A 288,358-nucleotide genomic window follows, 5' to 3' on the forward strand; every position below is an offset into this window, starting at 1 on the left:
TTATTAAACATCAATCTTAATCAATATTAAAAATACTTACGTCCATTGCTACTAGTCTATTAAAATTACAATGGGTTTGTCCTACCTTAGTGATGTTGTTTCTCTCCTCTGGAATAAAAGTTGTTTTAATGTTAAGTTCCTTGGCCAAAGGGAGATGTTTGTGAATTCATCCTTCTTTGCAAAGTCCACTCCAATTTTAAAGCTTTCATTATTTCCCCTTAGACTCCAATTTTTCAACCACAAATCCAGTGGCTGGGGAAACTTATACTAAAAAATATTTTGCCTATCTCTTAAGAAGTTTCATGCTTCACTTTCCCTAGATGAAACCATACCATTTGTACACCCTGGTTAGTCTCACCTGTGCTGATCAGCACCTTATTACTGTTAGTACTTTGCTTGAAACCCTTTATTGGGTCTACAATCGATTTTAATCACTTCTTCAGGCCTTTCAGAGACTCTGTCAGTAAGGCTTATTTTCTTTAACTACTGGAGCAAATTGTTTCTTTTTGGGAGTAGAAACAATTTCACATTCACTATTTACAGTTCCTAAAGTAGGAAAGTCAACTTTAGAATTAGTCTTCAGTTTGTCCACCATTGCCTCGTCAATTTTCTTCAGTATCTTCATTCTCATAAAATATAAAATGTTTAATAAGTCCAAAATAACCGAATTGTATGAGATTTAGTTGTGTACACAAAAATATATAGTGTTATGGTGTTCAGATAGAAAAATTGTGATAATTTTTATGTTTATAGAGAAAAGTGCAGTGGCAAATCTTTACCCATTTCCAGTTACTAAGTAACACAATGACATAATCATAATCAAATTTACTCTCATGCAAATCAATGTATTTTTCTACCTTTTTATGAAGTTGGCTGATGTAAAAACCTTGTATAAGTCAGTTTTTTACTTCAAAATAAATGAATAAAACAACGTATAATAACTTCTACTTCAGACTTGACTAAGTGAAACATGTCAAATTCTATTACAATATCACGAATATCACTTGATCTACAAAATCTACCTTCTCTTCGTAGAAGGTTCCTGCCGACAAATGTAGCCACGACTCCACGGCAGTTTTCACTTCATCGTCGGTTTCAAAGCGTTGGCCACATACCTTGCCCTTCATATGTAGGAACAAGTGGTAGTCAGACAGAGCCAAGAACTGCTCCCAATGAAATTGTCGAACCAATGTTTGAGTGTCACCAGCGGTATGGGGCCGAGCATTGTCATGGAGCAACACAATTCCGTTATTGAGCATTCCTCTCTGTTTGTTTTTAGTTACCTGCCTTAGTTGTCTTAAGGTTTCACAACACTTTGCCGCATTAATGATTTCACCTCTTGGGAGAAAATCAATCAGCAAAACACCTTTCCGATCCCAAAAGACGGTACACATAATTTTTTGTGCTGACATTGTCATCTTGAATTTTTGTTTCTTCGGCCACTCCATTGACTGCTGTTTGGACTCCAATGTGATATGACTGACCCAAGTTTCATCACCTGTCACAATTTTGTTTAAAAAATCCTCACCATCATCACTGTACCGTGTGAGAAAAGTCAAAACACTTCTGTGTCTCTCCGTTTTGTGCACGTCAGTAAGCATTTTTGGAACCCATCGGGAACACAGCTTGCGATAACCTAAGCGGTCTGTAACAATTTCATACAAAAGAGTGTGTGAAATTTGTTGGAAATCGTCAGATAGGGTTGTCTTTCTCACCATTCCTTCACTCATCATGTCTTCCCCGTAAACATCTCGAAGTTGACGAAAAATTTCAGCCGGTTTCACATCCTTGCGTTCAAAAATCTTATTACAGAACGAATCTCACAATCAGCGGGATCACTAATTGTCTTTAACACTTTCAATGTTCAGAGAAAACTGAAAACACAACATAGAACAACTAAAATGGTGTGAGTCGATAGTCAGTGAACAAGGACGACTAGTGCGCATGCGTGGAACACCAATTGCAGCGCTACGGTGGTAGTAGAATGAAGCGGTGCGTACTTTCTGAACACACCTCGTAAAAAGTTTAAAGGCAATTTCAAAAGTATTTTGTTTCTTTAACACTATAAGCCTTTCAAATTATACAAATAAATGTATAACAATTAAATATGAACAAAGTGAAACAAAAATTATAGTTCCAGCTATTTGTATTCATGGATTTATGAACGTTTTAACAAATGTCTGCAGATTAGTGAATATTACTGTAGCGTTTTTTAATCCTATTGCGAGTCATCGTCTATGTTCTGATAATCAGTTGCCAACGCTTGGCGGTTACCTTCCTTCAAGTTACATATGTATACGATGATAAAAGAGTTAAACATAAAAAATGTTCATTTTATTACATTTTTTGTTTGTATACTTGGAAAACAAAAAAATTTACTTTACATATTTCTTATTATTGTAAATTTGATTATTTGATATTTATATTAAAAATTTTTGATAAATCTGATAACATTTTAATAAGTTTTTGAGTTAATAAAAAATTGTTATGCCTACAGCACAAGTGGATTTTTTCATCACATAGACATAAATAACTAATATAAATAATGTTTTGAATTTAAAAAAGTAAATTTATACCTACGTATCATTAACCAATTAATTCTTGAGTCTTTAAACCAGTAACTGCTGTAGAGTTATCTGATTGATGTTATTGCAAGTTGTTTTTTTAATTATATAATTTTATTATGAAATACTGTTCTAAAGGTGAATCTCCTCTTACAGTTCAAACAAAAAATATTACTTACCATTTCCTGTATAATACACTTCTTATCTTATATATTATATTTTACATATGCCCATTGAGAAAAATATCTCCATTGATAATTTTATACAATAACTTTTTACACCGTTGTAGTATTTCACTCGGGTTATTTTTGTAACTTACTATCACTGGAATTAGTTAAAATGATATATTTAACACTTGTGTAAAATCCTTATATAGTACTCATACCATAAAGGTTATTGCAACTAGGATTCACATTGTTTGTATAATATTCCCCTCATTATATGAAAGAAAACACTACATAACTTTGAAGATAAAGTATCTATTGAATAGCCTAAAATACTATGACTAATTTGTCATTATCACATAAAATTTACTCTAATATTGTAAAGTTAGATTTTTAATTTTGGAATGTGTACAAAAACTGTAATTTGATAGCATAAACGATATGATGTATGATGATTTTATACTAGCACTGTTGATAACAATTCAATGCTATGATACAATTTAAACATTTTTCTTCACCATTTGCAGATTCACATTATATTCACATATTAAAAAGAAGTGTTATATGACTCTATTAATGACTGTGAGCAATATATCCTTGTGTCTCTTGACTATTTCGTCAGCGGGCCTGATATCCTGGACTCTGTGGATGTTCCGCCGCAATGTGATCTGCCCCTTTGGTGATTCGGCTAGGCTGGTAAGAGCCTTGATGGAGTTCATCTGCAGCCCAGGGGCACGGAACATTTGGGCGCAGTCGAGCAAGTGAGACAGTGTAGCCAAAGTGAGACAATGTAGCTTGGCCTCTGTCGTACATAGAGCGAACATCAAGGCTCCAGCTGCCTGTGTCTTGACATCTACGTTCTGGTCGGACAATGAAACTACATTAGCATTCTTTCACATAAGGGAAACACAATTTCATTAAACTAAGGTCAATATTTACTCGTAAGTATATCAGTGGTTTATAAAATTGTAGACTTGGTTTGGACGCAATTAGTTAGAAATTACTTTTGTAAATATATTCATTTGTATTGCTTCTGCATTATCATATAGTTCTCAAAACATAAATGACAACCGTCTGGAATCTTTACAAGATATTAAAAAAACTGTAGGAACAATAGTTCTTCTAAATAACCCAAAAATAATTCCAAAACTATTTTCTATTTTTCCTTACAATGACTAATACCTTACATATAACCATTCCTTTTCAAGGCTGTGAATGGCTGTCATTCTGAAATCGTAAAAGATATAGAAAATACGTTATTACCTAAATTGTTTGAAAATGTAAATTTTTAGTTGATGTTATGGAATAGTTTAGATAAATATTTTGCATAAATATGAATGACTATCATTTTAAAACTTTTTTTAGATTGATACTGGCTATTAAACTTACCTCAAGTACGTTTTATTCTAGAACTGGTGGTCAAATTCCTCTTAGTGGTAGTGTTTTTTGCACCTTAGACTTTGTTGTATATTTATTTAATATCATATATATGATATAAAATAATTATATTTTGCACCATTTTATTCAGGAATGTTCAAGGAACATTTTCCTTATAAATAATAAATATACCAGGTGCTTCAAAAAAATGTGTACACACTTTAAACTATCGTAGTTTTCCCGCTCTACAAAGCTAATGTTATATTTCTTCGCCGGGTGGCAGGATAATCGTCCATTTATGTTATATTGTTAGTTGGAATTTGTAATATCAACATGGCGGACGTACGTTTGAGTTTTGAAGAACGTAAGCCGGTTATTAAGTGGTACTGGAAGTTTGAGAATGTAAATGAAGTTCAAAGACAATGGAGAAGGGATTATGATACAGAACCACCTTCAAGATTAACAATTACACGTATACGAGACAAATTCGAAGTTCATGGAACAGTGTGTGATGTGCATAAAGGTCATTCAGGTCGACCTCGAACAGCTACAAGTGATGAGTCTTCAACGGCAGTCTTGGAACTGTTTCAACGCTCTCCTAACAAATCTTCAAGGCAAGGGGCACGTGAAAGTGATGTAAGTGCTAGCAGCGTGCTACGCATTCTGAAGAGAGGCATGTATCATGCTTACATTCCAAGGTTGGTGCAACAGCTAAGTGACGACGATCCAAATCGAAGGTTGCAATTTTGTGAATGGGTTCAGGAGATGGTGATACGTGAACCGGAATTTATGGGTAGCATCATTTGGTCGGATGAAGCCCAATTCAAACTTAATGGAACTGTCAATAGGCACAATTGTGTTTACTGGGCTGAAGACAATCCTCACATTACAATTGAAAAAGCTGTAAATTTGCCTGGTGTAAATGTGTGGTGCGGTTTGTCTTCAAGTGGACTCATTGGACCTTTTCGATTTGAAGGTACTGTAACTGGTATTAATTACCTAACAATGCTTGCTGATTCCATATTTCCTGCCATTCGTGCATTATACGGTGTAACTGGTATTAATTACCTAACAATGCTTGCTGATTCCCTATTTCCTGCCATTCGTGCATTATACGGTAATGATAATTTTTATTTTCAACAAGATGGTGCCCCGCCGCACTATCACAGGGACGTACGAGCTTACATGGATCAAAATTTGCCGGGCCAGTGAATAGGACGCAGGGGGCCAATCGAGTTTCCAGCACGCTCTCCAGACCTTACACCACTGGATTTCTTCTTATGGGGCACGGTAAAAAATGAGGTGTACAAACGTAAACCACGTAACCTAGACATTCTTTGGAATGAGATTCAAGCTGTGTGTAGAGAAATCTCATTGGACGTTTTGATACGATGTACAGAATCAGTGGTGACTCGTACTCGGAATTGTGTTGATGCTGCAGGTCACCAATTTGAACAGTATTAACATTTGTTATTTACGTTTCATTTACATTGGACTTTAAGCTTTCTAATTTCCTGAAATTTTACTTTGTAGAACGGTAAATAAATTTTCTATGGAAGTTCAAAGTGTGTATACAATTTTTTGAAGCACCCAGTATATGTAGCCTATTTTAAATGTAGTTACTGCATGCTTCAAAACTTTGATTTGTATAGAAGTTATGATTAGTTACAAAAGATAGGGTAATTAATGTGAGCAAAATAAAAAAAAATAAAAGGGTTAAACTTTTACATATTATGGTGACATATAAGGAAAATACAAGTACAAATTGTCAAAATTGCAACTTTCCCAAAAAGTAAAACTTGTTAAATGTTCATTCTGGATTATTCAGTCTTGTAACTAATTCTGTTCAAGTAATTTGACTTTTAGCTTATAATAATACAAAATAAGTGTGACTAAATATATAAAAGTTCTCAAATATCACTAAAACGATTTTGAAACTTACGATCCATTGTCGACACATGTTATAACAACATTACAAACATACATTACTCTTCGTAAATAAGAAACAACAACATCTGATTGGTAGAATAAAAACAATGGTGTGGACTAGCTCATTCGTCACAGCCTACGCAGTATGCGAGAACGTGAAGAATACTTCCGAGATTACAATATGTAATGGAGCATAGAAATTATCAGGAAGTAAAGTAAACAATTCTCTTTCCATTAGTATCAATACTGATACATTTTGAGCATAATACAAACTAGTAAAAAAAACATAGGCAGTGTTAAAAGACTCGATATTGGATAACTAAAATAAAACTAATATTGGATAGTTTATTGGAGAATATAACTAAAATGTCCGATGTCAGGATTTTGCCATGTGCAGGGTTAAGTTTTATTGAAATAAGTTTAGTTTTAATGAGTTAAAATTTATGTATATGTATATTACTTATACAGTACTTTTAAACACTTTGTACATAACTCTTTTCCATAACACAATAACTGGGATTCCTTTTCAAAACTTAAAACGGGTGTAATTTAAAACCATAATGGATAAAAGTTTTGTTTTAAATAACTCATAATTTTTAAGACACATGTTAATTTATTTCTAATTGTAATGTAGTTAAAAACAATTTTTCACAGATGCAACTAGTTTGAAACCTTTTGTTGGTTGATACTGACTAACGAATTTACCCAAGACAAGTGTAGGTATATCTCTGTACCAAGTTTAGTTTGAATCAGACAGAACTTATGGTAGTTGTTGTGTTCACAAGCCTGTATTATATTGCATAAGCTCATATTTGGATCACAGAATTTTGTGATCTAGAGGATTTGATTTAAACAAAATCTACCAAAAAACCATGGATTAACCACAAAAATACTTGCATACTGAACAAATGTTTTGGATTTGGTAATAATTCTTATGTTGGAAATAGGGCTCATACTATAGATAAGTATAGGTATGCACCTGGTCCTTGAGCAGCTTGGTGAGTCTGGCCAGGATGTCCGACCTATGTTGTTGTAACTTTTGTTTGCCGTCCGGATGTCTGGCCATCTGACCAATCACAGCCACTGCCTTCGCTCGAATTATTGCTACTGGGTTTTCCATCATCATGGCCAGCTTCATCCCGCCATTATTTAGTGCAACTCTCTTAGCCTCCATATCCTGATCCAACATCAACTCCAATGTCTCCAGCAGGATTCTCTGTCAATTGTGAATCAATAAAAATTCCTTCAGCTGTAACAACTATGAAAGAACTGATACCACTGTTTAAATGGTATAATGGGAGGGCTTTCAACTTTAAGAACTTTGAATCTATATAAACAAAATATTCAATAAACAATACAAAAAGTGTTATGAACACTTTCTTTCTTTATGTGAACAGTAGCTTTGATTGTATTAATAACACAGGAGATAAATAATTTATATGGAGAAATTGTAATGAGGTCTAAGGAATTAGTTTTGTTAGTTCTGAGAGCCAGTGCTGGGGCATGCCACGACCACCAGGATTATTTTATTCTTTTCAAACAGTCTGACGAGAGAGTCCTCAAGGTCCCCTGAATAAGCCGCTGCAATCATACAGTAATAAGTAGTTTAAGTTTATTATTATTTGTTTTATTTTGAGTACTGTCAACAAACATTATTCTCAGCTGATAGGTATCAGCTGTTGTGACATGTTTCTTGTTCCTGCCTTGTGTAAGCTTACCTTAAAAGTGGTCAAGCTCGTGTATGTGTTGACAGATCTCATTGTAAAAAGTACTGTTGGAATTATAATAAAATTTATAAATTAGTTGGTATGATATCTATACACTTTTTAACTATGCCAATTTTTTGTCATTTGATTTTAAATACAAATTTTCAACAGACGCCATTTTGTTAATATTAAAGATCAAATAACATAATCATTATTTTGAGATTCCCTCTTATTTGCCAAAACCTATGTGCAGAGTTTGGTATCTGTAGCTTTACTAGTTCTAGACATAATGTTTTATAAAAAATACAAAATGACGCACAACCTATTTTATATGTCTTTTGTTTGAAATCAATACTATCAACCACAGAAATTTATGACACCCTTTTATGACCATGCTGTTATATATATTTAATAAAAGTAGGAATAACACATCATGTGTAAAATAACACTATATTTTATTTTAAACTACTTTTCAGATATATTTATATTTCATCTTGATACGTTAATATTATTATATGAATGTATGATAATATTGAAAAGCAATAATAGAATATCATAATACTTGTCATAGAACGGTTCCGTGATGCAGAATTTGGGATCATTCTGCCCATTATGAAACCATTTCTTAATAAGTTAATAGATTAACTCTGGATTTGACCACACATGAACTTATTAAGTAACACCTCTTAATAACAAATTTAATCATTATAACTTACTACGATGCGATCATCTTTTTCAATATTCAGCCGATTAATAGTGGTAATTATGAATTGCTTTTTGATCATTTCGTCAACACCTAAAATTAGTAATTAGTATTAGTATTACAGTATGTATCATTTATAATTTTAGACATTTTTGTCCTCTTTTGTAGGATTCATTAACTTTAAGCTTTCAGATTATAGATCAGCAGTAAAATACAATACACATTTTTCAGATCTCAAACTGATGACTTCGGTTTATTGATTGATCATGTATTGGTCAATGTGTTCTTGAACATTGCTAGAAAAAATTATAAACCCATTATTTATCTATATTATTTTGAAGTCATAATAATAGACTCACCGAAGTACCAAGATGCCAGTGCTAGAGATGTTTTAGCAGCACTGATTCGTACATTCACATCTGTGTCAGATAACAGGTCAGATAAGTTACTCATGATAGTCTTGTGGGTGACGATTGCCATTTTCCCGTGTGGCTGCATCGCCAGCACTTCTAATAACATCAGCACACGCTGCCTCACATACGCATCCTCACATACCATCAGCCTCACTAACCTGGACTCGGAAAATACAGGATCCGTTAACATACTATTCATGTAGTATAATCTTCCCCTTAAAAATTGCTAAGTTTAATCATAATATATTTAGCATTTGATCAATTTTCTCTCTTTGAAATTATTCATAAAGGTTGGTTTGACATGAAATTCATGCTAAATATTTTATATTTACAAAAATAATCTTTTCATATGCATACATCTGTGTATGGATATTAAAGTGCAATACATAGCCTGTACATTGTAAAATCAATCAAATCGGCCTAATTCGTACAAAATTGTGGAGAAACAATAATCAAAATCAAAATGTCTTTATTACGTGAACATTAAGTACAGTAATTTGTCAAAATAGTGCAACATGTTCTGACATTAGGGTTTTGTAATCATAATAATTGTAAATAGTGTTATATTACTGTGTCTTTTCATACATTAGTTCTGTATTGTGTTTGTAAACTACACCAGTAAAATAAGAGAAATTTATTTGAATGATAAATTTATTTATTTATATTGCTGATAAATTTATTTCAATGATGTGGGTCTTTCTATGGCAGTTTTATGGTGTTGCTGTTTACTTGTGTTATGGTGTACTGTAACTTGTATAAATATTCACTTCTTGTAAAATGTCATATAGAGGCCTTTTATTATGTTTGAATACATATTTAGGAGTATTAAAAGAGTAGAAAGCAGCTAGTCTAAGTAATTTATCAGCATTTCTGCGTAAATATATTTAGATTAAACCCATAAAAATGGGTAGATTTTCAAAAATTTTGATTTTATTTACAAAGTTAAAACAGCATTTTTGTTATTTTTACAATATATTACAACTTATTCTCAATGGTTTGCAAGATAACCTGCATGTTTCAAATAAATAAACTTGCAATCATTTATAAAACATTGTTTAAAGGGCTTTTTAAAATTGTTCTTTTTTAACAGTTTGTTTATGTGTTAAAAACTGAAACATTATGTTTTGTCAACATTACTGGTATATGTCCTTTTTCAGATGTCAAAAAACCTAAAACATGCTTGTAAATCAATAAATTATCAAGGTGGTGGTGGACATGCTAGAGTCATTCTTGACAACACATGATGTTCATATGAGTTATAAATTTAATTTGGTGTCATACAAGTGTCCTGTTCATGACACCAAATTGTATGAATAACTTATACAATAACTATTGTTTGACAGCAATCAATTGTGTTATTGATTTTAGTGTGTTCATACCAAATTTTTGTTTATTCATTAATTTACATGTATACTTATCTCATATCTTGGATTAGTTTTGACACTTGAAGATAGGTAGATGGTGGAAAGTGTCAGGATCTACATACTCCTTCCTACACATATGCTAAGTCAGTGCGTCCTCAAAGGACATTCACAGCCACCTTCTTTTCCTTCAAGAGATATTTTTATGAGCACACTGCCTGTTCTAATTATTGTCTTTTTATTACATCTGATCAGGCTGAGCTGAACTGACTGGTTTCTTTCCTGTCCTCTAATATTTATCTATTTTCATATCTTTCTACTCTTATGTATTGCATCAGCCGATTCACTGGACGATTAACTTCTATAATTTCCTGAGTTGGTTTTATTTCCTTACTATACTACCCAAGATAAAATAGCATATGCTAAAGTGGGCTGAATATAAAGCTTTATCTGATTGATTACAATAAAGAACTTCATGTTCCAAATGGAGTACACAGAGAGACTTCTACAGGATAGTATTGACTTCCAAAATGTTCAGACTGCAGGAAGCCCTTAAAAGAGACAATATAAATCAATCCTACTAGTCCCTTGAGGAAATCTGATAGTTCCTTTACAGAAGGTTACATACACATTATCAGCCTCCTCTTAGCAACCCATTTTTCAATTCAATTCAATAATATCTTTATTCACACACATTCATCAAGAATGGTTACAGAGTCAACACATGCAGTAAAAATTGATGTCATCAAGAAGTAGGTAAACTAGTTTAAAACTATTATAAATGCAAAGAGAAAATATCTTTAAAATTTGATATCAACTAACATTTCTGTAAAATAAAATATATATGAGGAGAAAATATATGAATGCATATACATACACATACATGTCTTAAATAATAGCATTAACAGAATTAAAAAACTCATTCAAACTATAAATTGTAGAGTTTATCAACAGGCTGTGCAGTCTTTTCTTCAGAGTTTTAGAGTCACATGTTTTGAAGTTTTCTGGAAGCATGTTAAAGAGTCTTGCACCGCTATAGGAAGGCTTCTTGGTGTAAAGGGTTGTTCTATGCGCTGGAAGGGATATATCATTTGCCCGTCTTGTTGTGTAGCTGTTGACGTCACCAACCCTTGGTAATCTTTCTCTTGAGGCGTGGGTGATTACCTCGATGATGTATATGGACACTACTGTGAGTATCTCAAAAGATTTAAAAGCCTCTCTACAAGATTCTTGTGGCTGTAGTCCTGCCATGATCCGCATAACCCGCTTCTGTAATACCAGGACACGATGAAGGTTGCCGGCAGATGAACTTCCCCACAGAGTTATTCCATATCGAACATGTGATTCGAACAGAGCGTGATATGCGGCTTTCAAAGCGATAGAGGTACCAATGGATTTAATCCTCTTCATTGCAAAGATTGCAGAGAGTTCCTTTACAGAAGGTTACATACACATTATCAGCCTCCTCTTAGCAACCCACTTTCCAGGTTCCAACTCTTTTGTGGGCACTGAGATTTCTCCCTTAGAAGATCTAATGCTTTGATTCTCTAGTTGGAACAACTGCATAGCTGCTAAGTTGTTCACTCCAGGTAATGTGCGTTGAGCAGTGAACTCTTCAAACCATTAAAAAGTTCCCCCATGGGGGGATGGGGTCTTTCTAGTCTTTCTGGCATGAGATGTGCTAGTGATTTTTTTCCCCAGTCAATACACACCTCTTTGTGTGTGCGTACTATGGATTGTACAGGTCTGTATACCTGTTTTGTAGTGGTACAAAACAGTTAGATTTGTGCTTCTTTAATTGGTCCTGAACTTAAGGTACATACTTTGACTTTTTTGTACTGCAGCTATGTTGTCATGTTGTTTGGTGAATTTATCATCGTGTTTTATTGATTGGCTTATAATTTTTGTGCCATAACAAAGTCAATGATTATTCAGTAAATTTTACTAAAATTTTGTGTAATTTAATTTTATAGCTATGAGTCTAAACCATAAAAAAGCTGATATAAGTTGGTTAGTAGATTGAAAATAACTGCCTGAGCAACGTGTGTTGTAGTAAGAATCTGTCTTAAACTAGACAAAAATAGTCACTTAAGATTAACATCAAAACTTTGAAAGCCCTTGGAGCAGAGCCCTATCGTTGAATGTATTTTAAAACCACAAGAGGCACATCTAGAGTGTAACAGCTTACAATTGATATCAAATATGTATATAAAATCTCTAAATAACAGTTATAATGTGTAAATAAACAACCTTTATAATTGTTCCTAATTATATATACAAAGCATCCTATAAAAAACAACAGATGCATTTCCCTGATAGTGATAACTATCTTAAAGTGAAGAACAAACACATCTACAATATTTACAGTAAATTTGCCTGGCCATAACAACCGCAGCGTGCTCTGAATGGATGGCCTTTGTTTAAGAAAAAAGTATTGTTTTAAGAATTCTTACCACATGACCTCCATTTAGAGGCCAAATGTATTCAATATTAAAGCAACATTGGAATGGTATTTCTTCTAGTATTCACCACTTACCTCAAGGATTCTAAGGGGGCTTTAGAGTTTTATGGTTTCTTATTGGATGGCTCCATTGTGAGGCCAAGTAGATTTCATCTTGAAGCAAGACAACAAACAGAGTGCAGAGAACATTTTTTTTCCTAATTTTCATCACTTACCCTAAGAAGTCTAAGAATTATTTAGAAATTTATTATGTCATATCGGAAGACTACCATTTGGAGGACAAGTGCATTCCATGTGGAAGGAAATAACAGAGTGAAGAGATGCAGGTTTCTTCTAACGAGCATCACTTATCTCAAGGATTCTAAAGATGGTTCAGAGTTTGATTTCTTACTTGATGAACATCCATTTGGATGGAAAGTGTAATCCATTCGGAAGCAAGGAAGTAAAATATAATGAAGAGATGGAGTTTTCTTCTAACCATTGTCACTTACCTCAACAAGAATTCTAAAAAAATTAAAAATTTATTTAATTTAGAACCACCGTTTGGAGGCCACGTATATATTCCATCCTGAAGCAATCAGTTAACATTAGATAGCAAAGATGCCATTTCTCCAAATATTCATCAATTACCTCAAGGAACCTAAGGATGATTTAGAACGTTTCGAGATCTTACCAGATGATCTCAGTTAAGAGACCTAGTGTAATACATTCTGAAACAAGAAAACAAAATAAAAAGCAGAGATGCGAGTTTCTTCCAATGTTCCATGTATCTCAAAGATTATATGGGTGATTTAGAATTACATAATTTCTTACCAGATGACCTTTGGAGCCTAAGTGTATTCCATTCTGAACCAAGGTACTAAAATAGAAATGAAGACTTCTGCCAAAGTTCGTCTTTTATGCCGATGATTATAATGCTAACTTACAGATTTATGATTTTTTACTGAATGATCTCGTATGGAGGCCAAGAGTAATCAATCTATATTGGCCATTTCCCAAGTTTGATATTTTTCTACATTTGCTACATATATGCTATTTTACGTGAATTTTGGATGAAAATAAAATTGTCAACATTACAGTATTTTTTTAAATTGTGCAAGGTAACTGCAAATCTGAAAAAATTATAATAATGGTTTGTTTCAAAAATTATCATAATCCTACAATTAATTGTAGTCTGCTTATAGAAAACAAACACAGTGCAATGAGTAGATTTGCCATGTGTGGTGTGTTCACTCATCCTGTTATGAGCAGAAAGTGCGTACTCCTTGTACAGAATAGAATAGATAACATATAAACTTCGCAAGTTTTACTGTACAACTTCAAGCTAAAACACGTACCTAGGTATAACTTGCAGTCTTATAGCTTCCACGGCTTTTTCTGGGTCATGGACCATGTCAAGTAAAGAGTTGATGGCGTTTTTCGATATCAAAGGGTCAGAGCTCAGTAGTTCTGTTTTCTAAAATCAGTTTAACAAAGAATGGACTTTTTCATCATTGTATATTTTTAAACAGTAAAATGTGAAATTATAAAAATATAAGACTCATATTTGGTACTTATACTGGTTAGCAGTTTACCATTTTATTATTTTTATTGCTTTCAATAAGTCAGAGTATTTTAACAAAGTAGATAAATTGAATATTTTATTTGATATAGATTTTTTTAAATAAATTCATTCTTCCCACTAATATTATAAATGCATCCGACTAATAATATAAATGGGAAAGTTTGAATGTTTGGATATTTGGATGTTTGGATGTTTAGATGTTTGGAGGTTTGTCCTCGAATCATGCTGAAACTGCTATACGGATTGTGCTGAAATTTGGAACAGGTGTAGCTTTTAGTCTGAATTAACACTTAGAGTGCTTTTTACCACCCATAACACATTCATTACACCAAATAAAGTCGAATTCAAATTGAAAAATTAGTTTGTTTACATTCAAATGTTATGATATTGGAGTGTTTTACATTGGACCCGGCAGATTGCGGTACGACACGTAATATAAATTGAACTGATACTTAACAGCTGTTAACACTTTTAGCTGATGTTCATCAAAGAGGCAGAAACATGTGTTTACATTTAAATTTTAGTAAATATTAAATGATTGTAAAGTGCTTAATCAGCAGTGTAATGCAGATTGCAAATACGAAGTTATTTTATTTTAAATTTAGATTGCGCCAATGATCAATAATCCATCTAATACAATAGAAATGCTATTTATACGCTGTTATAACAACTACCTTATTGTATAAAGCTGTGAAGTTTTGCACATAACGTAATCTAATCTGGTTAGTTCCTTTAACATTGTGTATGGCCTTTTTACTGTAGTTATTGAAAAGCAAATAGAGATAACATTGCCCTAATACTTGAAGCATATACCCCTAATACATATTTAGTGATCGGTAAAAATATCAAAATCACTTAATCATCAAAATTTAACCTAATTTAGATTCCGAAACCAAAATACGAGTATGAGACCATTGTTTTGGTTAGTGCAACAGCATAAATCAATTGTGGAATTGTAAATAGATTAAACCGGGGGTGAATTTAAATGACCAGAACAGACCCATATTGACCGCAGCAACATTTTAGTTGTACGATAGACTTTCGTCATTGGGATAAAAAGGCTAACTCTTATTGTTACTGAAGCCATCGAAGAACTTCAATAAATTATCATGGAAGGATCCCAAACCTCTGTTCTTTAAACTTAAATCTCAATTGGATCAGGAGATTGGAATAGCTTTGAGTGACTATCGACTATCTCTAGACTGTTTATTATGTCATAGAAAAAGAATACATAGATATATTGTCCAGTTTTTCAACAGAAAATTTTGTGCGAAGCTGCGGGTAACTGCTAGTTTTTAAATAAACTTATTCTTTAATTTATTTTTTTACCAGAAATTCCATGGATTAACTGAGAGCTTACTGTTTCACCAGGCACTTTAATGAAGGTGAAAGGTGAAATGCCCAAATATGTGTAATAATGAATTATCCATAAAATGAAGATGAGTGTAAGCAACTCCTATATTCTTAGTTCAGGCCAACTGATATATAAAACAGGCCGAAAAGTGGATGTGACGAGATTGTTTTTGACATGTAGATTTGAGAGCTAATACGAGGCATATTCAGAAAGTAAGTACCGTTTCATTCTACTGCTGCCGTAGCGCTGCAATCGGTGTTTCCGCGCATGCGCACTAGTCGTCCTTGTTCACTGGCTATCGACTCATGCCATTTTAGTTGTTGTATACTGTGTTTTCAGTTTTCTCTGAACGTTTAAAATGTTTAAGGCAATTTTAGTGATATCGCCGATTGTGAGATTCGTTCAGTAATAAGATATTTGAACGCAAGGAATGGAACCGACTGAAATTTATTGTCAACTCCGAAATGTTTACAGGGAAGACGTGATGAGTGAAAGAATGTTTAGAAAGTGAGTTAGAATGTTCAATGGTGGTTGAACAAATGTGTATGATGAGAATCGGAACGGTTGGCCTTGTCACCGATGATCTCGTAAGGGCAGTTGACGAAAAAATCCAAGAGAACAGCCCTTGCGTTAAAACGGTACCTACTTTCTGAACATGCCTCGTATTAGCTCTCAAATCCAAATGTCAAAAACAATCTCGTCACATCCACTGTTCGGCCTTTTTTATAGATCAGTTGGCATGAACTAAGAATATATGAGATGCTTACAATCATCTTCATTTGATGGATAATTCATTATTACACATATTTAGGCATTTCACCTTTCACTATGACATTGCTATCTGACAATTTCCAAAAAATTTCACGCACTCTTTTGTATGAAACTGTTACAGACCGCTTAGGTTATCGTAAGCTGTGTTCCCGATGAGTTCCAAAAATGCTCACTGACATGCACATAACCAGGAGACTTGGAACTGCTTTAACTTTTCCCACACTGTACAGTGATGATGGTGAGGAGTTTTTAAACAAAATTGTTACATTGATGAAACTTGGATCCGTTATGTCACGCTGGAATCCAAACAGCAGTTAATGGAGTGGCGACACACGCAATCCCCGAAGGAACAAAAATTCAAGTTGACAATGTCTGCACAAAAATTCATGTGCACTGTCTTTTGGGACTGGAAAGGTGTTTTGCTGATTGATTTTCTCCTAAGAGGTGACACCATTAATACGGAAAGGTATTGTGAAACCTTGTAGAACCTTGTAGAAAACTAGGCGGGTAATTCAAAACAAACGGAGAGGAATGCTTGGTAACGGAATTGTGTTGCTCCATGACAATGCTTGGCCCCATACCGCTGGTGACACCTAAACATTTATTAGGCAATTTCGTTGGGAGCAGTTCGATCACCCGCCCTACAGCCCGGACTTGGCACCGTCTGACTACCACTTGTTCCCTGCACATGAAGCGCGAGCTACGCAGCCAGCGCTTTGAAATCAACGATGAAGTGAAAACTGCCATGGAGTCGTGACGATTCGTTGGCGGGAACATTCCACAATGAAGGTGTAGACAAATTGATCACCTGTTACGACAAGTGTTTGAACATCGGTGGAAACTATGTCAAAAAATAGTTTAAGGTTTGGACTTTCATGTAGAAATAAAATTGAGTTGAAAAAATGGGGTTACTTGTTTATTGTAACTGTACTTACTTTCTGAACACGCCTCGTAGTCATAATCAGTGTAAAGTTAGAATTTTTCAAAAATTCAGACTTTAAATGATTGGTATTTAACTTATTATGTGATCACATTCAGCTGTGCTAACTAGATTATGTTAAAAGATAAAAGCGCCCTAAACTTTTGGATGTTATATGAAGTATATTATAGATAACAGTTCAATGAAACTGTATTCTTCTTCACATTCCATCATTGTTAGCAATGTTCTCTTCTCTTATTACTGTTCGTTATGTCATAGTTTTGTTCCTTTTATGAATTTCACACCCAAAACTGATTCCTAATTCATTGCAAAGTTATTTATAAAAGTCCTTTTGATTTAATCCAGTGACGATTATTCTTACCAATTTTGGTATAGCCCATCGGCCAAAGGCTACACTTGCTGTAGTAACATTGACATCGGAACAACAAATGTGAGCCTCTGAATTAACTAGTGGTAATAGTGGTTTGACGGCAGTCTCGTTCCGCATATTTTGGCCCAAGGCTAGACATAATAACAGCAATATCAATCCATAATCAACTATTGTGATTAAATTATCTACATATAAATTATACGTAGTATGTACTTCATAGTTACAAAATATAACGTATTGGCTGCATTTGTAAAATTCTTATTTTATTTTAACGTCTTATAATTTTATTTTATTAATATTCACACTATTATTCAAGAAATTCTATCCTACCACTATGTTTAGGTTATTTATTATTAAATATTACTTCTATAAACTAAATGTGGAGCAACTTATACAAAGAGTATTTATGCTAGACTTACCAAAACATAAGTTCTGTTCAAAGTAAACCTCTCCAGCGTCAATGCACTTTACAAATTGGATTTCCACTCGTTGAAAGCACCCAGCCACTACATTTTTGGAATGAAGTCAAAATATTTATGAATCTCAATGTCAATTTCAGCTTCCGAAGAAATGTGCAACGAAAGTTCCAATTTTTCTTCAGAATGAATAACCAAAAGCCGCACATAGTGAGATCGGTTGATGTTCCATTGTTTTGATGCCATTTTTTGCTCAAAACTCCAAGGTTTTTGTAGCAGTGTGAGAAGAGGCATAAGTGATTTGAAGTTTTATTACCAGTAATACTTTTGAAAATAATCCAATGACCACCATTATTAAATAGTTGGAATGTCTACTAGCTGATTCCCACAAGCTCTTTGCTCATCTGTCAAATCGTGAAGTACCAATCTAGAAACAACTTCCTTTTACTTCAAGAAAGTTATGCAAGATAAATTCAATCATTAAATAACTGCAGTGTCTTGTCTTCTTGGATCATAATACACAACCGATCAACATTTTCTTGAGTGACAGCTTTTAAAATTCTTTTTAAGAATAACTCCATGACCAGCTGAAAATGGCATCAAAATGAAAACCACCCTCTATTCACCTGACCTGACCTCGCTAAATGCGACATCTGGTTATTCTATCTGAAGAAACATTTGTGTGGTCGTTGATTTTCTTCAGAAGCCAGAATTGATGATGAGATTCGTAGAAATTTTGACTCCGTTCCAAAGATTGGGTGGCTGGGTGCATTCAAACAGTGGAAAATCCCATTTGTAAAGTGCATTGACGCTGGAGGGGTTTACTTTGAACACAACAAACGTTTTGGTATTTCTCTGGAAAAACACTCTTCATATATCTCAAAACTGTCATCGTGACTCTCGTATTTAATGGCTACTTATACATAACCCTGCTATATAAGTAATTTTTGGTACGTTAACATAACAACGCAATCTCTTGCCACCAAAACAACTTCAGGCTGTTAGTTGTTTGTCGGTTGTTGAGCACGTGGCCTCCATATTAAGGGAATAGTGATCATCGTTGGTGGCTAAATATAGAGGGCTTAGCTCCCCAGAAATCTTCCATAAACTACTTATGCTAAATAAACAGTTTGGGTACAACACAGTAAAAATAAGTTAGAATCTGTTTGGTAGACACCTCCTTGTTTTACACAATTACAGTACAATGGTGAAAGATAATTATGACTTGAACACTACAAGTGTGTAAGGTATTAAGATGGCTTAGTTACCCTATGAAGATTCCTTTAAGATTTGGGATGACAGAATTGAGTTAAATGCCATGTGCAGTGGCAAATTTACAGGTAGTCCACTTGGTCTGGGTCTACAAGCAGCTGCATCAAAATAGCCTACAATCTGGAAAATTAACTTCTGACTATATTCTACGCAACAAAAATGCTGTATGACATAAACTTTGACGACAGTATTACAGAATTTTCATCAAAGAAAGCAAAAAAAAGTAATGTGTAATAACTTATTTCCTTGCTGTGCTACACAATAACGATTTTCTTATTCTTTTGTTATCTAAACGATAACGTATTTTCTACGAAAGTGCATAGCCCTTTTTTCTCAGCATATTCACCCCACCAGATCGTCCAAGCTGTGGCGCCACTAGAGGGATCAATGATCTCGCCATCACTATTTTTGTACATACCCCATCACCACTCACCCAAACAACTTTTAAACAAGAAAATAAGTACCTCGAGCTATAATCCTCTCCAGTGCGTTTGAGTGAAGTGTGTAGGCAGGCTTTTCCACCCTCAGAAACTGATGTCTCCCTTCATTCATTTTCAGTTTTCTTTGAGAAGGGAACCAGCCAAAAGAGTTAACTTTTTGTCGTCAGTCTTCTGAACTGAACATAGATAATCTGGAAATACTAGACATAAAAGCTATGAAAATAAAATAAATATTTACGATAACCTCTTTATGACAAATAATTTCTCATGAAATAGTGAAAAGGTATTTAATAATAACATCATTAAAACCCATACCATTTATTTTTTTCAGATGTGAGTAGCAAAACAGTCAAGGAGTTGTACCCTTGTGTTAAAGTTATTTGTTTATCAATATCATCACCAAAGTTCATTAGATTTCAGCTCAAATTTATTTTTCTAAGCAATCATCCCTACTCTTTTGTGATGTCTTTATGGCTTGTTGTGTTAGTTTCTACCATTGGAAGTATGCACAACACTTGTAAACCTGATATAATAAAGTATGCTTTTCTTCTCTGTTCACGTTATTATCCTATAACCTTAAATTATGAAAAAGCAAAGATTGTAAATTTCAAAAACTAAACAAAACAAACAAACGGTGTAGTTAAATGTTGACATTAATAGGAATCTAATTGAAACACTTGACCAAATAACAATTTTATGACTGTAGGTATCTACATTATAGTAGTTTGTTAAAGGATGACCATATCGATTCTGTAGTAAATAATATAAACTCTGGCTTATTTTCGATAGAAAGCTGTCACGTTTGGGTAGTGTGGAAGCTCTACTAATAGATACTAATAAAACTAATATTTCATTATCACATCTAATCACATATATCTTATGGGATTTGTGTATATGGAGCAACAACAATAAATTGAAAATCTGTAGGAAATTTTAAAAGTCCAAAAAAAAGCAGTTAGAATAATTTTGAAACTTAATTTTCTAGTCTGTTAAAGAACGTTTTTGTATAATTTTTGCTTATGGACTATTAAAATTTAATATTTTTTAATAATTAATAATGTTTGTAAAACGTAACCGACCAAAAATTCAACAAAATCTACTCATTCATGTAACACTACACATAGAAATGAATATAGTTTTTCTAATCACCAACTGGATTATTTTAAGTAAACAATAATTGCAGGAAATACATTTTTAAAGAATATACCTGATGAAATCAAGAGGGAGAGAAATCATGAAATATTCAAGAACAATTTTAAAGAATACTTGACAGGATTAGCCATGTATTAGTTGTAGAAATAACCAAAACACAATTATATTTTTATTCAAAACAATATATATTTCTAGAATATTAGTTATAATCTTAAGTACCTTATAATCTTAAGTAAGTTATAATCTTAGGTACTAGGTTATTTTAGTTATATATTTTATTGTACATTGACACAATTCAATTGTACAACATGTTCTTAAAATGAATAGAGAATTATTGACTATTTCTTTATCCTCTACAGTGCTGGCCAAATTATTAGACTAAAGCACATTTTTGTGTTTTTTATTCTCAATTTTTACTAAATAAATTTTTAATTTCATGTAGGTATATGTTAAAGTATATACCCTCATTCGTGTGTTACTTCAGGATAGTATTAGCAGAAAATTTGGTAATTTTATGTTGGCGGGTGACAACACTGCCTCTTTTGTTTATCATCTGACTTTACAAATCTACCAGCTCCATAACCACAATCAGGTTACAGTTAATTTTTCATGTGGTTAACATGTTTTAGGTTCAGTAGATCTTTCTATTAGTGTGTTCTGTTATTATTAAAGTAAGTTTAAGGTCATTTGTGAGTGTATGAAACCATTTTTTTACTTCCTTATTGGCTATTTATAAAATTATTAAGAAATAGGTAAAAAGAGGACCTTTCATCAAGGAAATGTGCTGTGGCCAAGGATCTTTTGGAAGAACAACATTACACACAAACTGAAATAGCACACTGACTAATATTTCACAGAAGTCAGTTAGTAGCATCAAGAAAACACTTGATATCAATGGTATTTATAAATCCAGCCGTATCGGAAAATGTGGCCGGAAGAAAGCGTTAAGTCCAAGGATGGCCAGAAAGTTGAAAAACATGACACTAGTCAATAGAAAAATGACCAGCAAGGTTCTTAGTGACCAGTTAAGAGATTATGGCACAAATGTTTCGCCCAGGACCATCAGAAGAACATTGAATGGACAAGGTCTTCGAGCATGCAGGCCTACAAAAAGAAAAAATTACACCGGCAATGGCTAAGAAGAGATTGGAATGGGCCAAAGGCATTCAGTTCACTGATGATGATTGGAACAAGGTACAGTACCCTCAGGATTCAGGAGAGAACTGAATCCCTTTGACCCATTCCAATCTCTTCTTAGCCATTGCTGGTGTTATTTTTTGATTTTTTTTTTTGTAGGCCTGCATGCGCGAAGACCTTGTTCATTCAAGGTTCTTCTGATGGTCCTGGGCGAAGCATTTGTGCCATAATCTCTTAACTGGTCACTAAGAACCTTGCTGGTCATTTTTCTATTGACTAGTGTCATGTTTTTCAACTTTCTGGCCATCCTTGGACTTAACGCTTTCTTCCGGCCACATTTTCCGATACAGCTGGATTTATAAATACCACTGATATCAAGTGTTTTCTTAATCCTACTAACTGACTTCTGTGAAATATTTAGTCAGTGTGCTATTTCAGTTTGTGTGTAATGTTGTTCTTCCAAAAGAACCTTGGCCACAGCACATTTCCTTGGTGAAAGGTCCGCCTTTTTACCCATATCCTGATAGTTTTATAAAGAGCCAATAAGAAAGTAAAAAAGTAGTTTTCATACACTCACAAATGACCTTAAACTTACTTTAATAATAACAGAACACACTAATAGAAAGATCTACTGAACCTAAAACATGTTAACCATATGAAAAATTAACTGTAACCTGATTTTGGTTATGGAGCTGGTAGATTTGTAAAGGCAGATGATAAACAAAACAGGCAGTTTGCCACCCACCAACATAAAATTACCAAATTTTCTGCTCATACTATTCTAAAGTAACACACGAATGAGGGTATATACTTTAACATATACCAACATGAAATTAAAAATTTATTTAGTAAAAATTGAGGAAAAAAAACAAAAAAATATGCTTTAGTCTAATAATTTGGCCAGCACTGTACTTAGGAATAATATTAATTTATATCTGATTAGTATTGTAATCATTCACAACTACAATACAAGCTCATTAAACTCGGAAGTTTTTTCGGCCATAAAAAGTTGCACTTTGTAACTGGTGGATTATTTCGTAAGACCTTTGCAATGGGCAGGTGGTCACATGTTATCATAAATGTAGTTACACATAGTTAGTTTTACTCTTGGATGACATATATTTAGTGTCTATTAGACTCTTGTTTTCTCCTCAACCGCTGTAAATATGTTTTGCTTAAATGTCAGGAAAGCCTATTTCTAATACTTTACTTGCGTTTATTAGTAGTTTGTTCATTATGTGTTTTCATACGTTTCAAAAATATTCCTTATTTATTATTAAATGGTTTGAGTATATAATTGGCGCCATCTTTAGTACTAGGTGAAAAATATAGTGCACTATCTAATTATACACTGAATGTAACAAATAAAATAAATGAGAAAGTTAATATTGTGTCTACTATGGGTGGATATTATACTTTAAACAAAACAATTTACATACATGTATTGTTTTGTTTTATTTGAACAATATTTTTTGAATTAATATCCGTAATGCATCATTCAATTTTTGTTCATCTTTGGTGCTAACTACAATATAATTTAGGTAATTTTGCTGTAATACACTACTAACACTGTATACTAATTTTTTAAGTCTATTTAGAAATATTTTAAAGTAGAAACTACAAATGTATTATGTGGTTAAATTAAATGCGACATATAAATACCAGTATATAAGGATTCTACCTCAATTTTAAAGAGTAAATAGACATTTTAATTAGTCTTGAAATAAAATTAAAACTCACTTAATTTAGTAATATTTGTGTAATGTAAACATGTATACATCCATCTATCTAAACGTTCACATTTATTGTATACTCGTAATTATGATATTTGGAGGTTTGTAGCCAACATGGCTCAAGCCCCATATTGTCAATAGTGTTGGGCTCAATGGCTACAACGTAGAAATGATTGCACTCCTAAAGCGGGAGGGGAATTAACAATTTACGTAAACTCCCATCATATGGCTTCTGTAATTTTCTCCTCTGACTACTCCAGACTAGGACATTATTAGAATTCACATTTTTAGATATTACTTTAAGGGAGCAAATGTTCATGTCACTGTTTGTTATAGAGCAGGGCTCTGTTTCATAAAGAATGTAAACTACCCCTCATCAATTTTATGGCATCGTCGTGTTACTATAATGGGGGATTTCAATTGCAACTTACTCGGACACGATAACTACGACAAAACCAACCTGACAAACCTGTTTTGATCTTGGAACCTCACTATACTCCCGCTGACTGCCACTGACCGAATGTCATGTCAGTGGCGGATGCTGATCATGTCGTGCACCATGGGCAACATCAAGATATGTGCCTTTATACGCATGACCTTACCTTTTTGTGTGTACAGGCTATCCAGTCCTAAATCAAGTTCAAAAGTAATTTACACATGTTCACCACGGGTAAGAGTGTCAGGAACCCATACGTAGGTCAGTCATGATGGGAACACGCTGGGACCGATTGAGAAACAAGTCGCATACGGCTAACTGATTCATACCGCACTCATCCATATTCTTCAATACATATGTAATCAAGAAACTAAAGACAATTTAACATAAAACATATATAATAATAGTGAAGTAACGGCCGACCGGGAATACGAGTTTCACGTTATTAACTTATTGCTATCATCCTCCTGAACAAAACAATATAAGGTTTCAATGGATGGAAATGACAAATAACGAATGTAAGAATAGGAATAATAAAAGTGGAACTACTTTTCTCTCGCGTTGTAATATTTCATTGTTCGACAGGCGTCATAAAAATGGTCTGATCGTAAGTCAACCTCCTTTTGGTTGCTGCTGACGTCAGCCGTTACGCCATCTTTGGCTACGTAAAATAACAATAATATTGAAATCAGGGAAACTTGACTCTAATAAAAGACGTTTCTGTTAATTTAGATTTTCTAAGAATAAAAGTTCGTAACTGCCTGACACAAGTGCCTCCGGCCATCAGCACGGGCTGTGGCATCTCCTTCAGTAGCCCTAGCTGGTGGCGACATAACGAACAACATCCCTCGAGGTTTACCTATCAGCAAAAAATAAAATTCAAAATGGTCTGATCATGAATGCCTCCATCCATTATTGAAACCATTAAGAAACGCAACCTGAAAACACACAAATATTGCAAGAAAAGTAGTTCCACTTTGAATGTTCTAAAATTCTTTATTTGTCATTTTAATATAAAAAAATTTTTTGTTTTGCTCAGAAGTACGATGGCAATAGGTTAAAAACACAAATCTCGTTCCCGGTGATGATAAAAATAAATGTGATAATAATGCATACAAATAAATTAAACTTAAAACAAACCAATGAATAATGTAGAAAAGTAAACAAAAGTTTAATAAATAAACAAAACTATCTTAACCGTAACTCCCTATGTACTTACTATGTAGTTACATTCCACATGGCAACTTCCAATCACATAAAAATAGCAATCGATCACAAAGCGGCAAATATAAAATACATGTGCTTATACATATACACACATGCGCACGCACACACATGGGTATATCATATGACAATAATTGTTTTCTTAACATTCAAGTCTAATTCTCCCTGAGGGCCAAACAAAAAAACATTCTAACAGATAATATTAAGTAAATGACTTGTCCTCCTCCGTAGACTAATGGTTATAGTCTCGGCTCTCTAAGCGAGAGCTCACGGGTTCAAATCCCGTGGAGGTTCAATCATGTCCTTTGACAATAAAAAAAACCAGTGCACTTCGAAGCTGGAATAGCTGACGCTGAGGCGATTTAAAAAAGAAAATGGCAACCCTTTATTAATCGTGTGTACGTTAAAACATTACACTACGAATTAGTAATGATAAAATAAAATAATAAATATGAAACACAAGAAACATATTAAGATCCTAATTCAGAAATATTTTACTACTGTGGAGAGAGAACTTCCTTCATATAAATACAAATCTTATAAACATAATGAATACTAAGTACTTACATACAAGCTAATATGATGGAATTAAAGGTATGCGTTTTTTAAAAAAAGATAGTAATTAAATTTACGACTCTACTAGATGTTTTAATTGCTGCTGAAATAAACATGAAACTCTGTTAATGTTATATCCGAAGTTTATTTCGTTCTACATACGTACATACCTACCAACACAAGGTTAGTTATGTACAAATAAGCTGTTTATGAAAATAGAAGATATTTGGATATACAATTGTGTAATATAAGATGAAAATTAAAGCAAGTAACTAAACATGATTTTCCGGATATTTGCCATCGTTCAGTGAAACAAGAAATCAGTAACACTACATTCTAAATCTTGTTTTACTGAACGATGGCAAATGTCCGGAAAAATCCTGTTTCCTTCACAATCCTTTCATCGTCAAAAATAACCTTCAAACAAAGAAGTAACTAAATAAATAATAATCATAAATAATAAAACTGAATAAATAAATGTAATGATTTCAGACAGATAATATGAGCTGAAACTGAACGTAACTCGTAACTGACCTGTAACAGTATTATCAGGTGAATGAATCTTAAAAAATAATTTAACATCTTAAATAATTTAATTATTAACAAACTTTATTGTAAATAAAACAATGAAGTTAATTGGGCCTTGCTGAATTATATACCCTGAAAAATATGGTGCTTATACCATATGATAATCATTTATATAAAATTTAATGTAAATCTGACTAAAATAAAACAAGAGAATTGAAAATATAAAATAATAGATTTTAAAATATAAAATATGACAATCTAGCATATGCAAAAGTACAATGCCTTCTTATCTGATCGATCTCATGTAGAAGCCGTCTTTCGGTAATGAGACCACTCCACGGTTTCCACCAACGTCAACGTATAGCACTAGGCTGCCCAGGATTCAAGTGTTCTTCAGGCCGGACTTCTCTGTTGTTTTCAAGAAGAGGTTTTGGTCATCGGGCCGTTCGGTACTCACGAGTGGTAATGCTAGATCCTTTTAGTTTTTTCTTGGCATTTAACGCCAACCGTCGGTTCTGATAGCTGACGAATCTCGCTATGATAGGTCGGTAGTGTCGCTTCCGATCAGTGGCTGGCTTCAGCTGCTTCCCCACTCTTGAGTCCTGCAGAAAGTGGTGTCAGAGAGTGTCAAATCCAGCTATTCACGGCAAATACTTCTCACCAGATCGTTGGTGTCTTTTCCTTTTTCATCCACATCAAAGACCCGTAGGTTATTCCTCCTCTGATACTGCTCAGGTTAATATTGGTTTAAGAAATTAGACGCACGAGATAATGAATTTAAGACTTCATAATGAGACCCATGCCAAAAAAGTTTAAACCGCCCTGTCAAAAATAAAAGTAAAAATGGTGATTTGATAACAACTTTTATCATCATGATTCAAAAATACTAAAATTATATAATCAAATTAGTTTACTTTTAACTATCTTTTATACAAATTTGGTCTTAATCAGATCACAGATTTCCGAGTTAAGAATGTTCAAAGTTGCAGTTTGGTTGAAAAGAGCCATAGATTATTACTTTTTCCGTTGTAAACGAAATAAAAAGTAGAAATTACTGTTTCTGAATTATTTGCTTTATAATATGTCCAAACACAGAAATAATCAAGTTAAATTTTAACGCAACTTACTTAGAACGACATATATTGATATACGTAAACCTATGTATGTTAAGGTGCGCGGACCTCATTCACACAGGCTTATAATGGCATGACTCGTGAGTAATATAACATAAAGTATTTTAATTGTTTTAAAATATTTTATTATGAATATGAAAATAAAATAAAAATGTAGCGGTATTCATATTTTGCCTAAAACACCTTCTATAACTGCCCCCATATTTTGGAAGACTACAGATAGTTCATACGTTTTTAGCAAACAATGAATTAGAGTACCTGTGTTATCACACATCGAATTTGCTCACATTAAAATGGCACACATTAAATTGAAACTCAATACAATCTACATTGTGTTCTATCTACCTTTTCCGCAATACACATATACTGTTCCTGCTCTGCTTCCCGCAGAGCTCCATGACACTTGGGGGCACTATGAAGCGTTCATCGCTCCACTCGGAGACAGCTGGAGGAAGTTAATTTAAAATAAGTTGTACTGAAACTGATGTGTTCAATTACAATAATTATTAAACGCTAATATTTTTACGTACAATAGAAAGGAAATACAAAATACCTTTGTTATAAGCACTCTGTTACTGCACCTCTAAACGCAAATACAAATAATAAAGTACAATGATTCCTACTGCAAAATTTATTTTGCTTGTACAAGTAAAAATAAAATGACATTAAATAATAAATTTAAATTATGCTTAAGATTACACATTTTAAATAAAATTTTAAATTAATAATACACAAAAAACTTAAAATGCTTTTTCTTACTACATATAGACAATTAGTAACTCATATTCGTGCCAGCTTTCATTGTCTATTCACTCAACATACACGCAGTTATTCCAAATGCCACCACAAGAACCACTAGCCATTACCCCCGCTGAGCACACACCAGAAAGGCTCTAACTTCAACATCAAAACGATCACGTTTATCAATATGTATGATATCTGGGAGAGAGTTACACAAATTACATGTGGATACCCTGAAAGATTTACTTGCTATAAATTGGAATTGATAATAAAAATGCGTTCTACAAGTTCTGCGTGCACAATATCAGACATGAAAACAAAGTTTTTAAGACTAAAAGCTTAAAAAGCTACAATGAATTATTCCATGCAATAGATTAAGTAGATGAAGATCTCAAAGTTCTTTGGAGTCTAACACAGATAATTGCTCAACATAAAGAGATATGATTATCAAGTCGTAAATTGAAGATGAACCGAATACAATAATTCTACGGCAAACTGAATTTTACTAGAAAGGTCAACAGTAATGTAGTCTACTAGATTACTAACTCACAGTAATTAATTGAGGTGAGGCAAACTAGACTCTTCACCAGCGTTACTCTGACATCCAGCGGCAAGTATTTAGCTAACCGCTTGAGCCAGTGTATCGGGCAAAAATCCTGTAACACGTTATTAACACCAAATCTGCCGGTCCCAAGTTTTTGTGGATAGTATTCCCAAAGGCACTTTTGTACTAAAGAAAATTTCTATACATTATTATGCGTTTATTTTATTTCTATAAGAGTCTCTAACTTAATTCCATTTACCTTAGTTGGTGTGAGATGTATTTACGAATTTTACTAATAGCACATTTACTATTTTGTAAACATAACTGCATAATAATATTTTTGAGTTTTGTTGTCATACCAACCGTAATAAAAATATTATCATATGGTTTTGAATGTTTTATTTTGATGTAATGCTTTGTTTTTAATCACAAAGCTTGCAATTTAAAAGTACACAAGACTAAAATCAAGTAAGACTTCGGGCAACGTGGTAGGTTTCGCGCTTACCCCATAGCGTACAAATGATATTCCACAGATTGACTTCTAATGGACAGATGTTCACAATTTTCAATTTCAATGTAAAGATAGTAAAGATGGAGTTAAAAACCAATTTTCAACTCTTCGAAATATGCTTTTGTTATCAAGTGATGAGAGGATACTGCGCTAAACATGCGTCCAGTTTTGTTAAATCTGTTCGTGGCTAATTTTAAATATATGAAAACTTTTAAAGGTAAAATCCTAGAGATCTTATGTGTAAAGTATCGTAGCTCGAATATAAATTGTACTCATGTTGGGTATCTACAATAATAAAATCAAAAGCAAGGGTACATGACGTGCTTTCGAAGCCCTATGTTAATACCTTGAAGATTTCTTTGACCTGACAATTCACTGAACTTATAAACGTACACATTTCAATAAATATATACTGTATGCAGAAAATAAATGCTCAGAGGCTTCTTTATACAATAGAAGAAAAATACTTCATATAAATCCTTTAATATTTCGACAATATAGTCGAAATATTAAAGGATTTATATTATGAAGTCTTTTTCTTCTATATTGTGTGTGTTTGTGTGTGTGTGGGTTTGTGTGTGTGTGTGTTTGTGTGTGTGTGTGTGTGTGTGTGTGTGTTTGTGTGTGTTTGTGTGTGTGTGTGTGTTTGTGTGTGTGTGTGTGTGTGTGTGTGTATGTGTGTGTGTGTGTGTGTGTGTGGTGTGTGTGTGTGTGTGTGTGTGTGTGTGTGTGTGTGTGTGTGTGTGTGTGTGTGTGTGTGTGTGTGTGTGTGTGTGTGTGTGTGTGTGTGTGTGTGTGATTTTTACGCTTATAGAGACCAATAATTTTCTGGAAAAAAATAAAGGCTACAGCGTCTGTATAAAGTAAGTGAATAATTAAATATGAATAAATATAAAAATATAAATTCGTCATAAAATGAGACAATAGCGTGATAAAACAGAATACTACTAGTTTGTGGTTTTATTATTTCATTACTCTAGAGTATATACGATGAGTCTTTTGGTTTACTTAAGACTATTAGAATAATACTGGTCGAAATCGTAAATGAAATATTTTAATAATTGTTCAAATTATTGAAAAATTTATTTATAGCATATTAGAAAATAAAATTTAAGTACAACCAGTGTATACAACATTATAGAGAAAAGTTAACATATTATACCATGATGTACTCTGGTTGGCCTAGTAAAATATAAACAATCAATCTATCATTGATATTCAAGACTCAAAAAAGTTCAGCAGATTGCCGTCACAGTATCACAGGTGCCAGGTGCTAAACTTGCCAATTGCCAGTCAAAAATGGTGGTGTGGGACTATAATCTTGTGTTCAACAGTTAAAATCGTTATCTCAGTTAATTTGGTAAGTGCTAAAATCATATTTATAAGTTATTGACGTTTTTATATCATGGATTGTGTTACACTATACGATTTTTATAAGTTTCAAGTGTAATATTGTGGGGAATACTATTTTCATTTCTAGGCACTGTATCTGTAGATAAACAAAAATTGACATATTTAGGACATGAGCACTTCTGAAAAGCAATGAAGAGCAGATTAATTCAAATCAAAATACAATTATTCTGATTTCTCCAGTTCTCAGGTTTTACTAAAAACTAAGCTTTGCAGCCTCCTTTACATTTATTTGTACTAGGGGACTGTGTTATAACATTATGAAGCTAGGTTGTAAGTATTAGTAAATCTCTTATTACAAGGGAATTCTTTAATCTACATCTACATACATTCTTTGGAGGTTAGATGGTATGTGATAGGGAATTGGTTTCACCAGACAAACTTGAAGTGTTGAATAGGCTACCTTATCTTGATCATCAGCAATTATAAACTATCAATATTTAGTTTATTTCATTTGCATTTGGTGATGTACATGAAATGGCTGCAGTATAATAAGCGGCCACCTACACAATCAGATTATGATTATCAAATGATTTGAATCATCAATATTCATGACCATCCAAAAGACTGAAAGTAAAATGTCGGAACAAATAACATAATAGATATTTCGGGTAGGGTACGATAAGCGGACCCGGTTTTTTTATATCGAAGAATGTAATCATCGATATCTACTATTCGCATCTCAAATCCTAGACTATCAATCGATATAAAAGTATCTATAGTCCTCAATAACAATCATATGTTTTAAATTAAAATATAAATTTAATATTTACAGTGATCAAACAAATTATTATAACCAAAATTAGGAAAACTGAAGACGACCATATTTGCTCCTCTCACAGTTACAGTTGTTTCTTTCCCACAAATTTCACAAAATGGGGTTTTTGGTACGAGTCCAACATGTTGAAACCACGAAAAACACGTCTTATCATCCTTCAAAGCAATGTCATGTAGTTTTCTAAAATTTACTGCCATTTTTAATAATCAAATGTTACACTTGTATTATCAAACGTGTATTATTTGAAAGTGATTCCAGCTGTTGATATAGATTATTTTAAGTTAATTGTTCAAAATAATTAATTACTATCGATTTATTATATTGATGGATATGATTAATTAATATAGTTTGCCAATTTCGATATACAAAACCGGGTCCGCTTATCGTACCCTATCCGATATTTCAAAGAAAAATATGGTTTTACTAGTTTTCAATCTTAGAAATTAATGTATAAATATTAATATAATTTACAAATTATAATATAATATATAACTACAACAAAACATAATATTTACTTATAGTACTTATGTATTTTCAAGGATAAACGTGACTGCTTGTGAAACAAAGAAGACACATAGGTCACTGTTCTTACCTCCATTAATCAATAACAAAACACATGATTTTAATTTTTAATTTATTTCCACACACGTTACTTTAACCCATTGCGGATCACTGACGAGCTGGGCTCGTCACGCAGCGGCCGGGCCTAACGGCACGATGACGAGCTCAGGTCGCAAAAGCGGTCTGCTTTTAAGTTTCCCTCCAAATAGTTCTATTAATATCTGATAGATCGGGCGATCGTCTTCACTTGTCAACTAAGAGTGTTTAACAACGGTCTACATTTAGAGTATTCAAAAGTTTTATAAATATCCTAAAGATCGCAGTTGTATGTCGAAGTTGAAAAATCATTCATATGAGTTTACTCTCTGCATTTTAGCGCTTCTGATTGGGTGTTTTCCTCAGTTGTTATTATAATACTTTTGAGGTTAGTGAAACAGAACTAAACGACACAGACGTACATGTTGGCGGGTTTAGTCTAGACGATGGCCTGGATGTTGTAATCGCTTTGCCCGAGCCGCTTTATTTAGACTATGATTCAGACATCATCCCTGCCACCCCGGAACCTTGCTCGCGTGTTATCGTTCCTACATTACGGATACCCCAGCAGGCCCATGTTCCATCTGAACGAATACCTTCACAGCTGAATTTTCTAGTGTACAATAGCGAGCGATACGATGTGGCGCACCATTGCTGTTCGTGCGGCCGCTGTCCATAAATTAATTCGTGCCCGCTGGTGCCCGCACGCCAAAACAATACAATACGCAATGGGTAAACTAATTTTGAGTGATAATGTCGAACTGAATTGTTTTGGGCTTTTAAAGTCGTACTAGGTCTATAGTGAAGCTATACTTTTATATGTAAAATAAATGTTTGTGTTTCAGATTACATAAAATAACTAAACTTTATTTAAATGACGTTTTTGAGCAGTGTAGTACTTACGATTACTTTAGCTAATCTGAAATGGTACTTCTGCAGGTACTGATGTCGCCAAAAGTACATTCCTTAACCCTCCAAGTGGTAATTAAATCACTAATGTGCTGGGCTGTTTTGAAGCAAAATACATGGTTTCTTAAAAGCCACTTTTTAGATACAAATATACATTCAAAGACCATGTGTTATATATCATTCTTTTCAGAAAAACATGCTTTAGGAAATAAAGATAATTCAAAACACTTACCACTTTTCTCTAAAACAAAAGTCTTAACACATTGACTGCGGCGTAGTTTCACCCCGCTCTAGCAAGTGGCTACACCACACTGAAACAGTAAACAAGCGGTTAATGAGTAGTAAATAATTTCTTTTCTTTTTGTTTTTATTAGATGGTGAGGTTGTAAATGAGTTTTAAAACATGGTTATAAATATTTCAAAATATACAAATGTTTCAAATTTCATTGTGAACAATAAAATTGTCACTTCAAAGCCTTTTGGACAAAAACTACACACACAAAATATAAAAAATAAAAAAATGTTCCGCACACCAAAATTTGCACAATGGACACATTCAAAGTAAACACTTCTCAAACAATATTGGTTCGGATATACGTATAAGCTCACAAAAGCTAAACGTCTGTTATAATAATTATGAATAGTAAAAAAATCTTATCATGGTCCTTTTGTCTATATACATATTTACATTTGACTAAAGAAACTTATTCAGAGTCAGATTCTGATTGCTGCGCTAGCCTCTTTCTTCTGCTTCCCCCTACAGGCCTTCTGAAGTGTTCTAAGGCACTGTAGCAACCAGGATGAACACCACAATCACATCTAGGGCACTAGTACCGACTACGTGTTTGTTTTAAGAAGTAGAACATACAACACACGCACAAAGTTTCACACCAGTCAGTTGCACCAGGTTGTGAGCACCATCTCCAGCTGATTGGCGAATATGGCAAAAGCTGACAAAATCAGCTTACTGTTCTTTTTCATTCTACTCAAAGGCTTACAAAATAGAGCCAGTGTGTAGAGAAATCTCTCCTACGTTGTACTATGAACATTACGGAATAATTAAATAAACCGTTTTACGGTAATTTAACAAAAACGAACATATCGCACAGTGTGATAGTAGCGTTTGGAGGGTTAATAAAAAAGTAATAGTTTATTTGATTTGAACTAAAATAGTACACGATGTTTCATTATATTCATAATATCAAATTTAGAATGTTCAAAACAAGTTTTCTCAAGATCGTTTTTAGATACGTTGTGTTTGTTCTTTCTTTTCTTGCAGCGAAACATTATTTGATTTCCACCTTTTTATCTCGTTAATATAAATCAGAACGATTTGGATTTAAAGGAGCAAGGTCATTATTTTGTAACCATTTAGAACATTGCTCAGTGTTTATAAAAACATTTTGAGCCAATATCTGCATATTCAGCGCCATTGTTCTTGTCGTTGTCACTAGTCTTCTCCTACATAAACAAAATAACAACAGGTGGTAATGACGTCACTAGTCTCAATAAAGAAAGCTGGCAATGATTATTTATGAATATCCACAGGTCAAATATGTCGTATTCGATAGTATCAATATTTAAAATCAATAATCATAATCCAATTGTGTTGGTGGCCGCTTATTATACTGTAGCCCATGAAACAGTAAACAGTAGGTTTCTGTACAGTAAATATAGAACTTAGGGACACCCAATAACTATCTACAACCACCTTTAACCATGATATTGGCAAACATAGGTTTTTGGTTCTGTAACGGCAAATGTCGAAAATCACCATGTACACATTATGTATTCAGCAGTCTTTTATATCTATTTAATCAGGGTTCCAATATTTACACATCATTCAAAACCCTATTTAAGGAATGATTGATTGTTTTAACTCTTCCCACGCCATAGACGGATATATTAGAATGGTACTTTGACCAAAACACCAAATACAGTTATATTCGATATTATAGATTATGTCTCTTGGAGAGTTTTTTAGTTCACAAAAGGTTTTCAAAATTCCCGGTGCATGCTCCGTGCTTATCGCGGCTGCCAAGGAAGTATTTATAAATGACCTTCACTCTGCGGCAGGGTGAAGGGAGTGTTCTTTGTCTTAACTCAGACCACCTGCCTGTCAGTTTTATGAGCGTCTCCTACAGAGCCATAACCAGACATATCTGTGGCATGTATTACTGCGTTCAGGTAGAGTACGATAAGCGGACCCGGTTTTTATATTGATTAGTATAATTATTGATACTAAATCATAATCGAATACGAGTATGTCAATTAAATCAGCATACTATATTCATAATAACTATATTTAAAATAAAAATAATTAATGTAATACACATAGCATCAATTTCATATATAATAAAGGAGCTATAACGATCAAACAAACAATTAAAACCTAAAATGTGAAAACTCATAAAACATTCATATAAGAAAATATGAAATATGCATAACTATTTATGATTTTTCCTGGGTAGCAATGGTTAACTGCTTGCAAGAAGTTGTTATACAACATCTTACTTGCTTGGTGAGTGCACTACCACTACACCACAGAGCCCTTACTTTTTATGATTGAATTATTTTGTATTTGGCCGTTTCTGTCACAATGTGTTTTAACCAAACTAACATATAATCGAAAGATGAAATACCTGTCAAACAACTTTGTTTTACATTCATTACTGTTTATGGTACTTTGGTATTATTCGTAGGTCAGTATTTTTTTAACAGTTTTTGCTACCGAAGGCCTACAAAAACTACATTATCGTCCCAGATTTTCCAACTTCCAACATCAGATCAAGTTGGACGATCTGTCACGTGATCTTAGGTCTAGAAATTGCCAATCAGAAATGTTTCTGGACATCCATGTAGGCTTCGGTGGTGCCTTCTCGCACCAAGATACATAAATTTAAGTTCAGATCACATGAGTGCTCATAAATGCCGACTTTTAACTTTTTATATTCATAATACGTATGTATTTATGCCTATATAATAAATAGTAGATGGGGAGAGAGTGACCTACTTCTCGCCTACATCGTTTCCTTTTGTGAGGCAGAAAACAAGGAAACATTGTCATAATATATATATATATATATATATATATATATATATATGTATATAATATATATGTGTATATATATGTATATATATAATTTTTCAATAAACATTGAATCACAAAAAGAAATTGCTCCGCTGGCACTCGAACCCAGATCTCTCACTTGCCAGGTGAATGTACTACCATTACACCACAGAGCCCTCACTTTTTACGATTCAATTATATTGTATTTGGCCATATCTATTACATATGCGTTTAAATAACTAAACTAACATGATCGGAAGACCAAATACCTGTCAAACGACTTTTTTTTGGATATAAATATATATATTAGCTAGGACTTTGATGAAGATAGTGTAGAAAGATCAAAGATTATTTTCTTTAAGTGATGAAAGCTACTCAAGCATCCTTATAAATTACTAGTCAAATATTTAGTTTTTAAGAAAAGTAGTTTTTATATATCATGGTTAAATAGATTTACTCTAATAATTTATTATTTAAATATTTTTACTGATTATAAAATGTGAACTTGATTATTATTGTAAGGAATTTATGAAAAAACAAGTTTGTACAATAAAGATGAAAAATTTATCATAAGCGAAGTATTATAAAAAGCTACAAATATTTTATATGACACAATATACATAGATTAAAGCATTTTGGATTTTACTCGCTGCCACTCTCATCAGAATGGTGCCTCTCACTATTGTGGACATGATGGGCAATCATAATAATTTTTATGCAAAGTTTTTAATGTTTTGTAAAGGTGATGGTAATTCTAAGCAATATATGGGTCAACCTCGATTTTTCTCATATTACAATATAATGTTCCAATAGTCAATTAGAAAAGGAAATGACTAGAATTTCTTGCCGGAAAGCAGTTATAGGGAGCAGGTAACCGCCAGACGGTCATAGAGTTACCTATTAGTGATCAGGGGCACTGACGTGATCTGGGCTTCAAATTTGGAACTACTCGAGTTAATTTTTTTTTCTAAAAGAGCAAGCAGCGCGAAGCGCTGCGCAGCAGGCAGGCATCGTGCGTGATCCTTTTATTTATTAAAAATTTCTGATAAATTGTTATTACATATTACAATATAATGTAGGTAATGTATGTAAAACAATTTTAAACACATAATTACATGCTGGAAAGCAAAGTAAACCAATATAATCCGCCCAATACAAAATCTCCGTAAAAATCTGGTAAAGGAATCTGTCATTCCTTTGGCCTGAATCAATTCAGTATAGACGAAGATCATGCACGATGCTTGCCCGCTGCGCAGCGCTTCGCGCTGCTTGCTCTTTTAGAAAAAAAATTAACTCGAGTTGTTCTAAATTTGAAGCCCAGATCACGTCAGTGCCCCTGATCACTAATAGGTAATTCTCGCGGTTGCCTGCTCCCTATAACTGCTTTCCAGCAAGAAATTCTAGTCATTCCTTTTCTAATTGACTATTGGAACATTATATTGTAATATGAGTTGCCTGCTCCCTATAACTGCTTTCCGGCAAGAAATTCTAGTCATTTCATATTCTAATTGACTATTGGAACATTATATTGTAATATGAGAAAAATCGAGGTTGACCCATATATTGCTTAGAATTACCAAGGTGATATATATGTTTACGTTTATCTCTATGTAACAACTTAAAAAGTAAAAAGAACCTTTTAGAAACCTCTTGTTCAAAAGGCCTGTGGTGGATCATTTGCCAATGGGAAAGGATTTTAAAATAGCCTGGTATGGGCATTTTGTGACTTCAGGTTTAAAACTATCAAATATATTTATACATGATCTAAAATGTTATTTTTCATGAAATGTATTGGAAACTAATTAAAAGATCTAAATTGGATTTACTAATATTAATAATAAATTCTGAGATTGCATTACATAAATTTAACATTATTTATTTACAACTCATTAAATTAACAAAGAAACATTGAAAAATACATAAAGCACTGCAAAATACTTATTAGAAACAATTAATATTCTTTTATCACACTAAACACGTTCTAGAAAACCGATATTCAACCTAACTGGTGCTGAAAGCAAGCGAGGTCACAAAATGATCAGACTTTCACCAGCTTCTAAACATCAATATCTAAACTTAGAGGATTACCACTTAGTTCAAATAAAAATAAAACCCTTTAGCTTTCACAATATGTAAGTAAAAATTATAACAACTATTTTAAACCTGTTTGATTTGTTAGCATTAGTAATACCAGTTGTTTTTATCAACTGATAGCATAAACATTGATAAATTTTAGCCTTATTTATAAAATTTGTTGGTTGAAAGCTACCAATTGTACATAAAAGCGCCCAATTCACTACTTCTTCTACAAATATAGATATTGACAGTAGATATCGCAATTGTTCACCTGTGAAACAATGAGAATACCTCTTCAAGTATATAACACTATACTTTGTAGTCTAGGTGTCTCTCATGTCAAAAGAATGCAGACTTCCTTTTGAGGTTCTTCATCTCCGACTTTTTTATCCATTCAGACGAACATGACTCTGGTTTCCAGGGGTCAAGTCTTTCAGTGCAGATTTCAGACGCTGCACTTAGAGGAAGGTGAACTGGAGCTAAACTCAACATTCACATTGACAATACAACTACAAGGATCTGTAACAAATAATAATCTAAGAAGAATTTTCCAAACTTCATCAATTTCATTGTGGTTGCTAGCCATGCTGTGGCAAAGTGGGTGAATACAAAAGTTGATAATTTTCTTTTGGCTAAATAAAATATTGGTCAGTAATATTATATGCATGAAAATAAAACTTAGAATATCATCTTTCCAATGGCATACAGTTTATTTTGGTTTGATACTGTATTCAACATTCAATCGGAAACAGAATGAAGTACTATAACATTTGGTGGTTGCGACTGTAAGAATTATATTAGACCAACAAATTTTGTCGCTTTCACTTATAAATAAGATTGTTGGGATAGCTAAAGCAAATTATTATTGTTGAAATTTTAATAACCACATGGGTTCAGACCACAAGAGTCAGAACAAAATTAGTTGCAATCGAATCATAATTTATTTCCCAAAAATATTTACATGCGAGCACATTTACTATCAAATCTATATTATCTTGTTACTATAATAGTTAAATGTGTACTTAAAAAACATTAAAGATGAAAATATTACACTTGTCAAATTAAAGTGGCCTAGGAAATGAGCCTACATGGGCAGAAAGCCTGTGCGCAGGCTCGAGTTGCTTCCCTGGAGGTTGTGGACGAATTGAATCGGGTGATTAATTATCATATAACATCAACACCACACACACACACACACACACACACACACACGTGCGCGCAAAGAACCGTATTTACATAATACGGTATTGAAATTTATTAGCGTACATACTACCAATATTTTAAAGGAAAGATTTAAAGAGATGAAAAACAATTAATGAATGGTGTATTTTAAAGATCAAAAGGTCAACACGCAGAACAACCTAACCTATTACTAGCAGATTTCTTGCCGAAATGTTTTGAAATAAAAAATAAATGTATAAAATAGGAAAAAACCATAGAGGCATCGGTGCTGTTGAAGTGGCATTAAGAGGGGGGAGGCAGGGTCAAAAGTCAGGTCCGTCTGTAGTCAGTCGTGATAATTGCCTCGGCCTCCTCTGCGCTGATAAGATACAGCCATTCATTCGAGCGTTTCTTGCATGTATATATTGACGGTGAGTTGAATATTTGGTTGTCAGGAAAGTATTTACAGATATTTCTATACAGAATATGGGATATATAAAGAGAATTTGTAGATGAGAAGGATTTACTGATTTGCATTTATGAGACACCAATATTCCGTGAGTATCGTGTGTTATGAGAATGCGAAGTTGTAGAGAAAATTGTATAAAAATGTTTATAAATATGAACAAGGAGTGTTTTAATGAATATTTTTCGAATTGATAGAATGGCAGTTTCCTGATAAAGTGTCAGTAGGATATCTGCTAGATTTTTTGAAACCGGCTTTTAAGATTGCCTTCTGAACCACTTGCAGAGGTTGCAAAAGAGTTTTATACGCTCCACCCCAGGCTATTATTCCAAACGAGAACAACGATTGGGCATAGGCGAAATAAGCAAGTTTAATTTCTTTTTCATTTAAAATTTCACTTAATTGTTTAAACGCAAATATATATTTCTTTGCTCTCTTTTTTACATATTCAACACGTGCAGACCATTTTAAGCGCTTGTCAAAGAATACACCCAAATATTTATAAGACGATACATTTTCAATAGCTTCACAAGAACAAAGTTCATTGTTGTAACTGCCACAATTATGGACCACGAGGTCGCCGAGGGCATAGTCTGTGGTCTCCCGGAGAGAGATGGGCATAAACTTAGTCTTTGATGTATAGTTTAGTTGTATAGTTTAGTTTGTGTCTTTGTCTTGTTTAATTGTTGTGGTAGTTTGAAAAAACTGTCATATGTTGATTATTTGCTAAAAAATACACACTTATCGGATTTGTTTAGTCTTTTCATAACACTGTGTGCATGGAAACAATAATCATTTTAAAATACAGAACAAGGTAATATTTGTTATTTAAAGAAATATAATTACTTGTCTCTTGTGCATTTTCCACTTTGACAAAGATTTTTGTCCAGTAAATATTCTGCACTCATAAATAATATTTTTTCAATAAACTATAAACTTTTTATTCATTCTTATCTAAAAAATCATTCTTTTTCAAGTTAGCTATATGAAAGATTATTAGAATAAGGTGTACTTCATTTTAGAACTAATGAGTTATAATTGCACTATAATAGGATTCTCCCAGTAAGATTTATCTTTTCTTATATCAAATTAAAGATTAAAGACCAAAAGAATTTATTTTGAGACAGCTTTGTAACTGTACGTTGGCTTTTTTCACAAATTTTAGCCGCGTGCTTGTAGTTGGATGCTAGTTCTCCTTAGACATATTTCTGATAACGTCCTAGTTGGGCGTTGTTGTCAACAAAGGATTAAAGGTATCGATTGAAGATTATTGTATATTATTGTGCTGTTCCATCTGCTCAAATAAGGCAAAGAAAAGAAACAATGTGTAGAAGAGGTCTTTCAGTTTAGCTTTATGACCTAATTCATAGTAACGTTTTCTTACTGCTGTGTTGTAAGTTCTGTATTGAGTGATCAATTTGTTAAGGTTTATCAGAAATGTATAGAGACTGATTTAGTCAGCACAATCTAAAATGTTTATCGATGGTGGTGATTTTTTTTATGCGTTACAACATGTGTACATGTGAAAAAAACTACTTTTACATCTTGTTTTATATAAGGATAAGAGAACAAAAATACTAGAAGTAATAACAATGAAACATGTCTACATTGCAGTGTAACATCGTCATCAAGAAGTAAAAGATAATAACTCTTCGTGATTTTTGCCTTAATATTCTGTTCATAGCAATTGTGAATAAATGTACTACTAAAAATATTGTTCCTACACAATTTTATTGTTCCTGTTTTATTCTGTTGTCTTAATATTGCACAAGAAGCATTTCTATGACAACTGTGTATCATACAAGTAGTTCTGGCATTTTATGCTAGATGTCAGCACTTTCTTGGTCCTCTGTCAAGAGTGTTTGTACCTTGGTGAGTTCGCTATAGACGCATAGTGGTGCTGACAGCTACCACATGTTGTTGCATGTCATCCGTCCTGGAAGTATTTTATAGTTTTATATCTAGATTTTATTGTATCATGAAAATATCCATGCACAAACAGATGATTAGCTTTGTTAGCATGATGGTCATGGTGATAGACATGGACTCAGATAGTATAAATTACATAGTGGACGATGATATGTTACAAAAATTTTAAAAAGATACTAAAAACAACTATTTAAAAAAAAATATATATCTAAACTCTACAAACCTGTCTCTGTATAAAAACGGCAAAACACTTTAGCAAAATAACATATTTTAAATTACAAGTATAAAACTGTAAGCGGTTAATTTGGACTCTAAGAACACACGCGCACATGCATGCATGACAAATTAGTCATTAAAAATATAGACCTGAAACAAAGTAAATTATATTAGACTATCAAATATAAATTCATCTTTTAGTTTATTAGTAATAATATAAAAAAGTCACTAATCTCAATAAAATATAGTTAAAATTTTCAATTCTAAAACAGTAATATAGAAATTTTATACCTAGGCTACGTATTCTTCAGTTTTTAAGTGTAAAATATTAAGAAAGAGGTGATAAAGGAGAAGTTTAAAGTAAGACAATGTTTAATATTTAACACTATTGATTAATTAAAATAATTGTTATTTGTTAATCACAAATTACAATATAAAATAACTGGAAGCTATTATATAAAAATCAAATAGTGTCTCTCTGTGTGCGTGTTTTACTCAATCATGTAAAAACTGCTGGACAGATTATGTGGAAAATGACAAGAGTCCCATTATTTATTACATCATGAGTGTGTTAACTGGAAAGCTGGGAACATAACACTGTTCATTATTCCTCCTCGCTGCCCAAAAATAGTTCAATTGTTGCTGAATTTGTTTATCATGAAATATTAGAGAGAAATTCGAGTTATTTCACTGTACTTATAAAAACTGTTTCCTCTCCAACTTGAGGGCCCTAAAACACTACTCATATCACTTAGCTCTCATAGTTTCTCTTTACTGCGGTTATTGCAAGATATACGAATCAGCAATGTCGAGCGTGGTTGCTACTTGGATTAGTGAATGCTGAGCGATCCTGTCTTTGCAAGCAGCCTGCCTGCCCGGCCATTGGTGGTGGTTCTGAAATCACTGTGCCTTTAAGCCATTAGACCCCAGGTTAAGTGTTAGAGAGGGCTTATTGGAACTAACTGAGCCTGGTAAAACAAGACATTCTTGACTTTGAATTTAGCTGAGAAGTGTTTAGAATGTTTTTTAAAATTAATATGCTCACGATGTATCTGTTTTACCTTAGGAAATTGCATGCAAAGCTACGAGTAACTTCTAGTAATAATATAGTAAAAAAGATAAATTGTGGTTAAAGATAAATAGCTTTACTAAATTGATTATGATGATTTAATATAAAATATGTAAGTTTGAAGTAATCCTACAGGATGTACAGAAAAAGTATGTCTAAAAATAGTCCAAGGGAGCTTTATTTCACTTAACACAGGCATAATTGTTCTTGGTATAACTTGCTATAGGCTCTACTATTAATGGAATATTTTAAACAAAATTTAATTAAGGAAAAATGGTTGTGGAAGATTGCACTTGTACTATCCATCGCTATTAAAGCAAAATAATTATAGATCACTTTTGTAGGTTAATTTAATTATGAAATGAGTATGTGGTTGGTGATAATTATTATAAGTCATCTCATTTATGGTTTAACACTCTTATCACTGGACCCAGACTCATTACCAGACTTTCATTCACCAGATTCCGGATATTTTATAATGCTTTCCTAAATGAAACTATTTTGTCCATAAGTACTCTGATTTCTTAAATTATATAGGGTATTTATTATAATGATTGCAAATAATACTAACATTGCTATTATACATGCACAAACATAAATAAACACAACCACACACTATAGGTATGTGTTATTAGTTACCAGATTCTAATTTGGTAATGAGAGTTTGATTTATATATTTGGTAATTCCATAGTAGTTCTTTTTATGTATATCAATCATATAAATAGTAATATATTTAATTATGCCTACAATGATTTCTTTCAATGGACTTCTGTTTACAAGCTCATAGGATCCTTCTTCTTCTTCCATGGGATGGCCTACTGTCATGCACTTAAGCCTTAAGGTACTTTTGTGCACCCCGGAAGCACACCATGAAAACAACCTATCAGGTCATCCTGGGAAAATTCACCACCCTTGTCCAAACTACTAAAGATGGTATACCGCTCCCTTGCTATTGTAGGACAATTAAAGAGCAAGTGTTCAGCAGTTTCATCCTGCTCATCACAAATTCTACAGAACGGATCCTCCTGAAGGATGTCGACTCTGTGAAGATGCTTCCTCATGTGACCATGTCCCGTGATCAGACCTATAACCTGAGAAGACATTGGTACTTAGTGAGAGAAGGTCAGACGCCACTCTGAAGGAAGGCGTCTGTAGTACCATTTGCTCATTCTCATGCCCCGATGCAACCTCCACCTTTTCTCATGTTCAGCACGAACCCATTTCGAGACAGCCCCAAAGGATTCACACCTTGGAATACTGCAGAACGGTTGAGGGCCTGTCATAATCGACGCTGAGCCCCGGTTGGCCAGGGCATCAGCTCTTTCATTCCCAGGGATCCCCTTATGACCAGGAACCCAACAAACAGTCACATTGTTGATTCTGGCTAGGGAAGAAACGACTTGATAGCAATCCCAGACAAGTTTTGATTTGAACACACAAGAGTCCAGCGCCATCAGTGCTGCCTGACTACCCGTGAAAATATTGATCGTCTTACTCCTATAACGCAGACAAAGATTCTCACGAGCACATTCCATAATGACTGCGACTTCCGCCTGAAAAACTGTAGGATAAGGACCCATAGGGGCATCCAGCTCTCTGCATGGTCTCACCCCCACAATTCCAGCGCTTCTGCCGCTTTTTGTTTTACAGCCGTCTATAAACCATTCAAGACTAATTCCTTTAGCAATTGTTAACCTGTACTGCAACTTGTCTTATGATGCCATAAAGATTGCTATGAATAAGTTATTCTACTCTCTATCTCTCAACCATTGAACAGTGGCATTGGAGGAGCATGGCAACTTGTCTGACACAACTTTGAACAAAGTAAATGTGGTCACATGAAGTAAATATCTCTTTGTGAACACGATATATTCTCAGGGATACTTACAGGATACAATTAAAATTACTGCCGAGATCCACTTGAAACAGAGGTAGGCTTCGATAAATATTTTGTTACCCAAATTATTATCTGGTAGAAATCACACTACCTCACAATTGTTTGAGAGTGATATAATTATTATTTATGTATCTGACGGTCGGTTAGTGTATCAAGTTAAGTAAAATATGATTTATGAAAAATCTTTTAATATTTTTAACTGCTTTCAATACTCTCCTATTTCAGTCTCCACCAAAACTAGCACGGCTGATGATAAATGTATTTCTTAGGAGAATTTTCTCTACTGATTGCAAGAAAAACTTGGCTGTGTGCTTATACAATTCAAATTGGCTCTTAGCTTCTAGACTATTCTCTTCTAGTTATAACATTGAATTGATGAATTGTATTGACAATCTTTTATAATTACTACTGGATTGATTATCTGTCTATCTGGTCACAAAATTGGCCAACTGCCTAATGTCTGCAGAACACATTGCTTATGTGTACCAGGGCAAATATTTTGGTGGTGTGCTTGTTATCTTCTAGTTCTGATCCTGGTTTTACCCATTTTTACCTTCTCTCTGTCCTAGACGGTTGGGTGCTACCTATAAAGATTGATACCAGTGGACTGAACAATGTTCTGCTTGTAGGGTTCTAGTTTAGGTTGGATTTGTATCAGTAGTGGTTGTCATTCCAGTGAAACATAGTAAAGAGGAACATAATGATTTAATGCATCCCTGGGCTCACTGTACAGTCTTGTTCACATGGACTTGCCAAGTGGTATTGGTTAGACTGGGGTTTGATAATGCCTCAGCCTATGTCAGAGACAGTGGATGTTGTGGGTGACTGAAGTTTGATTGAGTATTTGTTTGCTGCATATGCACACTATTTCTTAGGACTTTGGGAGGATGGTGTTTATACCTGATGCATAGATCTGTGAAAGCCATGTCACCAAAGTTTTCTTCATGGTCAATCTGGGCTTTAAGACAAAGTGTGTTTAATCTGTTGAGATCTACAAGCTATGTCATGCTTGACAAATAAAATAGGAATAAAAAGGAAACCAGCCTTTTCTCATATTATTATTTTATTCTTTACTTGTGTGAACAAAATTTATTTTTAAATTACATGGTGATATGATTCACCTACTAATGAATGTACGCTTAGGAATATATTTCTTTTATGTTATAAGTTTTTTCAAATTGTAGTTAATATTTGTGAAATATTTGAAACTGTATATTATATCTTTAACATCTGATATAGATTTTTAATCACTATTTATGTACAAAAGTTATTAATTTTACAAGTAGACGATATTTTATAGTGTTTGGGTTATGAATTATTATAGGCTGTTGTTAAAATTAGTTATAAAAATAGTTCTTAATGTTGTTGTGTTGGTTACAGTGGAGATTCCGACAATATCTTTTTACTTTGTAGTGCGTAATGAACGGGGCTGCAGTGGATTGTCGCCAAGATCGAGCTCTCCGCTCGCAGCACAGGGACAACAGTGGTCTCCGTACTCCCGGGTATCATCAGCATACTGACCGTCCTCACCAACAAAACTCGCAACTTCAACACAGTAAGGCAATGAATTATCATTCGTTATCAGATCACTATTTAAGAGATGATTTAACAGAATATGTTGGACACGATGATGAGCACAGTGGTGATACAAGACTTGAACTGTCAAATGAAAATGTGTGGGACCCAAGACCAAGGGGCTGTAAAATATGGAGCAGAGTACCACTTGAATTGCCAGTACCCCAGTTTGAAATCGATGAGCATTATGTTGGTGAACTCCCAAACAGAATGGGAAAAGTGTCAGAAAGTTCAAAAAATTTAGACCTTGACACACGGATAGATTTATTGATTAAAAGTAAAGCTTTAGCAGTAATGCATCCCATTTTTTCTGAATTGGAAGAGTCTGAAAAATCAAGTGATGATTCAGACTATGAGCTGTTTTTAAATAAACCTAAGAGAACAACCTCACTTAAAAAAAAATGCACGTCATCATCTGAAGACCTAGTCCAATGGTCTGAAAATGCAGATGACCCTGAAACTCCTCTGTCCAGGACTCCCTCACCATTTCTTTCTAGAGCCACTTACTTGTTTTGGTTCAACAAGGCGATCGAACTCAAACAACAGGCCAAGGAACAAGAGCAAGCTCTATTGGAAAAAGCTGCTAAAAAGTTGATTCAAGACAACTTTTCAACAGGTAAAATAAACAGAAATAAAAATTGTTTTCCGGAGAAAAAGTTACTATCAAAAAATTTAGTAGACGAGATCTGTAAAGAATTGAAAGAAGCAGTAAGGCAAGAGTTTATTACACAAGTGTTAGAAAAAACTGTTTTTAATACTTTGGATGACTGGTGGGACGAACAGAAACATTCTAGACAGGAGGTTAAGGATATTAAAAGTCCAAAACCACACAGCTCAGAAAATACTGGCAAATTTGTAAATAAATCTAAACAACATTCAAGTGAGGCTTGTAACAATACGTTGGCTCTCAAATCAAAATTTGACAGTGAGAGTTTTATTCCTCTAAAGTCACAACCTGCTGAGATAGAATTACATTATGAAAATACCAATTTTAAATCTTATTATTCGAAAAATGAAGTGAAAATGAAAAATAAAGAAATTTGTTATGCAGGAGACCCAGTTGATCAAAATGAACCTAACATTGGTATAATGGAGTGCAACAGTAACATAAAGGAAGATAATGTAGGCCTATTGTGTGAGATTCCAAGTTCCAGAGAATCGAACTTTAAGAAAACTGAGTTGGTTGATGATGGTGGAAATCTCCAAATTTGTGATAGTCCAATGGTCGAGGGTGATCTAAGTGTAAAGTGTGATAACAGCAAAGAAATTGTAATTAGCATTTTAAATACCATATTGGACAATGTAGAACAGTATATAGCTGAAAGGTGTGATGTGTTGAATAGAAAACACGATGAAGAATCTTCTTATACGACTGAACCCACAGTAGTTACCAGTGCAGAAACTAAAGGTTGAAATTTACATTTCCAAACTGTTGCAACAGATATTCTTTGTACACTTTTTACTGGTAAAATAGCAGACTGCAACATTATAGGATGCTATGTCGACAAATTTTATTTTATCAGAACATGTTGTCATGGTAGAACAGTGCTATGTACAGAAATAGATGTAAAATCGTTGATGTTTGCTCAGTTATTTTAGCTTTAAGCATAGTTGGAAAGTTATAGCAACTAATTTCTGAAGGAATTAGTTGCTTTGTTTTTAAAATGTTTGTTTTTGTAAAACTACTAACAACAGTTAATAAACTGGCAATATTGTTTTATGAAGAAATTTAAGAACTTTGGTATCAGAAAATATAATATTTTAAAACAATCTAATATTAAAAAAAGATATCTCAAAAAAATAAATTCTGCTTATTATAAAAACTAACTAGTATTCATTTTTTATGCCTTTTGAAAAAATATATATATATGTAAACATATCTGGTTTAAACTTCAAAATATATATGACACATTCTTTTTTGCTTCTGTATGTTTTTTGAACGAATAAAAATGTATAGATATACAAACATTTCTGTGAGTTTAAGGAATACAGTGCACCTAGAGAGTGCAAATGAATTATGATTACACAAAAGTTTATTTCAAGATGTCATTTTGATCTGTTATATTTTGCTATTCGTTTTTAAATTTATTATTTCTGCTTATCATTCAGTTGTTGTTTACTGAAGAATTTGCTTCCAAAACAGGCACCTGTTACTTAAAAGTATGTGTTAGTTTTAGTACTTTGTTATCTATATATTATATTTTTACAGTATTATTGTTTAAATTCTGTAAGAAAGTTACACCAATATAATGTAAGACTTGGAAATTATGTTTAAACCATTTGTACATTTTTATAGAAATAGTACTGAAGTGGTACTAATAATAAAAAGTACTGGTACACATTGTACATAGTATGGACACACTCTACTTGTTCACTAAATTTAGCAGCTCATGTTAACATATTTGTCTTGTTATAAGTCCATATACATTATGATTAATAATGTACAATTAACTATAATTTCAGTCATAAAAACTCTTATTTTTTATTTTCTTGTTAATATTTTCAACAAACACATTTGTATTTCTTTTCAAAGTAAATTTTCAGTCTTAAAATGAGATGTGTGTTTAGAATCTTTCAATAATCAGTGCCTTTTTTTCATCTCTCATAGTTTTAAAAACTCTAAAACTTCAAGCGATTTGGCTAAGATACAACCAACAACAACAAGATACAACTGTCATTGCTGCAGCAATCCAACAGACTTAGCAGGGTTGGAGTGGGGAGACCAAATTGTGTTTCCCCTCCACCATCTACTCAAGTTTCATCTTCCCAGTTCATTCAGTTCACTATTTGCTCTAGTTGAAACTGGTTTATGATTTGACTGTTGGAAAAATGCTGAGCCATCAGAAATAGCAACATAACAATGAAAAATATTTGTCAGAAAATCCTTAACTAAAACCATTTTATTGATGTGACAAAATTGTATGATAAATATTGTTTATTGTGTTTTGGGTAGTTTAGGTGGCTTAAAAATTGCCTGAAGTCATGCCCTTAAAAAAATTGATGATGACCCATGCCCTAGCATATAATCTTCAGAGAATACGGATGTTTACATTGCAAACATTTTAAAAGATCCTTGAAAAGATTATATTTGATTACCAAAACAGTGATTGAATTTTTAACCTTTAAGTGCTTAGATGATCACGCCCAAGGTTAGACTTGTCGTTTAGTGCACTCGGATATGTGATGTGCTGTCCTCCCTAATCAGATAGCTGTGCTACATGTTCCCCCACGCAGTCGGAATCCTCTGGTTATCATTCTACACTGAGAGATCAGATATATTTTTCTGGTTAGCTCCAAATCAGCTTCACTTGCCTCAATTTCAAATGATCATATGTTGTTGTATAGTACGATTTAAATATTTACGCTGATGTAAACAACAGACGATAATGTAAATTATTATGTGTGTTTTATTAAAATAATTTTCATTGAACTATAATATTGCTTTTTTACGTAATTGTAAGCATGATTATAGGTGGTAAATTAGTAATAAACCGTTGTTTCATTATGCAATTCAATTTTATATGTAAATTATATGTAAAATGCAAAGTAATTATCAGTATAATACTAGTTTTAGTAAAAAATATTCATTTTGTATTGTACTTAATTTTAATAAATAAAAACTACATTGTGTACCTTAGAGTGAATAAACAATTTTGTATAATAGTGTGTAAAAAACAAGTATGGCAATAAAATTTACAAATGTAATCAACTAATTCAGTTGAATGAAACAAATAACTTTGTTCAGGGTCATTTTCATTTAAACAATCAAAATATTCATTACTGTAAACAAATTCTAGTGTTTCAATGATGAGATATTCAGTATTAAAATAACATTCGTTAATTAATAAACATAACTGGTATGCCACTAGCTGTAGAAGCATGTGGTACTACAAAAGGCTTCAGAACGAAAATCAAGAAATCAGAAATAATGTCAACTACTGATTTACGTAGTTACCACATGGTTATTTCCTGATAGAAAGCAGCACTTGTCAAGTCTAGAGAGCAAGGAATTTATTCAGTATTTGAAATAATAGCAACGAAGTACAGTGGATTAAGAGTGTGGCCATTTGAGCTGTAACACCACAATAGGGGCGGACGTCACTCGTGGCCCGACCTGTGAATACTTGCTTCGAAACATAGTGTCCGACGTGGACAGGTGGTGCCATCTAGCCTGCTGGGCGTTTTCTGTAATTTCAATCTGAGTGCTAAGGGTTAAACATAATTCTGACTACACTGTGTGTTTGTTTGGAAAATTACTTAATTTGTTGACAAGTATCTTTCATAGATCCTTCACCAGGATAACGCGTCACAATTCACAATGTTTAGTTCCTCACTATACTTAATGTTTTTGACCATAAAAAATATAGTTTATGTCTTGTATATGGTGTATGGACACCCTATCAATCTAACGTAAGTTTCTATGATTTTTGGTCTCTTTACAATGCTATGAAGGAAAAAATCTGAGCAATGATAAATAAAGCAATGAAAATCTGTACATACAATTACTTCCCGCAATGCATTGCTCATTGTATAATTCACACAAAGTGATGTAGGGGTCATAAAGGAGCTTTTACTTTGCCTGTCCTAATGGGCCACTGGCTTGTGCAAGGAACTTATCAAACAGAATGAGGAGAGATAGTACTAAACTCAACAGTATGGAACTGATAAAAAAATGCAACACACCGAATTTGAACCCACGCTATCCCTTTACTCAGATCCAAAGTCTGATGTCTTAGACCATGAGCCAGGGTATCCAGCGTGTGGAAATTGTAGTTAAATTTACCATGTACAGGCATTTTGAGCAAAATGCATAAAAAATTAAAAAATGAAGTCTAACACAGATTTTATGTAATAAAGTTCAAGGATATTTTGGACAGCATCATCTCTGTGAAAAAGAGGGTAGAGGTTTGTCCGCCTATGCCTGTCAGCCTATTTTGTGGTGGTATATGGTAGTCAGTGGATGCCATAATTTGTTATTAGGTTTGAAAGAAATGTCATACTCATGTGTGTTTTTCCCTACTATAAATAGCTCTTCTATTTTAATTAATAGAGTATAATACATCTGTGCTATTTTTTGTGCTGATAAAAAACATATTACTGAAAATTAATTTACTTGTTCAAATCCATCATTTATTCTAAATAAATTTAAATATACACAATTAATGTCATTGTAACAATATTTTAAAATGTAATTTTTAAAAATCAACAATACGTAGAACATCATTAAAAAAAGAATACATTTTAATGTAGCAGATATATTTTTAAGGCAGTAACTGAACATTAACATTGGGAAACACCCAGAGGAACTATAATTTTTGGTTTGATCCTAGAATTTTAACAATATATTCTTGAAAAATGTAGGGAATTGTATAGGAATTTCATGGTTAAAGTTGGCCGGACACACCGTAAGCCCACCTCTTCTCCCAAAGTTTGATGACTGGAAGTCAAGAATGAATATGTAGAAACTATACTTCTTTAATTATTTTGTGTCCTCCTGTTGTGTTCAATACTGTTAATAACAGTTAATAGTAGTTATTAACAATTCTGTGGAGCAACATATCATGATTATGTTCAAACCTTATTTCAAACCTTCATACCATCAACACAATATTGCTATTGGTTGTACCTGTATCTCCTTAAAACCAGATTCTTGTGTTAATAGGAGTTGTAGTAATTCTGTGGAGCAACATATGATGAATGCATTCGGACCTTCTTACAATTATCATCACAATATTGCTAGTGGTTGTACTATATCTCCTTAGTGCCAGATCCTTGTGTTAGTAATAGTTAATAGCAGTTGGTAACAATTATGTGGAGTAGCATATGGTGTTTACTTTCAGACCTTCTTACCACCAACACAATTAATTACAATCATTACCATTTTTAATGGAGGGGATAGAACTTTCTCTATTTGACATTATGGGTTTTAGTATACAGCACCATTGTCTGTTGATTTAAAGTCCAATAATAAATATACAAATCTTTATAACATTTTAATTCGGTTTATAGCGTTACATCATAAAGGTTTTATTATATATTAGGATTGTCTTTTGGTTTTTGCAAATTATAAATAAAATTAGTCTTAATTTGATTACATGTATGTGTATATCTAATCGGAGATGAACCAGCAAGGTACTAGTAGATTTTCTTTATTTTAATTCTTTTTAAAAATGGAGTTAAATTTCTTAGAGTTTATATGTACTGGAAAAAATACCAAGGAAATGAAACATGAGAAATATAGATGTTAGTTATGAAGGTTAAAACTCATTTCTATCTCAAGATTTTTTGGTTGTACTAATATATAAGGTAGTTATTTTTATTGCATATGTATTTTTCCTCTTTCTTTAAATGAAGTTCACATTAACATTTTAAATCTAAATTTAGTGGATACCTAGAGTAAAAAATTACCCTCTCAATGGAAGATACTTGTACACTAACTAAATTTAATTGTGAATTTCCTTACAGTGTGAAGCTACTAACAATTGAAGCTTTAAGTTGTAAGTTGTATCAATCGAGGATGCTTGAAATTGTAATTTCTAAGTTCAATGAGATCAGTGAGGTTCCTAGCATTTGCTTGTTTATTAATCCATGAAGGGAGGCTCATCATTCCCAAAAACAGCACACATAGGTCATGATCAACAACAATAAATTTATTACAATTAATAATTGATAGGGGATTGTAATTTGGTATTCTTTCATTTCATCAGTTTCAAAAGTAATTGTATGTTACATAAGTGGTAACAATTTGTAAAACTTCAAGATAATACAATAATTCCAGAATTAAATTTACATAAACATACTATGGTTAGTTTAAACACGGTTTGTCACTATAAAAGTTTAATGTGATATCTGTCAAATTTCCATCAAATTACTTCACCATTTTAAAGATGTATAATAACCAAATAACATGGTGCAAAGCGCGAAAAAGTATTTATTTTTTTAGATTACTAAAATTAACAGATAATAGGTTTATCGAGTTGTATAATATCATAAATAAAAGTACTAAATAATAAATCTTAAATAGTATAGTAAAATATACATATATTAACTGTAAACAAAATTATGTATAAATTAATATTACAAAAGGTGCAAATTGGTGACTAGTACAAATTCATATGAAGCAATTTTTTACATCCATTGATGTTTCCATAATTAAATATAAGAGCTTGCAATGTATCTTTCCATTAGTGTACAGATTTGTTTTGTTGAAATTGTTATATTATATATTATAGAGTTTACAAAATTAATTCTCTATAGACATTTATGTATAGTGCCACTTCTTGGCTTCTTACCGTTTCATTTTTTTTCATAAATTTATTTGTTATATTCAAGTTAGTGTTTTATCTTGCAGAACTGTACACATGTTTGTATAAAGGTGCTGTTACTTAAAATTTGTCAGTTATCATTTCTCAACCTTCTAAACACCTAAAAATGTATTTTTGATCACTTGCAATGGATCGCAGTGATTCCCATGGTTTTGGTCATTTTTATAAGTTTTTTATTACCTTAACTTGAATTATCTATATTTTGACAAGTTTACTATACAAGGAAAACACAATTAAAACAGAACATTAATCAGGATTATCCAATCATTAATATGATCAGAATGATGGTTTAGAGTTTATGTTAAACTGTGAATATTTTGCTTAAGCGGTCACTGAACTGTTAGTTAATGACACTTTGTAAGGAATAATTAATTAATTGCGTACATTAACATTTTTCAACAGGCACTAGTGTTATGTACTTACTGTCTGTATCCTATTTCTCAGGAATTAGCTGTTGAATAATAGACAGCCTGAGTCGGACCACATATATAATACATATATAATAGGAACATCTGTGGTTGCAATACCCTCTCCTATACCTTGTGCGTGGCTGTGAAAAATTCCTAAATTTTTCAGTTATTTTGTTTAAAAATAAAAGGGTAGGTCAATCCCCTTTTTAACCCTATTTCCTATTCCTAACACAGTTAACTATTGATTTCTGCATGGCCAATAATCTATCAGGTGAAAATATATGTATTTGGGTTTATATGTGGTTTATACCTTTCATATGAGAGATTCATTTATTACTATCTATTTTGTAGTATTTGCTCCAATAATTAGGTGTACAGGAATTTCAAGTTTTCATGAGTTTATATCTTCAAGTTGGGCGAGATACGGTTTTTCCTTAGCTTTCTTCTGACGTGTTACCAGATTTGGCCAATTTTAAAAATCATTTATACAATAATTAATAAACTTACTAATTTTTTTATACAATAGTTTCTAAGTTGTCTAATTATAATTTGAAGTCAGTCTTGTATTTTACCTAATAAGATTTTAGAATATTATTATGGGGATCAATCTTTACTTTTTGTAATATTAATTTTTAATTTGGATTTTCACACAAATATACTTGTTAATCCATTGTTTTAATATTTTTCAAAGTGTTTTTTATAAGTTTTTTGATCTTACATTAGTCAACACAGGAATAAATATTGTAAAATTGATGATTTGCCTTAGAGGCATTTTGTTGTGTGTAAACAACAAAACAATCAACATTATTTAAGATACTATTGAAAGCCAAGTAATCAAAGTGGTAATGGTAGCAGTGGCAGAGGCATAGGGCTGGACAGATCCCCCCCCCCCACACACACACACATACACACACATACACATACACACAGTACAGGGTTACTTTTATTAAACAGTGATCAGTTCCGCTGGCATCAAATATCTCAGATTTCATTTCAAACAAGTCACATCGTGCTGTCTGCAAAAAAGTGATCAATGTATGTCTGAGACTGTTTTGATATTGTTGGTTTATCAATAAAGCAACATAAACTGTTGTTTGACTTAACAAATTTATAATTATGTATGGCTTTTTGAATTTTCCAGTAATTTGATTTTAAATCCCATAGCATTAAAATATTTTTATAGCTCCTTAAGTGATCATTAATGTTAAAATAGTTATCCAGTTCATTTATAAATACCTCTCTATTTTAACAATGAGTTCTATATATTGCAAAGACATTGAAAATTTCATTAATAATTTTAGTTCAATTTTTAAAACATTAGCTGAGATAATTGTTATAAAACTGTAATTAATAATTTTAATTGTGTTCTGTATATACATTGCCTCACTACCAGCGCTATATCCATTATGATATTTATCCTTTGTAGTGTAATTCTCAATATCATACTTAAATTAGCCTCATTGTTATTAATCCAAATTTCTGACAACACAATAATCTCATGTAAATTACTTAATATTTGTAGCTCTACCAAAAATAAATTACATTGTATTCTCATACTTACAAAAATGTTTTGATAAACAAACTATTTTTTTAATTTTTATTAAACTTTGAGTAACATCTTTCAGTCATCTCAAACTATATTCTATTTTACTATAAAATAAAACAAAAAATTCCACTTTGCAATGAAATACTGACAAAACCAATATATATATATATATATATATATATATATATATATATATATATATATATATATATATATATATTTATAAATAATATAAATATTACATCCTGCATAATCAAAAACAAACCAAAAGTAAAATGGTATTTTTACAAAAATTAAATAACATTAATAAAACAAATCAAGTCCTTAATCTTTAACTAATTTAATTAAGTCATCTTGGCAGGTCATATTGATGACCGAATCACCATTTTCCCTGTAGAAAGATGTTTCTGTTTCACACTTATAGGAATAATTGAAAGTTTTTGGTTTTCCTCACTTCCCTGGCTGCCACAAACAGTCTCCTACTTGTAGTTGACAAAGACTCAGAAGTAACACTGTTCCATATCTTCTAGTTTATTTTCTAAACTTGAAATTTTGTTGTTTCAGTGCATGATTTTCTGCTCTTCAAGTGTTCAATAGCGTTTAAATATTTTTAATTTTAGCATTTTATTCATTCAGAATTTAAATATTTCCATATTTTTTTTTAATTTAAAGGCTTATAAGCTTTGTTTACTTTCTTTCTGTTTGTCCATAATGTCACTTATAACTTTCATTAAATCTTCCGAAGTTACATTACCTTGCGTGACACCTGCTTTAAGTCTCATGCTTTTTCTCCTTGTTGATGAACATATATAATGAGGATGCAGTTATTATTTTGTATCTTTACATACATTTTTCATGAGGTATTGAGTTTGGAGTTCGTCAATGTTCTTACGGCCTTTTCTTGCACTTTAGAACACAAATTTAGATTTTGAGTTTGAGGAGCAACCCGATGATCCAATAGCATACAACAAAATACCCTTAATAAGTAAGTTTTAATAAATTGTAACTGCATTTAAAGAATAGTGTGATGAACTGTCCATTTCCAAAGGTTCTTATATCAATGGCTAATTCATATGGTTTGTTACCAGAAAATTTCGATTTTTGTCAGAAATCTATAGGCTTAGTTGTTGTAGTCATGTAATACAAATTCAAACATTTTATAAAACAAAACCTCGCTACCTTCGCCAGTAATTATAATTTTTTCATCCTCTTGGTATCATTGAGAATTCACTACCTTTGCTTGCAACTCTAATATTGCCATCCTCTTGGTACCAATAAGAATAAGTATTAATATTGTACTGGACGTCAGTTTGTTTCAATCTCATTTAATACAATATTTAAGCAGTCGTTTTGACTAAAGATAAAAATGGTTTAGTTACAGATGGCAGAATAGTGGGCCTGAATGAGTATATATATATATAGTTTTGTCGTTATTGTTCACTACAATTACAGTCTTATTAAGTGTAGTGTAAAGCAGTGTAAGAGATGTTGGAGTGCAGGGGGAGGGGGAAGATAGCAGCTGAGCTGGTCCTCTCAATTGGTAGCCAAGGACAGTCCCAATTAAAAGGCTTATTGCACAAATGTAAAGCTTGTAGCAGGCACGCCATGGCCACTTGTTGCTTTCCTGTCTTACCCATCGTCCCTTTGCACTCTGGTGTATAAAGCAATAAGTAATGATCTCTTAGATATATTATTAACCCTTTAAAGTTTATCTATCCAATTATCGACTTTCTGAGTATTCTATGTAAGTCGGAATTTGCATATTATCTAAGTGTAAATAAGAAACAACTTTTTGGTGTAATTGGTCGGTAGATTTCAATCTTCCCACGCCTTGATGAGGGTGAAGGACAATCGCAAACAGTTGAAATACACTAATCCATCTTCAATCCTTAGAAAATGTTAAACCATATGTTAAAATTGTTCAATATTCAAAACCGTTTAAAAATAAATAATCTTATTCGTTATAGGTTACATGCTGTGTTAGATTTTAAATAGGTGCTGACGTACTATGTTTATTTTATTTTATGAGCTACGTACGCACCTCTAAGAATTAGTATATTTGACTGTAGTACTATTATAAATACAGGCAAAGGGACCTTGGAAAGACAGAGTTTACCTTGCACAGCCAAAAGATGGATCCATATAGTCAGTACTGTGTTTACACAGACTGTGTATTACCCAAATTGAATACTTAAGTGGTGATTTAGAGTAATTTTCCCAATTCCATGGGAAAAATACCTCCTATTGCTTGTGTATTAAACTAAACTATCTAATCTGAATATCTACCTAGATCACTTCAAGAGTCTGCAAGAAAAATGTTTGCTAGAAATAGATTTACATACTTATTATAATAATTTCCAGGATGATGGAGTTTCAAAATTTTTGAACATTTGTGTATTAACATGTCAAACATTAAAGAGTTGTTTTAGCATCAGTTTTGTACAAATATTAACTTTCTAAACTAATGCATCTCTAATTTGACATTTTCAGTTTTCATCACATATGAAATCTATCTTTGTGCCGGCTAAGATGGAAAGGATATATATTTATTTCAAATTTGCTGGTAACATTGAGTATTTTCATTCAAATTTTGAATGTTTTCATGTGTCAAGTAGAAAATTTGTTTTCAATGCAAAAAATTAATAGAAAACAAGGTTTATAGAAAGATGTTTTGTCTCTTTTCAGTAATCTATCACAAGAAGTGAGGATTACTGAACGTTTAAAAAGTTTGAGGGAGAAAACAAAACAATCCCAAGTTTATTGTTTCTTAATGCTATCTTTTGGAAATTAGCAGGTGGACTTTTTGGTTTTCTTTTATGAACATATCAGTAATACACCAAATGTTTGAAAAACATTCTTAGGTAACAAACAATAGGAAAGAACATACCAAGGTAACTTCAAAAAACTTTTATAGAAGCATTGCTATTTTTCCATAATTATAAGGATTTCTGGTACAGTTTAAGAAACTCTGCCCAAGTTAAATTGTATCTTAAAAAAAACTCCTAATGCTGCTTAAGCAATTTTTGTGTGTTTAATTCATGTGCTTGATCATAATAATTTGTTCTAACAGAACTGTAATATTTTGTTCTAAAATTAATAACTGATGAATTCTTTTAACAGCTCATTAAAAATTATCATTTTTTATTAACCACCCCTTATTTCATTTTTTTTTTTCGTAGTAATTTCAACATTTTATTTGGTAAACTGAATAAACTTATCCCATATGAAAGGTGAGGATGAATTGATAGGAAATGCATAATTCTTGGTATGTAAGTATATCTGTACTCATTAATATTTTCATATTTATTGTAAACACTATTTGAAAAGTAGTTGAAGGAAAAAGTCTACAGTTGACAGTTTTTAAATAAAGTATTTATTTTAAAATCCCATACATGTTTATTTGGTACTAAACATTATTCTCCAAGTGATTTAGCCTGTTATCAAAAATTGCATTACATGTGTGTAACAGTTTTATTGAAATTGAGTTTTATAATGTTGAAGAAAATTTACATGCTGTCATAAAGTTTTCAATTTTGTATAGGTAATGGCACTTGTATCTGGGTACTCAATTCTATTATAACTAGGAGAGTGAGTGTCCAATGTTCAGCTGATAGAGGGCAGACCATGTGTCATCTGTTTGTTGTGGTCAGAGGGGAGGAGGGGGAGATGAATTAGTAGAAGAATCTTGAGCTGGCCAGTTGAATGTAAATTGTTTTGTGAGTGGTGGCTGTGGTACTGCTCTGGTACTTGTTGGTGTGTTTCATATCGAGTGTCCTCAAGACCTGGCTACAATGTTTGCCTGCAGGAGTGCGGTTACATAACAAGGTGTCAGTGTGCACTTCATTTTTCTTTTGCAACTGGAAGCAGCTCAACCGTAATACTTATTACTACTCTAGTTGTGTGCTCTAAAACTAGTTAACTATTCACTAGTACAGTGTGAACTTGATTAATGTATCCTGATTCAGATTAAATTTTAAGACGTACAGTCACATTGCTTACTCATCATAATATAATATCTTGGAAAAGTTTAATCATTACTAAAATAAAAGCAAACATTATTATATGAGGTATATCCAAGGTTTGATGATACTAAACACTGTTTCTTGTAATGTGAATTTTGTGTTTTACTTCAAACATTCGATATGAAGAAATTAATTTCACACATGCAGACATAAAATTTGATTTGATCTTGTTATGTTTGATCCAGTTGTTCTAATATTTAGGCATACACTTTTTTTAGAATATTGTTATCTCAGATAAAAAAGTTAAAATCCGGAAGAAGCATTAAATCTTTTATTCTTAATTTAAGTTTTCAAATGTAGAGGCTTGAGTTTGAAAGAATAAATAGTACATAGATTAAGCATTTTGAGGTACTTTATCAATTATTAATTGTATCAGTTTGAATTAGTAGCAGAAAAGTCTTGTGTAAATAAAAGCGGTTAGTTTTTTAGGCTCATAAATTAATTTTTTATGTTGACAATTAATTGAGAATATTAGAATTTAGGGTAACCTCAAAGACATTGGAGACATTTGTGTTAAGAGCAATACTATCCAATTGTATGTATATGAAACTGAAAATGTTTACAGGATGTCCCACGAGTAACCTAACAAACTTTTCATGTCGTTTCCTGTCATCAAAATAATAAATAAAGTGCATATAAACATATTTCCGGAAACACTTTGTTAATGAGCTACGGCTAGCGAAAGATTATATAAGATTTTCTAGGAAACGACAGAAATAAAGTGTAAATGATGTTTTTATGGCTTAAAGATAGTTGTTAAATTTATTGGATTTCATGTAAAATGAACGGAAAAAACGTAATAAAATATGTCCCAGACTTGTAAGACCACCCATTTCTGAGATATCAGACAATGTGTAAAATTCGGTATAAAGAAACATGCTTTGTTTAGATTTGAAGTACATTAACTTCATTAAATGAGTAATAAACACGCAAACTTTATAACCAAATAGATAATGTATTCTGAAGAGAATGATGTAAAATAGTCTAATAATAAACAAACACAAAGTTTAAAAATTAATGTTTAATTAAATCAGCACATACGAAAAATAAGACAGGACATCCCATATATCTATTCATTAAATGAACATTCTTTGTAAAAACATAACATTTTAATTGCTGATCTTTGCTAATCTTTTATTCCAATTTCCATACCTTATAAATGGGGTTCAAAATAATTTCGTTGATAATTTATGTACAATCTAGTGCGTTTTAACGAAACCACATGTAGCTTTTCTGATAGCAACTCGATTGTTCTTAAGTAGTTCACAAGCGTTTAAAATTAGGTTTATTAATTCATCTTTGGAATTAACTGGTTCTGCGTATACAAGTTCTTTTAAATCACCCCAATGGTAATGATCCAAGGGATTTAAATCAGGGGACCTAGGAGGCCAATTAATTGATCCACTTTGACCAATCCATCCACCTGGAAAATTTATCTGCAAGTGCTCTTTAACATTTTGTAAATAATGTGCCGGTGCGCCATCATATTGGAATATCATTTGATGTCTTCTTTCAAGTGGTACATCTTCAAGTAGAACTGGCAGTTGATTCTCTAGAAAGTTTTTATACACAAGTAAGGCGGTTTTCAAAAACAAATGGGCCATATAACTGGTCTCCAATTATACACACCAAACATATATAAAACATCGAATTTGAAAGTTCAACTCTACAATTGTTTTTGGATTTTTAACTCAGTCTCCCAATAATACTTAAAATCCAATTAATTTTATCAAAAGATACTGGTCTTCAGCCAAGATGATAAATTAGAGAAGTGGCAACTATTATGTTATGCTATTATAATAAACTAAGTTTTGAATAATAAGTTATAGTTTGTTCAAATAGCTGATTGAGATTTTTAATTTCATATAGATCTGCTTATAGCAATCAATCGCTCTCTCTTATGATGGAATTTCCATAAAAGTTTGGTTTTTCTCCAATCATGGTTCTCAGAACACAAAATTACCATTTATATTGAAATTAAATTAGGCTATTGGCGTCCATACAAACTTAATAAATGTTTAAAAGTCATTTTACAGATACTTGGTCTTCTGATAATGTGTTATCCTGGTTATTTAACACATATATGTGACAGAAACAGCCAAATACAAAATAATTGGTAATGAACTTGGCAAGTGAGACCTGGGTTCAAGTCCCGGCGGTGCAAGTACTTTTTGTAGTTCAATCTTTATTGAAAGTAAATTAAGCTGTTGCCTTGTATACAAATTTTATATATGGGCTTATGTAATATAAAGCAACCTTGTGAACATGACAACTACCGTAATGTTTAATAGATCCATACTTTAAACTTGGTACAAAGACAGTATTTGTGCATAACTTGGATGATTTTGTTAACCAGTCTTAAACAATAAAATGGTTAAAAATGGCGGCCATTGGCATTTGTCCTTTATCTCATTTTGTCTCTGGTATTTTATAGCATTAACCAAAATTGACAAGATTTATAAAATTGTTAAGTTTTAAGCTATTTTTGTTTTTAGATATATTTGAATACCTAGTTCTTTAAGGTATCAAGATGTTGGCTGTTTAAAAGTCTTTACATTTTATATATAATAAAATTAATTCAATGTGATTACGTTTACAAACTTTATTACAATAAATGAAATAAAATCCATTTTATAAAAAATTGTACATGCTTAAACTCTTAACAATTTTTGTCTTGTAAGGTTTCTAAATCTTTAAACTTGAGAGTCATTGTACCATCAGAGTTGTTAAATACATTCGCCGTGGGAACATACATTAAAGAGAACTCATAAAAACGGACAAATAAAAATTCATAAAAACTTATTCATTAGTGTTTTGAAGATCAGAATATAGCCCCATTTTGAATATAAAGTGACCTTTTTGTTGATACCGGATGTTTTGGTTCGTTAACCGCCAGCGTGTAACCCGCATAGTTTGACATTTTCCGTCACGTACCACTGCCTTGTCACAGTCGCAGTTTTGTTCTTTCTTATTAAAAACCGCCTATTTCAATGTTCAACCTTTATTTTACACATTTATTACAAATACTACACGTTAAAAATTTTTATTTACATATTTAAAATTCCCCGCAACCATCCATGTTTGGAAACACTGCCCAACACACATACCAGGTTGGTCAGGGCAGGTCTCACAGTGCTACAGTGTATTTACCCTTTTCCCATCTTTCCAGCATATGCGACATATTTTTCTTTTTAGCCGGTTTCTGTTGTCTTGACCGTTTCTGTGTCTTAATCAGTGTTTTTCATAATCTTATGCGCAGTTTGATGTAGTCTCTTTTGTGTTGGAGATTCTACTAGTTATACTTGCGCCGGCACTAATGATCTAATGACTCCTAATATAAAATCATATGTCTTCTTCGGTCTGTACATATTGTGTAAGCCATGTGCATTCAACAACATTTGTGTAATATGGATGACAATTTGTTTGTACCATCGGAACGACTTCACAGGAGTAGTAACTGAGCATTTGATCAGCTCTATCAACTCCACTCATAAACGCATTATATGTTATAATGGAGAGAGGCTTTAGTTTTTACCTTGTGTTCACAAAATCTACCATCTTGTTTTCGTGCTCTGTAGAGATGTATGTCATGACCCTTTGCCAATCATAACATTATTCCCATATCTGGTGATTGTTTTACCAGTTTTTAGCACTGCTGATTTGAAGTGAATTGGGACAAGTTTACGGTCTTGCCGCCAAGTTCCTGTGAAATAGGTTTTGTGTTAGAAGAGCCTGGAGGATAAACTACAGCTATTATAAAAATTGTCCATATTGACAGAGTGCCCGTTCTCTAATTTTTCCTTCGAGAAATACATGCCTATTTTTCTGTGTGTTCCTTCCCACAAACAATTTCATCATCAAAACCAGCATAGACCAAGAATTTCAAAATTAATCCTTGATGCTCAGTCAATGTATAAAGTTTGATGCCATATTTATGGCGTTTACTTTTAATATACTGGTGAAAAAACAACGTACCACGCAACAGGACCACCACTTCATCAAGAGATAATTCTTTTTAAGGGTAATAAACCTAATTCATTTTATTGTTAAAATAATTTACTACCTGTTCCACTTTTTTTATTTAGTTCTCCTTTTGTCCCTCGTTTGGCACTTTGCTACAGTGAAGGCAATAGAAAATGTTCAAACACCTATCTCTAGACATACTTTTTCTGAAGTACTGTAGACCAAATAGTGTATCAATTTTCCAATAATCTTGGATTCTTTTAGGTGAATTGTGCCCATATGCATTATTAAAGCAATGAAAACTTTGAGTTCTGCCACTGTCAAGTTTTTCCACGAATTTATTCTTGACTTGGGTGCAGAGTAGGTTTGAAATAAACCTAAAGAGTATATTCATTTGTATACTTACAAATTTCTTCAAGGAAAACAATGTCAACCAAAAGGTTAAACCAATCAATTTGTTTCCTCTGACCTGGTATGGGCACTAATAATGTGTCAATTCTCGTGAATTCGATTGACCTCATGCCTGTCGTTGTGATAGACCATTGAGGAGCAGTGTAACGAATGTCTGGATCTTCATCAGGTGCTGATTCACTGATTTCTCCATACTCATCATCAGTATCGTCTGATTCATCATCCACATAACCTGTTGAATATAACCACATAACCAGATGGTCCAGGTAAGGCAGGATCCATTGTGTCATATTCAACTGGTCAATAAACACAAATTCACTAAAATAAGGTACGATCACTTCCACAAAGCACACACGAAAAAAATGGCGAACAACTATAGTAGCAGTCTAGTGGAGTTATTCAAAAGTAAGGCCTACTACACCTGTTCCGTGATTTCCTCTCCATTCTGCCACCGTATAGAGTGCCACTTGTCAGACCTACTCTGATTATTGTGTTAACACCAATAATAAAAGCACTTTATACCTCTATTACGTATGTTTCCAAAACATAATCCTTAAAAAATCGTGTACATTTTGCAAGTTACAATTCAAATTCATTAAATCAATCCATGACCACAGTAATTTCTTAAGCGTTACCAGTAAAACAAAATTATCATAGTTATATTCACTGGTAGCTAGAAATGCTATAGAAAACTTTTTATTTTATTTCATCTGCTATTTTATGCCAATTTTGGAAAAGAAGTTAAATTCAGTTGTGATAAAATTGTTGCTGTGCTTGATGTTTTTATAACGGACACAAGTATAGAAAGCACCATGTTTTAAGCTGGAAAGAAGATCTTGCATGAAGATGTCATTTGTTCCGAGGTAAGTAAAGTAAAGTATAAGTAGCTCTTATGTTTAAAAAATGTGTTACAATTATCTTTACTTTTTCCATTTAATTTACCTCATAATAATATACAATTGATGAAAATAAAATAATAACATCATTAATTTTAGTTATTTATTGATATATTTCAGTTTTTATATTACATAATTTTATTTGGTTCGTAAATGGGGTTTTGCACTCAGTGTCAATTAAAAAAATATTTTAATACCTCACCATTGTGAAGTATTAATATGACCGTTTCTTATAAAAACAATAATGCAAATATGCAATCAGTATTAGTTTCTAGTATTGGTTTTTAAACAACCAATAAACTAAAACAATCCATATAATTTATTGGTTGTAAGATTTTGTCATCTCACCATTTTGAGTATAACTTATTCCTTCGTTTCAGAGGATTTAGAACCAAAGTTGCACTATTGTTTGCTAATAGATTATGCTATGGAATAATCATGGTAACCACGAAGCAATACCTGTAGTAAAATATATTTTCCAAATAACATTGCATGTCTTCTTCATAAACATTCTCATAAGCCCAAAACCTCATGTTGTAACAGTTCATTTCTCATTGCTCCGGGAGTTTGCTTCGTTGTATCATAAAACATGATTATCATCTCATATAATTTCTCCCAAACTTGTTAAAGTAGTTGTTGAGTATAAGCTTATTCATAGCAGTAGAAAGTAACTATACATACAAATACATATTAAAAAAAAATTTTTAAAGGTAACAGTAAAATAAAACAGAAACCGTATGACTTTGACATTTTGTACCACCCTACCCTGTATACAAGAAATAAATAATTGAAACTTTTTTTTTCAAAATCATCAGTGAACAAAGATACCTTTAAAATCAGGTATGGCTCGACTTATCTTAGAACTTAAAATCAGGTACGGCTCGACTCAATCTTAAAACTTAAAAATATGACCATTACTCTCCCTAAAAGTGCCGTTTTAGAATATTTTTGGATGTTATTTGTATATTTCATTGAGCCGGTTACTTATTATACTCACTTTTGGTCAGACCCGGAAGTAAACACCTTGTGGTATATAACTGTGCTAGTTTAAAATTGTGAAACCTCTATAGATCATGTGGGAAAATCCGTTTAACTTAGTATATATATTTTCAGTCCAAACATAAATAAATCTGTGGAGACACGTATTCTGTAAAATTTGTATTTTTATTATAAAGACTTAAATAATAGGTTTTATAATTAAACCCATTATACCATTCACCCCTTGTATTCAATTTAGGACAAAACTAGAAGTGCTATTCTGCCATATAGATATTTATGGTAAATTGAACATTCCAATGAGCTATAAAATATTCATATTTACAATACAATACACCTCAATACAATATGGACTACTTATACAGGGTCTCCGAAAATGAATGCCGTTATTTTAAACGTTACTTAAAAACTATTCATGAAAACTTAACGATTTAAACGTTAGATTGAATCAACTAAGCTTTGTTTTCCATGTAGCATGGCAGGAAAGTTAACCTTGGCATGCGCAGAACAGCTGCACAGTGGCAGTCCGCTATTGTGACTGACATGCCTGGTGCCAGTCGCAAGTACGATGTTTACAGCTCAACAAAATGCACAGTGTGTTCTTTGGTATGCAGAATTGAACGATTGTTAGTTTGTCAGTTTCGGGTTACATATTGAGGTCAATATTCTCTAGCTAGATAATAGAGCTATTTTGTCGGTTTAACCACTTTAACAGTGAACTGACCGCCAAAAACAAGTGATGACAAAATCATAGAGATCCAACAATTTTGCATCAGAAGCCCCAAAAACCGATTGTCCAATAAAGTTGTAAGTTAAACATACCCAAATCGAGAGTACTAGATCTTCTTCATATAACATTGAGATTCATGCCTGCAAAAATACCAATTGAATGTCCTTTTCAACAAACTTCCTGTATTATGAAACTGGTTAACCAAAACAGACTTGGACTTGGCTGGTGTTAAAACACACAAGTCCTCGATTTTAAAATTTCGTTGATGTAGTGAAAGGGATGTTGAAGAATCCATCCTTTACACATTTTATGTTTATTGTGTCTTCATGTCTGTAGGTAAAGTGTTGAACCATTTTGCTCCTATGCAGGATAGCTTCTCTTCATACAGCGTTGATTGGTATCCTGTTAGTGTGAAATCTGCTTCTTGGTGGGTTTTGTATATGTATAAGGTTGCAACCTCTGGTTGTCTTTCCTATGAGCATACATTATTGCTTATGGATGTACAATGATACCACAGTGTATTCTACATGTATATAAAATCTCATAAAACCTTTAAAAATTACTGCCGTATCGGATTTTTTATTTCCTATATCTGAGTATTTATGAATAAAAACTAGCAGTTACCTGTGGCTTCACACGCAATTTCCTACTGAAAAACTGGGACATAGTGGGCATATTTCTTTTGAATGCCATCCATGCTGTCCTGAGATAAATGATAGTCACTGAAAGATATTCCAACCTTATAATCCATTTAAGGTTTCAATTTAAAGAGCATCTTTAGGGGACTCTAAAGTCGGTTACCTATGAAATTATTCGAATTTCTCTCCAATGTTCTATGATTTTTTAATAGCTTCAACAATTGAACTATATCTGGCCAGTGTAAAGGAATCATAAAGTCAAAGTCCTTAGCTTTCAGTTAACGCACTTATGATGTAATAAATGGTGGGGCTCAGTGTAATATGGAAATGGAAGTAGGAATATTTTAGGTACATATTATTAAAGTGTTCTCATGGATCAGAACTTCTTATGTTTAGTGAAATTACATAAATGGTTTTTATTTTAGGCTTTGCACTTGTATGAGCAGTCCTAGATCAAATGGATTATATTTCCGATACCATAGTTGAGTTAGATACATTGCCCAGATCAAGAAAATATATACAGAAACAATTATGAGAAACTTACGTCTGCGAAACAGTTGAGGTTTTATAACAGTCCTTATATTTTTAGGGAAAGAAAGATTTAAATTTTGTCTTTGATATCTGCATTAAAGTTGTGACCAAGCACTGTATATTATTATTGTTTGGAAAAGTTAGAGTTTAGAGTATATTTTTACTAAAATTTCCAATTTTATTATCTGGATAAACTCAGTGCCCAACAGTGATTACAGAAGAAGTTCAAATAAAATATATTGTTGTTTTTAACTTGCTCTATGATTATAACCTACAATAAAGAAATTTAAAATGGTACTTAAATTAAGTGAACATTTGATAATTTTTATAAAGATTACATTTTGTGAGGCTCTTAATAACATGCGTTTGCTGCAGTGAATTTCTCATGGGAGTTTTCACAACTTTACAGGCCAGTTGGGCAGAGCTCTGTGAACTTATTATAATATAGTACCTATATTATTAAATATTATGATATCTATATATATATATATATATGTCTGACTACAAAGTCAGTGACTGGTACATTCATTAATTGACAACTACAAGTGCTTACCATTCATTGACAAATAAAGAGTATTTACCATCTCCAATCATTAAAAGAAATCCAAGCATTGGTTCTTTAAAAAAATATTTTTTTAGTGTAGTGAATGAAAATATTAATTTTGATATGGTGTGTGTACCTGAAATTGACACCCAAGAAATTTACATTGGGTTTTGTTAAGGAACACAAAACAAATATAATAACTTCCTCAGTTTGATATTTTTTCATTTCTGTCTGTCTGGGAAACGTGGTAAAGTAATAGCTAATGGTAAAACTGAATGACAAATAAACCATTGTTGTTTTATAAAAGTATACAATAACTTCCTAACAATCTGTATTAAATTAAACATATGATTATACTTGTAGAGAAATTATTTAAACTATATTATTACCGCTTAAACTATGCATAGTAAGATGTTTTACACCAAATTGTAAACAGTATTGATTTTTCTTATAAATAATTATTAAAAGTCCAAATCAAAACTATATTTTGAATGTGTTTGTGGTTTATTTATTTTAAATTTTCTCTCGGCGTTTATTTAAATCTCAACAATGTTTTTTTGTAAATTGGTTGCCAGTGTAAGACAATGACAATGGTTTTGTTTAGTGTCAGCTGTGTATTGCCACTGAGTGTATCAAATGTCTACATAACTGTCTGAAGGCCAGTTTGATAATCTGTACAATTGAGTTGACTAGACAGTTTTGGGAAATTATTCAATACTGTATCTTTCTTTATGGCAGGGTTCTGTCCGATCCCTTTTGATTGAACTCTACTTTTGTTTTGTATAATTTTATACTAATTGACTCCTTGCTTTAATATTGTTAGAAAAATTAAAAAACTATCATGTTGTTTGGTAAATAGCATTATATTTTTATTTCCATGAACTATACAAATATTGTATTACAGTTATCAATAAAACAACATTTTTAACTTACATAGATTTTTATTATTGTTGAAAAAATTTAAAGGAAATAGTAGAGTTATAAAGATACAAATATGTATAATATGTATTACAAACAGACATGTAGACTGCATGTTTATACATGTAATTTTGGTTGGAGATATAAGTTTTATTTACAAATTGTTAATAATATAAATTGTTACATACAACTAAATTTTATTCTTATAATTCATGTATAAGTATTGATCTAATAAACAAATTTACCAGCTTAACTTTGTTTTCGGAGTAACTTATATATGATTTTTCTTATGTTGCCTTTGACTTTCTTTTTTATTTTCAAGTCAATAAAAAGTATGCACAGTTGTGACTGCTGAAAATTTAAGTACAATTTCTTTTATGTTGTTTCAAATTTATATGTTATTTTCTACTTAAGGTTTTCCATATGTCAGTATTGAATACTCTGACCACTAGGTCGCATGAGCACGGTCGTTTCCTGTTTTTAATTGTTTTTGCTATAACACAGCCTACTGGCCCATTCCTCTATACTTTGAGTACCGGGAAATAGTTATATTTATCCCACCTGCTCACCATCTCTCTCCTCAACTCTAGATTTTGCAATTTCTATAGTATCAGGGCACTCACTATCTCATATTTAGCAAGCGTTTTTTTTTAGAAATTCATAACAAATATTTTTAAACTTGATCATTTTTTATTGTAGTCTTTATAAAATTCTGAAGATTATAAACCAATAAATATACATACATATCTTGTTATACAGGGGTGCTGAAAAATCTTGAAATGGTCTAATATCTTCTTTAATTGTAAATGTACAAACAAAACTTTGTGCAGTGATATAGGCATAAAATTGAACCTTTTGATATAATCAGTAGCTCTTCACTACTTCAGGTGGATAGCAGTAAGGAGTCTGTAGAAAATCTTAAATGTAAGCATAGGTCAATGTGCATAGCACTTTTAAGGTCTTAATTAGTAGAACATTGTGCCGCAAAAAGTAATCCTAAACAAAATGGCGGCACTCAAAAGTTTCAATACTTATCTTGTGTGTAAATTCAAGAATGGCTTAATTTTCCTGTAACTATATTAGATGAAGCTAGAAACCTCCGACATGATTACTGTACATAAACACCTACTTTAACATGTATTCAGTGTCCTGCTATTCTTCTATGGGAACAGTCCACGAGAATTCAATGGATAATTTTTAATGTAAGCACAAATATGCACATCGTTATAAAGGGCTTGCCAAGCAAAGAAGTTATGCTACAAACCGCACTTATAGCTGTAATATTTGTAAACAAAAGTCTTAATTCCCACTATGATACAATATATTATGCAGAAAGTTGTACTGCCACTATCTGAAACACTTTACGAGATGTAAAAAACATTAATTTCTGGTATTGGTTATAAAGATTTGTGTAAATAAACATTTAAAGAACTTCATATTATGACTACCTTGTTTAGTTGCATATAAATTGTTGGTTTATATGGCTACGTCAAACAACTTGACATATCAAAACATCCACCAATATAATACGAGGGCCGCAAACAATATTGTAACAAAAAAATTACTTCCAAAAAATATTCATTAGCAACATTATCTCTTGGACAAAAATTATAGAATGCACTGCCAAATGGATCAAGATCACTGCCATTTGGTATTTTCAAAAGACAAATTGGCTTTTTCCTCTTGGAACACCCATTTTATGAAGTGGATGAGTTTTTTGGGATTATTATTTTAGCAGTGTTTTAAATAGATTTCCAATTAATTAATTAATTTATTTATTTATTTAATGTATTACTTCTTTAAAAGGTTTGGATGAACTGGAGGTTTGCTTTGCTCTTAACATTAAAGTGCACAATAATATGTTTTCAATGTTACAATGTAAGACAAATTGCCATGTAATTTTTACCAGTAATAAATGAGAATCAAAACAGTTTTGTTTAATACTTTAAAACCAAAACCACAATTTTTCTTAGGGCTTATTCTCCTACTCTTGTCACCACAGACACATCTGTTATTTAGTTTCACTGTAGCAGTTGACCTTGAAGAAACTCAAAAGTCGACTGGTCTGAGAGAATAAGGGATTTGGTCTACATTTTTTTCTTATATGGACACATATGCAGAGATTTTCTATTGGTTACTACTGTGGTGGATGGGATTAAAATGGACATATGAGTTCCAATGTTTGGTAACAGAGTTTGTGAACTTCTCTGAGGTGATAATTTAGACGAGTGTGACTGAAATAGTATGATTGTGTAATTTGATTAATAGATTGCTTTAGCATTTTACAAGTAATGTGCTCAGGGTTACAAAAGAAAGTAAAACAAAAAAAAAAATAAAAGGTATAAGTAGACCTAAAGTAATAGAGGTTTTGCTTGTTAAACTTACGAATTATGAGTACTATCTAAGCCATAATGATTCCTGAAGGAGATAACAAACTGTCCATTTAACCCAAATACCTTCATATAAGCTTGTTAACTTAATGCTTTACACATAATTTTTAAACTAATACAATATGGATTTAATTTGATCTCTAGAAGGTAATACTGTATTTATGGCTTTTACTTCTCTCATGACGCGATTCTGTTTGTAAATAAATTCCAGATTCAATCTTTTTGATCAAGCTGTTGAAAATATTAATCCTGAAAAGATATCTGTGTAAATTGTTATATATCATGATTCATAATTTTGTAATCAGTGTCAGTCATAGGTTTTTGAGGAAAAATGTGTCTTGGTGAAATGTTTAGCAAAACCCTAAACTCTTGTACTGAATATGAGGAGACAAATCCTTCATTGATTGCTTCTCATATAAATGTTAAAATAATACAATATTAATTATGTAAAGTATTATAACTGTATTACATTAATAATATAGATTGCATTATGAGAACCGTTTTTAAAATAATTATAAAAATATATCAAACTTATAACTTTTTTGGAAGCAATAATTGTGATTCTCTATGACTTAAACAAAAAAAAGCGTTTTAAGTAAAAAAAAAAAAAAATTGGATATGAAGTGTATTTATTTGATTTTATATTATTATAAAAGCAATTATATTTTTGGAACTTTTGTAAATAATTATACAAGGGCTTTCTAGAAAGTATCTGATATCTTAAAATTACTCTTCTGAAGGTTTCATATCAAGGATATTGCTGAAAAAATAGTTTACCAATTACAACCAAACTGTAGTCTATTACAAAAGTAGTCTCCATTGGACACAATGCACTTGTTAAATGAATTTGAATTGAATTGAATCATAATTTATTTCCAATTTAGGTACATGAAATAGTGTACAAACGAAAACTTAAACTCCTTAAAACATAAACAAAGAGTAACAATGTAAAAATTAAGCAGTAATTATAAGTTATTTAATAATATACAATTAAGGAATCTATTTATATAACTAGTTGTACATTCGTTAGTAGTAACAGTTAATTTATTTTAAGAAGTTGAACTCATTAATAAAAAATATTAGTGACCTAGGAAATAAGCCTACATGGGCCTGTAGAAAGCCTGTGCGTAGGCTCGAGTTGCTGCCATGAAACCGTGGACGGATTGTAGTTTGCTGTCTTTATTCAATATAAATCATTTGAACTATGTGGTGCGCTCGTCGCGCGCGCGCCCACACACACACACACACACACACACACACACACACACACACACACACACACACACACACTTCATGGAATATTGTACTAATGTCAATCTTAGCGGATAATTAAAAGTATTAAAATTTAGGATGGTGTATTCCCAGAATCAAGAAGAACGACAGAGTATTCACTTATATACAGTTGTTGGTTGAGAGGATTAAAGTGAAGCAGTAAAGTTAAATATATAAATTATACTACGAGCTACCATGAATCCATGATCCTTCTACTACAAGAAATAAGTTGCAGTCTGTCTGGGGGATCGCCATTAACCTCTGTTGTTACATTCAATTTTACATCTACAACTTTGATGGTTTCTGGAGAAGGGATTTGAATTTCGGGAACAGACAGAAGTTTAAATGGTGTCATATCAGGACTGTACACATCCTTGACATGTCTCAAAAAATTGAGATAGTACTCCTTGGTTATATTGTAGCCCACTGGAACATATTTATAGTGCGTTACATCTTTGTGGTAGAAAAAACTGTCATCATGGTCTTGATACTGCTCTAAACATGCCGAGCTTTTGTTGGGCGCTGGGTTCCGAGTTTGATCCAGGCTGATGATTGAGTTTTTATTTCGAGATCGTAGTTGCAAACCCATGACTCATTGCAGAGATTACTTGTTTATTTTAATTTGCGGTTGGTAATAATGACTATTAACATGTCTTAAAAACTCAGATCCTTTTTTTTTCTTTAGCGTGCATTTTGGGATGAGTTTCACAACCACTCATTTAAAACCCAAATTTTTGTACTTAATTTTGACAACTAAGAGGCGTGTTCAGAAAGTAAGTATGGTTTCATTCTACTGCTGATGTAGCGTTGAAATTGGTGTTCCGCGCATGCGCACTAGTCGTCCTTATCTACTGGCTATCGAGTCACGCCATTTTAGTTGTTATACGTTGTGTTTTCAGTTTTCTCTGAACATTTAAAATGTTTAAGACAATTAGGAATCCCGCTGATTGTGAGATTCGTTCTGTAATAAGATTTTTGAACGTAAGGAATTTGAAACCGGCTGAAATTTATTGTCAACTTCAAGATGTTTATGGGGAAGACGTGATGAGTGAAGGAATGGTGAGAAAGTGGTCTAGAATGCTCAATGGCGGTCAAACACATGTGCATGATATATTTCATCACTGATGATCTGGTAAAAATGACAGTTGATGAAAAAATCCAAGAGAACAGACGTTTTAGTATGAAAACGCTATCTAACGATTTCCAACAAATTTCACGCACTCTTTAGTACGAAATTGCTATGGACCGCTTAGGTTATCACAAGCTGTGTTCCTGATGGGTTCCAAAAATGCTTACTGACGTGCACAAAACCAAGAGACTCAGAAGTGCTTTGACTTTTCTCACATGGTACAGTGATTATAGTAAGGATTTTTTAAACAAAATTGTGTCAGGTGATGAAACTTGAGTCTGTCATATCACACTGGAATCCAAACAGCAGTCAATAGAGTGGCGACACATGCAATCTCCGAAGAACCAAAAATTCAAGATGACAATATCTGCACAAAAAATCATATGCACTGTCTTTTGGGATAGGAAAGGTGTTTTGCTGATTGATTTTCTCCCAAGAGGTGAAACCATTAATGCAGCAAGATATTGTGAAACCTTAAGAAAACTAAGGAGGGCAATTCAAAACAAACAGAAAGGAATGCTCAGTAACGGAATTGTGTTGCTCCATGACAATGCTCGGGCCCATACCGCTTGTGACACTCAGACATTGGTTTGACAATGTTGTTGGGAGCAGTTCGATCACCCACCCTATAGCCCGGATGTGGCACCGTCTGTCTACCACTTGTTCCTGCACATGAAGCGCTAGCTAGGTGACCAACAATGAAATCAACGATGAAATGAAATCGTTGGCAGGAACCTTCTATGAAGAGGGTATAGACAAATTGATCACCTGATACGATAAGTTTTTGAACATCGATGGAAACTTTGTTGAAAAATAGTTTAAGGTTTGGGCTTTCATGTAGCAATAAAATTGTGTTGAAAAAATGTGTTTTTTTTAACGGTACTTACTTTCTGAACACACCTCGTATTATATTTGGTATTTCAAAATCTTCCTTCAGCTCAAGTATCATTAAGCTATTATCAGATTTGATCACTAATTGCACATGTTTGATGTTTGGGGACGATTTACATTGATGAAGGCTAATGAGAATGCCCATCACTTTCAACTGAATCGTGCCCATTTGAAAAAAGTTGAATCATAAATTCAAGTTGGGAATATGCTTCCCCCTGAAAGGCTTTCTGAATATTTAAGTCATCTCTGCACATGTTTTTCCATGTTTGAAACACAATTTGGTGTAGATTAAATAAACTTTATGTTCCGTCTTTTCTTTCCGTCTTCCTTCGTAAGAGAAAAACTCCTACAAAGCCTTAATAAACATACATACTGGCTGACAGCTGACATGTTAAAGGTATGAATAAGAGGTATGCTCAGATGAAGCAGGAGGGTTCAGAAATAATACAAGCTGAATCTGATAACAGTGGCTGCAATAGATAAGGATTAATCATCGATTATTGAATACTTTTCAGACAGCCCTTATATTGTGTTTTTAATCTAATATGTAAAAGTGTATGAAAAAATTCTATTAAATTTTTTTGTTCCAGGGTACCTCAATATGACTGAAAAATCAAATGCTTCCGACACTTTCGACATAAAAACGGTTTTAAAACTTTTCAAACCTGTTGTTGAGGACAGCTTGCTTCTGGACACTCCAGTGGTCAATGTGGTTGTTTGTAAGATCAAAGACAAGAAACAAACGTCTAGACTAGTACAGGAATGTAATGGAAAACTTCAAATTCCAACTTTGCAACATCTGAAACGTGTCCATAGAGAGGATATATTACTGTACTTGCCTTCAGAGAAGAACGAGAAATGCCTGTCAGAGTTGGACACATCAGGATTGGATTTAACCACATTAAGAGTGATAAAAGTAGCGTCTACAACTCCAAAAACGAGAAAACAGTTCACCAGTGTTAATAGTTTATGGCCCTGTGCATATCATGAAGACAAATACCTGGAGAAACTTCTGTCAAATACACTCTTTAGCAGCAGGGAACTCGAGGAGCACTGTGAGTGGATGACTGAAGCAATCAGAGCGGCGAGGAGGAGTAAAATACAAGTAGGTGCTGTTGTTGTTGACCCATCTACAAAATCTTTGATAGCCATTGCAAGTGATGACAGGACTGCACACCCAATGAAGCACTCCATCATGGTCGTTGTCGACTTGGTAGCGAGGACACAGGGTGGTGGTCTTTGGACAGTGCGAGATGGCGATTTTGTTTTCAAAGACAATGTAAAGAAATCGTCTGTGACCCATTCCAAAAGAGACCAGGAGGGCATTGAAAAACCCGTTGGTCCATACTTATGCACTGGTTATGACTTATATGTCACCAGAGAACCCTGTATTATGTGCGCAATGGCTTTAGTACACAGTAGGGTCCGCCGAGTCTTCTATGGCACCGAGAGTCAGACTGGGGCTCTTGGGACATTGGTGAAACTGCACACTCTCAAAGATCTTAACCATCGTTATGAAGTGTTTAAGAATTTACTTGTTCAAGAGTGCGGACTCTTGCAAACTTAATTTATTTTGATTTAGCACTTCTGTGTGTAAAGTATCATTTTATATGTTTTACTTATAAATAAAATTTTGTGGATTTTTATAATGTAGATTCATTTATCCAATTAATTTCTGCTTTCTAGCTTGATATTTATGTGTTCATAACCTTTATATCAATGTAGTGAAAATGTACATAGCAAGAAAAACAACACTATTAATATTTCATAACACTGTATCCAAGGTATGGGTGCATTACCTCGAATCTTAAATCATTATATTGAAGAGTAGTAAACATATTGACTAGCATTATAATATATTGACTATTGTTTGTCAAACTGTATATCAATTGAAGAACAATTCAAGGGGAAAAAAAAACACACACACACACACACACAAACAGACATGTTTTGAATTTAAGGTATCCTTAAATTGATATTCTCACAAAACTAATAACCCTATATTTGCAAATTCACAATATCAGAGAATTATCATTGAAATATAAAAAAAAAATATCACTAACAGTAGCAGTAGAGGTAGTAACAGTAACAGATGGAGTGTGAATTCTGTCAAGAAAAGAGTAGAGAAATGCAAGAATTATTTTGTAAAAAACTGGGATCAAACAAAACTTTGTGTGAGCAAGGACACATGATTAAGATTGTTGTTTGTAGAATTATGTTTAAGATTAAGGAGGAATTAGAACAAAAGAAGACAGTGTTGATAGAAAACATTATGTTTAATACCAATGAGAAAAATAAAGGAAAAGTTAGTTTAATTAATCAAACTATTCTCAGCATTTAGGAGTGAAGAGGGCTGGTATTTTATGGTGAAGATAACTAACATATCCAAATAAACAAAAGCAGAAAGAAAATTGTAAAAAGTACAGTAACCGGAAAATGGTTACGCATATTATCAGCAAAACATATCCAAGAGTTGGAGAAAAAGAGGCTTCATATTATTAAAAAAGTAGACAAATGACCAGATTTAATGAATTACTATTACAGCATTGAATTTGTTCACTTAGGACAAGAAATTGAGAATTTTTGTCATTGGACTTAGTTCTAAAAAAATCGTTGTGGTTTCTTCTAGATTAACAGGACAGGTATGAGTAAGGTTGGTGGTAGGGGCTGCCCCCTGTTAAGATCCCATGTGGAAAAGGGTAATAGGTTACATCTTAGTCATGTAAGCTTGGAAGAAGGAAATGCCAGCTCTGTTCCAGCCTCACCAGTTAAAGTGGCAAGGGAACAGCACTCCCTCATGTCCAGACTAGCAACAGCCTTTTTAACACTAAGGGAACTCTATCCTACTTTGTAGTTCTTTACTTGGTTGACTTTTGTTGATATATGTTTAGCACATTGCTGAAACCATTGGAATCATTAACCTTCCTTTTCACATTAAACCAAATAGTTTGAATATGATTAAATTCTAAGTTACTCATAATAAATAATCATTTATCTTTTCTTTGGTGGTCTCATAAGGCGTGAGTTTTTTTGTTTTAACTTCTGGGAATGGTTTGTTAAGCTGGTTCACTAATTACTAATGTCTTGAGTATAATTATAGCCCATGATGCCGACAACAAATTGTACTTATTTGGGTCAATGAAGAGCAAATAGAGCACCAATTGGCAAGCGACAGCCTGTGAGCTAACAGCTGAATATTTGCTTGAACAGTCGCATATTTTCTTAATGCTGAATTGCCTGCAAACTGGTAAAAACTTACAAGGTGCATTATTTTTATCGTTCTGAAATAATAAATTGTGTTGTAATGTTATGCCTTTATTTTTTAATTTAATTTGGCAAATAATTTGTACAGTGTCATATTAATTCTTAAATAGGTTAGAATAATGTGTTGAAACGATACAGAGTACAAATATTTACCATCTAAACATGGTTATGAACATTAGGATTGTAGTCACCAATTTACATTTTAATTGTAAACTAACTTCTTAAGGTTTCTTAGAAAATATTTATTGGAAATAAAAGACTAATGATTATTTTCAGAAATGTATCTTGTGGGGTTGTTAAGAAATCTTGAAAGGTTTGGTAATTTTTAATGGTTCAACTTATAACAGCATAATTCCCATTAACATACATTAAAAATTATATATTATCCCCTGTCTGTAACTTACTGTGCTTTGATAGGAAAGAACCAGTTTTTTTAGTGCTCTCTCTCAATGAGGTGAGACAAAATTTTAAATGTCATTAGGGATTTGAGTTGAAGTTGAGAGGAATAAATATGCAATTTTGGACAACCCTGAAACAAATCTTTGCCAAGTTAAATTCTTAGAATATTATATACTGAATGGGCAACATAATTTTATCTAAAAGATAACAAAAATTTTGATTAGAGAAATATAAAATAATTTATCACAAAAAAATGGGTTATGATGGTAAACCATTTTTTGAACTACACATTCACTACCTGTGATACCTCATTGTAGTATTTATCATAAATTAATTTTAGATAGATTTCATAGATATCTGCTATTGGAATCATCCTCATTATATAACTTTCAGGAGATTTGTTGCTATTTTTTATCATGGTCCCCAGAACCCAAAACCACCATAATAAAATATATATGCACTAGCAGTTACCCGGGGCTTTAAACACACTTTCGTAGGTTTTGCATCTGTATGAGGACTTCTGGTTCTAGTGAATTATATTTCCGATGCTAATGTTGAGTTTGCCTCCTTCTGACGATCAAGAAAATATGTTAAAAAGTGTATATTTATGATCATTGTAATTTACTTCGATGTTAGTATTTTTTGTTCCATTGCTAATTTTTGCCTCTTTCCTGATCAAGAAATTATATACATACACAGCTCTGAGAAGCCTACTTTTGACAAAAGACAATAATTAATTTAGGTTTGATTAGAGTCTTTAAATGTAAAGTAAAGGTTAGGCTACATTGTCTCTTCTATTTGCTCTGCTAGCAGTTAACCCCACTCCTTTGCACACAATGTACAAGTAGTAGGCGTTGCACATGTATAACCACTGCTGGTTCGAGTGAGTTATATTTCCGACGCCAATGTCAAGTTTGACTTGTTGCCACAATCAAGAAAATACATAAAAAAGTTTATATTTATGGTCATTCTAATTTACTTTGCTTGGTAGTTACATTGTCTTTTAGATCTAATACTTAATATTTTATAGAGATGTTCAGCTAATAGTACATTAACAATGACATTACGAGATGTTTCTTTATAAACTGAAAAATATTGTTAATATTTTAGAACATTTAGAGCTTGAATTAGTACATTAGTTCAAAAACACATTCCAGTAAACTTTCATATAGCATAGTTCTTGCGGACTGCTTGAAAGGGAGTCTTCAGTGTCAAATTCTGACCATCCTGTTTTGGGGCATTTTATAAGATAGATGAGTACTTACCTATTTGCTGACATCTACAACAATGAAAAAAATAGTTGGTTTTCTTACTCACTATAAATGTAAATAAATTGAAAATAAACTATGTTTACATAGAACAGTTAATTACATTTGACAGGCTCATTCAATTATATTACACAACTTTAGACATCAAGATGGGATTTTTTGCTACTTTAAAGACTAGTGGGGCATAGCTCACAGGGATTTTCAAAATAAGAATAGGACTATATTCGTTCCAAAACCGTAAGAATGCCCATGTAAAATTTCAGTACAATCGGTTGAGTAGTTTACGCGTGAAAACAAAATAACAAACAAAGGCACTTTGGCATTTATAATATTATTAGGATACAATTGAACTGTTATAAGTGAGTATGTTTACAGACATAGGTTTTGATTAGGTGGAACTAAATCAAGTCCAAGTTTTTAAAAAGAAATTTATGTCTTTGCTTATAATAATTTTGTCTTGGTTTCAAGATTATGAATTTTTAAAAGTTTGAAAGTGTTACAATTATATTAACATGCCAACATAGATTTATTGTCCCATCAGTGTTGTGCAAATTAAACATCCAAACTAATCATCTTCAGTTTACCATTTAGACAGCTATACATGAAATCTACCTTTCTTCCGACTGAGCGGGAAGGGATATTTTTAGTTAACTCTTTATAAACATCATGGGTAGGAAAACACAATTGTTATTATTGCTGTTTAGGATTTCTTATACTCTTTTCATATTGTGTCTCTTTTAATTTGAACTGGTCTCAAAGGTCATTTATATTCCTAAACATAATTTATTGATTTTAAAGTAATAATCACTCTTGTCTTCATTCATCGGATAGGTTTTGGAAAGTGGATAAAATTCAATTGCAATAAACTGTGTTATGAAATACACATTTGTAAAGTTACTCGTATAGTATTACAGCAGCTAACTGTAGCGGTGAGCTTGTTAATGGGGTAATGTCTGACAGACAGCTTCCGTTGTTAGATAATGAAGTTGTAGTAGTGTTGGGAGCCTCAATGTTTGCCGTAGTGTGGCATTGCAGTTGAACAGTTGTCGTGGTCTCTCCCTTGTGTTTCTGAATCTTATTACTAAATTGTTTGTTTCTCGGGTAATTCATACTTTTATTTATTTATTACATACAACTAGAAATTCTAGTTCTCTAGTGAGACTAAGATGGGCTAGTTTAATATGAATAATAAGTGCCAACATTTCTTTTCAAACTGTTTTAGTATGTAAACATTAAATCTTATCATTCACCTCAAATAATATGAAACACTTGGTTTGAGAGAAGAGTTCTGAAACCCCACTTTATGATTTACATTTTTATATGAAATAAGTATTCAGAATATAATTAAATTACTAGAGCCATATTTTTAAGTCTGCTCTTTAGAACAGTCCAGTGTATTATTTTTTGGGGATTTATCTTGTGTTTAAACACTATAAAAACTTTAAAATGTTAAATTTTATTGTATAAATGCTGAATTTTAATGGAATTAGACAATCTTTATTAGTCTGTATCGTCGTTTCAACTGTATTTGCTCAAAAATTAAAATTAATCTATTATAACTTTTGTATGAGATTTTTGAGGTGTACAGTTTATGACATTTTGTTACACATCTAATGGGTCATAAATAACTTTTAATTAATAAAAATTGTGGCTAGTCTGTTTTTAAAATGTGTATTTATACAAAAATTAAATTTGCAGTGAAAATTTGAAAAATGTAATTTTTTATAATCATTTTTACACATAAATATATATTAGTGCACACGGTCATGACAAGATTTAATCAGTGATACCTAAAATTTTAAGATCAAATAATTGTTATTTCATCCACTTTTACTCCTTGATTTTCTGTATAGGTGAAATTTTTGTATAGTCTTAAAAATTTGTTTCCAAGAATAGTTATTTCCTGATTTATATTTACTTTTATTTTTTTGCTCATTAAGTAAAATGTAGTTGTGAAAGTGGTAGAGAACCTAAACTGTAAATGTTAAGATTAGTTTTGGATAATTTTGTTCTCGAAATTTCATCGCAAAGATAGTAATGTCATATTTTGAATGTTGGTGACCAGTTGATGGGCAAACACTTATAGGCATTTAACTCTTCACAATGGCTGTCGTAAATTAACTTCTATACTGGAGTTCAAACATTGTTTTTCCACATGGTTCCCTTGTTAACATATTCAGATAGAGTATCATACGGTAGTTTAAGTTGCTATTGAGACTTTTGATGCTATAAATGAAAAATACAAGTTTACATTTACATATAATAAACACATATTATTTTGATTGTAGAAAAATAAAACCTGATAGTAAATAATCTTAAAGAAATGTATTAAAAATATCCTTAGAAACCGATTATGATGTTTGTTCAAATGTATCTACGTACTTTTGTAAGTCTTCTGCATGCGTAAGAGCTATAGAATTTCTATCCAAATTTATTTATACAATTTATATTATTTTTCTTTTAAGCAATTTTTTGTTGATAAAGATGTAAATTTACAAATTTTCCTTTATAATTATGAAGGTTATTTGTTATGGGTTGTGTTTTCTTAGGACAATCTTGAATAGAATTGGAATTCCAAATCAATCAACGATAGCATAGCGTTGACTATAAAGATTTCTGAACTTAGTGAGACCATCATTGTTGTTTCACTTGAACCGATACAGAGTTTAAATTAATAAGAGGGTGGAAGGAGTGCTTGACCTGTCAATAAAGCTTATGGGCTCTCTTCAATTTCGGTTTGTTGATCTATGAGACCAAGTCCTTAAGGATGCGAGTGGGAAAAATATTGACATTTTATGCTTAAAGTCTCTTAATTCAGAACCTTTTTCTTTGCCATAGTCTTAAGTTAGATCTCTAAGAGCCTATAGAAAAAACAAAAAGGACACAGTAGCTTATGGCGTAACTGTGATGATGCTAACTAATAGAAACTTTTTGCTTAGTAATCTCAGACATCTCCATATTCTTTGGAAAATGAGATAATATGATATGGGATATTGATATTTATTCCACATATAAATATACAATGATAAATTGAAAACGGTTCATAACTTTCACTGCCATGTATTTACAAGTCCTTGTTCACATTAAGATTCTTGTCATGTTCAATCATACCTCCTTTTGGTTAAAACTAAATGTTGTATTAGTATTTCTATGAAAATTGGCCAATAGATTAGCAAATATACTCCAAAACTATTGTCACAGTTTTGAGTGTATTCAGTAGATCTATTACAATTTATATTCCTTGGCAAGATTAGTAACATTGTAATTGTCACTTTGGCCAATTAAAAATGTAACATAGTACCAAAAACTTTTTTTTATTAACCGCTCTTTAAACGCTGATCAAGACCTACCTTTGTTAGTTCTTATTCAAATGTCATAATTTATATTCAAATTTTGTTCCTTTCAAACCTAGCTTTATTTAAAAATCTCTGTATTAGATTTTTTTTCTCTAAGTTTCCTGTTTTAAATATTTTGTTCATTAGTGAAACAATAATCCTGATAAACAGTCTACTAAAAGCCTCTTACTTAATTTGGTATATCAGCTCAATTCAACTGATTATTTATGTCACAGTCATATGAGGGTCAATTCCATCAAGCAATGTGCAAGGTCACTGGTAGATTAACTGCGGAGTTCAGTGACTGGGATGTAATTAATAGAACTGGTGTTTTCTCTGTTGGAAAAGCATGGAAAAATAATGGTGTTCCTATAAACTTCAGTGAAATTAAGTTTAATAATAAATATAAATCCTTATAGAAGGAGTTTAAGTGTAGACTAAGATTAACCAAGCTCATGATGGAACGAAAATATTCTTTCTTCCTCTGTTTCTTACTGACATTTTCCTTAACCCGATAGAAGAGAGTATTGAAGGATTCAACAGCCATTCATAGAGGGCTTTTTAAAGTTTAAGGAGGCCTTATTTTACAAAGAAAATAGTTCAAGGCGATAGCTTCACCATCTAAGGACCTGTCTCTTATTGAGTAGTTGCGTTTTACACTTCTCTTAGCGATAACCACTGTACTTTGATACATACTTAGCGATTCCAGATACTTTGAATTTACGTAAAAGTAAACTGGACTGTAGTTTATCGATCTCCTTGCCAGTCTTGAGAATGACAAATAGTTGTACAAATACTGAAAATACAGTAAACTCAAAATGGATAAGAGGAAGGTATAAGCTGTTTATCTTGTATTCAAAATCATTTGTCCCATTTTCTGGGTACTGTCTATGTGTGTTAAAGTACTAAACAAAGAAATAAAAAAATTAAAATGAACCCCCACACTCAATATATTAATAGACTCTTAAGGGTCTTGTGTACAAAATGTTTATTTACTTTTGTCAATCTTGGGTATGTCAGTCTACACAATTCATAGTCTTGTTTTGTTAGATTTGCTGTAGTACAACTGTAACAGATAAACTTCATTGAAACAGAAATAAAAAATTTTGACTCTATTGATAATTGACAAGTTTATGACTTCAGGTAAGAAAGGCAGAACAAGAATAGTATAAATTGCATTTTTAACAAAGACAAGTTTTGTAAACAAAATAGCTAATACGATATGTCCTAAAATTCTTGTAACAGATAAGAATGAAGTATATAACAATTAGTAGCAATAATATAAAAATATGGGTAATAGAAACATATTTCTAGTAACTATAGGTGGGATATAACAGGTAGGAACTTAAATGGAAAAATGATTAAATAGAGCACTATGCAGTAAACATAATAATAACTGTAACTGGTTATCATTCCATGTTTTCCTAATGCATCTTTTAAAGCTGATGAGCAAGCATGAGAAGTCTACATCTGGATGAGTGAAGATAGTCTGTTTTAGTATTTTTAAAGAATGAATGTCTGATTGATCAGTTAGGATCTATGTGAATGTTGAGTTTACCTAAATATGACCAGACTTATTGACCAGCATGTGTTGGAGCATCAGGTTTCAGATGTAGGACTTAAAGAATGAATGTCTGATTGATCAGTTAGGATCTATGTGAATGTTGAGTTTACCTAAATATGACCAGACTTATTGACCAGCATGTGTTGGAGCATCAGGTTTCAGATGTAGGACTTAAAGGAAGCTTCACCGTGCTTAGAGATTGTGTCTAAAACATTGTAGATTACATTGGGTGTCTGTGATGTTGAAATGATGTAGAGTTCATTTTGAGCTTCTTTGTTGACGACCTTTTTTGGATGTCTTCAGACGAACGTGTTCCATATTCCATGAGTTAAGTCTATGGCAGCATAAGATTTTAGATGCTGCACCTAAATAAACTAAATATTCACATTGATTTAACCCTTCGCTCCATAGCTACACTACTTAAATTAGGATCTATTCAATGTTAGACCTTAATAGTATTCATCACCATGTTTTGTCTATTGGCAGGTTAAATAACCAAACTTGCTGAAGCTAAAGTCTTGTGAGCATAGCAATTAATTTTGGTCAGTAAGAAAATGTCTTATATTGTTTTCATTAATGTCTTGTATTGGTGTTGTGTTTGTTTTTATGTATTGGTGTTGTGTTTGTTTTTATGTATTGGTGTTGTGTTTGTTTTTATTGTTGTTAGCTTTGAAATGATAACTTTCGAAAATGAACACAAAAAAAACAACAAACAAAACATTGGTGAATAAAATTAGCTAAGGCTGAGACAAACACTTTGTAAACAACAGGTGTATCACTTGCTTTAGGAACTATGTTTTGCATGTAAAGATGTATTTGGCATTAGTTCTTTATTTAAGTTGATATATTTTTTGAAGTTGTATAGGAGAAAATTTCAAGTGTGCAACAAGCTGGCTTTGGCTTGTAATGGCTGTTCATGGCACAATATATGATATTGTTTTGTAGACTGAGGGTAACAGTATAATAAACATAATTTTTTCCATAAAGTGGGAATTTCATAAGTGGATACTTCATGGAATTTGAAGTTTTGTTCAGTAATTGATTGAAACTTGTTTTGAAGAAAGATATCAAAATGGCACTGTATTTATGGTGTATTATGTCGCCTTGCAGAGTAGTAATGGTGTGGATGTAACGATTGGGTTGTTGAGGTAGATAAGAGGAATGGTGTGGGTACAGAAGCTGTGTAGAAGGAGTGGCCGTTCCATTATACCACAATTGTCACATCCTGTCGCTGCCTGCAGTTGGTCTCATTAGATCATGGGGCCTTGGCGAACTCTGTTGCAGTTTGTTGGAACTGTGATTCGTGAAACGTTCCAGGCATCGGGGGTCAAAGGTTAATCTACTTGGAGTCGTCACAGTTGATGTCGGTGTGACATCAGACCACTAGAAAATTATACAGAGTGCTTGTTTGTGTGGTCCATTTTAAATCATTATACACAGCAAGAAACACAGGAAATTGTAATTAAGAAAATACACATGATCTTTACTAAAAATTAGTTTTGTTCTTGATTATAGTGATTCATAATTTTTTTTATTCATAACTATAATTTTCAAAGATATATATGACACATTTTTCGCCCAGTTTTATAAAAACTATATATATATATATACACTTCTATGTGTATCTTTATATATATATATATATATATATATATATATATATATATATATATTTCTTGTGTTAGTGTGTATGTGCCTGAACTCCTCCTAAACGACTGGACCGATTTTGATGAAATTTTGTGTGTGTGTTGAAGGGGATTCGAGAATGGTTTAGATTCATGATTTGGTCCGATTTAAATAGTTTATTTAATTAATTTTTTATTTATAAATTGTTGTTGATGTTAGTGTTTTATATTGGATCCGGCAGATTGTGCTACGACACGTAATACAAAGTGAACTGATACTTGACAGCTGTTAATACTTTCAGCTGAAGTTCACCAAAAACGCAGAAATATTTGTTTACATTTAAAATTTAGAAAATTATTATTTTAAAATGCTTGATCAGTAATGTAATGCAGATTGCATAGAAGTTATAGCCTAATTTCAAATTTAGATTACACCAATGATCAATAAACTATCTAATGCAATGAAAATACTATTAAACGCAATTATGAAAACAACCTCATTATACAAATCCATGAATGTTTGCACATAAGGTAATCGAATTTGGTTAGATCGAAGGTAAATGAAAAGAGCCGAAAGAAGACGCTTTATGATCGAAATTGGTTTTCGATGATACATTTTCTTGAAGGCACATTCCTCAATAATACTGGAAATATCTTAGACAGAAAATTAATTTTAACAGACCGAATTTGATTCTTTATAACCTAATTAGTTTATCAAAATTCTTCCATATAAATTAATTGTTCTGAATAATACCTAGCAAAAACCACGAAAGATAGAGGCAGGAAATATGGTACATACCTTTATAATGCGCCCAAGAGGCTCACGAAGGAACGACTATCAAGTATCTCAGAAGAATGTGACGTATTCTTTAGAATGTGATAGAAAAAGAATACGTGAATATACTGTACAGTTTTTCAACATGAAATTGCGTGCGAAGCCACGGGCAACTGCTAGTGTAAATATATTTTTATTAGCAATTTTACTTTTTCTAGTTCATCCTTGTACACAATTCGGCTTGCATTTATGACAATTTGCCTTTTATTATTTCTGTATTGTTTTAGTTTTAGGTAGTATTTAAAAATGTACATAAAATTTTAGTGAACAGGGATTCCATTGTAATTGGTGTTACGCCGGAGACACTTCAAACTGGATAAATATATAGTTAAAAATATCACCACAATATATCAAACTCATATTAAAAACACTGATTAATATTTAAATTATTTTTGGAAAAAATATTTAAGAAATCCAGTGATAATTATTCATTAATACACAAAAATGTGGTGTAACAGTCGTTACTAAAATCTGACATAGAAACACACCTCATATGACATATTCTTCAAATTCTGCGGAATTTTAAACTTTAAAATTAAATACAAAACAATCTATTACCTATCCAGTTTATATGTGTATTGGATGAGTATTTAAGAAATATTGCTAGTCAACCAATTCTTACAATTTTTCCATTAACCACCCATAATGGGTGTTACATAGTCAATGTGATTACGAATTTTACTTCAAGACATAAAATAACAACAGCGAGTTATTTTAAGCTTTCTTTATTATACAAAGTAGTAAATATTAGTGTTTTCTTACAATAACTTGACTTTTAGCATAGGAAACAAATTTTAGCACTTCTAAATATATCGTACTAGATTATTTAAAATGCAAGTATTTGATATTGTAAGGAATAGCCTTGTAAAATTAAAATAAGGACTGCCAAACAGGTCTAGAAATAACAGTTTATACGTATTTCTCGAAAACATCAACCCTGAGGGGAATTCATAAAGGATCGTGAGAAGTCCATGAACAAAAGAGCCTTATAAAGGCTCTGAGGAATAATCTATCTACTGCTTTGCCCAAGGACTGATTGCATTTATAGTTTCTAATTGAAGAAGTTTGAGAAGTTCTTAATGGTTGTAGAGCTTACATCTTCTTTTCTTGACATTTCTTCACTCAATTGCTGATCTTTTCTCGTGATTTTTCTCATAAGTTTGGACTGACAGACTCTAATTTTCTTTCTATTCCTTCTCTTCTTTTTTATCTCTTTCTCTTTATTTTTCTAGGTGAAGCTTCTGTCTCTCAGGATCTAATTTCATTTTCTCATGACAGCGCCCATCCGTGTATTTTTTCACTGAAGCCATATCTATAAAAAAAAAAATTTCTATGAAGACAGAATTAATATAAAACTAAAACAATAATTTAATAGACCTTTGTAAAAAATAATTAAAAATAATAACAGCCTAACAACAGGTCTAGTAAGCTCGAATGTAAACTGAGGTGAAAGAGAATTTTGATTGACATAACTTTTTGCTCATGAAAAATATTCTTTAATAATACGCATTAGTAAAAACCAGGTGTAAGTATCAAATTTATGGACCCAAAAATAGGCTTACAAAATTCAGTTCACCCCAAAATGGATGTAAACAAATAAACTTAATTAGTGTGGATTGTATTGACTTGTAACACCCATTTTACACTAATTAATGTAACAACCGTTATACGATTTTTAACTTAAATGTACAAATTTAAATGAAACATTCTAAGTGTACATAAAGTACATGCACGTAACCCCACTTATACAGAAATAAAAGTTAATATGAATGTACATTCTAGAAGCTCTTTTCTTATTGGAATTATTTAGAAATTTAAAAACAAAGACTCCAATAATATACTTTTGATTTCTGTGAGGCCTTTCGTATTCGAGGAACACATCATCAGATCCTGTCCTGTGATAGAATATTATCTTCTTGTATTTTTAATGACATCTGTTTTTATTTAGTACAAAATTGTTTATATTGTTATTGTAACCACTATTCAGTTATATGGGTTTTTAATTTATATATAATATAATTGTAATTTATTTTTTTAATATTAACTTATCTGCTAAAAGTGTAATGGGTGTTATAAGATGTAATATATTTTTTATGCCTAAGAGACATGATAAATTGAATTAAGCTGTTCCTTAGTAGATAAATTAAGCACTCTACAACAAATTTTTAGTAATGAGGTTCAACATTTTTATCATGATCACATCACAAGAAAATAGAGAACCACAGTGTGCATGCACATGATTAGTATATTCATTTTGTTTTGAAATATAAAATTGGAAGAAAAATCAGGAGGAGTTACTGATATGAAAAATGAAATATGGTCTAAGTGTACCTGAAAAGCTTTTCAAATTAAATATCTTTTCTGCTAGTTATGTTTTAATTTTTGGAATTGTATCAAAAGATTAATAATCTACTACATCTCTAATCATATATTGGTCTGTTTCATTAAGTACCTTATGTTTGTTTACATATTATAAAATGGTTTTGTTACATCACAAAATATTGCTTCAGTCAAGGGAACAAAAAAACTATTTATCTTATTGGTTTTTTTTATTCTTACTGTTTTTGCAGTGGGTGGCTACACTTGCATATCTAATTGTGATAATATTCACTTATTAAGTGGGTATCCTCATTTGCAGTATTTACGCTTGGTGGATTAAATAGCTGACATGTGAATTTAAAATACTTTTCAAAAGATATTAATTAGAACCTTGAACTTAATAATTAATCGGTCACTATTCAACATGGAATAATTGCTGTATAGTTTTAACAGATAGTAGATCTAATATTTAAGACAAACTCAAATATTGATACAAACAATAAATATAACTAACTGTGCAATTGACAATCTTTCACATTTGGTTCGGTTTAAAGTATGATAAACAGGAATTTCCAAGTCTTAAAAACTTAATGCAAAACAGACTATTGTTATATAAGTTGAGGGAAAGTGTGGACACTAGCAAGATAGAAATGACAGGCAAAGTTTGGCTCTACTAGATTTGAATTATTTTACAATTGTATTATTTTATCATTAAATACTCATTATAGTTTATTAGAATTATTCATTGAAAACTCTTCCATCATTCACTTCCAGCTATCGGATTCTTCAACTTGATATTTATAGCAGATTTGCAGACATGTTTACAAATAATTGTTAAATCTCTTTAACTTGATAGTGAAGTGTTTTCTTTCATATTCACAGTCTCTGATTTGTAACTGTATGTATGGTAGGGTCTGGTATAGACTTATATGAAGACAACCCCAAATAATACTTTTGTACTTTCAGTTGAGTCAGAGATTTTGAGCGTACACGTAACTGCAATACAACATTTGAGGATTCTAGTCAGGATGTTAAAATTAATTTTTTTCTAGGTAGAGGTTTCCAGACTTGTTTTTTATGTTCAAACAGAGGATCACTGAAGGGGAAACCTTTTTGCAGTTAGCAGGACTTGTGAAAGTGCTGAGCCATCTGACATTCTTTGTGCATTGACATCAAAAGCTGAACGTTATTTTGATGAAGTTAAGGATTGTTGAATTTTTATTTTATAAAGGTGACATTTTTGGTGTAGGGGTCGATGAAAACTTATTGTTTCATTTGTCGCGATTTTATCATCTGTCCGAGTTATGTCAATCTAGTCCTGGATGTTGTTTAAGCTTACTCCTCTTTGTCCAGAAAATAACATTTTCAGAAAAAAACACAGTGCATGTTCAAAATATCATGGAGAATACGGTAAACATTCCTGTTTGAAAGTTCAAGTTTAAAGACAGTATCATCAAGATTTATTAAAATTTCAGTATACACAATTTTCTTAAGTGGACTTGAGGTCATCTGTGGTGAAAGTGGAGGGATACCCACTCAAAGATTATCTTCAACGTTTGTACAATTTACAAATTAAACTTATGCTCCTCTGTTTTCCTTCGCATCTTCTCTGTATGCTTTTATCAGTATATGATGGTTCTCATATATCTCAATCAAAACACAATTTTATTTTTGACGAACTAATTTAAATATAACACTAGAAATGTGACAAATAAGCAACCTTTGTCAAAATGAACTTGCAGTTTTTGATGGGAATAATGGAGTAGTGGAAACTTAATCACTTAGCTTGAAATTTTTCAAGTAGTGGTTATAACTGCAGGGAGAGAAATATTTTCTTCATTGAACTTTCGCTTTAATATAAGTAACTATTTCTAGAACTATTAGTCTCTACTTTATAATTATTGTTTATCTGACGACACAATAATTTTATTGGTTGAAATATTTTAATTCCTAACATTTAACCCCTAATGGTTTTATTTTTGTACCTAAAATAATGCTGTTTTGCACATTTTGTTCTGTTTTCTAGTGTTTCTATATATACTTTTGTTGCTAAAAAGTTATATTTAGTGTTATTTTTTTATATTTTAACCACTAAGTCATTTTCACTATCAGTGTCCGTGTCATCATCACACAAATGATGCCAATCGGCTACTTGTGCTTTGGGTATTTTCATGGTACAATAAACTCGAGAAATCAAACCATAAAATACTTCAGTATGGGTGACATGCAACAACTCATCAAGGTGCAAACACTCATGACAGAGGACCAAGAAAGTGCTGACATTTAGTAGAAAACGTCAGAATTACTTGCATGAAATGTGGTTGTCAGAGAAATGCTTCTTGCGCAATATTACAACCGACTACAGAATAGAACAGGAACAATATAACAATGCATAATATTACGTCAGTGGTACACTTTTTCACAATCGATATGAACTAATATTAGATAAAAAACAGTGAAGGGGTTAAGAGATGTAGTTCTACATTAATGAAATTCTGTTTGCTAATCCTGATTACTAACCTCAGTAAGATTCTAGGTTTGGATTGTTGCCCGAGTATTTGCAGGAATCAAGTAATTCCAGATAGCAAGAATTTAAGTCACCTTCCAATGAAATATAATTGTTTTTATATTAACAAGACCTAATCCTATTCATATTATAAATGTGAAAGTTTGTGAAGATGTTTCATACTCAATCATACAAAACCTAGTTGATAGATTTAGACAAAATGTGGTATGTATATTGCTTAGATTTAAAAATAAAGTATAGACGTATACCCATAATACATGTGACATATTAACACATGAAGCTACATCTAGGATAACGTATCCTAACACACCGTTGTATGGTAACTTATTGTGTAGACTTTTATAATTTAAACAGTGATATTAAAACTAATTTAATGAAAAAATGGAATGTATCATGTGGCAAGATATCTTGAGAAAGATTTCACATGTGGACTTGAAATTTTGCTCAAAGGAACTTCATTTCAATAGAGACAAAAATGAACTTTTGGTGCATGTTCAATCATGAGATATGGCTGAGCTTCGTTGAAATCTATCATTCACTGGACTGATACAGTTATTCTTTTGTTTACCAGGGGATGTAAATATTTCTTTTCTGTATAATCATCTGTCGTTTTATCTGTCAATAATAAAATTACCTAAAATATAGACTTGAAACATTTTAATGAATCTCAGTGAAGCCTGTTATGTGATACATGGTGAAGTTTACTCTTACTTTGTTTATCCATATAAGAAAAAGACCATTTGCAAGTATGTAAACATAGTGTTCCTTTTTTTGTAACTCTTAATTTGAATAGTAAATATCAATTTTCTCACCTGTTCATTCTATTTGGCTCAATCCTGTTGCCTTGTATTTTACTCCAGCAAATTGTAGGAAATCAATGTTTCTATAACGTGGTTCATCAATCATGCCTAAATAGGACTTTTTTACCCTAAGCAGAGTAAAGGATTCATAAATTGTAGAATTTATTTCTCAGTTTTAACAAATGTTAACTATGAAACATTAACAGGAACAACTGATTGTTTATTTATATGCTTGTCCAATTAAAAATCTTTAACTTGCACTTACTGTCATGTCTACATTTCAAGACATTTGTTTATATCTTCTTTTAAGAGTAACCCTTAAAGTGTGCTTGTTATTGGCCACCCATCTAAGTGTGTTTGTTATGGGACAGTATTAATTAGTGGCCATCCATTTAAATGTATTTTGATAGGGCAGTGCAGTATTAGTCAGCGGCCACACACGTAATTGTCCTTGTTATGGACTGTATCGATCAGTGACCACACACCCATGTGTCTTTATCCTGGCACAGCATCAATCAGTGGCCCACACATATGTGTTATGGGACAGCACAATATTAATCAGTAGCCACACATCTAAGTATGTTTGCTCTAGGACAGGATCTATTAATAGCCATCTACTTAAGAAAAGCTCATTTGTCATCTAGTAAGATTAGAGTGAATCTTGTTTGATGTACAAACTGCCAGAGATTTACCTAAGTAAAAGCTCACTCGTCATCTATTCAAGGTTACAGTAAAGCATAGTAAGATGTACAGCGAATCTGGTTTGATGTACGAACTGCCAGAGAGTCGAACTTATCTGCCACGAGTTTCCACTGTTGGGCGGTATCTGTTTCGGAAAGGTTCAAGTATGTAATTAAACCAGAACACTCGTAGATAAGGTCTGGAGTGGTGGCTCTGCACATCTGATTGTGAGCCTGATTACATTATATTATTACAGGGATTGTGTTTATCAAGCTGTTTATTCAGTTATTAGTGATGGTGTCAACCTAGATAACTCAACCACATCATATTATATATCATTATTAAATGTCTATCGGTGACTTATCTCGCTTTGTTTCGTCCTTGTTTTGTTTCACAGCCTGTGTGGTTTCCGTGGCAGTAGGTAAGTCAATTACTTCCTGTCATTTACTAAGGGTCCTGTACTGTTTCTATTAGCCTTATTCTCGCTAAGGGCTGGATTGAAAATGTCAGTGGTCCACTTGATTCAAACAGTTTTATTTCTACAACAACTTATTTAGAAAAATTGTATCTACTCAGTAAATTATTGTTCTCATCTAATAATTTTGTAACCCATCCCTTACTTAACCTTCCAAAAGGAAATATAAAAATATTTTCTGAGAGTCGCCATTAAAATATATATATATATATATATATATATATATATATATATTTTTTTATTTTAAGTGAATTCTAATTAAAAAATAACTATTCTCAAAAAACTATCTTTTTCATTTTCTGAAAGTATAAAATCTTAATGTTTTAAAATGAGTATAGCCAATTGCATTACTATATCTATGTATGTTGTGTTGAATATTTATTATGTATGCTTATAATAAATGTCAGTAAAGCCTTTGATGACTACACATATCTGATGTTTAAGTAAATCTCTTTTATGATAATTCTTATAACTAGTGTAATTTTCTAGCTTTGCTTCTACAGTTTTTAAACGTTGACATTGATTTAAATTAAAATTCTTTTAACTTTTAAAGCTATATCATTGAAGTTCTTACATTTTTATTAGACTACAATAAAACTTTTCAGTATTTTTGTTTCTCTACAACAAATACAAGTTTATATTTTTATAATCAGTTAAAGAATCATACAGTTATACTTTTTTTGTAAAGCTACAGATTATGAATGACAACACTTTTAAAATCCCAAAAAGGTAGTATTTTTCACTTGCTTTATAATGATATAATACAAATAGTAACAACAATTGAAATTGGTATGTTATACCGTGTTTTTTGTTTTAAAATACTATAAAAATATGATGTGACTCCAGTAGTGCTAAACAACTTTTTATGTTAAGTTAAATATCAAGAAGGGTTTATAGTTAAAAAAACCACAAGTATAAAATCTGTATTTTCAGGAAGGACTCTCCTTTATGATCTATTTTGTGATTACGTTTGATATGTGAGTTTCTAGGAGAAGTAATTACATTAAATTTAATATAGGCTAAATCTAATGCTAAGGCTAAATGGAGAAAAAAAAATGTTTTTTAAACTTGGAGAGCTAATCTGGTTTAGTCTGTGCCTGGAGATTTTCTGCATCTCAAATAAGTTTCTTGTGAAACTGCTCAGTTTTGCTCTGAAAATTTCACAACAGCCTACAATGTGCTCCGTTAAGTGTTATCTTGGTTTACTGCCATAGTGCTTTACAGGCATAGTCGTTACTGTAGTTTATGAGGATAAGACAACCCTGTGTCTGTTCTGTGAGATGTAGTATATGAAGGATATAGCCAGACAAAATAGAAGAAATTACACTGAAATTCATAGAAATAACTTAATTTTAAAACATTTATGGAAGTTATGCTAAGAGGAAGGAGGAAGGAAGATTAGGAGAAAGTTTTTATAAACACCACTGAACTATATATACAAAGTGTAATTTATTGCTCAGCAACCAGCCAACAGCTCTTGAGGGAGCCATGAATTTTTACAAAGAGCAGAGCTGGTGGTTACAGAATTTGAAGTTTACGTAAATAATGTAGTGCATTGAGTGAAATTGAAAGTATTTTTACTAATTAAATAATATATTAATTACGTATTACAACAGTGTTATAAAAACAATAATGAAATACTGTTGACATTTATTGAAGGCCATTAAAAGTCAGTTGAAGCTTTAGTTACTAAGCAGATTAAAAATAACGCACATGCGTGTGTGTGTGTGTGTGTGTATATATATATGTGTGTGTGTGTGTATTATATCGTAAATGATAACTACAGGGATCACTAAAACGCTAAATAATTAAAACATTTTATAGATTATTTAACATTAACAATTTCCAACTATGGACACAAAATCAATAACATAAATAATAGAAGAATTCAGTAATCAGCAATACATTTAATAACAACAATTGAAATAAGTACCCAAAAAAAATACACAGGTTTATATGTTTTAGTTGTATAAATAAATTAGCTTATCCTAGAAATAAAATTCATCAAATTTATAGTATTAAACTAATTATTTTTTTGGTTAATAAATGTTTTGTTATAAAATTAAATTATAGAATGGCTATTGTATTATACTTGTATTGTAGTTATGGCTCACTCTTGATATGGGAGGATTATTTTTTATTACATTTTTTTAGTTGCTTTTGGTTATAACTTCTTCAAAAATAATTATTATTTACTTTAATTTTTTCATTTATTTTATAAAATAATAATAAGAATTACAGCGAAGTTTTCCCTCTTTGTTGCTTCATATACGTATGATCATTCGTATGAAGTATTAGAGTACATTAGAAGGATGTAAATTATTCTTAGTGTCTCCACAACTAAATACCGTTACAGGAATACAATAGGAATTTTTTCAAACACTTCTCATTTTTCTGTGAAAAGAAAGATCATTAAAACTATGTTTTCAGTTCAGTTCATCTCATATTTAAATTGTATTAAGTACACAAGTACATCGTAGTCATCAGTTTTAACACTATTGCATACAGAATATATTCTTCTTATAATAAGTCAACATATTATAGCTAATATAGTCTTAATGTTAACACACAATAAAGTGTAAACTCTTTCAGTCATTCTAACAAGTGATGCACTGTGCCTAGTTGGATTGGGATGACTTTTCCCAACTGTCAAAATCTCACAAAAATGCCTCTTCACATCTAGCAACACTCTAAATATAAAGAGACGTGACTAACATCACCAGTCAAAGCATGGGTTGTTTCCCTCGCTGAATCATCTGAAGGTATCTTAAAAAATTGCGCCCTGACTGTGTATTTGGCCGCCTAAAAGTCATGTTGAAAGTAGAGAGACCACAGCCCGCATAGATTACTTCAACGAGTCTCAGCTTCAATAGTTGTTCAAGGAGCTTCACTGCCATGTCAAGCATACTAAAACTTCTGTAAGTAGACGTGGTTTCGGAATCTCCCTTGCCTTTACTTATGAGAGGGTTAGACTTTAGATCTTCCATTGAGGATCAAAGGTGCCTTATCACAAAAAAGTGGATGTATATATTCAGCAGTAACTCTGGACAGGTCCTGAGCTACCACCTTGATCACTTGTGCCAGGACACCATCTGGGCTGGCCTTACGGCACCACATCCACATGTCCAACAACTGGAAACAGCAATGCATTAATGAAGAAGGAAATCTGCACAGGCTTGATCGGAATGTCCTTGCATTTCCTGATTGGGTAGGTTGAAAACAGGACATCCACTATGTTATCCACAAGAAAGGAACTCACAATCGAGCTTCATGACTGGGAATGGAGTTTGCGTATTGTAACTCAGTAATGCTGGCCCAAGGGTCATTGTTCGTGTTCTCTGTTAACTCGTTCCACTTTGATTGCTCACTTCAAACCCTGTTTCGTTGTAAGGAACTTCTCTTGGCGGCCTCCGGAACTATTCCCCCATTCGCCAACTGTGAGTAATCCTCCGTCTTTTGAGCACTTTCTGCAGGTCAGAGCGATGTCTTCGTTCCCCACCATGCTTTTTCGGTATCCAGGTGTCACAGCTCCTCATAAATATCTCCATCAGTGTTGCTGGCCTGCCTCGTCGCTTACAGGACAGCATCCTTTCCCTTGACAATAATCTTCATTAGGGTGTCTTCGTTGAGCCTGGTGACATTCCAACCTTGACGTCGTAGGTGTTGTCCAGTTGGAATGTGAGTGTGTTACCCAATTCATGACAAACAGACTGCTCTATAGTCATCTCTGGAATGGTGTATCTTTAGTGTCCTCAACCTGTCTTCCACATAAAACTGCCTTTTCATTACTGTCGCTGGCGAAAAATTTCCACCAAGGGGTCGAAGTTAATCCTCCAGATTGTCCAGTTTGTCCTGAAAATTGACCATTCTTTCGTTGGGTGTGAAATATCAGCTGATGTGAGTGACCTCATCACTACTCACCCAAATGAAGCCTTGACAGTGAATGGCTCTTAACAAACACGTTAGTGTTCTGCGTCCGGATTTGCAGTGGTGCTAAGGATATCAGAAACCTAGCACTCCGCTTCCCTGACACAATACTGCATGCTTATTATAACAATATTGATATCGTGTTCGTAACCGTTCTAGGAGAGGAGATCGCAACTGTACTTCAGTAGAGATTTCCTTGGAGGACTTTTATACTCATGTTTTTACTGGCTTTGTCTAAAGTCTGTCGAAAGACAGAACAGGTCCTCATACCAGGAAGGTGTCCCAGTTTTTAGGGGGATACGTCCAGCCCCATGCAGAGACAACACTGGGCTCTCACCGTAGAATCTCTCTACCTGTTAAGGGCGTTGGAGCTCCTGCAGGAATAGCTAGCGCTTCAAAAGTTTCCTTTTTCGTCATGAGAGTGGGGATGACATCATTGCTTTGCTTTTATCCAAGAATAGTACAAGTTTAAAGAGCAGTGTTTCGGGTCTGTGCAATTTAGGGATTGAAACCATTTTCATAAGTACCAATAATATAAATATAACCTGTATTTGTATACAGCATTTAACAATATTTTATGTAAAAGCTACAGCGATATTAATAACACGAACTATTATAGGCCATTGTAGGAGAGTCCTTTTAGTCAGTCTCCAACTTTTTTTATTGAAAGCCCTTATGATGTTATATGATATATATATATATATATATATATATATATTCCTTTGATAATTTTGATACAGATACAGGCATATTTGAGGCACTTATCATTTATGTTCATTTATTTGGATTTGTTAAGGATTAGTTACGTGATATGGAATACTAAGGATTTTGTTACTGTAGTCATTGCTGTATCGAGGGAATATTGTACACTGTCTAAGAGCTCCCATGATATACTATACTTATTAGGAATTAACTGAAAAATGTAACTTGTAATTCACTTTTAAATGACCAACTCATGGAATGATTCAAAAAGACAATTACTTCTGATTGTTTATAATTTACAAGTTACTTTGCACCAACTTGTTGAACACTAAATATATTATTCAACCCATACTTAAATGTAAGATTTTCATAATTTTATATCAAGTACATAATGAAAAGTTTATAAAGGGTCATACAATTTTTATTTGTATTTCAAAAGTAATGATGAAAGTTTGGTGTACATTTATTTAAATGTCTAATTAAATACTATAATGTTATCAAACTTTTCATAACATGTATTGTTAAATAAATTTCTGTGTAAAATAGTATTCATAATTAATTAAACAGACTCTAGTATAATACAATAAAATTGCTAGTGCATAATTTTACCTATTCTTTGAGATGTTGTGACGTGTCAGATTTGTGAGTGATGGGAACTTGGCCAAAATGGATGCACATTTGTTCTTGTTTTAAATTTCTTTGTGTTTGTACTGTGCACAATATTCCCTGTGGCTAGTCAAGCATAGTGCAAATGAATGAGCAAGTGAGGGTTGACTCAAAATTTAATTTTGTGTTATTAGTTTTAGAAAAGCTCAAATATTATCCTATTTCATACTACTGTGCTAAGAACACATTATAGTGAGTGTTTTTAAATTCATTGATACTTTCATATTTGTTTGTAAAAATTAAAATGTGAACTATTCTTTAAAAATAGATACTGATGTAATTATATGAAACCTCATCCTTTTTTACTTTTATTGTTTGTGTGACGAGTTTTACACCAGGTTAATGTCTAAAGATCAAGAAATTAAAAACTTCTGCCCATATACACATCAATATCTGAAATGCTATTTTAGAATATACTTCTCCCTTTTAAACTAGACATAATTTCAATAATATTGCACATTTTGAATAAATTTTAGACTTTCTAAGTTTTGGCAGTATTTTATATATGTTATATACAAAACTAATAAAACTTTGTATAGATTAAAAGAAATTAAAAATAAAACAGCAAGACTCACCTGAAGAGATTGTATGAATAACACAGTAAGCACTAGTGTTTTTCTTTTTAATGGGTTATTTCAAGAGAGAAGAATGGGGATAGAAGAAATCATAAGGTAGACTGTCTACTTTTCTAACTGTTGTACCACGTGAGGCTGCATAACTAATGGCATCAGTCCTTGTGTTAAGACATCTCTCTTTCCTTCTCTGCTCTAAAGAAGCCATTAGAAATGGTTGTGTCGGTAATATTATATATGAAATATATACAAATATGAGCTTGTTACAAGTAACAAATTATTATACGGGTTCTTGATGGCTTCTTTCAAACAATAAATCTTTCAATATTGTAATTTTTTTTTTACTCATTGCCAAAAACATTGTATTGCAGTAACTTTTTAGTATTGATTTCGAATTATAAAAAACTAATGTAAGAATTTAAATGTTTTAGGTGTGCTGAATGATCCTAGGTTTGAAGCCCTCAAAAGCGTCTCCTCACGCTGTGTCTTTAGTGGAACGCCACTTTTGGATTCCAAAAAGAGAGAAGAAGAGGCTCCAACCACAAGGCAACTTCTGGTTGATCACCATCGCCGAGCTCAGCAAACGTTAATCATTAATAGTGTAGTGAAAGTGCCTCAAATGTGATACGAATGATGGAGTAATATTTGTACAAGGGGACATGCACGAAGGTTTGAACGTTTCTAAGAGTATTGGTTACCGGTTAATGACAGTAGTAAATCTTTCTCACCAGTATTACGACATGGCGTTCCTACAGATTCCTCATTCTGCATTACCGGAGAAGAACAGTAAAGATCCCCCATCGGTCAGATTTATATCTTTCCATTAGGTTAGCGCTAGTTTAGTTCTTCCTTTCTTCTTTTTAGTTTCTTTAACTCATCGTCATTGTTTGTTGTGAACTCGTGTTGACATAATATTTGCTGTTCCCTCCCTCGGACTGTCTTTGGAGGCTTTGATGGAATACCTACTGATGACCGACGAGATGATGGATCCCACCTCGTTCCTTGATGAAGAGTCGTCTGGTGTCTGCGAGAGCTTGTCTTGGGGCCAATGGCAGACCACAGGGGACCAGACGACAGGAAAGAAACGTAAGCAGATGGACGAGGCGGAGAGCCATCACCTTCCGGCAGGACTAGCCAAGTCAGTGAATATCGCTCAGGACAAGACCAGTCAGCCCACTAAACTACAACGGCATGAACAATGTAAGTAATTTTTTATCTGTTTTGTTTTAAAAGCCTATTGTTTTTCATACAATCAACTCAATCAGCATTTTTGTGTGAAAACTGTAATGGATTAGATACTCTTTTTGCTGGGCCAAATTTAAGCAGAGCTTAAAATAACTACCAATAAAACTGACTAAAATTTAAAAGCTTAAAATACTAAGATGAAACCTTCACTACACCAAATACAAGAATCACTCTGAAAGTTTTGAGATACTGGAAGACAATGCATATTGCAATAATCTTATCATTCTTATCTGATGTTCTGAGTGCCAGTCGGTACCTGACAACAACTTGGGTTCATCAGTGTACTTGTATCGTCTGACTTGTAAGTAATGGAGTTATTGAGAGGAGATTTTCAGGCTATGATTTTAAAATCAGTTTGTCTCAATGGGAGTGTTTTGAATGTCTCAAAATTGCCTTTGGTTCTGAATCACTATCCATGCTACTGTTTTATGTGTTATTCGGAATTTCTCAAGACATTGAATGTTCGGAAAGGCTTCATTCTGTTGTCAAGAAATCATTGATTAAGATCGAAGAGGACAGACATTGAATTTATTTAATGATTAAATCTTCCCTAGGAATTAAATCTTCAGCTGTACCAATAGTCTTGCATGACTTTTTAAAAGTCAGTAAAATTTTTTTGATGGATACTTCAGGATTTTACAGACGAGCAAAAAGCTTAGCGTGTGAGAATTAGCCATCAGACCCTCCAACTGCTTAATAATGATAGTCATTGAATTTCCAAAATTGCCACTGGTGGTGAGATGTACATACCACTTTATGATGTTCAAACTTGAGGAGAGAGTCGTGCATGGGTATTTAAAGATAGCCATCCTCCGCAATGGTCAAGAAACAACAATTGGTGAAGAAAGTAATGTACACTGTTTTCTTCATGAGACTAGTAAAAGCTATTAAGTTGGAAGGATAAAGAACTGTCTTTCAGTGTAAATTTATACACTGAGAAATGCTTGCAAGAAATTCATCAGAACATAAACATCAAGGATTTAATTTTGTACCACGACTGCTGCAAAAACACAAGTTTTCTGCCAAAAATGGCATTAGAATGATGGAACTCCTCCCCTTCCTTACATACCCAATCTCGCTATGCGCGACCTCTGGTTATTCTCTGAAGAAACATCTGCGTGTTCGTTGCTTTTCTTCGGAAACCAAAATTGATGTTGATATTTGTTAATATTTCGACTCAATTCAAAAAATTTAGTGGCTAAGTGATTTCAATATGTACAAAATATTACTTCAAAAGTGCATCAACACTGGAGTAGCATTTGGTAAGTCTTGCACATAAGCTGCTTATATCTCAAAACTTTCAGAGTGACTCTTGTATATTATTTTTTCACGTTTCAAGGTTATAAAAAATGTTGATCTTCCTCTAAAAAGGGGGAATATTTATTTTTGTAATGTAAATTTTTCAATTTATATTATAAAAAAAGACAATATTAATTACCATGATTTTATATTTACGTACAATATTTTTTTGCAACAATGTGGAATTTCAATTCCCTTATTTAGTAAGATCTTTCAGTATCTTACTATAAAACTGAATTTATTAAATATTTGTCAGTAACCATGTTTGCTGGGGAGAACATGCAAATGTAATTTTAAATCTCTCAAACATCTCAGCTTGAAAACAATTGGTACATTTACCACATTTTAATTCATTTCCACAAGGTGATGCTATTCTCTTGTGCTAGAAAAAAGCACAAAATCAACCCCCCTCAACATTAAGTGAGTAAGGTTATAGTTCAGATAATCACATAATGGTAGAAACAAATTGTATTACAGCCACTAACAGTACAGATTAACACTCACTACTACAGTTTGTACAAGTTCTTGGTGTGTAACAAAATTCCTGATGTCTCCACACTAGACTCTGCACCACTCAGTATTCAAAGTGTACTATAACACAAATCAAGAAAAGATTCTTTCAAAACAAATTGTACTAAATTTGTTTAATACATATTTCTACAAATTTGAGCAATCTACCTCTTTTTCAAATTGTTGTTGCTGTTTGTTTCGTTTGTTGACTGTTCCTCAATTTTTTTGTCAATAGATTTGAACTTGTCCTTCAGTATTACACAAGTTATAAATATGAGTTTGTTTTAAAAATGTGATAAGAATGATCAAAGTTGTCAGATTATATTCTGCCTAAAAGGAAAGGCTATTTTATTCATGTAAAATAAATAAATTGTTAGATTTAATGTTACACCTTTCTATCTGCATTTTAATGGAACTCCCAAAATATTATATATTTTTTAGTTTATGTTTTTTAAATTGCCTAAGTTTAGTATTTGATCTCAAAATCAAGTAACTCTGTATAATGTAGAATCTTGGAGCATTGGAAAAACGGTTTATTGTAGTTATATATATATATATAAAATTATATTGGAAAATGTATTCCTTTATATTAGTGATACTACAATAACTCTGTATAGGTGATTGAAATACCTGCATATCACCTGAGTTCAGTAAATAAAAATATAATGTTACTACTATAAACGCTGATTTGTTAGAAGTGGTAAGATTTCACTGATAACCTTGCTTGTACCATGCCTGCATGTACACAGCTGTAAACATAGCCAGTGGGCACAATGCGAGCTGTTGGTCATATTTGTGGGGTCAAAAGTCAATTTTCTAAAGATAATGTGTGACTGCCGTCATGAGGAGGCCCATGCCATCTTTATCATTCACAGGTCTGTTGACAAATAACCATATCATGTTTCCCACTATTTGTTGACCACAGATTCTTGACTGTTGTATACCATTTTTTGTTCACAATTATATTTGTTCTGAGAATAATTTTTTTAATCGTGAAAACACACACTATAATTTTCTTATTTAATTGTTTGTAGGTTATGGTCAGTCAATGATCTCTGTATACTCTCATTAGTTGTCAAGATATTATATTTTTAACAGATACGAATTTGTTTGTGTTGTTAGAATTTATTATGATGATTTATAATGATTACTTCAGAACATAACAATATTTAATTTTGTATCACTATTCATGAGAACAAACAGAAATACACAAATTATTTTGTGATGTTCTCAGTTATTTTAACTTTTTTTGGTAGCTCTGTAATTTGGTTGTTACAAACTTTCTTAATCTTGACTGTATGAGAAAAAGACCTCTTGTCTATTTGAGGTGTAGCAGAAATTTTACGTGGTAATAGTAGTTTTGTATGGCGATTGTAAACAGAGCTACCATGCTAAATCTTTTCTCAAGATATGTTACCATTTCAATCTTCTGGTAATGAACTCATTTTGATTAATTAATATGGGTATTTTGTTATTGTCACATATAATGTTTGAATTACTTTATTATTGTAATATTACTATATGTGTAATTTGCTGCTAGATGTAAAGCAGCAACCTATTTTAGCATTGGATGAAATATCATCCATAGACTGTTACATAATCAGAGGTTTCATCAAAAGGATCTATGTGTTAAATAGGAGATGTCAGTTGTTTATTTAACACTTAGAGAATTAATGGCGTATGTATAAACAAGAGAACTGCTGTATATTATTGTGGAATAATTGTTAAAGAGTAACTTTAAAAGAGGGATTAACTTGATTCCAGTAAAAAGTATGATGCTTTAATTCATGTCTTGGATTTTGTTGTTATGCTCAATGGAACTAAAAACTGAACAACAGCTGTCATTTTTAAACAAGATGATTAGTTTTAATGTAGTAGTTTTTAATACTTAGTAGACATTTTATAATAGTTCCTAAATTTTAAATGTTTGTTTGCCTTTGTATTCACTTCCAAAAATTGTACTTATACTATTGAAAGTATTTTAAAACTACCTATGTAAATGTTTGCACAAGATCAACACCTTGGATACATGTAGTAATCATTAGAGTTTTTTAAAGTAATTCCTTAGTTTTATGAGAACAAAATATAAACAATTGAAAAAAATTAATAAATATATTCAGTGATCACGGTATGTCTTAACGAAAATCAAATCAAATCAAATCAAAACAATCTTTATTCATCAGATATATACACTAAGTATACAATTGAATAGTGTCCAAAGACACACAGTCTGTACATCTTAAAACTACTAATACAAGTACATCTAAATCTATGAGGAGGTGGAAAAGTACTCCTCCAAAGAATACAATGCCTTGTTTATCAAAAAACATTTAACTGTGTTTTTGAATATTCTCAGATTAGTTAAATTTTTTATACTAGTGGGTAGATGTTTAAAAAATTTCAACCCCATGTATGATGGTTTTTTTCTCATAATACTTTAAATTGTGATGAGTTGTTACAATGTATTTTTTATTTCTGGTGTTGTATGGATGAGGTTCAAGATTTAATTTATTACTTATTTGATTATTTTTTGCAATTAGAATCGTGTCAAAAATATATTGGCCATATATTGTTAGAATTTGTAATTATTTAAATTCCTCCTTTACTGTTTCATTGTAATCTAGTCTCAATATAATTCTAATTGCCCTTTTTTGTAGTTTAAGAATTTTATCCATATTTGTTTTTGTCGTTGCACCAAAGAGACATATTCCAAAAGATAAATGAGAATGGAAATTTGCAAAATATATATTTCTTAGTGTTTTTTGGTTACAAAAAACAACATCCTATAAAGAGAAAATATCCCCGAGCTTATTTTGATAATATTTTATCCACATGTTTGTCCCAGCTTAAATGTTGATCTATTGTTAGGCCGAGAAATGTTGTGCTTTTTTTACTCTCAATTTCTTCTGAGTTGTACGTAATTAATGGTTCGGATATCTGTTTGTTGTTGTGTGTTTTAAATCTTACAAAGTTAGTTTTTTGAGCATTTAACATTAAGTTGTGTTGCTTAAAGAAAGTTCCAATATTTTCTAATTCAATGAAACTTATTATCTCAACCTGTTCAACAGTATTGGCTGCTACTTTAAGATTTGAGTCATCTGCATAAAGACACAGATTATTTTGGGGTGCACGTGTGAGTGCGCTCCCTACATCATTTATATAGCATAGGAACAGAAGAGGGCTCAAAATCAATCCCTGTGGGACACCATATCTAATCATTTCAGTTTCTGAAGAAACCTTTAAGACTCTATTTTCTTGCATTCTATGGGTAATTTCTACAAATTGGCATCTATTGTAAATGTACGATTGAAACCACTTAATTGCATTTTTTTTGTATTCCTAATGATTGTAATTTAGTTATCAGGTGAGAATGGCTTACACTATTGAATGCCTTAGATAGGTCCATAAAAATTCCTGCTGTATATTCACCTTTGTCTACTGATTCGATTATAGACTCAACAAAAGATACAGCAGCGGTTATTACTGATTTTTGTGGTCTAAAACCGTGCTGAATATTAGTTAGTAATTTAGAATCCTCTAGGTATGTTATTAATTGTTTGTTAACTATTTTCTCATAAATTTTTGAAATTATCGGAAGAAGGGAAATTGGGCGATAGTTTGACACAGTTTCTGGACAGTTTTTCTTATGGATTGGTATGATTTTTTATCTTTTAAGCTGATTTGGGAAAATCCCTGAAACAAATGATGAATTTATTAAGTGGCTTAAAATTTGGATTTAATACTGTTTGGTATTTTTGATCACTTTTATAGGGATTTCATCATATCCGGCAGAGTTTTTGTTCTTTATTGAGTTTATGGTTTTTTCCACCTCCTCTGCATCAACAAATTTAAAGTTAAAACCTTTTCTAATACATTGTGCTTGTTCCTTTTCGCTAACTTCCGTATTTTGACAATCAAATTCACCGATCTCCTGAACTACATGTCTGAACTACAAAAAAGCATGCTCACCACATAAAACATAGGTGAATATTTCCCCAAGAACTGGTCAAAGTTGATATTTGGATAAACAATTTCTCTTGTAACATTTCTCTAATCCAGTGACAACAGTTATCTTCCTAAATGAGAATTTCATCACCTATTGTAGATTAGAGATGAAGTGCCCCATGTATTACGCACATAGGTGACAAGTACACGTAATGATGTGTTCTGATAATTATTTTACCCCGATTTACTATTCCTTGTTGTGTAACACTGGCATGCCGTCTTGGCAGGTAAGTTGGATATTAGCCATTTAACTACTTTTCCATCCTGTTCTATAGAACTGGTTCTATTATTTTACAAAAATTTTACAAAAAGAAATAATTATTAAAATGTAAAAGGAACAAAATAATCAATTATCAGAGATACAAATTAAATTGGTAAATTATAAATTTGCGTAATAACAACCAATAACATTAAATAGTTTTACGGTCAGCTGATTTATCTGAATGGCCTCTTCTATGGAAAATTAATAATCTAAGGCCTGTAAAACAAAATAAGTAATATGTTTAAAAGAGATTATGTCTGTGAGGTAGCATTATTCTTGGTTGTACATTTTTTCAACAATGATCCAAATTATTACAAAATTTATTTATTTCAAAAGTATCATACATATAATTGAATTGCATTAAATTTTTCATGTTTGAGACAGATACATTTTGATTGCTAAACTATTATTAATAGGAGGATTAAAAACAAAACTTGTATTCTTTAGGTAACATAGAATAAGGACATAAAAAGGATAGAGTTCAATCCTCAAAACGTTGTGTTATGCATTTTGTAACGCATAATGATGGTAAATATCAAAAAGTCCTATTATTCAAACCTTCCATTGTCAATAACAAACTTTAATAACTTGGTGTATATGTGTTTTTAATTGTATTTTCAAATAGAACAGTTTATTAGCAACTTGCTTCTTGATTTTCTTCATCCTGTCAGATGATCTAGTTGTCGAAGGTGCAAACTTTCCTTACAAAAGAAATATGTACGTTACTTTTCAGAGTATTCTGGTAAGACAGGCATTCAAATCTTCATGGATTGATGCAACTGTTTCCATTGAGTCCTTCTTCCAATTAAAGATACCTTGCCAATTCTTAAAACTAGCTTTACTATAGTGTGGTCTAATATCATCTCCGAAACTTAAGGACTTGCCAATTCTGTAATAGTGCTTAACATGATCCTGGAAGTTCAACACCAGATGTATTCTTGTAAAGCTTTATTACTTTAACATCCTTGTTTTCACTCCTGTTACAATATATAACAAATCCTCTAGTTATTACTTCATTAGTAGTACTGTTCGATTTCATCTCACTTTTTGATCATAAGGTTTTATAAACTATATAAATTTAACTTTAGTTGTTGATAGCCCAATGGAAAGTTCTTCAATACAAGCTTGGGCTTTAAATAACGACCAATGAGAGTGTCCATCTTAGTATTCCATATCTCATACACTTTGTAACAAAGGATGTGCTAAAGGAAGTTTTGCCCTTGTGGATGTAAGCTACAACCTTCTTGATGGCCTTGATTGTTTGTATAGACAGGGGGATTGACAAACTGCTATGGGGTGAGGGAGCACATAGATATCATATTTCGATAATGACTGCTGTCCACTTATCTATGACTACTCTGACCTTTGCTCTACTTGTAAGAGCAATATAGGCATGAATATTTGTTTCTAGTTTAATTGGGTTAAAATTACCACCTCAGTACAATTTTCAATGCATATATCTCAATCCCTATACTTGTTTATTGCTTACATGTTATCGATTTAAGTCTATCAATCATTCCATTCTCATCAATTTAAAAGAGCAAAACTCATCCACAATTTCAAGGATTATCAATACAAAAATTACAATAATTTCTAATCAGTTTCTTATAGAAATAAAATCTTACAGAAAATAGTTAAAGATTGTTTTATATTTGACTCAGAATAAAGTACTCAATAAAAATCAATTTTTTTCAGGACAGAAATATATCAGATGCTCTACTTTGTTTTAATAGGAACATTCTAATTTCTATTTTTATTTTAATAGAGGAGGTTTAACAAATTGATATGTCATTTACCATACAGTAATAATTGTTAACTGGTGTTACCATGACCAGATATAAAAATAGAAATAAAATAACATAACCACGAAACATTGTGATAGATTGCAGATTTATAGAGAATGTAGATGTGTTATCTTAACATCAAACACCGCCAGGTGGGTGAAATGTTTTAACGAATGAGCGATAAACGCTCATCTCTCTCTACCCCACACCTTAGAATAACATTAACTGGCCGTGTACTCATATTAAATATTTCGACTTTATTGGGGTAATGAAAAGTGACGCTGTGTAGGTAAATTAGAGATTAATTCAGGGTAATTTGTCTAAATTAATTATTGACAGAAAAATATTTCTGTTTGTGGATGATGAAAAAAAAAAAATGGTTTGAACAAAATATATTAGATAAAATATTTCCATAATCAAATTTATAGCTATTGTGGTAGATAAACATAAAAATTGTCCAATATATTTTTACATTTTACTAGGCCTTTTGACATCCAGTATGAATCCAGCTATAAAAATATTTTCCCATTATACATTATACATTAGACTTCCAATTTTGATTACAGCTTTAGTGTACACACAGGTCTTTGGCCCATATGTTTATTTTTTTAATATAGTTAAATAAGTGTGCTACTTAGAAGTTCTATAGTTTACTCAATAACAGCTTGTACCTAATCTGTCTAGTACAATAGTGTTGTTAGTACTTATTTAATAATAGTTGGATGTTAAGGTATTGTGTGTATATTTTTGGGAAAAATAAATAGTTTTTCATTTTATTCTCTATCTAATTTCCTCAGAGAAATTAAGATATTATCAAGCAATATTACATGTCATGTTTTATAGCAATGCATATTTTACTTTTAACATTAACTTTTTTTATCTGTTCAGCACTCTTAAGTTATATTTGTTCTTTTTATGGACTTTTCAAGGCTTATCATGTTGTAATGTGAGAAAACTACAAATAAGTGAGAGATTTCTAATTGTAAAGACATGTTTGAGTGCCGGTGCTGTATAAGAATGTTTAAGTCTAAATGGTTTTTGAGATATGTCATGAGCAGTAATATGACAATGGATAGTTGGACATGGCCTTTTTGTGATCTGAGTTTGGTAATGCTCATTAAATTAGCAAATAAATTTTGTCTAATATCTTATATCTCACATCCCATATTTAATTATGATTGATACAATTGTACTTCAGCCATGTAGCTAATAAATAATTCAATCTTAGTAACATGAGTATATGAGCGTGTCACTTATTTTCAAAGAGCCTATTTTACTTGGACTCTTCTTTTCATAGTCATGGGTTTAATACACTACAGAGGCTAAGGCTTTGATAGATTTAGATACCTGGTGAAAACTGCAAAATTCATGTTAGTAGAGGAAATTAGTTTATCTTTCAGAAACCCATAATTATTAGCATGATGTATAAACAGTTTATACACTAAACACATTGTTGTAGCAATTTTATTATGGAATAAAAAGTTTGTTCCTATGGATAGACAGGTGTGACTAAACTGTTTGAAGTGAGATAGGGCTGCTGGGTGAATGTTGGGAATTTAGCCTTAAAAATCATCCATTTAATTATAAACACACCTCCGTAATATCATCTATGACTATGATTGCCATTAATCATAACTGTCAAGATTCAAGATTTTTTTATTTATCTTTAAACGTATATAAATGCAATTGGCATTATCAGTAAATTCATAATATTAGTGTAACTAGCCAATACCAAATTCCGCAATTTCATAGCCAGTAAGAAAATAAATAAATTCATAACATAACAACAACAAATCAAATATCTTAGAAGTAAAAAACATAGAATGAAATAAATAACATATAGTAACTCAATAAATTTGGAATGGCCTCAAAATTGACTCAGGACAAATGATCATCAAAAGGCTTTGTTCAATGAGAGATAATAAACAAATTTTAACAGGAACAACAAATATAAAAACAGTGGACTAAGATCTTATTTCACTAATGTCACAGGACAAATACTCGTCAATTGAATAAAAAGCTTTGTCCTTCAACCAAATACCAATAGAGCTGTTAAACTTAACAATACTAACTGTCCATAATTTATCAGACAAATTGTTGAAAAGTTTGATTTCCGTACATAAGTGATTTTTCTTAGTTTTTCTAGTCTTAACATTTAACATATCTATCTTGCTTTCCTTCCTTGTATTATAATTGTGTATATTTTGTCTAAGCTGATATTTTTCTAAATTTTCTGTACATTTTAATAAACATGAATATATATGCATACATACACACTTGGCAGAGTCATAAGTTGAAGTTCTTCGAAAGGGGCTTGCAAGAAGTTCTGTCAGGTAAACCTTTAAATAACGCTTTTTTGCCACACAAAAGCTTTTTGAGCAGCATTACTATTTCCCCATAACAAAATTCTATACATTAAAAGGGGATGAAAGAATATAGGCTGTCATGGGGGGGGGCTATAATAGGCTGTCATGAGCATATCCATGCTAATACAGAATCTTAATTTTTGAAGTGAGTAGATAATTCTTGCCAATTTTTTACACATCATTTGCATACATTCATTCCAGCTTAGTTTACTATCTAAATATATTGCTGAAAGTTTTATAGGGTTTAAATTTAAATCATCATAATTATTTATATCCAGAGAGAAACATATGTTCTCTGTTTTATCATTGTTTACAACAAGAGAATAAGATCCAAACCATTAATTTGCATCATCTAGCAGTCTGCTCCGATTTATCAATAAGTGATCAATTTTGTTACTGCTACTCACTAGGGTGGTGTCATCAGAATATAGTAGAGAATTACATGGTATATTGTGCATAAAGTCATTCACATCCACTACAAACAGAATGGGTCACACACCACACCACCACACTGAACCTTGTGGTACCCCTGTTGTATTGTTTTTAAGATCCGATTTGTTTCTACTTTGTACAACCATTTGTTTTCATTTGTAGGCGCTATCAATTTTATTAAAACAATTATTATAATATGGCTCATACCATTTTTTAAAGTTAGAGTGATAAGAGTTTGTGTCCACTCCCCAATATTTGGACATTAGAGCTGGGTAGTCAATACTTGTAGCTTAGCTTTTCTCAGTAGTGTTTTCTAATTGTTCTTCCAAGCCTATGCCATGCAAGCTTGTGTTTATCTTGACCTTAAAGAATTTGCACACTGAGTAACGGTACATCAGGTAGTCAATGCGGCACTTCCAGTTTGAAAATATTGTGCAATCCCCTATATCTCATTCTATGCAGCTTTTTATTATTGATTAGTGGTGTAAAAGTGCAAAAACTATTTGATTATATGTTTACTCTACCAACTTACTGGATGTTTATATATCCCTGAATGTCAGTAGTCAACCAGTTATTTTACCAAGTGTTTGAGTTTAGTATTTTGTTCTTCAGTAGTTTTTAAAATATAGACAATTTATTGAGTATTAATAATTTTCAGTAAAGTTACAATAGGCTTTGTCAAATATCAAAACTTAAATTAGTAGCATATTCTAAATTTAAAAATCCTTATAATCAATCTTACAGCTAAAAATGCATTAATATTATAGAAAGGTCTATTTTTTAGCCAAAAATACAATTTATTACTAAAAATCTGACATGGTAAATTTTAAACAGCAAAAGGTAACAAATTAAACATTTTAATGCCCAAGGTTGTATGGTAATTCATGGTTTTTTTAATCTATGGTAATTCGTGGTTTTACTTATTTTGTTTTATCTACATTTAACTTATCTTTATTCCTTGTATTATAGTGATGGATATCATTTCTTTTCAAAACCATTTGTGTCGTTGTCTTACATCTACTAATACCTCGTAAATATACAGATTTATAACAGATGAAACACCAATATTTACAAACAAAGGTTTACAATATCTATATATGATCAAACACCGGTGCCTCCACTAAAATTCTCACAGCCTTCTTTTTGGTTACTAGCAATTTATACCTGTACTATTTATTAACCCAAATTATTAAAGCATATCTAATAATAATTTCAAAAAATGCAAAAGTGGGCCATTTTTATATACATTTGTGACAAATTTTTCAAAATAAGTAAATAGCCCTAGATAATTTCTTACATACATAGTCAATGTGTTGTTTTCAAGATAGCCTATAGTCCACTATTATTTCCAGTAAGTTAACAAAAGGTTTAGATTCAAACGTAAGCCTATTAATATCCAACTGAAAATATAGCACACAGTATTCTCTTCTTTCTAAACCTGCTATATAAGTATAAAAAATCAGGTTAAGAACAAAACTTTCATTTCACGTCTGGTTTGACAAAAATTGTTATTCAGGTGTTGACTGATTTAAAAATTGAATGAAATATCAGTGTATTTTAAATTAACAGATAACCTAGAATATTTTTTGTTTTCTGTATTTTTACATATTTGTAAGTAAAATTAATTATACAGTTTTTCAACTTTCTCATTTCATATTATAATTTTAACTGTAAAAGGATACTAAAATATGTGCATTACTTCCTCAGAAAGTATACCTGTGACACTTATTATATGTTGATGGAAAAAGATAATTGTTCAGTCTTGTCATTTAAATAGTAAAAAAGTTATGTTATTTTCATACAAAACTAGCAGTTACACCCCTGCAGCTTTGCACACAAAATCGTAGGCTTTCCACATGTATGAATACTTCTGGTTCAAGTGAATTATATTTCCAATACCAATTTTGAGTGTGCCTTTTGCTATGATAAAGAAAATATGTCAAAAAGTGTATATTTATGACTATTCTCATTTACTCCGGTCTTAGTATTTTTCATGTCACTTCATTTTTCCTTGTTTTCCCAATCAAGAAAATATACACATATACAGTTCTGAAAAGCCTACTTCTGACAAAAAGCACCTAACATGGATCTTATAACAGTCTTTAATTTTATAATAAGGTAGATAGTAACTTTATCTGTGATATCTGCATTACAGTACTGAATAAACACTGCATACTTAATATTTGCTAAAATGTACATTTGTAAAAGTATATTTGTATTAATACTTTTAATTTTTTTTATCTGGATATTTCCTGACTCTTTGCTTAACAGCGGTTGCAGAAAAGGTTGAAATAAGAAGTGTTGTTACTATCAAGCTTACTTTATGCTTTTAAGACTTTAAATGTAATCCATTTGAAAATAGTGGTTAAATTAATTGAAAATAAAAATACATACTCATATATGAAAATAGTAAGCTATTAATAGGTAACTGCTAGTTTCATTATACAAACTTTTATTGTGACACAAAGCTCTCAAAAACAGTTAAGTACAGGGTCAGTAATACCTTGAAAGTGACATTCTGTGAATGCTGTTCATAAAAAACTGAAAGTGTTAATTTATTTATAATAAAAAGTTTGTAGTTTGAAGTCCAAATTACTAGTGTAACTTAGCTATCTTTTTTATGCTCTTATATCTTATCCTTTTATTTCCCGTGTTTTTTTTTCATGAAAAAACATTGAATATAAAATATTAATACTATCATTATACATGTTTCCAAGAACAGTGTGTTTATTATTCTCTGTTGTATATAAATGTAAAAAGATGGAAACTGACAAATGCAAAGATAAAAAAGTGTGAATGACCAGTCTTTAAAATATTAATTCAAAACTATATTGATACCATTTTATATTTATTCACTTCAAGTAAAATGTCTAGTCTGTCCAATAGATGAGGCAAAGAAGTACCCTAAAACTGTATATTTTATTTACTGTGCTAAATAAAATTCCATCATAATCACAGTAACAACCTTGCATGTCATGCCCATATTTAATAGTGTAATAATTTAATACATAATTTTTAAAAATCTAGCTCACAGTTGAACAATGAACAGTTCTACAAATACAAGTATATACAGTTCTGAGTGCCAGGTATGTCTGTATCACACAAACCACAACATTTACAGTACACATTAACAGAAAATTACAATTTGTGGCAGATAACAGATAGCCTTTAGCTATATCAATTTATCTAAGTTAATTTTAATAGCAATGTTCAAGAATATTCCTTCTCAGATAATTTAAACTTATTTAACAATATCTATATTTCAAAAAACATTATTTATACATACAACAGCATCTTCTTTGGAGATTCGTTAGTCATGAATAAAAATCTACTTTCCTGCACCTTGTTACCAAGATCTTTGGTTATGTAATAGTCTTTGAGAAGATATGTAATCCAATACTAAAACCTGTTGATGCTTTAAACATGCTAGTTGCACATGATCTAGCAGCAAATGACCAAAGCAATAATATATAAATATATTAGAGAAATATGTTAGACATATCAACATATGTGAATTGAGTAAACTCAGGCAGTTACAAAATACGCCTAATATTTCAGTTTAATTTATTAAAATGTAATCAATACCAGGAGTTTTAATTAAAAGATTTAGAATGGTAGGGTTGTATATAAATTGCTGCACAGAACTGCTATTGTAGCACAAAATTTCTGCTGTACAGTCTTTGTATGGTTGTGAGGTCTATTCTTTCGTAAAGTCAAATCCGATACATACCATAATGATTATGTTGAGTAATTGAATTACGTAGGCACAAACTATTTTGCTAATTTTTAGTAATTTTTAAAGGTAAAAAGTCATATGGTATGTATGAAACCATCATAATATATTGAAATATTGTATGACATATGTAACACTCAATGAACTGTTCAGGTGGAGAGAGCAGGCTAGGCAATGGCTGGCAACAGGTGGACGAGATTAGTGACCCACTGGTGGTGGACTTGGACTCTACATGTGGACTCTCTGGCTTGGCAGTCGACAGCTCCTACCTAAGGTATTAATTGTCTTTCATCTGATATTAACTCTAGGTACGCTGATGAGAAGTGGCATTCATTTCTGTCCCCAACAAAACCTATCACTTGGGCAGTTCATGGCTGAAAATAACACTTTAACAGAACCTTTCATGTACAGCTTTTAATTCCTGACACTGATCTTAAAATTTTTAATTTCATTACAGTGGCGAGACTTATAATTAAAAAATTATGATATCCTATACCTGGGGTTATTTGTATATGAAAAATTTGTCTCTGCTTCAAAAAATATGCGAGATATCGTTACGGGTAATTTTAGGGATTGCAAAGGTTAGATTAAAATGGATAAAAATAATGTTTAGCAAAAAATCCTAGTAGTAATTCAAATATAAGCAAGTTTGATATTTTGATTTTTGTTAAAAAATTACCTTTATTAAAAAAAATAATATAGTAATTAGAAGTTCCTTTTTCGTGTGGTGCTGATGTAATACGATTCTTGTGGGCTATGCTATGCTACACATTGCCCTGAAAAAAGACACTATTGTGGGCATATGTTATAAAAACTATAGAAAAGAAAAAAGGTACTTTTTATATTCAGGATGTAACTTTGATAGGATTTATACAGATTGATAAAAGCATTCAGTTAGGTAAAGCAATCAAAAGGTATTTTCTAGATATGGTAAGATATTACATTCAATTACAACACATGAAATTGATGATTTTTATGTGTTTCGTAATCATTTGATGTTTGACTCTGTGATTTAACCTCAATCCATACAAACAACATACAGCAGGTAGGTAATATTTTAAGCTTTTATTTTCATGTACTATAAAACATGACTCAGCGTTAGCTCACAATCGTAAAACTTAAATTATACTAATTTGTGATTACTGAGATTGCTTCCACTCTATTGTGTGTTGTTCTATGAATTTATTGTATTATACATTTATTTGTTGTTTGTAAATTCCATCCAGTCTGCTTATTACAGCTTGTTGTGGTTATAGTCATGATTTGATTTCTATTGAATTGATTACATAATTTTATACTTTTGGTAATTTTATTAATACAAATATTTCAGGTTTCAACCAGTTTATATAATTTCTAATTAAAAAAACGTTTAAAACCATTACAGTTTTTACTAGTACACACAAAAATAATAATTTAATCTATATCACATACATTTATATTTTTTTTTAATTAAAGAAGTTAGTTTTTGAGTAATTGACAATTCTTAGATTTGAAACATGCTTAGTAGACTAGTTAGTTTTAAATTAGATTTTTAAAACAATCTTAAGTGTATATTATTTATTACTCATCACAGAAATCTAGTAAATGTATTGCATAAAATAAAACAAAAATTTATTTTAAAACACAACCAATAATTTCATGCATGTGCTGTATATATGTATGTATGCACAGCACATGCATGAAATTTTATATATATATATATGTATGTATGTATGTATGTATGTATGCACAGCACATGCATGAAATTATATATATATATATATATATATATATATATATATATATATATATATATATTGAACCTTTCCAAAGAATTTCAAAACTTACCTTCTACTTCTTTAGCTTAAAATAAATTCTTTAATCTGGTTAGTTTTATGGGAAACAATGTATTATCACAGAGGTTCTCAAAGTGTGGGGCGCGACCCCCAAGGGGGGGCAAAATGAAGATTCAAGGGGGGCCAATGCTTGCTTGAAATATTAATTTAATTTACTTACAAAATAATAAATCACACTTTTATTTATTAAATCACAACAAGTGTACGTATAATTTTTAGTCATCGTCGTAATAGTGCCAAATATTTATTTTTCTTTGTTTATCGGCAGGAAAATACTGTGAGTGTACACTGACACGTTTTCAATGACTCGTGAAGTACGACCGTGACTGATTGTCCCCAGACTTTCCCGAAACCCATGGAGTGCAGTTCCACGTTTTGAACACATCTCCAAGTTTTGTGATTATTTTCTTAGATACTTTGGTTTTGCGTAAGCTTTTTTAGTACAAGTGTATATATTTACATCGAAATGAAAAGATTTCTTGTAACTGTACCTAGTGGTGGAAGAGGCAGCCGTGAAGGCAGGTATGAGTAGTGGCGTCAGTGACAGTCAAGGTAAAAAGGAGGACCCTTAGCGACACAGCAAATGTAAGTCCAAGTGGACAAGCATAGCCAAAGTGTGCTAGTATGACGACAGTTTTTTATCACTAGGTTTTACAAAAACAATCATAAATGACCAAGAATGGCCTCAGTGTGTAATCTGTCTAGCCGTCCTGGCCTCTGGCAGCATGAAATCTAATAAACTAAAAAGACATCTTGGCACTAAACATTGGAAATATCGCAAACAAACCTAGAGAGTTTTTTGAACAAAAACTTAACAGTGTTAAATTTACAAAAAAATGCTTTTTCCAACATTACAAGTGTACTTTCAAAGGCTTTGTTGGCATGTTATCAGATTTCTCACAGAATCGCTCTGATGAAAAAACCGCACACTATTGAAGAAGACCTGATATTACCAGCAACAATCGATATGCTTTCAACTATGTTTGGAGAATCCATGGGTCAACAGTTGTTGGCCATACCAATGTCAAATGATACGGTATCAAGACGTATAGCTGATATTGCAGAAGATCTTCACGCGCAATTGATGGAAAAGGTGAAAAATTCTCATTTCGCCATGCAAGTTGATGAAGCTACCTATCTTCATAGAGTTGCTTATTTAATATGTTATGTAATATTCGTTGATGGTGATGCGATGCAGGAAGAGTTGCTTCTTTGTGAGACGTTTTCACCCGATAGCACTGGTGAAGCCATTTTCCGAATGACTGATACATTTTTGTAAGATAATGACATAACTTGAATCAAATGTACAGAAATTTGCACAGCTCGGGCTATGTCAGGAAAGTACATTGGACTTTGAGTGTTGATCAAAAAGGTAGCTCCAGAAGCTAGATGGACACACTGCATAATTCATAGAGAGGCTTTAGCAGCAAAAGGTATGACCCTGGAACTTTATGAACTCTTACACGTGGTCGTTTAAACAGTCAATATCATTAAAGGACAGCCTTTAAAGTATCGAGTTTTTAAGTTTCTCTGTGAAGATATGGGCTCAGAACACACAGCTTTACTGTTTCATACTGAAGCTCGCTGGTTATCGAGAGAAAAGGCTTTGACCAGAATACTGTATTAGAGCTTAGATTAAGTCCTTGTTTCCCTAACGTTTTGTTTCTATCTCAGGTTTTTGCTGGGATTTGCGTATATGGCAGACATATTCGAGAAAATAAATGTACCTTCTGCAATAGACTGAAAAGGTGAACAGCTTTGTAAAGAAGCTAAGTTTGTACTAGGGCGATCAGGAAAACAGTATTAAGTTATTTCCTAATCTTAAAATTATGATTATAGAAATAGATCTGAAAACTATTCCAATGAATCTAAAGAAATTCTTTTTAAAAACATAAATCCTCAAATCTCATATAAAAAATATTTTGATGGGGACTTGGATGGTTTTGTATGGATTCAAAACCTGTTCAAACCATCCGTCGATGAGTGCTCCCTCAACATGATAGAAAAAGAAAATCTCATAGACCTCCAGGGTGACACTGGCCTTAAAAGTAAGTTTAAAAAAATCTTCTGTCACATCCTTCTTAATTAAAGTGCAAAAGGAACACCCAATTTCGAGTGAAAAGGCAATGAAAATACTCTCTCCATTCACCACCACTTATTCTTGTGAAACTGGGTTTTCTGCTCTAGCTGCCATGGAAAGTAAATATCGCTCAAGACTGGATTTGAACAGGGAACTCAGAGTAGCGTTATCAGAACAGACACCGCGTTTCGAAAAAAAATATGCACAAAGAGAAAACAAGCACATCCTTCACATTGAAGCTCTTTTTATTATTATTACTATGAGTTATAAATAATAATTATGTACTGTAGTAGCTGAAATAAATAAATAATAAATTGTAACTGTTTGTATAGAATTTTGTTGTGTTTTGATTACGATGAAACCTATTGCCCCATTAGGCTCTAATGTGGTATGCATAACGTGTGCAAAACTATGCAAGTAAATGTTGACTGTAAAATTTCAAAAGCTATTCACTTATTTAGGGGGGCCCGGCTACCAGCTGGAATATGTAGGGGGGCTCGAAGTAAAAAGTTTGAGAACCGCTGTATTAGCACATTCTCCCTGGAGGAGAAAGATGTTGAGATTAGCCCAACATACATATGACTTCATTGGAAATATAAAATGGCCTTGGTGGGACAGTGTGCCAAGTAGCATGGCTGTATTTATCTAAGACCATTCAAAATGAATGTTTTATGAATGTTGTGGACATCTACTCATGAATTTGTTACAGATAGCAGTGAAATATTGTTTACTTTGGCACTCTTCTGTACAGGCAGATACCTTGTGTGCAGATACATTGTTGCTGTCAATGATTGAGTCTTTAAAAATGGAAAAATGTTGAATATTTGTTTATTTCAATAATTTGAATAAAATAGTATCAGAATATAACACAAAGTTTTTCCCCTTCATATCAAATCATTTATTGCCAAACAACTTTTCAGTACAGGCATCCGTCGTGTTTTTCCTTAAAGATAGTTACAGTTATTGTATTAAAACTATTTCACACTAAATATTAATCAGTACTGAAAAGAATGAATTTTGGTTATGAGAACCGTTAGATAATATTTTAGAGGCTCGATTAAGAAGGACCACTTCACACTAGGCAGTGAAGACGCCGAACACACTGATTTTAACAAGAGTTCACCAGGTTACACATAATGAGTTTATGAACAGTGCATATTCAAATAAAGTGCAGAAAATAAACAGTTACCTTTGTTTTCATGAGAGGTACCTAACCGTAGTCTGCTGTTTTTGAGGGCCAGGTTGTGATCAGTAAGTGTGGAAATAGGCTGCTGTCTTGTCGGCAGGCGTGAAGACGGAAGATGTCCTCCACGGATTCACTCACGCACAATACGACCGCAAACGAATAGTTCATAACACTGTGGCCAGTCCTGTAGAGCACGGTAGACGCGGGTGTCCGGGAGCAGAGACGTTCTGGTAGAGATTGCCAATCCAGAGCACTGACTTTAATGTTAATGTAAACGTACAACAAATAGAAATAAACTAATATTTTAAGTGAGAGAGTAACACATGGGGGAGAGAGTAAGTATGGTCAGCAGTGGCTAGAGAGTACATAAGTGCCCCAGGCGGGACCGAGAGTATAATGAGCAAGCGTGCCTACGCTTGCAAGGTAGGCAATTGATAAGTCAACCGTTGTGATTGGTTGGTGAGTTTACAGTAAACAGCTGATTCGGGAAACAATGGTTCATTGGTCTGTCACTGTACGTGAATATTTTAATCCAGTAAGGAATGGTATTGTAGGCACTAGGCCGCAGAAAGAGATATAGAATTAATGTAGTATATACAGTTTAGTAAATAAAGGCAAATATAGAGTATAAGTTGCACAAAAAATATATACATAATTATTATTCAATAAAAGTAGCCTTTTCATATTAGGCAATAAAAAACAAGTTATTTAATGCAATAAATACTTAACATACCGGCCGCCTTGAATCACCTTGGGATTCAAGGAGAGAAAGAGCAACATAGGCTCAAATTACAAAGGTTATAGGCGGTGGTAGAGAGACAGTTGATTAATTGTAGAGGTGAGGTAAGAGAAACACCTTCACTGCTGGACGAGTGAGAGTTCCACTTGAGGTCTTGAGATGTACCACTCGAACTGTACCATCTTGTCCTGGAGTGACATCAGTGACCCGTGCAAGGGGCCATGAGAGAGCGGGAGTATCCTGATGCACCAGGATGAGGTCTCCAGGTTGGAGGTTGCGGGAAGGAGTGCTCCACTTGAGGCGCTGCTGAAGAGTCTGGAGATATTCTCGCTGCCAACGCTTCCAGATACGTTGGTGCAGCGCTTGAACCAGCTGCCAGTGAGAAAGGCGGTTCGTGGGTATGTCCAGCAAGTTCTCTTCAGGCACGGAAACCAGAGGAGAGCCGATCAAGATGTGTCCAGGCGTCAGTGGGGGAAGATCGCTGGGATCACTGGAGAGAGCGGTGAGCGGGCGGGAGTTGAGCATCGCTTCAACCTGACTTGTGAGCGTCATGAATTGAGACAAAGTTAGTATGTGAAGTCCCATGACACGTTTTAAATGGTGTTTAGCACTCTTGATGGCACTTTCCCAAATTCCACCTTGATGGGGAGCAGCAGGAGGGTTGAAGTGGAATCGAATTGAACGGTCAGCAGCAAAGTCTTGGACTTTGCGCTGGTCAGCCGTGAGGATTTTGTGTAGGGCATTTTTAGCACCTACGAAGTTTGTGCCACAGTCACTATAAAGGTCTGTGCACAGGCCACGATGAGAAACGAAGCGAGTGAGAGCACCAAGGAAAGCTTCAGTGGACGGGTCCGTCACCACCTCAATGTGAACGGCCTTCGTAACCATACAAACAAAAATACAAATATAGGCCTTAATAATGCGGACAGAGCGTAAATTATGGACCTTGAGCGAAAAGGGGCCACCATAGTCCATGCCGGTGGAGAGAAAAGCTCGGGCTGGAGTAATGCGAGCTTTGGGGAGGTCGCCCATGAGAGGGGCGTTATTTTTAGGCCGATTCTTAAAACATGTGAGACATCTAAAAATGCGAGATCTCAACACGCTGCGTGCAGAGAGGATCCAGACTTGCTGGGAGAGCAGAGAGAGAGTAAGCTGCGCGCCACCGTGGAGATGTTTGACATGGACATGGTCAATGAGGAGGTCCACGACAGGGTGCTTCTTGGGCAGGATGCACGGGTGAGACATGTTCGGCGGGAGGTCAGCGTGGCGCAGTCTGCCGCCGACGCGGAGAAGTCCATCCGGACCCTGGAATGGGGCGAGGCGTTGAAGTCTGGTAGAACACGTCTTTCGGTCTCGCAGTAGAGCCAGATCTTCAGTGAAAGCTTCCTCTTGCACGGTCTTAAAAATTCGGAGCTGGGCGGAGTCCCGTTCTGTCTTGGAGAGAGGTCCGAAGTGGCGGTTTGGTGAACGACAGTTGTGGATAAAACGCAAGACGTAGGCCATCACGTGCAACAATTTCCTCCAGGAAGAGTACTGGATGAGGAGGTCCCACATAGGCGGTGCTGTGGCCAAGGCAATGACAGGAGTGGAATGCTTCAGCTCCCCTAGCTCCTCCAGAAAGACCGAGTCCAGGCTGGAATCAGTATCTGGCCAGGCCGAGGAGGAGAGACGTAACCAGTCGGGTCCATGCCACCAAAGGGGATAATCCACCAATTGAGAGGGAAGGATCCCACGGGAGGCGCAGTCAGCAGGATTGGAAGCACTGGGTATGTAGCGCCAGCACTCCACAGCCACAAGCTCTTGAGTTTGCGCCACCCGATTAGCCACATAGGTTTTGAGGCGATAAGAAGGTGTTTTGATCCACGCGAGGGTCACAGTAGAGTCGCACCAGCAAACAATAGAACCAAACTTGCGGGTGGGAGCTAATTGAGTAACACAATATTTCACAAGTTGGGCCAGGAGATGAGCTGCGCATAGCTCCAGTCGGGGCAGCGTCACTCTTTTGAGAGGAGCGACGCGAGTTTTAGCCATAACTTGGCTTACGTGCACCGTGTCATTGGAGGTAGAGCGGATGTAGACTACAGCAGCATAGCCTAGTTCTGAGGCGTCAGAGAAACCGTGCAAGTCCCAGTGAGTAGCAGCAGAGTAGGGGATAGCACGAAGAATTGTAATAGTGGCAACGTGCTTAAGTTCAAATAAAAAGGCGTGCCATTTTTTGTATATTTCTGGAGGGAGCGGATCATCCCAATCTATGCCAGAAATCCATACGAGTTGCATGATATTTTTTGCGAGCATTATACAAGGCGCCAAAAAACCACAGGGGTCATAGACTTGAGAAATGAGACAAAACTTTACGCTTAGTGGGGTTTTCACAAGAAAAATTAAAATTAAACGTAAAAGTGTCAGTCAGAGGGGTCCATTTAAGGCCCAAAATAGAGAAATGAGGCTCCTGAGCGGATTGCAGAAAAACTGGGATTTCCCGATGATCTTCAGGAAGGTGTTGCAGAAGTCTCGGAGAGTTCGAGACCCACTTCCGGAGCTCAAAGCCACCGAGCCGAAGGAGTTTGATGAGTTGATCTTGAAGTTCAGCGGCGAGTTCTTCAGTCTCAGCTCCGCAGATCAGGTCGTCGACGTAGCTCTGGTGCTTGAGAATCTCAGCAGCATGGGGGTAGCGGTGACCTTCGTCTTCTGCCAATTGATGTAGCGTTTTGATGGCCAAGTAGGGTGAACAGTTCAGGCCGTAGGTAACTGTCGTGAGCTTGAACGTGGACATCAAGTCGGTAGGGTGATCACGCCATAATATCAGTTGGAAATGTTGATCGTCAGGATGCACCTTGATTTGGCGGTACATCTGTCTGATGTCACAAGAGAACACTACGTTCTGAAGGCGGAAGCGCAGAAGAATGTCACAAATATTATTTTGCAGTTTAGGTCCGGTCAACAGAGTGTCGTTGAGAGAGAGTCCGGAACTGGTTTTGGCACTGGCGTCAAAAACGACGCGTAGTTTGGTGGTGCTACTTTGTGCCTTAAAAACACCGTGGTGTGGCAGATAGTAGTGGGGAGTGCTTAAGTCAGGAGTAGGGCAGCCCTGCATATGGCCTAGAGAGAGATATTCATGTATAAAATCAGAATATAAATTATAATACTCCACATTAGTGGGAGCGTGGAGCTTGCGCTCGAGTGAATAGAGTCTACTTTCAGCATGAACTTTGGAACTTCCCAGATGAGTACTGGTGTTCGTGAAAGGGAGGCGGACCGTATATCGACCCTCACGGTCCCTGGAGTGCGTGGTAGAAAAATATTCATCGCACTGAGTTTCCTCTGCAGACCTTTTACTGGGAGCAGGCAGTTCCGCTTGTGTCCAGAAACGCTGCAGAGAGGCGTGGAGGTCCACCTCAGCAGTCGAGAGAAGAGAGACAGCCATAGTAGAGACAGACTGCGTCAGTGGTGTGCAGGGAGCCGTCCCCATCAGCACGAAACCAAAACAGGTGGCCAGGGCGTGAGGTAAATTGAGACCAAGAGAGTAGGTCTCGTGAGTAAGAATATGTGGAAATAGCGCTCCACCAATAAGCACGTCAATGCCACCAGGGAGGTGGAAGGTTGGATCAGCCAGTATAATATTTTTAACCTTATTAATGACCTCCTGAGATATTTGTACTCGTGGGAGGTCTACAGTGATTTGTGGCAATATGTGGAACGAGTGCGGGGCGGCAACTGGGTGGCCAGCAAGAGTTTCCACGCCCAGAGTTAAAAATCCGCGTGTGTGAGCAGAGGTTTGAGAAAGGCCGGCGACATTAATAGTGGCTGGACGGCGCTGTGTACCCAACAGTTGGGAGGCTTTCTCACTAATAAAATTTAGCATGCTTCCTGAATCAATTAATGCACGAAAGACATAAGCTTGTCCGTTAGAGGCGGTGAGCTTGACAAGAGAAGTACCCAGAAGAACTGTGGTACTAGGGGCGAGGTCTCGATGCAGTGTGCCATGAGCGTGTAGTGTGGTGTGTTCGGCCGGGCTAGGAGGTGAGAGCGCTGTGGTCGCAGGCGAGGGGCGGACAGCAGGTGTAGGTGTTGCACTGCTCTGTGCAGGCCGGCCGCCGTCACGGCCGTTCTCCACAACGGGACGAACGCGGTCCAATGTACTAACACTGGACCGTGTTGGCCGATCAGTGAAGTGTAGCAAGGTATGATGACGACCACGACATGTTCGACACATGAATTTAGACTGACATTCACTTAATCTGTGCGTCCCCAAAACAAGAAGAACAGTGGTTGTGCTGTTTAATAATCCCGTGCCGTTCTTGAGGTGTCTTTTGGCCGAAGCTGGGACAGCCATAAATTTTATGACCGCTCTGATGGCAATAAAAACATGATGGGCCTTGTTTATAGGCCGAGGAGGGTGGAGAGGAAGCCGCTAACAAGCTCACGTTTTTAAGAGACGATTTGGGTTTATCAAATTTGGGTTTTGACCCAAAATAAGAACTTGAAGCGTTCTTGGGGTCCACAATATTGTCATGTAGACTACTGTCCTCAATGTGGCTGCATTCCAGGTTGAGAAACTCAATTATTTGTTCAACCGAGGGCAAAGTATGAAGCTCTTCCTTTTTTCGAAACTGTTCTAGGCGGGTGACCATCCGATTATCAATCTTGCGTAATAACAAGGCTGAGAGAAGTGGGTTGTTACTGGTGATGTCATTGTTTAATGCTTTAAGTCATTGCGTATGTTTGTGAAAAAGATTAAGGAAAGCACGGATATTCTTCACAGATGTGCTGGAGATGACAGGAAGGTCTAGTATTTGATTTAAATGTAGTGTGAGTAGACGCCTAGTATTATGGTAGCGATCTTTCAGCAGCTGATAAGCGATTGCATAATTTTGCTCAGTTATATTTAGTGACTTTATCAGAGAGAGTGGTTCGCCTGAAAGCACGCTCAAGAGATATTGAAATTTCATTACATCGCTTAAGTGCGCATTGTTGTGTATGGCTTGTTCATAAACGTTAATGAACGTATAGAAGTCCAAAGCAGCTCCATCGAAAGTTTTTAATTCCAATTTCGGTAGCCGGACGTTGACTTGAGGGGAGGCAGGCGGAATAGTTTCGCTTTTATTAGCTTTAGCTTGTCTCTTGGTCTCAATCATAAGCACGTTAGCAGAAATGTAATCAACTAACTCGTCCACGCTCGCTAATGCGGAATAGTTAGGTGTATAGTCGGCATCTACTTTTAATTCCAACTCGTGGCACAAGTCTAATATTTCTGAAAATTCCTGTCTAAGTCTCTGAATAGATTTAGCTCTGACAAGCAACTGCTGAAGTATATTTGGATCGGAAGTCTTCTTAGTTAAATCATAGATACTTTGTATCTGAGAAAAGAGGTGTTCTCGCTTTGCATTGGCCACTTTAAGAGACATCGCCATGTTGAAAGTGTTTGTAAAAATTAATCAATTTGAGTAAAACTTCAAAGGTGAAAAGTAAACAAAATATTGTCCTCTTGAATTGAGACAGTGATAAAAATAGAAACTAAATTATTTTCCTCTGAAGTATTTTCCCCAAGAAATAAGAAGTATCTAAACAATATAATACAATGAAAAACAATTTAAAAAATATTTATGATACAATATAAATAAACCTTTTAACACTTTTTGTAAACTTTTATTTTTGTTACTATGTACATTTCGAAATCATTGATTTCATCTTCAGGTACCAATTGTTTAGTTTTTTGAGGTAAAAACTCAATAATAATGCAATAAGTAGAGTAGGCTCGTATAGGCCTATAATATAGTTTTGTTTTGAGAAAATAAAATAAACTGTTATTATGGCAAAACGTAAACAAGACAAGTTGTTATTAAATAATAAACAACAATTAAGGTTATTGTTGAACTAAATTCAGCTATAATGTAGCAGAGGCTCTGGAAACATTATGCGCACGTACTACATGTAAACTGTCAGTGGTAAAGTATGGTAGTGTTGTGACAGTAACCATAAACCATGCATACATATGCTTGAGCAATGTTCAAATAGAAATTATAATAAACAATTGTGAGCAGTAAGTAGCTTTTTTTTCTTTTTAAGCTGAGACTAGAATATAGTGTTGACAAAATAAACATTTAATTTTGCAATAAGGGTGCAAGTCCTGCTCAAGGTAAAGTGTCAATAACCAAGATTGTTTATATTTAAGTTCGCGTAACCTGCTTAGAATAATGAATATTACAAGTAGGGCTGATAACCAACAAGTATTGAGAAGCGGTAACCATTAAACACAGTAATCAGTTCACCTGTGCTGTGACAGTCTGAAAGCTTGTTTGTCAACAAAACAATGCAGTCGACAGAGCACCACAGCTGATATGATCAGACGTCACAGCTGATATGATCACAGCTGATATGACTGGAGAGGGAACTGGAAAATCGATATGCACGGACTTTGCAATCGTGAAAGAACCTGAAACCACACTTTGAAATATGCACTGTATATAGCTTATAAGAGTTGAGATTGCACTGATATTCACCAATGGACTAAAGTTCTTATTATCCGGCTCGCTAAGGACCATGAAAAGAATGAATTTTGGTTATGAGAACCGTTAGATAATATTTTAGAGGCTCGATTAAGAAGGACCACTTCACACTAGGCAGTGAAGACGCCGAACACACTGATTTTAACAAGAGTTCACCAGGTTACACATAATGAGTTTATGAACAGTGCATATTCAAATAAAGTGCAGAAAATAAACAGTTACCTTTGTTTTCATGAGAGGTACCTAACCGTAGTCTGCTGTTTTTGAGGGCCAGGTTGTGATCAGTAAGTGTGGAAATAGGCTGCTGTCTTGTCGGCAGGCGTGAAGACGGAAGATGTCCTCCACGGATTCACTCACGCACAATACGACCGCAAACGAATAGTTCATAACACTGTGGCCAGTCCTGTAGAGCACGGTAGACGCGGGTGTCCGGGAGCAGAGACGTTCTGGTAGAGATTGCCAATCCAGAGCACTGACTTTAATGTTAATGTAAATGTACAACAAATAGAAATAAACTAATATTTTAAGTGAGAGAGTAACACATGGGGGAGAGAGTAAGTATGGTCAGCAGTGGCTAGAGAGTACATAAGTGCCCCAGGCGGGACCGAGAGTATAATGAGCAAGCGTGCCTACGCTTGCAAGGTAGGCAATTGATAAGTCAACCGTTGTGATTGGTTGGTGAGTTTACAGTAAACAGCTGATTCGGGAAACAATGGTTCATTGGTCTGTCACTGTACGTGAATATTTTAATCCAGTAAGGAATGGTATTGTAGGCACTAGGCCGCAGAAAGAGATATAGAATTAATGTAGTATATACAGTTTAGTAAATAAAGGCAAATATAGAGTATAAGTTGCACAAAAAATATATACATAATTATTATTCAATAAAAGTAGCCTTTTCATATTAGGCAATAAAAAACAAGTTATTTAATGCAATAAATACTTAACAAGTACTAATACTAAAGTTTTGACATATGAATCATTTTCTGTAATGTGGGAAAAATATATATATATATATATATATATATATATATATATATATATATATATATATATATATGTAGCATAACATTGTTAAAAGCAAAAAATGACAAAAAGGGAACAATTAACCAATCAACAAATTAACAACCTATTAACAAACAACAATCAACAAATAACAAGTAAAACCTTAGTGTAAAAGCCTCCTAAATACTGTTTATTTACAACCAGATAGCTCTGGAAAATACAGATTCTGATATAATTTTGGTCCTATAGTCTCATTTGTTTTTTAAACAAAATAAAAATAAACTCTTATTCTATGAGATATTGTTTATAATGATAAGTTTATCATGATTGTAACCATTTAGTAGACTCTAAACGAATAAAATTAATTCTAAATCACAAGAAAAAATGTTTGTATTTTTTGCTTTGATATCAAATATATATATATATATATATATATATATAATATGTATATGAAAATTTTAATCATGATTTATTTGTTTACCCTTCCAAGTGATGGGCCATTAAAAACTCGTATAAAGATGTGAAACCTATTTTAAAATAATCAGGATTATGCATCATATTTTACATAATTTTACTCTGACTGAAATATTTATCATTTATAAATAAAAACTCATTTTATTTATGAATTTAGTGAGGAAAAAATTATAAAAAGGAAAGACTATTCCATGGAAATCTATTTTATAGTATACAAAAGATATGTCATTTGATGCCAAATTTTATATAGTCTTTAAAAAATATAAGTTTATGGTATTTTCGTGAATGTTGCTATAGTAATGGAGCATGCTGTGATAAATGTCCATGAAAATAATATTTGGTATATTTGTTGTAATTGTCATTTCAGTAGTTCACAATAGTTTCAGTTACTCAAAATTGTTTTCAAGATTACAATAATCTTGAGGTTATGAAATTAGGCCTAGAGCAGAAATGGAATTTATTCACTTAAATTTTGGAAGAAAGATATTTTTTCATCTAAAATATTTTTTCCTTGAAATGAAACACAATTTTATTAATTTAATGAAACACAACTTTAACGCTTACAAAACAACTGTAATCTTATAAATTACAAACTAGGAATATATTAAATCTTACTATACCACAAATTGTAAGATCACATTAAATTATGTCCAAAATGGCAGAGCATATTAGTGAGTTTTGTTACAATGTATGTAGTGATGAGGGAGATATTGATGACTTATACTGAAATGTAAAGTTCCATTTTCCCTGTACTATATTAAGTGTGAGGTGGGAGGGGAGTTGGATTGAAAAAAGCGGAACACATTGCTGAAAATCCTAACAATGTGAAGTAGTTTACAAGCTTCCAAACAAGTAGTTGTAAGTTATCTTGTGAAAAGTTTGTATCTCAGTACAATATTTATAGTCCACTATGTTTAGTGATCTGGTTTTGCTCTATATTGGAAATTAATGTTTGTCATTGTTTATATCCTCTAAGTACATTCTGTCTTTTTTCTCCCTAATATTAATGTTGCACCTAAGTTTTTAACAATACGAGTTGAAAATAAGATGCACCATTTTATGAGGGTGACCTCTTGGATTTGGAGACACAATAATACAAAAACGTAATATGTCTTAGAAACTATATTATCATATTTAAACATTTAATTATCGTTTTGTCAGTGGACTTTTGAAAATTAGTAATGTGGAATTATAAGTAGCCTTGACCAAAAGTACTATCAAGAATTTATTTAGTAATCTTTGTGATTCATGCAGACTCTTCCAATGTCTAACTTAAACACGAGAATATATCTGCAGAGTTTGTTCCCCACCTGCCGAGACTATTTAGTTAAACTCTTACTGGTTAATAAAAATGTAAGATCTTATCCATACCATCTATATTTAACTGTTTTAAATTTTCCTCTCTCTAGGGAGATTAGGATGTTAAACAACTGTAAGCACTTTGTTTCTGTTACAAAGTTATAGATAATTCATTTAAACATTTTAATTGAAATAACTTTCAAGTTGGATTCTTGAATCTATTAGAAATGGGACGTGGTATAAGTCAATATTTGAATGAATTTTAAAAACAAGCAATTGAGTATGGTCTGATTCTCTCTTTGATGTACAGATTTAATATCACAATAAAAGAATTAGAAATATCTGCATTTAGATCTAATTAGGAGAGAGAACAAGATACAAAATCTCAGGTGTTTCCTATTGCTAGAGTTTGTACTGTGTGGAAGGAGGCAGTAACCAGAGAACACAAGATAATTATGCACAGTTCTCTGTGTATAAACTTTTCAGCTGGTTCTAACCTTCAATAACTGATTAGTTTCTTTCACACAGAAGCATCTCAATAGAAACTGGTGTGAATTAATCACCACATTTAGAATTGCATTCAGTTTGTATCGCTAATAATAGTCACTTTGTGTGGTTCCCACATTCAAAATAATTTATATCATTTTAACCATTAAAACTAGATTTTTGTATATAATTTTCATCTAAATATTAAACAAATTATTTTTCTATTTTGAGTACTTTGGTTTTATATTCACATGAACAACTAAAATCAGTAATGTTCCAGAAGACCATTGCTTCCCAAAGTGTAAATCTATCCCTATAATTGGGATTGATTATTTATATGATTTAAAGTAATGAATGTGATATCAAATTCGGCTCTAAATTATTAGCTTATTGTATTTGGTGGCAACCATCGTATACATGGTGGACTGCTGTTGCAGTGACGCACTGCTCTCCTTGCCGTCCCTCACCGTGTTCAAACAGGAGCTGCCTTCCCCCTCCACCCACCAAGACAGAGGGTAAGCAATCACAAGCTTGCATCAGCTGTACTCACATAGCTCTCTTGGAGCTGTTTTATGGAAATTGTCAAGTGACAACTGATGGTGTCTAGCCAGTTAATGCGTAATCGGTGGTTGGAACTGACTAGATAATGCACTCGAAGGACTATGGAGATTTCACACGAAATTCAATGTTTTGAAGACATTATGTACAAAGTTTAACACTCAAAGTGGAATGTAAAAATACTTTAGTCTATATCTTCATTAATTATTTTAATAATTTGAAAAGTCCATAAATGGTTTTACAGTACTGTACATGTTTGTGTTGTGGTGTTTAGCACGTTGTATCTCTAGTAATTGTGAATATAAGTAAAAAAATTAGGAAAGTTTCAGTCACTGGACATATTTCCAACTTTTTGACGCTGTCCAAATTTTTTGTCATATGACTAATTTTCCACATGTCATTAGTCTGATTTAAAATGCAAAATTCATAAGTTCCTCAATTGATTTCATACACATATACTAATCATTAGTATTCCCATTTCAGCAATAACGTTTAAATACTAGTAACTAGTAGTAGAGGATGGGGAAAGTAAACTTCACTGGGTCAATATATTTTTTCAGCAGCTAAGAGTTAGAAATGCTGAAATATTGGTGTTCTGCTTGGAGTGTTGAACAGCATATTAGAAATATAGCAACACATTAAGCACATCAGCACTGTAAATTAGCTTGTCAGAGGAAACTTATTATGTAAGTTGTAAAACACCCCAAAGAAGAAAAGAACTTCTGTCTTGATTTTTGAAAGTACAGTAAAGCATTTCCTATTTTTCTCAGAGATGGTTAAGAGAAAATCTATTTAACAAATACCTTCCACTCTAATTTTTCTTAAAAATGGCAATAAATCTCAGCTCTTGCCATTGATGTTTATGTGCAGCTCCCCATTTTCATGACTGCCTTCTACCACAGTTGTTGCATTTGCTGTCTAGATGCCTTGAGTAGAGTCAGTTGGTTTCTTTCAATTTTGACACAGTGATTTGGTAAGATTGTTATCTTATCATTATTGTGTGGCTTTCTATAAGGTAATAATAATTTTTTAAAGGATAATGACAAAAAATGCATGTAAAAAATATTCCTTTAATAATGTGGAATCAGTTATCCAATAATCGATTGACTAGAATCATGCAGATTAGAACATTAGTAGCTACAGAAAGTTTAAAATTTTTAATAGTGAAAAAGGGTAAAATTGTACAATTTTGTTTGTGTAGTTTAACAAAGCAGTTCTCTTAAGCTATTAAAAGAATTTAAAGTTAACGTATTACTTATAATGTTAAGCTTTGAAAATAGTCAAATATCTGTGTTAACTTTTGTAAAAACTATATTTCTTATACAAGCAAAGAATCATTCTAAATAACTTTCTTTAGTCACCTGCTACAAAAAATATAAATGAATTAAGCTACATAAATTAATTTGTGATTTTGTGAATTGTTATTCAGAGAAAATAAGTAAAAATTTTAAATTATAATTAGTTTGTAAAGGAAACTTACAATTGAATTCAAAGATGTTTTTACTTTAGTAAAACTCCAGTAAAATATATTATTTAAAATTGTCAAGAATAATTTATCATTTAGTTTTTTATTACTTGAAATATACCAATCTTACTTTAGTATCTAGTATTGAAAACTATATAAATAAAAGAGTGCCACTGGTTTTAAGTATACAGTTACAGGCCTATATCACACTACTCCCTTAATGAAAACGTTTTAAAATTATTGGTAAGATCTAGTTTTTCTCTATCAACCTATTGATAATTTTGTAATTTATGGTTTATTGCATGAATCATGAATGCCAACAATACTAGAGAAAAAATAACAGTTCTTCAGAATTCACATAGCTTATGAATTTCCACTAGACCCAATGTTGAAATATTCAAAAATAGTATCTTTATATAGTATTAAAGAAAACTAAACTATTGTTGCTTATTCCCATAATTGCTGATTAATGTTTTATTTTTACAGACTAAAAACTGCAAATGTATGTTTATAATTATTTGTTGGATGTTAGTTTTTTAAGTTAAAGAAGTACTTTAAAGTTAACCTTCCAAAACTCTGACTGTTGTCTATTATCTAGTAACATAGAAAAAGATTTTGAAGATTGTTGTTATTCCTGGAAATAATTTGTTCTATTATTTAACACGTTCGCTACCGAGGTGCATAGTAGCTATATCTGATGACACTTGTATTATCATACTGTGAGCCGCTCGAGGTGCATAGTAGCTATATCTGATGACACTTGTATTATCATACTGTGAGCCGCTCGGTAGCCAAAGTGTTAAAGAAAGTTATAAAATAAACATCACATTTGTCTAACTCAGCCCCCGCCACCATTAACCCATATTTGTCATTAGTATAAATCAGACAAATATTTTAATCAATAACAAAAAGTAGCCAGCCCGAATTCTGTACAAAGGGGTCCCATTTCTGCAGATTTCTTTTCAATACTCTGTTGGTTCACAACATAAGATAGACAATGAAGTTCTGTCCCAAAGCTGCAATCTTAAAATTTTCATTTAGTCTTGTTGGTGCACAAGAACTTAAAGAATTACAAGAAAGATAAAATGTATGGATTGATTAAAAGTTACAATTACTAAATCAAAATCAGTAGTAATGAACTTCCAGCTTCCCGAGCTTTATATATATAGTTGTTTGATATTCTAACAAGTAAAATATTATTTAAAATGTAGTTCACAAACAGAGTTATTCTTAAATAATGTATCAGAAGCATATTTACTAGTCAAAATCCATAAAGAACATTCTTTATAAGGATTAATTTATGTAATGATATTTTAAAACTATTTTCAAAATGTATCTTTATAATTTATATATTTTATTTTCTAACAATGAAATAGTGAGTTTATTTTTAAGGGGTGGAGTTGTTTTCATGGATTAGACAATAGTTTAAAAATACAGATCACAATAATTGTAGTTTTATTTTATATATTCAAGGTAAATTATAGTAAATTAAAGTACATTAGTAACATTCTCATGTAATAACTCACAGAGTATTTTTTGTAAATGTTACCATTGTCTTTTTTATGATAGTTGGGTGTATTCTGATAGTTGAAGTTATTGATGATGTAACAGCTGTCAAATGTTGTTACAGAGGGTCCAGCTCTTCTCCTGAGAGTGGCAACAGTCCCCTGGGCCATGACGGCAGCAGCAGCCCCCTCCACCACCCCCACCCACACCATCTCCTCAGATCAGGTCAGTGTCTCTTACTCCTTTGGCCAAAAACTGTGTGGGACATTGGCTTGGTGAACTTGTCTAATCAGTTTATTCTATTTCAGTGCCTTTAGTTCAAATTCGAAATAAGGCCTACATCAGTGCTATCGGTTAGAATTTGTCATTTACTGATTCATCTATAATTTCCTGTTCAGCTATGTACATTCCTGTATAATAGTATTTTCATATACGTTTATGTTAATTCACATAATTTTAGTTATAAACCCAAAATTTTAATATATCTCTTATCCGTATCCCATTCCCTGAAAACCATTCTTTAATGTAATGTTGTACATAGTTTGTAATTTGAATTAAAATCTCAACATATTATTCCACAAGTAGTGTTCCTGCAAAATAAGGCACTCTTATTAGGAACATGCCCTATAAAGACTATCTTTACAATTGATCTTCGGAGTGTCTCATCTGTTGTTTTGATTTCTACATCAGCTTTACATCTACTCATCTACTATCAGCTTCAGGAAACAATTTTACGATAACAAAATGTTAGAATCAATAATTTTTAAATTAGTCAATATCCATAATTTGGCAAAAAGACATGTTTGGGCTGACTAATCAATATAATGAACTGCAAACTACATAAAGTAACCAGAAATATTATTACAGCTGCCAGCTCCAGTTCCAGTGATGGAGATGAAAAACATGAAAACTCTTCCCATTTGAAATCTTACAGAAGTGGTAACAAGTTGTTGGTTGCCTCTGTGCCAGCCACATCTACAGGCTCTCCTCCCCTGGATATCACTGAGGACTGTAGGTAAGCCTATGTTAAACAACATGAACAAGTTCCAAATGCCTTAAATGCAAGATGTAAACCCACTGTAAAAATGTATGTGAGTTTTTAATTCTGAAATTTAGTAGTAAAATAATAAAAGTCTGTTACTATGATTTTTCATGCCAAAAATGTCTGTATGTTCTTCAGGATATAAGTAATAAACCAAGTTTCCTATTCCTATATTGGACTATATCACATAGTCCAAAAATTCATCCAATTGCCCAACAACTCAATTTTATTAATTTATTACGAAGGATATTCCAAGAATAACTGCCGTTTGGTAATTAATAAAACACCCAATTAAATAAATGTATTTTATTCATGATTTAAAATTACATATTTCCACTATTTTTCTACATAATTGCAATTAAAATTTAAGCACTTGTCATGTCTTTTGACTAACTTTAGAAATGCCTTCTTCAAAAATCCCAATTTGCTGCACCTTTAGCCAGCTAGTGACGTGTATTTGAGTTCATCATTACATTAAGATCCAAGCCACTTTTTCATATGCAATTTGCGTAAACTTATACGAAAGCTCAGAGATTGTGAACCGTTGACGTTCTCTAACTGTCTGTTTGAATCATGGATTGTAAAGCATAGAGGAGTGTTTTGTCATTGTAACAAATAGCAACATTTGAGGTGTATATATTTGCCGTACTCAGCTGTTGAAAGGTTGAGCGAAAGAAAAATAGTACTGTGGAAATGTCCCTCTTGTATGCACACATTACCAAAAGGAGAATTATACAGTAATGTGGTAGAATTAAATGATCCTTAACTGGAACATTCCCTAAAGTTGACGACAGATATAGGAATAGCTCTACTCAATGACAGTGAGGATTTAAAAAAAGGAATTGTACAAAATAGGAAATCACTTCATGAATCTGAACTGGAAGAAGAAGTAATTAACAAAGAAAAACTTATCAAAGAGCTAAAAAAATTCAAACATGAAGAAGGTGAAAAAATAAAAATAATAAACTGTTTAAATAAATTTAAAGTGTTAATGAAACAAAAGGAAGCAATTATTTATCAATCTGAAGATGAGAAAGTGAGAAATTAAAAATAAAATTGAATGAAAGGATTAATGTTTGTAAAAAAATGTACAATCTATAAAGAAGAACTACAAAATGTATTATCCTCTATTAAATCTCTTGAGGACACAATTGATGTATTGCAGATAAACAATGAGGAATTATGGGGGAAAGTAACATATGATGATAAACATGGTTCAGTGTGTCCTCAATGTTTCCCTTCCTTACTGTCACTCTGTCAAACAAAACACTAGATTGTGACTTAACAACCAACAGTGATTTCACAACTTTACTGTGGTTTATAAACATAAGAAAAGTAAAGTTTCTGAGTATGCTAGGAATGCATGAGTGTTGCAGAATGTTACTTGCTCACAAAATACTATAGAAACATGACATTCATTTGATGTACTCTGCGTTACAGATGATCAAGCAAGTATTCATCATGATAAGGAAGGATCTGATAAATTAGAACACAAAAGAATGTTGTTATTAGCTGACAGTCATGCAAGAGATTTAGCATGGAACCTAAACCAACATGTAAAGAAATATGAGGCCCATGGTTTCATCAAGCCAGGAGGTTGTGCTTGATAAAAATCCCTTCAAAGTTTGAAATCCATATAACATTGAAGGGGAGAAGTTAAACTCCAAGTTTATCCTCAGCATGGCAAGCTGTTGTTATCAGGAATACACTTTTCTTTGTAACCATCTGACGGTAACCATCTAAGAGGACATCTTTATGTCTAAAGTAAATACTTTCTCTTTGCTCCAGTTTTTACTGTTGTAGCCAGATATTTTGATTACTTGTTAATTGTCCCAGTTAACAAGGTTTTTCTTTCTAATAACTTCAGTGCCAGTAGTACCTTTGTGTAATAATTATCAGTGAATAAGTGGTACACATGATCATGAGCTTGCTTGTATGACCTTCTAACTGCCATGGCTAGATGGCGACTGACATGCCAAACGCTGTTGTGTGAGAGGGCGCTATTTTTTAAATAACTCACATAATTATTAACACAACTATATAATATCTAAAACATAGAAAAATGTATAAATTAAAACATTCTGTATTCTGAAAGAAGTTTAGATGAACCTGTTTAGAATATTCCGACACTTCAATTTGTAATTAAAAATAATACTTTGACATTATTTGAAGTTCTTCAAAGACCTTTGGCTAGCACCTTTTCCTCTTGAAAGCTCTTAAAAATTTTAACATGATCTCCATTTACATTCTGAAAGTTTAACCATTTATTCATAAATGATCGTTTACTTTTAAGTATATTTATGTGTATATTTATATTTAGTGTTTTACAATATCTGAACTGTCTTTACAATAACAAATTTTACTAGTTCATCTCCACACATTTTTGAGACAGTTAAGAAGCAAATTTTGTGCTTTTCAATCTGGTCTAAAAGTAATTTGTATTATTATTTAGCAGTTTTTCACAGTTTGTATGAACTTGTGAAATATTAATGAATAATTTCCACAGATTTCAGTATGTTTTGGCTGCTGCTACATCAATCGCCACCAAGGTTAATGAAGAGACACTCACATATCTCAATCAGGGTCAGTCTTACGAGATCAAGCTCAAGAAACTCGGTGATCTCACAGAGTACCGTGGCAAGATACTGAAGGTGAGGTATTTCCATAGATAACTTTTTAATGTTTCCACATTGTATATAATGTATATGAGAGAAATCATGATGTGGGATAAGTAACATATCCCTTCATCTTTGATTAATTTTATTCCAAATTTCTTAATAAAAATGTTATCCTATAATATGAGTAGTAGTCCTATTATATTAAAACTAAGTGAATCAAAAAAAGCTAGAGCAAACTTCCAATAATTCTGTTACAAGTTTAATTCTGATTCTCAAATTGATCAACATGCAAAGACATCAAATTAGTGTGATTCAGAGTTTTCGAAACTTGTACTTTATTACAGAATTGTAATGCTCCCCACTCTAAGCTCATTTTAACCTCATAACTTTTCTATAATTCAGCTAAGTTTAGTTTACTTGTTCTGATAGATATACATTTTTTTAAAGCAGCGACAACAATAAGTTTTTAAAAAGTGACAACAATCCACTCTACATGAGTTTTAGCTCTCAAACCTCTATTTGTAATTTCATATCCATTGAAAAAGAGAATCATTTGAACAAAATCTTTATACACATTTAAATTTAATCAAGGCTTGACACTTTGTGCATTCGATTGAGATACAAATTTTAGCCAAGGCTTAGGGATTAATAATGACATTTATTGAACTAACCAGGTCTGCAGGTTTTTTCTCCAAGGGAAGCTTATAAATTGCACCTAGTCCTAAAAGGTCCTTTGTGCTGCTTCCAGAGTTACAAATATTCTGGATAGGTAAGGTTAGGGGGAAGGGGTTGCTTCCTGTCGAGATCCATGAGAAGGATTTAAGGCACTATATCTCAGACTAGCTATTTTTGGGCTAGCAGCTGCCTTTAACACTTAGAGAGCCCCACTAACTCCCAACAGTCATTCCTTTCAGTAGATTAGACCTATCAATCAACCTTTGCGTGCTGATATATTGACATTTTCAGTTAGTGATGTGCCAGTCCTGGACATCCATAAGATTTGCCCAAATTTAAGTGGCTCATTGATTTTTGCTGTACCCAGTTGTAACGGATACGTTACATTATAATAAATAGTAAAAAGATAGGTTTTGCGAAAAATATATTAGCTTTAGACTCTTTGTCTTTACAGGGTCGTTTTACAATGGGTGCGGCGTAGGGCAGCTATGTATGGTAAAATGAAAATAAAATTTTGATAGAAACAAATTTTAAGTTTATTAAATGAAAACTAATACTAATGAAACATAATTTTGATGAAATGAAATTATGGCTATGCTTAAAATAACATCCTACAACACAAAATCCAATTAGGTTGAAATAATTAATTAGAAAATACCCCTACTCCCTAGCAGTTAAAATTTAGAGTCTGATTAATTAAAAATGTTGATCGAAAAGGTTTAAATACTCTTAAACATATTCACCAAATCCCATGATGGCGACACGGCGGTCCTCACAGATAATTGAAAAATTTAAATTTGGATCACATTGAAAAAAGACTGATTAATAATTGAAAAATTTTGAAAACTGTTTCACAACGTACTACATCATCAAGAGGTCGAGGAAGAAGACTCTCTCTTTCCCAAACTCCGCGTCAGTAGCGCAGAGAGGGAAAAGTGATACCCTTCAAAACGGAAATTTTCCGTTTTTCTGGTCGAAAAATGATCCGCTTTTACTTCTGGCTAACAACCCACTCGAATTCGGTGCGCAGAGAACGAGTTTGCGTTCCCGCGGGGTCGCTACCCTCCAGTGAGAGTAATCGTTACGTTAGCCAATTGTGGCACGCGTTTTGCCGTGTTAAGCTTTGTTCTTTGATGTTGATGAGGAACTATCGAGTTTTATTAAATATGGCCGCTTTACCATTCGAGATTTATGTTTGAGGTTACAAAACTGTCAGTGACGGGCTATGTCACCATGCACAACTAAGCTTCATAATGAATTGAAATTTGATTATTCTCAAATATGAGAATGATAACATTAACTAAGCAATTAAATTGTCGGTTTGGATTCCTATTCATTTAGATTTATTATTAATAGAAAAATATTATTTATTGTATTATATTATTCTCGAATTTATTATTAATTGTAAAAGTTGATTTAGGTTACAGGCTAGGCCTATACCCGTTACAGATACCCCCCAAATTTTGTGGTAAAATTGAAAATTTTCATTACAAAATTTTACTCATTAAAACTTTTACAGTGAATGATTTAAAATAACAAAGATATACATATTAAACAATCCGAACAACAAAACAAATAAATTGAAGAACAAAGAACAAACAACTGTCAATTAAATCTAATATTACAAATTTTTCTTCATGCTTCTTGACGAACAAATTTTTTACTTAAAGTTAAAATTTTGTGAAGTTCAAGTTTTGCTATTGTCTACAGGCTAAGTTATCACAGTTTACTCTCTTAGTTCATAGACTTACAGTCATGGTGAGTTATCACAGCTTCTATACTTATTGGCCCAGCGCTTTATCTGTCTGACTTCATTTAACATCACCTTTGGAAGTTGAATTTGATTAAAAGTTCTTGCCTTTCCATATTTACTTCATTTAACATCACCTTTGGAAGTTGAATTTGATTAAAAGTTCTTGCCTTTCCACATTTACTTCATTTAACATCACCTTTGGAAGTTGAATTTGATTAAAAGTTCCACATTTCTATTTCCTTCTGGGAGAACAGTTTTTATTTCATCACTTGTTTCCAAAGTGAATTGTATTATTGCAGTGAATTGATCCAAACGTTTTTGACTTTTCTCACATCCAATGCTTTTAAAATGTTCCATTTTAAACACTATTCTCATCTTCACTGACAAAAACTTCTTCAAACTTATGTGTCCTTAGACTTATTTTCAGACATAAAGAAAAGCACACCATGACTTCAAAGTGTCCATACTTGTGGTAGATTCATAAAAAACACACCATGACTTTAAAAGTGTCCAAGTCCAGTTGCTTTGGTGATTTAATTTGTTGTGATTTGCCTGTGATATTCGCGCACTCACTTTCACATCTTACACTAAACATTTCCTAATATTTAAAATTAAAGTTTTTCACAAATAGTACTTACATTATTTATTAAACATTCTTACAACTAAGTCAAAAACAATCAACATAACATAAATATGAACCATTATTTTTTCAAATAAATTATTACTACTATTGTTACTAGATAAAAATTAATTCTCAGCATTTTCATCTTACAAATTCATTCATAATTAACCAACAATCTCTCCACACAGTTTATAAAATTTGTTTCTCCTTTTTTTTAGAAATTATACACAATAAATGGTAAAAATTTATTTAATTATTTATCCTTTGTAATAATCTTGCATAATTTAAATATTTTTGTTTTGTTTATTTTAATCGAGGTTATAATAATTATAACCTGTCTATTTTGTAGTTTATTTTTATTTACCCTCCTTGTTACCTATTTGTTGTACTATTTTACTTCAACGCACTATCTAATAGTTATCACCTTTTATTAATTAATTACCAATTTTTTAACTAATGAAATTCCTTTGCAATTCCCCCAAGTCATAATAATACAATTTTGTCCCTTTGTTTTGAGTTTTATTTTTTTTTATATTAGCTGAATTCTTTTCTTCTCACTCATTTATTTGTATTCATTTAATACAATATTCTCCTAACTTCCTCATACCATAAAATACCCATTTCGCACAGTAAAATCCCTTTTAAGAGTCATTGCACTTCATTATTATAAGTTGATTAAATGATTATTAAACCAAATATTTACTAGCCTAATATATTTCCTTTTTATTCATCCCCCCTCTGAATTAATTAACTTAGTAGGCTACTGACTTTTGAATTTATTTTATTGGCTCAATTCTATTTCATACATTATCCTGTAACTCCTACTTTCCATTCCACTTTTAAATTGTTCCCAACCTCTCAATTTCCACTCCTATTCTCTACTATTATTTATCCACTCCATTCACAATATATCCTTCACCTTTAGCCTTTGTTCAGTGTATTTTACACTACCCCTCTATCTATCATTATCATATTAACTATTAAACAGGCCTACTTGACCTACTAACATTTTACTTTAAGAATAATTACTTTTATACCAGTATACCCCCCAGTTTGCTTTATTATTATTATCATCTCAGTATCCCCCATGTTACTTCATTATTATTATTATTTTATCCGTACAACAAAATAAACTAACTCATCAGAAAAACAATACATTATTTCAATAATGAATATTTTAATTAGTCTTTTTGTGCTTTTACTTTTCTCTTCTTCTTTCTTTTCTTTAGAATTTACTGTAGTTTCAATTTAAATAAACTGTGTTTCCTTACTTGAATGTCATTCTCCTATTCAATCCAACCATATTTAATAATTTGTTATGAATCTTACACTTTTAACTATTTACAAACCCAGAAACAATAAACTGTGTGTGATTATGTACCTTGTACTGTAAGTTGACTTCAATCGTCTTAGATGAGTATGTTTTTTGTGTTAACCACCCAGAAACAATAAACTGTGTGTGATCGTGTACCTTGTACTGTTGTCTTGAAATCATATTTCAAGTATGTTTTTTGTGTTAACCACCCAGAAACAATAAACTGTGTGTGATCGTGTACCTTGTACTGTTGTCTTGAAATCATATTTCAAGTATGTTTTTTTGTGTTAACCACCCAGAAACCTAACTGTGTGTGATATGTGGTTTTTGACATTTATTTGTCCCATGGCCGTCAAATCGTACAAAATCCAGCCATGCCATTTTATTCTGTTTTGTAAGACTTTTTTATCTTTCGAAGGGAAAAAGCTACAAAGGAATAATAAAAATCACGAAACCCATATTGTTTTAACCCTCCATCTTTGTTTGAACTAAACCAAATTTCGATAAAACTTTTTTAATTGTGTTACATTAAATGTTCCTATCATACCACCATCTTCGTTGACCACAACATATGCGTTTTCCAATTTTATTTGTGACACCCTATACGGGCCCTCATAAAGCAGAAAGAACTTCTTAATTTTCTTGTCAAGTTTGTCAGACAGATAATGTGTTTTTACTAGAACTTCATCTCCTATACTAAATCTAATTGGTTTGACCTTATTATCAAATTTTCTTTTCCTTTTTTCCCCTTTTGAAACTAGTCTATCTTTGACTAATCTTATTTTACCTGGATAGTCAGCTAACATTCTTTTCTCTTTGGGAAATTGAACCATATCCTGTAAAAAATTCCTATCTTTCCTACCAAACATTATTTCAAACGGGATTTCTTCCGTGGTCTCATGCACGGAATGATTTAAACACTTTTCAATGAAATTTAGTACTAATGGCCATTTAGTATGTTTCTCATGGCAGTAAATCCTGCATATTTTAGTAATTTCCTTATTAGCCCTTTCAACTGGATTTGAGGCTGGATGCCAAACAGAACTATGAATAGTTTTAATGTTTAAGTCTCTAAGGGTATTATACCATAAATTACTAGTGAACTGCGAGCCATGATCGGACAAAACACTACCTATCTCACCTACCTCAGGTATGTATTCATTGATCAATTTATTTAGTAATACTCGGCTAGTAGCTCTTTTGACCGGATACAACTTCACAAATTTAGAAAACAAATCCAATACAACAAATATGTATTTTACACCTCCTCTTCCTACAGGCAATTCTCCTATCAAGTCAACTGAGATTATATCTTTCAATTTTTTTAGGAATTATTGGTTGTAAAAATCCTATTGATTTAACAGTGGTGTGTTTGGCACATTGACACAATTGACAACATTTTAACTGATTCTTTACTGAATGTTCCATCTTAGGAAAAACACAATATTCCCTTAGTATTAAATAAATTTTATGTCCCCCCAAATGACCATATTTCAAATGTGTAAATTGAATTAATTCTGATTGAATTGCTTTTGGTATACAGACTTTAAAACTATCACCATCATTTAAATCTTTCTTAAAAAGTATTCCATTATGAATAACAAATTGATCTTTTATTTGTTGATCATTACCCTCCAATTTAGTAAAAATAGGCCCAAATTTATCATCACTCCTTTGTTTTTCTTCTATATTTCTGAACATTGGTTTAATCTTCCTATCGCTAACTTCAATTTCAATTTTATTTTGTAAAACCATTACCGAATTCCTTTCAACTGGATTTTTATAATTTTCGTCCGTTACTCTTGAAAGAATGTCAGCGGGAATATTTTGCCTTCCGCTGATGTACTCAATAGTGAGATTGTATTCTTGTAATGCCAAACTCCACCTCAAAATTCTACCATGAGATAGCCTACAGGTTGTAAGGAAAGATAATGCCTTGTGGTCTGAACGAACAATTACTTGAAAATGTCCAATAATATAAGATCGGAATTTTTTACAAGCAAAAACTACAGCCAATAATTCTTTTTCTGTTATGCTATAATTTTTCTCTGTTGCTAAAAGAGTCCTACTTGCAAAACTTATCACTTCATGTTCCCCCTGATCATTTACTTGATAAAGAATGGCTGACACACTGATGTCTGATGCATCTGTACTTAAATAGAATGCCCTACTCCAATTTGGATGATGTAACATAACTGAGTCTAAAAATGTTTCTTTTATTTTCTCAAACAGATTTTGTTTTGTCTTATCCCAAAACCATTTACTTTTAGAACTCAAAATGTCACCAAACTGACCCGTCAAATCTGAATGGTTCTTCTGAAATTTTCTGTAATAATTACATAAACCTAAAAACGATTGCAGTTCTTTTAAGTTCTTTGGGGTTGGAAAATTCTTTATCTTTTCAACGTTATCCTCATCCATCTTTATCCCATCTTTACTAAGAACAAAACCTAAAAACTTTACTTCCTGTTTCAAAAAATCTGATTTTTTAAGTTTAACAGTCACTCCACACTCATGCAGTCTTTTCAGTACTCTATCGATATGATCTAAATGTTCCAAAAAAGTTCTGGACGTAATTAGAATGTCATCAACGTAACAAGTTACGAAATTGCTAAACTCATGGCCCAAAATTTTATTCATCGCTTTAGTAAAATGAGCCGTGCTTACATTCAAACCAAATGGTAATCGCTTAAATTGCAAATTCTTTCCGTTGAATGTGAAAGCTACAAATTTTCTAGATTCTTTATCGAGTTTGATCTGGAAAAACCCTTGCGTTAAATCTAATGTTGTAAAATACTTAACTCCCATAAATTTTTGAAATATATCATCAGTTGTTTCTGTACTTTGTCTATCCGGAACAAGATACGAATTTAATTTCCTACTGTCTAAGCACAATCTTATACTCAAATCTTTCTTTACTACACAGACTAAGGGATTGGACTATTTGACTCTTCTATAATATCTTGTTGTTTCAGTCTTTCTAATTCTTCCTCTACAGATTTTCTTTTACTGAACGGAACCGGATAAGACTTGCCAATATATGGGACTTCACTTTTAACATTCAGCTTTGCCGTGTATCCTTTGACACACCCTGGTTGATCCGAAAAAACTTCTTTATTTTCAAAGAGTACCACTCTTAATAATTCTAGTTCCTCATCCTTAATACTCACATTATCTGCCTCTAATTCACTTATTCTGTCTACTAACCTTTGTTCAATTGCTTCTGATTCAGATTCATGTTTGATCTTAGTAATTTTTTGTCCTAGGCCTACTTGATTTGATCTGTGTTCAAAAAATGGATTTAAATTCGCTTAAGTATTGTCTATTTCATTTTCATCTTTATACAAGTTAATTCTGTTAATATGTATTATTCTTAACCCCCCCACAAATTCTTCACCATTTCTATACACTAATTTAGTCTCTAGATATTTCCCGTTATGTCTATAGCATAAAGTATTGGTATCAAAGTTTAGTACAGCCTTATGATTGCTGAAAAAGTCACAACCAAGTATCAACTCAATTTTTAGTCCTTGAACAATTAAAAATGTTATTGGGACAACTTGTTCACCAATATTTACCTCTAGTCTTATTTGAACATTTATTCTTTTGGACCTGACTCCTGTAACACCTATAATTGACAGATTACTAATAGGTAGCTCTGGAATGTTGTACCCCACTTGATTTTTTATTTTCTTATAGAATTCATCTGACATTATACATGCTTGACTACCTGAATCTACTAAACACTTGTATTTTACCCCCCCCCAATATCAATTTCTGGTAACGACTGAACCTTATCACGCATTACTCCATCATTGTAGTTGCTTTCATCTAAAAAATCATCCGCTATATTTTGATCCATAATGATTTGATTCTGGTTACTTTGCACAACCCCTTTCAATTTTTCATTAGTTTGATTGAAAAACTCATCAATGCTTTCTTTTAAAAGTTTCAACCCATCAATATTCAGATGAACCAAATCAGCAAACGTTTTTCCCCCAAAGTTGATGTTTTGTTCAAAATATTTTAAATTACACCCTAACTCATTGTGATCAACAAAGTGTGGTGTGACATGATTAATCTTGATTGTATCCCCATTGTCTAATGCCCGTATGAACCTGTTAAAATCTTTAACCTTTCCTCTGATACCAATGTCTTTGGCAACTTTCGGAATTGGAGGTAGAGTCAAAATGATTAATTTCTTATTACTATTTATTAGGTATTCAGCTAAATCTTTCATGTCAGTTTTCATTTGCTCAAGTGAATTATTTTTTAGAATGTCATTTGTACCAATAAAAATCATTAGGTTTTCAGATAAACTTGATGAATGTATTTTTACCTGCTCATATAATTGTTTAATCGTTTGACCCCCCACACAAAGTCCTATTGATGTTCTACCACCAGGGGTTTTAACTGTATCCATTTGCAAAATTTTGTTTGATAGTCTACAAAACTGACTATCGCCTATCAATTCAAAGTTGTTTATTTTTGGTCTTTCGTCAAAATTTAAGTTCCGAGTTATTTCCCCTGGAATTGTTGGTTGTCAATCTTGACCATTTTCAATTTCCCTAGGCCCATCAAAGTTTTCTGAATTGTTCCTATAGTTGTGTCCCCCCCGGTAATTTGGTCCACCTCTGTAATTTCCCCTACCTTGAAATGTTCTGAAACCCTCGGGTCTGTTGTATCCCCTATTATTTTCCCGATTCCTTTCAAAATGATTCCCATTAGTGTGATTGGCCCTACCATTGTTGGTATGAGAAAATTGTGTGGTATTTACTGCCCTGTTCTCATGATTTGGCCTATACTGCTGTCCTTGGGTACTGTCATGAAAGTTTTGTGTTGGCCTTCCTGTGTATGTTTTTTGTCTATTTCCATTTTCATGATTAGTGTTGTATGTATCCCTGAAACTTTCTTTTTTGAAAGGCTTTACATAACTGAGCTGATTTAATACTACTTCTAGTTCTTCCCTACCAGCAAGGGATTGTAGAATTGCCAGGCTGGCACTTATGTGTGGCGGCAAATGTCGACAAATAAAGCCAACAAACGTCAGGTTATCCATCTGGTTGTCCAATTTCTTTGCTATGTCAAAATACCCAAGCACATAGTTTGTCAAATCGGTTTTACCTTCACAAAAATTCCCATTACCCATCAATTTGTTTTCAAAATCTTTTTGTTTAGTAATTCCCCAGAATCTCTTTTTGAAATCATTTTTAAATTGTTCAAAACTCTCCCATTTGTTAATGTTTCTCCGAGCCCACTCAGATGCTTCCCCCTTCAAGTATTTTACAATGTACAAAAGTTTTGTTTCCCAGTGTTCTTGATTACTATTAGTAAATTTTTCAGCCAATTTCAAAAAATTCATAGGGTGAGTCCTATCATTACCCTCATCAAACTCGGTCAAATAGAGTTCCGCCATAATATTACAAGCCGGTTGTTGATTAAGACCGCTACCCTCTATTTTTACGCTTTTCACAGTGGTCTGAACTTTGTTCGACTCAACTAGTAGGCCTGATTCCTCTTTTAAATTTGATTTAGATTCTTCCCCGTTTAGGCCTACCTTAGTATTTTCACTCATCCCTACATAATCTTTTATGCTCAGTATCTCCGTTGCATGTGTATCGATTTTATTTACTATCTCATCAACCCGAGAACTAATCTGTGAAACCTCTTGATCGAATTTTTGATTGACTTTAGCAATTTTAGTTTCAACTTCTTCCCCCACAACTTTAATTTCTCCCTTCAATTCACTTTGAACGTTCTCAATTTTTGTGTTTAATTTTTGTTCAATTTGTGTCATGCCCGTTTGAACGTCATCCATTTTGCTATAAATATCGGTTTTTAGGTCATCCATTTTTTTATTAAATATCGGTTTTTACCTCATCCATCTTGTTATTTAACCCATCAAATTTGTCATTGAGTTGTCATCAACAACAACAATTGCTGATATGCATCAGTTCTATCTAGGCCTACCATCGTTTCAACATTATTCGCATTAGCTAGCTCCGCGAGCGTCATCTCGCTACTACTGTCCGAATTGTCAATATTCTCTAAGTTCTGATCCATCATTTTTAAATTTTGATTTAGTCTATTTCAAATTAGAAAACCCCTACACAATTATTAAGCTAAACCACTTTTAGCTGCCCCACGTTGCTGGGTGCCATTTGTAACGGATACGTTACATTATAATAAATAGTAAAAAGATAGGTTTTGCGAAAAATATATTAGCTTTAGACTCTTTGTCTTTACAGGGTCGTTTTACAATGGGTGCGGCGTAGGGCAGCTATGTGTGGTAAAATGAAAATAAAATTTTGATAGAAACAAATTTTAAGTTTATTAAATAAAAACTAATACTAATGAAACATAATTTTGATGAAATGAAATTATGGCTATGCTTAAAATAACATCCTACAACACAAAATCCAATTAGGTTGAAATAATTAATTAGAAAATACCCCTACTCCCTAGCAGTTAAAATTTAGAGTCTGATTAATTAACCCTGCGTTGCTCGCGCGGGCTACATGTGTAGCCCAGTGTAATTTGTTCACCTACTACTAGGAGTGATGTGTTCCTAGGAGGGTCGGAGCCTCAGTACCTTCAAACCAATAGCTGCTCAGTCCAGTCAGAGTGCTCTTGCACTGCATAGAGTAAAGGTGTCCGTGTGGTTTTACTTCAAAGTGATCTGGGCTACAACTGTAGCCCGCGCGATTGTTTGTGTCATGAGTAATCCCAAAGTGCCAGATTGACCAAACGAGATATTCTTGATGAGTTTGACAATCCTTTAAGTTCTGATGAGGAGGATTGTGTTGCCGTGGACAGTGATGATGGAGAAGTAGATCATGTGGAAGAAGAAATCTATTTACCCAATGAAGAAGATGCAGAAATGGCGCCTACTTCCCCTTCCAGTCCACAGGTCATGAGTGAGTGTGATAATGAAGATAATACTCCTTTAGGTAATGTTTTTTATTCAAAGGACAAACAGAAGAGAGTGATGAAGTGGAAAAAGTGTCCTCTTGATTCATCTAACATTCGTACAAGGGCATCAAACATTGTGTTGAGATTGCCCGGGCCTAGAGGTGAGGCTGGGAACACTAAAACTGAGATTGATTGTTTTAATTTATATTTTGATGATGATGTTATAGAAATGATAGTAAATGGAACTAACATTTACATATTAGGTATAAAAGACCAATTTGAGCGTGAAAGAGATGAAAGACCAATATATAAGACTGATATTCGTGCTTTTATAGGAATTCTACTTCTCTCTGGTTGTTTGGGCAGTTGAAGGAAACACACAAAGCATATTTGGGACAGTAATTGTGGAAGTGGCGTAGAATCGTGTTACTTGACAATGAGTGAAAATCGTTTTCATTTTCTAATGAGGTGTATGTGATTCGATGATATTCGAGATCGTCCACAAAGAAAAGCGGTAGATAAACTAGCACCTATTAGATCGTTTTTTGAGGTGATTGTGCAGAAATTTAGGACGTTCTCACACCCAGTGAGTATTGCACTGTTGACGAACAATTGTTCAAGTTTAGAGGCAACTGCCAATTCAAGATTTACATTCCAAGTAAACCAGGAAAATATGGGATCAAGGTTTTTGCCTTAGTTTGTGCAAAAACCATGCATGTGTGTAATTTAGAAGTTTATGTGGCTAAGCAGCCTCCAGGACCTTTCAATGTGTCACAGTCTGCAGAGGACGTAACAATTCGAATTTGTGAGCTAGTTGTAGGAACAAATCGGAATATTACAATGGACAACTGGTTTACTTCAATTCCTTTGGCTGAAAAATTATTTGAAGAAAACAGTAGACTATTGTTGGTACGATGAGGTCTAACAGAATTGGCATACCCGAAGATCTTAGGGGAAATAAAAGCCGAGAATTATATTCCTCAATATTTGCACACCACAAAAAAAAGACTCTTGTATCTTATTGTCTGAAGAAAAATAAGGCAGTCGTCCTACTCTCGACAATGCACAGTGACCAAACCATTGATCTAGACAGTGGGGAGTTAAAAAAGCCAGAAACAGTTACATTCTACAATCGTACATAGGTTGGAGTCGATGTAGTTGACCAAATGTGTGCTAAGTATGATGTATCAAGAAACACCAAGCGCTGGCCTATGGTAATTTTTTTTGGGCTTGTGAATAATGCAGCAGTAAATGCTTCATGCATCTACAAGTTCAACAATATGGACACTTCAATGCCTAGAAGGGAATTTCTAGACCATCTTGCTTGGGAACTTTTTCATCCCCAGATCAGAAAACGCCTGGAATCCTCAGTGTTACCCACTGAAATGAAAATTCGAGCTAGGGGAATTTTGGGAATATAAGAACCTAGACGTCAACCTATCCCACAAGACAACAGAGTGGGCCGTTGCTATTTATGTGGCAGAGCATGTGATAAATCTGCACGGAAATGCTGTGACAAACGTGGCTACAAGATTTGCCCTGACCACTCTTCGCTTTTTTGTCATTCCTGTCGCAACAGTGAATGAAGAGTTTTATGTTATACTCTACAACAAATGAACCTTATAATGTAAATTCAAGAGTTTTTGTAAAATTAAAAAGATTCAGAAATGTACATATAATGGTAAGATATTGACTTTTATGTAAATAAGCAATTTAAAACTAATTTATATATTTTATTGATTTTGTAATAAACATGTTTATAAGTGAAGTATTTTTCCATCATTCATGTGCTGAACTTTTTTTTAAGTTTTACGACCTTAAAGATAGGCAATTTAAAAAACCAGCAAAATACAAAATAACGTAACTTTACAATTTTATTTTTTTATTTTAAAATTGTTGTTGTGTAATACATTGAAATATTAATTTAAGTAAGAATATATGTTTTAAATAATAAAAATATCTAAAACAGTGCTAAAGTTAAATGTCCCTGTACAAAAAACAAAAAAAAGTCGTGGGCTACAACTGCAGCCCATGCGAGTATTGGCGTAACAAAACATCACGCGAGTAGCGCAGGGTTAAAAATGTTGATCGAAAAGGTTTAAATACTCTTAAACATATTCACCAAATCCCATGATGGCGACACGGCGGTCCTCACAGATAATTGAAAAATTTAAATTTGGATCACATTGAAAAAAGACTGATTAATAATTGAAAAATTTTGAAAACTGTTTCACAACGTACTACATCATCAAGAGGTCGAGGAAGAAGACTCTCTCTTTCCCAAACTCTGCGTCAGTAGCGCAGAGAGGGAAAAGTGATACCCTTCAAAACGGAAATTTTCCGTTTTTCTGGTCGAAAAATGATCCGCTTTTACTTCTGGCTAACAACCCACTCGAATTCGGTGCGCAGAGAACGAGTTTGCGTTCCCGCGGGGTCGCTACCCTCCAATGAGAGTAATCGTTACGTTAGCCAATCGTGGCACGCGTTTTGCCGTGTTTAGCTTTGTTCTTTGATGTTGATGAGGAACTATCGAGTTTTATTAAATATGGCCGCTTTACCATTCGAGATTTATGTTTGAGGTTACAAAACTGTCAGTGACGGGCTATGTCACCATGCACAACTAAGCTTCATAATGAATTGAAATTTGATTATTCTCAAATATGAGAATGATAACATTAACTAAGCAATTAAATTGTCGGTTTGGATTCCTATTCATTTAGATTTATTATTAATAGAAAAATATTATTTATTGTATTATATTATTCTCGAATTTATTATTAATTGTAAAAGTTGATTTAGGTTACAGGCTAGGCCTATACCCGTTACACAGTGTAGGTTCAATCAACTGGCAGGTATAAATCAACCAGAAGTGAAACTCCTGGGGAGATTGTGACACCAGGCTTAGTTAGATATTGAACTCATGAATTAACCTTTCCAGCGTTATTGACGCGGATCCGCGGAGGGCCACTACAAGCTCAAAACGTTATTGCCGTGGATCCGCGTTTTTGCATTCTTTATTTTCTTACTGCTATGTTAGTTGAATATTTTGCTGCTAGATGGTTCTAGCAACGAACTATACTACTGGAACGCGCACTGCCCATAAGCAGCATGTTGTGTTTTCCGGTCGCACACAGCTGTGCGTTACTGGTGTATCCATGGATTTGCAGGCGCTTAAAGTGGGCAAGAACTCACCAAGTTCTGTACTCCATGCCAATGATGCTGATCTTAGAACACATTAACTTTTTATTGATTTTAAATCTAAGGGTAAATTAAGTAGATCAAGTGATGATGTACGGTATTGAAAATTGTAAAATATTATTATTTACTCTAGTTATCTCAAACAAATGCGACCACTTCTAAATTGACAGGAAGCCACGAGTTACTTTGAATTAAAACTGTGACTAAACTATTTTTTTTAAATAATATCTCATCACATCGAAAAAACAAAAACTTTTGACATTAAAAAAGAAACCAACTTAGAAATAAGGCAAAAATATTGGTCAAAATAATTTTATTTTCTAACACGTAGATTAAGTGTGTCATGTTTGTAAATTTTTTGTAGTTTATTTTGAAATAAAATACTGTCAATAAAAAGTTGTTTTTTTAACAGAAAATAAAAATCCACGGTAAAAAGCAGCTACTAACATTTGTAATAATAAATAAATTGTAGTATCTAACAATTGTATTAAGTCTACAAGGCGTTTTAAAGTGATATTAGATCATTACTATAATGCCTGCCATATGGGCGGAGTTAGTTCTTGCCCATTTCCAGCGCCTGCAGACTCGGAACGCAGCCCAGGATTTCGGCTCGGTTTCTCCGGCCCAGAGCGCGTTCCATTATTATAATTCGTTGGGTTCTAGTAGTCATGCGACATACAGACGGGTTGCCCTGCCTCGAATTCTGTTACAATGGGAGTGGCAGCTGCTTCTAATTGGCCAAACACTGTCTAGCGGGAGTTGCCCCGCGCCTTTCACAAAGTCATTGACGGGAGCTCCCGTCAAGGCATCTAATCAGTTAGTGAGAAGCGTCCAGTACACGCATATGTATTTCGGTTATCGATAATTTTCTGTTGTGTCCTATTCTTTTTAAAGTAAATTATTCATATTATATACAGCAGTTTCCAGTATTTATGTAGTGTTTTTTTTACCATTATTCGTGTGAATGGCGAATCCAGACGATTCGGAATTTGAAGATTTGGTAATTCTGAGCAATTACTTGGTCAACCCCAAACTTTTTAATATTTTACTACGGTCATAAGGATGTTATCAGAAAGCAAGAAAACATAATTCAAGCCTTGCAAGGCTGTCCTACAGGTTGCCGAGCGATAAGAAGGTTCAAAGTCCACGCGATAACAGTGGCTTGCGGGAGACGCGCAGAATGTCAGTTGTGACAGCCTGCCACCAAATAAACACTCTTTGTCTACTTTTGTATTTTTCTAATTTTATTGGTTTGTAATATAGTATATGTTTATCTATAAAACTGTGTTTCATTCCCATACTACTGAATAAATAATAAAAATATTAGTGACAACTACAATGCGATAATCTCAAAAGTTAAAAATTAGCCTAGGAAATCCAAAAAGGGCTAAACAAATTTTATTTACCGTTAAATAACTCTATTTTGACATACAGAAACGAAAATAAATTTAACTTTACATATTGGAAATTTAAAAAAATTGTAACTTTATCAAAGAACAGGTCAAATTTTTCATGACGCTTAAAGGGTTAAAACTGTGTCATAATAGTTTGCTTTTTTACACATCAGTGAAGAGCTGTATTGTATGGAAAAGTTATCAGCATTTATGTAAATAACTGACCATTTAGGTTGGCTAGTCAGTCTGTGTCCCATTGTCATTATCAGCATTGGGATGTTTCTTTATGGAAGGTTTAAATAAGCTGGTTACCCGTTAATGGCAAGTACACGAACAACACTGTAAGAACTATGTTGAAAAATAATGTTAAGGTACAATCTTGCAAGTAAAAATAATTTGTCTTTATCCTAAACAAATGTACTCATAGAATAAATGAGAAACATTTGAACAATTCATTTTATATTAGCATTGTATAAAATAAATTGTTAAACATTTTGTTAAAAACTCCCTTATTTACATACAGGATGATGTTGACCACCCGTCTGCGATGTATAGTGGCTGGACCGAGAAATCTATCTTCTTTATTTTAACAGAAACCCCTATATTGAGACCCCAAAGAATTTGGGAAATTAATTTTCACCCCGAAATTACACTTTTAGAGGAGTAGGGGTAATTTTTAAAAGATTTTCAAATATAAATCTAGGTTGAGCCGTACCTCATTTTAAAAGCCTCTATTCACTTATAATTTTGAAAAATTTGTCTAATTTATTTTGCTTCCTGTATACAGAGTGGTCCAAAATATCAAAGTTTTACATTTTCACAGTTATTTTTTTACTCTTACCTCATTAAAAATGTTAGCAAATCTAAAGTTTTATCCAAGGTTACCAAAGAAGTAGTCTTCGTTTTAAATATAATACAGTTTTAAGTTTTTGACAGTTTATAACTCATAAAATCTAAAACATTTGCATAGCAAGCCATTACATGTATCAGTATTTCTCTTAAACTAAATTTTTTGTATTTAAAGTGGCTAGGATGGTTGAGAAATGGCACAGAAAATTCTAATTTCAATGACGTTAATTTTATGGTTAACTTTCAAACTCAGGTATCTAGAGTTTTTGATCCAAGAGTAGACTTTGATGTGACTAACAGCATGGGGATTTTGGATCTTTATTGAAAAAGGACCACTATAATCCGTATTGGTGGCTAAGACGTTTGGGTCAAATGGATTGTGGGTAGATCACTTATAAGAAGTAACTGTTTTTGAGGTTTATGGCTAATTGTAGGAGAGCCCAAGCGGCATTACTCGAAAAGGAGTAATTTTTGCGCATTACTCGAGCGCTACAGAAAATCATATGGGGAGAAACCTTGTAATGTACCCCTACTATATATAAACCTTTAATATAGAGGCGTGCGTTGAGGGCAGTCCGTCAGAGTAGTAAAAAATTACGATCCTCAGAAAAACTCGAGCGTATCAGATGAAAACAAGGTAGGATAAGTACATGAAGAACAGTGTAGCCTATATTTCAATAATCTGATGATTTGAGCATGACGTAAGGAAATGGGTGAGTTACAAAGTTGCAAAAAAGGTCATCTTGAAATACTCAAGTGCGGTTGAAGTTTTTTATTTTTAAGGAAATCCTTTAAGGATTACGGAAAAAATATAATCTGACAATTTGTATGAGACGTTTTAGCTAAAACCATAATAATAGTGTTAAGCGTACAGCTGCTGAGAACTGTATTTCCCACTTCCCATGCTATATAATCGCAGACGTAATTTTGGGTCCTGTCATCAGGATGCCATTGAGAGAGAAGCCTGAACTGGTCTTGCAACTGGCATCAAAAATCGTACAGAGTTTAGGGGTGCTACTATTAACCTTGAAACACACCATGATACATAGTGGTGAGACGACCCGTCAGAGTTAGGGCACTCAACAAAGGCATGAAGTTGAAGTAGAGAGTTTTGAAATGAATTATTTTGAAATGTGGCTTCAAGGGAGTGGAATCTTCATTGAATAATGGCTTTTGAAATTCTAAGGTAGAGATTTTCTGCCTTAAAGGGAAGGTGAATGATGTGATATCCTTGAGAATGAATGTAGTTGAAGAATTTCATAACAAAGTGATTCTTCAGCAGATTTTTTACTGCAGAAAAGGAGCTCTTCCTGAGGCCAGAAGTGTTCGAGAGAGTAGAAAGAGTGTTGGTCAAACACATAGTTGGGAATAGAGATCTAAAAACTTTAACAACAGGGGGCAGTACCCAAGACCATGTAATGTAGGTGTGTGCCGAGAATGGTAGTGTTTGAGTAGATTTAATTATTATCTTTTCTTTCGTTTTGTCATCACCAACCTGAAGTGACAGTTCTAATTCAACATGATTATTTAGTTATCTCAAAATAAATTACATTATAGATTATAGATAGTATATTATAGATAGTATATTAGGCTTTCTCATCTCTTCATACTCATGCAAGACTTGGTTTATCAAACTGTGACTGTAATCTAATTGACAATAACACATAACACACTTGAACTTCGCTTTGTAAACCACATATACTCTTAAAATACCACTCCAATTATAGCACTTCTCTCAACTTTATCTGTTACAAATTACTGTATTTCCTACCAATTAAACTTGAGTGATTCATGATTTTTTTATAGCAGATTATAAACAACGAAGATGGTATTTAAGTTTTTATTTAATCAGGAAGAGGGGTTTAAAATTCTTTTTAACCCTTGTAGGACCACGCCAAAATTGTATGTGTACATATTTTGGTCAAGGTTTCAAAAAACTGTATTCATGGAAAATGTCAGATTTTATATGCTTTTTAGAAAAATAATATATATTTATGTTTATCCAAAAATTATATATGTGTGTGCATGTGTACGTGCCTGCGTATGTAGAGAAAATAAATGTTATGTCTGAATATTTAAGTTTTGTCATGAAAAACCATTAAATTTTTAAATATTTTATGCATGGGAAATGTTATATTTTAATTTTGCATGAATGTACCAAGTTTTAAAGCTCTAGTATTTTAAATATATAATCTGTGAATACATAATCCAATTAAGTAAATTTGCTAAAACAAAGTTTTTATCATGATTACAGTCAAAACTCTATAGCCTACTTAGAAAGCTGAGAACATACCTGCATGAATATGAGACTGCCTTTCAGATGAAATAAAAAAATAAAGGGATACGTATAGAATACAAAAATAATATTTTTGTGAGTTGTAAATAATGAATATATATTACGAAAAATGATAAAAGTCCACCTGCGATAGATTGCTCGGCTGGTCCTAAAAGGGTCAATGAAAGTTCACATAATTCTATGTTTACATGTATTTTATTTAATTCTAAATTAATGTTTTAATTTCTTTTATGTTTATTGGTAATATGTGTAAAATAATACAGAGTATTATAATGCATATCCAAAATTTTTGTATTGGTTTCTATTTTTACATAAGTTTAAAAACTTTATTTCTGTTTAATTGTTTTTTTTTTCTTACTACAAGCTTTAAATAATATAAGATCTTTATAATAACATAATATGAATTATTATTACATAAATTAAGATAAAAACAGTAAAACTAGGAATCCAGATGGCATTATGTAGGTATTTCTCTTAGCTTTTAATCCATGTTCATAAATTTATGTTAAGTTTGTTATATTATTATATTTTGTAAATCCTTTTCGATAATGGCAAATGCTGAAGTATTAAAGAACCTTTAACAAAAGAAGTCTACTTCATGTTTCTATAATGAGAAAGACTGTGGCACTTTTTGCCAAAATATATGCCCCTTTCCACCTCTCATGTTGAAGAAAAGACGACTGGTCATTTACAGAGCGTTGTGAGGCTGTGTTTCCATGAGCGCCGGTTACAATTCATGGAACAAGAGCAGATCGCAGCATGGCGAGCGTCACGACCTGGTGACCGTATCGTGGAGGTGGACTTGCCACTGTCCTACGGCATGTTTGATGTCATCCAGGACCCGGCCCTACTCAACACTGTGGAGTTCCTCTGGGATCCCACCAAGGAAGTTGGCGTCTACATCAAGGTCAGGCACTCTACTTGGTAAAATGTTATATAAATAGTGGTCAACAATTTTCCTTCATTACCTCCTGTCGTCTGCCACCTCCAAATTTGCTTCCAGCTTCCTTAGGTCCTTCTTTAGTTGGTCACTCCATCTAAACCTCCGCCTGTCTCGCCAGTGGTCTTTTTCCCAACGAGATTGTTCCCTCCATATTCTTTCTTTATTTAAAAGGAAAATGGTTCAAACTCCTTTCCAAAGTTTTACTGACTTCTCTGCAAATTGAACTTGCAACTTCTTGGTTAGAGTGCTGCAGTGTTATTTTTAACAATGAACTTTTAAAAGATAGTGTATTATCTGTTAACATAAAAATTTTACAAACTTGTTTATATAAATAGAATACATAGATAGTGTACCAAGTAAGTTTACGTATACAATTACAGTTTTAATATTATTAATTCTTAATGTAATTATAATTTAATATTGATCAGTAACAATTCAGTTTTCATAACAATGGAATGAACAAGGATGTATTCGAGTATATCACTGCAAATATTGCAAAGAACTGGATGAATCCAGATTTGTCTGCTTCAGTTTTCAATTAGCTAGGTTTTGTACTTATTTTAAAATCAAACATCAAGCAATCGTTATAGGGTATGAAATTCAAAAACATTTTATGTACTCATGTAAACGGCCTCTGGGTAATTTATTCTGTTACGATTGATTGATTCATTCATTATGTGCAGGTAATAGAGGAGACTACTTAACACTTAAACAGTGATTTTATCAAAAGGGTTTTTATGGTATTATTATGTTTATGATGTAATAATACAGTGCCTTTTGAAACATAAGTATTTTTATGGTAACAACAAAAAATGCAAAACGTGTTTCATGTCTGATACAGTTTTACAAGAATACACTGATCCCGTCAAATTCCACCCAAGCCAACCACTGTTAGTTTAAGGTGGGTCCTCCCACCAGCTTTACCACAGCAGTGACTCTCATAACTGTACACCACACTCCTAATGTCAGGTGCAGGAACCCATGACTCGAAGGCCACCTTCTGTGTTTGAGAGTAGTCCTTAGACCATGTAGCAAATCCTGACGTGATGTTTGATGTGCAGATAGCTTACGTACGATTTCTTATACTCAGGTTCTCAGTAAATCATTTATCAAAACGCCTCTGGTAATGTGATTAGATGAGGTGTAATGTCCGTCAAACCATCTTGAAGAGTTATGGGTATTAATATTTTGTTTATAAAAGACAATCAGATAGAGTAGAGTAAAGAATAGTGTTATATGCCATGAACTTAATGCCACTTGCTAAACTCGTTTTATTTCTTGCATCAGCCAAATCCTGGATAGCAAAAAGTATGATAGTCTCTTAGGACTGAGTCATCACAAAAATGTATTGTTTATATGGTAGTAGTTAAACCATTACTATGGTTTCAGAATTAATGTTAAAGAAAAATGTTTTATGTTCAGGTGAATTGTATAAGCACAGAGTTCACACCCAAGAAGCACGGCGGGGAGAAAGGAGTACCATTCCGCATCCAGGTGGAGACTTACATCCAGGGGGACAAGATGTGTCGTCATCTGCACACCGCCTCTTGTCAAATCAAAGTCTTCAAGGTCAGTAGTGTAGTAATGGCCTCCAAACACAAGAAATTGAGCCTCATCGGCATACTTGTAAAGTCTACTCAACCCAAGTCAATGTAAATTACAAGGTGTGGCTATTAAATAACGAGACTGATGCTTTTGCGGATCAAGCAGGCATTGCGCCAACCGCCAATAAACAGCAGCTGTTTAGTAAGAACCTTTCTTTTAGTATGCAGTTAGTCTAGCTTCTGTAAACAACATCGTTTAGTCAAGAGCTTATGTTCGCGTTATTGTTGTTTTTTTTTTTGTCAGATAAAATTGTTAGTGTAATAGCAAAGCAACGAACAATAGCCACTGAATCTTATAATTTACTGAAAAAAGTGTATAGCAGTGAATGTTTATCGCTAGTACATGTATTTGAATGTTTAAGCATTTTAAAGATGGCAGAGAAGACCTTGAAGATGATTTGCGGCCAGGTTACACCTTCAATGTCAAAAACATATAAAAGTGTCAAAGAATTCAGTAATTTTATTCAGTCTCACTGCCGATTAAGTATTCATGTAATTGGTGAAACTGTAGGTATTGATAAAGAATGTGTACGGTAAATTTTACATGAAAATTTTAACATATGAAAAGTGTGTACTAAAATGGTGCCTAAAATTCTAAAGTTTGAACAACAAGAAGCTTGCAAAAATGTTTGTACTGAAACTTCGTACGCGATTTTAAAATAACCCAAATTTTTTTTTAATGATAATAATGTGACGAAATGTGACTTTTTACTTATGATCCAAAAACAAAGTACCAATCCATGCACTGGAAAAGCCCAACTTCACTGAGAGCCAAAAAAGCTCGAATGAGCAAGTAAAATCTTAAAGCAATGATAATTATTTTTTTATATCCATCGGATTGTATACCTTCACTGGGTTCCTGGAGATCAAACAATTAAACAATATTACTACCTTGAGATACTTTCTAAACACATCAAAGAATAAGGAGAAAACACTGAAATGTGGAAGGACAAATCATGTGTTCTCCACCAAGATAATGTGTCAGCTCATTCCTCATTATCTGTCTAGAGGTCCCTAGCCAAGTACAGCGTCCCATTGTTTAAACATACACCCTTATTCACCAGATCTTCCATCATGTGACTTCTACCTGTTTCCTAAGGTGAAATCTACATTAAAAGGAACAAGATTTGAGTCTGTGGAAGCTGTAAAAGAGAAAGCGACATGTGTCCTGAAGGAGCTGACAGAAAATTACTTCCAGCACTGTTTACAACAATGGAAAATTCGTATGGAACATTTTAGAGATAGAGAAAGAGTTTATATTGAAGGTGACATTAAGTGATAATGTATAAAATTAAAACTTTTACAATGTCAGTCTCGTTATTTAAAAGCCACACTTTGTATTATGGAGGGATTGGTTATAGTCTATTTATAGAATAAAATTTCTAGACTTACAGTTCCAGTATGTAACAAACTAGTATCGATAGTAAGAACTCATGGCTATACTATTGGCAATTTTGTTAAACTTCAACCACAACTATTGTCTTGGGAATTGTATCTGCATTCCAAGAAAAATGAATTCTCTCTGGTTTAGATTGGTTTCACCAGGCTGTTTTCTTCCACAGCTATTATTTCAGTATACATGTTGCTTTTGGATTTCAAGCTTTACCTGATGTGAAGATTTCATTTGTATTAGAATGTGCTCCTCTTAACTAATAACTTTATGTTGTAATTCAACCTTCTCTTTCGATTAAAAATGAAACACTTTTCAGGCAGAAGGTTTATTCACTCTGAATGTGTTCATTATATTATGAATAGAACCTTCTCTTAGCTAATAACCTCATGTTGTAAATCAACCTTCTTTTTAGATGACAAAAGGAACACTTTCAAAGCAGAAAGTTTACTCACTCTGAATATGTCCATTGTATTATAAATGAAATCTTGACATCTGCAAATGCAACCAGTTATCCAAAGCAAAATCTGTATTGTAATGTTTGTTCCAAATAGCATTATTAAGGCTACTAGAGAGGGAAAATAGCATTGTAGATGGGTTTTAAATATAAATTATGTGTTTATAATTGTGTGTTTAACTGAAGTCAACTAATTTGTAACTTTTCTTTAATTCAGATTCTAGTAGAGCAATAAGTTATAGTGGTCCTAAACATTAAATCGACCTAATTCATATAGGAATACTATTGAAGTATAGGGTAACTATAGGCAGTTGCTGAATTATTAATAGTATAAAAAAATAATCAATAAATTTCAATAGTTCTTAGAAGATGAAAAGTATTATAGATAAGAAATGTTTACTCCATTGTACTAAAAAATAGTGTTAGTGCCTTGTCTAGAGCACTTAGTGTTAAAAACAAACAAAAATAATTAACTTGGAAAGAAATAAAAAAAAAAACTGAAAATCTCATTAGGTACTTTCCATATTCTTTTTATACTACATCTTTGTGTCATAGTGTTCAACTTCTTTTTTATCCAAGTTGTGTTGCATCTTTGAATGCACAGATTGATAGTTCTTGCTAAACTTGAGATATCAAGCCAAATGTTCATGACCAACAATTGTTATTGTTTATAATACTCATTTCAGGCAGTTGATTCTTTCACAAAGCTCAATGTATTATTCCCTCAAATGTTCACTCATAAGTATTATTTTATTTAGCTTTCTAAAATATATTAAGGTATAACTTAATAAATATTTGACAATCCAGTTTGGTTTGGTTGTTTTAATATGTATTATAAATAGCAAGTAATTTAACTCTTATTTACAATATCCTAGACCTATGAAAATATCACTTACACCCCTATAATATAAGAAATAACTATTATTTTTATTAGGTAACCTATTATAGAATATTATGTTTAATAATAAAAAAGGTTGTTAGATCTGTTGATGTTTGACAGCTGAAGGGGGCAGATCGCAAACACAAGCAAGACCGAGACAAGATACTGAAGCGACCGGACAGTGAGAGGGACAAGTACCAACCCTCATATGAGTGCACAGTTCTTAGTGATGTAAGTATATACTTGTACATTGTGTATCATACGTTTTATACACAAATCCAAGATGGCGGACATTCATCATATACTGTGATAGTGCTCCCTCTTTTTAGTGAAGTTTAGGTGGTAAAAACCAACAAATACCTACCTGGCTACTCTACAAAACGTACTTCTCTACTGTAAGTACACTTTAGAAAGAGAAACTAAGACTTTAATACCTTGAACACAAGAAAATTTCCAAGAAACAAGACACACTGCTACACAAGCCTTACTCAGTAGCTTAAACTCATTAACCAAGACAATAAAACACAACTAAGAGCCTAAAACAAATATCATAATAATATTTAAGGCAAATTCAAAGAATATTTGAATATTTATTACAGAAATGCTTAACTCAATACACAATAGTAATAAAAAGAGAACTAACTGTCAGTGACGTCACAAAAACTGCCAACACACAAGTTGCTTGTATAAGTCACTGTTTACAACAGCTGTTGATTGAAACTCATCACCGCTAAGACAATCTCACTGGTGCCATACCATACGCAACAAGCCGCTGACCTACATACCATGTCAGCGGTGCTGACCTACATACTATGTCAGCAGCACCGACCTACACCAACTCCTCCAGCTGACTGCAGTAGATTAATACTGTACTGTCACCTTTGGTTGACAAGGAGTTGACTACCAAGAAATCAAATTAACATCTCTTGTTTTTAAATATTTATTTCAAGACTGTATTACTCCTCAAAATATTGCATTTTAACAACAATTTCAATATATTTTTACCAGACAAGAGGAATAAGCCAAACCTCCATTCAAAGCCGCTTAATATATTCACTAGACAAGAGGAACCAACCAAACCTTCCTTCAAAAACTGTACCGTCTTCTTCCTCAATTGGTACCAGGTCAATAATTCATAAAATTATTCACTAATACTAAATAGTAATATATGAATGATTTTAACATTGACAATACCGTGGTCATTACATTCATAATAACTGAAATATTCTGACAGGGAAAATGCCCCCAAAATTTCCATGTGGCTCTTGCTCAATAGGTGTCAAGTATTCAGGAATTAAATGCACTGGCCCTTGTAATATGTGGTACCATGCAGGCTGTCAGAACATCCCAGAAAAATCTTTTAAAAAATTGACAAGCAATGAAATTGATATTTGGAGATGCAGCAGCTGCAGAGAAACTGTTGATGCCACACCAACGACCCCCGTCTGCTCCAGCATCCCAAATTTGTTGTTCTCTTCCATAAATGATTTAGAGAGCAGTCTTAGTGAAAATAACATTTTAGAAAACCTTGAAGACAATGGGGAAAAGTTACAAGCAGCTGCAAAAATAGGAGCAGCTCTGTTAGAGGAAAACAATTTTTTGAAAGAAAAAAATTTGAGGCTAGAGATCAAAATAGAATTATTAGAAGAAAAAATTTTTAAATTTGAAGCTGAAGAAAATAAGTATATTGGTAAAATAGAAGATTTGCTTCATAATATTTCTGAAACACAAGTTCAACTAGAAAAGGAAAAAAAACTTCGGATGGACGCACAAAGTATCTTTGAAGAACATGATAGCCAACAAGGTCAACTAGTTGATGACTATGTCAAAACAATAGATCATTTGAAAAATACAATTAGTACTCTTGAAAAGAAAATTACCTCCCAAAAACTCAACATTCAGAGTTAACAAAATACTCTAACAAGGGAACTCAAGCTGAACCCCTACACCTCGCCACTCAGCCTGCAACTGTTTCCTCAAGCTTTCTCATCGATCTTGCTCAGCTAAAAGATAGGCAAAACAGTTTGGAAAATGCAGTTAAGGCCTTAACGACACAAATTCAAGATGTACCACTTATCAAAGAAAAACATATAACTGCAGCTCAAAGTCACAAAATAGTGAGGAACAATGCGCTAATTAAACCTAACTATACTCCTGCTAAAAAAGGAAAAAAGAACTTTTTTAGCGTTTCATTGCAAATGGCTATGAATAAACAACGTTTAGCTGCTCAAGACTTGGATCAGATTAAGATAGGGGAAGTCTGTCAAACCCCGTCACAAAAACAGAACACCACCTGTGTGACTCAAGGCTCCAGCCAAACGACAACTGACCAACAGATGATAGGGGGAGTCTGTCAAACCCCGTCACAAAAACAGAACACCACCTGTGTGACTCAAGGCTCCAGCCAAACGACAACTGACCAACAGATGATAGGGGGAGTCTGTCAAACCCCGTCACAAAAACAGAACACCACCTGTATGACTCAAGGCTCCAGCCAAACGACAACTGACCAACAGATGATAGGGGGAGTCTGTCAAACCCCGTCACAAAAACAGAACACCACCTGTATGACTCAAGGTTCCAGCCAAAAGACAACCGACCAGCAGATGACTCAAGGCTCCAGCCAAACGACAACTGACCAACAGATGATAGGGGGAGTCTGTCAAACCCCGTCACAAAAACAGAACACCACCTGTATAACAAGACCACTGGATACCCCAATTCAGGAGGGTAACAGAACTGTTGTGGAAGTACAAATACATCACCAGGACAACTACTCACCTCCACAACATACCATTAATAGGACAGTTCAAAAACAGTATTTTTTAGAAACTGTTCCACAGAAGAGAACGCGCTACAAAACTCGGGTATTCATGAATTCAATGTTCCAGACACAGAGAAATACACCCTCTTTTACCAACCAATCAAATGCAAAACACAATTCACGATATTACACCAAAATACAGACAGAATTGCTAACAAAATTAATAGAATGAATTCTCTCCTGGAAATACAAAAACCAGATGTTTTGATTGTAACCGAACACGGCCAAAATAAAGAAACACTCCTGAACACTAGGCTTATTGGGTACACACTGATTTCTGACTACAGCAGGAAACAGCATCTAAAGGGGGGAGTAGCTATCTACACGAAAGAACATCTTAAGGAAAACAGTGAGGCTATCATCACTATCGAAGATCTCTCAATAGAAATGGTGTGTGAAGTGGCTGCCATTAAGCAAAAAGTGGGCAAGTCAATTTTCATTATAGTAGGTATTTACAGACCAGATAACAACCTCGAGTCTGGCCTAGAAGTGCTAGCTGAAGCCCTAGAAAACTTACAGTCTCAGCAACACCCCATCATTCTAATGGGTGACATAAATATCGACTGCCTGAAAAATCAAAACGACACAACACTACTGATCGAGACCCTGGCAAGCTACAACCTCTATAGAAAGAACCTCCCTGCCACTCGGATAACACCAACATCAAGAACATCCATCGACTGTGTATGCTGCAACATCAGAGAAGAAGAAATCACTGTAAAGGTAATAGAAACCAGCATATCAGATCATACGGGACAACTGTGTGTCATAAAGGGAAGAAAAACTCAAACGCCAACCACAACTTGTTGGAGGGGTAGAAACATGAGTCACAGAAACATACTGACAATGAAACATCTCCTTAGTCAAGAAATCTGGACAGAAGTATACAACTCCAATGAAGTTAATGAAGCATATGACAATTTCAGCCGAACTCTTCTTGCAGCACTCAATCAAGCATGTCCAGTGAAACATACCAGGTGCAAAAGAAGCGGAAACAAAAATAAACACACTCTCCACAACCCTAATGCTCAAAAATTGAGGCAAAGATTTCTTTTCGCTCAAAACGCTTACAACACCACTGGTAGCGAGGAACATAAAAGACACGCTGCCCATCTCAAGAAAGAATATGACTTGCAACTCCGCCACCTAAGACAACAAGACACAATAGCTAAGATAACAGATGCGGATAATAAAACAAAAGCCATCTGGGATGTCATAAACTTAGAAAGGCAGCCAAAAGAAAACAAAAATGCCCTCACCCAACTCGAGGTAGGTGGCCAGGTTACGTCCAGCCCAGTGCGGATGGCAGACTATCTCAACAACTTTTTTGTCAACATGGCTGAAGAAACCATCATAAACAATGGGCTGAACAATAAACAACCATTTACTCCGACCGAAAATAGTTACATCCCCAACCTGACACTGAAGCCAACTAATTCAGAAGAAGCTGCCAAAATTATTAGTGGATTGAAGTCAAAGCCCTCAGCAGGATACGATGACTTATCTACCATAGTCCTGAAAAAGTGCCAAGACGAACTTATAGAACCACTGGTGCACATTACTAATCTTTTTTTTTCATCAGGAGTTTTCCCGTCTGCCCTGAAACTTTCAAAAGTGTACCCCAAGTTCAAACAAGGTGATGCCACAAAAGCAGGCAACTACAGGCCTATCTCACTAATCCCAACCATATCCAAAGTAATAGAAAAATTAGTGCTGATTAGACTTCTCGAACATCTTTCAAACAACAATCTCTTAACAGAATATCAGCACGGCTTCCTACCTGGTAAATCTACAACCACAGCACTGATTAATCTTGTAGAGTTCCTACTAAATCAGCATGAAGATGGGAACACATCAACTGCCATTTTTCTAGACTATAGTAAAGCCTTTGATAGTCTTGACCATGAACACCTTCTGAAAAAGTTAATGACACTTGGAATTCGTGGAACCTCAAAAGCATGGTTTACCAGCTACTTAACGGAACGAACACAAATGGTTGAGCTAAGATACAACAGTAATAGAGAAACGGAAAAGGTCAGGTCAAGCACAAAAAAGATCACAAGAGGTGTACCCCAGGGCTCTGTGTTGGGACCCATTATGTTCATTCTCTTCACAAATGACTTCCCTAAGTATATACAGGAATACAGCAACTGCATCATGTATGCTGATGACTCAGTGCTCTTGCTCGGCAGAAGAACTCCTGGTCAACTAGAAATAGATGCATACACAGCAGTGAATATGGCTATCCAATATTGTCATAACAATGACCTAGTTGTGAACGAGAAGAAGACAAAACAGCTCATTCTAGGGAGGTGTAGAAAAAAAACTCCAAGACTACCAGAGACCGATGACACCACCTTTACCAAGTACCTTGGGGTAACAGTTGACCAAGACCTTTCTTGGACATCACACATCAACAACTTCTGCAAAAAGCTAAGCACCAGACTGTATGTAATACGACGAATAAAAAATATAGGAAACACCATGACCACGAGGATTGCATACTTCTCCCTGTTTGAATCCTATATCCGCTATGGGATAGCAGCTTGGGGAGGGACAACTTCTGGCAACCTGCAACGCATACTTTTGAAACAAAAAAAAGCCATACGAATACTGGGTAATCTCCAACCACGAGAGTCTTGCAGGGATGCTTTCAAGCACCTCAAAATCTTAACAGTCATAGGCCTGTACATCCTGGAAACAGTAACGTATGTCCACATCAAGACTCCAGGCATAGCAGAAAGGGGTGAGCAATTCCATCACTACAACACCAGACGGGCCACTGACTACTGCCTTCCTGTGCACCGACTCCGCAGCACTGAACATAAGCCAAGTTACATCGGCGCCAAAATGTGGAACTGTTTGCCAGAGATGCTGAAAAAAGTGGATCAACAACAATTCGCTCGTCACTTGAAGACCTGGCTTCTCAATCGACCCTTCTACAGCATTGAAGAATTCATGAGCTGGCAAACTCAACCAGACTTTTGAAAAATTACTCAGAATTGTACTTGCTCCTCAGTAATATTGTATGACACTATACTTATCTTGACGATAACGTAATAAAGATATTTTTGATTTGATTTTGATTTGATTTACATTCTCCTACATGTATACAATACTTCATTCTTTTTAGGATCCTTTTTCAGGGCTAACAATGCTTCACTAATTTTATACTGTAGTGTTTTTATACTATCAGTGATAAGCAGCTGTTTTATTGCAAAAAATACCAGACCTAAAATGCCTACTTTGTAGCATTTTCAACAAAACACAATTTGTTCAAATAATACTAAGATATATAGCAGATTTTTTAGTTTTGTATTAAAGACCTTAGAAGTGGTAGTTGTTTTTTCTCTAACTAGAAGACCATTTTGGGTAATATGCATACTTTTTATAAAATGTGTGAAAAACTTTGTTTACTGTAAATTTATGTATATTTGGTATCATTTTGTTCACAGTAACCAAGAGTATATATTAATCTATAATATGAACCATTGATGTAAATATTTTAAATTTTCCATCTAGGTCAATATTATAAAAACTGTTGTAAAATATAGAAAGGTGGTATGGACATACTTAGGAAAGATAGTTGTGTAAATAAATTTAAAATTACAAATTGGCCAAAAGGTTACAAATTTATTCAAGTTTTATAAATTTTATAGTTTTAAATAATTTTTTGGTTGGAAATAGTACTTGAAAATCATAATTTGTTACTGATATGTTTTAACTTATAAAACTGTATCCTAAAGCACATTAATAATTTATGTCACAACATACCCTTGAGTATATAATATAACTATATGAATATAAAAAGATGAATCAGTAAACACAATATATTTGCCTCAAAACAATTACAAGGTCAAGACTAAATGTTGCAGACATAAATATCATTAGCTATAATGCATGACAAACAAAATAATCACTAGTTTTCAATGAATGTCACTGACATCACAATTAAAGGACAGTAAAAGAGTGAATAAATTGAGAGCATGGTTTATTCACCTTTTAATCGTGTTTCCAATGTTGTATAATCATACGGTCTTTCAACCATATAAGTACTGATGTGAGCTGCGATGCTAATCATGCCAATTGAGAGCATGGTTTATTCACCTTTTAATCGTGTTTCCAATGCTGTATAATCATACGGTCTTTCAACCATATAAGTACTGATGTGAGCTGCGATTCATGTCTGAAGATTAAATACTCTTTTAGGTAGTATACTATTTGGCTAAATGTAAATAAGTATATATATACAGACGAAGGTTATCCAGAAAGTAACTGCCATTTACGTAATTAGTGGGAGTAGCACCGTCATGTTGACATCAGTATGAACAGTGGTTCATTATGTTTTGAGACTCCCCATTCAAGTAAAAAAGTGGATTTTGTGTCAATCCCTATGTGTGTATATAAGCAACAACTTTGGCTAAATCAACAGACCAATTTCAACCAAATTTCTTCCCTGTCGGTGTTGTTAATAAATACCCAAGTATAAATTCTTAATTTTCCAAAAACTTTGTTTTAGACTTTTTTCAATACATATATTGGATAAAAAATCTAAAACACAAACTTTTAAGAAAGTAGATTATACATACATAAGTACTTATAATCTAGATAGACTTGTTAAATTTGATTGGGATCAATCAATCTTTAAATTTGACTACGGTTTTTGTTTAGATACAGACATAAAATTTAACTTTTTGGCGTATCTGGGTAATGTAAATAACTTTTAAGGATGCAAAGAATGAAAAGCTCATGAGATTCTCTGTTTGTGGCAGGTGCCTGTGACCAGTGAATGTGTGTTCACCTCCCCTATGGTGCGCTCACCTCCACTGCAGATGTCTCCTGGCCCTAAGTAAGTCCGCACATTCAACACTATTGTTAGAGATAGTAATTGTTTGTTCATGTCTGTTCCTCGGGACTGTTAAATGTTCTACATGCACAGATGAAGATAACCTTTTTTTCTAATGACTTCGCTTAGCTGTTAAACTTTGTGATATTTGGTATTGAGCAGAAAAAATACCTGTGTGGAACCTGTTCTTAAAATTTTGTCGTTTGTTTGTCTAATCGCCTTTGTGATAGATAGTTGTTGATAGAAAGATTCTAGGGACTTGAAACTTACTTCTATGGCGGTCAATCCGGAATTTAAAAATTCCCTGGATTGACTGGTACTCTTCAAACTGGTACTCTTCATGAATAGCGTGTGGTAGGCTGATGGTCCGATTAGCCAAACAGCTGATAAGCTTCCCTTTCCCGCACCGTTCCTTCAGAGGACCAATTCCTGCAAAGTTTTGACGTGGACCAGTCGAGTGAAATGGGTACACAATTACACCAAAAAATTATCAGTGGTAGAGTAAAATCTTTATATTTATGTAGCACATTAAAGCATTTATGTTTGGTGCATGCAAACATCAATTTCAAAAGTGGGACATCTGTATTCAGAAGTTGTTTCTAAACTATGGAAAAAGATTTTAATTGATCATATGGGTCTGTTACCTAGACTGCGAAGAATAAATAACAGTCATGGATGCCTTTTCAAAATTTTCGTCATTTCTTCCAAGAAAAGACACTAGCTGCTACTTCAGTTAGTGTCCTTTCCAAAGGTGTTTTTGCCTACTTTAGTTTTCCAAAATACCTTGTATCGGATAATGTACCCAACTTTAGATCACAGCAAAAGAAGGATATATGCATGGAGTATGGAATATAGCACATCTATACAAGACCCTATTATCCGAAGCCATCAAACACAGAGCGCATCAATAAAAATCTGAAGGTAGCCATTAGAATTGTCCATCACCAAAATCAAGAAAATTGGGACAACAATATACATTGGTTTCAAATAGCAAATCACAAAAGCACTAAAACTTCACCTTCCAATCTATTTTTGTGCCGTGAAATTTTCCAACCTCTTGAATTACAGTGGAATGTAGATAAACAGATCAGCAATGCCCCTCCAGACTCAACATGCGAGGAATGGTCTCAGGCTTTCGAAAATTTAAAAATAGTTAGAATTTGTTGAGAAACCAAGTATAACAAGGACAGAAAACCTTCTAAATTTAAACCTGGTGATTGGGTAATGTTTAGGGAGAATCCTATAAGCAAGGTAATTGATAAGCAAGGTAATTGATAAGGTCAATCAGAAACTTCTGACCATTTGGTCAAAACCGTGCACTATTATTGAATGCTTTTCATCATTAGTGAAGGTCCATCTTATAAATCCGTCAACTAGAAAGTTTATTAGAAGTGCACACGTTTCTCAACTGAAAAGAGTTTTTGTTCCCGTTTATTCAAACCCCATAGGTCTCAACGTACCAGCCTAATGCTCCGTAGTGATATTATTTATAAGACTTTTTAGTTTCTTCTATTCTTCCGTACACTAACACATACTCCTATTGTGAGTCTAGAGTAGTTCCATCTGAGGAAGTTCTTTTCAAGGGCCCTCTTAGAACAAAAAGCTTCTAGAGTCACAACCATAAAATTAATTTCACACAATCCCTCTGAAATGCCTGGAAACTCATGTTAGAATGGTTTTTTTATGTAGTAAATGAAATTGTATTTTAAACAGTAAAACAGTCTTTCTTATGGCACTAGCCTTTTTTTAACTTTTTATGTTTTACTTATCATTTGAAAGACGCCTTCTGATGGCCGTGACCAAGGATTTAATCTCAGTCGACAAGATTGAACAAGTCTTTGCTAGTAATACATCCATATATATACACACCACCCCACCACCAACATATCTACACATAAACACTATACCACCAAACACTACACGCTGTCTACTATTCTTTTAATCTAGTCTTGAATAAGTCACTACAGAATACTACAGTATTTTATAATAATGTTATTATTGTCAAGTACATATTTAATAATTTCTTGTTAATGTTGTTATTATTAATTGTTGTTCATATATTATATAGTAATTGTCATATTTATTCGCTGTATATGTGTTATTTGTGAATAGGTTCTAGTTGTGATGTTTTCATTTGTGCTTGGAGACGTATGTGTTTTTTAAAGAAACCGGGTCCTCAATATTTAAACAAAGTAGTTGGTTATGTTAATTAAATACATTTATGATTTCATTTTCCCACCTACCATATTTCTGCCCTACACTTAATAACAAAATTTCTTGCAGTAGTCTAGTTGTTGTATGCAGTGAGCATGCTCTCAGCTCTGTTCTGGAAATTACATCGGATGGGATAATGTTCAAAGCAAGGCAAAGTCTCACCATCAGAATTAATTGTGTAGAGAAAAATCTGTAATTATATAAAAAAAAAACTTTGCTATATATCTTTTAGGTTACTGACAGCATTTGCATCAATAATATTATGCATAAAATATTATAACTTTGCATATAAAATAATACCAACAGATATTCAGTGGGTGTGAAACTATCCTTTCATTCCTCATACAAATAAGACAAGAATTAAAACAATGTTTAATGTTTAGATTGAAATAGTTGTAACCCCGCAGAAAAACAATAATTAATCAATAAGAGGGCTAGTCCAAAGCTATGAGCTCTACAAGACGTATAATATACATGAAATATTTTTATTATAAATTCAACATATTTTTATGGTGACTATGGACTACTACGTTACTAAGCTCTAAATGGTACATTTTAAAAAGGAATGCAACTATGGGCCCATTAATTGGAACAGTATTGTCATGATTGTAGTTCTTGGCTACTACTTTTACCAAACATAATTCCACAACATTCGCTGATATCTGAAGGTGGCATTATTTTTTTCCTCAGGAGAATATAGATGCTGCTGCTGTTGATAGTAAGGTGCATCAAAATTATTGTATTATATATAAAAAACTGATATGTGAGTATCGGACAACTGCCCCAGCTTGGATACCATTATAAGTGACAATAGGCCCAGGCTGAGGACACGGGTCTTATCGGGTCGCTGGGGAATCTACAGACTCCCCAAACTCTGTGCTGTGTCGCACTGGGAACCATGACTATATTTTCTCACAACTGACACCAATTAAGATGAATTAAATTATTTTTTTATATTGAGTATTTGTAACTAAACGGTGATGAGAGGTGAATACCATACTTTATTATTGGGCTTATTTTTTAATTATTGAATTATTTTTTAGTTTCAAAATTTAATTTAAATAATCAAGGCTGGCTGGAGCACATAAGGCCTGATCCTCTGGAGGTTCTGTGCGTGGTTTACTGATTACAGATGGGATCAAACCTAAGCAATAAAGGTTTTGAAAATATTTAATACCCAAATCAGGATAAAAGACAAAGGCCGGCCGATAATTACAACTCTCCCCTGCAAAGACTACTTGATAGCTACACTTTTTGTCACACTTCATAGGTTCCTTTCGGTCCAAGGAAGAAGAACTCTATTTATTTTGGGGTAAAGAGGACATAATTAAGGTAGAAATAAAATTGCAATATTTTTCCATTGGTCCGGTTTAGGTTTTTTTTTTTTGTTTGTTCTCTTAGGACTAGAAGCTTATAAATTGCACTTTGTCCTGTAAGAACCTTTTTGCGCTGCTTCCGGAGTGACAGGATATTCAGGATAGGCAAGGTTAGGGAGTAGGGGCCGCCTCCAATTGAGATCCATGAGGAAGAATTAGGGCACTACAAAGTCATGTCTCCCCGGAAGAAGGGGAGGCCAGCTCTGAACCAGCCTCTCCAGTCAAAGTAGGCAGGGGTGGCACACCCTAGTTGAGGTTAACAAGAACCTCTGAGGTTAGGGAACAAACCCCACCTACTCCAACAGTCATCTCCCACAGTAGACTAGACCTATCGAATTGCCCATGTACCCCAGAATCTCAACATTTGGGGTTAGTGATGTGCTGCTACTGGACATCAATAAGGTTGAGGCATAGTAGTAAAATATCACAGCACAAATTTTTCTCTCTCCTAATTTCTTACCATTATTTATAGATTCATACAGAAATCACCATTGTTTGTGACGAGTGAAGTGTAAAGAGTACTCAAATAAAAATCTAAAACAACATGCGTATTTAGACCTTGTGGAACTGTGCAAAACTGAGGTGCCTGATTAAGTCTTACAGTAGTCTCATATCAGAATACATTTCTCCCTCTTTTAACCAATTTTTCGTCCGTAATTGTCTTCTTCTCTTCTTCACTTTGCTATCGTCATGAATCGCACCAATCAACAATACTGCTAACGCTTTATTTTTAGTTACAAGAGGCATAGTAGTAAAATATCACAGCACGACAATATTACACAATATCACAAGACCACAACCAACTTCTAGCATGTCACGGGACTGACTAAACTGTCAGTGTGTGGGGTACAAAGTGCCATGCCAAGCACGGCGTGCAATGCACATCTAGTGTATGGGCCGCTGTAGGTATAAACCAGCCAGAAGTGATCCCTGCTGTGTTCCGGTTTAGGTCTTACTCTATTTATTGTGTCACTGACTTATCGTCCAATCCAGTAATCGTGTAAATACCTGTTTGCTGATAGCAGAGTTTAAAGCTACTGATAAGTCAATAGGTGAGAGTAAAAACATTTTAGCTTAAGACAACCATTATTTAATTAGATGGGCAGCCAATAAACTGTGTGTAAATTGTAAAAAGATACAGTATTTGAATCACACTTTGTCTTATATGCTTAGCAGCAATGAGAACTGAAGTCTTAAGGTTCTTGGAACTTACTTTCAGTTTTATTTTAAATGGCAAACAATATTGTTATGTAGCTCCTGAAATAGCTTGTGGTGTTTTGTTAATTAGATATATGAAATTTCTTCTGAACGAATGTTGTATGTTTATGATGCCAATATTCATAGTTTTTCACATACAGGATTACTTTTTTTGTATTCCCAGGTAACAAATAAACTTTTAATATTGCATAAAAAAACAGGTAAGCTTAAAGGATGGATATTAAAAGAATTAAAATAGAATATAATGAAATAATAAAATCTCGAAAATTCTAAGCATTTACAAAGCAAATACAGAGTACAAACAAATAAAAAGTAATGGGGCATGTAATTAACAATAAAAATAAAGGTTAATCATAGCACAAAACATAGATAAAACTTTAAAATAATTAATGCATAATTAATGGCCCAAAGGAAATTACTGAACATTTAAACCAGTGTTTACCAATATTGCTGGAAGAACAATCCTTTAAAACAATTGCTGGATTAAATTTTAGGTTTGAAATAAATATAACTTTTACAAAACCAACAGCAAAGCCTGCACTCCAAAAAACAGATGAAAAGAACATTGGAGCCGCAATAAAAAACCTCTGCTGACCTTCAGAGACCTAAAGCCGAAGACGTCTCAACTCAGCTTCTTAAGACTGCAGTGCACTTTCATCTCCATTGGTCAGTATCAATAAAAAGTCTCTACAAACTCGACTTTAACCATCAGTCTTAAAAATCGGCAAGGTCTATCCAAAATTCAAATGTGGCTACACAAAAACTTCAGGCAACTAACAGGCCAATATCTTTCATAGCAATCTTTCTAAAGTAATTGTAATAATAGTGCTTAGGAGGCTGATGAACCATTACTACCCAGTCATAACTTATTTTCAGGTAGATACTTGTAACACAGATTCCTCAAGGGGAAATCAATGGCCACTGCAACAATAGGTGAATATTTAATTTAAAGTCTTGAAAGAGGAGATTGAAGGAGTCAACTAGCAGAAATATTTTATGTAGGAAATGGCTTAGCACAAACTATTAGATCCAACCCCCTGCATGTAAAAAAAGGAGCATTTCAAGGTTGCATTCTAGGACCTGTGCTATTTATCCTATTCATAAATAACATGCCAAAAAAATATTGTAACCACGTAACATGTAAATATTGTAACTGCTCAATGTTAATGTATACAGACAACACAATGCTTCTTCTGTCAGATGGATTGTCTGACAAGCTAACTGATAAATGATGTACATCAATGAACATGGCTTATTAATTCTGTCATGAAAATTACTTTGTTGTTAACATGTCAAAAACAAAGCAACTGGAATTTGGGAGAATGAAAAAGTTAGTTTCTGCTGTAGACAGTATACAATAAACAAAATATCTTTATTTATACATTCTTGGAGAACAATGGTGTTAAAATGTTATGGAATTGACTCAAGAAGAGAACAGGTTAAATTCACTAAGATGTTCAAGACTCCAAATCCCATTGAGTTCTGCAGTTTGTGAATCCATCAATGGTGTAAAACGACTTTACCAACCAATTCTTCAGCTCCCTCTTGAAAGCGATGCTCTCTTTCTGTAGTTTTATTTCTTCAGGCAGGATGTTGAACAACTTAGCTCCCATGTAAGATGGCTTTCCTGAGCACAGTGCCATACTGTGTACTAGTAAATTGAAGTTTACAGCCCAACATGTGTTATATGTATGCAGGTCTCTATCCCTTGTCAAATTGTTACAATGTACATACATTATCACTTGTAGCATATAAAGAGACACTACAGTGAAAATATTGAGTTCAATAAAGGCTCTTTGACAAGTATCTCGGGGCTGTAAGCCTGCCAGGACTCGGATACACTTTTTCTGAAGAACAAGTGGTCTCTCTATGTTTGCCATGCTTGAACTGCCCCATACTGAAAAACAATAGCTAAGTTGAGAGTCAAAAACAGCGTAGTAAGTAGTTGTTGCTGTATTTTTATCAGTTATCGCCTTAATTGGGAGAACATCATCATAGGATTTTATTTCAAAACATATTTTGGCATTGTCTGCTGAAAAATAGGACTCTAGATGAAATGTTGTTTACTAGGTCATTTGTGAAATAGTTGAAGGTATATGGTCCCAGACTCCATCCCTGAGAGACACAGAGGTTTGGGATGTGACAACATGAAAAAGTAATAAAAATTAACCCTTTGAAGGCTAGGCCATTAATTCAGTTTTACCTCTAAACATCCTCTCCATTAAATCCAGTTGCCAAAAAGGCCAGTCTCAAAATGGTACTTACTTTTGACATACTCCTACAAAAACTAGTGCAACTCATCTATAAATAGAACTATCTTAATGATTTTTGTTTTGTTTTACTTAGAATTATATTTAAAAACATTCAAATATTTTTTTAAAGCCATGAAACTTATTTATCCTTTCAGTGTATTAGTGTTATTTTATTTTTAAATTTTTGTATATTTAATTGTTAAAAACTAGAGTAATAACAATTTATTATGAGTATTTTAAATCAGTTTTTAGACATGGGGTAATTTTATTTGGCAGCTGCTCTAAGATAGTTAAATTTCTTTTCTTAAAATATACAAATTAGATTAATAACAAGATCGGAAACTATAGCACACTTTGTCCATTCAATTAGAAGTACAAACTATCATAATTTTATGTATGTTTTATTTCATTACTATCATTCTGAAGAATTATGACTTGTAAACATTTACAAATGAAATCCATAGTCATAATACTCTGGGTATCATAGATGGAGCAAATCATTATCTAGTCGTGTTGTATTATCTGTGAAAGTGTCAACAAATTTAATCAATTTACTAGTAAAAATTTAGTTAAACAAATATCTTCTAAATCATTGGTTAACTATCCTTATTTTTAAAATGATTTTCTTAACATCTGGAATAAATTTTTACACTAATAATTTAGTGTTTATAATGTACAACTGTACTTAATTGTTTATTTACATTTCAATCAATCAATCAATCAAATATCCTTTATTTCCAAACAGACATATATTGGATTGCGTCATAAATATTAAAAAAATACAAGTACAGTTTACATCTATACATACAGACTATTTACCAATAAATTCACTGAGGGTGTAGAAACATTTTTCTATTAAGGGGGGTCGGGAGCTCCATTTAAGCCCATGTTAAATTCTCAAACTTTAAGGAACATTTACAAAAAAACTATAAATGATAGCACTTAGAACTTTTTTTTTTCTTGATAAAGCACAACAATATACATATTTTAACACGAACGTTTTGTAAAAAAATATTTTTTGGATTTTTGGCAATTTAAAAAAAAAATACTCTAAAAATTACCAGTAATTTTTATAAATTAGTCGCAATAAAAAATTTTCTGATTGAAATTTTTTTTAATCCATGTGTTAAAACGTGTAGAATAATGCCCTCTCCAAGATAAAAAAAAATTATTGATCTATCATTTATAGTTTTGGAGATAATGTTCCTTATTTACCGAAAGAATTCATTTTCGGAAAAAGCCATTTATTTGGAACATCCATTAGCTTAGCAACTAAACTTGCTTTATAAATGCATTCTTACACCATATGAGGGATTGTCTGCTTCCTCTGCTTCATAGTCGTCTTCTAGCCTCTTTTTTGCCATTGTAGTCTGTCTTTGACACTTTTTTTCTACTTCATCGACGGCTTTATTCACTTTTTTGATGCGTAGCATGTCCGTGTCTTGAGGCACATACACACAGTTTACCCCAGGTACAAGCCCTAATTTAGCAAACACTTCGCATCTGACTATATTGCCTTTGTTGAAGACAGCAATAGCATCATACACCCCTAATTCTAGAGTTGATAGCATGACAAAAGTTCGCTTGGGAATACGAGCCCAAATCATGTTATTGAGTGATTCACTTTGGTTCTGTTCAAGCAGGTTTTGAAGAATTTGCAAATTTACAATGTCATTAGTGCCACAGTTACCTTAGTACTTATTGTAATCTGCAAGACAAGAACTAATTTTCTTACTAGACAAACTCTCCTATTGAGGCTCTGGAGGAATTGGGCTTGGTGCACTAGTCCTAGGTTCTGGGCTTTGTGTACTAGGCCTAGATTCTAGGCTTCTCACACAGTCACTATCTACAAACACCAATTTAGGCTTCCCTACTTGCTTACGTTTTTTAAAGACTTTGTTACAAAATCTAGGCATTGCAATACCTTTGAAATAAAACTTCTAACACACAGAAAACACCAGGAACTTCAGAAAATAAACTGTGACATTTGAAATGTTATTCTTGGTTATAAACAGAAGAAAACAATAACAAACAAGGTAATGAAAGAAAAAACAGGTGACAAACAACTGTACCAATAGCAAAAAACGTAATAGTAATACAGCTCTATTTTGCATAAAGAGTTATAGTACAATATAAAATACTGTCTCCTCAATGCTGAAACTCTCACCAAAAATTTGAAGTACAGCCTTTAGAAAAAAAGTTTTTATTCAAGAACTACTTGGCCGATTTTCATTAAATTGGTCTTGAATTAACCGCTATGAAAAGCAGAATAATATTCAATAAAAACACAAAAAAGTAATTTTTGACCCATTTGACCTCCCGACCCCCCTTAAAAAAGCCTTCAGTGTTCTCTTAAAGACCATTTCATCTTGTACATTCTTTAGGTCCACAGGAAGAGAATTATAAAAAATTACAGCATTATAAAAACAGTGATGTTTGAAAAAAGAGGTCGCATGGGGGGGAATATTTAATTTGTTGCTATTTCTGAGGTAATGTCTGGACTGTGGAATTAGTGACTCGAAAATGCCCTGGTTTTGCTCAAAAAATACCAATGTGTGGTAAATATATATATACTGGGAAAAGTAAGCAGATTGAACTTCTTAAAATGTGATTTGCAGGATTCTGATTGACGGATGCCAGCAATAGCTCTCACCGCTTTCTTCTGCAAAAGAAAGACATGTTTTGTTCTGCAATTTTCAAAACCCCAAATCTCAATAGCGTATGAAAGGTAGGGATAAACCAATGCAAAATATGACGTCAGAAGCACATCGGTTCCCGTGAAAGATGAAAGTCTACGAAGAACAAAAATACCAGCACAACTTTACGTGCGACATGATTTACGTGAAAGGAGAAGGTAAGATTCCTATCAACAATTAGGCCTAAAAACTTGACCATCTGCTTAGAACAAACCTCTGCATCGCCAACCCAAACACTCAAAGAGTCATTGCGTCTTGATGAAATCGAAAAGTCTAGCAATGTAGTTTTATCAGCATTCACGGCCAAACCATTACTCTGAAACCACTGGACTATTGAATTACACTGAACAAACATCTCCATATTGAAATGGCAAGACTCATCAATTAAAAGTGATGTGTCGTCAGCAAACAAACACAACAAGCCCCTCGAAACACAACTGCTGAGGTCATTCACATACAAAATAAAGAGGAAGGGTCCTAGTATGGAGCCCTGAGGCATACCCGTCTTGACAATCTGCTCATCAGAAAAGCATCTTTTCCTAGTATTTACGTCAACGTATGGAATTTCCACAACTTGTCTACGCTGACTCAAGAAAGATGACAGCCATTGATTTGCCAAACCACGCACACCCACTCTGTCAAGCTTTTGCAAAAGAAGTTCATGCGAAACCATGTCAAATGCTTTTCTCAAATCAAAAAAGATACCAGCAGAAAACTGTCCCTCATCAAGAGCTTTAACAACTTTATCCAAGAGAGCAAACATTGCCTTCACAGTTGAGCCTCCCTTGACAAAACCAAATTGTTTGTCAAACAAACCGTTATTACTCTCCAGGAAAGCCGTTAACCTTATCAAAACTGCCTTCTCAAACACCTTAGAAAATGTCGATCCGATCGAAATAGGCCTGAAATTATCAAGTTCCTCAACCAATCCCCTTTTATGCAATGGCTTCACTATAGACAACTTTAAAATGTCAGGAAACACGCCATTTTCAAACGAAAAATTTATCAAATGGGCAAGTGGCCTAACAAAATACTCCGTACATATTTAAGAAGCTTCGATGATATATTGTCGAAGCCAGAAGAAGCCTTTGCTTTTATAGATCTGATGATGTCAGATACTTCCACTTCAGAAACAGGTGAAAAGAAAAATGAAGACACCCTTGCACTTGATTGTTGTTGAAGAAGAGACAACGATGTGGAAGATGAACTTGCATTTGACACATTAATGAAGAAATCATTGAACAAGTTGGAAACGTCTTTCGGATCCCTCAATGACTCCATTACTATCTTTGATGGTTCGAGGGATATCTGCTGAAACTCTTGCCCTACCTCTATGCTCGTTCACTATGTCCCACACAGTCTTAACTTTATTTGAGGAAGTCTGCAGTAAATGATTAACTTTAGATGACTTAGCTTCCCTCACACTAGCCCTAAATTGCCTTTTCAAAGAAAGGTAGTGTTTTCTTCTCTCATCAGGTCTTTAGTTTTATAATACCAATGCACAACCAAATCACGTAGCTCAATTTGCTCCTGGGTTAAAGACACTTTGGCATTTGGAGAACGCCCACGAATCCGAACTCTTTTCTCAGGAAAAGCCTGAATGAAATAAAACTCTATAGAGGACATAAACAAGCTCATTTTATCATCCATTGTTCTAGCCGCATAAACATCATGCCATCCATGTTTCCCCACCCAGAAGATGTCTAAAAATACGAAGATTTTCCTCTACAAATGATCGCTTAAGCATAAACTTAGGGCAACCAGGACCAGATAAACACCTGACATGTGAGATTTGTGCATGGTGATCGGACAAGGTATTTATCACAACAGAGCAACTGAAAATGTCTTCAGAAAGATCAGTATATACATGATCGATTAGGGACCAGGAGTTTTTAAATTCCCTCGTAAATGAAGTTACTTTATTGCTTAAATCGTGAGATGCCATCATGGATAAAAGCTTATCTACTTTTATGTCAGGAACAGAGAGATTAACATTGAAATCACCCACAACAACAGTTCTAACTGCTGGATTTGTGATATTGTGAAGGCAATCGGATAAACATTCATAAAACATCTCATGTTCTTGCACTGACGCTGAAAAAGGTTTAGGCTTATAAGCGGCAACAACAAGAAGAGGAAACTGTCTGAACTGAAAGATCGCTGTCGCAAGCTCACACCTACCCTCCTGACAAAATCGGGAGACATCTAAAACATTGTGTTTTATTGAAGATTTACTAAAGATGCAAACACCTCCCTTTTGGTAAATTGTCCTACAGAAAGCTGTAACACCAGTGTAACCATGTAGTGACAAAACCTCAAACTCAAAATCTCTCAGGTGGTGTTCAGATAAACAAATTATGTCTACATTTTCGGCGTCAATAAAAAGTTGAAAATTATCAATCTTGTTACTGAGACCCCGAACATTTTGATGCAGAATCTTTACAGTATCAGGTGGGCTATCTAGATGTCCAGGATCTGCCACTGCAGAGTCTCCAGGGGGATGTGCTACCATACAACTGCCGACAGCACGTCTGTGTCGTTTCCCGACTGGTCAATATTCGAAGAGCACAGAATTGAATCATTTAGTTGAGCCAAATGAGAAGCACTGGGAAGCACTTTATTTTGCTCATGTGATGACCGAGGACTAGAAAGTGCTACGCTCAAATCAGCAGATGACTGAAGACCAAGGCACAGATTTGACTCGGATGGCGACTGAATACTGGGGCACACATCATTAGTCTCCGCTGATACCTGAAAGTTGGGACACACACTTGACACATTAGACGTTGCTTCATGAATAGTTCTCAGTGAGAGAAAAATGAGGTTACCGAAACACTCATTACCCCTTCTATTCAGATGTGTTCCATCACATGCAAGATGATAGGGCCTTATCACTTCAATGACATCAAAAAATTCGACATTAAAATTATTACACATCAACATCAGTTGATCATTGTAATAGAAGAGGGCTCTCTGACTGATATCCTTCCTCGTGAGAACGCTATTCACTATTATAACAGAGTTTGCGAAGGTCCATTTAGCCGTACTCAACAAGTCAGCCATCGAATGGAGTGCCTCACGCTTACCCCAGCCACCGTCATACCCAGGGCCACCATTGTAACCACGACCAAGGTTGTTAGTGCCTACCAAGAGATAAATTATTTCAGGTTGTGCAGACTTATATTTTTTAAGCTTACCCGTTATATGACTAATTCTCGACCCCGGATTTACATCCACAATAGCTCCCTCCTCTGCACACCTTTTCCCCGAGAAACGCAAAAGAGAATCTCCGTTTAATAAAACACTTGACATTGACCTCGTTTGTGCTTTGTTTTCTTTTTTATTTAAACACTTTGAACTATCTACCCTATTGGACACATTTCCTCTTACATCTGAGTGCAAGGCACTGCAGTGAGAAAAAGCTTTGTTGACTGCATTGAATAACATTGGTAGATATGTAAGCAGATGGTTTAGGTTTTTTTTATTTTGTGTTTTAAGGACTTAACTTTCCATTTTCCTGATGAATTACACCTGATTGTTTCATTTACATCATTACCCTCAAACTCAAGCACATGAAATCGATTGGTACATTGTACTGTTTTGTTGTTCTGCAGAGAAAACTTACATCCTCTGTTCTTAATACTACGCTTGCTCTTACATTTGACCCTTTTCCAAGTTTCAGAATGATTCACTAATACCTCTTTACATTCAAAATTGTTATGCCTATTTAACAAGTAATTATCAATATCACTAATATTTACATTGGTTTTTGAACAATTAGAGCCATCAGCAGAGAGCTCTGTAGTTGCAGTAGGCTGTACAAGTAACGACTCATGATAGTTGGTAACTAAGAGACTATAAGGCCCCTCAATAAACAGTTTATACCAGTCACAGAAGGAAAAGCCTTTTCCTGGTATGAACTTTTTACAAAATCCCTCATTAACAAACTTAGCATTGACCAGAACACTTAGTCCACACTCATAATTGTTACTCTGTTGAGTACAACTCAGCTCGTTGAAATTACTCGTATTAAATCCCAGCTTGGTTGCAACAGTTTTTGCAGATGATAAATTTGTGCCCTGGAGCGAGTCAAAGTGGTAAACCAACTTACTAGCTATGTCAACAAACATTAAGCTCCAGTGTGACCCATTATCTTGCTTCAATGTAACTGGATTGTCACTAATACATAAAAAAGCATATTGTTTCTCAGAGAACCTTAAGTCTCCTAAGAGTTTTTTTACATCGTCGAAAGTAGCATGCATACCAGTTGAGTTAGAGAGGGATCCATAAAAATTACTTTGGAAGATTTATCTTCAGAATTGTTGTTAAAAGCCTGAAAATAAGAATCAAGCCAGGTGTCATCGACCCATCTACTTTTAAGCCAGGAATTTTCCTCTGCTTTCTTAACTGAGGATTTTAGATTACTAAGTCGGTCAACTCTATCCTTTGTTTATTACTAGCCTAGTTCTAACCTAATACTAGCTATAATCTTATCTTTATCATGAATAGCGGATTGCAAAGACGAACATTCATTACTTAAACTTTCCAACTTTGACTTAACATTAACTAGACTAGATGTCATGATAGACTTTTCTTTCATTGCAATGTCTATCTCTTCACGGACGGCGCCCAGTTCACTAAATGAAGCATTCAGGTCACATTGTCTTTGCTGTTTTTCCCGTTCAAGCCGGGATTCAAGAGTTAAAATGTTACACTGAAGGTCTTTAATTACTGTTCCAGAATTATTATTAGAAGTCATCACCTCATCCAAACGCTGGAGTAATTTAGTTATGTTTAACTGTACGTATGTTAATATAATGTCAGGATGATTAGCCTCTAACTTCTTTAAATCCAGACAGAGATTTGTAATTACTGTCTCCGTTTACACGTCAAAGCCATCTGTACTAGCAAATGTATCCTCAATCAAATTGACAGTGCAATTTGACATTCCACGTGTAATCACCATTTTATTGCGTCTACACAGACTCACTAAGATAATCACTTTAGGTGACGCAATGTCAAACGCATACACATAAATAACTGCAAGCCCAAAATACACGTATGAAAAGTAGTTCAAGCGTAGAAATTGAAGGCGCAACAATAAACCTTCGCAGCGGGTAGGTGCAGCCGAGCTAGTCTGGCCGTACAGCAGTAGTCACAAGCGGGGACAATCAAGCGGCAGCGGCTGCGGTTGGGCTTCCTGCCCATCACATATTCTACAGAGCGGATCCTCCAGGAAAATGCAGACTCTGTGAAGATGCTTCATTAAGTCCCATACTTATAATTATATTATAGTTAGGGACCATGTCCCATAATGAGACCCCATGACCTGAGAAGATACCTACTTAAAGAGAGAAGATCAGACACCACCCAGGAGGAAGGCGATTGCTGGACCATTCTGCTCATCCTCAGACCTGGAAGCAGTCTTCACTTTCTCTCATGTTCATCGTGAACCCACTTCGAGATAGCCCAAAGAATTCACACCTAGAAATACTACGGAATGGTTGAGGCCCTATCATGGTGGATGGTAAGCCCAAGTTGGCCAGGGCAGCAGCTCTTTCGTTCCAAGAGATGCCCTCTTGATCAGGAACCCAACAAACAGTCATGTTGTTGGTTGTACCAAGGGAAGAAATGACTGATAACAATCTCAGACAACTTTGAAATTGAACACAGTCTTTTCTAATGTCTTCAATGCAGTTTGGCTATCTGTGAAAATGCTAGCCCTCAGGTTGCTTTCCAGCATAGATGTCTAAATCTATTCCTATCTTGCACACACGATGCAATAATCTTAATTCCATACTTCACTCGCTTATTTAGGATATGTTGTCTGAAATCACTCGTACCCCGAAATTTTTCAAGTATCTCATTCATTGTGATAAACTCGCTCACAAAATAGTGTTTCTGAACGTTATCTACAAACTCTAAATAAGTCTTTGATTGGTACTTCTTTATCAATTATTGATTTCCTGTAACTTCTCATGTTCATATCATCAAACCTTAATGCATATAAAAGGAACTTGAATCGGTTTTAGGCATGATAGCAAAAAACTCAATACTTAGTCCATATTTAGACAAAAGATCATGTAAATTTAGATGACATGCTTTTAAAATGCCTACCATATAAAAAAATACCAAACATAACGTATATCTCTGCTGGTGTAGTAGGTTTACAGTCTCTTTCTCTCACAAATACTTCTTTATGTACATCTATCCATATATCTGTAATTTCAACAATATCAATGATCACTTCTTCCATAATAAAATAGCCTCCAATGTCAGTAGGCGTTTTGGCTCAATATGCATCATTTGCAACATGACCAACTCTCATTCAAAGAATGTTTCTGTTTCGTGCTCTTGCTTGAGGCTTTGGATGAAGTTCCCAGAGTGTTAATATCTTAGCTAATATAGGAAAATCCTCCATTAGCATGAGTCACAACATCATTGTCTGTCTTTGAGAGGAATATTTTCGAGGTTGAACCCAACAAACAGAATACATCATCTAATACATATCATGGCAATTCCTCTACTACACCTTCTTGCTTTGCTCCATCATTGCCTATTTGAGTTAGTATAGCGTCAACATCTTGAGTCTCATCGTTGACATGAAAAAGTTCTTCTTCATCATTGTCTTCACTAAAGAGTTCTCTAAAACCCTCCAAATGGTCTAAAAACTTCACTCTCAGTCATCTCCTGTTCTATTCTACTTAAAAGTCTGGTGATCCTATTTTCTTCATCACTGTTCATTTTACAAAGCACACTTATAACACGATCACTGCAGTCTAAAAATCTCTTATCAATTAATAGACACTATAAAAACAGTCTATAATAACAGAAGGGGGATACACAAAGTTTTACTCCAAGACTACAGTTATCCAAGAAGGCACACATAAAGGAATCATTCAGACCTCATAGTGATCAGAACTGACACTGAGCCGGGGTGGTAGGGGGTTGATCATAGTTTTGCATTTACTTATTTAGAAAGAGACTTGTGAAGTAATACATTGCTCATGGCTGCCAAACACACAAAACTTACATATTTTGTGATAAACTATGTATCTGGAGGAAAACTCTGTCATGCACCTTTTGTCAGGTTTAAGTACTGGTTTATAATAGTATTTCTTCATAGATTTAATTAAAAAACCAAACTTTCCAAAATTTTAAAAAAGTTTCAAATTTAACCTTTTGTATCTTTTGTAGTATTTGGCATTCTACTTTATTAAAAACAGGGTGTTTACTCATCGGGAATTATGGTTAATTTTATAAAATAATGAAAAAAGTTCTTGAATTTTGTTCTATGTATGTATTGCGAATACTTCTTGTATCACAATTTTTTTCTATAAAAGTGGTGTCGTAGTTAACAAAAATAAGAAGATGTGATTTTAAAAACAAATTTTGGCTTGAAATTCTTATAATCTCTGTGTATGTTAGTGTGTCTGGGCATGTTCATGCACGGATAACTGATTGGCAGTGCGTGAATTACTGATAGTTAAAACGTGTTATTTTCCTACTTTGTGTATAAAAAAACATTGATAGATCAAATAATTGCAGTGGTTTTATAAATACGAGTATTACTTTTGTTACAGTTACCATTGTGTAAAAGTTCTACGCAATTTATCAGTCAAGTCATTTGTGATATCTTGACTTTAACTCTCCTCCTTTAAATACCATATTACCCGTGTAATATTCACAACAATGACTTTCAATTTTGTCATCCATTCCTTTACAAGGCTAGTGAAAAAGAATTAATCTTATTTAAAATTTGATACCCCTATTGGCAAAATAGTGTTAAGGTGTTCAAACCAGAAAGGTTCCTTCTCTAAATGAATTTTATAAAAGTTATTTAAGAGAAGTTGATTGACAAATGTTAATGATAAAACTGAAAATGTTCCACTTGCAATCATGTCGCAAAGACCTGCAATGAATAATTTAAAAAACAAGTATGTGCAATTTGCTGATGATTTTTTTAAATAGATCCAAATAATTATAAATATAAAACTATGCTATGAAATACATTTGTAACTATACTTGTTGAAGATCTAAATTCTTGTAGCATTCCTTGTAATGCTCTTTCCAGGTCTCATTTGTAGCAATATCAATCAGTTTAAGTTGAAGTTCTGAAAGAGCATTTTCGATTTCAAATTTAAACTTTTAGGATTTTGAAACAGCTTTATCTTTTCTGTTGTTGATGCATCATCTTAATCAGCAAATTCAGTTACTCATAGAAACTCCTTCCTTAGGTACACAGAGGTATCAACTGCATTAGCAATGGGAAAGGTATAGTAGTTTCACTAGCAAACATTTGCAAGTTTCAAAATGGTCTCAATTTTTCTTTCCTAACTAATTTTAAAAGATGGCAAGTTTTATTCTCAAAACTTTCACACTGAATAACATTTTTACAAAGCTTTTCTCTTTGAAGCTTCAAGTTCAAAAAAATAAGATGAGTGATTGGATCTACTTACTGCAAATGGAAGCTTACTACAAAAATCTTTGGAGCACTTTCTCTCTGTTTGACTAATGCACATCACAATGATAGAGCACATCTTGATGTTCACTCTCGAATTGATTTCTGAAAGAAAGTGCTGAAGTCTTAATATAATTCACTGTCTTAATAACAACTTGCATTACTTTTGAAACTTAATTTTTTGTGTAGTTGAATTATATTGATTTCTCTTTTGCATCATTTTGAACTGTATTCGAAACATTCTATGAAGCCTGTTTAAGAGCCACAAATGCATTTACCTCCATCTGTAGTTATTCTCTTAAAGTGTTTTTAGATCAAGCTAGGATTTATAAATAATCTCAATTACTTCCAAAAGAATGTCCAAACTAGTTACAAAGTTTTTTCCATCAAATAAACCTCAGAACATTTTTCAATGAGTTTTAAGTCACTATTTACACCTCTTTTTAAAAATAATTCGGATCCAGACTCATCCGTTAACTCATCAAAAACAATTGAATACCACTCCAATGTTCTGTAGGCATTTTCAAACTGGTGACTAATGTCAGTACCTATATCTTCTGTTTGCTGTGTGACTGTATTTTAAGACAATCTGAGTTAATTTAATATTTGTGTTAATTATATATTTGCTGGTTTGGGGGGACATAACTCCACAATGGCCCTTTCAGTGCAAGCTTTTACTAGTGTGCTGTGAGAAAGAGTCTTGCCAGCCTTTAATAATGTGTAACATATTTCAAAATATTCTTGAATATCACTTTTATTCTATTTTAACTGTTGAGAAATATGTCACACTGAGTTTGCATATATTCTTTTTGTGCTCGGGGATGACCTATTCCAATAATTGAATACTAACTAATCCAAATTAAATAATTTTCTGACTCAATCCACTGTTAATAATCTAAACTCATGTAATAGTGTAAATACTTCATACTGAAGTTACAATGTTCTCAGAAAATCAATTTAAACAAATTTTTCTAAAGGTAATAGCCTAAACTCTGTAATGAATTTAAATATACATGGGACTTTTCAACCAAGGTTAATGAACTTCAATACATTGTGGATGCATCTAATATTGATGTATTTATTAATGAACATTGGCTTTATTTATATGAGTCTTATGTTAAAACCTACCTCAAAAACTCAATTATCTTCTAAGGATCATTTATCTTTTTCAATAAGAGAATATCTGTTTATTTTAACTGTACTGGGTTATTTGAAGTTTCATGTTTACATTTACCCTTGTATGATTGTATTATTTTTTATTATTTGAAAAAGTAGTATATATCCAAGTCATGAGCTCTTTTGAAACTACTAGTATTTGTTCATATGACAATATAATATGGCTTCAGACCAGGATGTAGTACAAATGCAGCAGTCTCCAATCTTATTAACTACGTTGTGAATAACTAAAACAAGTCAAAGAGTACAGCAGCAGTATTCTGTGATGTGTCCAAGCATTTCACTGTGTTACAGAAAAATTGTATTAGAAAAACTTAGGTTTTATAATTTCATACAAAAAACCTTTTCCTGGATCAAATATTATTGTAATTTTCCAAATCAAAAGAGAACTGTTATCATCTTGGCAAAAGATTATATGTGGAATGTTACAAGGTTCAATATTACATATAATGTTAATTTTAATACTGCATATATGTATACTGTATATATCTTGGTGATCCTTTAATTTTATTTGCAAAAAAAACCTTGGACAGGTATTGCTATGGTTTGAAATGGTTGGGGAATACACAGAAGAACACTAATTGTTAACTGTGAAGTTTAGTGCTGTCAAGATAAATAATCATTTGTCCCTCAAACAGTATTGAATCAAGAAATAACAGTTACAAAAACTTGCAATTTTTATGTGTCATATTATATTAAAGCTTATGGAAACCTTATACTGAAAACTAGTCTAAAAATCATATATACGTTGCTATCAGATATTGATTTTTCTATTTTAATAAATATTTTAACAATGCTATCTCTGTATATATATATATATATATATATATATATATATATATATATATATATATATATATATATATATATACAAAAGTTAAATTCTGGTAGAATATAATAATAATTTCTTGTTAGATAAACAGCGTTACCACAGTAATACTAAAGTAAAAGGTAACTTTTTGTTCCCTAGGCATAGATTGAGGCTGAAAGTAACCCCTTTATATGGGTAAGAATTTTTCTTATAAGCTTCATGACAATGAAGTATATTCATTCTATTCTTTGTAATATCTCAAAAACAAGCTATGCAATTGCGGTTTTGTTTTTACAAGGAGTTTCTCTTTAAATCTCAAATTTCATTTTACAAATGGGGTACATTGCTATTTAAGTTAGGAATTGTTATTTTTTTAAGGGAGGGGTTAACTTTTATTGTAAAGATATTCTTCCCTTCATGGAATTAAATGTTTGCTCTGCAGTATTTATATTGTTTTAATAAAATAATGATGCACAAATAAAAAAATCACCCTAATATTTGAAAATAAGATTATAACCTTTGTTAGTGTTTTTTTTATCCCCATCACTTTGTTGTATCACAACATAGGGTACTTTGCTATTTTTATTTATTAAGAGGAACAGGGTTTAATGGGGGGATGATATAATATACGCAATGCCCCGTATACATCATGAAGTAGATCTTTGTTGCATACTTCATATATATATATTTATGTCCACGGCACTGCTTTGGCTTGGTTTAGTAGTTATTTTAAAGAAAGGCGTCAAGTGGTTTCAATCTGTGGACATAATAGTGACGAACAAACTGTCGAATATGGGGTAATCCAGGACAGTACGTTAGGACCAGTTTTATTTTTTATTTATATCAACAATATTTCCAGGATTAATTTATTTGGGAAGCTTTATTTTTTTGCTGACAACAGTTTGATTTTCATTTCAGGTAAAAACTGGCGAGATGTTAAATTAAATGGAACGAGTGACTTAAAGACGTTAAAAAAATGGTTTGACCAAAATATTCTTTCATTGAATATTTCCAAAACAAAATTTATGCCTATTTCTCTGCATTCTAGTACAGAATATAATTTGACAGATCTAATAATTCATCAGTGCGGTAGTTACTCGAATTCGACTTGTATGTGCAAAGAAATAGAGCTCGTAAAACGCTACAAATACCTGGGAGTTGTTTTTGACTCTCACTTAAAATGGTCTGAGCAGGTTGATTATGTCCTTAACAAAATTAGAAAGTATATTTATGCATTTAGGAAACTAAGTGAAATTTTAGACGGAAACGAGATAAAATTAGCGTATTATGCTTATGTCCAGTCACTTCTTTCCTTCGGTAACATTGCGTGGGGCGGTGCGTGTAAAACGCTTCTTGAACCTCTTTTCATTACGCAAAAGAGTATACTAAAGGCAGGGTGAGGAAAAATGTGCGTTATCCAACTGAGTCTCTCTTTCAGGAATCCTCCCTACTTTCACTACGACAGTTATATATAAAAAATTTACTAATTCACATAGATCTACAAAAATGCTAATACAATATTACCAGAAATTTTGCACTCTTACCAAACAAGATATTCAGAACATGTTGGTATTCATGCAATTAGATTAGATAAATCCTTTTCAAAAACCAATTCTTACTATATTTCACATATTCTATTTAGAAACATATGTAACAAATTTCAGCATTTAAATTTATTTGAATCAGGTAGTATTACAAAATTTAAATATAATGTCACAGAACTGATGTTACAAATTGGAGTCCAAGGATCCGAAACTTTCATTCACTCAAACTGGGGACCAACCTGACCTTGACCCCTCCCCATCCCCGGCGCTCGTCATATCACGGTCTTGTGTATGTGGTCTTACTTCTACCGATGGTTCTGTCTAATACAACATTATCTCTTATCTCCTTCATCACACAACTACATTTGGGTACGGTCCAATAAGCGGACCCGGTTTTTTATATCGAAATTGGCAAACGATATTACTTAATCATAACCATCGATATAATCAATCGATACTGATGAATTATTTTTAACAACTTAAATAATCTATATGAACAGCTGTAAACACTTTCAAATAATACAATTAAGGTAATATTTTAAATTTCACGTAACATTGTGTATTAAAATGGCCGTCAATCTTAGGAAGCTTCACGAAATTGCTTTAAAAGACGATAAAATATGTTTTTTATGGCTTCAGGATGTTGGGTTAGTTCCTAAGAATCCATTATGTGATATTTGTGGAAAGGTAACAAATGTAACTGTCAGAGGAGCTAACATGGTCGTCTTCAGATGCAAAAAAAAGAAGGTAATGGTGGACACAACTTTAGTAAAAACGTTTTCGTTCTGTTTCATTTAGTTAAAGTTATGAGTTTCCCTGATTTTGGTTATGTTCATTTATTATTTGTTATCATTAAATTCACATTTTAATTTAAACATATGATTGTTATTACTTTTATATCGATTGATAGTCTATGATTCGATATGCGAATATTAGGTATCGATGATTATTTTCTTCGATATAAAAAACCGGGTCCGCTTATTGGACCGTACCCCTACATTTCTACATTGTATGCCTTAAAACACACCGACACGTAACAGTAACACTTTTTTCGACATCTAGATAACATAAACTTTTTAGTACGACTCTAGCCTACGCACAGGCTGCTTGCCCATGTAGGCTAATTTCCATTGAAGAATATATGTTAATATGTAATATATAGTTTACTTAAATTATATAAATAATATTTATCCAGCTACTGTACTTAAAATTAAATTGTTTTATTTTATCGCCACTTAGTAAGTATAGTAAAAGGGTAATTTACTATTTATCAAATGTAAATAAATCTAATATCTTGGTGTATATGTTTTTGGAAATAAAAAATGTTTCTATTCTATATACCTATATATATTTATTTATTTATATATATATATATATATGTATGTATATGCAAATTACATTAAACTATTTTTTCCGGTTGGAGCAAGTCAAAGAAAATAATTATTTTTCAAAACTAATTGTTTTCTAGGAACCTAGGCCTATATTTTTTATTCAAAATAAGCAAAATTGTTATCCAGTCCCTTTTCAAAATTTATATACCCTCTTTCTCTTCCTTAAGGTAGAAAAACCTTCATCGCGTGAAAACACCCATTGCACGTACGGCAACGATTAGTTGCAATCATTGTAGTTTGATGTACATAATATGACGTTGTGTCGATTGTTAGATGACAACGAAGCTCTCCGAGTGTAACCGGATACACCCGAAGCTATGACGGAACAGTGGAGGTCACTCGAGTTGACTGTGCAGTGTAGAGCCATTGACAGCTCGTCGTCAGTGAAAACCAGATTGTGCCAGTTATTGTCCGGATATAGATTGTGTTGTGTTGTACTCTTGCTATCAAAAGCTAATGCATATTTTGTGTTTAGAATTTATTGAGTGTGCGTTTTTAATTCCACCTGATATTTGGCGTCTGCGCCTGTATGTGAATACGTGAGTTCAGGGGAAGGCCGAAAGTGTCAATGAGCGAAAGAACTCAATTCCAGCAAGTCTTCATAAAATATTTTGTCTCAGTTCCAGTGTGTACGAGTGTTTTCAAAGTGAATAATCGGCGACGGGAATGGTGGCTAGATCGCGGTTCATTGCTCACAAAGATCGCGCAGTCTTTACGAATAGCATCAACCTACTGCTGCAGGACCATTTTATTAGCTGACGACCAGCTTTTACCTCAGAAATATGTATTTTCGGTATTAAAAAGAATTGGGCCCTTTGGAGTCTTGGGTCCCAGATACAGGCATGCTGCAGGTTTGACATAAATTAGGCCTTTTTATGCCTTTAGCTCTGTAACAGATTCAGTCAGTATCTAAAGTCTTTGTCACATCTATATTCAGTACACCTAACCTCTGTGCATATCCTTAACACTAGGCTTTCTGGTTTAGTACTATTGCTGATTATTCAATATTGATTTTATCAAGAAGAATTTTTTTGAAAAACGTATAGGCTACAATTAGAGATTGTGAGGATACAACTTAAACAAGTGTTTTATGAGTAAACTTACACATTAATTTAAACAATGGCTTTTGGACTTCCTGTGCACTATGCGTTAAAGTTATGTCTGTGATCAAACCCAATTCATGGATAAACAATATATACCTACATAGGTCTACAGTTTTCGATTAACTTTATGACGACTTTGGTGTCAAGTTCAGTATTAAACGTCTGAAGTATAGTGCAAGTGGATCCTTAACCTTAATAGTGAAAACATGTTAGTGCTCATTCATACACTAACTATGACTGTTGCTGACGTTGAGATATCTGCCAAATTCTTCCACCTAATGTGCCCTTCATCACGACGTATACATCAAGGTTTCGTTGCCAAACGGATTGGTGTTACTTGGAGTAGAAATAAAAGTCTATGTGGACGTTCAAAGTACAGGATTAATCAACCACATTTGCGGCAAAATCTACAAGCAATGATCATGTAAGCATATGTAGCCTAGTTTAAGTATATAAATAAGGAACTATTTTTTAACCTAGCCTATTTTATAAACCTAATAATAATTAATAATGCATCACTTAAAAGTGAGTTAACAGGGAGACTAATATGCGGCCTTTACTCGTTACTTGGTTGTTTTTATTGAACCATTCGATATGTACAAATAGTACACAATAAGAATTTTAATAAATTACCGTAACAAGAAGAATCTCGTACATTACAATTTTAAAAACAAATTTAACACTAACATTATAAAACAACAAAACCAACTATGTCCTAGACTTAGATATCAAAGAAACCTTACACTATAACTTGCCAGCTTGATATCAATGAGTAACCGCTTTTCACACTATAACTGACTATGTATATACAAAATTTGAGAATGGAACGTAAATGGTATCTTGTTTAAAACTCTTTGGTACTGCAGAACACAGTTTGATGGAAACAGCAGTAAAAAGCACCAAAGATTTTATTGTTTAATTTTTAGAAGTACATTTAAAGATTAAAATAATAAATTTATAAGTAATAAGGTCATTAAAATGATGTAAAGAAGGCCTTAACAGAAAGCCATATAGAAATTTTGTGAATTTGTCACAATATAAAATCCTTTCACTGGTCAACCAGCCAAGCTAAGTACTCTACCTCCCTTCATTACTGTATGTTTGGAAGGGGGAAATTGAATCATCTTCAGTATGTTTTCATATCATATTGTTTGGAACAAAACATAGTTGCCTTTTATAATTTCTATAAAAATTCTTGTTACCTCAGCTTAGTGAATCATAGGCAATTATAGGAATGCATAAGATTTAATCCAATCAAATCATCCAGGTCATGAAACCCATGTTCTCAGAATGTTATGAAATTTTTGTATGTGCTCTACTTGCCATTCTCATTCATTATTCATATAAAAATTCACTTCATATCTAAAATACTTTTAGAGTTATGAATGTTCAAAATTTGCTTAAACTATTTGTTTCAAACTATTAAGGAGGAATTTTTTTTTTTAGTAAATAAATCATAACTTTGTCAGTTTTTCTCATATCACAATTGGATTTCACTAAAATGTTAACAAAATTATGCAGAATAAGAAAACTTTTTTTTATATATCATAAAAATTTAAATGTTTAAAAATATATTACTTATAACTTTTTTTTAATAGTAAAAATAAAGGCACTACAGAAATCAATTTTTTATTTAGGCCTATGTTTCTAAAAACATAAACTATTAGATTCTGCAAGAAAAACTATGGGTTTTTAACTGTCATACATTAAATAAATCATGAAACAAAATAAACATAATTTCCAATGTAATGGAATTCAAGACAGTATGAATACTGTTAATCAATTTGAACACTGTTAAACCCATAAATTATCTAAACAACTGATTATTAATATATATTTAAAGCACATAAGTTAACAAGTTTGTCTAATGAGTCATTTGTGAAATAATTTGGCTTGAAATTGTATTTATATAAACTTACAATGATGAAATTCAATAATAAAAAGATATCTTTCCAAAGTCTTCATGTGTTAAAAATCTTGTTTAAGTTCATGTAGTATTTACACTAGTTTGGTTCAACAATCTCTTAATTCTAGGCTTGAGTTTATTTTAACATCTTGCTGCACTGAAGTTGAGTGAATCAATTTCTTTCAGCAGAAAATAATACGTACGTTCAAATGCTTTTACATCTGAAAGGTTTACACATAAAATTATGCAACTCACAGGAACCCAAGAAATGTTGTTTCTTGAGGGCCAAAGAAAAGATGGAGCAGGTCCATGAGTATGCAACAATTTTACATTAACATCACTTTTATCGTCGTGCTTTGATAAAACTAAGCTAAAATACCATCGGTCATTATAAATAAGCAATTTAATTGTGTAAACCAACATCAGACATCTTTTCCAAGTTTCAGTACCAAAATTAAATATTGTGCAACATTGTTTATCAAAACTTGCACGTTTTTTTGCAATTGAGTCTTCAGATTGTGGTTAAAAATTGTGAAAACTACATGTTCCACGGACTGCCTTTGCTTTACAAAATAATCCTCCAGTTTTCCTGTGTGTCTATCAATGTTTGTTTCTTGATTATAGTATACTTTGTTTTCTATTTTGTCTTTCAAAAATTAAAGAATTTTTGGACACAACTTATGGCATTATCTGTACCACGTTCCAAGCTAACCTTTATCACAATGCGCTTGACAGTGCCACCTATAGTGTCACAAGAAAATTTCCCATCACTGGTAGCAAAAAAAACACCATTTAGCCTTGAAACCAGTCTTTTTCGTAGAGGCACAGATTCAAAAAGTTTTTATACTCTGCAGTACATCCATGACTATAATAAGTCACACTGTTCACTTTTGGATAACTGTTTTTTGGATATTCAACAAAAACCTTCTGTTTTATGAACAAATGCCTTATTGTGCTATAAGTCATCAGATACTATGCACAAATTGGAAACTATTAGGTCTTCATTGTTCTCATGGTGTGTGTAGATCACAACAGTATGAAGAGAACAGATGCTACTAGTCCAATCATATTCTTGTTTCATTTTGTAAGACAAAAAAAAGTTTTCATTAAAATCAATCAGAACAATGGCTTCATCTCTTTCAGGTTACTTTTGATTTGTTTCAAATATTTGGCCTGAGGATACTTAAAATGAATAAGTGAAGTATTAATTTTTCTAGGTTTCCAGTTAAGATTTCTAGGTATTCTTGTAATGTCACAGTGAACTAAATCTGTTGAGTTCGGTATGTAGATAGCCAAGAAGAATATGTCACTTCATCATTAGAATCCCACCCTTGAAATTTGTCCATAATAAATTATTTTAAACTATCACTTGAAAGGTACTTTGAGCAATGCCATAACACACAGCCTCTGTTGTCTTTTGAACAAACTAACTTCTTAATAAGTTCACATTAGTTCTCGTCAGTTGAGCAGGCGTGTAGCAATAACGAAATATTTTCATATATGCTACAAACAAAAACAAAGTGTGTGCCAGCAGTACCTGCTAATATGCACCATTTCGGGTAAATCATACAGAACTTTGAAAGTCTAATTTTAATCCTTGGGTGGTCAATCTTAGAAGCTGCATATAGTTCATTTAAATTTTCCAACAACAGTAGTGTGATGGGTGTTATATGTACAAACATAGATACGTTTTGGATGAGAAAAAGTATTTCTAAGTAAATTATTCACATTAATTACACCATCAATATTGATATTAGTCACTCTAATAAATATATAGTACAAAATAAAGAGCATTCTCTATAACACATTGGAAAATATAAAAGTTTGCTTTTCGTAGACATCAATTTTTGTGCTGATTTCATATAATTGTAAATAAACCTTTACCCTTAACAGTTGGATCAGGCAGTTTTTCTATTGTTTGCTCAAATTTTATATCTTTTATGTCTTGATCATCTGCAAGAAATGAGTTATTTTTAATTCCTTAAGATTTCCTATAAACCACACCCATGATGTGTCACTAATTTTCAAAATGTGTAGATGAAGACGATCTTTCTGGCAAAATGTATTGTCACTGTGACATTACTGTTGCCAAAACAGCAAAAAAAATTTTATCATTGAAATCAGCAATTTTTTCTGTTTGAAATGTATAAATAGTAGTGGTAGCGTTGATTTATGAACTGTCAAAACATGTGCGTTTCAGATTGACTGTATAATGTTGATTTCTAGTTCGAGGGTTAATGAGATCAACAATGGCAGCAAAACAGCTGATCCTAAGCTAAAGTTTTTTAGAAACAGATTACCAAATTACATCAGTCAGTAAGTGTGGAAAAAACTTACAAAATAGAAAAATAGACACTATTTATTTAACTGCCTATGAATTCCACCAAGGAGTTCTATCCCTTTTCCTCTCACTTCCCCGATCATACCACAAAACGAGTTCCACAAGTAATTTCACCCCGGTTAACAAATAATAATCTTGTTTTAATTGACTTAATTTTTTTATGATCAGACTCAGTTTAGCATGGAATCCCTGAGTAACACAATCTTAACAAGATCCTATTTACGTCACATTCTGAAATATTGCATTTACATATATAGTCAGTTAACAAATAACATATTTAAAACAAACATTTAAGAGGTTGTATTTTGGATTTTCCATAAACCGGTTGTGGGAGGATTAGAACAAATTCAAACTATACACAACGTAAGTCATATGATATATCAAATTTTTTATAATAAACTTTGAACATTTCATTGTAATATGTTAAAAGCTTATTTAGAAAAAAAATTTTATGCCATGTTTAAAACGTTTTGTTCAAAGTTTCGCCCGTTTAAAATTCTTCTAATTAGTCAATTTGTTGATTGATAGAAACATTGTAGTCTATAATTAATAGTTAATTGATCAAATTTGTCAGTGTTAAAATTGTGTTTTATAGAGGGGCTCTCCAGAATGGCAGTGGCAAGCCGACAAGAGATGACCAACTGCAGGTTCATAACATGACCAAGACCTCTCTGACACCGCAAGTGACTCTCCCTGACAGACCCAATAGCTCCGATAACTCTCTGGTCACACAGGTCAGTTTTAAAATACTAAAGATTTTATATATGAAAATTTAAAGTGATTCCTTTCTACTCCCCTTTGAAAAGGGGGGGGGGGGGGGTATTTATCCTTCAAAAAGTCCAAAACAAGTATTTTAATATGTATGGTGAAAATGTAAATCGATATCTCAATCCGTTTTAAATATATCAAGGCATATCATGACTTAATTTACACCCTGTATATATATATATACAGGGGGTAACTTTACATTTTCAAATTGAAACCCCTATCTTGTGACATGTCATTTTAAAGGTCTATTTAATGGAAACAAAACATCTCTACAACAATCCTAGCAAAAGTTATGGGCAAATAACCCCTTACATTGTAATGCCACCTACAAAAAGACACCTCTTACCGAAACTATGCACACCAGAAACATTAGATACTACTTAACACTTAGAGTGCTAATCCCGTAATTTTACGGAATAGCGAAACTTCCGAAGAATGCTAATCCCGTAGTTTTACGTGGTTGTCATTTCAATTGGTATTATATTACATTGTCCGTATTTAAACGGGTTTTGCCTACTCTACAATGTTATTTGGGTTTTTAGTAACACAATTAACCGCTAGAAAGCGTCAGATGTATTGAATGAGCATAATGACAAAGCGACTTCGGTCGCATTGTTTACGTGCCGCTGACGTGACGTTCGTTGCAGCCGGCAGTCGATGTCGCAATCATGGCTTATCGCAGCTTGAACGACGGTTGCGATCAGTGATGTATTAGATGAAGATAGTTTTATTGGTGTTGATAGTATTTTTTGATGATTCTGACATCAATCCTGATTTCATGGAAGAAGATGAGACACATATTTCAGGTAAGAATAAGTCTATATAAACATCAGTCTAAAAGTTTGGTTATGTTATTGTTTTCGTGAATCAAACTATAATTTGTATTAAAATAAATTAACTTTATTCAACTAATATTCTATTTATATGAATAAAATGAAAACATACTCATATTTTACACGGTATATTATTATGTTACAGGTGCTGAAAACAGTACTGACAGCGAAAGTAATGCCGACGCATCAACATGTCGGCATAGTTTTTTTGTCAAGAAACTACAAAACATAAAAACATGATTTGTATTATTCAAAGGACAGTTTATATTTGTAAATGGGTCATTGTAAATAATTGTATATATGTTTAGTTTAGTTTTTTAGATAAAAAAAATTATTTTTTTTCTAAAATATATGTTTTTCAAAAAAAGTTTTTATGTGTAGTTTTTGAAAAAAACACTAACAATCCCACGTTAAAGTAAAGATGAAAGTAAGCTGAATTAAGGCATGTAAATATTTTTCTTATATCTTAAAGACTTTTTTTTAATAAATTTGTGAAAACCACCAAAAACGCCCAGCATTCTACAGAGTTGCATGTTATTTAGGGCCAGCACTCAAAGTGTTAAAGAGATAAACTGGGCCCCTCAAGGACTTACTAAAAGATATCATGCATGCATTTTGTTGATATGCGCAAGACATTGCATTATCCATACAGATTATTATCTTTTTGTGTCATTTGCCCTTAACTTTTGCTAGGATCGTTGTAGAGATGTTTTGTTTCCATTAAATAGATCTTTAAAATGACATGTCACAAGATAGGGGTTTAAATTTAAAAATTTAAAGTTACCCCCTTCTACCCCCCTTTGAAAAAGTCTACATACAATTCAATACGGATGTATGTAAAAAGAAATTATAAACAATACATTTTACCATTATTTGTAGCTAACGTAAAAAATGCCTTGATTTAAGGTACTGAATAGCACCTGTTTGTTGTTAAAGAGAATGCTTAAAATAGAGACATGCCTGTGAAGGAGTAAACTACAAATTTCCCCTCACTTGAACAGATATTCTCTGCCACTGATGGTAGGATGCCTCAAAGACTGTGGTGTATAAATAAAAATAAAATCAAGTATTTTAAACTTTAAATAAAAAAATCTGCTTTTTACAAAATAAAAAATTATAGGCTCAATACTAAAGATAAACAATAGTATATACGTTGATTAAAGTTCAAAACACATTTGTTTACACATAAAATTGTTATCTTAATTAAAATTTCCATGTAGTGAGAATACAATTTGTATTCTGAAAGTTGTGGAACATATAAAATATTAATATTTGTAAGTATAATTTAAGATTTAATTTTACTAATATTAATATTTGTAAGTATAATTTCAGATTTAATTGTACTATACTATCTATGTATATAGAAATCCTGTAGATTAATGATTCCCACTAAGCATTGCACCAATTGTTGACAAAGGTGAGTTAATGATGTGCCAGCTCAAGTGGTGAAAGTGTGGGCAGACAGCAGATAGTTTATCTGAGCACTGATATTACTATTAGTGAGATCACAATACTGGTCATAACCAGTTCTCACCGGACAGTTATATCAAAACTGGCGGTCCGACACCTGTTATAGGCGGTATCACCTTATCTGTGACCCCACTGGCTGTCTGGAACTCGCGTAATCCACCTATTAAAATCTGCAACATGTTACATATATTCTTTCTTATCAGTTATATCTGGTTAAAAATGGATTGTCTACATTGTTGTGTCGCCTTTCTCTGGTATATTCTGGAGTAAGTGCTGCCACCACCGTCATGGGAAGTCTGCCAAGAAAACGGCAGGTAGTGAATAAACTTAAAAATTTATGATTTATCCATTGTATTGTTTTGATTGTTAACCCAATCAAATAGATGAATTGATTGCACAAACCCTAAAATATCTTAAGAGAAAAAGTAATCATTACATTTTAGGATTCTGTTTAATTTGCTTCAAAACACAACAAGATTTTAAGAAATAATTTTTATTAATAGTATAGATAGTCTGATTTTGTTTTATCTTTTGCTTACTTCCACAAAAGTGTATGCTCATAATTAAATTCTTTAGTTTATTTAAACTATTACATATCTTTTAATATTACAATTCTTCACAAATTGTACAGTATTATAAAATTTAATGTTCAATAATAAGATAGATACAATAATGACAACTGATTAGTCCAGTATTATCTAATAAACTAATTATTTTATTACATTGATAAAATTAATTTCCTTTGATAAATCATTAAAATTTATTTTCAAATTTTTTTTTAATTCCAACAGATGACTATAAATCCGTTCAATAGAATTCGATACTCAGTAAGACACACTGTAACTAGATTAGACTGCCAGTTGAGATTAATATAAACAGAAAGAAAGCCACAAGCTCCGAGCTGCTACCATCCAGAATACACACAAACCAGTTAGAACTGAATCTCATTCGTCTGATACAAACTGTGCAACTAGCACACCTGTCTCTATAGCAACAATTACAGACCTCTATGCCTAATTAATTATAATGTAGGTTCAACATAGTTTTAATTAGCTTGAAATACAAAAGTAACCTTTTTGAAAAAAAAATATCAACTGTATTGCCAAGATATAATCTAACATAGAAAATTTGGAAGTATTCACAGAAGTAAATAAAATCAGTAAGAACATAGCATTCAATAACAACATTTGATTTGAATTAATTTTTGTGTTTATATTTTGGTTTTTTTTACTTTAGTAAACATACCATGTTGTGTTTCAAAAAGATTTTTAGTTTAATACAGCAAAATACAACACAAAACATGTTAAGGTTTATCAAATACAGATACAATTGTACATAGCAGCCAAAATTTACAGTTAACTTTTAAAATGTTTAGAATAAATTTTGGAGGTTGACAATTTAAATTCTTTAATTTTTGTACAAAAATAGTTTGATTTTATATATATATATATATATATATATATATATATATATATATATGAAGTGTTCGTTAATTTATCATATATACATACTATAAATATTTATTTTTTATTTACTAACTAGACTGGTTGCGGAACTAAACCGGTGATCCAGTAGTCGCTATATTAAACCTACTCATAACAAATACAATAAACAAATAAATATATGTTTTAAAAAAGTATGGGGTTAGTTGATAACAATTTTTGTGGCCTTTTCTTTCAGTGTAGTCTGAAATAAAAATTTGCCTTCACAAATTTCAATATTAAAGCAAAATAGTATAAAGCAAGTGGGAAATTTATCATTGGGTTAATCTTGTTTTAGGAAGAATGACTTTGTAAGTTACGCAAAAGACAACGATAGTAAAGATACACTAAACTAAAATTTCATGTAATCATAAGAGGTAACTTCAATATTATGCTAGTTATGTTACATGGTGTAATGCTTTTAACAGGGAGCTCTAATTGGAAGTGCTACACCTCAGCAAACAATGACTTGGCTCCAGGCAAACCGCTTTGCCGCCTACTTGCACACCTTTGCTAGCTTCTCTGGGGCCGATTTGATGCGTCTCTCTCGTGACGACCTCATCCAGATCTGCGGCCTAGCTGATGGCATCCGCCTCTTCAACTCTCTTCATCCTCGGGCCAAGTAAGTTCTGCCTTGATGTCATTCATTGTGTGATTGTGCCGTGCATCCTGTGAATTAACAAGTAGAAACCATGTGAGGAACATACTTGTTTGAAAATTTTGTGTGATACATTTAACCCTTCGTACGCTGTAAGCGGAATATTCCGCCGAGTAAATCTAACTCGAAACGTTCTAAGCGGAATAGATCACGGAATCCCCTGACAACGTAATATAATTACGTTAGTTCTACAAATTGCCGCCAGAATGCTTGAGAATAAATATTTGGTGTTCTAATATGACGCAATTTTAAGCGTGACTCATCAAAACATCTGGGACCAATCACAACGGAAGCTTTTGTTTGCTTTGTCAGTCCACACCATTGCCAGTGAGCAAGCGGTACGCTCTAAGTGGAAATACTCGCGCGTGACAGTCAGCTGCCGGCGGCCGCTGTGTATTGTTGTTTATTGTTTATATCCTGCTATACTGCTTTAGCTGTCTGTTGTGCGAGGTTATCCATATCGATAATGTGATAAACTATATATCTATGTAAAACATGTGAGGCCAAGCCTGCCCTCCACCCAGATGAGTGTTTTGAGATTTACCACATACAAGTCCAATATTAGTGTGCCTTTTTTATTTTTGTGCCATTTTGTATTCTTTATATATTCCATATTTGTCATGGATTTGTTCCCTTCATTATCTACTAATTTTGTATAAATAATATGAATTACTGTTGTGCTAACTTTTGCTACCTTCAGAAAAATTTATTGGACTTTATATACTGCGTGTATATTTACATGTATATGTACTCATATGTAAATAAAATAAAAGCAATACAAAAACTATCATGTGTTTTCATCAGTTGCATGACCAATAAACCTAAAAAATATATAACTTTGAAAAAATTAAAAATTATTTTTTATTGAGCATTAGAGCAATTTTATACAACTTGCTTTCAGCGTACGAAGGGTTAAAATTCTGTGTGAAAAAGGTGTTATTATATTTATTAATGTGCATTACTAAGGTAGCACAGTGTGATAATGAAAATTTATAATTTTATCCTGATTTTCTCATAAAAGACCAATAATTTGCCCAATAACAAATTCTAGGATCTCTTTGTTTATATGTTATGCACATTACTAACAGGTAATGTTTCTTGGATTGAACACTTTAACTCTGATTAACTTTGTGCAAGGTAAATATAAGTTATATTTTCTTCTTGTTAATCTTCTGATTTTACTCTCACCCAAGTTTAGCAAATCAAAAGGAACTTCATATAAAATAACTAACACAGCACACGTAAATAAACCAACTACGATCTGCATACTTGATCTGCATATAACAGAACTGAACATAGCTCTTCAGCAATTTTCAATTGTTACATCTACAACGTGGATGACATGTCAAAACAGTCGTTTAAGGGATTTTTAGTAAAGTTTCAACCAGAAACATTATAAAATAATGTTGGTAATAAATATAATACTAAGAACCATAATCAACTTCTGGCACCTCTCATGTAGCGGGCTCTGCAGCTCTAAAGTCGAATTGTAGGATATTTTTCAAATAATGAGAACTTGTTAAAGTGTTTGTAAATACATTTGAAAAAGTGTTTTAATTATAACATTTATTGGAACAGTTTATGCAGAAATAATTCCCTGGACAACAGTAATCGCTACCTGGAGTTGGTAATGGTAATTTAGAATGCCTAGAATCACCAAACTATATTGTTCATTCTAATTTAAACATAACCCCCATCTGCCAGTATAAGAAAAACTGTAGTTCTAGGTTATTTTATGCATTTGTAAGATTTTTGTATTACAACATTTTCACTCAATACGGTCCATGGCACTATGCGCCTGCAGTAAATATGTTCTCTTTGTAATCCTTATACCATACTCAATACACTTACCAGTTTTTCCTTGATTCAGTCACTGAGCTCTCAAACAATCTGCCACAGAATAATTCTCCTTTCATGGATTTATTGGGTAATATTCCTGTTCCTCCTAACTCATTTCAGTGGAAAGAAATTAAACCAGATGATTTAGTTAAAATGGTTTCTAAACTCTCAAATTCCAAAAGTATGGACTATTACTGGTTATCTAACAATATAATCAAGAAAACCATCCATGAAATCAAAAGGCCATTGGCTATTGTCTTCAATAAATGTCTGGAGGCGGGTTTTTTCCCTGGCTCTTTAAAAGTGTCAAAAGTTATTCCGATTTACAAAAAAGGTGACAAGGACAAGCCGCAAAGTTATCGTCCAGTTTCTATTGTCCCCATTTTCTCTAAAATTTTGGAAACCATCATGCACCAACAGCTTTTTTTGTATTTTGAATATTTCAATCTCCTGTCTGAATCACAATTTGGTTTTCGGCCAGGCAGGTCCACAACTTCAGCGGTGTTGGAGGTTGTTAATCATACCCTTGTGGCCTTCGAGAGGAGGGAATCAACGGCTCTATCTCTCTTAGATTTAAGCAAAGCTTTTGATTGTGTCCCCTTTGATTCAATCATTCAAAAACTCAAATATTATGGTATTTCTGAGAGTGCTTGTCAGATTATTACCTCTTATCTATCGGATAGAAAGCAGTTTGTATCTATTAAGGGGTGTAATTCTTCAATGAAAGAGGTAACAATTGGAGTCCCACAGGGGTCTGTATTGGGACCTTTCTTTTTTACTGTAATAATTAATGACCTGTCAGTGAACTTAAATGTAAACTCAGTTATCTATGCGGATGACACGTCTCTTTTCTCGAGTAACCGATATCTGGACGTTCTTCAAACAGAGATTGAAAATGCTCAAACTGGAGCATTAAATTGGTTCACCTCCAACAAATTACATTGCAATCCAGAAAAAACTCAAAATCTGTTGCTGAGTTTAACATCTAAAGAAAAGCCTCATCCTGTAAAGTTGTTAGGCTTTGTTATTGATTCGAAATTGACCTGGGCTCAGCATGTAAATAATGTGTGTATAAAAATCTCGAGAGTCAGCTATTTACTATGGAAATTAAGAGCTTTAATATCAATAGAACATCTGAGGTCTTCCTATTTTGCACTGTTTCAATCACACTTATCTTATGGTCTAATTCTTTGGGGTCATTCTTCTGGTGTATCGGATATTCTCATCATACAAAAGAAAGTCGTCAGAACACTGTGTGGAGCCAGGTATCTTGAACACTGCCGACCTTTGTTCATCCAAGCTAAAATTCTTACAGTGATCAATTTGTACATCTACCATATCCTTATCTACACTAAAACTAACTTACATTTATTTTTCACTAGGCAGCATTTTCATTGCCATTTGACTAGATTCAGCCATAAGCTTGACTTGCCGCAGCATCGCCTATCAAAAACAGGCTCCTCACATCAGGTAAATTGTGTCAAATTTTTTAACAAATTACACGTTTCGGCTCATGACACTCCATTATCTAATTTTAAGCACAAATTGACCACCTGGTTACAGAATAATCCATTTTATTCTGTAGAGGAGTTTTTACAAACTGATGTTTGCCTTATCTTTTAAGCATAAGTAGCCTATTTATCTGTCTAATTGTTCATTCATGAAATGTCTTATTTATGTATCTTATTTAATAGCCTGTTTTTAATGTATAAATGTGACTGTGCCTATTTCATTGTAATGATCAATGGCAATAAAGTATTTGACTTTGACTTTGACTTAAATATTACTGTGAGCCCCTTCGGCCTCCTGTTAATTAAAAAAAAATGTTATACATAATTACATAATAAATAAAGTAATTTTTTGTATCCATTAGGAGTTGTGAAGATAACCTGACAGTTATATCTGTAAAAATGATTTTATTTATTACAAAAATGTTTCTTCAAATGCTTTTCAACTACACATATTTAATTTAAAAGTGTATTTTCTTAATGTTATACTGGATTATTAATGATCTAGATAATGGCAAAAGTGGGTACATTGCAAATTTATAATGCACACTTAATTCAACAGCTACTTTGATTAACATCACTCACTGTTGTGTCACTTATTACAGTTCTAAGATGGTTAATAAACTATATGATTTATTTATATTTAGCATTGGAAATGTGATGAACAGCTGAATAAAGTGGTGTTTTATTTCTTCCTTTACGTCAATTGTGATGTCAGTGACATTTGCCAAACACTAGTGATGATCAGCTTGTGTTTCCGTCCATTATATGATAATTTTGTCAGCAGCGCTTGGTTTTTTTCCGTAATTGTTTTGAGATAAATATATTATATTGTATTTATTGATTTAGCGTACCTTTTAATATTTGTATAGTTAGTGTATATTAATAATTTGAGTGCCAAAGGATCAATTAGATGAGCATTACAATTACATGCAAGAAATACTGTGAGACAAACTCGTTGCTGTTTTACATGCGAAATTGCATGCTCTGATCTCATTGGCCTCGCGTTTATTAATTATTAGTGGTCAGAGATTTTATTATATTTGCATTTTCATGATATCAGATTAAAGAACTGCTTTTTACTTGGATCACACCAAATGCTACAAAAATATTTTACATGTATAGTAAGCAGATCATGGTTGTCGACTAACTCCATATCAGTTGCTCTCTTACATATGTAAACATGTATATCCATATACATATCTAAATAGTAAACAGTTTTTATGTAAACTTTTTTGTGATAAAACTTGGAAGTATTACAAAGTGAGTAATTAAAATATAAGTTTTACATAGTAGATGGACTGGGTGGCTAACAATGTTCTTCCTGTGTTGGTAAATTGGTTTTATGTTTTTTTTTAATAAATTTATTTGTATGATAGAATATACTGTTTTTTTTATGATGTAATATAGAGTTTTTTTTTTGCTTATAATCCTATTACAAAATCTACAAAATATCTCTTCTTCAGACCTTGTAAAGCAGTAAATGGTCAGTTTAACATGGAATAAACCTTTTTTTCTAAATAAGCTTTCAACATACTACAATGAAATTTCCAAAGTTTATTAAAAAAAAAAACATGCACAGTCAAATGATGCATATGAAAACATATTTATGTATCTTTAAAATATAAAAAGATTTTTAAAATTAGTAAAACAAAAAAGAACTTGTACACAAATTTTCTATGGATTTTCGTTTTTAGCTAGTCGCATGGACATTTAGTCCATAATTTTATCGTTAAAATTATATGGGATAAAAATGTTACCCCTTCATATAAAAAGGTTATGAATTTTGTAGTAAAAGCTTGCAAAAATCAACATTACCATTATTCTTTTATAACTTTCATTATTATACATTATAGTATTGTCTAATTCATTGTGAACAATAAGATTCCAAAATATAATTATGTTTACAGTAGTAAGCATTGGTTTTTACACATTGTATAAAAAAAGTGCACATCAACCAAAAAACAGCCTATGGTTAGAGAAAAATTGAATGTCAGATCTAGAGTTAAATAATAAATAATATAGATGTTGCAAAACCCTGTACTTGTCCACAGGGTTTTAAGCTGAGATGAACATTTTCTTAGCAAAAATGCTTCCAAGCCCCTCCGCGGGTGATTACAATAATAATTATCGTCTGTAGTTCTATAATACTTTATCCTCTAGAACCAGTATATATATATATATATATATATATAGAATTGTAAAAATATTTAGAACCTCAATAATAAAAAGATTGTTTTAAAGGTTTTATTAAAAGCAGTAGATCTATAGTTAGAAAATAAAATAAAAATATACAACAAAATGCATCTAGTCTTCTCTTAATTTTGAATGCAAAATTAAATTAAATAGTTTGGTTATTTTTACTATTAAAAAAGTAATTTTTAACATACATTTATCTTTAAAAAAACTACTTAGGGCTTACCAACATCATTCAATCTGTAGACTTATTTGTTTTGTAAACACCAATGATTAAAATCATTGAAATGGATTGCTTTTTAGTAGTATTTTCAATAGAGATCATTAAAAAATTGTTTAAATTGGTTATACTTAACCTTTTATGAATGTCTGTCATTTCAAAATAAAATCAGACTATAACATAACCTGAAAACCTCCAGTACTAGTTACAGACGCCAAGACAAGACACTTAGAGGTGTACAACGTTTGCTTTCGTTCATATTTGTGTCAGGCACAGTGCATCAGCACAGCTGTCATACCAACAGGCTTGGCCATTATTGTTGGATATTACTTTCGCACCAAAAAGTATAGATAACCTAGTTTGAACGTTAATCACAAACTAACTAGTCCAGCAAAAATTACGGGTGTTACATTAAAATGTAATTGTTCAACCAAATTACGGTTTTGAACATTCATAACCAGGAAAATTTTTAATCGTATTAAGACCAAAGTTTTATACAAGAAAAAACAGCCTGTGGTTAGAGAAAATTCAAATGCTGGTTCTAGAGTTAAATATAAATAATATAAATGTTGCAGGACCCTGTACTTGTGCGTACAGAACTCTCCGGTGGTGTATCAGGCAGTGTACCTAGCCTCACTGTCCAGCCGCGAGATGTGTGTCAAGGTGGCAGCCCTGCTGGGCTTCTCACACAATCAGCTGACTCACATATACATGCAGGGTCCCAACGGCATCCATGTCGTCATCACAGATGAGCTTGTCCGCAACATCAAAGATGAAGCCACTTTCATTACAGAACTTATCTCAGGTACAGGTGGTATAATTAGTCTCTAAATTGTATTTCATATCATACATTGTTTTATTTAAAATAGTAGTAATAAGATTATGTAGTATTAAATAAAAATAGCAGCATATTAAAATAATTATTCATTTTGTATGTTTATTTATAAATTTAATGAAAGAATGTATAAAAAGGAGCACATGTTGTACATTAAAGTAATACTGCACAAGTAAAACAAACCAAGAGAGTTTCTCAATACCAGATTTTATTTATTTTAAATATATTCTTTATGTAAAATTTATTATAATATTCAAAATGACACTGAAATTACAAATGCAAATTCAAAGAGGTACAAAACGTAAGAAAAATGAGAATTTAGGATATTGTTGTTATATAGAAATGTGTCAAGTTAATAGTTCTATTATTTTTATACAGTGGGTTTTTTGTTGTCATCTTACATTTATATTGGTTTTTTATGTAATTTAATTTAAATTTTGAGCTTCAATTAAATTTATATTTATATTATTATAGGCCTAAATTCTTTGTGAGGGTACGCTAGTTGGCTGCTGGCTGCACATCTTACCCTTCCTTTTTAACATGTGAATAATGTTGAAAACTATTATAAATAGAAACTTATAATACATGTTTCACATCCATAAATGTTTCACCTCAGGAACTTGCATTGTAGTTTCTTAGTGCTAATGAATTGTTAAAAATACGATTATTTGTTAATATTAATTGTTTATCATCTATATTTAACATAGATTTGTCCATAAGTAACTCTTATGTTTAACACAATACATTCTACACATTAATTATAAATGGACTAAACACTAATTCATACCAGTCAAACTTTAATGATCTAACATTAAGGGGAATCATCAATTAAATTATTGATGATTTTTGGGGATTTTTTATGAGGCAAGGTGTTAAAATAAAGTTGGTAAATTTATTCAAATAAGACATATGCAGGGTCCCAACGGCATCAGTCGGTCATTTGTTAATTTTGTTCAATAATAACTGAGCAATAAAAAAAGTATAAGTCCTATGTCACATATTTTTTCTATAAAACAATTCTCTAACTGAAGTATTGTACCTTACTGTGCTTTCTAGAAACCTGACTGATGGTGATATTTCGACATCAAAACCAATCTAAGGGATAAGAAACAGAAAAAACAAGGATTGTTTAAATTAGTTACCTTTATATCAGATAATGGAAGGCAGTTTACTTCCCATGAATTTGATAGCTTTTGGCCAGATGTGGAATTATTCATAAAATAACAGCCCCATATAATTCTAACTCTAATTGACAGCGAGATATTACAGTAGTGAGAAAAACAAGTGGGGCTTTGGCAGAATCGAGTCAAAGGATGGACAAACGAATTACACTGTTCAAATGGGCAATGGACAAATATGGAAAAGAGATGTGGACTGATCACAAGTAAGGTACAATACTTAGTTAGAGAATTTTTTTATAGAAAAAAATATGTGACATAGGTTTATCTCCTCTGCAGCATTTTTAAAATAAGACAGACACATACAAAAATATAACTTATACCAAAATTTAAAACTGAATACTTAATTGGTTGGCCAGCCATACCTAATATAACTCACTGGTGTCACATGGTCGATGAATACATTGTTTCCTTCTTATCAGAGACTTGTCATGTGAAATTTTCTATCTTGTTTAACCCGTTGTGGTTGAAAGACACGTGTTACACTTCTACCACTCAGTAAACCAAACGCTGAAAGATGTGAGCTACGCATCTTCTGTTCATCATTTAGCAATTACTGTTTATTTCGTGCTTTTTCCACTAGAATGTGCTTGGATGCTCTCAGTTACCTTTGGTACTGTATTGTTTTCACAGTAGTAGCTTACAAATAATATCAGCTCTTCATAACATCGTATCAGATCTTCACTTTCACCTTCAGATCTGCTTGTAATAAATTGCGGTCATTCGCATTTGTTGTTTACTATAGGCAATAATCTGTGTTCTTCAGAACTTGACAGATCGTAATTAGAAAGTTGCAGTGATGGAGAATTCGATAACAACGATTTGTTCCATGACAAATTAGTTTGAGTTTGTCGGCGAATATTAGTTTACAATCCCGAGCTGTGTAAACAACAAGCTGAATCCTATTCTAGATTATTTTATTATTTTAGTTCTGTACTTATCTAAATAAATAAAGCATATATACTATTACATTGTGTTTTTGGTGCAATTAAAATTACCGCAAGTAAACTAAGCACCAAGTAAACTGGCCGACTGACTAACCAATGTAAACAACTCCATTGGATGTCACGCGCTAAGGTTTTTTCTGGCTCGCAATTGAATTAAAGTATCAAAGATAATGTTGTTTTTTTTTTTTTAATTCTTTTGTTCATCAGGACTAATGATTGTGATTATTTCATGGCTTTATAAATTTCATATTGTTCTGTTATATTTGATCTTCCATTTTTTGTTTCATTGTACGTATAATTTCTTTGTCTTCCTTTATTCATTATTTACTTATTATTCTATGTTTCTATCTATATTCATGATTTTCATTCATTCTATGTTCTGAGAACTAAAGAGGCATGTTTTGTTTATGGGTAGGTGATTTTTATATCTGGAATGAAAACTTATGTCCTACCTGTCCTATATTAAATCCGGTGTCATTTGTGCATTTTATTTTATACACTACTGTACCTTCATATTTTTTGTTTTGGTTAGGGTTTTATAACACTTGACCTAGGCTGTTTTTCGACTTGTAATTTATATTTAATCCTTGTCTTTTAAAAACGCTTGACCTAGACTGTGTTTTTTTTTTACTTGTAATTTATATTTAATCTTTCTCTTTTAATCGTGTTGTGAGATGAATCATAGATCTTCCCAGGATATTTCAATAAAATGTTTCTTTGGCTCAATGGGCTGAGATGAATTATGTTTGTTTTTGTTTAAGAAAACCGCTCTCACATTTTTCTCTTCATGTAAATGTACTACCTTTCTGTAGCAGGTTATTTAGGGGATATAATATTTTTGCCAAGTCTTATGAGTCTGTTGCAATAGTTAAACACTCTTAACCCTTTGAGTGCCACGGGTACTTTCCGAAGGCATATGCATAAAGTGCCACGCTGTTTTTCGCATATTTGTAAGCTTTTGGGAAAAAAGCTGTTGTAAAATAACTACCAAACAGATTTCCATCATTTTGTTGTTGTTTTTTTTCTTATTAAATGCAGAATATGATACATATCGTTACAAATAAAATTTGATTTAAAAAAATAAAAAAATGTCAGTATTTATAAAAAAAGTTTCTTACTTTTGTATAAAAAGTTAAGTTTTGACCTAATTTGTGTGTATACGGTATTTTTAAGATTTTTTTTCTTTATGCCATGATAAAGGCCATATGATTATAAATAAAACCCATGTGTAATATCTTATTATAGAATTTTAAAAACATGGCATTATATGTATTAACAAAATGCTGCCCGGTACCGACATTTTATAAACTGTACTTCATTTGTCAGAGTTTAGAAATTGCTTAGTAATGATGTAGTTTTCTCAATAAATCTAATAAAACATTAATACAACACAAATAATTATGATTAGTAAATTTAGAAACTAATACTTGCTAACATATTTACATAAAAGTTTACATTTACTAAATAATAACCCTAATAATATTTACACTGAAAATTCACGTTTTTCGCTTGAACACAACTCAAATCATACATTACTTTTGTAAAGAAAATACAGTAAAATACTATATAAGTTACTATTTTATTTTGTATTAACTCAAATGCTTGGTTATCGGCACATAAACAACAAGAAAGGCCGTTACGCAACACGGTACTCGTCCACTACGTCGCGTGACTGTAAGACAGAATCATCGTACAGGTACTTATCACAGCCCACTATTTTTGGACGAGTTTTCCTTATCAGAGATCAAAATAAACTTCATTATACGTTCCTTCTTCCATAATGAATAGAAAAATACTCGATGAGTCATACTTCTTATCTCCAAATCGTCTCCAAATAGACACACGAATGACCTGACATTTCCGAATAATGAAATGTTGTTCTTATAGTTTTTGATTTAATTGATTGTCGTAATAATTTGTACATTCCAAAATAGGTTAAATAAAGTCAGTTGTTTTAACAATGTAATTTATTTTGTCCCCGATAAGGAAAACTCGTCCAAAAATAGTGGCTTCTTGATAAGTACCCAAACAACATAAGTTTCACAGATAAAATAGTAGAGAAACAACATAAAACTCGTATTTATTGATAGTTTGGAACCTATTGAATACAGCCGTCTGATTATTTGGCCCAAATAATCTTGTACTATATAAAATACTATCGAAATACGAAACGTCAAAATTGGCGACGCTGGCACTTTATGCACTTTTCGTAGCGTCAAAATTAGCGACGCTGTGGCACTCAAAGGGTTAAAAATGTTTTCAGTTCTGCTACATTTTCTGGTCTCCTTGCATTCAATATGCCTCCTGAGTTTAGCGTCAGACGTGTGCATTCCGTCAGAATATATCACATGATCAATTTTCGTTTTGAAAAATCTGCATTTGTCCCTGTTTAGCCGTAAGTCTTTAGATTTCAATCTTTTAAACACTTGAGAAAATGTTTGAAGCAGCTTAGTTTTTGTAAATCCCTCTGCTGAAATGTCATATCATTTGAACAACAATAGCCTACATAATAACCTAGCAACAGTCAAGGCCCATGTAGTGTGTCACCAGCTGCGTAGTCCATCAGCTATATGCCATACAGCATTTGGATCGATATCAGCTGACAACGAGTAATATTACGAATATAAACTCTATAAAATGAATTAATATTTATTAGTAGAGGATTTGACTGGTGCAAGTTATGTTATAACTTAAATGGTTTTTGCGTAATAATAGCAGAAAGTTTTCCGACGGCTGTGCAGTATTTATCAGTGTACAAACAGTATTGATGAATATCTGTGCCATCGGTCATCAGTTGAAGAGTTAACACTAAGAGAGTTTCGTCCTGATGATGACTGTTGATCATGCACAGTGATCTATCGATCACCTCTTTTACCCCAGTATCTCGACTTTTGTGGTTAGTGATGTGCCACTCCTGGACATCTATAGGTTGTTCAGATGTAAGTGACAGGTTTTTGCTCTATCCATTGTAGGTTCAACTGGAAAGTGAACTCTCCCGGGGTAATTTCAACCTTACATAAAAGTGCAAAAATTGTGAATAATAAATCAAAACTGTTCAACAGTTGTTGCATCTGTAAAATTGTGCCATGTGAAACTTGCAGAAAATCATCCTTTATGTATAATTTTGAAATAACAATATATATTTTTAAAATTGTCACCTGAAATAGATGTGAGGCTATTTATTTCTTCCACGAACCAAGTATCTTAATTTTATAGCGTCTGCATGTGGAAACATCAGATTTTACTTTTCCATTGTACAGTTTTACTTACACATTGTATTTAAACTCATGTACTTACTACACACCTATGGCACTGTACTAACTTCTCTTGACTGTCTAAAGGGCCCCATACACCTGCGAGTCTGGCTCTCGAGCCGGATCCGCTGATTATTCACCATACACCTACGTATCTTGTTCGCCCAGTTGCAAACATGAGTTTTTCGAAGAAGTTTGCAGCTGCGGTCATAGTGTTAGATGAGCTAGGTGTATTGTATGAGCTATGTAAGAATAAACGGAAGAAAAGGGTAATGTGGTCAAAGAATTGGTTACTAAATACTGTAGAAAGAGATTTAGTCACATGAATTTATTGAATTTTGTTAGGAATGATAGTCGCCAAGACTATCAGAACTATTTAAGGATGTCAGCTGAAAGTTTTAACATGTTATTGGACAAGGTTAAACCGCTTATAACAAAAAAAGACACTGTACTGCGAAACGCTATATCACCAGAGGAACGCCTCACTGCTACTCTCCGTTTTATGGCTACCGGACAGTCTACATAATAAATGCTATCGGCAAATTTCGATACTCTTCAATAAATGTTGTTAAAAAATCAGGGCTCATAAATAACTTGGAGTCAGCCATGTTAACTCAAAACAAACAAAACACCTTACCCTTGGCGGAACGAGTGGTGCGTAACGTTTGGCCTACAGTAGTGAAAACAGAATGAACAGATTTTTCGGTGGTGGGGGCACGAGTCCGATCCGTAATGCGCCATACACTGGCGAACTGATACTCGAGCTGAGCCGCACGGCAAGCAGTGGCGGATCCGGCTCGGCTCGCCTGAATTTGACTCGGCTCGGTTCTTTATTGTCCATACACTGACGGATTTGGTCCATTTCTAGGCGAGTCGAGCCAGGCTCGCGAGCCAGACTCGCAGGTGTATGGGGCCCTTTAGCAGCATGCTATCACTGACATTCAAACAAACAGCAGGTCCATCATGCCAGATTACTGAACAGCCAGATTGTATAGATTGTACTGAACTAAGCAGTTGGGAGCTCTTGGACATTTGGAATTTTATATTAACTTGTGAGTTTCAACTATTATTTTTGAAAGTATTATTGATGAATTTTTTCATTGTTTCAGATGAGTCAGGTGAGGGGTTGTGCCTTGTTCTGAAGCAGCCTCCTCCACATTAAATACAACAGCCTACACTTCTATTGCATGCTAATTATCTTTAAATATTATTATGTGTAACCATATAATATAATCATTATCTTATTTACTTCCTTTGTCTGCACAGACTTCCAATTCATGAGGATTTTGTTGTAAAAAACACTTGCCTGTAAATTTTCTTGCCTACCTAACATAATTATTAGGTTATTACAGACTTTAAATACGGATCAATTTGTGTTAGATATTTTATATACTGTATGTGTAGTAGGAAACCAAGATTCGTTGAACCACCGCTATTGCCCTTCTAGGTTGAAAACAACATTAAACCAAATCTATTTATGCCCCTAATTTTTAATTGCAGAATTATAGGAGATATATTATTATAAAGATAAGACCAATACATACAAACACTTTTGAATTGTTACTCTACAGTTTGTATTTATTACGCGTAAAATATTGAACTAATAAAGTCACAACATTTACATTATTTTGTATGAAGGAATAAGATTAATGAAAAACTTAGGAAAGTACTTTGGTGCATATTAATACCTGTACATCTTTAAAGTGAGTAATCTACCAAAATTCAACGACTAAATACAAGGGTGTAAAATATTTGAGGTTTAATATTTGATCTTATAGGGCTAAAATCAAAATGGCCACCAATATAGCCAACTTATATATAATTGGTACCAAGAGCTTGTTTGCTTGCTTCAGAAAATATGTTTTAATTCAATTTAATTGTTATTTTTAATTGTTCATTCATAAAATAGTCTCTCTGTTTATGTATTTTACTCTGTTATTGATTAGTACTTTTCCTGTTTTGTTACTGTAATTAAAATCCTAGGTATAAATAAAATTGTACTTTTAAATTGTTACGTTTCTTACACATGTGATATACAAAATTATGTTGTGGTTTCTTATGTTAATTTTATTGTTATTTGAACCCTTTTTCTATCACTAGGTGCAGTACAGATGGAACTTATAGTAAGCGTATAATATATTATTAATATATTAACTCTCATATATAATAAACTAACTTGCATGACAATACTAACACTTCAATTATTTACACATATTCTGTATAACAAGATGTAGTTTGTTGTCTGTAATTATTACTCTCAGGTACCTTACATTCATTTCCATGTAGTCATAGACATTACCAACAATTAGTACAAACTATAAGATAGAGATCAAGCTTCTTGCATGTCATTGTGAAGCTTGTATTAGAGGTCAGCTATGTCCTCTGGCCATATTATACCCACATAAGTTAGATTAGATGTTAGTTAGACATTTGGTCGAGTTAGAAGATTTATTGCTTAGTGTTTCTTTTGAAAATGAGCAAGGATTCTCTTGGATAGAGGGTGCAATTTTGTGTGATCAACTGTTAGGAAATGTTAAAACGTTTGTATAAGTACAACAGGATAAGTTAAGTACCAGGCTTAATGTTAAGCTGTCTTATATATGGAGAATATAGGGTGTTGTTTGTTCTAGATAATTGATCGTCTTTGAAAGTTATATTAATATGCGAGGTATTCTAAAATTTAGATTTTTGAAATGTGCTTTTATTCCCACACTGTAAAACTTAGCTCAATATCATATCAGCTAATAATGTAAAAGGTTTATCCAGTTATGTTCTATCATATTATTGTTATTGCTGTTGTCCGTAGAGTAGCCAAACTGAGCTGGTTCATAAAGGACGAGTGTGGTCATCAGGGTCATGGCACAAGAGCTCTGAGGCAGGGAAAAGCATATCTTATGTGATGTTGTTAATATTTTTAAGATTTTATTTAGTTTTAAGTGATGATAAGATTGAGACGAGAAGACCAGTGCTGGGATGAGAGCTTGTATGTGGTGATGCAGCTCTAACAGAAGCAGAATGTTGTTTATGATAGTTAGATTAATATTATAATGTAACCCCAGTAGAGAATCAGCTAGTAATTGCTGTGCCAATTTGATCAATAACCACACCTATTTTTTCATAATTTCACATAGTGATTAAAAAACAGATTTTATTGTTTCAGATTTTTCCGTTACCTTTTTAACCCTTTTAGGACCACGAACAAATTTTGGTCATTTTTTCTGATTTGATTATTTTGTTAATTTCTCATATTGTAGCTAGGCATGCTGAAAAAGACCAGGGCAATTTAGAGGTTTTATTCAAGCATTTCAGAAAAAAAATTGTAGTATCACTCAACTGTTAAGATATTAATAACATTTTGATCTCTCTAAATTTATTTTGAATAAAATTATATAAAGTAGTATTTTTTAATGTTTATGCATATATAAAATGTGTTTTCACATTACAAAGATAAAACTAAAATAATTACACAAGCAATGTCAGTCTTCAAAGCAAGTTCATGAGCTAGTTCACTAAATGGTTGTAAGGTTTCATAAATTCATTTTCTATAATCACGAAAACAAGACAAACATCTAGACTAAAATGTATTACTGTTTAGCCTGACGAGTTGAGATTGATATGATTAACTTTACTTCAACTAGCATAGGTTATAAACAAAACTGCATTTTATATATATATATATATATATATATATATATATATATATATATATATATATATATATATATATAAAACATTGAGTTTCTAATCACATGTTGGATATAAAAACTAAAGCAGGTGGTGGATTGCTGTCCTAAGAGGGTTAAAAATAATTACTTTTAATAGTTTACAATTTTTTTAAATAAAATTGCCAGTATGGCAGTACACATTATCAATTTTTGAATTGTGAGTAGTCTTGAAAAATATTACTGTATCTTTTGTTGGCCACAGCAAATTTTCATACAATTTATAAAACCAAAAATTCAAAGTTATATATTATGCTGGCATATTAGTTGTTTTATTTTACTTTACTTTACCTTTATATTCTCTTAGTCCTAGGTTTGTTTTAAAAAATACAGTGAAAGCATACTACCATTTCATTTTTATTTTTGTAAAAGTTAGTTTCTTAATTATTTTTGTACAACTTCTGAAAGACAAGTAGAATGTGATATTTTAAGGTTAATACAAAACATGTGTCTTGCAATATGTGCCTTTAAAATTAACAAAACCAAATGGATAACTATTAATGTTGACAATTTGTTCTTTTTTTAATACCACCTTGCCAACATGTTTTTCTATAGAAGATATGTTTTGTTTTCAATGTAAGAATTTAAATTTACTTTTTAAGAAATAACAAAATGTTAATATGCTTTGGGTAAGTTACAATGATAAGAAGTTTATCATCTGATGGATCTATTGTTTTTTGCTTCATAGTTAAATAAATTGTTATTCAGTTTAATTGTTTCTTCCTTTAATATTTACCTTTCCCTGTTGTATAAATAACTCAAAGATCACCAGAACTGAGGGCTCACTTAGTGGAGCCTCCTGCAATCATCATACAAGTGACCCTACACCACAACCTTGATATAGAAATATACAACTAGTAAACTTTTCATTCCAATAACTAATTAAAGAGGAACAATTACATTAGTAATTTAATTTATGTATAAAACATGATGTATTGTTAAAACTTAAGCACACACTTTTTAAAACTAGTATTGGCAGGATCAGTACTTATTGATTTACTAAAGTAAAACTTCTAGGAGGCTGAAACGTAACTTTATATTTGTCAGAAACCTTTTGCCTTTTAGTGTTTTATTTTATTAAAGTTTTAAAGTGACTAATCAGCCACAAGCTAAGAACACATGTGCTCATGGACATTTTTATCTACCAATATTGGTTGTTCTAAAACTGTAACCACAAACATTAGTGTATTGTTCCATGGACAAAGAGGAGCCAAAAATTAATGTATCCAATTGGCTATTTCTTTTAGTTTATTTGTTTAGTCTGTTGGTATGTATTTTTATTTTGAAAATCAGATTTTTGAAACTAATTAATGAACTTTAACCAAAGTGTGGACGAGATCAGTTATGGATATTTTGGCTGCATTTTACAAATTAAATTTAAAAAATTGTGGTCATCTAAAATATTTATAGTCTAAAACATCTTTAATACTATAGTACTAATTTTACAAAAATAACATTTTATAGAAAATTTATCTTACACTTTAAATGATGAAATTTTATAAGAAATAAATCGCTACCTTGGTTTGACAAGGTTCTATCTGGTCCAACCAAAATTTTAGAGGAAACGAGTTTGAAAATTCAAAATGCTAGAATTTTGTTCATTATGAATATAATTTAACAAAATTTTACTCAGTGTCTAATATAGTTATAGTGCAACATTTCATTTTGTTTTTATGAAAAAATGTTTTACTGTTGATTTTATATAAAATATGCCTAAATGCAGTTAGAACCTTGTCATAGACGAAATGAGCAAAAATTAAAGTGACAAGGGTGTAAGTGCAGATACAACTTTTTCAAACTAACATGTTTATTTTTATAAAATTACAAACATCAAACAAGGTTGTAACTTAACTATGAGATATTTACAAAACAATAAACAGTAGTATTTTTAAAGTATTGAGGTATCACAACTTGAATGTTTTGGTTCATGATTGTGTATAAAACAAGTTAAATTAGAAAAATTTTAAATAATTAGGCATACTTAGCCATATTATTGTTCTACACAAAATGTTCTTCTCTTAATAACACTAATTTTAGAGATCAAGTTTAGTATCACTTAGATACTCCTTATTAAACATCTTTTTGCATTCTACAACAATGCACGTTTAACTAGATTTTTAAAACGGCAGTGTAGTCTTGCAATGGCATAAACTGAAAAGCAGCCTTTATGTCTTTTTTCTTTGCTTCTGAAATATCTATACACTGTTTTTGGATTTTCGGTTTTACTGCGAGAACATTAACTTCACTAGAAGAGCTTGAGGGTTGCTTGCTGGCTGATAAAGTCTGTTTCTTACACTTTCTCTGGGGTGGTTCGCTAAACTTGATGTATTTGCAGTTTTCAGGCTCAAGTGGATCATGTGATGACTTTATGAAAATAGTATGGAGAGTTCTTGTAAACCTCAACCTTGAAACACTTGCAAACGGAACTTCTTTGTAATTCAGAAGCTTCGAAGTTTCTGTAAAATTCTTGAAGTCAGCAGGCTGCATTTGAATAATTCGGTACGGTTGGTAGCGACTTACTTGCTTTAATATTCTGACAAGTCCAATGGGAGAATAAGATTCGTGTTTTTTCATCTCTCTCTCTATGCAGCTGTGTGAAATGTCGACTTCCTGTACACAATATGAATGGCCAGGCAATGAATACTGCATTGTAACTGAGCTAACACTCGGGTTATCCCTTAAAAAGTCCAACACTGCATTTGACATAATGCTATTTGTATTTTGGGGCACACAAGAGTCAGACCAAGTTGTTAAATCACTGATATCATTTTCGTCTACCACTACATCGAGGATTCTTCTAACGGCAGCAGCAATGTTGTTTCCCGCACGACCTGACATAGTTTCAGGCCAAATGGCGCAGTACACTTGCTTCGTAACGGTATAGTAGGCTGTCAAGTTGAAGATGTTAAGCTTTCTTAAGTAAAATAACGAACTTATATCAGCGTGGGGGACTGTAATGACGTTCTCAAGATCAAACAATAAAACTGGTGTGTCATTATCCTTTTCTTCCTTCCTCACATCACGCATTGAATTTTCGCAAACTATATTAAATATTCTTTTTTTTTCAGTTTTTCTTGCCACAATAAACTTTTCGCATGTATCGCACCTGTCACTCTTTGGACAATGAAATCCCAGATTGAACTCTGTGGTAAAGATTTTGTAATATAACGATTTTCTGACTGGAGTAATATTTTCTGATGCACATTTTTGTACATAAAGATCGTACATTTTTGCAATCGAGAGATGAGCTCCTAAGTATTTCCTGTTTGTCTTAGCCCTGCAGTAGTGGGACTCAACTGTGTGGAAAGATTTAATATGATCCCTTACTAAAGAAGGATCGCCTCTAGGTAGGCTACGGCTGTTTTCTGACCTTCCTCTTTTGTCCAAAGTCTGTGTATTTGTAACGACATTTTCGCGCTGTGTGGTTTTGTGAGCGGTATAGATAGGTTTCTGGGAGATTGCTAGAGTTCCGAGGAAAAACAATTTACACACCTGAAATTTTTCCCCATTCAGAGTACAAAACAACATTTTGTAACAGAGAACAAAATTCTAGCATTTTGAATTTTCAAACTCGTTTCCTCTAAATTTTTGGTTGGACCAGATAGAACCTTGTCAAACCAAGGTAGCGAATTGTCTTCCATCATTTCCATGATTATTTCAAAAGTACTACCATAAATAGGTTAATATAACAAAACACTAACACAAAAGTAGTAACAACAACAACATGTGGTCAGGAACAACATAACCTCTCATAGCAGCCTAGCAGTCACGTGGTAGTTAGCAGCCCAGCTGATTGCCACAGAGTATCAGTGCAAGATACAACCTTGTCAAACTGCACTGAGTAAACCAAACTCCTTCAGTTAGAACCTTGTCAAATTAGCAGTCTGGTTATTTATTAACATATAAGAGTAAGAGTAAGTTCTTCATGTACATAAGAAAGAGGGGAATCAAAAGCAACAATAACCCCATTTTCGCTAAAAATGTCAGTTACAACCTTGTCAAACCAAGGTAGCGAAATGACATTGCAAATTTAGGCTAACCATGTACGTCCAATAAGGTAACAGTTCAACAATAGAACATACATTAAAAATAATATTTTTACTTGTTCCACTGTTGAATTGTGAAAGTTCTCAGTTATTAGTTATGAAATTTCAATATTTAATGAAGTTTTATTTTATTTGTTGGTTTTTATACAAAAATTATTTTATCACTTTTAAATATATTGTAGTTTAAATTTCAAAATGTTTTGCCATTTAAATTGCAGTTAAATTTGCAACTTCCACCAACTGCAAAAAGCTCTTAAACAATTAAACAGCTGGTTGCATCAGCTAATTAAAAAATTCATCTGAAAAAAGGTTTTCTTTTATCGATGGGGGTAGTGGAATATTGTAACAGTTACTTCAGACTTTTATTTGCCCATATCATAAAACCTTTTCGTTAGTAAAATAATGTATTAGCAAGTCTTGTTTCCAGATGCCTCACACACTTAGGGTAGATATCAAGCCTATGTGTTTGTGACCAAAAGATTACATATACAAGGTGTTTGAAAAGTATGGGTACGGCTTAATATTTTACAAACCATAGCAGATAATATCTATAAACTTTGCACAGTGTCATATGGCTATGTAAACTATTTTTCCTTGCTATTACCATGACATGGAACCATGGGGGGACGGCCCACAGAGGAAAACATGGAAATCTTAAATGAAAGCATGGGTCGAGTGATACCTCATTTGAAAGAGCTCACTTAGTAGAGTTGAATGCCGCAAACCGCATCTCAAAAGGTTTATCCAATCAGAAATGGCGGGTTGTTTTAGTTAAACATTGGTAAGTACATTATGCGCTGCCATTTCTGACTGGATCATCATATTCTGATGCGGTAGGCGGCGTTTCACTCTACTAACCGATGTGTTTTCACTGACTTTTTTTAATTACCAAATTATGTCATAAATTTATAACACAATAAATACCGATGTTTTTTAGTTTGATTTAACACAATAAATACGATAATGCAAGCAACATGTCAGGCCTATACAGCGGCTTGCAAGCTAGTAAAAAAGATGAAACTCCTAAAGCATCATTAATTTGTCCCTTGCTCGGCTCATTCATTAAATATTGTGGGCACATGTGCTGCAAGTTGCTGTTGAGAAGCATGTACTTTCTTTAACCTAATTCAGAACATCTACACATTTTTCGTTACATCTACTAAGAGATGGGAATGTCTACTTAGCTTTATTCAAAGTAAAAGTAAAACTGTCAAGGGTTTGTCAGAAGCAAGGTGGAGTGATCGTGAAAGTGCTTATAAAGCTCTGTGTGAAAACGTAGAAAATGTAATTCTGAGTTTGGAGACTTATGAAGAGGACATTAACGAGAAACCTCTGGTTAGGAGTGAAGCAACGGGACTCCTGAAATACCTTAACAAACTGGAAACCATGATTATGATGGAAATTTAGGCCTATATATCAGACAGATGTCGTTACTAACAAGCAGTGGCGTTGGGCCGGGGGGCACGGGGGGGCACGTGCCCCCCCCCCCAACATTATGCAAAAAAAGAAAAAAATAATATAAATTATCTTTAAATTACGTATATGTATACACTAAAAGTTACGAATGAATAACTAATATAGATCCCCCGTTAGTCTATTTTTCTGTATGCATCTAATTTGATTCTGTGTGTGTAAAGTATGCGCGTGTTACAACTAAATTTACAAGTGCCGGTGAGCCGACTCTGGCCGGTTGCGCCCGAGCTGGAGACGAGCTCCTCCCGTTTGTCTTCAATGGGGTGATCGTGACAGGCGGAGAGAAAAAGTGGGGATGGAGGGGCCCCTCCTGCCAACTAGAGATAGCCCGCGTATTAGAATAGTGGAATAAGCAGTCCGCGCGTTCTCGCTCTGTACTCCTCTGAATTTAATAGAGCCTGGTGGTGTAATATGTATATGTATGTATATGTATAAATGTAATATATATATTACATTTTCAAAGCTGGATGCTGCAGGATGCAGCGCAATTAAATTTATTTCATTGAACCGTGATTTTACAACGTAATTAATGGCAGGCAATTACTCTTGTCTACATACAAATAAACCAATACAACGGAGTATCGAAATACCAAAAAAGACGTAAGGAAGTCTAATGTAACAAAGTAACTTCGTTACATTCAGTGGCGTAGCTATAAAACATTCGAGGGTGGATTAAACATCCAGGAGGATTAAAAAGAGCCCTACTTAGCATAGTAGTTAAAGAATTTATCTTCAGGGTCTCCAAACACAAAATCAACAATTATGTTGAGTTTTTTAATTGCATCTTTCGTATTAAAATGTAAACCAATAAAATTGTTTCGTAACATTATATTTGGTTCATTGCATTTTCCAACTGCCTTAATCAAATAAATATAATTTGTAGGTTACATTACTATTAGTTAGAAATTATTCGATAATTTCCATGTACTATAGATCAGATCAGCATTATAATCGCGTACGCCAGACGACACAAAATGACACTTATCAGGCTTGGTCGAAGTTGCATGCACAATTTCAAGTCTATAGCTTATTTCTCGATAACTGGATATGGTTATAATTTATATTTATGGCATTTTATGTATACTGAATTAGCTTTAGACTTTGAAAATTATATAATGTGTTTTTTATTCAAATTTGTTTTATTAAAGCTTAGTTTAAATGGGTAGATTTATCGTATTTGAATTTATTTGTTAATTTCATTTGCTTGAGTGTTGTTTTCTTTTGTTTTTCTAAGAAAGTTGGAGCCTCTACACAGGCAGTTCCTTGCCTTTTGAGGTCCTATTTTGTTTTCTTGAATTTTGTTTATTGATGTACCCTAGCTGTATTAAAATAAAAAAAGACATGTTCATATTTCTTTAATAAAAAGTAACATTGTTTTATTTTTATTCTCATGTCAATTGTGTCTACAACTAAGGAGCAATGTTTGTGTTTGTGCTTAAGGTATAAATGATGTTTATATAATTTTACTATTGTACATATTTTCAAGAAAATAAATAATTTTTCTATTCTATTCTAGATTATGACATTTTATTCGTTGTGCACCATCTCACATTTTGTAAAGTATCTTTGGAGTTATAAAGAAAGTTCAATATTAATATAATTAATTCGATATAATTTCTATGTTTTGCAGATATGTTCGGATATAAAACGACTCATTAATTCGGATATAAAACGACTCATTAATTCGGATATAAAACGACTCATTAATTCGTAAGATAATAGAAATCAGAACCGTTCCGAACTGAGGTCGCTATCAGCCGCATGTACAGGGTTTGTCAGAAATGTTCGGGATTTATCGGTACTGCTCGGCTCTGCCCCCACTCTTTCTCTCCGCCTGTCACGATCACCCCATTGAAGACAAACGGGAGGAGCTCGTGAGCTGGAGCAGCCGATCGAATGCACCCGAGCCCAGCCGACGCCGGCCGAGGGCCTCCGAGCATTGACGACGCCTGGCGGAGGGATATCATACCAGCTCAGTGCGCGTGTGTTGTGTTGTGTAGGTGGTCGCCACGTTTTATTCGTTCAATAAGCTTATTGTTACTAGCTGAGCTGCTATTGTTTGTGTAATTTTTGCGGATGTTCGTTTGTTATCATGTCTAAGAAACAGTCCTCTGTACTAACATTCTTTAAAAAACTTGGAAATTCAAGTGAAAGTGTAAATGAAGATAGACATTTAGCGGGAAGTAGCACTGGAGGTAGCGTTGGTGATGAATCGCCATCTTGTTTACGCCCAGATCGTGATGCTACATTCCAGGGCGAAAGTGGAGATCCTTCATTGGGAGTACAAAGTGCAGATATTGCAAAAGGAGCATTTCAGCCTGTTGATTGTTTTAAGGTAAGCAAGATTCAATCCAAATCGAGGCAGTTCAAAGAATCCTGGTACAGTGAATTTAATTGGGTCGAATATAGCCCCATTAAAGACGCTGCATTTTGTTACCCATGCCGACTATTTTGTCAACATAAGTCTGGTCGCGGGGAGGAGTCATTCACTAAACTGGGCATGAACAATTGGAAGAAAGCTTTGGAAAAATTCAGGAAACATGAGAATAGTGAAATGCATCAAAAATCTAAACAGTTTCTCAATGAGTATAGAAAAGCAGGAAGCACGGTAGCAGATTCGTTGTCCTCGGCACATACTAAAATGGTTGAGATGAATAGGAGGTATTTAAAATTCATAATTGAAAACATCCTATTCCTTGGAAAACAGAATCTTGCCTTAAGAGGAAATGATGAGAGTACTGCTTCATTTAACAGGGGGAACTTTATAGAACTGCTACAACTGAGATCTACTCAAATGGAGGAAGGAATCCAAACATTAATGAAATCCCCAGTCCATTCATACAAAAGTGCCCAGGTACAAAATGAGATAATAGATTGCATAAAAAGTGAAATGCTTCAACAAATTGTCCAAGAGGTGAGTGAGGCTTTGGCCTACTCAATTATTTGTGATGAAACTACGGATATTTCAACCCGTGAACAGCTTAGCATTTGCATTCGATACATTACTAAAATAGATGGACACATTAAAATCAATGAAAGGTTTTTGGGCTTCGTTGATGTGTCAGACACTACTGGTGAAAATTTACATCACACTATTAAACAGTATCTGCAGCAGTTGGGTATAACCTTAAATAAAATGCACGGCCAGGCATATGATGGAGCTAGTAACATGAGCGGCAAATTCAAAGGTGTTGCCTCAAGGTTCCAAGAAGAAGAGCCTAAAGCTTTGTACACACACTGCCATGCCCACTTGCTTGATCTGGCTGTTCAGAGATTTTGTGAAGAAATAAGACAGCTTCGGAATTGCTTATCCATAGTAAATCACCTGTATAACTTAATTAATGCATCAGCTAACAGGTTTTCAATATTTGAATCAATATGTAAGCAAAGCGGAGAAACAAAAATGAAAAGACTGGTGAGCTTGTCTCGAACTAGATGGACAGTTCGACACAAAGCAATCCATGTAATTCTAGAGCAGCTCCCTGAAGTGTACGAAACTTTGGAAGTTATTGCAAACGATGTATCAAATCGTAAAATTGCAGCCGAAGCTGATGGTCTAGCCAAACAAATCAGCACATTTGAATTTGTATTCAGTTTAAAAACTATTGCACAGCGTTTTGAGTCAGACTGATATACTCTCCAAAGAACTGCAGAGTGAATCTCTTGACATTTCTAAGGTTTTTGCAAAAGTTGAATCAGTCATTGACTGTTTAAAACTGGACAGAAATGATGATGGCTTTATTCAGATGTGGAATGAGTCAGAAGAACAGTGTAACAAATATGGTATGAAAGGTTTGTCAGTTGAAAGGCCTTCACTACCACGCAAACGGAAGATTCCGAAAAAACTTGAAGCTAGTAGTAGCTCTTCAGATGCTGCATTTCATCAATCACCTGAACCTGAACCTGAACAGATGTTCAAGACTGGCATTTACTTTGCTGCTTTAGACACAGTAATTGTAAACCTGCAATCTCGTTTTTCCAAGAACGATTATGATAAAATCAACTGCATTGCCCAGTTACTATTTAATTGGACCGAAATTGACAACAACGCTGTTATGGCAATCCAAAAGTTTTATAACTTGTCTTTAAGTTTCTCTGTACATCTTAAGTTTTTTCACTGTTATGCAAAGAACAATTTTGTCAAAACAGACAAAGCAACCACAAGAATAACGTTCCAAGAGTTGGCTGATTTTTTTATTGAGAATGATCTTCAAGCCAGTGCACCAGATGTTTGGCAGCTACTAGAAATATCACTTTCGTGGCCTATCACAACAGCAAGCGCAGAAAGATCGTTTTCTACACTACGAAGGCTAAAGACATTTCTTCGAAGCACCATGACAGAAGACCGCTTAAGTGGGCTTGCCCTGATGTCTATTGAGCAAGAATTGACGTCTGAATACATGAAAGATAAAAAACTAGATCTGTTAGTTGACAGATTTTCAAATCTAGCCGATAGGAGGCTAATGCTTCATTAGAAGTAACGAAAATTGGTTCGTTGAAAACCATTACTGTAGTTCTGTTCACCTTAAAACTTTGTCTTGTACACAAATTTGTTTTTGTGTTATAAATGTCCTTGCAGTTATGTCTAGAATAGAATAAACTTGTATAATTTGAAATTGAGTCTTTTTACAATCCATCAATATAGTAAAAATTGATTAAAACCAATGTTTAACAAAAATACACATATACTTTACTTTAGTTCTTAAGTGGTAGTTTTCAAAAAAGTTTCCACGGGACCACCCCCCCCCCCGGAGACCCCGTGCCCCCCCAAATTATTAGGTCACGCTACGCCTATGCTAACAAGTTAGCCAAACTTTACAAAAGGTGGACACGTCCCTAGAGAGAGTAGTTAGATTATATGACTCAATGGTCATTTTCGTTGACTCTCTTAAAAGCATCTTTCATGTGTTTGAAGAAAGGACCAATAAACTGTGTGATTTAGAGTATGAAACAAGCTACAAACGTCAGAAAAAGGGAAAATCCAGGCAGTCGAAACCAATGAAAACGAAATCATACTTACAGGCCGTGATAAATTTAGAGTAGAAACATAATATTATGTTGTTCTTTACGAACTCAAGTCAGCTTTACTGAAGAGAAAAAACGCTTATGGCGTTATTGCGGATAAGTTCTCAGTTTTTAACAATCTATCGTTGTCTTCAGCTGAAACTATTATTGAGCGTGCTGAAAAACTTGTGTCTTTTTATGGAAATTATCTAGAAAAATCATTTTTAAATGAGTGTACACACTTCTCTGGCCTTCTGTAGAGTGGTGGTATTAAGGACAACCCTTTATCGATGATAGAGCTCATAAGAGAACAAAATCTCCAACTGACATTTCCCAATATAGATATATCCCGAGTGAAAAAGAAACATCCATAGCCCACCAAAAGAAGTAGTCACTTCAAAAAATTACTCACAACCCTTTAAATGTTTACATATACGATTACAGCTCCTTTTTTACAATGTGATGTTGTAACTATGTATCCTTATGAGTTGCAGACTGCTAGTTATTTATTACTGGTGAGAAATGAAACATTTAAATAGAATATTAGGGCTAATAATGTAATTTTTCCGTGGTTCACAATCACTTGGCGCGGAATTTGGCTATATCAGAGCGCCGAGTTCTATATAATTTGATAGGGAAAAATCACCACCGTAATGATACTACCACACATGAGTTTACTTTTAGTACGTGCATTTATCTTGGCGTTACAAGATGGCCACCATAGCTAAGGAACATATAATATGCGAGGTTGGGTCGGTCTTTGACGTCACTGGCAATTAAAAACAAAACCAAAACAAATGCAGAAAAAGGTTCTGAGAGGGAGTGATTCTTTGCTAAGTCGGCGGGGGTTTTAGTGTGTGGAAGTATCACTATCACCAGGGCTTGTTGGTCAGATTGTTTATGAACAGTACACTAATTAAATAATGTTACAATTTTGTGAATACAAAAACTAAAATTTTTGAAATTGTAGAAAAATGTAAAAATTTATAGGGCTACATAAAATAAATTATTGTCAAGTAAACCCTTTATTTTCGATACTGAATGATTGAATCACTTACAAAACTTTCTCCAATGTAATTCTCTGTATTAGGCAAAAATCCGATACGAACTAAATTCTAACTTGTAATGAAAATATAAATCCATTGTTCGTTTCATTCTCAAAATAATAATAAATTAATTAAACATCACGTACTGATGTCAATTTGATATAAATTTACCTGTTAGTACCTTATTATTTTAATAATAGTTAATATTTTTATTTATACCGTTACTCATTACAGCATGTAATAATATATCAATTTCATGATGCCTTCAATAAATGATTATTGCAATAAAGTATTCTGATTACACAGGCCAACGATGAAAAAACTTTTTTACTAAAAATACCTTATTCTAATGTTTTTTAGGTCGCTGAATCCAAATATGATGCTTAAAAAGCTGTATCACCCACAATTTCTTCACATTTTGAAGTAACATTTTTTTAACTAAGCGATTTCTACAGAGTTTAAATATAATCAAAAAAGTAGAGGTAATGGACTTAAATTGTGTTGGTAGCACTGCTGAAACACACTAAAAGATCAAAAAAGGTAGATTCCATTTGAACGTTAACAGCTGATGTTTGTTTACTGTCAATCTAACCTCACTTTCACGGTTTTTGTACACGTGCTCAACACAATGTCTAACCGCGGTTGTAAAAACTCTGTTGACAGTTTTTGTTATATTTGTGGTGAGTTTGTGATTAAAAAACACCAAAGAAACATTACGGACTTTGTGAAAAAGGTTTATCGATCATACTTTGGAACTTTACTTGGAGATCAGGATAAATATTGGGCGCCGCATAAGGTATGTTATATATGTGTTGAAGATCTAAGAAAATGGTCAAAAAAGGAGAAAAAATCCTTCAAATTTGCTGTTCCTATGATATGGAGAGAGCCAAGAAATCATTCTGATGATTGTTACTTTTGCAGTGTTGATGTAACTGGTCACAACTCAAAAAATAAGAAGGTAATAAGCTACCCTAACCTTATGTCTGCCGTCCGACCAGTGAAACACTGTCAAGATTTGCCGGTCCCTGAACCTCCAGATGATTTGGATTCCATTCAAACTGAACCATCTTATGATGTAGAATCTGAGTTAGATGAACAAGATGATGAAGAATTTCGATGTATTACAGAAAATGTAGAGCCTAAATTGTTTACTCAGATTGAACTTAATGACTTGGTTAGGGATCTAGGCTTAACTAAAGAAAAAGCTGAATTGCTTGGCACTAGACTAAAAGAAAAGAACTTGTTGGGTGCTGGAACCAGCATTTATGTGTATAGAAAGAGAGAGCAACAATTTTCAAAGTTTTTTTAACAAGATGGTGATTTGGTGTACTGTACAGACATTCCAGGTCTGATGAATGAATTTGGTTTTGAGTACAAAAAGGAAGACTGGAGGCTGTTCATTGACTCATCCAAAAGAAGTTTAAAGGCTGTTTTATTACACAATGGAAACCAGTACGCATCTATACCTGTTGGTCATTCTGTACACATGAAAGAAAGCTATGAAAACCTAGAAATAGTGCTGAATAAAATAGGCTATTGTGATCATGGTTGGATGATATGTGGTGATTTAAAAGTAACATGTATGCTACTTGGTCAACAAGGTGGTTTTACCAAGTTTCCATGTTTCTTGTGTGAATGGGACAGTAGGGCTAGAGATCAACATTGGTGCAAAAAGAACTGGCCTGCTAGGGAATCTTTAAAACCAGGTGAAAAGAACATTCTTCGCAAAAACCTCGTAGATCCAAAAAAAGTGCTCCTACCACCTCTTCACATAAAGTTAGGCCTCATGAAAAAGTTTGTCAAGGCTTTGCCTAAAGATGGGCCATGTTTTATGTATCTCTGCCTAAAGTTTCCACACCTTTCAGAAGCTAAACTGAAAGAAGGCGTCTTTGTCGGACCAGATATTAGAAAAATGATGTTAGACCTTAACTTTGAATCGACAATGACCTCAAATGAGAAAGAAGCATGGGTGTCATTCAAGCAAGTGGTTACCAAGTTCTTGGGGAATAAAAAAGATCCAGAATATGTTGCTATTGTTGCTAACATGTTAAAGAACTTTAAAAAGTTAGGATGTTTGATGAGCCTGAAAGTTCACTTCCTGAACAGTCATCTTGATTACTTCCCGGAAAACTTGGGCGATGTAAGTGAGGAGCAAGGAGAGCGTTTTCACCAGGACATTAAACTGATGGAAAAACGCTATCAGGGCCGCTGGAACACTAACATGATGGGGGACTACTGTTGGTCACTTCACAGAGAAGTTCAGCAGGCGACTCATCGTAGAAAAAGCTACACAAGAAGTTTCAAAGAAAAGAGGGAAAGAAAATACAAACCAATCCCAGATGACTAATGGAACCTGTATTATACCACATGTATAACTCTTTCAAGTAACCTATTGTATTAATATATTCATAATTATGATGTAACATAGTGTTTCATTAATTTCACCATATACCGTATTTATACTACATAAGAAACTACATAAAAATGTATACTACATAAAAACCCAAATTGCAGAAAAACTATGGCTGATACAAAAAAACTAAGGCCAGATTTGGATTCAGCACATAAAAATCTATAAAAATCAGCTATTAAAGTAAAAAAAGTTTTCACAAAAAAATTTTTCGTTGGCCTGTGTTATTATTCCAAGACAAGAATGAGCGTGAACCAGTTTTGTATTTGGTTGTCTTTGTTCAAATGCAACGTCTAAATGGAAGTATTATCCAATTGGTCGAACTACAGCACTCAACAGCAGTACAACAACAATGTTTATTTATAAATTAATGATAACAGATTAGACATTGTTTTTATTGTTATGTAAACTTTTGATTGTTTAAATTCTTTTATGCGTTAATCTTACAAACTTGTTTATAAGAATCAGAAGGTTAAAATGGATCAATTGAATAGTGATCCTGTTTCAGGCTTACTTCAGGAAATCAAGGAATTAATTAATGTAAGATTTCTAACCTACACTATCTGATTAGTCTAGCTTTCTTTACCACTGATGATATTAAAGCATTTTTGGGACTAAATATTAATTGTGATACAGCTTGTTTTATCCTTAATAAAGAGGCTTTGATAGTTGATAATGTTGTCTTAACGTGTTTCCGCTATTTTATTACACACTATTTTCTTAGCACTATTATTGGATCAGATCAGGTTCAAAAAAGTGAAAATAAAATAATGGTGTTTAAATCAAGACTTGAGGAGAAACACTGAATATTTCTTACATACTGTAATTTTATGAACTGTTTTAGGAATAATTGGAGCCTAAATAAGTCATTGCAAGGTATCTCTTAGTTCTGAGACTAGTTTAACCCTGGAGTCGGGGCGCCCTAGTTTGTAACGTGAGTAGGGGCGCCGGGTCTGACAGACCCATTATTATATTATTGATTATTTAACACTAATAATGTAATAAACATTTTTGATTAATTTTTATATATTTTGTAGTTCCTATTAAAGATTTATAAGATACTAAATATAAAAAATAAAACATTTTGTGATAATTATATACATTTAATAAACACGACTGAAATTTATGTAATGGTAAGAAAAATGTCCTCTAAAAATAAAAAATGGTCATCTAGTATTAATAATTGAGAATGAAAAATGTACCTAATAGTATATTAAACAAATTCAAAATGTATTTTCTAAAGGACATTAAGTAATAAAATGGAACTTTGGGAAGAAACTTTTCTGTTGCACTGTAGCTTGACATCCAGAGCACGATTGTTCAGCGTGGTGAAGGCAAATAAACTTTCGGCAGTACTTGCAACTGTACTTAGTTTTGTTGTCGCTTTTACACAAATAACACCTTTTTCTAGTTCCTGGTGGGAAATCGTCTGCTTTTACGACTTGAGCTGAAGTCCCAGCAACCTCTTGCTGTCTTTGACGAATCTCAGTAGGGAGATTTTTCTGCAGAGATCTTCGTTGAAGATGTTCAGATGATAGAGCCAGTGCCAGTTCCTTTAAATAAAATTCTTTGAATAGTTTTGTCTTGATTGTTATTAGCAATGTATATAATTTGAGAATTCACTTACCAGCTACATTCAACAGAGAAAAGAGTATTACCATTGGCCATCTTCTTGTATTTCGAGCAACATCATAGGTTGCACACAACTCATCTAGAGTATCTACTCCACCTTTGGTTGAGTTATAAAAAGTAACTATATCTGTAACTACTGGCGTCACCTGTTGTCACATCAATTGCATCATCATCATGCATACTCGAAGCTAAGAGTACATTTTTTTCTTTTTTTAGGTACATAGGAAACAATCCCCAACACTCTACAGGTGTTTTTGCATTCTTAGCGTAGGGTTTTACACCTGGTAGATGAATAACTATATTTGATTGCCTGGTCCTTACCGATCGTGCTGGAGGGCAGTGAATCCTCCACCGTGTTGTTCTGTCTTTTACAATGTAGCAGGGAAACCTTGGTTGTATCTGTTCATGTTAATGATCTTCTTCCATGTCCTCTTCACTATACTCCCCTTCTTGCTCAGTGTCTGTTTGTTCCATGAACTCCTCAACAATGTCCTCCTCATCATTATCTGAGTTGTCAATAAGTACATCTTCAACAGAGCTAGCGAAGCTTTCGTTCAGAATTGGTCTAATACGTTCTTGTTCATCAGCCATTTTAAAATTAAATCTCAAATAAAACTAATATAATATTAACAAAATAGTTTCTTTTATTTAAACAAAAAATCAATGCTTTTATCTTTATGAAACAAAAAATAAACAGTTTTTATAAAAATTCAACCAATGACCAATTGTGTTACACGAGTCTGACAGACCCGAACTGCAATTTTCTAGAAATAGGTAAGTGACTTCAATCCAACCACATGCAGGCGATGACTAGTGACTAGGGTTAGACAGCTACACAGAACTTGGGCTTTGAAGGTCTCTTCTACCAACCTCAAAACAAAAAATATATCTTAGTCGGGTCTGTGAGACTAGGCGCCCCGACTCCCGGGTTAAATCGGTCAATGACAGACTAGTCAGTAATTTAAGTGCTACTAGACACAAGCCGTAACTTCATAATGAATAAAACTAGTATTTTTTAAAGTGGAAAATGCTTAAGTAATTAGAAAAAGCAACATACAACTATTAAGGCGAGGAAAGCCTGTAAAACTAAATACACAGAAAAATTTACAAACCCAATTAAAATACAAACATTGCTCCTCCATTCCCCTTTTTGGCAAATCAGCTGCTGACAGCTATTGCCTGGCAGACTTGTATATTAACTTGTTATTATTGCACAATGTACTAAATGTTACTTGTAATTAGTAGGCTAATACATTGTAGGGAAAATTCACACTCAAATGGATAGTAAGCTAAACATTGACAGTAATTCAGATATGTAAGTTAATCATTAGTGGCTCTTTTGGCCCTTCAAAAGAGAATATTTTTAAAGAAGGTAATGTACACAGGACAGGAATAATACCCCATGTCATGATTCCACTGATAATGACAAATACATCCCAGATCCCGAAAACTCAGAGCCAGTTTGTATCATAACTTTTTATTGCTGAATCCCCCAATATTTTATTCAATAATCTATGTTTAATATTTTTAGGTGCCAAAACCTTTAGTTCTATTCCCAAAACAATTAATATTATCTGAGTTATGAATTTTTCTTGGAAGCTTGCAAAACACTATTTTGACACGGCTTACTTCGCATATTCTTTTTCATGGAGATTATTCGTCATGGGGTTAAAAATCTAAAATTCAGACTTTTAATGTTTTAGTACCCATAAAATTGCATAGTTAAAAATTCCTTTGTACCTAGACCTCAAATTTGCTGCATTCTTTTTCATTAGAAACACTTTTTAGTTAATGAATCATATGAATATGTTTTATACATTTTTGAATTTTTTAACACTCCATAGGCCTAAATAGTTTTTGAAAACTCAAAATTTATTCCATTGAGTTTCAAAATTATATCTAGCAGATGTGAGGAATGATATTCATTGTGCCTTTAGCCAAAAACATATTTTTGTAATTTAGTTTTAGTTTTGTGACTGGTTAGGTCCACTTTTTATTTCTATTATTAGTATTGACTCAGCAGAAGCTCTGTGTGTTTTGTGTTTCTTATTTTATTTTACTGATAAGTTTTGAGCATGGCACCTATGGCCAAGGATAAAATGCATAATAGTACAAAGATGCTTGTATGTGATTCTTGTAAAAACCATTCCTATATACATGACTAGTGCCTCATATTCACTAAAGAGGAATATGGACTGTTATGATGCCCTAGGTCTAGGAATGATGACTTCGGTCTGTAGTCTTCTCTGAACAACTTAGTAGCTTTTTGTGGGTTCTGGATGCACAACTGATAATACACCTCCTAGATGACAGTATTGGAAATTCTTTCAGCCATTCAGGGAGTTGTAAATGAAGGAATAACCAAGATTTTCAAGGCTTTTGGTTAGTAATGTAAGAAAATAAAATCTAATGTATTTTCTAAATTACTTTACTATAAAAACATGTCCTTCATAAAGGTATTGCCTTGGAGATTAATATTTTTCCATAAACTAGTCTTGTCATACACTTATAAATAATAATTTATCTCTAACTATTATAAGATCAGTGTAGGTGTAAAAGTAAGGAAGCAAGTGACTGAGCAAATAACACATAAATAATGTTCATAATATTAAGAGAAATACATTTCTATTTTGTAATGTAGAAAAATATTGCTCTAATCACTTGAATTGTTTTATAGTCAGTTAAAGAGATTATCACTGTATCTTGTCAGATGTAACAAAATGTCGAATATGCAGAGATAATGCGATTGTACTGTTCTATACTTATTTTAGTGAACTGTGTAAAGGTTTTTCTCAATCAAGAGATACTCAGGGTTGGGTTTGAGCTACACATAGAACTTAATGTAGTTATTTTTTTCTCAGGGGTTTGAAGAAGGTAAGAAGACCCAGAATGAACTGTCCGAGTTTGTAACATTACTACAGGAAGAGCTGAAGCTGGCAAGAGATGCAGAGAGATCAACAGAGCTCAAAAAGAGCAGATGTCAAGCTTTCTTGAGTCAGCAGCAGGAAGTGATTTTAAATTTGCTGCATGTCAAAGGTAATTTTACCTCACCCCTTTAGATACTTTTTTATAGCAAAGAAATACATGTTTTAGAATGCAACTGAAGTAAAACTGATCAAGAAAGAATTATGAGTAAATTATAAAAAGCTTTCTATAATATGAGACATGAATCCAAAAAGTCATAAATGATCAACAATATTGATGTATGTAATCACACCATAAAACTATATAAAAACTTTTTTACAGAGAAAGTTTTGCTGTGCATTACAACAGTTAAAACCTTGCATCTATATATTTTTTCTTGGCCGACTTTTATTTGCTCAACTTCAAAGTTTTCTTCCCACTCCTCAAAAGTTAAATGGGAGTTTTTTTTAGTTCCACATAAACATTTATACATTTTTGGAATTTCTGGCTCATGAAGATCTACCAGAATGTGTATCAATCATATTAATCATTTTGCACTAAAATGTGATGATCTTAAAATTGTTTAAACCATTTTTATATGGGTATCGGCCTCTGTGTATTGTTGGTTACAGGAAGAATATGATCTCTTTCAGTACCTCTTGCAAACGTTTTACTTCCCTTAAGAGCAAGTTTATTTTGTTGAGAGCCAGCTGCACTGTTGGCCATCTCGATTTTAGTACCATACGAACAGTGTTAACACATTCACGACGACGTGTGCCATGTGTGGTACACGGCGATCTTCTCACAAGCGCGTCGTGTCCACGTGTGGCGCACGGCCCACATTACAGCAGCGCGTCGTGTACCACCCGTGGTACATGAACAATGCATTTTCAAATGGCTCTCTGAAACTAACGTTTGCCTAGAAGGTTCTACATTTCTGTCTACGCCGTCAATAAAACTCTTATAATATTTTTCATTCAAAATTGGTGTAAAAAATTATATAGTATCTGAATAGTTGTTTGCCGTGTTTGTGATAGCTAATAAGCCTATCAGCAAAGATGAACCTGTAAACCTCTGTGTTCTTAAACTTAATATATGTTCATACATTTAGAGTAGTTATTACGGGTAGATAAAAAAAGTTGCTCACTTTATAAGTTATGAGTTTAATCAGCAGAAAGTGACAAGTCTAACTTAACAAATACTTCGTAAATTTAAATAAAGTAATGAAAATAAGTATTAAAAAAACTCTAAATCTAAATGACATTTTTCGTCTAATGTTTGTTATTGAAACAGTCCAAACACATAGCTGGATTATCTGTGCAGTCTTTGCAGAAAGTTGTAACTCTCTTGCAACGTTTTCTGGCTTCTGTTGTTCCATGACAGGCAACTAGAGACTCATAGCAAGGTAAACATCGTTTTCTTGATTGCTTAGCCAGGCTGTCTCTCTTAACTAATTCGTGTTTTTGGGTAGGTAATCGTCTTGCTGAAAACAGCACATTAAATGTTGAAAATATGGTTAAAGTCAAATGTTCAAGAAGCTTATAATTAAAATTGTTTGTACAGACTTTGAGGCCTAATTTACGTGCAAACTATTTGTTCTGTTTCCTAAAACAATACCGATTCAGATTATATAATTTAAATGAAATACACTAGTTATAAATAAGATTACCTGAAATCGGACGTGTTGAGAGTTGGTTAGAAGCAGAATTACAGTTACTGTTTTCCTCTACAAGCTTTCTTACCAAAACAGATAGGAATTTTAGCATACTCATTTAGCTTTATCTTTTCCCTAACACTGTTTGAATACCACAAAGGCGTTCACAACACATGTACCCAGCAATAACTCTAGTGCAACCTTCTTGTACCATTTAGGACGTTTTTCTTAATGGGCTATAATACGAACTCATTTGGTCTGATACGTCTGCGCCCTTTTTTGGCATCATTGTAAGCTAAAACACAGCTAAGGTTTCATGATTGGTTCGTTATTTCTATTGGTTTTTTTTACTGGGCAATAAGTTGTCCCCATCCTCAGGTCGAGTACTTATCAAGTTTACTCGCCTTTTGTCAACCCAGCTGATTACTTTTACACCTTTTTTGTTCTCCTGCGCATACACTTCACCCTTTTTCATTTCTTGCTTATAACAGTCTTCGGATTAGACTTCAAATCCTTTCTCAAGGTACTACAAAGGTAAGTTTTTCTTTTAAGCAAGGCCCTCAGCTAACTCGACACTGTTGTAATAATTATCAGCGTACAGCAAACGGCCGTGGCCTAAGAAATCATGAATAAGATGCAGCATTATTTTTTGTTTGTGGCCTTTTCCAGATGTAATGTCACCTTTACCTATGTATATTTTGAACTTGCAGGTATAGCCCATCAGGAGAACAAAGCTTGTATATTTTTACACCATATTTGTGCGATTTTGTCCCGGCAAGTACTGCAGAAAATTAAGCCTGCCTCTCCACGGGACCGTGGTCTCATCTATAACAACAGTTTTCACCTGGAATCCTGACAGCTTTGAATCTATCATTTAACATGACCTGCAGTTTTTGTAGCTTTCTCATCTGGGTTCTTCGCTTACTGCTTCTTCATTATTATGAAAATGAAAACATCGAAGAAACATTTCAAACCGCTCTCTCTTTATAGCCTGTTTTATGAAGTCATTTTTTAAACATGGTGTCATTTGACCAGTAAAAACCTTATTTGAGGCAAAGGGCACATCCCCATCACAATCAAAATCCCGTAGAAATTGTTTTATTTCTCCACTAGTACAGTCAATCCACCGCCTCATAAAAGACCTCTGTTTGGGGATATTGTTTGAAATATCTTGCTGGGCATATCGGTTTTGTTTCTTCTACGATGAGGTTAATAATATCGTCTGGTACAAACTGCTCTAATACTGTTTACAGGATTTGATATGTCAAAATCATACACTAACCCTTCATTGTCAGTATAGGGAAATTGTCTGACAGTACTCTTTATGTCACCCCACTCATTACCGGTACTTGTTTCAGTTTCACCATTTGGCCCATCATCAGTTTCGGGCACATCGCCATTGGCGGTTTCATTATTTTGCTGATAAGGTTCTTCTAGTTCTGATCTTGTATTATTTTCATAAACATTTACACCTAATTCATCACCTAAGCGTATATTTTGTGATAAATAAAGAAATGCATTCTGAAGGCTTACGTCATCTGAAGTAACAATTACATTTTCTTCTTCGATATTTAATGCATGACTTACTTCATTTGCATCAAGTTCCTCATCATTACCGTCTGCATTTGAATCCTCACTATCTGCTTCAGATGGTAAGTATTCGCTCCCCAACACAGAAAAATCAGTAAGTTCACAATCACTGTGGCCTTCAAGAGCATCATCGATCTCTTGTTTCGTGTCCCATTTTATTACAATTTTCACTACGAAACACCACAAAATAACTTTCAATTCAACATACACCCAGTCACTAGCAGCGTTAACCTACAAATTAACGAACCAGACTGACAGAAGAAAAACAAAAGCGCGCCAAACAATGCTCGCTAAATGTCTAGCTAGACGTAGGTTAGAAGCAACACATGTACCACGTGTGGTACACGACGCGGTGGATTAATTCACATTAGTTCAGCACGTCGTGTACCACGTGTGGTACACGCACATATATGTATAAAAGTTCATCAAAAAATTGTTTAATTTACGTTTTTGATAGTTTTGCACATATTTTATAACTGCTGTCTAATGATTTAAGCAAAAAAAAACAACATACAGATTTCTGAAAGATTTTACCGATATCAACACACCACTTAATTACGAAGGTAGTTATCACCTACATCGTGAATGTGTTAAATATCATGCACTTTTATGACCTTATTTTTAGTTGTAAGAATTGTGGGGATGTCTCATTTTAAATATATAATTAATAACTATCCAAACGCTTCTTGTTTTTTTAAATATTTGGGAAAATTAGAAAAATCTCACACTTTTTTATAATTCAGCATTTAAATATTAACAAAATCATACATACATTTTTATTCAAAAGCATTTTGGATACATATTAATTATATCTTTAAAATGAGCCATCTTCCATAATTTTATGATAAAAAATAAGGGTGTAAAAAGTCATAAGGATTAATATTGTTGTTATGGACAAAACTCAATGGTCGTTTCACTACATTTGACTACTCTTAATTCTCCATTTGCCTGTCATTTAAACTCTTTATTGGCAATTCTTGAAAGGATAGGACTGATTAGTGTCTTATATTTACACTGTGTTTACTGTGTGTACAGAGTTGGTGACTTACCCCCATAGTTATTGTTTATCTATGTTGAATTATCAAATCAGTTACACAAATGTAACACAGTTAAATCAAAGATTTAATTTGTTTCTTATTATATTTTTTGTTTTTAGAAGAAAATGAAAACCTGAAGAGCACTATCATCCAGTTGGAAACTACTGTCACTGACATTCAAAATGTGAGTATTTCTCACTGCCTTTGAAAGCTGTTGATTATTTCTACAAATACTATCTGAGATTGTTTGTTGTATATTGTAATGTTGTGTATGGACTTCAGGACAGCTGGGACAGTATTAGTGAGTTTCATGATTTATCTCTATCAATATTATATGTTGGAAATTTCTGGATCCCTTTGAGCGGCTTGAAGGATGTCTAAAACTCGTTTATTGACTGTTTAACTCACTGCTTAAATTTCACTTGTCCATTCAGAACTTTTAAAGAACGTAATAAGAAGAATAGTAATACCTGGATTACTCAGGGTATACTCGATTGAAGAGAAAGACTAAAATTTTATCATTCAATACATGTTAAATCTAAAAATGAGGATTTCAAACGGTTTTTTAGAAATTTCAAAAAAAATTACTGCAAAGACATAAGAAGCACCAAGGCACAAGACGTTGAAAATCAACTAAAGCAATCCGATGATGTTTCAAAAAGCGCCTGGAAGTATAATTAACTTAGGCACAAAAGTTTGCCACGAGATGGCGCAGTGGACGGTCGAGCATCGTGTTTTTTGCTGTGGAACAGTTTTTCAGAAATAATGAATCTTTTATTACTGTGCAACAATTGTTTCGACAACGTTTTTGGTGTAGCCGCGTGATGAACCCATTCCCAGATCGCAGATCCATATCACGTTGGGTGACTGCATTCCGGACAACAGGGTCTGTCATGAGTGGTAAATTTACTGGGCGTCCACGTACGGCAGTTTACTCCACAGAACATTGAGAATGTTAGAGCGTCAGTGCTTCACAGTCCGCGTCGTTCCACCAGGCGTCGTGCTCAAACTTTTAGGCCTCAGCCGTCGTTCGTTGCAGCGCATTTTAAGCCGTGAGTTACAGTTTCACCCATACAAAATTATGATCACGCAAAAGCTCTATGATCGTGATTTTGAGCACTGAAGACCGATTTTGTGAAACAATGTTGGACATTTTGTACTCTAATAATGATGTTGTGCTTTTAATGTCAGATGAAGCCCATTTCCATTTAGACGGCTATGTCAACAAACAAAACTGTAGGTATTGGGCAGCAACTAATCCCAGAGAATTGCACCAAAAGCCTCTTCATAGTGCTAAAGTAACAGTCTGGTGTGGAATGTCAAAATTGGGATTGTTGGTCCTTATTTTTTTGAGGAGAACAACGCTACAGTCAATGTGAACTCGGAACGTTACGTTAACATGCTACGTAGCTTTTTTGGGGGCCGAAACTGCGAGAGTTACGTGTAAATCGAGATCGAAATTTGGTTTCAACATGACGGGGCCCACGGCCCACACAGCCAATGACTCCATGTGTGTCTTAAGGCGGATGTTCCCCCACCACATCATCTCGCTTTTTGGAGATGTCCCACTGGCCCGCTAGATCACCTGACCTCACAGCCTGTGATTTTTTTTCTTTGGGGATATCTAAAGTCAAAAGTCTACGTAAACAAGCCCCCGAAACTTAATTGATCTGAAGGAGGCAATCAGTCCGGAAATTATGGCAATTCAAGTAGAAACTGTAGTGAAAGTGATGGAAAATTTCAAGGAAAGACTTGTGGAATGCATCACCGAGGAAGGACACACCATCTTCCGGAAGTTATTTTCCGTACATGAATTTGGGAGGTTTATTATTGTAATTGGGTGCCTCGGAGCATTTAGTTACGTAATTGAATAAAATTAATTTGTAAAACTGATGGAGTTATAGTTATTTAAAATCCGACCATCCTTTTTTGCGCCACCCAGTATAAGAGCGATCAATTGGGTTCTAAACTAATAACCCTTCATTTTAAGAATGCACAAGTTCCAATGGAATTCAATAATTAAACTCAGTATAAATTAATAGTAATTTTAATAAAAATTTAAAATGAATAATACAGCAACGCCAAGCTATCTATCTTTTTTACTTATAATTTATTCTCAATTATTTCGTATTTTATAACCCATCAAATGTTTCACATGTCCAGCCTTAAGATTAATAACAATCAATGAAAGCATCAATAAATTGTGTCCTTCAAGTTCACAGTGCTAATATTTTCAACACAAACTCAAAATAAAAATCTTCATTAAATTTCAAAATAAAATAATCTTCTTCAAATATAAAATGAAACAAATAATAAAATAAGACTTCTCAAAATAAAAATCAAACAAATTAAGATAATATTAATAATTAATATATGAACAAAGACAATGTCCAACCAGTTAAAACTCAAAAAGTTGTATCAATTACAAAGTACTTATTTCCTGTAAATTTCCAATTTACAACATTATTGAATTATCCAGAATAATTTGTTTGGCTTTGAATGTTAAATTTAGGAACTTGTAAAAATATATATAGAATCTCAGAACATAAAATAAATTTTCTTTATCAGTAGGCTATTCCTGATTTAACCAACTTGAACAGGAAAATATCATCAAGCAATTTTCTATTTAAATGTTAAATTCTAACTTTCACAATACCTCACACCTCTCCTGAAGACTCCACCAACTAACAAAAAATAACTGTTATAAATCAATTAATTTAAACTTCAAACTTTAAATTTTGAAAAGAATTTTAATCTTAAACTCAACCTTCCTACCGAAAAATCGATACGGCAAGAGTAGGCTATCACTTCTACACGAACTTCTCTCTCTGAACACACAGCAAAGAATCCCCCTGAAAAACTTACTTGAATCCACCGGAAGGATCTAGAAGTCCCCTCCCACCATCTAATCAACCTAACATTGGCCAATCAAAATTGAGCAAACACAATGTCTGAACTGGATGGTACCTATCCAACCCCAGACCTGTATCGTATGCTCAAATACCTAGAGACAAAAGGAAGCTTCTAGGCATTCCTCGAACCCGAATCGACAAGAAATTCAGCACTGCTCAAAGGATCACAATTCTTACAATTTACTTATTATATAAATTTACAATTCTCTTAATCTAAATATAAATATTCCTATAAATAAATAAATAATATAGGAAGCATCCTATACCAAGCCTGTCTATGTTTTCGTGACAGATTTTGTCTTGGTCAGATTTGAATTGGAGAAAGTTCTGGACCAAGTTATCCTTGAATGGCTTATCTCTAAAAAAATGTTGGGTTAATGTTTAAATTTGGGATTTTGGAGTGGAGAATTGAATGGATGTATCTAACTGTAAAGATGAATAATTTTGTTCCAAATTGTCATTTAATTGTACAGCCATGGTGAGTTTTGTCAGTTTTTTTAGACAGGGTTTAGCTGACTCCCTCAGTTGTGTTTTTCATTCAGTTTTTTTGACAGGGTTTTGGCTGACTTCCTCAAATGTCCTTTTGTTCAGTTATTTGGACAAAGTTTGACTGACTCCCTCATTCAAATAGTGATTACTCATCTTCGAGTAATGTCCGCTGGTCGAAACTCCTGGCTTTTCAGTAAGTCTGTCAATATTTTTTGGTGAAAAACTCCTCATAAGTCTCCCCTTTTCTGAGTAACTGAGCAGTATATGGGGGTGAGATTTTTTTCCTGTTCTGGGTTTTGTATCAAGTGGAATGAATTTGATCTTCATTTATAGCAGTTGGAGACTGTTTTGTGGTATTAATGTTTTGCTGAGGAGGATTTTTGGGTGACCTCGTTTTTTCCAGAATAAGGTGGCATAGTTAGCTTACTTTTTGCCACTTATAAAGAAATGCTAAAGTGATGTTTCTTTCCAAGTTTACTTTTTGCATTACTCTTGTCCAAGTAAGAGTGAAGATAATTGAATAGGAGGTTTTAGTTTATATGATTTTTTTTTTTCTGCCAATTTATTTTGAAGATTTTGCTGTCTCTGTACTTAAATTTTCCTGGCTACACGCACATAATCTTGGTCTTTCCTGAGGATATGTTGAAAATTGTTCAAGCTTTCTTCTGAGCATATAAATTTTCAAAGTCCATGTGATCTTGCATTTTTTTGAGGTTAATCAACTCAGGTGCTGAAGGAATGGGGTGTTCCATGAGTGATGGGGGGTTTCAGTAAACTGGATTTTCTGTGCAACTATGCCATTAATGGGAAATGTTGCAGACTGTTTTCTTTTTGGGATTCTAATTTTATTTCAAAATCTGCAATTATCCTTTCAAATTTTGAACTTGTTTTTACTTGGTCATTAATTAGATGATTTTGTTAAATGTCACTATCTTCATAAAGTTTCTGAATGTCTTGTTTCAGAATTTTTCTTTATCCAATTGAGATTGTAAGCCCTCTATCCACTGATACACAGCTCGTAATTTATATTTTGATACCTGTCTGCCTTTGTCTCCAATTCCTCAATAACGTCCTCTTTGCTAGCTAATGAACCTTCCAATCTCATGATATGGTCATTTAAAAAGCTTAGTTCTCCTTTTAAATTGGAATTTTCATGTAATAATGTATTTTCCAGCTTCAACTGTAAGGTTTAAGGATGTTTCTTACTCCATATCTTCAATATTCTCTATACTTTTAATTTTTCTTTCAAGGGTGTCTATGTTTCAATTAACTCAGCAGACAGATTACTATTATTGGGGCTTTGGTAATGCAATTGCTGCAGAACCAAGTATCAATTTCTGTTTTAGTTAATTATTTGAGGGCTGTATAGGAAATATTCAACACATGCTGCATGATGCCACATAGTGCATGGTCCTGTACAGCGTATTGTAGAATATTTAACTCCAATACTACAAACACCACAGGAGTGTTGAGATTGCTGTTTATTGATTTGAGACTTTTGTTCCTATATTAAAAATGTTAAAACTTAAAAGTTGAAGAATTGAGGTTTAAATTAAGAGTTAATACATAAAATGACTGTCAATGAAAACAAATCAATGTGTAGAGGCACAGGCAGAGTAGTTGTGTACAGAGTGTCAGATGCTGAGTCTGCACTGTCAGCACTGCTGGGTCACCGCTCCATATAACTGATGTTTGCTTCACAGCAAGTGTACTAGACTGTGTGGCATAGAACTAATTACGTCACAATTATTGTGTCACTAACTGATGAGTTGGCTATCCGAGTGTTGTAAATTTCTTTTGTGAGATTCAGTTATTTGATAAAGTTGAGTGGGTTTGATTGTGGCTTTTCATAGTTAGCTGTAAGTTGCTTTATTATTTTTTAATACGTTTGGGTTTTGTAAAAGGAAATTCTTAAATTCCAAACGCAAATTTTGTGTTTTCAAACAAACTCAGCCTTGTATCAAAACAAAGCACAGAGGTTTTACCCAAAAAAAATGTTTCAGAACATCAGATTTTAAAAATTTTTACAGGAGAGGGTGCCCAGATCCTCCAGTATTTTTCTGACTCCCAAGAAAAACTTCATTCCACTTCACACGAACTTCTCTCTCTGATAACACACAGCAAAGAATCCCCTGAAAAACTTACTTGAATCCACCGGAAGGATCTAGAAGTCCCTCCCACCATCTAATCAACCTAACATTGGCCAATCAAAAATTGAGCAAACACAATGTCTGAACTGGATGGTACCTATCCAACCCAGACCTGTATCGTATGCTCAATACCTAGAGACAAAAGGAAGCTTCTAGGCATTCCTCGAACCCGAATCGACAAGAAATTCAGCACTGCTCAAAGGATCACAATTCTTACAATTTACTTATTATATAAATTTACAATTCTCTTAATCTAAATATAAATATTCCTATAAATAAATAAATAATATAGGAAGCATCCTATACCAAGCCTGTCTATGTTTTCGTGACAGATTTTGTCTTGGTCAGATTTGAATTGGAGAAAGTTCTGGACCAAGTTATCCTTGAATGGCTTATCTCTAAAAAAATGTTGGGTTAATGTTTAAATTGGATTTTGGAGTGGAGAATTGATGGATGTATCTAACTGTAAAGATGAATAATTTTGTTCCAAATTGTCATTTAATTGTACAGCCATGGTGAGTTTTGTCAGTTTTTTTAGACAGGGTTTAGCTGACTCCCTCAGTTGTGTTTTCATTCAGTTTTTTTGACAGGGTTTGGCTGACTTCCTCAAATGTCCTTTTGTTCAGTTATTTTGGACAAAGTTTGACTGACTCCCTCATTCAAATAGTGATTACTCATCTTCGAGTAATGTCCGCTGGTCGAAACTCCTGGCTTTTCAGTAAGTCTGTCAATATTTTTGGTGAAAAACTCCTCATAAGTCTCCCCTTTTCTGAGTAACTGAGCAGTATATGGGGGTGAGATTTTTTTCCTGTTCTGGGTTTTTGTATCAAGTGAATGAATTTGATCTTCATTTATAGCAGTTGGAGACTGTTTTGTGGTATTAATGTTTTGCTGAGGAGGATTTTTGGGTGACCTCGTTTTTCCAGAATAAGGTGGCATAGTTAGCTTACTTTTTGCCACTTATAAAGAAATGCTAAAGTGATGTTTCTTTCCAAGTTTACTTTTTGCATTACTCTTGTCCAAGTAAGAGGAAGATAATTGAATAGGAGGTTTTAGTTTATATGATTTTTTTTTTTCTGCCAATTTATTTTGAAGATTTTGCTGTCTCTGTACTTAAATTTTCCTGGCTACACGCACATAATCTTGGTCTTTCCTGAGGATATGTTGAAAATTGTTCAAGCTTTCTTCTGAGCATATAAATTTCAAAGTCCATGTGATCTTGCATTTTTTTGAGGTTAATCAACTCAGGTGCTGAAGGAATGGGGTGTTCCATGAGTGATGGGGGGTTTCAGTAAACTGGATTTTCTGTGCAACTATGCCATTAATGGGAATGTTGCAGACTGTTTCTTTTTGGGATTCTAATTTTATTTCAAAATCTGCAATTATCCTTTCAAATTTTGAACTTGTTTTTACTTGGTCATTAATTAGATGAGTTTGTTAAATGTCACTATCTTCATAAAGTTTCTGAATGTCTTGTTTCAGAATTTTTCTTTATCCAATTGAGATTGTAAGCCCTCTATCCACTGATACAGCTCGTAAATTATATTTTGATACCTGTCTGCCTTTGTCTCCAATTCCTCAATAACGTCCTCTTTGCTAGCTAATGAACCTTCCAATCTCATGATATGGTCTTTTAAAAAGCTTAGTTCTCCTTTTAAATTGGAATTTTCATGTAATAATGTATTTCCAGCTTCAACTGTAAGGTTTAAGGATGTTTCTTACTCCATATCTTCAATATTCTCTATACTTTTAATTTTTCTTTCAAGGGTGTCTATGTTTCAATTAACTCAGCAGACAGATTACTATTATTGGGGCTTTTGGTAATGCAATTGCTGCAGAACCAAGTATCAATTTCTGTTTTAGTTATTTGAGGGCTGTATAGGAAATATTCACACATGCTGCATGATGCCACATAGTGCATGGTCCTGTACAGCGTATTGTAGAATATTTAACTCCAATACTACAAACACCACAGGAGTGTTGAGATTGCTGTTTATTGATTTGAGACATTTTGTTCCTATATTAAAAATGTTAAAACTTAAAAGTTGAAGAATTGAGGTTTAAATTAAGAGTTAATACATAAAATGACTGTCAATGAAAACAAATCAATGTGTAGAGGCACAGGCAGAGTAGTTGTGTACAGAGTGTCAGATGCTGAGTCTGCACTGTCAGCACTGCTGGGTCACCGCCCCATATAACTGATGTTTGCTTCACAGCAAGTGTACTAGACTGTGTGGCATAGAACTAATTACGTCACAATTATTGTGTCACTAACTGATGAGTTGGCTATCCCAGTGTTGTAATTTCTTTTGTGAGATTCAGTTATTTGATAAGTTGAGTGGGTTTGATTGTGGCTTTTCAAAGTTAGCTGTAAGTTGCTTTATTATTTTTTAATACGTTTGGGTTTGTAAAAGGAAATTCTTAAATTCCAAACGCAAATTTTGTGTTTCAAACAAACTCAGCCTTGTATCAAACAAAGCACAGAGGTTTTACCAAAAAAATGTTTCAGAACATCAGATTTTAAAAATTTTTACAGGAGAGGGTGCCCAGATCCTCCAGTATTTTTCTGACTCCCAAGAAAAACTTCATTCCACTTCCCCTTTATTTGTATGATAACAATTCTACTGATATCATTTGTGTGGTGTATAGAAACATATCCCTTAACTTGGTTGAGTATAACCATTTTCTATGTAAGCTGAATCAAGGTATATGTGTTATTGTTGAAGATGACCATGTAGGCCTAAAGATATTGCTAGTTATGGTAATTATTTTTAGAATTAGTATAATAGTGAATTAAAAACTGCTACTTTTCATATTGAGTGATAAAATAAACCCTCAAATGTCCACTACCATCTCAAATTTATTTTTATTTAAAATCACACAACGTAGAGAAATCTCCAGAATTTTGTAATCTGGTATGGTATGCTGGTTGCTCTCTTTGGAGTGAATGAGCTCGGCAAAACCATGGCCTTGATACATGTTAGCATGGTGAGTTCATTCACTTTCACTGAGACCATACAAAGTAGTTTAAATTATTTGTTACTCATCAGTTTTAATTTCATACTAAAAACTAATAGTGCATTAAATAAGGTTTTTTTCCAGAACAGTATGGCGGATCATGTTAAGAAAGATGCAGAAATACAACGAATCAGACAAGATTATTTTGAAAGAACTGATCAAAATTCAGGAAGAATCTGATGCCAGGTGAGGTTTTACAGGATTATTATTTTGTCTCTTCTCATTGTAAAGGTGTCAGCATCTGTTAGGAATTTTGGGAGAAACATTACCTAATATTTCAGTAGCTTTCTCACATTTTGTTACTAGTCTGATATGATTATAGTTTTTGTGATAATAACTGAAAGCTCATCTGTCAAACATTGCAATATTAAGATTGACATCTTAATATTTATGTACGCTTAATATCAGCTTAATAAACTCGTATAATTTTACTTAATGTAAAAATAATCCTATTTCCAATTTAAAAAATAATATAAACAGAGTAACAAGTTTTAGTTACAAATTCAGGTACTGACATAACAATTTTCCTATGTCATATAATGTGATTATGAATAAAGAGTGTAATTAATTAGTGAATGAATTATTCTGGTTACTTGCTGAGACATTAGTTAGTCCTCCAGTAACCAATGCTAAGATAATTTTCAATTTTCGAATCACAGTTATTCTAAACTTAGCTGTATTGATAGGTAGGTCAAATTCAACTTTTATTGTCACATTCTGTCCCTAAGGATGGCCTGAACACTTTTACATGACTCCAGAAGATTAATATGTATGTAAGGTGACAAAATAATTCCTGTCCCAACATATTCTTGATTCAAAACATCGTCAAAACCTGATTACAAAGCCGCTGGATTATGCCAACAATCCATGTAATTAAATCAAACTTGAAGAGGATTAGGATATAATGTTACAACACTGTTGTGTTGACTTTTCAACAGTTCTTCTAAATTTGATGAAATTACAAATGTTTGTTTAAAAATGTTATACTCGTTTCTAACTGGATAAATATTATATATATATATATATATATATATATGAGGGTCGTGCAGAAAGTAAAGAACGATTGCGCATCACGGGCGGCGCAGTTCACCCACCACCGCGGTAGATAGCTTGTTCGTTAGCCACACCTTCTGCCTCAGTGTGAGCTGAGTAGCGGTACCGTGAGGTCACGTTTGCGTCTCCTGTGAAAGTTTAAAATGGCGGCGTTAATTGAAAAATCCGCCAAGTGTGAACTGCGTAGTGTGATACGGTTTCTGAATGCACAGAATGTTCGACCTATTGAAATTTATAGGCAAATTAAGGCAGTTTACGGTGACAAAGCTCCAGTCAATGGAATGGCATCACTCGAATTCACCAACAAAAAACAGGAAAGAAAAAACCAAATTTGAACACCAGGAAATTGATGGCAACAGTTTTTTTGGGACCGAAAAGACCTAATCCATGTGGAGTTCATGCCGAGAGGCGAAACAATCAACTCAGAGGCCTACATCGAGACCTTGCATCGGCTTCGCCGCGCTATTCAGAACAAACGACGCGGAATGCTGTCGTCGAAAGTGGTGCTGATCCACGACAATGCTCGGCCTCATTGCAGTGCACGAACCAAAGCAGAACTCAATTCTTTCAAATGGCAAATCTTTGGACACCCTCCGTATAGTCCAGATCTGGCTCCGAGTGACTATCACTTGTTTCCAAAGTTGAAAGTGTTTTTAGGCGGAAAAAACTTTTTGGGTGACGAAGACCTCAAAGAAGGAGTAAAAACGTGGCTTCATTCCTTGGCGGCAGAACAGTATAACGTCGGTATAGAAAAACTGGTGCCACGCTACAACAAGTGCCTTGACAGTTCCGGCGATTTTGTAGAAAAATAGAGTAAGTTTATAAGTATTTATAAATAAATTTTCATGCTCTTATCTTTTGTTTTTATTGACTTATAACAAAACATTCTTTACTTTCTGGACGACCCTCGTATATATATATTCTAAACCAAAGACTTCAATAAACAATCAATTGGTAACGACATTTATTTAATATAACATAATATTACAAGAGATTGCAATCACAAGCACTGCTAACATACAATGCGCTGTCCAACAATGCTCAGCTATTTACATATTTATCTCGATTCGTTCTAGACCAGGGGTTATTGGATGACACATTAAAACACTTTGTTTAGGATGTTATGTTAATAATAACGTACCTACATCAGTACCCCCCCCCCCCATAACACCCAAACTTAGTGAATGAATAAATACAATACAATAATTCAATGAATAATTGCAATCTTTATCTCAAGTTCATGTATAGTTCACTTCACCCTTTGGTCAGAGATTGTACACCAGACTCTCCATCTTCCTCCTTGCCTGACTGAGTGAAAAGGCTTATCCACCACTTTCAAATCACTGGAATTGGACCTTGATTGGTGGATTCGCTTCCAACATATATATTTCATCTCCTAATTTCTGATTCACGCAAAGTGGTCCAATCCACTTTTGGTCCAGGCCTGTGTGATACCCATCCACCTTATTGCTAAATATTACCAGGATATTTGTTTTGTCTCATGAACTCCTTGGATATGGTCCCATAGGGTCAAGTGCGACAACTTCCCAAGGTTGATAAAATAGTCTTGATCACATGGATTTTGAGCTTTCTGGTTCCTGGGTTTGTGTACATGCTTTGATGCAGTTAGCTATGTCTTGACGACACATGTGAACCCACAAAAAACGCCATCGATAGCCTGATATGTTTCCATAATTCCTGGATGACCATTTTCTATTTTGTTAAGGTATTTCTGAATGCCTTCTTCACTGCAACGTTTTGGAATTACTGGAACAGAAGAAACGTTAGTCAGACGAGACAAATATTTAAACATTTTGTTCACTACTTAAAAACTTTTGTAACACCTTCGAAAGTGTTTTGGAACTCCTTCAATATTTGTTATTCGTTTAGCCATCCACGCTTTCATTTCTATACAGTCTTGATCATTCTCTTGACATGTTCTTATTTCATCCCTGTTTGATGCTTCTAGAGTCATCAATACCTAATTTTTTATGCTCTTTTGGAAACTAGGAGGAAGTTCTCTTTCAGGTATTTCTTTCTCTTCTCACTTCGGCTGACAAGTTTGATTCCTTGATAGACTGTTTGCTGCTTGACTAGAAGTGCCAGATACATGGATTACATCGAAGTTGTATCCGGTTAACAGCAATGCCCAACGTATCAATTTCAACTTATTACCTTGAACACTCTGAAGCCATTGAAGGTCAGAGTTATCGGTGTACAACTTGAATTTTGTACCTTCCAAATATACTTGATATTTCCCAACAGCCCAAATCACAGCCAACGTCTCCTTTTCAGTAGTACAGTAGCGGTTTTCTGCTGGTTGATGTTTCCTTCTCCACCATTACTCCCTTACTGAAACAAAATCGCTCCTAATACGATATCGCTTGCATCAGTTTGAAGGTAAAGTTTTCTGTATGGATCAATATAGGCAAATCATGGTGTCTGACAGATTGCCTCTTTTATAGATTTAAAAGACATCTCTTTTCTTTTTGTGACCACTTGAATAATAATAATAATAATAATAATAATAATCTCTTTATTGCATTCTTTTAACAATTTTTACATTGTATCGCAATCGTCAACAGTTTTTATAAGTCTATTTACACGAGATCATCCACACATTCACACAACCTCATACTCACAATTCTTACAATCATTCAGATCACAATCGCATTGACCTCAGATCCAGCAATCTCAAATATCCCAGCGGCTTGTCATGAATTCATCAACAGAGTAGAAAGCCTTGGACTCCAAAAGGAGTTTGAGACGCGTTTTAAATTGATTTTGATTATTGGAAATTTTGATTTCTTCAGGGAGCCTGTTGATTAATCTGACACCAACTTCTTGCGGTAGATTTTGCGCTAATGTCAATCTGTGTTAATGCGTGCGAAAGTTGTCCCTGCCTCTAGTTTCATATTGATGAACGTCCCCGCCACGAATCAAAGTGCACCTTGATCTGCAGTACACGATCACCTCAAAAATATAGAGGCAAGGCAAAGTCAGCAATCTCAACTCCCCGAAAGATTCCCTACACGACTCTCTATAATTTAAATTTTTAATGATTCTGACAGCTTTTTTCTGGAGTCTAAAGACATTTTGCGTACATTTTGTGCATTTTGTTTTTTGCACAACTTCCCCAAAGTCTTATCCCATACGCAAAATGAGCATGGATTAGGCCATAGTAGGCCATTTTTAAAACTTCTGGGGAACAAAATTTTGCTAGATTGCGCAGAGCATATATACCTGAGGTAGCTCTAGCACAGACCCTGTCAACATGATCGCTCCAGGTCAGTCCTTTGTCTAGAATCATTCCCAAAAAGTTTGTGGAGTTATTTTCTTCGAGAAGGTCGTCATCTATAAATACGGCCGGACGCACCACTCGATCATGCTGACGAAGGCCGAAATTTACTATGATTGTTTTTGACTGATTTGTTTTCAGATTCATTTCAGTGAAATACTGAATGCAAGTGTTCAGTTCCATGAATGAGGTGATTTCTAGTTCTTCTATTGATTTACTTTTAAAACAAAGAGTCGTGTCATCGGCATATTGAACCAGTTTTCCATGCTGGATAACTGAATTCAATCCGCCGACATAAATTAAAAACAGGAGAGGCCCAAGGATAGAACCCTGAGGAACACCGTGGGCTATTTTAATTTTGTTTGACATGACACTCGAAATCTCCACGCACTGACGTCGATCCTTAAGGTAAGAACCGATCCATAAGTGCGGGACACCCCGAATGCCACATTTCTCCAACTGGTGCAACAGTGTCTCGTGGTGCACGTAGTCAAAGGCTTTGGACAAATCGAGAAATATACTAAACACATGCTCTCGTCTATCCAAACCATCGACAACATTGTCCAAAAGGTTGTTCACAGCGTCAATTGTGGATTTGTTTTTTCTAAATCCAAATTGCTCTGGATTCAGAATTTCGAATTTTTCCAGAAAGCTTTCAAGCCTTTCGTAGAAAAGTTTTTCAAAAACTTTACTGAAAACTGGAGAATTGAGATTGGACGATAATTGCTTGTAAAACAAGGATCGTCCTTTTTGAAAATTGGGGTGATCTTGGCCGTCTTTAAAAGAGATGGAAAACTTCCAGTCTCCCATGAAAAATTGATCAATTTTGTTAGAGGACTCAAAATATGCTTGAAGCATCGTTTGAGTAGCCATACTGACATCCCGTTGGCGTCACTGGTCTTTTTTGATTTCAGTCTCTGTATGACACGTGCTACCTCCTCTTCACACACAGGAGCCAAAGCCATGGACGCAACTGGTCCCCCAGTCTCTCCTCCGTGAGACTGAGGATTCTTAAATGACGAATTCGTAAAAGCAACGGTTGAAAAGTATTTGTTGAACTCGTTTGCCACTTTTAATTTATCTTCAACAATTTCATTATTAATTTGGATTGCAATAGATTTGGAACACTTGTTGGAAAACTTTACTGAAAACTGGAGAATTGAGATTGGACGATAATTGCTTGTAAAACAAGGATCGTCCTTTTTGAAAATTGGGGTGATCTTGGCCGTCTTTAAAAGAGATGGAAAACTTCCAGTCTCCCATGAAAAATTGATCAATTTTGTTAGAGGACTCAAAATATGCTTGAAGCATCGTTTGAGTAGCCATACTGACATCCCGTTGGCGTCACTGGTCTTTTTTGATTTCAGTCTCTGTATGACACGTGCTACCTCCTCTTCACACACAGGAGCCAAAGCCATGGACGCCACTGGTCCCCCAGTCTCTCCTCCGTGAGACTGAGGATTCTTAAATGACGAATTCGTAAAAGCAACGGTTGAAAAGTATTTGTTGAACTCGTTTGCCACTTTTAATTTATCTTCAACAATTTCATTATTAATTTGGATTGCAATAGATTTGGAACACTTGTTGGAACCTCCATCTCGAGAAAAGTTATTAATTATTTTCCAAGCCGTTTTGGAAAAATTTTCACAGGTACCCAAGGCTCTATTGATGTCATAGGCTTTTGCAGCTCTTATGACCTTCTTATAGATTCTCCGATACCTTCTGAAAAATATTTTGAAATCATAATTTTGAGTATTGGTGAAGATTTTATAGAAGAATTGGAGCCTTTCTCGAGATATAAGAATTCCTTTAGTTATCCATGAATTTTGCAGCTTTTTACTGTTTTTTGTTTTCCTTGAACGGGCATGCAACATCCAGATAGTGACTGAAGGTGTCACTAAATGACTGATACATATCATCGACATTTCCACACCCACTTAAAGACTCCCAAGACTCGGTTTTTAAACATCTATTCAGGTGGCAAATGTTTTGGGAAGTAATTGCCCTAGTAATTTTGAATTTCCTTAACTGACATGTAAGACCATGTATTTTTAGTATCTCGGGTATTCGAGTTAAGTGACACAGGTATTCTTCTACACTCTTGCTGTAAATTAAAATGTTGTCCAAACACACCTGGAAAAATTGTCCAATATAACAGTACATCATCCATTAGCCGTACAAAAGTTGCTGGTGCATTCTTCAAACTGAATGGCGTGACTTTAAACTGATATAGACCTCATGGAGTAGTAATGGTCGATCTTTGTTTAATAAGTCAGTTAAAGTGGCTTTAGATTCAAAATGTGGAACAAACTGCTATACCAAAAAAACTAAAAAAACTAAAAAAAACTAAAAAAACTGCTATACCAAAAGACTCCAGCTGTCTTTCTAAACCTTCTAGCATTAAAACATGTTCTAAGTATTTAACTCTTGATGAAATAAACAGCATTTCCTTAACTGACATGTAAGACCATGTATTTTTAGTATCTCGGGTATTCGAGTTAAGTGACACAGGTATTCTTCTACACTCTTGCTGTAAATTAAAATGTTGTCCAAACACACCTGGAAAAATTGTCCAATATAACAGTACATCATCCATTAGCCGTACAAAAGTTGCTGGTGCATTCTTCAAACTGAATGGCGTGACTTTAAACTGATATAGACCTCATGGAGTAGTAAACTTAGTCAATGGTCTTGAACTTCTATTTCCACCTGCCAGTAACCAGAATTCAAGTCATCAGTACTGAAAACACAGTTGATAGGTTTTTCTTTCAGTGTGTTCTGTAGATCTTGTATAGGATAAGCATCTGGTAGAGTCCCAAAATTATATTCGGAGTCAAATCTTCTATTACCTAAACTGGAATATTGATATTCAGGTTGGAACATTTGGCAGTTAATTATGTGATTCCAGTTATTTTATATTTTACATCTAACTGTTTTAAATTCTTTCTCTATATTAACAAAGTTCGTTGAATTTAGTAATTGAGCAGTATGTTTGTTTACAAAAGAGGGACTTGCTTAAGTATCTAGGCCAACTATAAAATATCATCCTTTAATTTCTAAATTAATAGCTGGACGGAGAATGTCTAATTTGTCAGTGATTTGCCCCATTCTGATCTTAAATAGCCACTCTCTCTTTCTGTTCTTCAAGATACTTGCTTGAGATATTTTATAAAATTTTTCCCACAGGAGCTTTGGCTACACCTGACAACTCCTGTGATATCATCTTCTTCCAGGCATGTAACAATGTCTCTCAATTTTCTGCAAATGATTTCAGACTTGCAACTTTGACAAAAAATTTTATCTTGTCATACAATAACTCTGTAATATATGTCAAAGACTTGTCACTTCCCTTTTCCGGATGAACTCTCTTGTACAATTGGTATATTTGAATAACAAAGGCATTGGCTTTCATTCTAGTTGGTTGTATTTCCATCTAAAATTTTTTCTGTGCCGTATCTCGAACCTTATGAAAATTCTTTCTGAACATCTTCCCAATCCAAATTCAATCCGCTTATATTTTGCCACTAACTAGCAGCAGATCCTTTTAACTGATAACATACCACTGAAATCTCTTGGGGCAAAGTAGTTCTTTCCAAGAGCACCCAACATTTCTGAACAAAAAGTCTTAGGCATTGCTCAAGTCGTCCATAGTATTCTGGTGTTATTTGAGGAATTTTGGTAACTTTAGAATTTCCAACTCTATTTTTAATTAATAACATATATTGTGTATAAAATTTGTTACTTTTTCTGTAATTTATTTCCACATTGTATTTAGTTTGTCTTGGGTCTGGTTCTTCAACTCAACTACTGTTACATCTAATGATTCTATCTTGTCACTTATCTCTTTCACCATATTTTTATACGTAGAATCCAACACTTTAATCAACTCAGATTGAGTTTCTAGTTTAATTTGCATTTTGTTTAAGAAAACTTCTGATTTTGATTCTATTTGTATTCAGAACTATCCCAATACGGAAAGATTGGGATTGATCTTCAGTTTGAGTGTGAACAAATGCCTCTTGCATTTGTGCATGTTTATCCAGTATTCCTGTATTTTCTAAATCATTTTGGATGTAGAATTCATCTGGATTGATAGCATTATTTTCAAGATCAGTTTCAATCTCTCAATCAGTTCAGCTTTTCAACCTCTAAAAGGCAAGTTTCGCCTCTGGAGTGACTGTTCGAGATGAGACAAGAGCTACAGTCATTTCTTCAATGTAGATCTTTGCCGACATTTTAGGTGAGAGAATTTTCTTGAAAACTGATTTATTGTTTAATATTTCAAAATGAAAGATTTAATTTCTCTTTTTAAATAAACACTCGACAAATAAATTGATTCTATTCAAACAGAGAATGTAAACAAACAAGTAACAGTTACTGCGTTCCAATCTGTTTACAGTGATTCCACTGTTGCGTTCAAATTGTACCATCTTTTTTAAACCAAATATTTTCTTGATTAGGGTTGAAAATATTTCCAGTCCTGTCACGGTCGCCAATTCTAATCGTCGTTCCTAACCAAAGACTTCAATAAACCAGAATATCAATTAGTAAAGACTATTATTCAATACAACTTCGAAACACAACACAACATTACAAAAGATTGCAATCACAAGCACTGTCGACATGCACTCAGCTTAGCAACAGTTCTCAGCTATTTAAATATTTATCTCGATTCGTTCTCGAACAGGGATTACTGAATTACACTTTAAACACTAAATTTGGGATGTTATCCTAATACTAACATACCTAAGTCAATACTCACACAAATGTGTAGTGCTATAATTTAAACAATTTTGAGATGATAATTTTCAAATATAAATTCAGACATGTTGTATTTAATATCAAAATCATCTCTCCCCCAAGGTGTTCATGGTTATGGGTTTGGTTAATTCAATTTATGGATCTGCCAGCGATTTAGTTTGTTATTCTTTTTCAATGATCCTTTCATGTCCAATGACTAATTAACACTTATTAGTGCCTCCGTTGTTTATTTCTCTTTGAGTAATCAATAAATATATAAATTACATTAAAATACAAAACCAATATTTAATACATATTATTGTGAGGCCTTTCGATATCCAAGATACCTTCATCAGACACATCACAAAATATGTATTAAATATTGGTTTTGTATTTTAATGTAATTTAACAGTGACCAATATAAGCTCCATCTACAGCAATAAATATATAGTTCCCCTGTAGAATATGTGAATGAAAATTACTTTGTTTTCAGCTACGAAGATAAAGGCAGAATTGAATTTAACAGTGGAAGAATTACATGAATCATTAGCTAAGGTTTGTTGATGAATATTCTTGTTTATACATAAAAGTATTAAGAGTAAAATCCAATACATATTTTGTGTTAAAATTATATGTGAAACATCTTTAAACTGGATAACATTAGTCTATATGGTTGCACTATAAAGTGAGGTATACATGGGGTCAGTAACCTCTAAAAATTTAAATGAATTTTTTGTTTCTATAATCACAATATCAATAACTGGTATAGATATTTAACTTTTTAACTGCTGGTTATATTTTGTATAATGCTAGGCTTAGTGTTTTTGTGGTTTGAATAATTCAATAGTTCTTTATTTACAACAACATAATGAAGTATAATGGCCTCAAAAGTAACAATTAATTAAAATCTTCTGGTCTCTTGCTTTACAATGTGGAAGAGTTTACAGAATTAAAACATTCTTTCATGGTGTAGAAGAGTGTCTCCAAGAGTCAGTTCTGAAGGCTTTTCTTACACTCCCTTTTTCAAGTTTTTTCATATTATGTGGCAGGTTATTGACATTTTCCTTCCCATGTAAGATGGTTTCTTGCTGTATCGGGTGGTGTGGTATCGAGGAAGTATGTAGTCAGATGCTCTTCGGGTGTTGTGTGAATGATTGTCTTTAGCTCTTGGTAATTCCATTTGAACTGTCTGGACAACTACAGAGTAGTTGCATAGTGCTATTACAGTCATAAGCTTTAAAGATTTAGAAGCTTCTCTACAACTCTCTTCTAACATGCCATATCTGATATGGGATTCAAACGCAGCATGATACATTGTCTATGCTGCTTCCAGTCCTATTATCCACTTAATACTTTTCACTGTATAAATTCCAGGTCCAAGTCTCTTTGGTTTGGCTGTTTCTATGATCAGTTCAGTTAAAATATCTATAAACTTTTATGCCAATAGTTTTGATTGGTTTTATGTTGTAATGTTTTGGATGTTAGGTACTATTTCTTTTGCTAAAATTGATTTGTGTGGTCTTTGATGGGTTGATTGCTAGATAATGTTTGCAGGCAATGTTGCAGAGTTTTGTTTGCTGATATAACAATGTCCGTATGCAGGCCAAATCCAGTGCCATTCTTCATATGAAAGGTTGTGTCATATGCATACATTCTAGTTTTTACATTGTCACTATTGATGTAATGTAAGAAATAATTAGTAAAAAGAACTGAACTGTTTGAGATCTGTAATTACAGCTTTGTCTGTTTATAGTGTTCTGGAGTTCAATGATATATTTTCGTCCCTCAATCTCATGTTTGCCTTGAACTCCCAGTCATGATATTTTTTTAAATTAGCACATGTCTTAAGCAGTCAAAGGCCTTACTGTAGTCTAATCGGATTGCTAATACATAATGATTCTCTTCAAGTTGGTTGACGACATATTCAACTAAGCTTGCAATGGCACTGATTGTAGATTTTCCTTTTAGAAAACCATGTTGGTTTTTTGTTATGAAATTGTAGTATTCAAGGTAAGTTAGCATTCTTGAGACTACAATCTTCTGTATGACTTTTAAAAAGGTGCGGATCAGTGAGGTTGGACGAAGGTTTTCTGCTTTAGTTGTAGAGCCTTTTTGTGTTTTGGATAAATGTTGGGCAGTTTCAAACTATATGCAAACTGTCCAAGACTGAATGATTTATTTATTATACTCACAATTAGTGCTGCTAACTGTGATGCATAGAGTATTACTACCTTAAATGAAATTTCATCAACACCACATGAGACTTCTCTGAGGTCAGTAAGAATTAAGATTAACAGTTCACCTTGTGTTATCCGTGACGGATGTTTTGTTTTATAGCTCGTTATGGATGTTTTCAATTGTTGTATATGTAATCTGTTAAAAATAATGGTTTAGATGTTTAGCTATAAGATATGGATTGCCTTCTATCTTGATAATATCCTGAAGAGCTATGGACTTGTTATTTGGATGGGCTATATGTTCAGCGAAAGTTTTATATTTAAGGTTTCTTAGTTTCATGTTGTATGCTTTCTTTTTGTAATCATTGTCATCCTGTCGTTTTCATTACAAAGTATTATAGTGTGCTCTCAGGAAGTGATTTTTCATCACCATCATCATTTCTCTATCATAGCTTATCTTCGCTTAGATTTGTTTGTTCTAGTTTTTTTCTTTAGGCAAGCTTAATCCAGAGTCCTCATCATTATAGTTTGCAATTGGGTGCCAGTTTTCTATTGCAAGTGCAGCTTGTAAATTGTCAAGGTTTATCCTACTACAGTTTCTTTTCAATATACTTTCATACTTTTTTCATACAAGCATTTTATTTCCAGTTTAAAATTATATATTTGACTCAAGTGGTTATATATTCCTGTGTTAGTAACTGAGAAACTTGCTATGTCTTCTGGTAGGTTAGTGCATATTATGCAGTTAATAGATTTTTTTTAGTTGTAAATGGAGTTGCTGGTAATGGAAGATCTCTGATTCTGTAAATCAGTAATTCCTCTTTAAACAGTGTGTTGTGTGTATTCACAGTGCACACATCAGTACTAGTAATTTATTTTCCGCTCGATTTGAGGTGAGAATGGTAGAGAGATAGCATTATTGGCAATCTAGCTTGTCCTCCTTGTGGTTTGTAAATCTCATTGTGTGTAATTTTATAGCAATTTTAGCTTCTGCAGCTTCATATACCAGTTCGGAACAGTGCTCTGAAATTTTGATCTTCTCTACATCAATATTTGATGTTTCTTTGATATAAACAACCATTCCACCTAGTTTGTGTTCTTCCTGGCAAAACTTTTTTACTAATGAATAACCATAGTTTTTTTTTAGCAGCTAGTTGTTTGTATTTATGCCATGTTATTATTAAGGTGGTGGTAGGGGTGCTTAAAATATGGTTTAGCCAATATATTTTCTTGCATAATCCTTTCATATTTTGTGGGGATGTTAATAATATCATTTTAATCTGTTTTTTCAGAAGGTTGGAGTTTATGAAGATTCTGGACCTCCACCCGGTCTTTTTTTTTGTTCTTCTTGTCGTAAGTTTTCTCTGTTTAGAAGAGGGAGGATTGTTTTGGTGGCAAGTGATACTTTTGTCAAAAAACTCTTTGTAGGTTTCATTTTTTCCTAGCTTTTGAGATAAAAAGGATATTATTGACTTTAAAGTGAGAAGTTATCATATTAATTGTTTTCTTTGGCTGTGTTGTTTGTTTCAGTTTTCTGTCGGGTTTGGCGGATTCCTTCAGTTGATCCTAATGCCTGTAAGGTTGTCGATTTCAGGATATCTCAATCACTGTGTTTGTGGATAGTGTTTCGTCAGGTTTGGATGATTCACTCAGTTAACACTCTTGCCTCAGTTGATCCTACTGCCTGTAGCATTATCAATTGGCTGAAATTCTCCATTAGTGTTGTTTTATGTTTTGCTATCTGAAAAGAAACGCTACAGAGATTTTCTTTTTTTGCAGAATATTTAAGAGTTTTGTGGCTGGAATATGAATGGCCCCTTGGTTTTTGCCTTGCTTTATTGTGTTTATGGCAATCAAGGCAAGGAAGTGTTTTGTTTCCAACCTGTATAAGATTTGTGTTCGTGCTGAGCTTATCAACAAGTTCCCCTACCTTGTTTGCTATTTACATTTATTCTTGCCTTTTTTCAGGTCAGCTACTTCTAAGATGAACGGTGTGGTCAGAGTAGTAGTCTAATTCCCATGCAATGTTTGCATTTCTATAGACTTATAGAAATTATTTTGGTTTTGGGTCTTAATAGGTTTTTCATGTAGATGTTTTGTTTAATTGTTTTTTATACTAAAAACCATCATTGTAAATGGTTTTTTGTGATTATGATTTAATAATAAATGACATGCAAAAGAAAACAACATAAATCAATTGGTTTTTGTTTAGTAAAGACCCCTAAGTGCAAAACAGGTATTTTAAGTCTGGTACACTTATACCAGAATACCCTGATCCTGTCAACTTCCACCCAACCCAATCATCATTAATTTAAGGTGGGCCCTTCTACCAGCCTTACCACTTACCAATGACCCTTTTATAAGTGTACAACAGACCGCAAAAATCCTTAACGTCAGACACAGCAATCAAATGAAGGCAACTCAGCCATTAGACCATACAGCCATCCTGACTATAACGTCTTTGATGTGCAGATAGCTCACTTACGATTTTTTTCCAGCAGACTCACTTAGTGCTTTGACAGACTTAAATGAGTCACGATCATGACCCATATCACTTTTACAGGGATGAAATACCGCATATGTATCTGTGTAATACTACTATAAATCTGATAAATTAAAATGAAATATTTGTTAGTTACTATTTTTAAGATTGTTGCTAATAACAATGTTATTAAAATATTTTTTCATTTGAAACATTTTAATCAAATTAAAATTGTAAGGATATTTTATTACTATTCTATAAGTAATCTTAATTATATATCAAAATCATAAGTTTCAAATCTCAGTCTGTTGAATATACTGTATTAGCTTGAATCGTGTTGTGTTTTCTAAAATTGAAGAGCCCACACCAGAGCATACATAGGTAAATTAGTCTAAAATTCACAATAGAGAGATGTCTGCTAATAATAATTATAAAATATATTAACTTGTTCACAACTACGACTCCCTTTTTATTTGCCATCGAATTTTTCAATAATAATGGCAACAAACTGTAATTGTTTTGTGTTAAAAGTCTAAGTATAACAAGAAATATATATAGGCTTCACAATTTTGCAAAAAAAGTCAATATATTTGTTCAATGTTTTCCGTGTACTACTAGTGGTACCAACATAATTAATTTACCTTAAAAATTAAGCAATCATGCATCCAACAGGGTAGACAATAATCTAAGTTATTTATTTAACCACAGGATCACATTTAACAAACCATCAAGACAACAATAAAAAACGCAATGTGAAAGTTCGTGTGTACCTGGCAGGGTAAACGTCGTCATGAACGTGTACACCAAATATCAAGTAACAAACAATGTTGAAAGTGCACAAATGTCCAATATTCATACATTTTAATGTAACTCAGCTCATCTCAATCTTTTTAATGCTTTGTTCTCAATTGATATGTGTGAATTAAAACCTGCTGCAACTAACACTATAGTGCTTCCCTGGAGGAGTACTTTGGTTCTCTGTGCCCCCTAGTCATTGATGTTGAAACGTTTGGTCCTTGATGTCCCACAAATTTTAATATTAAAATTTGTCTATCAAACTGTACTTCAGTATTTTTTTTAATTCAACGTTGACATCTTGAGTATGTGAAAAAATGAATTTAATAATATGTAAATATTTTTATTTTTAGACACAAGTGGCCACAAATGATATCTTTTGTCTTTGTTCGATATCCTTTCCTTCTGGCATATGTTTCAAAACATTGACATTTTCTTATATATATATATATATATATATATATATATATATATATATATATATATATTTGATACAATTTTCCCCTTTTTTGTTATGGTGTTCTAAAATTTTAATTTTGTTTGAATTATAATCTGCAAATAGTTTAGTAAAATTTTGGCACCTCTTTCAACTGCATTTAAAATAACTTATAATGTCTGAAACCAATTTTTTGCAAACTAATATAAATTCAATTGCTCCTTGTTAGGTCCCAGTGCTCACAAGTTTTGACTTTTTTATTTTAAAAGCACATTTGGTTGAGTTTTAAGATTTGCTTTGTTTTAATCTGTACACATAAGTTATCAATTAAAAATTTCTTTGTCAAATTAATTTTTCAGAAAGACCGAGAAATAATGTCACTTGAAGCAGAGATCAAAGACCTGAAGGATAGAGCTGCTGTCAATGTAGATATCTTCCAAAAGGTAAATCTAAATAATAATCCTGAGCCTCTGGTATTGACCCAGAGGTGCTTTGGAAGACAGATTGGAGAACTCTCTAGTGTACCTCTCACCATAAATTAACTTATTTGTATGATAGGAATATTGTTACGGTTGTTTTAGGTTGAGTGTTAATAAAGCCTGTCACTTGAGGGACTGGACAAATTTCATTTCTGTTTGTCTGTGTGTACGATAAACTAACCTATGACTTGAAATTTAGCATGTAGCTTCATTTCTGTACAATCAACATCAGGATCAATGGTTATACATGTTACTATATGAGATTTGGCTGAGTGTCAGCAAACATTTTTACATTGGTCTTCATGGAGTAACCATGACTGAGTACAATCTACTACTGAGTATAAAACATACATAGGATAACTATCCGTAAGACATTTCTAGAAATATTTTAAATTTTATAGGAAACTTCATTTGTACATAGATAATAAAGTTCTATAATGGTGCATCCATAGGGACTGGCTGAGATACATTGTGACTCAGTAGGCTGGCATGATTTCTCTTTTGTCTGCCCAAGGGGATATAAAAATGTCTGTATGATTATCTGTCTGTCCACAAGATATCTTGAGAATGAAATAAGCTGTAGACCTGAAGTTTTTCATTTAACTTTAGTGAAGGTGGGACAAAATCAGTATGTACTTAAAAAGGTATATATATATATATATATAATACTCATTAAGAACATATACACAGTACCATGGCATAAAGGGATATTTATTAAATGGTTAGGAAAGTTTTAGTTTCAAAAAAATTAAAAGTTGGCGACAAATATGTTTCACACAGGTTACAGAACAGACCACACCAGGTGTTCAGCAGGGCAATAATGTGCTTATATTTGCTTATGGTGTTAAAAAATGCTACCATTGAGCATTATCGAGTGATCTCAAAATTATCAGAACGTATCTTCCACTAACTCTAGCTGAATAAGTTGGAACTATCATTACTAAAAGGTAAAAGTCATTTTTGCATGTATACACGCTTAGAGTACTACGTTTAGAGCAGTCATAATCATTTTTGCATGTATACATGCTTAGAGTACTACGTTTAGAGCAGTCACATGTGATATATACATACTTACAGTATGGTGAGTTAAGTGTTAAAATTTACAATTCAATTTCAGGTTATCTGTTCACATATAAGTTTGTTATTAACAATGTAACAACAGTTCATAATTGTGTGAAGTTTCTAAAATATATACATGACCATCCTCCCACAAATTTATATACTGCAAAAGAATCATTCCATGCTCTCATTATCTACTTAAAAAAAGATTTGGATTTTATAAACATGATGCTTCAAAATTAGTTTCAAACTCACCTGCAGTATGTAAAGTACGAGTAGGTTAAACATTTGGAATTTATTAGGGGACCTAAGTTCTTTAGCTTACATTGAATTGAATTGAATCATAGTTTTATTTCCAAAAAATATTTACATGTGTGCAAATTTACTATTAAATTTATATTGTCTTGTTACTATACTAGTTGAATGTTTACATAACAACATTATACATAAAAATATTATACACATCAAATTTAAAGTGGCCTAGGAAATGAGCCTACATGGGCGGAAAAGCCTATGCGTAGGCTCGAGTTGCTTCCCTGGAGATTTTGGACGAACTGAATCTGGTAATTAATTAATTATCATATTATAACATCAACACACGCATACACACACACACACACAATCCAAATAATACGGTATTGAAATTTATCAGCGTAAATACTACAAATAGTTTAAAGGAAATATTAAAAGAGGAGAAAAGCAAAATTAAGGAGTGGTGTGTTTTAAGGATCAAAAAGTCTACCTGCAGAACAACCTAACACATTACTAGCAATTTCTTTACGAACTGTTATGAAATAAAACAAATAAATGTACAAAATAGGAAAAGTCCATTTAAAGGCATCAGTACTGTTGAAGGGGCATCAAGAGGGGGGAGGCAGGGTCCAAAGTCAGGTCCTTCTGTAATCAGCCGTGATAACTGCCTCAGCCTCCTCCGCGCTGATAAGATACAGCCATTCATTCGAGCGTTTCTTACATGTAAGTATTGAAGGTGAGGTGAATATTTGGTTGTCTGGAAAGTATTTACAGATATTTCTATACACAAGATGGGATATATAAAGAGAATTTGTAGCAGAGAAGGATTTACTGATCTGCATTGATGCGACTCCAATATTCCGTGAATATCGTGTGTTATGAGAATGTGAAGTTGTAGAGAAAATTGTATAAAAATGTTTATAAATGTGAACAAGAAGTGTTTTAATGAAGATTTTTCGAATTGATAGAATGGCAGTTTCTTGATATAAAGTGTCAGTTGGGTATCTCCTAGATTTTTTGAAACCGGCTTTTAAGATTGCCTTCTGAACCACTTGCAATGGCTGTAAAAGAGTTTTATACGCTCCACCCCAGGCTATTATTCCAAACGAGAACAACGATTGGGCATAGGCAAAGTAAGCAAGTTTGATTTCTTTTTCATTTAAAATTTCACTTAAGTGTTTAAACGCAAATATATATTTCCTTGCTCTCTTTTTTACATATTCAACATGTGCAGACCATTTTAAACGCTTGTCAAAGAAGACACCCAAATATTTATAAGACGATACATTTTCAATAGTTTCACACGAACAAAGTTCATTGTTGTAACTGCCACAATTATGAACCACGAGGTCGCCGAGGGTATAGTCTGTGGTCTCTCGGAGAGAGATAGGCATAAACTTAGTCTTTGATGTATTTAATGAAAGAATGTTTTGGTCAAACCATTTTTTTAAGACCATGAGGTCATGTAGAGCGTTAGAACGGACATCACCCCAATCGCTACCTTTTATTAAAATTAAGCTATCATCAGCAAATAAAACAGGATTGCCATATAAATTCAATTTAGAGATATTATTAATATAAATCAAAAACAGAATTGGGCCGAGCGTACTGCCCTGAACCACCCCGTAGTCCACCGGAAGCGCGTCGCTCTCTGTCCCACAGACAGACACGGTCTGTAGCCTACTTGTAAGGTAGGTTGAGAACCATGAAAGCGCATTACCCCGAACTCCAGTGGCATCCAATTTAAGGAGCAGCCTATTTCTATCAATGCTGTCAAAGGCCTTCCTCAAATCAAGAAATATTAAAATAATGCGCAAGTTGTCAGATATAGCCTCATTGATTTGTCTATTGACATCAAAAAGAGCATCAGAAATGTTCCTGTCCTCTCTGAACCCATACTGACACTCGCACAAGATTTGATTGTTAGAAAGATAGGCAACCAATTGTTCTTTAACTATACGCTCAAGGATCTTGGAGAATACACTTAAAAGACTGATGGGGCGGAAATTATTTTTATCTAAGAAGCTATCTCCTTTATGCAAGGGAATGACCTTAGCTATTTTAAAATTATCTGGGAAAATGCCAGAATAAATACTTAAATTTATTAAATGCAGAAGGGGCTTAGAGAAGATATAAATATTGTCCTTTAACATATCAGCCGAGACACTATCACGTCCAGGGGCGGATCCCCCACGCAGTCCAGTCACGTGCCGTATTACATCAAGTTCAGTAACAGTGGTCAATGTGAACACGGTGTCCTGTCTGTAATCCGCATCACTCAAAACCGGGTCCCCACTTGAATCGATGGCACTAGCCAGATTGTGTCCAACCACGGAGAAAAAGGAGTTAAAATCATTAGCTACTTCTTTACACAAACCATGAGATATATACGGAGTATCCGGTAAAACTTTATGGATAGGAAAAGAATCTCTTTTCTTAATTTTACCTGCAAGCTCGTTTACGATAGACCAGAACATTTTGGGGTTGTTTTGATAATTTTCAAGTTTAGTTCTGTAATATAGTTTTTTGGATTGTTTAAGAGATTTACTTAAAATATGTCTGAATGTACGAAAAAATTGATAGAGATCATTATTAAAGGGTTGTTTTTTTAATTTTTTACTTATTTTGTCTCTAATGCGAATCGATTTGACCAAATCGGGTGTAATCCATGGTTTTAATTTTTTTGAGCGTGTGGAATAGTTATTTAAGGGTTTTGAGGAAGTTTTAATAAAATCAGATATTGTATTTTCAAATTGTTTAGCGCATATTGAGATATCCTGGCAACTCAAAACAGGTTCCCAGTTCAAGTGAGCGAGATTACGGCCGAGCAGATGCTTATCAGTGTAATATTGTGTAGTAGAGTCGTCAGTATGTTTGTCATTGTGAGGCGATGTGGCAGTGGCAGTGATAGTCAGGCCAGTACTGTAGTGGTCGCTCACGCCAGTCTGGAACACAGCTGATTGTACATTGTTCATGTCATAGTAACGTTGAAATATGTGATCCAGACATGACGAGCAGTTATTAGTCACTCTAGTTGGTTTATCTATACATTGAACAAATCCCGATCCCAGTAAGCAGTTTAAGTATCTGTCGCATGTTAAAGTATTCTTAAGTAAATCGATGTTAATGTCACCCAAAATAATTCCCATCTTGCTCTTATCTAAACGATTACAATAATTTTCTAGTTCAGTTAAGAAAAATTCCAAGTCACTGTCAAAGGTACGGTATAGGGCAAGTATGTAAAAGGTTTTGTTGCAGTAATTGAATTCTAAGTTAATGCCGTAGACGTCACCAAGTGTTACTTGTGAGGCAGTAGCTGATAAGCGTTTATTGAAGTAAATGATAACACCGTCATTTCTGTTACGTTGCTTGTTCGTCAGTACAATGTCAAACCCCTCCAAAACCTCCCCCTCCTCACCCTCTCTCAACCAACATTCAGTCAGAACAACTATGTCCAAGCGTGGAATATCATTCAGATATGGCTGGTATATCAAAGATTTCCAGTTCCAACCACGTCGAAACTTTGCTAACTGTTAAGTAGAAAAAGAGCTACAGAGACTCCGATTCGAAAGCAAAAAATTTTGTGTATGAGACAGAGGGATACAAATAAAATTAAAATTATTACATCTGGAGAGGGAAGGACGAGTGAGACATGAGGTATAAAGAGTGCACTTGAGGATAGATGCCAACTCACCAATGTTGATCTTGGTTCTTGCCTTGCTTTCATCCGAGGAGGGGGCCTTCCAGCTCGTCCAGGGTTGCAGTGAGATCCAGTGAAGAACGAGTCACTTACACTGATAATCATCACTGACATCGAGGTAGGAACAAGTTTAGAGAGGAACCATCATGAGAACAAAGGGGTGCGAGGCCGCAACTTGACCATGTCACCTCCGACGGGAGCTACAATACATATAAGAGTACAATAAAGAAGGCATTGAAACACAAGATAGCACTATTCTACCTAAAAGAAAAAGACACGGTGAGCTCCAATACAAGACCACAACGAGAACAAAGTGCGAGACTTTGGTATGACTGCGGCTGGCCGTATATCTCCTGTAATGATACACAATACACTTAAACGAAAGTGAAGAAAGAGGACAACGAGACCCTTCCACACCACGAGAACAAAGCGTTGAGCAACCGCAATTGGACCATATCATCTCCGATGGTACACGATACACTGAATACGAGAAAAGAACGTATAGAGACACAAGACGGCACTACTCTGCCTACGAGAGAGAACAAAGTGTGAGACTTTGTGAGTGACCATGACAAGAACAATCTCCAGAATGGCTCTGACGGTACACTGAATGTTGGGGCATCTAAGGGACCACGCAATATCTCCACCAATGAGAGGAGACCATTAAATTGGACAATAGGTACAAGTGCCACTGAACAGCTCACCAGTTATTGATTTTGCCCTGAACTATATAAAAGATAGCAAGGATTCTTCTACTGAATATTAAAAAATAAACCTACTCTACTGAATTATTGTAAATATTAAACAGCTAACATTGAATTGAATTCTTGAAATGTTTTTGCTTCACTGTGGAGAGCCATATTCAGTGAACAGAAAAATGTTAACCCGAAAACTGCCAATAATAAACAGGTGAGATGAAGGGGATGATGCTATACTGTGATTGGCTGACCAACACTGATTAATATGGCTTTGTTATCACAGGCTGTCAGCTTCTATGTTCTTAGTTGGAGTTATTTTCTTTCTCAATTATTTATAATTTTGTTCTTACTATATTCTTGGATAATAATGTGATTTTTTGCAAATATTTTGTTTTTTCTTATTTATTGCTTGTTTAGTTCTTTATAACTGTTTTTCCTATGTTGGGTGATTTTTCAATATTCTAAGTAACTAGGATTAAAGCCAATTTAATGATAAAAATATAATAATTAACCTTACTATTGAAAAATGTATAGCTATACAGTTTCTTTATTATTTTTAAATAAAATTGAAAAATATATTTTTTTCACATAGGTGTATATTCAATACTCATTACTTGCCTATTTGTAGAAACCGAATCTATTGATGCTATTGTACAGTTGAATATTGTTTGTAATAAAGTATTTTGGGTTCCGAGTTTCAGAAAAATCTAATTCCAAAGTTTGTCCTAGATCCAAAGGGAACTCCAACAGAAGAAATTATCTGCTCGGGAGTTTCCAGCAGGCAAACTACACCTGAGTACGCAGAAGAGATCAGGCAGGATTTTGCAACTGTACTGAGAAAGTCAAAACCACCCTTGGATTGGATATTTGGGACTTATCCAATATATCGAAATAAGAAGGAAATTTCCTGCATGCTTGAAAAGAAGACGGTTCTAAAATTGTTCAGTGAAACATCAACTAACAGATATTTCAAGGTTGCAGTCTTTCCATAGGTCTCATCTTATTTCTGTAATATTTCCAAATAAGACATTGTGGCAAGTCCTAAATTTCTATAAAAAATACATAGCTGTGAAAAGGATGCTTGTGATTGGAGAAAGAGAAATTCCTTCTGTAAAAGTTTTGGTGGTTTGCTAGTGCCTCCAAGAAGTGGTTGTTCCTTTCTTTGAGATCCGAGGGTTTGTTGAGATTTCTCACTACTAAAATCTTTCTCTCATGTGGACAGGATGGTATTATCCCTCCAGTATTATAAATCTTTTCTTCAACCTCATTTTTGGCTTTGGTGTAGAAATAAAAATGACCTAATTTTTCTGTCAGTTAGTAGAAATAAATGTCTGATTCTGTACAGCTAGCTGATTTTCCAGTATTCAGCATCACTTCATTGGTCATAGAGCACCTCAATAAGATCTTGGCACAGTGGCTTCGGAAAGCCAACATAATTGATTTTATAATCCTTGTTGTGAACAAATTCTTAGTTCTAAGTATTTTCTTATCAAAGACGCGTTTGAAATTGCTTAAACTTCACATGGCATATCTATATGTTGCAAAACAGCATGATACATTTTGTTATTGCTAACGTTTTGGCAGAATTGGAGTGCCAAATTGGTTTAGGTAGTATATGTCAAGTCTCTATAAATAGAGTATTACGTTGAACAGGCAAGAGGTTTGTGTGGGTTGTGGTGTAAGGTTGGACAATCTGCTGTTGATTTTTTTTGCTTAATGTAGATGTTTTGAGTGCTGTACCCCAATATATGGGCTATAATTTGAGAATCGGTGATTTAACTCTTTGTCTTTTGCTGATAATCTTATCTTATTTGTGGAATTGTACTTTTTCTCCAGTTAAGTCTCCAGATCTAGTTAAATCTGCATAAAAAGATATTGCTGGAAAGCAAATTGTTGGTCTTGGATGTCCTTCAGGACCTGTCGTTGGTGGCGTTTATGACTCTGGGAAATCTAGTTATCAGTGGCACTTTTGAACCTGGAATTACGTTTTCAACGTGCTTCAAGATCCACTATAGTTGAGATGTCAGAATGGTAAGGTTGAAAACCTGACTAAAGAGCAACGGATCCACTAAGTACCAAGTTGGGACTGTAAGACGTATGATTAAAATTATGCCATTTGTGCAAATATATGTATGTTGTTGCATCAGCTAAATGAGTCTGAATGTTGTCATGAAGAAACAAGATTCCAGTAGACAACATTCCACACCTTTTCTCCTGGATGGTTTATGATAGTCTCTTATTTTGCTTTTGTACTTCAATAGCCTAACATTTTAATAACTGAAAATCCTATTAAATCTTAATTGAAAAGTATTGTGTAATAAAAAAGTAATAAAGTAATAAGTATTAAAAGTAATAAAGTGTATTGCATAAACTGAATGACACTAGAATTTCACGTGTAGACAGATTTTCTTTTACAGCGATATTATTTTCTACAACTGCAATTGCATTATTTGTATATTGTCAGTGAAGCAAACAGTATTGCATAGAAATTAAATTCTGTTCATATTTATACAGATTTGAAAACAACTATTCATGCAACTGATATGCATACATTTAATTTTTTTTAACAGATCTTGTATGTCTAGACTTAGTGCTGAAACATTCATTATTTTCTGGATAATTCTTGTTTAACACTTAACCAAAGTCACTTTCTGAATCTATTTTTAGAAATTATGATTTAATTACTTCTTGTCCATTTGGTCAATTTTAACTATGTTAATTTAACCAGATATCAACTAATTTAATATTATATTTTTATGCTCTTCTAAGCTGGCTGTTAAGACTCGGACTGCCACTGATAATTTAAGATAGCACCATGTTTTCTAACTAAATCCAGTCGTTGTTATAATAGCCTCATCCAGCATTAGCATAAGCATTTAACACTACTTCGGTTGTGTCACTGTTACAGAAATTGGCTGATCAAGAGAGAAAATATCAGGCAGAACTGGAGACGTGGAAGGCTGCAGAACTCAATCGGTCGATGTACCAAGAGGTACAGAGCAGTGGAGTGTTACAGTATGATGCACGCAATTCCTATCAGCCCGGAAGATCTACTTGGGAGCATCCCTACCAGCACCCAACTACCCCCACCCAATCCTTCATATCCCGAGTGAGAAACGTCCAGCAGAGACCCATCCAACCCAACATTGTACATCCTCTCCAAGCCTATACAGACTATCACTCACCTGGGAGATTTTACTTAGAAAATCGTAACCCTAACATTACTGAGGAGAGGGAGGAAGACAAGACTGAAAAGCCAACTAATAACCCTAACTCTTCTGCAGCTGGACAGAAGCCAAAAATATTGGTTCCTTCTAAAAGAAAGAAACTATTTCACCCTTCCATGAATATTCTTTGAGAACAAACCAAATATTCAGTTCTTGTAAAATGCATTTTGTACCAAATTTTTTCAAATAATGTTGATTTAGACTGTTAAATAGGAAACTCTTATTTATTAATTTAATTGTATCTAATTGTAAATCTAAAAAAAAACAGTGTAGTTATAACAATGTGTTAAAGTGTAAGGCAGCTAATTTAGATTTTGTAAATAAAAATGTAATATTTCTTAACCACCCAATACTAAAGTCTACATAAAACTTGCTACATACATTTTATCTTTGACTTTATTTTACTTGTTCCCAGAACCAGTGGCAGTGTGAGAAACTGATCAACATATACAATAGGGTTGGTACAGTATAATGGGGCTGATACTAATAAAAGTACTAGTAACTGTCAGGATGGCTACTTCAAATTCATTGGCTTTATTCTATTTGTTTCCCAACCAATGGCAGTGTTAGAGGCATGAGGTACTTGTGACTCATTTGTAATAATATACTTCATTGTTTTATATACAGGGTGTATATTATGTCTGGAAACACCCAAATATATCCTTTAATAATTTAAATATAAATTTGAAACCTCTTACAATCGTGATAGAGATTGGGCATCTACTTTTTGGAACAATGTTTTGTTATGTCACACCAACGGGGGACGTCCTGCTGAGGGTATCGTGAATATTCTTAATGGAAGCCTATACCTTGTGATACATAATTTTAAAGGTAATAGCTTACTGAATTGAATGCCACAAACCGCATCTCAAAGGAATTATTCTATCAGAAAATAGAGCATTTTTAGTATTGAAAATTTACTGATGTTCAACAATGTAATTTTAACATGGTTCTTGCCACAAAATGTGTTACACTAATTTTTTAGCATTTTTTAAATGTTCAATTAAAATAAAATAAACAATTTATTTTTAAGCTGGTTTCATTAGTACAAATTTACCAGTTTTTATTACAATGAATAAAACTTATGAGTCACTTTCTCTGATTACTTATGAATCTGTACTTGGTGTTTTCCAGTCAGCAGGAAGGTTTAAAGAGACAAAGGTCACTAGCCTATGAGAAACATTATTGTGTTATTAATCATCTGGTCTACAGGTTTCAGTTTGTTGAGCATGGAGCTTTCACTAGACAGGTCTAAGCTTGGGAATTACAAATGGACAAAGGTCATATCATTCCTGTCGAGTTAATCAGTGTCTCTGAAGCATTGCTGTCAACAAGTTATCTAATTACAGTAGTTCAGTTTTTATTTGGCATTTTAATGGAATTGTCTGAAAGAGAACGAATTACTCTGTTGATGATGCGAGGATATGGCGATCGTCAAAGATCTTATCGGGAAGTTTGTAATTTGTTTAATGACACTTTCCCAGAAAGGAATCCCATAAGTGTTTCAACAATATCAAAAACTATTGAGCGTTTTGAAATGACAGGGAGTGTACGTAATCGGCCAAAGTCGGGTAGGATACAATCTGCAACAGATGAAGAACATGCACTAGATGTTTTGCAAACATTTATTGAAGACCCACATACATCGCTCAGAAAAGCTGCACAGCAACATGATATGCACCCTATGTCTGTGAGTAAGATTTTGAAAATTAATAAATACAAACCATTTAAAGTTCATTTAGTCAAACAGTTAAGTGAGGATGATTACGACAGAAGAGTTGAGTTTTGTGAACTTGTGATGCGCAAATGTGATGACAATAGAGATTTTCTGACCAACATACTATTTTCTGATGAGGCAACTTTTTTCCTAAATGGCAATGTTAACAGGCACAATTGCCGTTACTGGGCTAGTGAAAACCCACATTGGATTACTGAGTCCCATTCACAGCAACCACAAAAACTGAACGTATGGTGTGGAATTTTAGGTAACAAAATTGTTGGACCCTTTTTCATCAATGGAAATTTAAATGCCGAACTTTACTACAATATGCTCCAAAATGAAATAATCCCAGCTATTCAAATTGCATCAGGAGAATACTTTGATAATGTATGGTTTCAGCAGGATGGTGCTCCACCCCATTATGGGAGACAGGTAAGAGAGTATTTGGATTTAAGGTTTCCTCATAAATGGATTGGCCGAAGAGGAGAAATCGAATGGCCTCCAAGATCTCCGGATTTGTCACCAATCGATTATTTCCTATGGGGTCATTTAAAATCCAATGTATATAGAAGAAAGCCTCATAATTTGGAAGACCTAAGAAACAGGATTATAGAGGAGATTGCTTTGATAACTGAAGAAATGTTAGGCAACTCTGTCGAATCATTTTACACAAGATTGGCTCATTGTCAAACCGTAGAAGGAACACAGTTCGAACAATTGCTTTGACACCAAATGCAGGTAAAACGTTTGTTGTAAGACTTTTCTAACAGCATACATTATTTTTTATTTGTAATAAGAAATCAATAACATAAGTATTTCCATAATTGTACTGTAATAAAAACTGGCAAATTTGTGCTAATAGAACCAGCTTAAAATGAAATTTTTGTTTTATTTAATTGAACATTTAAAAAAATGCTAAAAAATTAGTGTAACACATTTTGTGGCAAGAACCATGTTAAAATTACATTGTTGAACATCAGTAAATTTTCAATACTAAAAATGCTCTATTTTCTGATAGAATAATTTCTTTGAGATGCGGTTTGTGGCATTCAATTCAGTAAGCTATTACCTTTAAAATTATGTATCACAAGGTATAGGCTTCCATTAAGAATATTCACGATACCCTCGGCAGGACGTCCCCCGTTGGTGTGACATAACAAAACATTGTTCCAAAAAGTAGATGCCCAATCTCTATCACGATTGTAAGAGGTTTCAAATTTATATTTAAATTATTAAAGGATATATTTGGGTGTTTCCAGACATAATATACACCCTGTATATATAAATTTATTTATAAAATGTAGGTTTGGTGAAATCCGGGAAGGATCTCAACTAAAAGTGTTTTATGAGTCCCATGCTGCAGCAAAAATGCTAAAAATGATACTTTTTCCGGACCTTGACTTAAAACAATCTAAAAAATGTTAACCACATAGCCCTCTATTAATAAAGTATACACATGTAAACGTATCAATGTCTATAATAGTTGCTCATGAAAAAACCGTTTACAAAGGCATAAAATTGAGGTTTTTGGGCGATGGTACTTTTATCTTCTTCATACTTCTGTTGACTACACGGCAAAGTTTTATTCCTCTAAGCCTTTTTATTTTTGTTCTGCAAATTTTTTAACATGTGATGTCATAGAGCTTTTTCAGCTGTGGCTGTGAGGAGGGAAACTGCAGAACCCTTTTGTTGTTTTTAGAGTAAATATTGTAAGGTTTATGTGTTGTTTTATTAATATTCTTATTTAAACATGAGCGAACATTGTAATAGTGCTAATGTTTCGGTGAAAACCAAAAAAAGGAAAAAGAATAAAATCTGTGGAAGATCTTAAAGTTAATAAAAACTTAGACCTTCTGAAGAATCACATCTTACAACTAATGGTAAGTTGGAAATACTTTGACTGTGGTTATAATGTAAATGTAAATGACCAGAAAAATTATTCTATCAGTTTTATAATTCTACATCAAAAGAGCAGCAAGTTCTGAAGAGTGTCCTAAAATCGCAGAGTGTAAAAACACATGAGGTAGGTGCTTAGATAAATAAATGTTATATAAAATACGTAGTTAAAGTACAGGGAACTTAAGAGTGTGTTTGCAGGCAATTCACACTTATGTTATACCAAATATTGGAAAAACGTTTATGTATTATACAGTAGAAGGTTTTGTCCAGAGAATTATTTATACTACTAGTAATGGCAGTAGGGCATTATACTACTACTTGGAGATTGAAGATAAAAAGAATCTGGAATCAGTTTGTACTTTTTTGTTCCATTTTATCAAAGATAAAACTGTCGTGTTTAAATATGATGAAAAACCCTTTTTTCTGATAGTACATGAGGACAGAACAGAAACAAAATATGAACATTTTGCACTTGGCTAGCCATGTTTTAAGAATCCCAATCACACATGTGTTTCCTATAGTTGGCCATAGCTTTGGTCAATGTGATTGGAATTTTGGGGTTATTGGGAGGAAAACTTAAGGTGGAAGAAAAAAATCTACAACATACAAAAATATGTACTGATCCTGGAATCAGCAAGAAACAATCCGAGCTCTTTTTTTGCTAAAAAAGGTGCATCATTATTTTTAAAAAAAAAGTCAGAGGGATTCAAGAATGTGTTAGAAAGAAATTGGTTCAAAGAAGATTCCGTTCAAAATAATGTCCTTTGGTCATATAAAGTACCCACTTCAGAAGACGTATTTGTAGAATGAACTGCTTGAAAACTTATATGATACACTGTTACCAGCTGATAATGTAAAAATAAATTCATTTTATAGTTATTAGCCCTTTTTACATAAAACTCCTCAATTTTTTTTACAGTGCCAAAAAATTACGTTTTAGTACTTACACCCTTTGCGTTTAGGGCATCGATATGAGGCCCCTCCACAGCACTGTAGATGCTGGTGTCTACGGTGAAGCCAATACATCTCAAAATTGTAGTTTGTGAGCTATGTTTCGATGTGGGGTGAACCGGAAACTATAGATAATATTTAAAATTATTTTATTCCATTTTCATTTGTGTGATATTGTAAAACTAAGATCAGTTCATGTATCAACCTTGATTTTTTTCTGTTTTAAAAACTGATCACCCGAAATCTCAAAAAAAGTTTAAAACGTAAATGAGGGTAATGGAATAACTACACAGTGCTGTTTGTCTATGTTGCGCATTTATAAACACAGAACTATAATATTTATAACTATTTTACTGTCACTACCTATCAAACAAACAAATTGAAATCTAACTATACAGGGTGAGGCAGACCACCCGTACAGTAGGGTGGGCTGAAAAAACTAAATTTTCGAGTATCGAGTTCTAATAGGGCTCAAAAGTTGCGTATTCTTGAGCTGATTAAGAGAAAAATAATTAAAAAAATATTATTTACAATCTTTAGTTCGCGCAACGAGCTTAAAGTTTTGTAAAAGTGTACTTTTTTGCTATTATCAAAAAAATATTTTTAACCGTCTTATGATAATTTTTTTTATTGTACTACCGTATATTTATTACGTTTATAAGTCCATAACGTCAATAAAAATATTTAGATACTTTAAACAAACATATAAGGTTCTCAAGAAATATCGTAATTATTAGAAAATTGTACGAAAATAACAATTTTTCTTCAAAGAGTAAAACATCACAGATTTGCAGCTCTTCGCCCATTTCACCAATGTTTTGGTGGAATGACCCAGAACTCACCACGGGGAGGTGGCTGCAACTCGAGTTCCACCCACACCCTACCCAACCATCCAACCAAATAGGGTGTGTTTGAATGTATTTACATTATTTACATGTTCTACGCTTCCCTAAGTTTACATACCTTAGAATGACGTCGAAGGTTTAAACTCTGATTTATGTTCTAATTTTGGCATGACAGACCTTGATCACAATGTGGTTCTGATAAATCCATCTCTGTTATCTTGACCACACACTTTGTCCGACGCTTCTGTCACTAACTTAACACACCTTTCCACGGCTTGTGTGTGACAAGGAAAGTTCATGAACTCTGGTAAAGTTTGGTTCCTCAAATAGGTTGATATTGTTTCCGTTGTTAATTTCCTCATCATAGGAGGAGGAGAAACTTTGCATTTAGACCAATCAATGAGCTCACTGTAGTCCTTAGCTTCAAACTTAAGAGTGGGTGTATGAGATATCCTTACAGCCGATTTGCTGTTATTTTCCACACTTCTTGCCTTCAAAACTCTTCTGAAACCTAACTCTCTTATATCTAGTCTTTCGTTAGTTATCATTGTTAACAGCATGTTTTCTGGGTGACAGAAAAAGGAGTTTCTTTCAATAACATGATCAATAACTTTTTTTATTTCAGCTGACAAATCTCTGGTAGTCAGACAAAGTGTTTGGTCAAGATATCAGAGACGGATTTATCAGAACCACATTGTTATCAAGGTCTGTCATGCCAAAATTTGAACATTAATCAGAGTTTAAACCTTCGACGTCATTCTAAGGTATGTAAACTTAGGGAAGCGTAGAACATGAAAATAATGTAAATACATTCAAACACACCCTATTTGGTTAGATGGTTGGGTAGGGTGTGGGTAGAACTCGAGTTGCAGCCACCTCCCCGTGGTGAGTTCTGGGTCATTCAACCAAAACATTGGTGAAATGGGCGAAGAGCTGCAAATCTGTGATGTTTTACTCTTTGAAGAAAAATTGTTATTTTCGTACAATTTTCTAATAATTACGATATTTTTTGAGAACCTTATATGTTTGTTTAAAGTATCTAAATATTTTTATTGCCGTTATGGACTTATAAACGTAATATATATACGGTAGTACAATAAAAAAAATTATCATAAGACGGTTAAAAATATTTATTTGAAAATAGCAAAAAAGTACACTTTTACAAAACTTTAAGCTCATTGCGCGAACTAAAGATTGTAAATAATATTTTTTAAATTATTTTTCTCTTAATCAGATCAAGAATACGCAACTTTTGAGCCCTATTAGAACTCGATACTCGAAAATTTAGTTTTTTCAGCCCACCCTACCGTACAGTACGTATAGCGGCCAAACCAAACGAGGTAGATTATTCGTAACAACTTAAACCCCCCTATTTCCACCCCAAAGAATTTGGGAGAAATTATTTTGAAATCTCTAAAACTCCCCAAAAGGGTAGTTTTTGGGGGGTAGGGGTGGTTTTTGGAAAATTTTCAAATGTAAACGTATGTTGAGTTATACCTCATTTTAAAGGTATTTCTTCACTGATTATTTTGATGCAAAAAGTTTGATCCTATCTTGCCGCTTATGTACAGGGTACACCAAAACGTTAAAAAATTAGGGGTTTGTGGGTAAATTTATTGCAACTACCTGCACAAATGTACAGAGACGATATTTTTATTCAAAACTAATGATGAGACGGCCTATCTAAAAATATCATCAAATGCCACCCTACCCCAAAATTTACACATTTTAAAAATACATAGAATTTTGAAATACTTAACAGCCCCAATCTAAAAAAAACTCAAATAGCAACCTAGGTTGTGTTGTACATCATTAGAAAGGTCTTTAAAAAATAAACATTTTCTACATTTAAAGTTTGTCTCTATCTCCAATGGTTTCAAAACTGTTGCGATGTTATTTTCGGGGCAAGCGAAAATATTCGCAACTTGCCAGATAGCCAGTCGAGCTGGGTTAGAAATTTCCAGGGTTCGAGAATTTCATACAACTATTATTTATTGTTAGGAGTCGAATCAGAGGGTCCTGCGGAAGGAATTGATACTTCCAAAATAATGTTGAGCTTACTTCATCACGTCACTCCAATAAAATTTTGAAGAAGTAAAAATAAAAAAAATATCTTGCTCAGAAAAATAAAAATTTCTTGTTCTAGGCAAAAAAAACCATTGGCAAAACTGTAAACGTAATGGAAAGTCAGCTGGACCAAGGGCTTGTACACGCTGATAATGGTACGGATATAACATCTGCTCATGTAGAACTCGCCATACTGTCATGTGATCTACGTTGAGTATTGCTCCTAACTGCCTAGTACTTACGCCTAGATCTTCCTCTACTCGCTGTAAGATGTTTTCTTCCAAATCAGGAGTTCTACGCTGTCTCTGTACACCTCGGTCTGCAGTAGAAGGTAACAAAGTGCCAGTCTCATGAAGTCGGTTGAAAACAGCAGCAAATGTTGAATGAGTAGGTTGTTGTCGATTTGGAAATTATTCGTAATACAGGCGGGATGCTAGGCGACTATTACCGTTAGCTTTTCCATACATAAATATCACGTCAGCTTGATGGCTAAATGGGTAACCTGCCATCTTCAATAGAATAAGAGCACTATCGACTAATAATGTTTCTACAAGTGAAAGTAACAGATGATATCTTGTCAAAAATAAACAAGGAAATGACTTACTTATCTGAATTCATTGTTGTTCTAATCAGCTGTGTCTTAACATGAAAACATATTCAGCTGTTTAAACCATGAAAGTTGAGTCATGTAGATTGCTTGTTACAATGTCGTTTTTAAAATTTAATACTAATTATCATGTTTAAAGTTTTTTAACCCAAAATATCGTTTTATTTTTATACTGCCTAAATACTTACATTAACTTTTGAAACAAGAAAAAAAAACTTGTAAATGTGATATGTTACTAGGTTAAGAAAAATGCCATAACTTTTTTATTTCTTGAGCGATTTCAAAAAATGATGAGGTACCGTTCGTTTTATAAATAAATTTATATTTTTTTTAATATTCTAGTAAATTTTTTATACAGGAAGTAGTTTTTGAGAAATTCACCATCAAAGATTTTAACTAGCCGCCATTTTGAATTTTGTTGAGTAAAAATTTTCAATTTTTTTTTAAATTGACAATTGACAATACTACATTAGCATATGTTGAAAATTTTAACTTTGTACCTTTAATGGTTGTTTAGAAAAAAAATTTAATGTAATAAACACAAACAGACGGACAGACGGAAAACGATGCATTTTATTACATACATTTATAGGAACTTTTTGGTTCGTTTTGACCTCAGGAACAATCTCCTGAAGTTTGTCGGTGTATTTCAGTTACACCCTGTATATATCAGTCAATCTGTAGTCCTGCAGTGAACCAAACGGGTTCATACATGCATCATACTACTTAACAACTTTGACAGTGGAGAAGCTATTCCAGAGTCGGCTGAATCCTCTATCCCACATATTGCTGCAATATGCAGTTAACACACGACGCGACGTCCCCGGCTTCCGCCTGCACTGTAACACTCACGGCCGCCTCTAAAGCCTCTACTGTTGTCACCTTAGGTTTCATAAACCCATTCCAGGCAGACAATTCCATCAAGCGTTACTCTACAAATAGCTACACTTCATTAATTCAATGCCATAAGTACCTTTATAAGAGGATGTTCTTTTACAGGCAAAGCAGCTACAATGATGCAGTCAATTAACATTTTGATGCTGCTATTTAATTGCTGTGACGATCCACACAGCATTTTAAATGCTAAATAATGTCTCCACCACAACAATATTTTTACAGGTATAGTCGTTTTGCAATATCAGCATATTTGTGAAAACATACTAAATATCTTGCTATAATCTTATGTAGAAAATTAAGCACATTCTAAACGTCTAGATCACAAGTTACCTACTAGATTCTTGGTATGACGTATCTTGAAGAAAAGAGGTTTACAAGGAGAAATGTATAGCGTATAATTTGCAAGGACCTAATCTTCAAAAGAGCTATAGCGCAATGGAGGGAGAAGTACGTGTTGTGTTTAAAAATGTATTTTAACAAATTAACCTGGGTGAAATATGGACTCTTGTCTGTTTGAGTCAAGTACCCCATTTACGCCTTCACATCGATCGATAATGGTTTATATTCAAATCTACCTTGACCGTAGCAAGAAAAAGGGTTTCATAAGTGTCTACGGTCTCGTACTCGTATTGCGCATAAATACACTTCTCCCCAGTCTTGTTTGACGAGGATGACTCCATAAGTTAAGTTTTCCAATTAGAATAAAGTTTGTGGCCTAAAATGACAAGCCCAAATCAAGAGAATGTATCTCAAAGGTGCGCGTTGGTAACATATCCTTTTAAAATGAGACTAAATATTAATATTGTGTTTTCTTTTAATTTCTTTGTGAAATTTTGAAACGGCTCCGTTTCATGCATTTTAAAATGAGAGGGATCGAATATCCAACGTTGTAATTCGTTATTACATTGATCTATTCACGAGAGAGTGGTCATGTTTGTCGGTGGGTGAGGGAGCAGACCGCTAATGCCTGGGGCTACTGGTACGACAGGTCTGGCCATTGACCTCTAGCCTTGCGTTCTCACTTGGATAATGCTAATTTTTGAGAATGACTCGGTCGTTAAAATTATGTACCTCCGTGTACTCGATAAAATCTCTATACCATTGTTGAAGATAGATGATTTTATAAGTTCACTTCTACACATCAGCACTCGTATTATTTTTGTTGACAGAGCACATCGGATATGTCAGAGTGCAGGCAGGCTACCTAGTTTCGAAGATCAGAACACGAAACAAACACAACTCAGCCGTTGGCCCTGCACCACCTTCGCCCGGAGTTCTAGCGAAAATCTCATCTCTAACCAAAAGATGATTAGTAAAGCCACAAGAGACAAGAAAGAAGTTTGATAAAATGCCACAAGAATATCCTCCATTGTCTAGGAATAATTAAACTACACGGACTCTAAAATACGGCCCTATTATTTCCCCCTGTACTGGCATGTTATATAGTGTACCCTGCAAAAATGGGATTTATAGACATTATTAGTCAAACTGGTCCGCTCGCTGAGACAGGTTATTGTAGTAGTGCCCCAATTTGACTGGTGTGAAAGTTGTGACTGTGCAAAATTATTTGTAAAAACGGATCATTGAAACACGGAGGTTTTATTAGTACCAATTGAGATTTGGTGGTGGTCAAATGTCGTGATTCCTGTAAAAATAGGGGTTTAATGTTATATATTATCAGAAGTCGTCATCATCGACCCTCAATGGATATAAGATGGACGCGTTGTGTCTTTTTTTATGGAATGTGGCAAGGCAATTAATTGTGTGTGTGTGTGTGTGTGTGTGTGTGTGTGTGTGTGTGTGTGTGTGTGTGTGTGTGTGTGTGTGTGTGCGCGCGCGCGCGTGTTATATTAGGCATTGTACGTGTAAGTTTAGTTTAGAATCTGATAAAACAGTTGGTCTATAAAATTTATCTTTATGAATATAAGCAATAAAATGAGTCAGGAAATTGGTCGTTACAGAACAGCTTTTTTCATGAAGTAACCTTGTTTCTAAAAACGCTTCAATTTCTCAGATAGAATATGTTCTACTCTTGTTACTTTTCGTGGAGTACGTATTGAAAAGCCCTACAAGAGTTGAATCGCCATCTTATTTACCAAGGTTGTATATATGTTGAGATAACTGAGATATTTATGATATTGTCAGAGACCGCTTATCTCCGGTGGAACAAGGTCACGTGGTCAACTCCAGCCAGCAGCTCGTTCCTTGTTGGTCACACTGTATTCTTGTAGAACTGTGCAGTGTAGCGGACTTGGATCTAAACACGTTCTGGTGCGACCAATGCACAATTGGTACTTTGACTGAACCGTTGTGTAACTAACATGAATGCGTTATTTTTCCCGATCATTGTAAAATAATATTGGTGAACTACAGTAACCGCCAGTACCTATTCCATCTGTCAAGTTTGCTCGAATCTCATGCCCTGTTTATATACAGCATTTGAAATTTCGAGTTTAGTTAAAAAATACACTAAGCCGTTGTACAACTAACATTAATGCGTTATTTTTTCCGATCATAGTAAAATAATAATGGTGAACTATAGTAACCGCCAGTATTCCGTATGTCAAGTATAGATGAAATCAGGCCCTGTTTATGCACAGGATTTGAAATAAGCATTTAGTTGAAAAATGTGCTATTTATTCAAACATCGCCTTTTGCTAAACACCGCGATTGCAAAATGTTCATGTTTTAGAGGTTCTCCGAGGACTCGCTTCCACTCCTGGCTCTAGGCCTGAAGGCATCCGTAGTCAGGGGTTGAGCCTGATGACCAACCCTAGACGTGGCAAGAGACCCTTCAAGGGTCTTTTCAACCAATATTTCTCTTAGAAATTACAATTCTCATACCTATATTGTATATCAATCTGGTCGTAACGATATCTTGAATCTTCTTTTTTGACTCACTTTAATTTATAAACCATGATATTGCATAAAACTAAAAAAATTGGAAAAATATCAATATTTCATGTAGTATATTTTCAAATTTTTGAATGTCGATGAAATATCAATTCGTAAGCTTGAGGTTTCTCAACTGTGTTTTACATCTTTCTTTTACAATACACTTATATGTTCTATGTTTAAATTTAGTTGTGATATCTTAAAATAACTTAAAAATATTTTCCAAACTTATTCAATTACAATACAATATATATTAAAATTAGTGTTATGTACTTTATTCAATTTGTAAAGCACTTTTGAAAACGTGAATTTTTACTCGCAATTTTCAGGGGTCTTTCTTTATATATATTAAATGTTTTGTTTTCATAAGTTTCAATTGTTTTAAAGTTTCCTTGAAAATCCCATTTTAGCTTCCCTCTGAAAATAATAAAGTTAACAAAAATGGAAATTAATTATGTTTTTCATAATCCAATCCCGAGGATGCTTTATGCTTGTCTCTTTAAGCAGAATGCTGCTTGTTGCTGACGCGGCCGGTCAGGTGCGCTGTCAATAAGTGTACTCCACATACTCCTAAAACCAAATAATAAAGTTTTTGACTGGTTGTACCTATAATAGTCGACATAGGTCATTTTTGACTTGACCGTTTCTCATTCCTTTCCAGAAGGATATAAAACATTGTTATCACATTGTACTCGTATATT

The 288,358-nt window shown here is 33.4% G+C and overlaps 4 protein-coding genes and 1 long non-coding RNA gene across 16 annotated transcripts; 4 read left to right on the forward strand and 1 right to left on the reverse strand.

Annotated features, from left to right (window-relative positions):
• Nucleotides 1-3,023: 3,023 nt before the first annotated feature.
• On the reverse strand, nucleotides 3,024-29,327 carry LOC124365850 (radial spoke head 14 homolog). 6 transcript variants are annotated; one of them, XM_046821931.1, is made up of 9 exons: nucleotides 29,248-29,294; nucleotides 28,995-29,100; nucleotides 19,830-19,981; nucleotides 17,669-17,808; nucleotides 14,016-14,134; nucleotides 8,803-9,014; nucleotides 8,457-8,536; nucleotides 7,014-7,250; nucleotides 3,024-3,588 (listed from the first exon to the last, which is right to left on the reverse strand). In XM_046821931.1, the coding sequence occupies exons 3-9, from the start codon at nucleotides 19,915-19,917 to the stop codon at nucleotides 3,289-3,291; spliced, it is 1,176 nt and encodes a 391-aa protein (XP_046677887.1). In that variant the 5' UTR covers nucleotides 19,918-19,981; nucleotides 28,995-29,100; nucleotides 29,248-29,294; the 3' UTR covers nucleotides 3,024-3,288. The 6 variants fall into 6 exon arrangements, with proteins under 6 accessions (XP_046677887.1, XP_046677896.1, XP_046677905.1 ...); XM_046821940.1 differs by having other exon boundaries at nucleotides 19,830-19,996; nucleotides 29,248-29,283; XM_046821949.1 differs by lacking the exon at nucleotides 28,995-29,100 and having other exon boundaries at nucleotides 29,248-29,327.
• Nucleotides 29,328-30,733: 1,406 nt separating this feature from the next.
• Nucleotides 30,734-219,454, forward strand: LOC124365877 (transcription factor CP2-like protein 1). 6 transcript variants are annotated; one of them, XM_046821979.1, is made up of 15 exons: nucleotides 30,734-30,859; nucleotides 100,656-101,424; nucleotides 116,014-116,134; nucleotides 131,908-131,985; nucleotides 135,124-135,224; nucleotides 135,867-136,014; nucleotides 138,548-138,692; nucleotides 158,368-158,580; nucleotides 160,039-160,185; nucleotides 163,068-163,178; nucleotides 170,544-170,620; nucleotides 199,702-199,840; nucleotides 204,087-204,280; nucleotides 210,655-210,884; nucleotides 217,403-219,454. In XM_046821979.1, the coding sequence occupies exons 2-15, from the start codon at nucleotides 101,178-101,180 to the stop codon at nucleotides 217,453-217,455; spliced, it is 2,004 nt and encodes a 667-aa protein (XP_046677935.1). In that variant the 5' UTR covers nucleotides 30,734-30,859; nucleotides 100,656-101,177; the 3' UTR covers nucleotides 217,456-219,454. The 6 variants fall into 6 exon arrangements, with proteins under 6 accessions (XP_046677935.1, XP_046677969.1, XP_046677952.1 ...); XM_046821996.1 differs by lacking the exon at nucleotides 30,734-30,859 and adding an exon at nucleotides 59,621-59,759; XM_046821988.1 differs by lacking the exon at nucleotides 30,734-30,859 and adding an exon at nucleotides 59,646-59,808.
• Nucleotides 219,455-234,282: 14,828 nt separating this feature from the next.
• LOC124365908 lies at nucleotides 234,283-251,585 on the forward strand. 2 transcript variants are annotated; one of them, XM_046822041.1, is made up of 4 exons: nucleotides 234,283-234,534; nucleotides 238,488-238,662; nucleotides 242,931-242,995; nucleotides 251,470-251,566. In XM_046822041.1, exons 1-4 carry the CDS (start codon nucleotides 234,472-234,474, stop codon nucleotides 251,485-251,487), a joined length of 321 nt encoding a protein of 106 aa, XP_046677997.1. In that variant the 5' UTR covers nucleotides 234,283-234,471; the 3' UTR covers nucleotides 251,488-251,566. The 2 variants fall into 2 exon arrangements, with proteins under 2 accessions (XP_046677997.1, XP_046677989.1); XM_046822033.1 differs by having other exon boundaries at nucleotides 234,288-234,534; nucleotides 251,465-251,585.
• A 9,342-nt stretch (nucleotides 251,586-260,927) lies between these two features.
• LOC124365924 lies at nucleotides 260,928-276,163 on the forward strand. Its single transcript, XM_046822054.1, has 3 exons — nucleotides 260,928-261,026; nucleotides 266,721-266,804; nucleotides 275,458-276,163. The coding sequence occupies exons 1-3, from the start codon at nucleotides 260,943-260,945 to the stop codon at nucleotides 275,905-275,907; spliced, it is 618 nt and encodes a 205-aa protein (XP_046678010.1). The 5' UTR covers nucleotides 260,928-260,942; the 3' UTR covers nucleotides 275,908-276,163.
• Nucleotides 276,164-283,528: 7,365 nt separating this feature from the next.
• Nucleotides 283,529-286,167, forward strand: LOC124352687. The gene is made up of 3 exons (XR_006921528.1): nucleotides 283,529-283,589; nucleotides 284,865-284,984; nucleotides 285,932-286,167. It is a non-coding gene; the product is annotated as an uncharacterized LOC124352687 (long non-coding RNA).
• The last annotated feature ends 2,191 nt before the right edge of the window (nucleotides 286,168-288,358 follow it).

This window comes from Homalodisca vitripennis, chromosome 1, assembly GCF_021130785.1.
Source record: "Homalodisca vitripennis isolate AUS2020 chromosome 1, UT_GWSS_2.1, whole genome shotgun sequence".
In the NCBI taxonomy this organism is placed as follows: domain Eukaryota; kingdom Metazoa; phylum Arthropoda; class Insecta; order Hemiptera; family Cicadellidae; genus Homalodisca; species Homalodisca vitripennis.

What these genes read in the sequence shown, in the direction of transcription:
- LOC124365850 (XM_046821949.1), bottom strand. Translation starts at nt 19,917, where the DNA reads ATGAATGAAGGGAGACATCAGTTTCTGAGGGTGGAAAAGCCTGCCTAC. An exon ending in GATGGGCTATACCAAAATTG is followed by an intron (nt 14,135 to 17,668) that starts GTAAGAATAATC and finishes AACTGATTTTAG; the next exon opens with AAAACAGAACTACTGAGCTC. An exon ending in CCAAGCTGCTCAAGGACCAG is followed by an intron (nt 3,589 to 7,013) that starts GTGCATACCTAT and finishes TTGTCCGACCAG; the next exon opens with AACGTAGATGTCAAGACACA.
- LOC124365877 (XM_046821979.1), top strand. Translation starts at nt 101,178, where the DNA reads ATGGAATACCTACTGATGACCGACGAGATGATGGATCCCACCTCGTTC. An exon ending in ACCGTGGCAAGATACTGAAG is followed by an intron (nt 138,693 to 158,367) that starts GTGAGGTATTTC and finishes GGTCATTTACAG; the next exon opens with AGCGTTGTGAGGCTGTGTTT. An exon ending in AAGTTGGCGTCTACATCAAG is followed by an intron (nt 158,581 to 160,038) that starts GTCAGGCACTCT and finishes TTTTATGTTCAG; the next exon opens with GTGAATTGTATAAGCACAGA.
- LOC124365908 (XM_046822033.1), top strand. Translation starts at nt 234,472, where the DNA reads ATGGATCAATTGAATAGTGATCCTGTTTCAGGCTTACTTCAGGAAATC. An exon ending in AAATCAAGGAATTAATTAAT is followed by an intron (nt 234,535 to 238,487) that starts GTAAGATTTCTA and finishes TTTTTTTCTCAG; the next exon opens with GGGTTTGAAGAAGGTAAGAA. An exon ending in AAATTTGCTGCATGTCAAAG is followed by an intron (nt 238,663 to 242,930) that starts GTAATTTTACCT and finishes TTTTGTTTTTAG; the next exon opens with AAGAAAATGAAAACCTGAAG.
- LOC124365924 (XM_046822054.1), top strand. Translation starts at nt 260,943, where the DNA reads ATGAAAATTACTTTGTTTTCAGCTACGAAGATAAAGGCAGAATTGAAT. An exon ending in TACATGAATCATTAGCTAAG is followed by an intron (nt 261,027 to 266,720) that starts GTTTGTTGATGA and finishes TTAATTTTTCAG; the next exon opens with AAAGACCGAGAAATAATGTC. An exon ending in ATGTAGATATCTTCCAAAAG is followed by an intron (nt 266,805 to 275,457) that starts GTAAATCTAAAT and finishes TCACTGTTACAG; the next exon opens with AAATTGGCTGATCAAGAGAG.